Source organism: Somniosus microcephalus, chromosome 4 (genome assembly GCF_052327205.1).
Source record: "Somniosus microcephalus isolate GS21.2 chromosome 4, FLI_Smic_1.0, whole genome shotgun sequence".
NCBI classification, from domain to species: domain Eukaryota; kingdom Metazoa; phylum Chordata; class Chondrichthyes; order Squaliformes; family Somniosidae; genus Somniosus; species Somniosus microcephalus.
Genome location: NC_140990.1, coordinates 3,792,125 through 4,062,204, shown reverse-complemented (window position 1 = coordinate 4,062,204; position 270,080 = coordinate 3,792,125). Strand labels below are relative to the sequence as shown.

At 57.6% G+C, this 270,080-nt stretch overlaps 2 protein-coding genes and 2 non-coding genes across 4 annotated transcripts in view; all 4 read right to left on the bottom strand.

Annotated features, from left to right (window-relative positions):
• Nucleotides 1–18,429, bottom strand: part of supt16h (SPT16 homolog, facilitates chromatin remodeling subunit) — a 107,057-nt gene extending 88,628 nt beyond the window's left edge. The window contains exons 1-2 of the mRNA XM_085984291.1: nt 18,255–18,429; nt 9,181–9,273 (exon numbers count right to left, since the gene is read on the bottom strand). Of these exons, the coding sequence (XP_085840417.1) occupies nt 9,181–9,273; nt 18,255–18,320 (159 nt within the window). The 5' untranslated portion in view covers nt 18,321–18,429. The remainder of the gene's footprint in view (nt 1–9,180; nt 9,274–18,254) is intronic.
• Nucleotides 18,430–27,712: 9,283 nt separating this feature from the next.
• On the bottom strand, nt 27,713–159,614 carry LOC147118188 (ATP-dependent chromatin remodeler CHD8-like). Its single transcript, XM_085984289.1, is given in 41 exon segments — nt 27,713–31,248; nt 33,783–33,887; nt 35,281–35,400; nt 35,835–36,029; nt 37,411–37,672; nt 37,674–37,840; nt 52,952–53,212; nt 53,516–53,679; nt 72,397–73,068; nt 73,632–73,840; nt 75,016–75,220; nt 75,853–75,928; nt 77,671–77,746; nt 78,121–78,250; nt 83,821–83,924; nt 86,756–86,845; nt 90,567–90,726; nt 94,804–95,003; nt 96,173–96,369; nt 98,075–98,185; nt 101,348–101,527; nt 111,964–112,131; nt 113,930–114,051; nt 114,054–114,124; nt 117,439–117,649; nt 118,575–118,830; nt 119,101–119,244; nt 119,675–119,851; nt 120,067–120,310; nt 123,348–123,469; nt 126,513–126,650; nt 127,762–127,845; nt 128,006–128,123; nt 128,809–128,864; nt 133,163–133,231; nt 134,385–134,546; nt 135,624–135,741; nt 140,536–140,885; nt 141,191–141,577; nt 156,842–157,988; nt 158,695–159,614. Coding segments are annotated over 40 exon segments (8,307 nt in total). The 5' UTR covers nt 157,814–157,988; nt 158,695–159,614; the 3' UTR covers nt 27,713–30,594.
• Nucleotides 76,132–76,249, bottom strand: LOC147118190 (small nucleolar RNA U6-53/MBII-28). The gene has a single exon (XR_015078259.1). It is a non-coding gene; the product is annotated as a small nucleolar RNA U6-53/MBII-28 (small nucleolar RNA).
• LOC147118189 (small nucleolar RNA U6-53/MBII-28) lies at nt 91,321–91,438 on the bottom strand. Its single transcript, XR_015078257.1, has one exon. It is a non-coding gene; the product is annotated as a small nucleolar RNA U6-53/MBII-28 (small nucleolar RNA).
• Nucleotides 159,615–270,080: the final 110,466 nt, after the last annotated feature.

Sequence of the window (270,080 nt, the reverse complement as noted above, 5' to 3'; positions counted from 1 at the left end):
ACCTCTCTCTCCCCCCACTGCCGACCCTGTCTCTCTCCCCCCCTCACTCACCACCTCTCTCCCCCACTGCCGACCCTGTCTCTCTCCCCCCCCTCACTCACCACCTCTCTCCCCCCACTGCCGACCCTGTCTCTCTCTCCCCCTCACTCACCACCTCTCTCCCCCCACTGCGACCCTGTCTCTCTCCCCCCCCTCACTCACCACCTCTCTCCCCCCACTGCCGACCCTGTCTCTCTCCCCCCCTCACTCACCCACCTCTCTCCCCCCACTGCCGACCCTGTCTCTCTCTCCCCCTCACTCACCACCTCTCTCCCCCCACTGCCGACCCTGTCTCTCTCCCCCCCCTCACTCACCACCTCTCTCCCCCCACTGCCGACCCTGTCCCTCTCCCCCCCTCTCTCACCACCTCTCTCCCCCCACTGCCGACCCTGTCTCTCTCCCCCCCCTCACTCACCACCTCTCTCTCCCCCCCACTGCCGACCCTGTCTCTCTCTCTCCCCCCTCACTCACCACCTCTCTCCCCCCACTGCCGACCCTGTCTCCTCTCCCCCCCTCACTCACCACCTCTCTCCCCCCACTGCCGACCCTGTCTCTCTCTCACTCACCACCTCTCTCTCCCCCCACTGCTGACCCTGTCTCTCTCCCCCCCCTCACTCACCACCTCTCTCCCCCCACTGCTGACCCTGTCTCTCTCCCCCCCTCACTCACCACCTCACCCCCCCCACTGCCGACCCTGTCTCTCTCTCCCCCTCACTCACCACCTCTCTCTCCCCCCACTGCTGACCCTGTCTCTCTCCCCCCCTCACTCACCACCTTCTCTCCCCCCCACTGCCGACCCTGTCTCTCTCCCCCCTCACTCACCACCTCTCTCCCCCACTGCCGACCCTGTCTCTCTCCCCCCCTCACTCACCACCTCTCTCTCCCCCCACTGCCGACCCTGTCTCTCTCCCCCCCTCACTCACCACCTTCTCTCCCCCCACTGCCGACCCTGTCTCTCTCTCTCCCTCACTCACCACCTCTCCCCCCCACTGCGACCCTGTCTCTCTCCCCCCTCACTCACCACCTCTCTCCCCCCACTGCCGACCCTGTCTCTCTCCCCCCCTCACTCACCACCTCTCTCTCCCCCCACTGCCGACCCTGTCTCTCTCCCCCCCTCACTCACCACCTCTCTCCCCCCACTGCCGACCCTGTCTCTCTCCCCCCCCTCACTCACCACCTCTCTCTCCCCCCACTGCCGACCCTGTCTCTCTCTCCCCCTCACTCTCACCACCTCTCTCCCCCACTGCCGACCCTGTCTCTCTCCCCCCTCACTCACCACCTCTCTCTCCCCCCACTGCCGACCCTGTCTCTCTCCCCCTCTCTCTCCCCCACTCACCGACCCTGTCTCTCTCCCCCCTCACTCACCACCTCTCTCTCCCCCCACTGCCGACCCTGTCTCTCTCCCCCCCCACTCACCACCTCTCTCTCCCCCACTGCCGACCCTGTCTCTCTCCCCCCCTCACTCACCACCCTCTCTCCCCCCACTGCCGACCCTGTCTCTCTCTCCCCTCACTCACCACCTCTCTCTCCCCCCACTGCCGACCCTGTCTCTCTCCCCCCCTCACTCACCCACCTCTCTCTCCCCCACTGCCGACCCTGTCTCTCCCCCCCTCACTCACCACCTCTCTCCCCCCACTGCCGACCCTGTCTCTCTCTCCCCCTCACTCACCACCTCTCTCTCCCCCCACTGCCGACCCTGTCTCTCTCCCCCCCTCACTCACCACCTCTCTCTCCCCCACTGCCGACCCTGTCTCTCTCCCCCTCACTCACCACCTCTCTCTCCCCCCACTGCCGACCCTGTCTCTCTCTCCCCCCTCACTCACCACCTCTCTCTCCCCCCCACTGCGACCCTGTCTCTCTCTCCCCCTCACTCACCACCTCTCTCTCCCCCCCACTGCCGACCCTGTCTCTCTCCCCCCCTCACTCACCACCTCTCTCCCCCACTGCCGACCCTGTCTCTCTCCCCCCCTCACTCACCACCTCTCTCTCCACCCACTGCCGACCCTGTCTCTCTCCCCCTCACTCACCACCTCTCTCTCCCCCCACTGCCGACCCTGTCTCTCTCCCCCCCTCACTCACCACCTCTCTCCCCCACTGCCGACCCTGTCTCTCCCCCCCTCACTCACCACCTCTCTCTCCCCCCACTGCCGACCCTGTCTCTCTCCCCCCCCTCACTCACCACCTTCTCTCTCCCCCACTGCCGACCCTGTCTCTCCCCCCCTCACTCACCACCTCTCTCTCCCCCACTGCCGACCCTGTCTCTCTCTCCCCCACTGCCGACCCTGTCTCTCTCCCCCTCACTCACCACCTCTCTCTCCCCCCACTGCCGACCCTGTCTCTCTCCCCCCCTCACTCACCACCTCTCTCCCCACTGCCGACCCTGTCTCTCCCCCCCTCACTCACCACCTCTCTCTCCCCCCACTGCCGACCCTGTCTCTCTCCCCCCCTCACTCACCACCTCTCTCTCCCCCCACTGCCGACCCTGTCTCTCCCCCCCTCACTCACCACCTCTCTCTCCCCCCACTGCCGACCCTGTCTCTCTCTCCCCCACTGCCGACCCTGTCTCTCTCCCCCTCACTCACCACCTCTCTCTCCCCCTCACTCACCACCTCTCTCTCCCCCCACTGCCGACCCTGTCTCTCTCCCCCCCTCACTCACCACCTCTCTCTCCCCCCACTGCCGACCCTGTCTCTCGCCCCCCTCACTCACCACCTCTCTCCCCCCACTGCCGACCCTGTCTCTCTCCCCCCCTCACTCACCACCTCTCTCTCCCCCCCCACTGCCGACCCTGTCTCTCTCCCCCCTCTCACCACCTTCTCCTCCCCCCCCACTGCCGACCCTGTCTCTCTCCCCCCTCACTCACCACCTCTCTCCCCCCACTGCCGACCCTGTCTCTCTCCCCCCTCACTCACCACCTCTCTCTCCCCCCACTGCCGACCCTGTCTCTCTCTCCCCCTCACTCACCACCTTCTCTCCCCCCCACTGCCGACCCTGTCTCTCTCCCCCCTCACTCACCACCTCTCTCCCCCCACTGCCGACCCTGTCTCTCTCCCCCCCTCACTCACCACCTCTCTCCCCCCACTGCCGACCCTGTCTCTCTCCCCCCCTCACTCACCACCTTCTCTCCCCCCCCACTGCCGACCCTGTCTCTCTCCCCCCTCACTCACCACCTCTCTCTCCCCCCACTGCCGACCCTGTCTCTCTCCCCCCCTCACTCACCACCTCTCTCTCCCCCCCACTGCCGACCCTGTCTCTCTCTCCCCCTCACTCACCACCTCTCTCCCCACTGCCGACCCTGTCTCTCTCCCCCCCCTCACTCACCACCTCTCTCTCCCCCCACTGCCGACCCTGTCTCTCTCCCCCCCTCACTCACCACCTCTCTCCCCCCACTGCCGACCCTGTCTCTCTCCCCCCTCACTCACCACCTCTCTCTCCCCCCACTGCCGACCCTGTCTCTCTCCCCCTCACTCACCACCTCTCTCTCCCCACTGCCGACCCTGTCTCTCTCTCCCCCTCACTCACCACCTCTCTCCCCCCCACTGCCGACCCTGTCTCTCTCCCCCCTCACTCACCACCTCTCTCTCCCCACTGCCGACCCTGTCTCTCTCTCCCCCTCACTCACCACCTCTCTCCCCCCCACTGCCGACCCTGTCTCTCTCCCCCCCTCACTCACCACCTCTCTCCCCCCACTGCCGACCCTGTCTCTCTCCTCCCCCTCACTCACCACCTCTCTCTCCCCCCCACTGCCGACCCTGTCTCTCTCCCCCCTCACTCACCACCTCTCTCTCCCCCCCACTGCCGACCCTGTCTCTCTCTCCCCCTCACTCACCACCTCTCTTTCTCCCCCACTGCCGACCCTGTCTCTCCCCCCCTCACTCACCACCTCTCTCTCCCCCACTGCCGACCCTGTCTCTCTCTCCCCCTCACTCACCACCTCTCCCCCCCCACTGCCGACCCTGTCTCTCTCTCCCCCTCACTCACCACCTCTCTCTCCCCCCACTGCCGACCCTGTCTCTCTCCCCCCCTCACTCACCACCTCTCTCCCCCCCTGCCGACCGTCTCTCTCCCCCTCACTCACCACCTCTCTCCCCCCACTGCCGACCCCTGTCTCTCTCCCCCTCACTCACCACCTCTCTCTCCCCACTGCCGACCCTGTCTCTCTCCCCCCTCACTCACCACCTCTCTCCCCCCCACTGCCGACCCTGTCTCTCTCTCCCCCTCACTCACCACCTCTCTCCCCACTGCCGACCCTGTCTCTCTCCCCCCTCACTCACCACCTCTCTCCCCACTGCCGACCCTGTCTCTCTCCCCCCTCACTCACCACCTCTCTCTCCCCCCACTGCCGACCCTGTCTCTCTCCCCCCCTCACTCACCACCCTCTCTCTCCCCCCACTGCCGACCCTGTCTCTCTCCCCCTCACTCACTCACCTCTCTCTCCCCCCACTGCCGACCCTGTCTCTCTCCCCTCACTCACCACCTCTCTCCCCCCACTGCCGACCCTGTCTCTCTCCCCCCCCTCACTCACCACCTCTCTCTCCCCCCACTGCCGACCCTGTCTCTCTCCCCCCCTCACTCACCACCTCTCTCTCCCCCCACTGCTGACCCTGTCTCTCCCCCCCCTCACTCACCACCTCTCTCTCCCCCCACTGCCGACCCTGTCTCTCTCTCCCCCTCACTCACCACCTCTCTCCCCCCCACTGCCGACCCTGTCTCTCTCCCCCCCTCACTCACCACCTCTCTCTCCCCCCACTGCTGACCCTGTCTCTCTCCCCCCTCACTCACCACCTCTCTCCCCCCACTGCCGACCCTGTCTCTCTCCCCCCCCTCACTCACCACCTCTCTCCCCCCACTGCCGACCCTGTCTCTCTCCCCCCCCTCACTCACCACCTCTCTCTCCCCCCACTGCCGACCCTGTCTCTCTCCCCCTCACTCACCACCTCTCTCCCCCCCACTGCCGACCCTGTCTCTCTCTCCCCCTCACTCACCACCTCTCTCTCCCCCACTGCCGACCCTGTCTCTCTCTCCCCCCCCACTGCCGACCCTGTCTCTCTCCCCCCCTCACCTCACCACCTCTCTCTCCCCCCCACTGCCGACCCTGTGTCTCTCTCCCCCTCACTCACCACCTCTCTCCCCCCCCAACTGCCGACCCTGTCTCTCTCCCCCCCTCACTCACCACCTCTCCCCCCCCACTGCCGACCCTGTCTCTCTCCCCCCCTCACTCACCACCTCTCTCCCCCCACTGCCGACCCTGTCTCTCTCTCCCCTCACTCACCACCTCTCTCTCCCCCACTGCCGACCCTGTCTCTCTCTCCCCCCTCACTCACCACCTCTCTCCCCCACTGCCGACCCTGTCTCTCTCCCCCCTCACTCACCACCTCTCTCTCCCCCACTGCCGACCCTGTCTCTCTCTCCCCCTCACTCACCACCTCTCTCCCCCACTGCCGACCCTGTCTCTCTCTCCCCCTCACTCACCACCTCTCTCCCCCCACTGCCGACCCTGTCTCTCTCCCCCCTCACTCACCACCTCTCTCTCCCCCCACTGCCGACCCTGTCTCTCTCCCCCCTCACTCACCACCTCTCTCCCCCCACTGCCGACCCTGTCTCTCTCCCCCCCTCACTCACCACCTCTCTCTCCCCACTGCCGACCCTGTCTCTCTCCCCCCTCACTCACCACCTCTCTCCCCCCACTGCCGACCCTGTCTCTCTCCCCCCTCACTCACCACCTCTCTCCCCCCACTGCCGACCCTGTCTCTCTCCCCCCCTCACTCACCACCTCTCTCCCCCACTGCCGACTCTCTGTCTCTTGCTCCCTCTCCCCCTCACTCACCTTCCTCCCGGACCAGCAGCGTGACGGCGGGAATCCCATTGGCGTTCTCGCTGCCCTTGGTGTTGGCCACCTGTTTCAGGAACTCCACCTTCTTCTTGCTGGCCATGAAGACAATCTTGTCCTCGCAAAAAAACCATGATGGTGTCTGTCAGCTCGTAGCCAAACAGCCAAGTCTGGGAAGAGGACAGAGCCGCAGAGATCAGGATCGCAGGAGAGCACAGGGAGGGGGAGGGGTAGAGGCCGAGGGAGGGGGTGAGAGGCCGAGGGAGGGAGGGAACATAAGAAAAAGGAGCAGGAATAGGCCACTTGGCCCCTCGAGCCTGCTCCGTCATTCAATAAGACCATGGCTGATCTTGGGCTCAAAGCCACTTCCCCGCCCACTCCCCATAACCCTTCACCCCCTTATCTTGCAAAAATCTGTCTGTGCTGCCTTTCTTTAGGAATTTATGTTAGTTTTCCAGTTAATTCAGGGGTTTGAGTAATTTGGGTCGATTTCCATTGTGTGCCGCCACCTAGTGGATATTTGGTACCTAGCAACTGCAGTAAACTACTGTATATCACAGACCTGCAGCCACACATGGTCTGGGAAGTTATATTCTTGTCACGCTCCAGCCTTGGACACCATTTGTCTGTAAGTACTTGAGAACGTTAGAGATGAGTACACTATATTTTGCAGAAAATGTTTAGTTTGTAACTTTTCTCTGTAAGCAAACTTACACAGCTAGCCATGAAGTGCTCGCTCTCTGTCCAGCTGGTGGCATAGTGGTTAGCACTGTTGCCTCACAGCGTCAGGGACCCGGGTTCGAATCCGGCCTCGGGCGACTGTCTGTGTGGAGTTTGCACATTCTCCCCGTGTTTGCGTGGGTTTCCTCCGGGTGCTCCGGTTTCCTCCCACAGTCCAAAGATGTGCGGGTTAGGTTGATTGGCCATGATAAATTGACCCTTAGTGTTAGGGGGATTAAATACGTGGGGTTACGGGGATAGGGTGGGATGTGTGTCGGTGCAGGCTCGATGGGCCGAAATGGCCTCTATCTGCACTGTGGGGTTTCTGTGATTCTGTGAACGTTATAGATGATTAGTGTACACTATAATTTGCAGAAAATGTTTAGTTTGTAACTTTTCTCTGTAAGCAAACTTACAGAGCTAGCCGTGAAGTGCTCGCTCTCTGTCTAGCTGGTTAACGTGTAGCTGTATTTTGATGCACTATGTACAGGGCTAATTTAAAGAGAATGCCTTTCAGTTTGCTAAATGTATATTCACAGTAAGCTGTGTTTCCACGTGTTTTGGTAAGTTACATGCCAAATGTACTGTGTTGCTCAGACGTACCTAAATCTGTGTATGCATATCAGTTATGTGCTTGTACACTAATGTGTGCTTCCATTTCTGTGTTGTATTTCAGTTTCACAGTAAGAATCTTTCAGTAAAGTTTACAAGAAAAGTCAAGCCTTGTGATTTTTATGGGAAGATATCAAGTTGTTAGCTACCTGTCTAGCTCTGCATAGGAACGCGCTGCGAGGGCAGAATACTGTCTATCTCCACTTTAAATGTATTTAATGACCCAGCCTCCACAGCTCTCTGGGGCAGAGAATGCCACAGGTTTCCCTGCGTTTATACTCCATTCCCTTTGAAATAAAGGCCAACATTCCATTTGCCTTTTTGATTACTTGCTGTACCTGCATGCTAACTTTGTGTGTTCATGCACAAGGACCCCCAGGTCCCTCTGAACTGTAGCATTTTGTAATCTCTCCATTTAAATAATAATTTGCTTTTTTATTTTTCCTGCCAAAGTGGATAACCTCGCACTTTCCCACATTATACTCCATCTGCCACATGTTTGCCCACTCACTTAGCCTGTCTATATCCCTTTGCAGGTTATTTGAGTCCTCTGCACAACTTGCTTTCCCACCCATCTTTGTATCATCCGCAAACTTGGCTACATTACACTCGATCCCTTCATCCAAGTCATTAATGTAGATTGTAAATAGTTGGGGCCCCAGCACCGATCCCTGTGGCACCCCACTAGTTACCGTTTGCCAACCGGAAAATGACCATTTACCCCGACTCTCTGCTTTCTGTTAGTTAGCCAATCCTCTATCCATGCTAATATATTACCCCCCAACCCTGTGAGCTCTTGTGTAGTAACCTTTTATGTGGCACCTTATCGAATGCCTTCTGGAAATCCAAATACACCACATCCACTGGTTCACCTTTGTCCACCCTGCTCGTTACCTCCTCAAAGAACTCCAGCAAATTATTAAACACTAGCTGAAGTGCCCGGCGGTGCGAGGGATTTTTGAGGGCATGATTTTCCTTTCCTAAAACCATGCTGACTCTGTTTGACTGCATTATGTATTTTCAAATGCCCTGCTACTGCTTCCTTAATGAAGGACTCCAGCATTTTCCCAACGGCAGATGTTAGGCTAACTGGTCTATAGTTTCCTGCTTTCTGTCTCCCTCCTTTCTTAAATAGGGGTGTTACATTTGCGGTTTTCCAATCCGCTGGGACCTCTCCAGAGTCCAGGGAATTTTGGTATATTGCAACCAATGCATCCACTATCTCTGCAGCCACTTCTTTGAAGACCCTGGGATGCAGGCCGTCTGGTCCAGGGGACTTGTCATCTTTTAGTCCCATTATTTTAACAAGTACTATTTCCTTAGTGATAGTCTTTAGTTCCCCCCCTCCCTGTGGCCCTTTGATTATCCATTATTGGGATGCTGTTAGTGTCTTCTACCGTGAAGACAGATACAAAATATTTGTTCAGAGTCTCCTGCCAATTCCCCATTCACCATTATTAATTCCCCAGTCTCATCCTCTAAGGGACCAACGTTTACTTTAGCTACTCTCTTCCTTTTTATATACCTGTAGAAGCTCTTACTATCTGTTTTAATGTTTCTCGCCAGTTTACTCTCATAATTCATCTTCTCTCATTATTTATTTAGTCATCCTTTGCTGGTTGTTAAAAATTTCCCAATCCTCTGGTCTCCCACCAATCTTGGCAACATTGTATGCCTTCGTTTTCAATTTGATACCATCCTTTACTTCCTTAATTAGACACGGATGGTGCTCCCTTCTCTTAAAATCTTTCTTTCTCACTGGAATATTTTTTTGTTGAGAGTTATGAAACATCTCCTTAAATGTCCGCCACTGCATTTCAACGGTCTTACCCGTTAATTTATTTTTCCAGTCCACTTTAGCCAGTTCTGCCCTCATGCCATTATAACTGCCTTTGTTTAAGATCGGGCGGGGGAGAGGTGACGTGGGGAGAGGGGCTTGTGGGCTGGTTGTGGGGTGCAGGGGGGGGAGGTTAGTTTACCTGTAACGCTGTGGACTTTGCGTAAACAATCTCCTCATCGACCCCCACCGATACCACGATGGCATCAACTTTACTGTATTCATCTTCGCCTTTCTGGGGAGAGGGAGCAAGATTCAGATTAGATCCCGAGAATAGGTAACATAACCCCCAAACACCCTCTCAAAAACTGCCCCTCCAACAGTGCAGCGCTCCCTCAGTACTGCCCCTCTGACAGTGCAGCGTTCCCTCAGTACTGCCCCTCCGACAGTGCGGCGCTCCCTCAGTACTGCCCCTCCGACAGTGCAGCGCTCCCTCAGTACTCCCCCGACAGTGCGGCACTCCCTCAGTACTGCTCCTCCGACTGTGCGGCACTCCCTCAGTACTGCCCCTCCGACAGTGCAGAGCTCCCTCAGTACTGCTCCGCCGACAGTGCGGCGCTCCCTCAGTACTGCCCCTCCGACAGTGCGGCGCTCCCTCAGTACTGCCCCTCCGACAGTGCGGCGCTCCCTCAGTACTGCCCCTCCGACAGTGCAGCGTTCCCTCAGTACTGCCCCTCCGACAGTGCGGCACTCCCTCAGTACTGCTCCTCCAACAGTGCGGTGCTCCCTCAGTACTCCCCCTCCGACAGTGCGGCGTTCCCTCAGTACTGCCTCTCCGACAGTGCGGCACTCCCTCAGTACTGCTCCTCCCTCAGTACTCCCCCTCCGACAGTGCGGTGCTCCCTCAGTACTCCCCCTCCAACAGTGCCGCGCTCCCTCAGTACTGCCCCTCCGACAGTGCGGCGCTCCCTCAGTACTGACCCTCCGACAGTGCGGCGCTCCCTCAGTACTGCCCCTCCGACAGTGCGGCGCTCCCTCAGTACTGCCCCTCCGACAGTGCGGCGCTCCCTCAGTACTCCCCCGACAGTGCTGCGCTCCCTCAGTACTCCCCCGACAGTGCAGCGCTCCCTCAGTACTGCCCCTCCAACAGTGCGGCGCTCCCTCAGTACTGCCCCTCCGACAGTGCGGCGCTTCATCAGTACCAGCAGTAAACGAGGTCACCAATAAGGTAGATAAGCGAGAGTCTATGGACTTTATCGAAATGGACTTCCAGCAAGCCTTCGATAAGGTTCCACCCAAGAGATTATCGGCAAAAATGGGAGCACACAGAACTGGAGATAGTCTTTCGACTTGGGTTGGAAATTGGTTGGGAGATGGGGGACGAGAGTTTGGAGAATGGGTATGTACTGAAACTGGCAGGATGTGACTTGTGGTGTCCCCCAGGGATATGTACTGGGGCCTCCGCTTTTCCCTATATTTATCAATGACTTGGATAAAGGAATAGCGAGCTGTATATCCAGCTTTGCTGACGACACTAAGTTAGGAGGCTCAGTAAATAGTGTGGACCGGAGCAGGCAGCTGCAAAGGGACATCGACAGATTCAGTGCGTGGGCAAAGCTGTGGCAAACGCAGTTCAGTGTGGGGAAAGTGTGAGGTCACCCACATGGGGCCCAAGAAAGATAGATCAGAGCGTTTTCTGAACGATGAGAGACTCGGAACTGAGGAGGAGCAGAGAGATTTGTAAAGATACTTAAAAAGTACTTGGATGTGCACTTGGGATGCTGTAACCTGCAGGGCTACGGACCAAGAGATGGGAAGTGGGATTAGGCTGGATAGCTCTTTGTTGGCCGGCGCGGACACGGTGGGCCGAAATGGCCTCCTTCCGTGCTGTAACTTTCTGTGATTCTATGAGACTTAGGGCTCGGCTAAAAGCTAGTTGACAGGTACAAAAAAAAATCAGAAAGGCGAATGGAATGTTGTCCTTTATCGCAAGCGTTGGATACAAAGGGGAGAAAGTCACGTTACTGTTATATAAAGCTCTGAGACCCCCATCTGGAGTAACTTGTGTTCAGTTCTGGGCACCGCACCTCAGTAAGGCAAAATTGGCCTCTGACGGGGAGCAGGGCAGATTCACCAGGCTGATACCGGGGCTAAAAGGGTTAAATTGCGAGGACAGGTTGCACAGACTGGGCTTGTACTGCCTCGAGTATAGAAGAATAAGGGGTGATCTAATCGAGTTGTTTAAGATGATTAAAGGATTCGACAGGGGAGACGGAAAGAAACTATTTCCTCTGGGGGGGGGGGGTGGGGGGAGTCCAGAACAAGGGGGCACCACCTTAAAATTAGAGCCAGGCCGTTCAGGGGTGATGTCAGGAAGCACTTCTTCACACAAAGGGTGGTGGAAATCTGGAACCCACCCCCCCCCCCCAAAAAGGCTGTGGATGCTGGGGGTCAATTGGAGCTTTCAAGACTGAGGTCGATAGATTTTTGTTGGGTAAGGGTATCGAGGGATACGGAGCAAAGATGGGTAGACGGAGGTGAGGTACAGATCAGCCATGATCTAATTGAATGGTGGAACAGGCTCGAGGGGCTGAATGGCCTCCTCCTGTTACTATAACCACTGCTGTACCTGCCCTGGGAGTGTTTGATGGGACAGTGTAGAGGGAGCTTTACTCTGTATCTAACCCGTGCTGTACCTGCCCTGGGAGTGTTTGATGGGACAGTGCAGAGGGAGCTTTACTCTGTATCTAACCCGTGCTGTACCTGCCCTGGGAGTGTTTGATGGGGCAGTGTAGAGGGAGCTTTACTCTGTATCTAACCCGTGCTGTACCTGCCCTGGGAGTGTTTGATGGGACAGTATAGAGGGAGCTTTACTCTGTATCTAACCCGTGCTGTACCTGCCCTGGGAGTGTTTGATGCGACAGTGCAGAGGGAGCTTTACTCTGTATCTAACACCATACTGTACCTGCCCTGGGAGTGTTTGATGGGACAGTGTAGAGGGAGCTTTACTCTGTATCTAACCTATGCTGTACCTGCCCTGGGAGTGTTTGATGGGACAGTGTAGAGGGAGCTTTACTCTGTATCTAACCCCGTGCTGTACCTGCCCCGGGAGTGTTTGATGGGACAGTGTAGAGGGAGCTTTACTCTGTATCTAACCCGTGCTGTACCTGCCCTGGGAGTGTTTGATGGGACAGTGTAGAGGGAGCTTTACTCTGTATCTAACCCGTGCTGTACCTGTCCTGGGAGTCTTTGCTGGGACAGTGTAGAGGGAGCTTTTCTCTGTATCTAAACCTGTGCTGCACCTGCCATGGGAGTGTTTGATGAGACAGTGTAGAGGGAGCTTTACTCTGTATCTAACCCGTGCTGTACTTGCCCTGGGTGTGTTTGATGGGACAGTGTAGAGGGAGCTTTACTCTGTATCTAACCCTGTGCTGTACCTGCCCTGGGAGTGTTTGATGGGACAGTGTAGAGGGAGCTTTACTCTGTATCTAACCCTTGCTGTACCTGCCCTGGGAGTGTTTGATGGGACAGTGTAGAGGGAGCTTTACTCTGTACCTAACACGTGCTGTACCTGCCCTGGGAGTGTTTGATGGGACAGTGTAGAGGGAGCTTTACTCTGTATCTAACCCGTGCTGTACCTGCCCTGGGAGTGTTTGATGGGACAATGTAGAGGGAGCTTTACTCTGTATCTAACCCGTGCTGTACCTGCCCTGGGAGTGTTTGATGGGATAGTGTAGAGAGAGCTTTACTCTGTATCTAACCCGTGCTGTACCTGCCCTGGAAGTGTTTGATGGGACAGTGTAGAGGGAGCTTTACTCTGTATCGAACCCATGCTGTACCTGCCCTGGGAGTGTTTGATGGGACAATGTAGAGGGAGCTTTACTCTGTATCTAACCCGTGCTGTACCTGCCCTGGGAGTGTTTGATGGGATAGTGTAGAGAGAGCTTTACTCTGTATCTAACCCGTGCTGTACCTGCCCTGGAAGTGTTTGATGGGACAGTGTAGAGGGAGCTTTACTCTGTATCTAACCCATGGTGTACCTGCCCTGGGAGTGTTTGATGGGACAGTGCAGGGAGAGCTTTACTCTGTATCTAACCCGTGCTGTACTTGCCCTGGGAGTGTTTGATGGGACAGTGTAGAGGTAGCTTTACTCTGTATCTAACCCGTGCTGTACCTGCCCTGGGAGTGTGTGATGGGACAGTGTAGAGGGAGCTTTACTCTGTACCTAACCCGTGCTGTACCTGCCCTGGGAGTGTTTGATGGGACAGTGTAGAGGGAGCTTTACTCTGTATCTAACCCGTGCTGTACCTGCCCTGGGAGTGTTTGATGGGACAGTGTAGAGGGAGCTTTACTCTGTATCTAACCCATGCTGTACATGCCCTGGGAGTGTTTGATGGGACAGTGTAGAGAGAGCTTTACTCTGTATCTAACCCGTGCTGTACTTGCCCTGGGAGTGTTTGATGGGACAGTGTAGAGGGAGCTTTACTCTGTATCTAACCCATGCTGTACCTGCCCTGGGAGTGTTTGATGGGACAGTGTAGAGGGAGCTTTACTCTGTATCTAACCCCGTGCTGTACCTGCCCTGGGAGTGTTTGATGGGACTGTGTAGAGGGAGCTTTACTCTGTATCTAACCCCGTGCTGTACCTGCCCTGGGAGTGTTTGATGGGACAATGTAGAGGGAGCTTTACTCTGTATCTAACCCTGTGCTGTACCTGCCCTGGGAGTGTTTGATGGGACAGTGTAGAGGGAGCTTTACTCTGCACCTAACCCGTGCTGTACTTGCCCTGGGTGTGTTTGATGGGACAGTGTAGAGGGAGCTTTACTCTGTATCTAAACCGTGCTGTACCTGCCCTGGGAGTGTTTGATGGGACAGTGTCGAGGGAGCTTTACTCTGTATCTAACCCCGTGCTGTACCTGCCCTGGGAGTGTTTGATGGGACAGTGTAGAGGGAGCTTTACTCTGCACCTAACCCGTGCTGTACTTGCCCTGGGTGTGTTTGATGGGACAGTGTAGAGGGAGCTTTACTCTGTATCTAAACCGTGCTGTACCTGCCCTGGGAGTGTTTGATGGGACAGTGTAGAGGGAGCTTTACTCTGTATCTAATCCGTGCTGTACCTGCCCTGGGAGTGTTTGATGGGACAATGTAGAGAGAGCTTTACTCTGTATCTAACCCGTGCTGTACCTGCCCTGGGAGTGTTTGATGGGGCAGTGTAGAGGGAGCTTTACTCTGTATCTAACCCGTGCTGTACCTGCCCTGGGAGTGTTTGATGGGACAGTGTAGAGGGAGGTTTACTCTGTATTTAACCCATGCTGTACCTGCCCTGGGAGTGTTTGATGGGACAATGTAGAGAGAGCTTTACTCTGTATCTAAACCTGTGCTGTACCTGCCCTGGGAGTGTTTGATGGGACAGTGTAGGGGGAGCTTTACTCTGTATCTAACCCGTGCTGTACCTGCCCTGGGAGTGTTTGATGGGACAGTGTAGAGGGAGCTTTACTCTGTATCTAACCCATGCTGTACCTGCCCTGGGAGTGTTTGATGGGACAGTGTAGAGGGAGCTTTACTCTGTATCTAACCCCGTGCTGTCCCTGCCCTGGGAGTGTTTGATGGGACAGTGTAGAGGGAGCTTTACTCTGTATCTAACCCGTGCTGTACCTGCCCTGGGAGTGTTTGATGGGACAGTGTAGAGGGAGCTTTACTCTGTATCTAACCCGTGCTGTACCTGCCCTGGGAGTGTTTGATGGGACAGTGTAGAGGGAGCTTTACTCTGTATCTAACCCGTGCTGTTCCTGCCCTGGGAGTGTTTGATGGGACAGTGTAGAGAGAGCTTTACTCTGTATCTAAACCTGTGCTGTATCTGCCCTGGGAGTGTTTGATGGGACAGTGTAGAGGGAGCTTTACTCTGTATCTAACCCGTGCTGTTCCTGCCCTGGGAGTGTTTGATGGGACAGTGTAGAGAGAGCTTTACTCTGTATCTAAACCTGTGCTGTATCTGCCCTGGGAGTGTTTGATGGGACAGTGTAGAGGGAGCTTTACTCTGTATCTAACCTGTGCTGTACCTGCCCTGGGAGTGTTTGATGGGACAGTGTAGAGGGAGCTTTACTCTGTATCTAACCCGTGCTGTACCTGCCCTGGGAGTGTTTGATGGGACAGTGTAGAGGGAGCTTTACTCTGTATCGAACCCGTGCTGTCCCTGCCCTGGGAGTGTTTGATGGGACAGTGTAGAGAGAGCTTTACTCTGTATCTAAACCTGTGCTGTATCTGCCCTGGGAGTGTTTGATGGGACAGTGTAGAGGGAGCTTTACTCTGTATCTAACCGGTGCTGTACCTGCCCTGGGAGTGTTTGATGGGACAGTGTAGAGGGAGCTTTACTCTGTATCTAACCCGTGCTGTTCCTGCCCTGGGAGTGTTTGATGGGACAGTGTAGAGAGAGCTTTACTCTGTATCTAAACCTGTGCTGTACCTGCCCTGGGAGTGTTTGATGGGACAGTGTAGAGGGAGCTTTACTCTGTATCTAACCCCGTGCTGTACCTGCCCTGGGAGTGTTTGATGGGACAGTGTAGAGGGAGCTTTACTCTGTATCTAACCCGTGCTGTACCTGCCCTGTGAGTGTTTGATGGGACAGTGTAGAGGGAGCTTTACTCTGTATCTAACCCGTGCTGTACCTGCCCTGGGAGTGTTTGATGGGACAGTGTAGAGGGAGCTTTACTCTGTATCTAACCCCGTGCTGTACCTGCCCTGGGAGTGTTTGATGGGACAGTGTAGAGGGAGCTTTACTCTGTATCTAACCCCGTGCTGTACCTGCCCTGGGAGTGTTTGATGGGACAGTGTAGAGGGAGCTTTACTCTGTATCTAACCCGTGCTGTACCTGCCCTGTGAGTGTTTGATGGGACAGTGTAGAGGGAGCTTTACTCTGTATCTAACCCGTGCTGTACCTGCCCTGGGAGTGTTTGATGGGACAGTGTAGAGGGAGCTTTACTCTGTATCTAACCCGTGCTGTACCTGCCCTGGGAGTGTTTGATGGGACAGTGTAGAGGGAGCTTTACTCTGTATCTAACCCGTGCTGTACCTGCCCTGTGAGTGTTTGATGGGACAGTGTAGAGGGAGCTTTACCCTGTATCTAACCCGTGCTGTACCTGCCCTGGGAGTGTTTGATGGGACAGTGTAGAGGGAGCTTTACTCTGTATCTAACCCCGTGCTGTACCTGCCCTGGGAGTGTTTGATGGGACAGTGTAGAGGGAGCTTTACTCTGTATCTAACCCCGTGCTGTACCTGCCCTGGGAGTGTTTGATGGGACAGTGTAGAGGGAGCTTTACTCTGTATCTAACCCGTGCTGTACCTGCCCTGTGAATGTTTGATGGGACAGTGTAGAGGGAGCTTTACTCTGTATCTAACCCGTGCTGTACCTGCCCTGGGAGTGTTTGATGGGACAGTGTAGAGGGAGCTTTACTCTGTATCTAACCCGTGCTGTACCTGCCCTGGGAGTGTTTGATGGGACAGTGTAGAGGGAGCTTTACTCTGTATCTAACCCGTGCTGTACCTGCCCTGTGAGTGTTTGATGGGACAGTGTAGAGGAAGCTTTACTCTCTATCTAACCCGTGCTGTACCTGCCCTGTGAGTGTTTGATGGGACAGTGTAGAGGGAGCTTTACTCTGTATCTAACCCCGTGCTGTACCTGCCCTGGGAGTGTTTGATGGGACAATGTAGAGGGAGCTTTACTCTGTATCTAACCTGTGCTGTACCTGCACTGTCGGAGGGTCAATACTGAGGGAGCGCTGCACTGTCGGAGGTGCCGTTAAACCATCTGCCCTCTCAGGTGGACGTAAAAGATCCCACGGACACTACTGCAGGATACTGTGGATGCTGGAAATCTGAAATCTTGAGTTCTGATGAAAGATCATCAACCTGAAGTGTTAATGCTGTCTCTCTCCAGAGATGCTGACTGACCTGCGGAGTGTTTCCAATTTGTGCTTAAAATCACAATTTATACATTAAATGATAATTTGTATCTAAACAGCGATCACAGGAGTTTACAATGGGAAACAACGACCGCTGCAAAGAAATCCGGCGTGTTCGAGACCCACTTAAATCGATTCGGCGAAGATCAGTTTAATGGGGCGAGGATCTGATCGGATTTAATAGCTTCCTTCATTTGCAACAGAAACCAAAGTACGTCATTGGCTGTGCAACACTTTGGGACGCTCCGAGCTGGTGAAAGGCGCTGTCGTTCCTGTGGTTCTGCAGCGCCACCACTGGCGGGCAGGTGCAACCGCAGCGTGACACGTTGACATAGGAAATTCCCATTGCAACGGCGGTCACAGGAGTTTACAACGGGAAAACCTGACCGCTGCAAAGAAATTGGGTGCGTTCGAGGCCTGTTTAATGGGACGAGGATCTGCTCGGATTTGAAGCGCTTTGGGACATCACGAGGTGCTGGAAAATGCAAGTTTATTTTTAATGTAAGCTGGCTTGGGACGTGAATAAGTTTAATTTGTTTCTTTAAACAATATTTTAAATGCAATTTTAGCAAACTCGAGGATAGATTTTTGTACCAGATTGCAAAGGGCAACTTTTAATGAGATTTTGGAGACTTTAAATGGCGATTATTTCAAGATTAAACGTGCATTAGCATCAATACAAATCTGCTAGTTGTCTTATCAATAAAACTCATTTAATCAGCTTTTAATGTATAAATTATAATTAAAAATCAGCTTATGTGTAAATAAATTATTAAAATCAGCCATTGATATAAATGATTTAAATCAGCTTATGTAAATGATTTAAAGCAGGTTTTTACATATAAATCCTCATTTAAATCAGCTTTTAAAATATAAATTATACTTTTAATCAGCTTTTCAGATATAAATGACCATTTTAATCCGTTTTTTAGATGTAAATTGTCATTTTAATCCGTTTTTTAGATGTAAATTATCATTTTAATCCATTTTTTAGATGTAAATTATCATTTTAATCAGTTTTTTAGATATAAATAATCAGCTATTAATGCATACATTAAAATTTAAATCAGCTTTTACGGTATAAATTATAATTTAAATCAGGTTTTTAGCTATAAATGATGGTTTTAGCCAAGCTTCCCGGTGTAAATGATGAGGTTTGAGGCTCGGGTCCCGCCACTCCAGGCCGCGGCTCCGCGGCTGTGACTGGGCCCGAAGCCTGGGGCTGGCGTTCGGAGCTGGGCCCGGGGCCGAGGTGCTCGGTGCCGGGGAGGAGAGGAGGGTGGTTGCGGCCCCGGCCTGCCCGCCCGCTCGCCTTTTACCTTCCAGTGGTTGTAGAGCCGCTTGAGCCGCCGGTAATAGGCCTCCTTGTCCAGGCTGACGGCCATGCTGCGCTGCCGGAGCCGCGGTCTCCGCCTCCTCCCGCCACCCGGGGCCCGGCAAATGGCCGCCCGGCCGCCTCAACCCGCATGCGCACTGCCGTCACTCACCACCTTCCTCACTACACCGCATGCGCACTGCCGTCACTTTCCCCTTCCTCACAACTCCGCATGCGCAGCGCCGTCACTTTCCCCCTTCCTCACTACTCCGCATGCGCACTGCCGTCACTTCCCCCTTCCACACTATTCCGCATGCGCAGTGCCGTCAATTTCCCCATCCTCACTACTCCGCATGCGCACTGCCGTCAATTTCCCCATCCTCACTACTCCGCATGCGCAGTGCCGTCAATTCCCCCTTCCACACTACTCCGCATGCGCACTGCCGTCAATTCCCCCTTGCACACTATTCCGCATGCGCACTGCCGTCACTTCCCCCATCGACGCTACGCCGCATGCGCGGCGCCGTTCCACTCAACTCCACATGCGCACTACCAACATTCACCCCTCATCGACGCTACACCGCATGCGCATTGCCGTCCCTCATCCATGGGACGCCACTGCGCCTGTGCACTGCCGTCACTCACTCAAACCACACTATGCCGCATGCGCGGTGAAGAGGAGGGGTGAACGGAGGGGAGTGGGCGGGGCCAAGTCGTAGCCGTCAATAAATTATATACTTAGTTTTTATAAAATCCACCTCCTCCTCCGCGCTTTAAATTATAGAAAGAATCTGAGATTTGAATAAATTAAATGTTAATGACGATTTATGTAAATAAAGGGGGCGGGGCTGAGACAAGGGGCGGGGTTTATTATAATACACCCGCTCGCCTGGTCCCTTCACTAATTTATATATAATTTATCTCTTGTTTCTCTTTAATGAAATTATTTCACTCGCTGTGCGGAATTTTTCTTTTGAAAAAAATAATTTATGTAAATGAAGGAGGCGAGTTTCCGAAGAGCAGTACGCATGCGCGGCCGGCCAACGGGCGGAGCTAAGATTAACGCTGCTTTTTATTTAAAAATTCATTTTCGAAAGATTTGCTTTTTAGAAAAACTGCCCATGGGTCGATTTTAATTTGTCTTATTTTATGATTTGTTAAATTTTAATGGTGAGGGGGCGGGGTTTTCAGGACCTGATTGACGGGCGACCGTGGCGACGTCTTGACGTAAGGGCATGCGCCTGACGTCATGAGGGAAGAGCTTGCACCTGACGTAATGTTTGCATGATGTCATCAGGTAAGGGCTTGAGCCTGACAAGTCTTAAAGAAGCCACACCCAGTTTTAAATCAATCACAGACTGAGATTATTGAAAGGATTTTTCCCCATTGGAAAAACTGAATTAAATAAATCACTCAAAAGAATTTAAATTAAAAATGGTCTGGTTAATTTGAGTTGCGTTTTTTCAATCGTTCGTTGCAGAGAGCCGCCACAGGCTCGACGGGTCAAATGGCCTCCTTCTGCGCTGTGACCGTTCTACAATTCTAGGCGCGCAATGTTTAAATGACATCACGCCAACCAGCCAGGCGGAGGAGCGCGGTGCGCACAAAATTAACACCTGACCTCAGCCCCCCAAACCCCTAACCCTATCCTAAATACTTGAACTAAAGACCCAATTTATAATGGGAAACAAAGAAATGGTTGACCAATTAAATACATACTTTGGTTCTGTCTTCACAAAGGAGGACACAAATAACCTCCCAGATATGTCAGGGAACATAGGGTCTAATGAAAGGGAGGAACTGAATGAAATCAGTATTTGTAGGGAAATGGTGTTAGGGAAATTGATGGGATTGAAGGCCGATAAATCCCCAGGGCCTGATAATCTACATCCTAGAGTACTTAAGGAAGTGGTCCTCAAAATAGTAGATGCATTGCTGGTCATCTTCCAAAATTTTATAGACTCTAGCTACCCTCCAATCCATGGGAACTGTGCCAATGTTTACCACCTTTTTTGAATAGTGGGGTGAGAAAAAACAGGGAATTACTACCGATATCGGTAGTGGGGAAAATGCTAGAGTCCATGATAAAAGATGTAATAGCAGAGCACCTCGAAAACAGTGACAGGATCGGACAAAGTCAACATGGATTTACAAAAAGTAAATTGTGCTTGACTAATGTACTGGAATTTTGAGGATGTAACTGGTAGAATAGATAAAGGGAGAACCAGTGGATGTGGTGTATTTGGACTTTCAGAAGGCTTTCGATAAGGTCCCGCATAAGAGATTAGCGTGTAAAGTTAAGGCACATGGGATTGGGGACAAGGTACTGACTTGGATAGAGAACTGGTTGGCAGACAGAAAGCAAAGAGCTGGAATAAACGGGTCTTTTTCTGAGTGGCAGGCAGTGACGAGTGGGGTACCACAGGGATCGGTCCTCGGACCCCAGCTATTCACAATGTATATTAGTGATCTAGATAAGGGAACTAGATGTAATATCTCCAAGTTTGCAGATGACACAAAGCTGGGTGGGCGTGTGTGCTGTGAGGAGGATGCCGAGAAACTCCAGTATGATTTGGACAGGTTGGGTGATTGGACAGATGCAGTATAATGTGGATAAATGTGAGGTTATCCACTTCGGTGGCAAAAACAGGAAGGCAGTATATTATCTGAATGGCAATAAATTGGGAGAAGGGGAAGTGCAACGAGACCTGGGTGTTGTTGTGCACCAGTCACTGAAGGTAAGCATGCAGGTGCAGCAGACGGTTAAGAAGGCAAATGGTATTTTGGCCTTTGTTGCAAAAGGGTTTGAGTACAGGAACAAGGATGTCTTGCTGCAGTTGTACAGGCCTTGGTGAGACCACACCTTGAGTATTGTGTGCAGTTTTGGTCGCCTTATCTGAGGAAGGATGTTCTTGCCATGGAGGGAGTGCAGCGAAGATTCCCCAGACTGATACCCGGGATGGCAGGAATGACGTATGAGGAGAGATTGGGTCGATTGGGCTTATACTTGCTGGAGTTCAGAAGAATGAAAGGGGATCTCATTGAAACTTATAAAATTCTAACAGGACTAGACAGACTAGATGCAGGAAGGATGTTCCCGATGGCGGGGGAGTCCAGAACCAGGGGTCACAGTCTAAGGATAAGGGGTACACCATTTAGGACTGAGATGAGGAGGAATTTCTTCACCCAGAGAGTGGTGAACCTGTGGAATTCTCTGCCACAAAAGGCAGTTGAGGCCAATTCATTAAATATATTCAAGGAGTTAGATATATTTCTTAAGGCTAAAGGGATTAAGTGATATGGGGAGAAAGCAGGGACCGGGTACTGAATTTGGATGATCAGCACGGTGGCATAGTGGTTAGCACTGTTGCCTCACAGCGCCAGGGACCAGTGTTCGAATCCGGCCTCGGGTGACTGTGCAAACTCCACACAATCTCCACATGTTTGCGTGGGTTTCCTCCGGGTGCTCCGGTTTCCTCCCACAGTCCAAAGATGTGCGGGTTAGGTTGATTGGCCATGATAAATTGACCATTATTGTTAGGGGGATTAAAATATGTGGGGTTACAGGGATAGAGTGGGATATGTGTTGGTGTAGGGGTTACGGGGATCGGGTGGGATGTGTCGGTGCAGGCTCGATGGGCCGAAATGGCCTCTATCTGCACTGTGGGGTTTCTGTGATCTCATTAAATGGCGGAACAGGCTCGAGGGGCCGAATGGCCTACTCCTGCTCCTATCGTCTGTTTCTATCTATCTGTCCTGCTGCCTTCAGGGATCTATGTACATGCACACCAAGGTCCCTCTGATCCTGTGTCCTGCCATTCATTGTGTATTCCCTTGCCTTGTTATTCCTCCCAAAATGCATCACCTCACACTTTTCAGCGTTAAATTCCATTTGCCACTGTTCTGCCCATCTGACCATCCCGTCCATCATCCTGCAGCCTGAGGCTTCCCTCCTCGCTATTTACCACGCCACCAATTTTCGTGTCATCTGCGAACTTACTGATACCTCCTACATTCATATCTAAAACATTAATGTACACTACAAACAGCAAAGGACCCAGCACCGATCCCTGTGGCACACCACTGGACACAGGCTTCCAGTCACAAAAACAACCTTCGACCATCGCCCTCTGGATCCAAAATTGGCTTAGTGGCAGGAGGCAATGTGCCAAATTGCCCTGGATCCCATGGGCTCTTACCTTCTTGACCAGTCTTCCAGGACTAGACAGACTAGATGCAGGAAGGATGTTCCCGATGGCCGGGGAGTCCAGAACCAGGGGTCACAGTCTAAGGATAAGGCGTAAGCCATTTAGGACAGAGACGAGGAGGAATTTCTTCACCCAGAGAGTGGTGAACCTGTGGAATTCTCTACCACAGAAGGCAGTAGAGGCCAATTCATTAAATATATTCAAGAAGGAGTTGGATATATTTCTTAAGGCTAAAGGGATCAAGGGATATGGGGCGAAGGCAGGGACAGGGTACTGGGTTTGGATGATCAGCCATGATCTCATTAAATGGCGGAGCAGGCTCGAGGGGCTGAAATGGCCTACTCCTGCTCCTATCTTCTGTTTCTACCTGACCCCAAACACCAATCTTCACCCCCAAACACCAATCCTCACCCCCAAACACCAATCCCCTAATGCCAAACCCAATCCAATCCCCTCACCCCAAACCTAACCCTAAACCCAAAACCCCTCACCCCAAACACCAATCCTAACTCCAAATGAATTCCTCACCCCAAACCCAATCCTCTGACCCTAATCCCCTAAAGCAATCTCCTAACCACAAACCCCATCCCTTAACCCCAAACCCCAATCCTAATCCCAATCCCCAAACCCCATCCCTTAACCCCAAACCCAATCCTCTAACCCCCAACACCAATCCTAATCCTAACCCCAAACCCAATCCTCTCACCCCCACCAATCCTAAACCCAATCCCCAAACCGAACCCCTAACCCCAAACCCAATCTTCTTACCAATCATAATCCTAAACCCAATCCCCAAACCGAACCCCTAACCCCAAACGCAACCCAACACCAATCCTAACCTCAAACCCAGTCCCCTAACCCCATAACCCAAAATTAAATCTTCTAACTCCATCCCCTAACCACAAATCCTATCCCTTAACCCCAATCCCCTAACCCCAAACCTATACCCTTAACTCCTAGCCCTAAACTCAAACCCAACCCTAATATTGACCCTAACCCCTACCACCACCACTAACCCAAACACCCACCAATCTTAATGCAAACCACTAACCATGAACTCTAACCCAAACCAATAATCAACAGCGCTAACCATTGACCCAATCCAAGTTGAGGTCGAAGATCAGCCACGATCTCATTGAATGGCAGAGCAGGCTCGAGGCTTACTCCTCCTCCTAATTCTTATGTTCTAACCATTGACCCACCCCAATTCACTAACCCATCACTCACCCTTAACCACCAACTCAATCCACTAACCCATCGCTAACCCTCAGCACCAAGTCGGACTCCAACCCTTAATGTTAACTGCTAAATCCACACCACTAACCTATCGCTAACCCTCAACCAGCAAAAGACCCTAATCGCCGTCCCTCAGCCCTAAACACAAACCCATCGCTAACCTTAACCACAAACCCATCGCTAACCCTAACCATGAACCCAAATGAACCACTGGCCCGAACCCGTGATGTCAATAGTGCAATGCCAGCCGTGTTGTCAGTAGTCAGTCCGTATTACAACACGTCCCTTGAGAGAACAGGGTGGTTCAAAGAAACAAGGGGCACAAAAGCTTGCAAGGGAGACGTCCATCTTTATAAAGCTCTCGCACTTCAGGTCTGTCACCTGTCATTCTGTCACTTCCTGCCTGTTACACGTCCAGTCCATCAATTCCTCCCCTCAGTCCCATTCCCCCGTGCCCACTCGCTGAGCAAGCTCACCCCAGTCCCATTCCCACTCTCTGAATGAGCGTTGCACTGTCAAAGTCAGTACCGAGGGGGCGCTGCACTGTCGGAGGGGCAGTAGCGAGGGAGCGCCGCACTGTCGGTGGGGCAGTACTGAGGGAGCGCCGCACTGGTGGAGGTGCAGTACTGAGGGAGCGCCGCACCGTCGGAGGTGCCGTCTTTCGGATGTGACGTTAAACCAAGGCCCCGTCTGCCCAGTCGTTGAAATAGTGCCCGTGTGATCTTTTAACTGCCGCCCGAGCACAGATGGGGCCTCGATTTAACGTTTCATCCAAAAGATGGCTCCTCTGACAGTGCGGCGCTCCCTCGGTACTGACCCTCCGACAGTGTAGCGCTCCCTCAGCACGGCACTGGGAGTGTCAGCCTAGATTTAAGTGCTCAAGTCTCTGGAGTGGGACTCGAACCCACGACCTTAGTCATAATCATAACGGCACAGGAGGAGGCCATTCTGCCCATCAAGTCCGTGCCGGCTCTCTGTAGAGCAATCCAGTCAGTCCCATTCCCCCGCTCTATCCCCGTAGCCCTGCAAGTTTATTTCCCTCCAGTGCCTATCCAGTCTCCCCTTGAAAACATTGAGTGTCTCCGCTTCCACCACTTCCGTCGGCAGCGAGTTCCAGGTCCTCACCACTCGCTGCGTAAAAAAGTTTTCCCTCACGTCCCCCCCGTATCTCTTGCCCAAAACCTTAAATCTGTGTCCCCTAGTCCTTGTACCATCAACTAGTGGGAACAGCCTTTCCCCGTCTAGCCTATCCAAACCCGTCATAATCTTGTACACCTCGATCAAATCACCCCTCAACCTCCTTTGCTCTAATGAAAACAAATCCAGCTTCTCCAACCTGTCCTTGTAGCTAAGATCCCCTATCCCCAGAACCATTCTGGTAAATCTCCTCTGCACCCTCTCCAGGGCCTTCACATCCTTCCTAAAGTGTGGTGACCAGAACTGGACGCAATACTCCAGTTGTGGCCTAACCAGCGCTTTATAAAGATTCAGCGTAACTTCTCCACTTTTGTACTCAATACCTCTATTTATGAAGCCCAAGATCCCATATGCTTTGTTAACCACTCTCTCAATATGTCCCGCCACCTTCAGGGACCTATGCACATTAACTCCCAGGTCCCTCTGTCCCTGCACACTCTTTAAAACTGTGCCATTAAGTGTATATTGCCTCTCCCTGTTCCTTCTGCCAAAATGCATCACCTCACACTTCTCTGTATTAAATTCCATCTGCCACTTGTCTGCCCATTCTGCTAGCCTTTCTATGTCCTGTTGCGGTCGATTGGTATCATCCTCACTGTTTGCCACACCCCCAAGTTTGGTGTCATCGGCAAATTTAGAAATTCTACTCTGTATTCCAATATCCAGGTCATTTATATATATAAAAAAAAAAGCAGTGGTCCCAGCACTGACCCTTGGGGAACACCACGGTCTACCATCCTCCAGTCTGAAAAACAGCCATTTACCACAACTCGCTGTTTTCTGTCCTTAAGCCAATTCCTTATCCAAGCTGCTACTGACCCACCTTTTCCATGAGCCTCAATTTTGTTAACCAGCCTTCTATGTGGTACTTTGTCAAACGCCTTCCTAAAATCCATGTAGACAACATCCATTTCATTCCCTTCATCAATCCTCCCGGTTACTTCATCAAAAAATTCAATTAGTCAAACACGATCTGCCTTTTACAAATCCGTGTTGGCTCTCCTTAATTAGCTTAAACCTCTTCAAGTGCCCGTTAATTTTTGTCTTGATTATTGTTTCTAAAACTTTACCCACCACTGATGTTAAACTGACCGGCCTGTAGTTACTAGGATTGTCCTTACACCCTTTCTTGAACAATGGTGTCACATTTGCCACTTTCCAATCCTCAGGCACCTCCCCCGCATCTAGGGAAGATTGGAAAATTACGGCAAGCCCTTCCGCTATCTCCTCCCCCAATTCCCTTAGCAACCTGGGATACAAGCCATCTGGCCCAGGTGACTTGTCCACTCTAAGCATACCCAGCCTTTCTAGTACATCCTGTCCATCAATTTTCACCCCTTCCATTGCTTCTACCTTTTCCACTTCTACGGCTATTTTGTCAGCATCCACCTCCTTAGTAAACACCGATACAAAGTACTCATTGAGTATTCTAGCCTTGCCCTGCGCCTCTAAGCATATATCACCTTCTTTGTCCCTAATAGGCCCCACCCCGCCTCTTACTACCCGCTTACTGTTTACATGCCGGTAGAAGATTTTGGGTTCCCTTTTACGTTAACCACCATTCTACTCTCATATTCTCTCTTGGCCAATCTTATTTTCATCTTCACTTCCCCTCTCAACTTATTGTATTTGGTCTGGTTCTCCCTTGAAGAATTCACTTGACATGCATCATACACCCTCTTTTTTTGTTTCATCATCCTCTCTATCTCCCTCGTCATTCAAGGAGCCCTTGCTTGGGTTCCCTTACCCTTCCCTCTTGTTGGAATGTACCTGGCCTGTACTTGGAACATCTCCTCCTTAAAGATCTCCCATTGTTCCGTTACAGTTTTTCCTGTCAGTCTTTGGTTACATTTTACTCTGGCTAGATCCTTTCGCATCCCATTGAAGTTAGCCCTATTCCAGTTTAGAAGTTCCACTCGAGATTGTTCCTTGCTCCTCTCCATTGCTAATCTAAATCTTGTGATACGATGATTACTCGTACCCAACTGTTCTCCCAGAGCCTTTCCACCATCTACAAGGCACAAGTCAGGAGTGTGATGGAATACTCTCCACTTGCCTGGATGAGTTGCAGCTCCAACAACACTCAAGAAGCTCGACACCACCCAGGACAAAGTAGCCCACTTGATGGGCACCCCATCCACCACCTTAAACATTCACTCCCTCCACCACCGGCGCACCGTGCCTGCAGTGTGTACCATCTACAAGATGCACTGCAGCAACTCGCCAAGGCTTCTTCGGCAGCACCTCCCAAATCCGCGACCTCTTCCACCTAGAAGGACAAGGGCAGCAGACGCTTGAGAACACCACCACCTCCAAGTCACACACCATCCTAACTTAGAAGTATATCGCTGATCCATCATCGTCGCTGGGTCAAAATCCTGGCACTCCCTCCCTAACAGCACTGTGGGAGTACCTTCACCACACGGACTGCAGCGGTTCAGGAAGGCGGCTCACCACCACCTTCTCGAGGGCAATAAATGCTGGCCTTACCAGCGACGCCCACATCCCATAAAAACAAATAAAAAAAAAGACACTTGGTTGACCTGGCCCACCTCATTCCCCAGCACCAGATCCAGCATTGCCTCCTTCCTAGTTGGGCCAAGAACATACTGGTCAGAAGCGAGAGTGCTACCCAGTGAGCCACAGCCGACACCTTAAAAGTTACTTAAAAACATTCAAACACCCTTTGAAAGTAGATAAAGACGTAAGCAGCCCTCTAATCGATCCCTCTTCTTGCCCGCGCGGCAGTTTTATTTCACTCCCGCCCGTACAAACTCCGACAGGGAATCAGCCGAGGCCAAGAATGACAAACTGACGCAGAAAAGTTTACCAAAGAAAAAAAAACTGGATTTTTTTCCCCCGCATTTTATTTACACATTTCCAGTCAAAATGATATGAATCGGTAGATACACTGGAATCCGCCTAATTGTGCTCACATCCATTGCAGTTAAATATACACCTTTCCCTGTCTCGAGTTCATGAAATAATTTAAACCTTGTCTCCTTGCTGTGTGTGTTGTGTGTGTGTCTCCGTCTGTCTGTCTGTCTGTCTGTGTGTCAGTGCGCACGTGGCTGGCATTTCAGTCCCAACACTATGACTTCCATTTTTTTTTTTTTTTTTTAAAAAGTCTCTTCCCTGCCCCCCCCCCCCCCCCCCCCCGCCCCACATTTTTTTTGTTGTTTTTTCTCTCTTTTTTAAATTTTATTATTAAAGGTTCTTTTTCTCTCGTCCAAGGACGTGACCTCTTGCGGGTCACTATCGCTGTGTGATATTCTTTTTCCAGTTCCCTCCCGCCCAACAGGGGGGGGGGGGGAGGTGGGGGGTGGGTACGGCCAGTGCCAACAGCGCGGGCGATAACCCCTCTCTTCCCTCCCCCTTCCCCCGCACAAAAGAAACACTGCACCCGACCACAGAATCAAACCAGGGCAACTGAAAATATGTTTCTCTCTCTCTCTCTCGCACCGGTTTAATTTGGCTTCTGGTGGAGAGCAGAGCGCACACGGGAGCAAAACTGGGTACCGGAAGCTTGCCCCGGGCCATACAACCCCCCCCCCCCCCCCTCCCTCTCCGGTGCGCTCAAGGTACGCTGGATAGTGGCACCATCTCTCCTCATAGCCGTCACACTCGCTGCCCCCCTTGGCGGGGGGGGGGGGGGGGGGGGGAATCCTCATTTGCAAGGGAGGTGCAGTTTGCGACACCACCCCAGGGGCAGAAAGGAATGGATCCGGCCGTCAGGGATTGTTAAGGTCCTTCCGGGTGTGTCGGTGCACCCACCCCCTCTGAAAGATTCTGGGGGCAGAAAGAAAAGGGGGGGGGGGGGGGGGGGCGCGGCGGTGGTGGTGGGGGGCCACGCACAGCAGCAGCAAACATGCATATTCCAGTCGGGCCACGGATTTACAGCTTCGGAGGGCACCGCCGCCTGTCCATCTACATTCAGGCTCCAGGATCGACTCTTCGCAAGAGTTCACGTTACTCTGTGTCTGAGGAGGGAATGGAGGAGGAGAAAAATTGCTCAACTCCGAGAGAGGGGGACTGAGCGACACCAGTCAGTGTACAGATATCTCCCTGAAGGGCGAGAGACTGAGAGACACCAGTCACTGTACAGATATCTCCCTGAGGGAGAGGGACTGAGAGACACCAGTCAGTGTACAGACATCTCCCTGAGAGAGAGGGACTGAGAGACAGTCAGTGTACAGATATCTCCCGGAGAGAGAGGGACTGAGAGACACCAGTCAGTGTACAGATATCTCCCTGAGAGAGAGGGACTGAGAGACACCAGTCAGTGTACAGATATCTCCCTGAGGGAGAGGGACTGAGAGACACCAGTCAGTGTACAGATATCTCCCTGAGGGAGAGGGACTGAGAGACACCAGTCAGTGTACAGACATCTCCCTGAGAGAGAGAGGGGGACTGAGAGACACCAGTCAGTGTACAGATATCTCCCTGAGAGGGACTGAGCGACACGAGTCAGTGTACAGATATCTCCGAGGGAGAGGGACTGAGAGACACCAGTGTACAAATATTTTCCTGAGGGAGAGGGGGACTGAGAGACACCAGTCAGTGAACAGATATCTCCCTGAGAGACACCAGTCAATGTACAGATATCTCCGAGGGAGAGGGGACTGAGAGACACCAGTCAGTGTACAGATATCTCCCTGAGGGAGAGGGGACTGAGAGACACCAGTCAGTGTACAAATATCTCCCTGAGGGAGAGGGACAGAGACCGCAGGCAATCTACAGATAAAAGCAGGGCAGCGTTGAGACTGACATCGCTCCTCAGACAACATTTGTTTGCAGGCATTCTGTTCCATACCTGAACCGAGACCAGAATTTATACTCTGCACGGATGGAGCAGGCACCCGGTGACTGGCAGATCGTGGCACTGCAGTGCCACATTCCGCCTCCCATCTCACGGCAGGAAGCACCCAACGAGGTCACCGTGGCACCGCGCGGAATGACAGTCTGGCCGTGTCCACCCGCTGGGGGAGCCCTGAATCGAGCACCTGGCCTGGGATCAGCGACACGCCAACTCCCGTCACCGCCCTCTCACCTGGTTGGGTTTTTTTTGGGGGGGGGGGGGGGGGGGGCCGAAAAGAATATGCAAGGCTGCTTCCGTGGTTAACCCACCCTCCACCGGCCCCAGAGCAGGAATTCTCGCTGGACGATGACGAGAGCGTCCCCCCCGCCGAGACAAGGTGGTAAACCCCGTTCGAACCGGGTCAGGACCGGACCGCTTTCGCCCCAGAGACCACCCCCTCCCAACCCCACCGAAAACCGGGTAAACCAAGGTACTGGACCCCGGTACAGGAATTAGTGGCTCAAGTACCGATTCCTGCAGCCTTCCGGGGCGAAGGGCTCGCTCACTTCGATTCACCGCCTCTCCCTTTCCCCACTCCTTTCCTTGGATGCCATTGGCCAACAATTCCTTTTTTCCCCACCCCGCCGGCAATATTTCCTTTTATGAGGGGGGGGGGGGGTGACCCCGTGTGCGAGAGGAGGGGGCGGTAAAGCGGGAAATGTGCGCTGGGGAGGGGAGGGGAGGGGGGGTGGTGGTGGTGGTTTGGGTCAATTAGAAAGGGGGTAAAGCCAGCCCCATTTCCCCCACCCCACCCAGACACCCACACACGCCCCGCCCTGAGTTTTCAGAACCCAAGGAATTGTCTCTCGTCCAAAACGCGCGAGTCCCGGCTCGGGAAAATAAAGTCAGTCTTCGCCGCTGAAATCCGAGTTGGTGGGCATCATGGGGTCGTCGATGAGGGAATGGGAATAGTCCCCTTTTTCATCTGTACTATCGTAACCCTGAGAGAGATCGTCGTCCACCTCCGTCACGCGCCCCGTCGCGCCGAAGGGCCCCACTGCGGCCTCGTGGCCCTTCCCGGCTCCCGGGTGGCCCAGCCCGGACAGGGACAGCTCCGGGAGCCCCACTCCGAAGCCCTGGTTCAGGAACATGCCCCCGTACATGTTGGACAGCACCAGAGAGTTGAGGGTCAAGGCGTTGCTCGGGGCGGGGTCGGGGGGCGGCCCCGCCGGCCGGCCCACGGTGCGCTCGGAGTTGGTCTGCGAGGTGCCGCCGCTGGCTCCGGGGACGGTGGCTGCCGCGGGAAGAACCCCCGTCGGGTCCTTGGCTTCCACCCCGGCTGGGTAGCCCATCAGCCCGGCCAGCTGCAGCGACTGCAGCGAGTGCAGGTTCTTCTGGAAGGCCTGCAGGCTGTTGACGTCCAACATGCCACTGGCCAACAGGGAGTTGACCTGCATGGCCGCCGCCAGGTGCTTGGGCCTCCTGCCCCTCTTCCTGCCTTCTTCCGGTACGACGGGGCCCGTGAGAATCCGATCAAACATCTCTTCAGGAAGGTAGCCCTGCGGGAGGGGTGGAGAGCGACACCTCAATCAGCAACGGTTCAACCAGTCCTTATCCTGATACCTCATTACCCACCAAACTAGTATCCTCACAGCATGGGGTTAGATACAGAGTAAAGCTCCCTCTGCACTGTCCCATCAAACACTCCCAGGGCAGGTACAGCACGGGTTAGATACAGAGTAAAGCTCCCTCTGCACTGTCCCATCAAACACTCCCAGGGCAGGTACAGCATGGGTTAGATACAGAGTAAAGCTCCCTCTACACTGTCCCATCAAACACTCCCAGGGCAGGTACAGCACGGGTTGGATACAGAGTAAAGCTCCCTCTACACTGTCCCATCAAACACTCCCGGGGCAGGTACAGCATGGGTTAGATACAGAGTAAAGCTCCCTCTACACTGTCCCATCAAACACTCCCAGGGCAGGTACAGCACGGGTTAGATACAGAGTAAAGCTCCCTCTACACTGTCCCATCAAACACTCCCAGGGCAGGTACAGCACGGGGTTAGATACAGAGTAAAGCTCCCTCTACACTGTCCCATCAAACACTCCCAGGGCAGGTAGAGCACGGGTTAGATACAGAGTAAAGCTCCCTCTACACTGTCCCATCAAACACTCCCAGGGCAGGTACAGCACGGGTTAGATACAGAGTAAAGCTCCCTCTACACTGTCCCATCAAACACTCCCAGGGCAGGTACAGCACGGGTTAGATACAGAGTAAAGCTCCCTCTACACTGTCCCATCAAACACTCCCAGGGCAGGTACAGCACGGGTTAGATACAGAGTAAAGCTCCCTCTACACTGTCCCATCAAACACTCCCAGGGCAGGTACAGCACGGGTTAGATACAGAGTAAAGCTCCCTCTACACTGTCCCATCAAACACTCCCAGGGCAGGTACAGCACGGGTTAGATACAGAGTAAAGCTCCCTCTACTCTGTCCCATCAAACACTCCCAGGGCAGGTACAGCACGGGTTAGATACAGAGTAAAGCTCCCTCTACACTGTCCCATCAAACACTCCCAGGGCAGGTACAGCACGGGTTAGATACAGAGTAAAGCTCCCTCTACACTGTCCCATCAAACACTCCCAGGGCAGGTAGAGCACGGGTTAGATACAGAGTAAAGCTCCCTCTACACTGTCCCATCAAACACTCCCAGGGCAGGTACAGCACGGGTTAGATACAGAGTAAAGCTCCCTCTACTCTGTCCCATCAAACACTCCCAGGGCAGGTACAGCACGGGTTAGATACAGAGTAAAGCTCCCTCTACACTGTCCCATCAAACACTCCCAGGGCAGGTACAGCACGGGTTAGATACAGAGTAAAGCTCCCTCTACACTGTCCCATCAAACACTCCCAGGGCAGGTACAGCATGGGGTTAGATACAGAGTAAAGCTCCCTCTACACTGTCCCATCAAACACTCTCAGGGCAGGTACAGCACGGGGTTAGATACAGAGTAAAGCTCCCTCTACACTGTCCCATCAAACACTCCCAGGGCAGGTACAGCACAGGTTAGATACAGAGTAAAGCTCCCTCTACACTGTCCCATCAAACACTCCCAGGGCAGGTACAGCACGGGTTAGATAGAGAGTAAAGCTCCCTCTACACTGTCCCATCAAACACTCCCTGGGCAGGTACAGCACGGGTTAGATACAGAGTAAAGCTCCCTCTATACTGTCCCATCAAACACTCCCAGGGCAGGTACAGCACGGGTTAGATACAGAGTAAAGCTCCCTCTACACTGTCCCATCAAACACTCCCAGGGCAGGTACAGCACGGGTTAGATACAGAGTAAAGCTCCCTCTACACTGTCCCATCAAACACTCCCAGGGCAGGTACAGCACGGGATAGATACAGAGTAAAGCTCCCTCTACACTGTCCCATCAAACCTCCCAGGGCAGGTACAGCACGGGTTAGATACAGAGTAAAGCTCCCTCTACACTGTCCCATCAAACACTCCCAGGGCAGGTACAGCACGGGTTAGCTACAGAGTAAAGCTCCCTCTACACTGTCCCATCAAACACTCCCAGGGCAGGTACAGCACGGGTTAGATACAGAGTAAAGCTCCCTCTACACTGTCCCATCAAACACTCCCAGGGCAGGTACAGCACGGGTTAGATACAGAGTAAAGCTCCCTCTACACTGTCCCATCAAACACTCCCAGGGCAGGTACAGCACGGGTTAGCTACAGAGTAAAGCTCCCTCTGCACTGTCCCATCAAACACTCCCAGGGCAGGTACAGCTCGGGTTAGATACAGAGTAAAGCTCCCTCTACACTGTCCCATCAAACACTCCCAGGGCAGGTACAGCTCGGGTTAGATACAGAGTAAAGCTCCCTCAACGCTATCCTGATCAGCACCTTCATCACCTGGGCTGGATTTGGAGGACAGCGTTTGCCGCACCCTGATACACATCTAAAGCACAGAGGAAGCATCACCGTAACAGAGTGTCTTTTTAATTAGTGCATCCATCATTGTTCCACAACTAGCAGAGGAGCAGAGACACAAAACACAACACACACATGCTGCACGTACCGACTGCTTGATGACATCGGCCCACTCCTGCGCGATTCCGTACTCTGAGTTTTCCTGGAGCCATTTCTGGAGATCTTTGATGGGTGGTGCGAACCCGCCTCCGAGCTAGAATCAGACATTTAAATCAGAATTCTTCACCTCACCCAGTCCCGCATCAGAGAGTTTAAATCAGAATCCTTCACCTCACCCAGTCCCCCATCAGAGAGTTTAAATCAGAATCCTTCACCTCACCCAGTCCCGCATCAGAGAGTTTAAATCAGAATCCTTCACCTCACCCAGTCCCCCATCAGAGAGTTTAAATCAGAATCCTTCACCTCACCCAGTCCCGCATCAGAGAGTTTAAATCAGAATCCTTCACCTCACCCAGTCCCCCATCAGAGAGTTTAAATCAGAATCCTTCACCTCACCCAGTCCCGCATGAGAGAGTTTAAATCAGAATCCTTCACCTCACCCAGTCCCGCATCAGAGAGTTTAAATCAGAATTCTTCACCTCTAATATTATCTGAACGGCAATAGATTGGGAGAAGGGGAAGTGCAACGAGACCTGGGTGTCGCTGAAGATAAGTATGCAGGTGCAGCAGGCGGTTAAGAAGGCAAATGGTATGTTGGCCTTCGTAGCGAGAGGGTTTGAGTACAGGAACAAGGATGTCTTGCTGCAGTTGTACAGGGCCTTGGTGAGACCACACCTTGATTATTGTGTGTAGTTTTGGTCGCCTTATCTGAGGAAGGATGTTCTTGCCATGGAGGGAGTGCAGCGAAGATTCACCAGACTGATACCTGGGATGGCAGGAATGACGTATGAGGAGAGATTGTGTCGATTGGGCTTATACTCGCTGGAGTTTAGAAGAATGAGAGGGGATCTCATTGAAAATTATAAAATTCTGACAGAACTAGACAGACTAGATGCAGGAAGGATGTTCCCGATGGTCGGGGAGTCCAGAACCAGGGGTCACAGTCTAAGGATAAGGGGTAAGACATTTAGGACAGAGATGAGGAGGAATTTCTTCACCCAGAGAGTGGTGAACCTGTGGAATTCTCTACCACAGAAGGCAGTGGAGGCCAATTCATTAAATATATTCAAGAAGGAGTCGGATATATTTCTTAAGGCTAAAGGGATCAAGGGATATGGGGAGAAGGCAGGGACCGGGTACTGAATTTGGATGATCAGCCATGATCTCATTGAATGGCGGAGCAGGCTCGAGGGGCCGAATGGCCTACTCCTGCTCCTATATTTCTCACCCAGTACCCCCCATCAGTCAGTTTAAATCAGAATCTTTCACCTCACCCAATCCCCCCCCCCCCCCGTCAGAGAGAGAACCCTTCCACCCGTTGCTGGTCTGACCCCAGGTCCCAGAGAGAGCGCGAGAGGTCAGTGTCCATTCTGAAGCAGGGTGGGGGCGGAGGAGATCAGACAGTTCGGTGAAGACCCAGATAGAACCACCACCACCACCCCCAAACGATAGCTCGGTCTGTGAGCCGCCAGTGTCCCGGGACTCGCCTTCTTCCCATTGCGCCGGTTGATGACGGGAACTCGCTCGTCTCCGGTCAGCGCGTTGACGTCCAGCTTGTGGGGGTTCCTGCATCGGTGCCTCTTCTGTTTCGGCCGGTCCTCGATGAACTGGAAAAAAAAAAAAAAAACGTTCCGTTTAGTCATCGGTCTCCTCTCCAGTTCTTCCCCCACTGCCACCCATCGGGGCTACAGGTTCCACGGACACCAGACTGCAGGCGCCATTTGGAAATTCAACGTAGGCAGGTCGTCACGGCCTCTTTCGCCTGCCCCGCCACCCCTCTCGGAGCAAGAGGCCCCAGCTGATTCTCCCTCCCCAAAAACCGGGGGGGGGGGGGGGGGGGGGGAACCTGTCGCCCAATTGTAGTCTCCCTACTCCCAACACCAGGTGTCGTTCTCTCTCTCTCGCTCGCTCTCCACCCCACCACCCCCTTGACATTCTCTTCCCCCACCCCGCCGACTCAGTCACACTCCTATCCAGCGTCACGCCCCGCTTGCGTTCTGCACGCTCTGCCTCGAGACGTGCGCTCCAGGTTCCAGCTCACCGCCAAGCAGCTGGGATCCACGCTGAAGTCCGGGTGCTCCTTCAGCCACTCGTCGAGCTCCCTGCGCCGCGGAGCCTCCTCTCCCGCCAGCACCGTGCCGTCCACTTTACTCACAACGGGGATCCGCGTCTCCATGTCCGCCTCCGGCCGCCGCGGCTGGGCTTCCTCCAAGCTTTTATCCATCTCGCCGTTGGCCTTTTTTTGGGGGGATAAAGAAACGCACAAAGTAATTTCACAACATGAAGCAAACGAGGCCCGCCCCCCACCCCCACCCCCCTTCCTACCCCCATCCGCTGGTCAAACTGGACAGGGCGCTGGTCAGACCACACCTGGACTTGGGGAGGGAGGGAGAAGGTCACGGGGGGAGGGGAGGGGAGGGGAGGGCAGGGCAGGGGAGAAGGTCACGGGTGGAGGGAGGGAGGAGGTCACGGGTGGAGGTGAGGGGGGGGGGGGGAAGGAGAAGGTCACGGGTGGAGGGGAGGGGAGGGAGGGGGGGAGGGGGGAGGGAGGGGGGGGAGGGAGGGGGGGGAAGGAGAAGGTCACGGGGTGGAGGGGAGGGAGGGAGTCACGGGTGGAGGGGAGGGAGGGAGGGAGGTGGTCACGGGTGGAGGGGAGGGAGGGAGGGGTCACGGGTGGAGGGGAGGGAGGGAGGGAGGGAGGGGGAGGGAGGGAGGGAGGGAGGGGGGGAAGGAGGTGGTCACGGGGTGGAGGGGAGGGAGGGAGTCACGGGTGGAGGGGAAGGGGGAGGTCACGGGTGGAGGGGAGGGAGGGAGGGAGGGGGTCACGGGTGGAGGAGAGGGAGGGAGGGAGGGGTCACGGGTGGAGGAGAGGGAGGGAGTCACGGGTGGAGGGGAAGGGGGAGGTCACGGGTGGAGGGGAGGGAGGGAGGGAGGGGGTCACGGGTGGAGGAGAGGGAGGGGGTCACGGGTGGAGGAGAGGGAGGGAGGGAGGGGTCACGGGTGGAGGAGAGGGAGGGAGGGAGGGGGAGGGAGGGAGGGAGGGAGGGAGGGGGGGAAGGAGGTGGTCACGGGGTGGAGGGGAGGGAGGGAGTCACGGGTGGAGGGGAAGGGGGAGGTCACGGGTGGAGGGGAGGGAGGGAGGGAGGGGGTCACGGGTGGAGGAGAGGGAGGGGTCACGGGTGGAGGAGAGGGAGGGAGGGAGAAGGTCACGGGTGGAGGAGAGGGAGGGAGGGAGGGAGGAGGTCACGGGTGGAGGAGAGGGAGGGGTCACGGGTGGAGGAGAGGGAGGGAGGGAGAAGGTCACGGGTGGAGGAGAGGGAGGGAGGGAGGGAGGAGGTCACGGGTGGAGGAGAGGGAGGGAGGGAGAAGGTCACGGGTGGAGGAGAGGGAGGGAGGGAGAAGGTCACGGGTGGGGGAGGGAGGGAGGAGGTCACGGGTGGAGGAGAGGGAGGGAGAAGGTCACGGATGGAGGAGGGAGGGAGGGAGGAGGTTACGGGTGGGGGAGGGAGGGAGGGAGACGGTCAAGGCTGGGGGAGGGAGAACATCAAGGGGCAGTGTTAAGGCCCAGTGTCAGCGAATGCCTGCCCCCCACACCCCCACCTCTCCGCGGTACTCACGGCGCACAGGCCTTTATTTTGGGCTGAGAGAAGCAGCTCTGTTCCCTCCACGTTCTTCCGCCGCCCTCGCCTCTTCTTGGTCAGCGACTGCCCGTCGGCCAGCTGCCCGTTCACCGAGTGCCTCCACAGGGGGCTGGTGCCAGCGCTCAGCACCGCGTCCAGCTGGCACCTGACCGTGTGCGGGTTAGGGTTGGGCCTCTCCCGCTCCGGGGGCAGCTTGAGGGGGAAGCCGTGGTCCAGCAGGGCCGAGGGGGTGAGGGGGGGTGGGCCGCGAGGAGTCGGCGCCGGTCTCCTGCCCGCTATCCGATGCCGACTGCATGTCCCGCAGGCTGCTCATGTACTGCCGCAGCCGGGCTCGCTCAGCCTCCATCTCCAGCTTCTTCCGTCGTTTCCGCCGCTGTTTGTGGAACGTCAGCTTCAAGCCATCTTCCTGCAAAAGGGAGGTGGGGGGGGGGGGGGGAAGGAGAAGGAAAGGGCGGAAGAGGAGGGCAACGGGGAGAGGGCGGAAGAGGAGGGCAACGGGGAGAGGGCGGAAGAGGAGGGCAACGGGGAGAGGGCGCAAGAGGAGGGCAACGGGGAGAGGGCGCAAGAGGAGGGCAACGGGGAGAGGGCGCAAGAGGAGGGCAACGGGGAGAGGGCGCAAGAGGAGGGCAACGGGGAGAGGGCGCAAGAGGAGGGCAACGGGGAGAGGGCGCAAGAGGAGGGCAACGGGGAGAGGGCGCAAGAGGGGGGCAACGGGGAGAGGGCGGAAGAGGAGGGCAACGGGGAGAGGGCGCAAGAGGAGGGCAACGGGGAGAGGGCGCAAGAGGAGGGCAACGGGGAGAGGGCGCAAGAGGAGGGCAACGGGGAGAGGGCGCAAGAGGGGGGCAACGGGGAGAGGGCGGAAGAGGAGGGCAACGGGGAGAGGGCGCAAGAGGAGGGCAACGGGGAGAGGGCGCAAGAGGAGGGCAATGGAGAGAGGGCGGAAGGAGGGGGGGGCAACGGGGAGGGGTAACGGGTGGGGGGAGGAGATGGGGAAAAAAGGATTAACAAACAGGCGGCGGCAAACAACTGATCACACTGCACGACACCCGATTGACGGGACCTTTCCCCCATCCCGACGCTCTGAAGCCCGCGGGGGACCAGCGGAACCCTCTGTCCCTTGCCCCGAGGGGGGCGGGGCCCAGGCAGAGAGTATCGGCGGGATGTTTGCTCCGAGCAGCCCTCGCCTTCTGTCCTTCTCACGCGGCTGGAGTCAGTGGCCAGCGATCGGGAGGCAGGAACCCCGGCTGATTCACCCTCTCCCCACAAACAATTGGGGGGGGTGGGCACTGAGGCCTTACTTTAAACGGCGCCCCCCACCCCACCCCAGCTCCCCCCACCACCTAACCACAACAGTCTGAAGGCATGTTTACATCCCGCAGGCAGTTAGGACAGGGAATGGCTTAACACAAGGTGGGAGTGAGGGACTGACGGCAGATGGAAGATAAAGGGACACGGGCAGGGAGATGGGGTTAGAGCAGAGAGCTCCAGTGAGTGCTGGCTTCATTTATGGCGCGTTTGGGAGGGCGATTAGCAAATGGCGGCGGAGCGCTTGGAGACGGCAGGTCCACGGAGCGGGGAGGGGGCGATCGGAGACGTCAGGTCTGCGGAGCGGGGAGGGGGCGATCGGAGACGGCAGGTCTGCGGAGCGGGGAGGGGGCGATCAGAGACGGCAGGTCCGCGGAGCGGGGAGGGGGCGATCAGAGACGGCAGGTCCGCGGAGCGGGGAGGGGGCGATCAGAGACGGCAGGTCCGCGGAGCGGGGAGGGGGAGATCAGAGACGGCAGGTCACGCGGAGCGGGGAGGGGGAGATCGGAGACGGCAGGTCTGCGGAGCGGGGAGGGGGCGATCAGAGACGGCAGGTCCGCGGAGCGGGGAGGGGGCGATCAGAGACGGCAGGTCCACGGAGCGGGGAGGGGGCGATCAGAGACGGCAGGTCCGCGGAGCGGGGAGGGGGCGATCAGAGACGGCAGGTCCGCGGAGCGGGGAGGGGGAGATCAGAGACGGCAGGTCACGCGGAGCGGGGAGGGGGCGATCGGAGACGGCAGGTCTGCGGAGCGGGGAGGGGGCGATCGGAGACGGCAGGTCCGCGGAGCGGGGAGGGGGCGATCAGAGACGGCAGGTCTGCAGAGCGGGGAGGGGGCGATCGGAGACGGCAGGTCACACGGAGCGGGGAGGGGGCGATCAGAGACGGCAGGTCTGCGGAGCGGGGAGGGGGCGATCAGGGACGGCAGGTCACACGGAGCGGGGAGGGGGCGATCGGAGACGGCAGGTCACACGGAGCGGGGAGGGGGCGATCGGAGACGGCAGGTCACGCGGAGCGGGGAGGGGGCGATCGGAGACGGCAGGTCACGCGGAGCGGGGAGGGGGCGATCGGAGACGGCAGGTCCGCGGAGCGGGGAGGGGGCGATCGGAGACGGCAGGTCCGCGGAGCGGGGAGGGGCGATCGGAGACGGCAGGTCCGCGGAGCGGGGAGGGGGCGATCGGAGACGGGGCGATCGGAGACGGCAGGTCTGCGGAGCGGGGAGGGGCGATCGGAGACGGCAGGTCCGCGGAGCGGGGAGGGGGCGATCAGAGACGGCAGGTCACACGGAGCGGGGAGGGGGCGATCAGAGACGGCAGGTCTGCGGAGCGGGGAGGGGGCGATCAGGGACGGCAGGTCACACGGAGCGGGGAGGGGGCGATCGGAGACGGCAGGTCACGCGGAGCGGGGAGGGGGCGATCGGAGACGGCAGGTCACGCGGAGCGGGGAGGGGGCGATCAGAGACGGCAGGTCCGCGGAGCGGGGAGGGGGCGATCAGAGACGGCAGGTCCGCGGAGCGGGGAGGGGGCGATCGGAGACGGCAGGTCCGCGGAGCGGGGAGGGGCGATCGGAGACGGCAGGTCCGCGGAGCGGGGAGGGGGCGATCGGAGACGGCAGGTCTGCGGAGCGGGGAGGGGCGATCGGAGACGGCAGGTCCGCGGAGCGGGGAGGGGGCGATCGGAGACGGCAGGTCTGCGGAGCGGGGAGGGGGCGATCGGAGACGGCAGGTCTGCGGAGCGGGGAGGGGGCGATCAGGGACGGCAGGTCCGCGGAGCGGGGAGGGGGCGATCGGAGACGGCAGGTCCGCGGAGCGGGGAGGGGGCGATCGGAGACGGCAGGTCTGCGGAGCGGGGAGGGGGCGATCGGAGACGGCAGGTCCGCGGAGCGGGGAGGGGCGATCGGAGACGGCAGGTCCGCGGAGCGGGGAGGGGGCGATCGGAGACGGCAGGTCTGCGGAGCGGGGAGGGGGCGATCGGAGACGGCAGGTCCGCGGAGCGGGGAGGGGGGCGATCAGAGACGGCAGGTCTGCGGAGCGGGGAGGGGGCGATCAGAGACGGCAGGTCACACGGAGCGGGGGAGGGGGCGATCAGAGACGGCAGGTCACGCGGAGCGGGGGGGGGCGATCAGAGACGGCAGGTCCACGGAGCGGGGAGGGGGCGATCAGAGACGGCAGGTCTGCGGAGCGGGGAGGGGGCGATCGGAGACGTCAGGTCTGCGGAGCGGGGAGGGGGCGATCGGAGACGGCAGGTCCGCGGAGCGGGGAGGGGGCGATCGGAGACGTCAGGTCTGCGGAGCGGGGAGGGGGCGATCAGAGACGGCAGGTCCGCGGAGCGGGGAGGGGGCGATCGGAGACGGCAGGTCTGCGGAGCGGGGAGGGGGCGATCGGAGACGTCAGGTCTGCGGAGCGGGGAGGGGGCGATCGGAGACGGCAGGTCCACAGAGCGGGGAGGGGGGCGATCAGAGACTGCAGGTCCACGGAGCGGGGAGGGGGCGATCAGAGACGGCAGGTCTGCGGAGCGGGGAGGGGGCGATCAGAGACGGCAGGTCTGCGGAGCGGGGAGGGGCGATCAGAGACGGCAGGTCCGCGGAGCGGGGAGGGGGCGATCGGAGACGGCAGGTCTGCGGAGCGGGGAGGGGGCGATCGGAGACGGCAGGTCACGCGGAGCGGGGAGGGGGCGATCGGAGACGGCAGGTCACACGGAGCGGGGAGGGGGCGATCAGAGACGGCAGGTCACGCGGAGCGGGGAGGGGGCGATCAGAGACGGCAGGTCACGCGGAGCGGGGAGGGGGCGATCAGAGACGGCAGGTCCGCGGAGCGGGGAGGGGGCGATCGGAGACGGCAGGTCACGCGGAGCGAGGAGGGGGCGATCAGAGACGGCAGGTCCACGGAGCGGGGAGGGGGCGATCAGAGACGGCAGGTCTGCGGAGCGGGGAGGGGGCGATCAGAGACGGCAGGTCACGCGGAGCGGGGGGGGGCGATCAGAGACGGCAGGTCCACGGAGCGGGGGAGGGGGCGATCAGAGACGGCAGGTCTGCGGAGCGGGGAGGGGGCGATCGGAGACGTCAGGTCTGCGGAGCGGGGAGGGGGCGATCGGAGACGGCAGGTCACGCGGAGCGGGGAGGGGGCGATCAGAGACGGCAGATCAGCAGAGCGGGGAGGGGGCGATCAGAGACGGCAGGTCCGCGGAGCGGGGAGGGGCGATCAGAGACGGCAGGTCACACGGAGCGGGGAGGGGGCGATCGGAGACGGCAGGTCCACGGAGCGGGGAGGGGCGATCGGAGACGGCAGATCAGCAGAGCGGGGAGGGGGCGATCGGAGACGGCAGGTCCACGGAGCGGGGAGGGGCGATCGGAGACGGCAGATCAGCAGAGTGGGGAGGGGGCGATCAGAGACGGCAGGTCCACGGAGCGGGGAGGGGCGATTGGAGACGGCAGATCAGCAGAGCGGGGAGGGGGAGATCGGAGACGGCAGATCAGCAGAGCGGGGAGGGGGAGATCGGAGACGGCAGATCAGCAGAGCGGGGAGGGGGAGATCGGAGATGGCAGATCAGCAGAGCGGGGAGGGGGAGATCGGAGACGGCAGGTCTGCGGAGCGGGGAGCGGGCAATCAGAGACGGCAGATCAGCAGAGCGGGGGGGGGGGCGATCGGAGACGGCAGATCAGCAGAGCGGGGAGGGGGAGATCGGAGACGGCAGATCAGCAGAGCGGGGAGGGGAGATCGGAGACGGCAGATCAGCAGAGCGGGGAGGGGGCGATCAGGGACGGCAGATCAGCAGAGCGGGGAGGGGGCAATCAGACGGCAGATCAGCAGAGCGGGGAGGGGGCAATCAGAGACGGCAGATCAGCAGAGCGGGGAGGGGGCAATCAGAGACGGCAGATCAGCAGAGCGGGGAGGGGGCGATCGGAGACGGCAGATCAGCAGAGCGGGGAGGGGGCGATCGGAGACGGCAGATCAGCAGAGCGGGGAGGGGGCGATCGGAGACGGAGATCAGCAGAGCGGGGAGGGGGGCGATCGGAGACGGCAGATCAGCAGAGCGGGGAGGGGGCGATCGGAGACGGCAGATCAGCAGAGCAGGGAGGGGGGCAATCAGAGACGGCAGATCAGCAGAGCAGGGAGGGGGCGATCGGAGACGGCAGATCAGCAGAGCGGGGAGGGGGCGATCAGGGACGGCAGATCAGCAGAGCGGGGAGGGGGCAATCAGAGACGGCAGATCAGCAGAGCGGGGAGGGGCGATCGGAGACGGCAGATCAGCAGAGCGGGGAGGGGGCAATCAGAGACGGCAGATCAGCAGAGCGGGGAGGGGGCGATCGGAGACGGCAGATCAGCAGAGTGGGGAGGGGGCGATCGGAGACGGCAGATCAGCAGAGTGGGGAGGGGGCGATCGGAGACGGCAGGTCACGCGGAGCGGGGAGCGGGCGATCGGAGACGGCAGATCAGCAGAGCGGGGAGGGGCGATCGGAGACGGCAGGTCAGCAGAGCGGGGAGGGGCGATCGGAGACGGCAGGTCAGCAGAGCGGGGAGGGGCGATCAGAGACGGCAGATCAGCAGAGCGGGGAGGGGGCGATCGGAGACGGCAGGTCTGCGGAACGGGGCGATCGGAGACGGCAGGTCTGCGGAACGGGGCGATCGGAGACGGCAGATCAGCAGAGCGGGGAGGGGGAGATCGGAGACGGCAGGTCTGCGGAGCGGGGAGGGGGCGATCGGAGACGGCAGGTCACACTGAGCGGGCGATCGGAGACGGCAGGTCTGCGGAGCGGGGAGCGGGCAATCAGAGACGGCAGATCAGCAGAGCGGGGAGGGGCGATCGGAGACGGCAGATCAGCAGAGTGGGGAGGGGGCGATCGGAGACGGCAGGTCTGCGGAACGGGGCGATCGGAGACGGCAGGTCCGCGGAGCGGGGGCATGGCGATCATAAGAACATAAAAAATAGGAGCAGGAGTAGGCCATTTGGTCCTTTGAGCCTGCTCCGCCATTCAATAAGATCTTGGCTGATCTTCTACCTCATCTCTCAACAAAAACATATTCCGGTGAGAAAGAAAGATTTTTAAATCCGTGTCTAATTAAGGAAGTAAAGAATGGTATCAAATTGAAAATGAAGGCATACAATGTTGCCAAGATTGGTGGGAGACCAGAGGATTGGGAAATTTTTTTAAACCAGCAAAGGATGACTAAAAGAGAGGAGATGAATTATGAGAGTAAACTGGCAAGAAACATTAAAACAGATAGTAAGAGCTTCTACAGGTATATAAAAAGGAAGAGAGTAGCTAAAGTAAACGTTGGTCCCTTAGAGGATGAGACTGGGGAATTAATAATGGGGAACAGGGAAATGGCAGAGACTCAACAAATATTTTGTATCTGTCTTCACGGTAGAATACACTAACAACATCCCAATAATGAATAATCAAGGGGCCACAGGGAGGGGGGAACTAAAGGCAATCACTATCACTAAGGAAATAGTACTCGTTAAAATAATGGGACTAAAAGACGACAAGTCCCCAGGACCAGACGGCCTGCATCCCAGGGTCTTCAAAGACGTGTCTGCAGAGATAGTGGATGCATTGGTTGCAATATACCAAAATTCCCTGGACTCTGGAGAGGTCCCAGCGGATTGGAAAACCGCTAATGTAACACCCCTATTTAAGAAAGGAGGGAGACAGAAAGCAGGAAACTATAGACCAGTTAGTCTAACATCTGCCGTTGGGAAAATGCTGGAGTCCTTCATTAAGGAAGCAGTAGCAGGGCATTTGAAAATACATACTGCAGTCAAACAGAGTCAGCATGGTTTTAGGAAAGGAAAATCATGCCCTCAAAAATCCCTCGGCACCGCCGGGCACTTCAGCTAGTGTTTAATAAATTTGCTGGAGTTCTTTGAGGAGGTAATGAGCAGGGTGGACAAAGGTGAACCGGTGGATGTGAGGAATTTGGATTTCCAGAAGGCATTCGATAAGGTGCCACATAAAAGGTTACTACACAAGAGCTCATGGGGTTGGGGGTAATATATTAGCATGGATAGAGGATTGGCTAACTAACAGAAAGCAGAGAGTCGGGGTAAATGGGTCATTTTCCGGTTGGCAAACGGTAACTAGTGGGGTGCCACAGGGATCGGTGCTGGGGCCCCAACTATTTACAATCTACATTAATGACTTGGATGAAGGGACCGAGTGTAATGTAGCCAAGTTTGCGGATGATACAAAGATGGGTGGGAAAGCAAGTTGTGCAGAGGAATCAAATAACCTGCAAAGGGATATAGACAGGCTAGGTGAGTGGGCAAACATGTGGCAGATGGAGTATAATGTGGGAAAGTGCGAGGTTATCCACTTTGGCAGGAAAAATAAAAAAGCAAATTATTATTTTAATGGCGATTACAAAATGCTACAGTTCAGAGGGACCTGGGGGTCCTTGTGCATGAAACACACAAAGTTAGCATGCAGGTACAGCAAGTAATCAAAAAGGCAAATGGATTGTTGGCCTTTATTGCAAAGGGAATGGAGTATAAAAGTAGGGAAGTCCTGCTACAACTGTACAGGGTATTGGTGAGACCACACCTGGAGTACTGCGTACAGTTTTGGTCTCCGTATTTAAGGAAGGATATACTTGCATTGGAGGCAGTTCAGAGATGATTCACTAGGTTAATTCCAGAGATGAGGGGTTTGACTTATGAGGAAAGGTTGAGCAGGTTGGGCCTATACTCATTGGAGTTTAGAAGAATGAGAGGTGATCTTATTGAAACATATAAGATACTGAGGGGGCTCGACAGGGTAGATGCAGAGAGGATGTTTCCCCTCGTGGGGAAATCTAGAACTCGGGGGGCACAGTCTCAGAATAAAGGGTCGCCCTTTTAGAACTGAGATGGGGAGGAATTTCTTCCCTCAGAGGGTCGTAAATCTGTGGAATTCTCTGCCCCAGAGAGCGGTGGAGGCTGGGTCATTAAATACATTTAAGGTGGAGATAGACAGATTTTTGCAAGATAAGGGAGTGAAGGGTTATGGGGAGCGGGCTGGGAAGTGGCTTTGAGCCCAAGATCAGCCATGATCTTATTAGAAACATAGAAGATAGGAGCAGGAGTAGGCCATTCGGCCCTTCGAGCCTGCTCCGCCATTCAACGAGATCATGGCTGATCATCCAAACCCTAGCACCCGGTCCCTACACCGACAGCCATCCCACCCAAGCCCTATCCCCGTAACCCCACATATTTAATCCCCCCCTAACACTAAGGGCCAATTTTTTATCATGGCCAATCAACCTAACCCGCACATCTTTGGACTGTGGGAGGAAACCGGAGCACCCGGAGGAAACCCACGCAAACACGGGGGGAATGTGCAAACTCCACACAGACAGTCGCCCGAGGCCGGATTCGAACCCGGGTCCCTGGCGCTGTGAGGCAACAGTGCTAACCACTATGCCACCGTGCCGCCCCTGAATGGCTGAGCAGGCTCGAGGGGCCAAGTGGCCTATTCCTGCTCCTATTTCTTATGTTATGTTCTTTCCTGCCTGATCTCCATATCCCTTGATTCCCAGAATATCCAAAAATCTATCGATCTCTGCCTTGAATATACTCAACGACTGAGCCTCCACAGCCCTCTGGGGCAGAGAATTCCAAAGATTCACCGCCCTCCGAGTGAAGAAATTTCTCCTCATCAGTCCCAAATGGCCGACCCCTTATTCTGAGACTGTGACCCCTGGTTCTGGACTCCCCAGCCAGGGGAAACATCCTCCCTGCATCTACCCTGTCAAGCTCTAAGAATGTTGTATGTTTCAATGAGATCACCTCTCATTCTTCTAAACTCTAGAGAATATAGGCCTAGTCTACTCAATCTCTCCTCATAGGACAATCCCCCCATCCCAGGAATCAGTCTGGTGAACCTTCGTTGCACTTCCTCTATGGCAAGTATATCCTTCCTTAGGTAAGGAGACCAAAACTGTACACAATACTCCAGGTGTGGTCTCCCCAGGGCCCTATATAATTGCAGTAAGACGCCTTTACTCTTATACTCAAATCCTCTTGTAATAAAGGCCAACATACCATTTGCTTTCCTAATTGCTTGCTGTACCTGCATGTTAACTTTCAGTGATTCGTGTACAAGGACACCCAGGTCCTTGTGAAAACCAACGTTTCCCAATCTCTCACCATTTAAAAAACTCTGATTTTCTATTTTTCCTACCAAAGTGGATAACTTCACATTTCTCCACGTTATATTCCATTTGCCATGTTCTTGCCCACTCACTGAGCCTGTCTATATCCCCTTGAAGCCTCTTTCATCCTCCCCACAATTTTTTTTTCTCGTTTATGGGATGTGGGTGTCGCTGCTAAGGCCAGCCTTTATTGCCCATCCCTAGTTGTCCTTGAGAAGGTGGTGGTGAGCCGCCTTCCTGAACTGCTGCAGTCCCGTGTGGTGAAGGTACTCCCACAGTGCTGTTAGGGAGTTCCAGGATTTTGACCCAGCGACGATGAAGGAACGGCCGATATATTTCCCAGTGTGTGACTTGGAGGGGAACTTGGAGGTGGTGGTGTTCCCATGCACCTGCTGCCCTTGCCCTTCTAGGTGGAAGAGGTGGCGGGTTTGGGAGGTGCTGCCGAAGAAGCCTTGGTGAGTTGCTGCAGTGCATCTTGTAGATGGTACACACTGCAGTCACGGTGCGCCGGTGGTGGAGGGAGTGAATGTTTAAGGTGGTGGATGGGGTGCCAATCAAACGGGCTGCTTTGTCCTGGATGGTGTCGAGCTTCTCTCATCCAGGCAAGTGGAAAGTATTCCATCACACTCCTGACTTGTGCCTTGTAGATGGTGGAAAGGCTTTGGGGAGTCAGGAGGTGAGACACTCGCTGCAGAATACCCAGCCTCTGGCCTGCTCTTGTTGCCACAGTATTTATGTGGCTGGTCCAGTTAAGTTTCTGGTCAATGGTGAGCCCCAGGATGTTGATGGTGGGGGATTTGGCAATGGTAATGCCGTTGAATGTCAAGGGGAAGTGGTTAAGACTCTCTCCTGTTGGAGATAGTCATTGCCTGGCACTTCTGTGGCGCGAATGTTACCTGCCACTTCTCAGCCCAAGCCTGAACGTCGTCCAGGTCTTGTTGCATGCGGGCATGGACTGCTTGATTATCTGAGGAGTTGTGAATGGTGCTGAACACTCTGCAGTCATCAGCGAACATCCCCATTTCTGACTTTATGTTGAAGGGAAGGTCATTGATGAAGCAGCTGAAGATGGTTGGGCCTAGGACACTGCCCTGAGGAACTCCTGCAGCGATGTCCTGGGGCTGTAATGATTGATCTTCAACCACCACAACCATCTTCTTTTGTGCTAGGTATGACTCCAGCCGGTGGAGCGTTTTCCCCAATTCCCATTGACTTCAGTTTTACTAGGGCTCCTTGATGCCACACTCGGTCAAATGCTGCCTTGTCGTCAAGGGCAGTCACTCACCTCACCTCTGGAATTCAGCTCCTTTGTCTATGTTTGGACCAAAGCTGTAATGAGGCCAGGAGCCGAATGGTTTTGGCGGAACCCAAACTGGGCCTCAGTGAGCAGGTTATTGGTGAGTAAGTGCCGCTTGATAGCACTGTCGATGACACCTTCCATCACTTTGCTGATGATTGAGAGTAGACTGATGGGGCGGTAATTGGCTGGGTTGGATTTGTCCTGCTTTTTTGTGGACAGGACATACCTGGGCAGTTTTCCCACATTGTCAGATAGATGCCAGTGTTGTAGCTGTACTGGAACAGCTTGGCTAGATGTGTGGCTAGTTCTGGAGCACAAGTCTTCAGCACGATAGCCGGGATGTTGTTGGGGCCTATAGCCTTTGCTGTATCCAGTGCGCTCAGCCGTTTCTTGATATCACGTGGAGTGAATCGAATTGGCTGAAGACTGGCTTCTGTGATGGTGGGGATCTCAGGAGTAGGCCGATATGGATCATCCACTCGGCACGTCTGGCTGAAGATGTTTGCAAACGCTTCAGCTTGTCTTTTGCACTCATGTGCTGGGCTCCACTATCATTGAGGATGGGGATATTCCTGGAGCCTCCCCCTCCCGTTAGTTGTTTAATGGTCCACCACCATTCACAACTGGATGTGGCAGGACTGCAGAGCTTTGATCTGATCCGTTGATTGTGAGATCGCTTGGCCCTGTCTATAGCATGCTGCTTCCGCTTTTTAGCATGCATGTAGTCCTGTGTTGCAGCTTCCCCAGGTTCCACAGAATCACAGAAATCACAGAAACCCCACAGTGCAGATAGAGGCCATTTCGGCCCATCGAGCCTGCACCGACACATATCCCACCCGATCCCCGTAACCCCTACACCAACACATATCCCACCCTATCCCCGTAACCCCACGTATTTAATCCCCCTAACACTAAGGGTCAATTTATCATAGCCAAGCAACCTAACCCGCACATCTTTGGACTGTGGGAGGAAACCGGAGCACCCGGAGGAAACCCACGCAAACACGGGGAGAATGTGCAAACTCCACACAGACAGTCACCCGAGGCCGGATTTGAACCCGGGTCCCTGGCGCTGTGAGGCAACAGTGCTAACCACTATGCCACCGTGCACCTCATTTTTAGTTACGCCTGGTGCTGCTCCTGGCATGCTCTTCTACACTCCTTATTGAACCGGGGTTGGCCCCCTGGCTTGGTGGTAATGGTAGAATGAGGGGTATGCTGCGCCATGAGGTTACAGATTGTGGTGGAATACAATTCTGCTGCTGCTGATGGCCCACAGCGCCTCATGGATGCCCAGTTTTGAGCTGCTAGATCTGTTCTGAATCTATCCCATTTAGCACGGTGGTAGTGCCACACAACACGATGGAGGGTGTCCTCAGTATGAAGACGGGACTTCGTCTCCGCAATGACTGTGCGGTGGTCACTGCTACCAATACTGTCATGGACAGATGCACCTGCGACAGGTAGATTGGCGAGGACGATGTCAAGTAGGTTTTTCCCTCGTGTTGGTTCTCTCACCACCTGCTGCAGGCCCAGACTGGCAGCTATGTCCTTCAGGACTCGGCCAGTAGTGGTGCTACCGAGCCACTCTAGGTGATGGACATTGAAGTCCCCCACCCAGAGTACATTCTGTGCCCTTGCTACTCTCAGTGCTTCTTCCAAGTGGTGTTCAACATGGAGGAGAACTGATTCATCAGCTGAGGGAGGGCGATAGGTGGTAATCAGCAGGAGGTTTCCTTGCCTCTGCGCCATGAAACTTCATGGGGTCCGGAGTCAATGTTGAGGACTCCCAGGGCCACTCCTTCCCGACTGTATACCACTGTGCCACCACCCCTGGTGGGTCTGTCCGGCCGGTGGGACAGGACATACCCAGGGATGGTGATGGAGGAGTTTGGGACATTGGCTGAAAGGTATGATTCTGTGAGTATGACGATGTCAGGCTGTTGCTTGACCAGTCTGTGGGACAGCTCTCCCAATTTTGGGACAAGTCCCCAGATGTTGGTGAGGAGGACTTTGCAGGGTTGACTGGGCTGGGTGCGCCTTTGCCGTGTCCGTAGCCGGTGCCGAGGTCGATGCTGGGTGGTTCATCCGGTTTCATTCTTAATATGTTTCGTAACGTTTAGTTACAACTGAATGACTTGCTGGGCCATTTCAGAGGGCAGTTAAGAGTCAACCACATTGCTGTGGGTCTGGAGTCACATATCGGCCAGACCGGGTAAGGACAGCAGATTGCCTTCCCTAAAGGACATTAGTGAACCAGATGGGCTTTTACGAGAATCCGATAGTTTCATGGTCACCATTACTGACACTAGTAATTATTCCAGGTTTATTTAATTAATTGAATTTAAATTCCCCAGCTGCCGTGGTGGGATTTTAACTCACGTCTCTGGATCATTAGTCCAGGCCTCTGGATTACTAGCCCAGTGACATTACCCCTACGCTACCGTTCCCTCACATTCCCACCCAGCTTTGCACCTTCAGCAAACTTGGATATATTACATTTGGTCCCCTCATCCAAAACATTGATGTAGATTGTGAATAGCTGAGGCCCAAGCACTGATCCTTGCGGTACCCCACTAGTTACAGCCTGCCAACACAAAAATGACCTGTTCATTACTACTCTCTGTTTTCTGTCCACTAACCAGTCCTCAATCCATGCTAGTATATTACCCCCAATCCCATGAGCCCTAATTGTGTTTAATAACCTCTTGTGTGGCACCTTAGCGAATGCCTTCTGAAAATCAAAATACACCACATCTACTGGTTCCCCCTTATCTATCCTGCTAGTTACAACCTCAAAAAACTCTTATTAGCTTTGTCAAACACTATTTCCCTTTCATAAATCCGTGTTGACTGCCCAATCCTATTATTATTTTCTAAGTGCCCTGTTACCACGTCCTTAACAATAGATTCTAGCATTTTCCCAACTACTGATGTCAGGCTAACTGGTCTGTAGTTCCCCGTTTTCTCTCTCCCGCCTTTCTTAAATAGTGGGGTTACATTTGCTACCTTCCAATCCGCGGGAACCGTTCCAGAATCTACGGAATTTTGGAAAATGACAACCGACGCATCCGCTATCTCTATAACCAACTCCTTCAAAACCCTAGGATGTAGGCCATCGGGTCCAGGGGATTTATCAGCTTTCAGTCCCATCAATTTCTCCAGTACTAGTTTTTTTTACTAATATTAATTTCTTCCAGTTCCTCATTCTCGCTGGACCCTTGGTTCTCCACTATTCCCGGAAAGTTTTTTGCATCTTCTTCCGTGAAGACAGACACAAAGTATTTGTTTAATTTCGCTGCCATTTCCTTAGTCCCCAGTATAACTTCTCCTGTCTCAGCCTGTAAGGGACCCACATTTACTTCTGCTAATCTTTTCCTTTTTACATACCTATAGAAGCTTTTACAGTCTGTTTTTATGTCTCCCGCTAGTTTACTCTCGTATTCTATTTTCCCTTCATCAATTTCTTGGTCCTCCTTTGCTGAATTCGAAAATCCTCCCAATCCTCAGGCTTACTACTCTTTTTGGCAAAATTATACACCTCTTCCTTTGATCGAATACTATCTTTAACTTCTCCTGTTAGCCACGGTTGGACCACTTTTCCTGTGGGGTTTTTGTGCCTTAAAGGAATGTATATTTGTTGTAAATTATGTATTAATTCTTTAAATGCTAGCCATTGCTTGTCTACCGTCATATCTTTTAATGTAGTTTCCCAATCTACCGTAGCCAACTCACCTCTCGTACCTACGTAGTTTGCTTTGCAATATAAAATTCTATCATATTATGGTCACTCTTCCCTAAAGGCCTCTTTACTACAAGGTTATTAATTAACCCTTTCTTGTTGCACAATACTGATCTAAAATAGCCTGTTCCCTAGTTGGTTCCTCAACATACTGATGCAGAAATCTATCTTGCATACACTCCATGAATTCGTTCTCCACACTATTACTGCAAATTTGGTTTGCCCAGTCCATATGTATATGATGTATCCTGGGCTAAGAGGGCTGTCCTATGAGGAGAGATTGTGTAGAATGGGCCGATACTCTCTGGAGTTTAGAAGAATGAGAGGTGATCTCATTGAAACATATAAGATTCTGAGGAGGATTGACAGGGTAGATGCAGAGAGGTTGTTTCCCCTGGCTGGAGTGTCTAGAGCAAGGGGGTCACAGTCTCAGGATAAGGGGTCGGCCATTTAAGACTGAGATGAGGAGGAATTTCTTCACTCAGAGGGTTGTGAATCTTTGGGATTCTCTGCCCCAGAGGGCTGTGAATACTGAGTCTTTGAGTATATTCAAGGCTGAGATCGATAGATTGTTGGACTCTCGGGGAAATCGAGGGATATGGAGATCGGGCGGGAAAGTGGAGTTGAGATCAATGATCTTACTGAATGGCGGAGCAGGCTCGAGGGGCCGAATGGCCTACTCCTGCTCCTATTTCTTGTGTTCTTAATAAAGTCCGGCATGATCACTGTATTACCCTCGTTACATTCATCGGAGAAGTCAAGTTCACGGAGAGGGGCTGGGGGGTCAATCGGAGATGGCAGGTCCGCAAAGCAGGGGAGGGGCGATCGGAGACGGCAGGTCTGCGGAGCGGGGGCAGGGCGATCGGAGATGTCAAGTCCACGGTGCGGAGCGGGGGGGGGCAATCGGAGACGGCAGATTCGCGGAGCAGAGTGATCGGAGATGGCAGGTCCACGGAGCAGGGGAGGGGGACGATTGGAGACGGCAGTTCCAGGGGTGGGGGGGCGATCGGAGACGGCAGGCCACGCGCTGTGTTTACGTACATTGTTAATTTTGACTGTGAACTCCTTCTCGCGAATATGTTTCTTCACCTTGGTGAATTGGGCCGAGGCCGAGTCTTCGTCGATGGTGAGGCTCCCGGGGGTCGGCACCGGGGAGTCCCCAGGGCTGTCCATCAGCGACGGGGTGCAGGGAGCGGCCCCCAGAACACCGCTGGACTCGCACTGTGCACGTCTCAGAGTTGGCCACCGGCCACTCACCACCACCTGGCACACGCAGTCGAGCCGATTGATCAGCACGCGGTCCTGTGGGGGAAAGAAAGGAACGTGAGAGGCAGCGAGCCAGTGACCCAGAGACAGAGACACAGACAGGGGAAGGGTCAGGGAACAGTGCTGCCTATTCTTCTTTCGGCATGATATTCGACCAGAGTCCGCTTCCCATCCTCGGAGAGAGCAGGAGTCACCGGTTCGGCACCAGGCCAATTTTCACGTTCCCTGGCCCAGCACAGGCCCGGGGTGGAGCCTGGGCCTTTCCTGTGACGTGCTGAGGGTGTCACGCCCAGTCACTGGTGGTGTACCTCGGGTGACGGGGGTCCCGCCCGCTCCTACCTTGGGCCAGTCGGGAGACGGTAACCGGTGCTTGTCCGGGAGGAAGTCGCCGAGGCTGGGTTCCATGTCCTCGTTCATGAATCCGTCCTGCGTCTCGTCCCGAGAGGTGTTCAGCGAGATCATACTCTCCTCATCATAGGTCTTCGAATGTGACGCGGCCTCCGCTGGAACAGAGGAAGAGATTTGAAAAAAGGGGAGGAGGCCATTCAGCCCCTCTAGCCTGTTACACAGGAACAGGAGGAGCCCATTCAGCCCCTCGAGCGTGTTACACAGGAACAAGAGGGGGCCATTCAGCCCCTCGAGCCTGTTACACAGGAACAAGAGGAGGCCATTCAGCCCCTCGAGCCTGTTACACAGGAACAGGAGGCCACTCAGCCCCTCGAGCCTGTTACACAGGAACAGGAGGAGGCCATTCAGCCCCTCGAGCCTGCTCCACCATTCAATGAGATCATGGCTGATCATCCAAATTCAGTACCCTGTCCCTGCCTTCTCCCCATATCCCTTTAGCCTCAAGAAATATATCCAACTCTTTCTTGAATATATTTAATGAATTGGCCTCAACCGCCTTCTGTGGTAGAGAATTCCAGAGGTTCACCACTCTCTGGGTGAAGAAATTCCTCCTCACCTCAGTCCTAAATGGCTTACCCCTTATCCTTAGACTGTGACCCCTGGTTCTGGGCTCCCCCGCCATCGGGAACATCCTTCCTGCATCTAGTCTGTCCAGTCCTGTTAGAATTTTATAAGTTTCAATGAGATCCCCTCTCATTCTTCTAAACTCCAGCGAGTATAAGCCCAATCGACCCAATCTCTCCTCATACGTCATTCCTGCCATCCCAGGTATCAGTCTGGTGAATCTTCGCTGCACTCCCTCCATGGCAAGAACATCCTTCCTCAGATAAGGCGACCAAAACTGCACACAATACTCAAGATGTGGTCTCACCAAGGCCCAGTACAACTGCAGCAAGACATCCTTGCAGCTCAGTCCCGTGGAATGCACCTCCTGTGCCACTCGGGAACTCCAGGACGCTTTCCGTGTCCTGAACAACCACATGTGCAGGAAGTGTCGTCGGCTGGAGGAGCTCGAGTTCCGGGTTTTGGAGCTTGAGCAGCAGCTTGCATTACTGCGGTGCATCAGTGAGGCTGAGAGCTTCGTGGATAGCACGTTTCAGCAGGTGGTCACCCCGCAGCTTAAGAGTGCGCAGGCAGAGGTGGAATGGGTGACCACCAGACAGAAGCGGAGGACCAAGCAGGTAGTGCAGGAGTCCCCCGAGTGCATCTCAGCATCCTCCTCACAGCACACAAAGCTGGGTGGGAGTGTGTGCTGTGAGGAGGATGCCGAGAAACTCCAGTATGATTTAGACAGGTTGGGTGATTGGGCAGATGCAGAATAATGTGGATAAATGAGAGGTTATCCACTTTGGTGGCAAAAACAGGAAAGCAGATTATCTGAATGGCAATAGATTGGGAGAAGGGGAAGTGCAACGAGACCTGGGTGTCCTTGTGCACCAGTCGCTGAAGGTAAGCATGCAGGTGCAGCAGGCGGTTAAGAAGGCAAATGGTATGTTGGCCTTCGTAGCGAGAGGGTTCGAGTACAAGAACAAGGATGTCTTGCTGCAGTTGTACAGGGCTTTGGTGAGACCACATCTTGAGTATTGTGTGCAGTTTTGGTCGCCTTATCTGAGGAAGGATGTTCTTGCCATGGAGGGAGTGCAGCGAAGATTCACCAGACTGATACCTGGGATGGCAGGAATGACGTATGAGGAGAGATTGGGTCGATTGGGCTTATACTTGCTGGAGTTTAGAAGAATGAGAGGGGATCTCATTGAAACTTATAAAATTCTAACAGGACTAGACAGACTTGATGCAGGAAGGATGTTCCCGATGGCGGGGGAGTCCAGAATCAGGGGTCACAGTCTAAGGATAAGGGGTAAGCCATTTAGGACAGTGATGAGGAGGAATTTCTTCACCCAAAGAGTGGTGAACCTGTGGAATTCTCTACCACAAAAGGCAGTGGAGGCCAATTCATTAAATATATTCAAGAAGGAGTTGGATATATTTCTTAAGGCTAAAGGGATCAAGGTATATGGGGAGAAGGCAGGGACAGGGTACTGAATTTGGATGATCAGCCATGATCTCATTGAATGGCGGAGCAGGCTTGAGGGGCCGAATGGCCTACTCCTATCTTCTATGTTTCTATCTTGCTCTCCAACCAGTATTCGGTTCCAAGTACTGGTGATGGTTCCACTGGGGAGTATAGCCAGAACCAAGTCTGCGGCACCACGGGTGGCTCGGCTGTACGGGGGAGGGGGGGGGGGGGGTGGAGGAGGAGGGAGAGAGGAAGAGTGGGAAAGCAACACTGGGCGTGGAGTTAGAGGAGCAGGCGTTTCTGCGGCCGCAGACCTGACTCCAGGATGGTATGCTGCCTCCCTGGTGCCAGGGTCTATGATGTCACTGAACGGCTGCAGGGCATTCTGAGGAAGGTGAACAGCCAGAGGTCGTGGTCCATATTGCTACCAACGACATAGGTAGAAAGAGGAATGAGGTCCTGCAGACAGATTTCAGGGAGCCAGGAAAGAGATTAAAAAAGCAGGACCTCAAAAAGGTAGTAATATCTGGATTACTCCCGGTGCCATGTGCAAGTGAGTACAGGAATAGGAGGATAGAGCAGATGAATGCCTGGCTGGAGAGATGGTGCAGGAGGGAGGGCTTTCGATTCCTGGAACATCGGGACCGGTTCTGGGGGAGGTGGGACCTGTACAGGCCGGACAGGTTGCACCTCGACAGAGCCGGGACCAATGTCCTCGCGGGGAGGTTAGCTGGTGCTGTTGGGGAGGGTTTAAACTAAGTTGGCAGGGGGGTGGGCACCAGGATGTAACATTAGAAAGCGGAAACAAGGTACACAAAGGATTGGGAGAGATGGATAGCACTAAAGTAAGAAATAGTACGGTATTAGGTGGGGTCAAACTAAGAGAGAACACAGGATGGTCTAAGATGGGTTTACAGTGTATGTATGTGAACGCACGAAGCGTAGTAAACAAGGTCAGTGAGCTGCAGACACAAATAGCCACATGGGAATATGACGTTGTGGCAATAACGGAGACCTGGCTCAAAAAAGGGCAGGATTGGGTATTAAATATTCCTGGTTATAAAGTCTTCAGGAAAGATAGGAGGCGGCGTGGCAGTATTGGTTAAGGAGAATGTTACAGTGCTGGAGAGGGAGGATGTCCTGGAATGGTCAAGGACAGAATCTATCTGGGTAGAGTTAAGAAATAATAGAGGTGCCTTTACACAGAAACATAGGAGATAGGAGCAGGAGTAGGCCATTCGGCCCCTCGAGCCTGCTCCGCCATTCAATGAGATCATGGCTGATCATCCAAATTCAGTACCCTGTCCCTGCCTTCTCCCCATATCCCTTGATCCCTTTAGCCTTAAGAAATATACCCAACTCCTTCTTGAATATATTTAATGAATTGGCCTCAACTGCCTTCTGTGGTAGAGAATTCCACAGGTTCACCACTCTCTGGGTGAAGAAATTCCTCCTCATCTCTGTCCTAAATGGCTTACCCCTTATCCTTAGACTGTGACCCCTGGTTCTGGATTCCCCGACCATCGGGAACATCCTTCCTGCATCTAGTCCTGTTAGAATTTTATAAGTTTCAATGAGATCTCCTCTCATTCTTCTAAACTCCAGTGAGTATAAGCCCAATCGACCCAATCTCTCCTCATACGTCATTCCTGCCATCCCGGGTATCAGTCTGGTGAATCTTCGCTGCACTCCCTCCATGGCAAGAACATCCTTCCTCAGATAAGGCGACCAAAACTGCATACAATACTCAAGGTGTGGTCTCACCAAGGCCCTGTACAACTGCAGCAAGACATCCTTGTTCCTGTACTCGAACCCTCTCGCTACGAAGGCCAACATACCATTTGCCTTCTTAACCGCCTGCTGCACCTGCATGCTTACCTTCAGCGACTGGTGCACAAGGACACCCAGGTCTCGTTGCACTTCCCCTTCTCCCAATCTATTGCCATTCAGATAATAATCTGCCTTCCTGTTTTTGCCACCGAAGTGGATAACCTCGCATTTTTCCACATTATACTGCATCTGCCATATCACCCAACCTGTCCAAATCATACTGGAGTTTCTCTGCATCCTCCTCACAGCACACGCGCCCACCCAGCTTTGTGTCATCTGCAAATTTGGAGATATTACATCTAGTTCCCTCGTCTAGATCATTAATATATATAGTGAATAGCTGGGGTCCTAGGACCGATCCCTGCGGTACCCCACGAGTCACTGCCTGCCACTCGGAAAAAGACCCGTTTATTCCAACTCTTTGCTTCCTGTCTGCCAACCAGTTCTCTATCCAAGTCAGTACCTTACCCCCAATCCCATGCGCTTTAACTTTACACGCTAATCTCATACGCGGGACCTTATCGAAAGCCTTCTGAAAGTCCAAATACACCACATCCACTGGTTCTCCCTTATCTATTCTACCAGTTACGTCCTCAAAATATTCCAGTAGATTAGTCAAGCATGATTTACCTTTTGTAAATCCATGTTGACTTTGTCCGATCCTGTCACGGTTTTCCAAGTGCTCTGCTATTACATCTTTTATAATGGACTCTAGCATTTTCCCCACTACTGATGTCAGGCTTACCCGTTTTCTCTCTACCACCTTTTTTGAACAGTGCGGTAACATTAGCTACCCTCCAATCCATGGGAACTGTGCCAGAGTCTATCGAATTTTGGAAGATGACCAGCAATGCCTCTACTATTTCTAGGGCCACTTCCTTAAGTACCCTAGGATGTAGATTATCAGGCCCTGGGGATTTATCGACCTTCAATCCCATCAATTTCCCTAACACCATTTCCCTACAAATACTGATTTCTTTCAGTTCCTCCCTCTCATTAGACCCTATGTTCCCAGACATCTCTGGGAGGTTATTTGTGTCCTCCTTTGTGAAGACAGAACCAAAGTATGTATTTAATTGGTCTGCCATTTCTTTGTTCCCCATTATAAATTCCCCTGATTCCCCTACACTACTAGGTGTATTCTATAGGCCACCAATTAGTGGGAAAGATATGGAGCAGCAAATTTGCAGGGAAATTACAGAGAGGTGCAAAAACTATAGAGTAGTGATAACGGGGGACTTCAACTATCCTAATATAGACTGGGATAGCTATAGTGTAAAGGGCAGAGAGGGGAAAGAATTTTTGAAGTGTGTTCAGGAGCACTTTCTCGATCAGTATGTTTCTGGCCCGACGAGGGAGGCAGCGGCGTTGCTGGATGTGGTTCTGGGGAATGAGGTAGGTCAAGTGGAGCAAGTGTCAGTAGGTGAACAGGGGTATTTGACATTTTGGAAGGATAGGCAGAAAGGAAAAGGAGGCGGGGTAGCTCTGTTAATAAAGGATGCGATCAGTGCAGTGGTGAGAAATTATATTGACTCAGGAGATCAAGATGTAGAATCAGGTGGAGATAAGAAATAATAAGGGAAAGAAGTCACTGGTGGGAGTAGTCTATAGGCCCCGTAACTGTAGGACAGAGTATAAATCAAGAAATAATAAGGGCTTGTAAGAAAGGTACTGCAATAATCATGGACGATTTTAATCTTCATATAGATTGGACAAATCAAATTGGCAAAGGAAGCCTTGAGGAAGTTTTCAGAGAGTGTATTCGGGATGGTTTCTTAGAATACGTTGAGGAACCAACCAGGGAGCAGGTTATTTTAGATCTGGTAATGTGTAATGAGATACGATTAATTAATGATCTCATAGTAAAGGATCCTCTAGGGAAAAGTGATCATAGCATGTTAGAATTTCAAATTCAGTTTGAGGGCACGAAACTTGGGTCTCAAACGTGTGTCTTGAAATTAAATAAAGGTATGAAGACAGAGTTGGCTAAAGTGGACTGGGAAAGTAGATTAAAGTGCAAGATGGTATATAAGCAGTGGCAAACATTTAAGGAGATATTTCATAACTCTCAACAAAGATATATTCCAGTGAGAAAGAAACACTCTAAGAGAAGGATGAACCATCCGTGGCTAACTAAGGAAGTTAAGGATGGTATCAAATTGAAAACAAAAGCATACAATGATGCAAAGATTAGTGGTAGGCCAGAAGGTTGGGAAATTTTTAGAAACCAGCAAAGGCCGACTAAAAAAAGAGAGTAGATAGATTTTGAGAGTAAACTAGCAAGAAATATAAAAATAGACAGCAAGAGCTTCTACAGGTACATAAAAAGGAAGAGAGTAGCTAAAGTAAACGTTGCTCCCTTAGAGGATGGCACTGGGAAATTAATAATGGGAAACAGGGAAATGGCAGAGACTTTGAACAAATATTTTGTATCGGTCTTCACGGTAGAAGAAACTAAAAGCATCCCAATAATAATTGATAATCAAGGGGCTATAGGGAGGGAGGAGCTTAAAACAATGACCATCGAGAGAAAAAGTACTAGGCAAACTTTTGGGACTGAAGGTGTACAAGTCCCCTGGAGCTGATGGCCTGCATCCTAGGGTCTTCAAAGAAGTGGCTGCAGAAATAGTGGATGCTTTGGTTGTGTGGTAAACCACTGTTGCTCACTTCACTGTTGTTCACTCTTGCCCATTGTTGTACCTGTCTGTGCATGCCTCAGCTGGCTCCACCCATATGCCCTGGTATAAAGGCGGCTGCTCTGCAGTTCCCCAGGCATTCAGGACCGGTCGACCACTAGAGGCATGCCTTCGTTCTTTAGCTAATAAAAGCCTGTTTGTTACTCTCTTAACTTCCAGTCTCTCTCAGTAATTGATAGCGCATCAGGTTGTAATCTACCAAAATTCCCTGGATTCTGGGGAGGTCCCAGCGGATTGGAAAACCGCAAATGTAACACGCCTCAGTCACAGAGTTATACAGCACAGAAACATAGAAGATAGGAGCAGGAGTAGGCCATTCGGCCCCTCGAGCCTGCTCCGCCATTCAATGCAATCATGGCTGATCATCCAAATTCAGTACCCGGTCCCTGCTTTCTCCCCATACCCCTTGATTCCTTTAGCCTTAAGAAATATATCCAACTCCTTCTGGGTGAAGAAATTCCTCCTCATCTCAGTCCTAAATGGCCTATCCCTTACCCTTAGACTGTGACCCCTGGTTCTGGACTCCCCAACCATCGGGAACATCCTTCCTGCATCTAATCTGTCCAGTCCTGTCAGAATTTTAAGTTTCAAAGAGATCCCCTCTCATTCTTCTAAACTCCAGTGAGTACAAGCCCAATCGACCCAATCTCTCCTCATACGTCATTCCTGCCATCCCAGGTATCAGCCTGGTGAATCTTCGCTGAACTCCTTCCACGGCAAGAACATCCTTCCTCAGATAAGGCGACCAAAACTGCACACAATACTCAAGAGGCCCTTCGGCCCATCGTGTCCACGCCAGCCATCAAGCCCTATTCTAAACCCATTTTCCAGCACTTGGTCCGTAGCCTTGTATGCTATGGCGTTTCAAGTGCTCATCTAAATGCTTCTTGAATGTTGTGAGGGTTCCTGCCTCTACCACCCTTTCAGGCAGTGAGTTCCAGATTCCAACCACCCTCTGGGTGAAAAGGTTTTTCCTCAAATCCCCTCTAAACCTCCTGCCCCTTACCTTGAAACTATGCCCCCTGGTTATTGACCCCTCTACTAAGGGGAAAAGTTCCTTTCTATCTACCCAATCTATGCCACTCAATTTTGTACACCTCAATCAGGTCCCCCCTCAGCCTTCTCTGCTCTAAGGAAAACAACCCCAGCCTGTCCAGTCTCTCTTCATAGCTGAAGCGCTCCAGCCCAGGTGACATCCTGGTGGAATCTCCTCTGCACCCTCTCCAATGCAATCACATCCTTCCTATAGTGTGGCGACCAGAACTGCACACAGTACTCCAGCTGTGGCCTAACTAGCGTTTTGTACAGCTCCATCATAACCTCCCTGCTCTTATATTCTGTGCCTTGGCTAATGAAGGCAAGTATCCCATATGCCTTTTTAACTACCTTATCTTACCTTACCGGAGCTGACCGACGGACCTGCGAGAGGCACAGTCAGCGAGAGGAGGGAGAGAAGTAAAAAGTAATTGAAGTGTGACATCACAAGAAAGCAGGTAAGTGATTGGTGAGTATTTCTCTGTCTCGCTTTTTTCCATACTTAATTTTTGTGGTTCATAGTTTCTAGGGTCTCTGTTGTGTAGTGGAGAGTGCTGGTAAACAAGGGCCCTTGAGTATATCATTTAATTGTAGTGTAATTAGTGGTATTGATTTGATTTAATTTAATTTGAATTAATTAAAGGTTAAGTCATGGCAGGACAGCTCGGCCCTGTGGCATGCTCCTCCTGCACTATGTGGGAAATCAGGGACACTTCCGGTGACCCTGACGACCACGCGTGCGGGAAGTGTATCCAGCTGCAGCTACTGACAGACCGCATTGCGGCACTGGAGCTGCAAATGGATATATACTGGAGCATTCACGATGCTGAGCACATCGTGGATAACACGTTTAGGGAATTGGTCACACCACAGGTAAAGGCTGCACAGGCAGAAAGGGAATGGGTGACCACCAGGCAGAGTAGTAGGTGCAGGCAGGTAGTGCAGGGGTCCCCTGTGGCCATCCCCTTCAAACAGATATACCACTTTAGATATTGTTGAGGGAAGATGGCTCATTGGGGGAAGGCAGCAGTAGCCAACTTCCTGGCACCAAAAAAGCGGGAGAGCTATAGTGATAGGGGATTCTATTGTAAGGGGAATAGATCGGCGTTTCTGCGGCCGCAAACGAGACTCCAGGATGGTATGTTGCCTCCCTGGTGCAAGGGTCAAGGATGTCTCGGAGCAGCTGCAGGGCATTCTGGAGGGGGAGGGTGAACAGCCAGTTGTCGTGGTGCATATAGGTACCAACGATACAGGTAAAAAAAATGGGATGAGGTGCTAAAAGCTGAATATAGGAAGTTAGGAGGTAAATTAAAAAATAGGACCTCAAAAGGTAGTAATCTCAGGATTGCTACCAATGCCACATGCTAGTCAGAGTAGAAATAGAAGGATATTTCAGATGAATACGTGGCTAGAGGAATGGTGCAAGGGGGAGGGATTCAAATTCCTGGGACATTGGAACCGCTTCCGAGGTGGGACCAGTACAAACTGGACGGTTTGCACCTGGGCGGGACCGGAACCGATGTCCTAGGGGGAGTGTTTGCTAGTGCTGTTGGGGAGGATTTAAACTAAAATGGCAAGGGGTTGGGAACCTGTGCAGGGAGACAGAGGAAAGGGAAGCAAGGATAGAAACAAAAGATAGGAAGGAGAAAAGCAAAAGTGGAAGGCAGAGAAATCAAGGGTGTAAATCAAACAGGGCCACAGTAAATAATAATTCTAAAAGGACTAAGAGAGTGTTAAAAACTCAAGCCTGAAGGCTTTGTGTCTTAATGCGAGGAGCATTCGTAATAAGGTGGATGAATTAGCTGCACAAATAGATGTAAACGGATATGATATAATTGGGATTACGGAGACATGGCTTCAGGATGACCAAGTCTGGGAATTCAACATCCAGGGGTATTCAATATTCAGGAAGGACAGGCAAAAAGGAAAAGAAGGTGGGGTAGCATTGCTGGTTAAAGAGATTAACACAATAGTAAGGAAGGATATTAGCTCTGATGATGTGGAATCTGTATGAGCAGAGCTGAGAAATACCAAGGGGCAGAAAACGTTAGTGGGAGTTGGATACAGACCCCCAAACAGTAAGGCGGAGGTTGGGGATGGCATTAAACGGGAAATTAGAGACGCGTGCAATAAGGGCACAGCAGTAATCATGGGTGACTTTAATCTACATATAGATTGGGCTAATCAAATTAGTGACAATACTGTGGAGGAGGAATTCCTAGCGTGTACATGGGATGGTTTCCTGGACCAATATGTCGAGGAACAAATTAGAGATCAGGCCATCTTAGACTGGGTATTATGCAATGAGAAAGGATTACAAGAAACTTTGGTTTATCTGGAGGTTGTATGTCCGGAAACCTCGATCTACCGGCAGAAATCAGGAGCTATGTTGTTAGGTTTTTTTTTCTTCTCGTAGGTTTTTTTTCCTTCTCGTGGCTTTTTTTTTCAACAGTCAGGCTCTGCAAAGTCTCTCTGAAGCTGTTGCTAAGCTACAGAGACGCTTCTCAGGTACGGCCGACTGTTTAGAAGCTGTTGCTAAGCAAGTGTTTGTTGCCAGATACGGAGCTGCAAATCTCCGTATGCTTCAAAATTAGCGCTGGTATGTCCAGCAGTTTTGATAGATCGGCAACAGCTCGGTCCCGTCGGTGCTGGATATAACAAAGTTTCCTGTAATTAGCAATCTTGTGCGAGGCCCCTTGGGGAGGAGCGATGATAATATGATCAAATTCTTCATTAAAATGGAGAGTGAAGTAGTTGGCTCAGAGACTAGGGTCCTAAATTTAAATAAAGGAAACTACGATGGCATGAGGCACGAGTTGGCTAGGATGGATTGGGGAATGTTACTTAATGGGTTGCTGTTGGATAGGCAATTGCAAACATTTAAAGATCACATGGTTGAACTACAGAATTTGTTCAACCCTGTTTGGCATAAAAATAAAACAAAAAAGGTGACTCAACCGTGGCTAACAAGGGAAATTAGGGATAGCATAAGATCCAAGGAGAGGACATATAATTTGGCCAGAAAAGCAGCAAATCTGAGGATTGGGAGTTTAGGATTCAGCAAAGGAGGACAAAGGGATTAATTAAGAGGGGGGAAATAGAGTATGAGAGTAAGCTTGCAAGGAACATAAAAACTGACTGTAAAAGCTTCTATAGATATGTGAAGAGAAAAAGATTGGTGAAGTCAAGCATAGGTCCCTTGCAGTCAGAATCAGGGGAATTTATAATGGGGAACAAAGAAATGGCAGACCAATTAAATACATACTTTGGTTCTGTCTTCACAAAGGAGGACACAAATAACCTCCCAGAGATGTCGGGGAACATAGGGTCTAATGAGAGGGAGGAATTGAATGAAATCAGTATTTGTAGGGAAATGGTGTTAGGGAAATTGATGGGATTGAAGGCCGATAAATCCCCAGGGCCTGATAATCTACATCCTAGGGTACTTAAGGAAGTGGCCCTAGAAATAGTAGATGCATTGCTGGTCATCTTCCAGAACTCGATAGACTCTGGAACAGTACCCATGGATTGGAGGGTAGCTAATGTTACCCCACTATTCAAAAAAGGTGGCAGAGAAAAAGCCTGACATCTGTAGTGGGGAAAATGCTAGAGTCCATTATAAAAGATGTAATAGCAGGGCACTTGGAAAACAGTGACAGGATCGGGCAAAGTCAACATGGATTTACAAAAGGTAAATCATGCTCGACTAATCTACTGGAATTTTTTGAGGCTGTAACTGGTAAAATAGATAAGGGAGAACCAGTGGATGTGGTGTATTTGGACTTTCAGAAGGCTTTCGATAAGGTCCCGCATAAGAGATTAGCGTGCAAAGTTAAAGCACACGGGATTGGGGGTAAGGTATTGTCTTGGATAGAGAACTCGTTGGCAGTCAGGAAGCAAAGAGTTGGAATAAACGGGTCATTTTCCGAGTGGCAGGCAGTGACTAGTGGGGTACCGCAGGGATCGGTGCTAGGACCCCAGTTATTCACAATATATATTAATGATGATCTCGACGAGGGAACTAGATGTAATATCTCCAAGTCTGCAGACGACACAAAGCTGGGTGGGCGTGTGTGCTGTGAGGAGGATGCAGAGAAACTCCAGTATGATTTGGACAGGTTGGGTGATTATACTGCATTTGCCATGCATCTGCCCAATGTGGATAAATGCGAGGTTATCCACTTCGGTGGCAAAAACAGGAAGGCAGATTATCTGAACAGCAATAGATTAGGAAAAGGGGAAGTGCAACGAGACCTAGGTGTCCTTGTGCACCAGTCGCTGAAGGTAAGCATGCAGGTGCAGCAGGCGGTTGAGAAGGCAAATGGTATGTTGGCCTTCGTAGCGAGAGGGTTCGAGTACAGGAACAAGGATGTCTTGCTGCAGTTGTACGGGGCCTTGGTGAGACCACATCTTGAGTATTCTGTGCAGTTTTGGTCGCCTTATCTGAGGAAGGATGTTCTTGCCATGGAGGGAGTGCAGCGAAGATTCACCAGACTGATACCTGGGATGGCAGGAATGACGTATGAGGAGAGATTGGGTCGATTGGGCTTATACTCGCTGGAGTTTAGAAGAATGAGAGGGGATCTCATTGAAACTTATAAAATTCTAACAGGACTAGACAGACTAGATGCAGGAAGGATGTTCCCGATGGCCGGGGAGTCCAGAACCAGGGGTCACAGTCTAAGGATAAGGGGTAAGCCATTTAGGACTGAGATGAGGAGGAATTTCTTCACCCAGAGAGTGGTGAACCTGTGGAACTCTCTACCACAGAAGGCAGTTGAGGCCAATTCATTAAATATATTCAAGAAGGAGTTAGATATATTTCTTAAGGCTAAAGGGATCAAGGGATATGGGGAGAAGGCAGGGACAGGGTACTGAATTTGGATGATCAGCCATGATCTCATTAAATGGCGGAACAGACTCGAGGGGCCGAATGGCCTACTCCTGCTCCTATCTTCTATGTTTCTATCTACCTGTCCTGCTGCCTTCAGGGATCTATGTACATGCACACCAAGGTCCCTCTGATCCTCTGTCCTTACTAGGATCCTATCATTCATTGTGTATTCCCTTACCTTGTTAGTCCTCCCAAAATGCATCACCTCACACTTTTCAGGGTTAAATTCCATTTGCCACTGTTCTGCCCATCTAACCATCCCGACTACATTGTCCTGTAGCCTGAGGCTTCCCTCCTCGCTATTTACCACTCCACCAATTTTCGTGTCACCTGCGAACTTACTGATACCTCCTCCATTCATATCTAAAACATTAATGTGCACTACAAACAGCAAAGGACCCAGCACCGATCCCTGCGGTACACCACTGGACACAGGCTTCCAGTCACAAAAACAACCTTCGACCATCACCCTCTGCCTCCTACCACTATGCCCTGGATCCCATGGGCTCTTACCTTCTTGACCAGTCTCCCATGTGGGACTTTGTTAAAAGCCTTACTGAAGTCCATGTAGACTGCATCAACTGCACTACCCTCATCAACACACCTAGTCACCCCCTCGAAAAATTCAATCAAATTGGTCAGACATGATCTCCCCCTGACAAAGCCATGCTGGCTATCCCTGATTAATCCTTGCCTCTCCAAGTGGAGACTAATTATATCCCTCAGAATTTTTTCCAATAATTTCCCTACCATTGATGTTAGGCTCACTGGCCTGTAATTCCCTGGTTTATCCCTACTACCCTTCTTGAATAATGATACTACGTTAGCTGTCCTCTGGCACCTCTCCTGTGGCCAGAGAGGTTCTGAAAATTTGTGTCAGAGCCCCTGCAATCTCCTCCCTTGCCTCACACAGCAGCCTGGGATACATCCCGTCAGGGCCTGGGGATTTATCCACTTTTAAGCCCGCGAAAACCGCTAGCACCTCCTCCCTCTCAATGCTAATTTATTCAAGTTTTTCACAATCCCCCTATTCAAGAAAGGAGGGAGACAGAAAGACGGTGGTATAGTGGTTAGCACTGTTGCCTCACAGCGCCAGGGACCCGGGTTCGAATCCGGCCTCGGGTGACTGTGTGTGGAGTTTGCACATTCTCCCCGTGTTTGCGTGGGTTTTCTCCGGGTGCTCCGGTTTCCTCCCACAGTCCAAAGATGTGCGGGTTAGGTTGATTGGCTATGATAAATTGACCCTTAGTGTTAGGCGGATTAAATGCATGGGGTTACGGGGATAGGGTGGGATATGTGTTGGTGTAGGGGTTACAGGGATCGGGTGGGATATGTGTCGGTGCAGGCTCGATGGGCCAAAATGGCCTCTATCTGCACTGTGGGGTTTCTGTGATACTATAGACCAGTTAGCCTAACATCTGTCATTAGGAAAATGCTGGAGTCCATTATTAAGGAAGTAGTAGCAGGACATTTAGAAAATCATAATACAGTCAAGCAGAGTCAGCATGGTTTTATGAAAGGGAAATCATGTTTGACAAATGCGCTCGAGTTCTTGGAGGATGTAATGAGCAGGGTGGATAAAGGGGAACCAGTAGATGTAGTGTATTTAGATTTCCAGAAGGCATTCGATAAGGTGCCACATAAAAGGTTACTGCACAAGGTAAGAGCTCATGGGGTTGGGGGTAATATATTAGCATGGATGGATAGAGGATTGGCTAACTAACAGGAAACAGAGAGTCGGGATAAATGGGTCATTTTCGGGTTGGCAATCAGTAACCAGTATGGTGCCACAGGGATCTGTGCTGGGGCCTCAACTATTTACAATCTATATTAATGACTTGGATGAAGGGACCGAGTGTAATGTAGCCAAATTTGCTGATGATACAAAGATAGATGGGAAAGCAAATTGTGAGGACACAAAGAATCTGCAAAGGGATATAGACGGAGTGCAGATTGGAACAGAGTGTTAAGCTGGGAGTTTGGTGAGTGAGGGAGTTCGGGGAGGGAGGTGTTCCTTTCTTTTTCTATCTTTGTCAGCTTCCAGGAGAGCAGGAGCTAAAAAGCTGCACAAGAGGGGACCGAGAACCAGCGGGAGTTCGGCTCTGTGACACCCCCTTTTAAAATATCTATAGAAACTCTTACTATCTCGTGCTCTAATTTTTCTCTCACGGGGGGTGGGGGGAGAAAGAGGCAGGGCAACTAAAGTCAGGGGTCCCTGGATGACGAAACAGATAAAGAATATTATGAAGCAGAAAAAGAGCACGTATGACAGCGGTCAGGTTGCAAATATATCCAAGAATCAGGCTATATATAGAAAGGTCAGAGGAAAAAAGTGAAAAAGAAATGAGGGGCAAGAAAACAGTAGATAAATCACCAGGAGCGGATGGGATGGATCCTAGGATGCTGAGGGAACTGAGGGTGGAAATCGCGGAGGTACTGGCCATAATATGCCAATCCTCCATAGATACGGGGGTGGCGCCAGAGGACTGGAGAATTGCAAATGTTACACCCTTATTCAAAAAAGGGTGTAAAGATAAACCCAGCAACTACAGGCCAGTCAGTTTAACCTCGGGAGTGGGGAAGCTTTAAAAAACAATAATCCGGGACAAAATTAACAGTCACTTGGACAAGTGTGGATTAATTAAGGAAAACCAGCACGGATTTGTTAAAGGCAAATCGCGCTCAACTAACTTAATCGAGGTTTTTGATGAGATAACAGAGGGTTGATGAGGGTAATGCGGTTGACGTGGTGTACATGGATTTCCAAAAGGCGTTCGACAAAGTGCCAAATAATAGGCTTGCCAGCAAAGTTGAAGCCCATGGAATAAAAGGGACAGTGGCAGCATGGATACGGAATTGGCTAAGTGACAGGAAACAGAGAGTAGTGGTGAACGGTTGTTTTTCAGACTGGAGGAAGGTACACAGTGGTGTGTCCCAGGGGTTGGTACGAGGACCACTGCTTTTCTTGATATATATTAATGACTTGGACTTGGGTGTACAGGGTACAATTTCAAAATTTGCAGATGACACAAAACTTGGAAGTATAGTGAACAGTGAGGAGGAGAGTGATAGACTTCAGGAAGACATAGACAGGCTGGTGGAATGGGCAGACGAAATTTAATGCAGAAAAGTGTGAAGTGATACATTTTGGTAGAAAGAATGAGGAGAGGAAATATAAACTAAATGCTACAATCCTGAAGGGGGTGCATGAACAGAGAGACCTGGGGGTATATGTGCACAAATCATTGAAGGTGGCAGAGCAGGTGGAGAAAGCAATTAAAAGGGCTTACGGGATCCTGGTCTTCATAAATAAAGTTAGAGTGCAAAAGTGTGGAAATTATGGACATTGGTTCGGCCCCAACTGGAGTATTGTGTCCAATTCTGGGCACCGCAATTTGGGAAGGATGTGAAGGCCTTAGAGAGGGTGCAGAAAAGATTTACGAGAATGATTCCAGGAATGAGGGACTTCAGTTACCTTGATAGACTGGAGAAGCTGGGGTTGTTCTCCTTGGAGCAGAGAAGGTTTGAGAGGAGATTTGATAGAGGTGTTCAAAATCATGAGGGGTCTGGACAGAGTAGATAGAGAGAAACTGTTCCCATTGGCGGATGGGTCGAGAACCAGAGGACACAGATTTAAGGTGATTGGCAAAAGAACTAAAGGCGACAGGAGGAAAAACTTTTTTTTACATCTGGAATGCACTGCCTGAAAGGGTAGTGGAGGCAGATTCAAACATAGAAACATAGAAGATAGGAGCAGGAGTAGGCCATTCGGCCCCTCGAGCCTGCTCCGCCATTCAATGCGATCATGGCTGATCATCCAAATTCAGTACCCTGTCCCTGCCTTCTCCCCATATCCCTTGATCCCTTTAGCCTTAAGAAATATATCCAACTCCTTCTTGAATATATTTAATGAATTGGCCTCTACTGCCTTCTGTGGTAGAGAATTCCACAGGTTCACCACTCTCTGGGTGAAGAAATTCCTCCTCATCTCTGTCCTAAATGGCTTACCCCTTATCCTTAGACTGTGACCCCTGGTTCTGGACTCCCCGGCCATCGGGAACATCCTTCCTGCATCTAGTCTGTCTAGTCCTGTTAGAATTTTATAAGTTTCAATGAGATCCCCTTTCATTCTTCTAAACTCCAGTGAGTATAAGCCCAATCGACCCAATCTCTCCTCATACGTCATTCCTGCCATCCCAGGTATCAGTCTGGTGAATCTTCACTGCACTCCCTCCATGGCAAGAACATCCTTCCTCAGATAAGGCGACCAAAACTGCACACAATACTCAAGGTGTGGTCTCACCAAGGCCCTGTACAACTGCAGCAAGACATCCTTGTTCCTGTACTCGAACCCTCTCGCTACGAAGGCCAACATACCATTTGCCTTCTTAACCGCCTGCTGCACCTGCATGCTTACCTTCAGCGACTGATGCACAAGGACACCCAGGTCTCGTTGCACTTCCCCTTCTCCCAATCTATTGCCATTCAGATAATAATCTGCCTTCCTGTTTTTGCCACCAAAGTGGATAACCTCGCATTTATCCACATTATACTGCATCTGCCATGCTTCTGCCCAATCACCCAACCTGTCCAAATCATCCTGGAGTTTCTCGGCATCCTACTCACAGCACACACGCCCACCCAGCTTTGTGTCATCTGCAAACTTGGAGATATTACATTTAGTTCCATCGTCTAGATCATTAATCTATATTGTGAATAGCTGGGGTCCTAGGACCGATCCCTGCGGTACCCCACTAGTCACTGCCTGCCACTCGGAAAAAGACCCATTTATTCCAACTCTTTGCTTCCTGTCTGCTAACCAGTTCTCTATCCAAGTCAGTACCTTGCCCTCAATCCCATGTGCCTTAACCTTACACGCTAATCTCTTATGCGGGACCTTATCGAAAGCCTTCTGAAAGTCCAAATACACCACATCTACTGGTTCTCCCTTATCTATTCTACCAGTTACATCCTCAAAAAATTCAATCCCATCTTGCAAAAGGGAGTTGGGTAAGTATCTGAAGGAAAGAAATTTGCAGGGTTTCGGGGAGAGGGCGGGACGAGCTGAAGTGCTCTTGGAGGGCCGGCACGGGCTCGACGGGCCGAATGGCCTTCTTCCGTGCTGTAACCATTCTATGATCTCTTATTACCCATACCCAACATAAATCTATCGATTTCAGTCTTGAAAGCTCCAATTGACCCCCCCAGCATCCACAGCCTTTTGGGGGGGGAAGAGTTCCAGATTTCCACCACCCTTTGTGTGAAGAGGTGCTTCCTGACATCACCCCTGAACGGCCTGGCTCTAATTTTAAGGTTCTGCCCCCTTGTTCTGGACTTCCCCCCACCAGAGGGAATAGTTTCTCTCCATCTCCCCTGTCGAATCCTTTAATCATCTTCAACAACTCGATTAGATCCCCCCTTAATCTTCTATACTCGAGGCAATACAAGCCCAGTCTCTGCAACCTGTCCTCGCAAGTTAACCCGGTATCATTCTGGTGAATCTGGGCTGCTTCCCCTTCCAAGGCCAATATATCCTTCCTGAGGTGCGGTGCCCAGAACTGAACAGTTACTCCAGATGGGATCTAACTACAGCTCTGTACAACTGAAGCATCACTGCCTCCCCTCTGTATTCCAGTCCTCGAGATAATGGACAACATTGCATTAGCCTTTTTGATTATTTTTTGTACCTGCCCACTATCTTTTAGTAATTTCTGTACTTGGACCCTGAAATCTTTCTGTTCCTAGTCCATCATTTACAAAACGCTCTGATCTATTTTTCTTGGGTCCAATGTAGATGACCTCACACTTTCCCCACACTGAACTGCGTTTGCCACAGCTTTGCCCACTCACTGAATCGGTCGCTGTCCCTTTGCAGCTTCCTGCTCCCGTCCACACTATTTACTGAGCTTCCTTCCTGAGCTCGATATTCCTTCATCCAAGTCATTGATAAATATAGGGAAAAAGCAGAGGCCCCAGTACATATCCCTGGGGGGACACGAGTCACATCCTGCCATTTCGACACTCGCTTATCTACCTTATTGGTGATCTCTTCACAACAATAGGGTCTAACCAGAGCTTCATATAAACTGCATACACAGCTTCCTCCCCGCCCCAATATAAATACAAGCATCATATTAACCTGGGGAAGGAAGGGGAGCTCGCTCCACAGGTCTCGGTTGGCGGTGGGGGGGGGGGGGGGGGGGGAGGGGCGCTCGGTCCGCGAGGCTTAGGGGTAGCTCGGTCCACGAGTCTCGGTGGGAGGGGGCTGAGTGAGCTCGGTCGGCAAGGCTTGGGGTAGTGTTTGTGGGGGGGGGGAAAGCACGATGTCATGCGTACTCACAGCCCAGTTTGTCGTCCGGATCTTTCTCCTCATCGCTCTCTTCTGACAGGCTGGGGGAGGAGTCAGGCGATGAGGTCTTCTCCGATTCCGAGTCGGACTCCTTCTCCCAGTCTTCTGCCGGAGCCGCCCGCTTCTCGAACAGCGCGCGGGGCTCGAAGGGGCTGCGGCGGTGCTGGTAATCCCCGGGGCCCAGCTCACCCACCGCCGCCACAGCTCTGTAAGATCCCAACCCGGCCGGGCAGCCGAAACCTGCTCCTGGGCCATGATGGTCCACCGGTCCAGGGCTCCGCACGTCGGAGGGCGGGGGCGAGGCAGTCCTGGCGGCCTGGTAGTGGGGGAGCAGGGGGGTGGAGCTCCTGGAGCCCAGCTGCTGGCTCTGCAGGTGGCTGAAGCGGCAGGCCCGGAAGGAGAGGTCCGGGTCGGTCATCAGGTGGCAGTCGGTGCGGCTCACTCCGTGCCTGGCGGCGCCCGTCAACAGCTCCAGGTCGTGGCGCCCGCTCTCCCACCAGTCCGGCAGCTCCGGCCAGGGCTGGCACAGCCGGAGGTGCTCCTCCAGCTGGGGGTGACACAGCACCTGCTCCCGCACCTTGCGCAGCAGCTCGATCCGGTACAGGGTCCGCGTCGCCCGCTCCTCTGTCACCTGCTTCACCAGCATGCTCATGTCCGGGTATTCTGCGGGAGCGAGAAGACAGGCCCGTTAGTCCACCAGTTCGCACTGCACCGGAGCACAGCTTTACTGCCACCGTCTCCAACCCCTACCTCCCCATTCCTGTGACACAGGACCGAGAGGCAAGCAGGGGATCAATACCCTCACCACCCCCGCTCGATGGGCAGAGCCCTCTGTTTTACCCGCTCGATGGGCAGAGCCCCCCGTTTTACCCGGTGGATGGGCAGAGCCCCCACGTTTTGCCCGGTGGATGGGCAGAACCCCCCGTTTTACCCGGTGGATGGGCAGAACCCCCCGTTTTACCCGGTGGATGGGCAGAGCCCCCACGTTTTGCCCGGTGGATGGGCAGAACCCCCCGTTTTACGCGGTGGATGGGCAGAGCCCCCACGTTTTACCCGGTGGATGGGCAGAGCCCCCGTTTTGCCCGCTCAATGGGCAGAGCCCCCCCCTCTTTTACCCGGTCGATGGGCAGAGCCCCCCCATTTTACCCGGTCGATGGGCAGAGCCCCCCCCTTTTACCCGGTCGATGGGCAGAGCCCCCACCCCACGCACCATTTTACCCCCATACCTTCTCCCTCCTCCAAGGGCAGCCCGCACACCCTGCGACACATGGCCATGAACATCTGGAAGTATTTGGTGAGCGTGTCGTCGGTCTTCCTCTCCAGCCGCGCGATGGCCCGGAATCTGCCCCACTGGTACTGCCGCGTGTGGGGGTCAAACTCCACCCCAAAGGTCGACACCACCCGGTAGAAGTCAGATTCCTCCCGACCCGTCCATCTGTTGGGGGGTTGGGAAAAGGGGTTCACCCGTTAAACACAGCTTTCTCTAGAGACTGCTCAACCCCGGGCGCAACTGGGGTTCACCATGAGGCCGTGACCCCGGGGTACACCGTGAGTGATTACCCCCGACTTCTCCCGATGCTGGGGGGTGGGGGGGTGGAGAAGCTCTCCCAGCGTTCCCTGCTAGTTTGGGACTCTGGCACCTCCCACCTCGTGAGGAGTCTGTGCTGGGCGAGGGGGGGAGTGGGGAGGAGAACTACCCCGCTTGTCAGTCCTGGTTATCACCCCAATGTGCGTATGTTTGCACAACCCCCTAACTCAGAGACACAGAGGAGGAACTGGAGGGAGGGAGTTCTGGGTGTTCTGAACGCCAAACTGAAAGTTAACTCCAAGGGTGACACTACCTCCAGGGACATAGAAACATTCAAGATAGGAGCAGGAGTAGGCCATTCGGCCCCTCGAGCCTGCTCCGCCATTCAATGAGATCATGGCTGATCATCCAAATTCAGTACCCTGTCCCTGCCTTCTCCCCATATCCCTTGATCCCTTTAGCCTGAAGAAATATATCTAACTCCTTCTTGAATATATTTAATGAATTGGCCTCAACTGCCTTCTGTGGTAGAGAATTCCACAGGTTCACCACTCTCTGGGTGAAGAAATTCCTCCTCATCTCTGTCCTAAATGGCTTACCCCTTATCCTTAGACTGTGACCCCTGGTTCTGGACTCCCCGACCATCGGGAACATCCTTCCTGCATCTAGTCTGTCCAGTCCTGTTTGAAACTTTTAAACCTCATTGAAACTTATAAAATTCTATGAGTCACACCGACTCCGCTCACATCCAGCAGGGATGAGAGAGGGCAGACAAGGTAGCTACCTGTCCATTGACTGCCTAACTGGCTCCCTCCCTTCCACTGTGCTCCCTCTCTCACACACACAGATCCAGGACCCCAGCAACACCCTTTAAGCTGCGCGGCCTAGCGGCTTTTGGAACCTCCCGCGCAGCGGCTTTTCAATTGAGAACAACCGCAAATGCACGGTGTCATGAATGGGCTGCGCAAACAAAAACAAAAAAAAATGTAGGGGAACATTGGATGACGGGTAACACCATCAGTCCGGGGACGGCCTAACCCGCTGGCGCTCCCGCCCGCGCTCCCGCCCTCCCCCGCGCTTACTTTTGCTGCTTTTCTCGCCTTGCGATTTCTTTCAGTTTGAACGCTGCCTCGCAGCGCCGCCGCCTCCGGTCCCCCTTCTCCGCAGCCTCCATCTTCTGCTGCTCCTGCTTATAGGTGCGCTGGTAGGCCGTGACTAGCCGGCGCAAGCGGGCCGTCAGCACAGAGGACGTGGGCCAATACCGAGCTCGGCCGTGCAACCCGACACCTGGAGGGAAAAGGGAGAGCATGAGAGCACGAGGGCGCGGGAGCGCGAGGCAGCGAGAGGGGGAGAGGGCGGGCGCACGAGAAGGAGACGGAGAGAGAGAGGTGGCAAAAAGGAGAGCGCACGAGAGGGAGAGCGCGAGTGGGGTCACGGGGGGCGCGACAGGGAGAGCGCGCGCGAGAGGGGGGGACAGGGAGAGAGCGCGCGAGAGAAAGAGGGGGAAAGAAAGGGAGAGTGACAGAGTTGTTGGAGGAGTGAATGCGTTGCCACAGGGAGTGAGTGAGAGAAAGAACACGGCATCTTTTAAAAGGGAAGTTGCATGAATATTTGGAACTGATGGAGATACAGGGAGAGCAGGGCAGTGGGATTAGTTTGGGGATTGATACAGGGCTATGGGGAAGAGAGTGAGACAGTGGGATTAGTTTGGGGATTGATACAGGGCTACAGGGAGAGAGTGGGGCAGTGGGATTAGTTTGGCGATTGATACAGGGCTATGGAGTGAGAGACTGGGGCAGTGGGATTAGTTTGGGGATTGACACAGGGCTACAGGGAGAGAGTGGGACAGTGGGATTAGTTTGGGGATTGATACAGGGCTACGGGGAGAGAGCGGGGCAGTGAACCTTGGATAGACTCACCCATCAAGACTTCTTTCCGCATCTCACCATCATCACCATCCACCGAGATATCCTCATCCAGCACCATCCCATCAACCTGTACACAGAATAAACATCGTGACTGCAGGCACACAAATCGGCAGGCAGCCCCCTCCCAGACTCCCATCAGAGAGCGGGGCCCTTCACACTTGTGTGAAGCAGGATCTGACCCCAGGGGGCCGGAGGGTTAAAGGTCACTGCCTGACCCAGCCTGTTTTCCCGGCTGATGCAAATCCTAGAGATATTCTGGCCGCCGGTGTTATGCCTCAGGTCTCCACACACCGTGTCGAGAAGGTGAGTTTAACTCACACACACCCAGAGCCAGATCGCGGGACACAGCCTGGTGCATCGGTATTAGCATGGCATCTCATCACTAGCAAACACCGGGAACAGGACCTCCCGAACCCTGACCACACGAGGGCAAACACCGGGAACAGGACCTCCCGCACCCTGACCACACGAGGGCAAACACCGGGAACAGGACCTCCCGCACCCTGACCACACGAGGGCAAACACCGGGAACAGGACCTCCCGAACACTGACCACACGAGGGCAAACACCGGGAACAGGACCTCCCGAACCCTGACCGCACGAGGGCAAAGACCGGGAACAGGACCTCCCGAACCCTGACCGCATGAGGGCAAAGACCGGGAACAGGACCTCCCGAACCCTGACCGCACGAGGGCAAAGACCGGGAACAGGACCTCCCGAACCCTGACCGCACGAGGGCAAACACCAGGAACAGGACCTCCCGCACCCTGACCGCACAAGGGTAAACACCGGGAACAGGACCTCCCGCACCCTGACCGCACGAGGGCAAACACCGGGAACAGGACCTCCCGAACCCTGACTCCCAGTCCCTCTCTCTCGGAGATATCTGTACACTGACTGGCGTCTCTCAGTCCCTCTCTCTCGGAGATATCTGTACACTGACTGGCGTCTCTCAGTCCCCCTCTCTCAGGGAGATATCTGTACACTGACTGGTGTCTCTCAGTCCCTCTCTCTCAGGGAGATATCTGTACACTGACTGGTGTCTCTCAGTCCCCTCTCCCTCAGGGAGATATCTGTACACTGACTGGTGTCTCTCAGTCCCCTCTCCCTCAGGGAGATATCTGTACACTGGCTGGTGTCTCTCAGTCCCTCTCCCTCAGGGAGATATCTGTACACTGACTGGTGTCTCTCAGTCCCTCTCCCTCAGGGAGATATCTGTACACTGACTGGTGTCTCTCAGTCCCTCTCCCTCAGGGAGATATCTGTACACTGACTGGTGTCTCAGTCCCTCTCCCTCAGGGAGATATCTGTACACTGACTGGTGTCTCTCAGTCCCCTCTCTCTCAGGGAGATATCTGTACACTGACTGGTGTCTCTCAGTCCCTCTCCCTCAGGGAGATATCTGTACACTGACTGGTGTCTCAGTCCCTCTCCCTCAGGGAGATACCTGTACACTGACTGGTGTCTCTCAGTCCCTCTCCCTCAGGGAGATATCTGTACACTGACTGGTGTCTCTCAGTCCCTCTCTCTCAGGGAGATATCTGTACACTGACTGGTGTCTCTCAGTCCCCTCTCTCTCAGGGAGATATCTGTACACTGACTGGTGTCTCTCAGTCCCCTCTCTCTCAGGGAGATATCTGTACACTGACTGGTGTCTCTCAGTCCCTCTCCCTCAGGGAGATATCTGTACACTGACTGGTGTGTCTGTCCCCTCTGTCTCTCTCTCTAGCTGAACCTTTCCCTGTCGTGGTTCTGCCTCCTGTCCGATCCCCGGCTGCTGATTTCCAGTGCCGGGAGACAATCACTCACGTCATCGTCGCGCTGGTCTCTGCCTAGGATGATGGGCTTGTACTCCGGGTCCTCGAGGTCCCGCTCGAAATCTCCGCTGGAAAAAACAACACCAGATTGAGTCCCCGAGTTTCTGGTACAGACCCCGGCCACTCCCCTGGGGGGGGGGGGGGGGGGGGCGCGCACGCATGCCGATGCGATTCGCCCGCTCCCGCGACATGGCCGGTTAAGCAGGGCAGCGCGCGGCTAGTGTCCGTGGATCGCAATTACAGTCCGCGATTTACTTCTGACCGTTGGTGCTCGGGTGCGGCGGGGCAGAAGGAGGAGCGCGAGGGGTTGGCGTTAATGCTCGAGTGAGTGGCCCGAACTCCCTCGCTGAGTTAACGCTCAGTGAGGGGGAGGCCTGGACTCCGATCGGCGGAGTTAACGCTCAGCGAGGGGGGGGGGCCCGGACTCCGACCGTTTTCCTACCCGTCGCCAATTTCACCGAAATTATCGGTCCCTCTCTGTTCAGCTGCGATGGCTTTCTCGTCAGGCCGGCCCACCCGGTCTAGGAAGCAGAGGGCAGGGTCCGCCCGCATGGTGTTGTACTTCTCGTAGCCTGCCGGACAAAAAAAAAGAGAGCAGAGTTAACACGGGTAACGCAACGCACCACCAATGGGCAATTCAACAGTCATCATTTGTATAGCACCTTTCACCACCTCAGGACATCCCAATCACTGTTGTAATGTAGGAAACGCAGCAGCCGATTTGCGCACAGCAAGCTCCCACAAACAGCAATGTGATCAAAGATTCCGGATAACCGAACGCTATAGTAAAAGATACGGAGCTGAGAGCTCCGTATAAAGCAACAAACCCTGTTGCTTAGCAACAGCTTCAGGACAATGGCCACAAGTTGCAAGCGTCTCTGTAGCTTAGCAACAGCTGCAGCCACACCCTTGCACGGCAACACATGGAGGAAGGCAAGTAATAAAAGTTACCTGAACCTACTCCTGAATTTTGCTGGTTAACCGACATTTCCGGTTATTTAGGCGCCGGTTAATCGAAAGTTTCCTGTAACGACCAACGTCATGAATCTTACCATTCATGTAGAAATGACTCACGAGGTAACACCGGGCGGCCAGCTGGTGGCGCCGTCCAAGGGGTGGGCCCAGCTTGCTCAGGACGTTTATGTAACCAGGAACTAGTGATGTAACTAGAACTCGTGGTTGTGAAACAGTTGATTAAAGCCTTTGTTTTATATTCAAACCAAGTGCTTAGTAGCTTTCTTACCAGATCATCTGTTTTAGTCATGTTGGTTGAGGGATATTGGCCCCAGGACACCGGGGAGAACTCCCCTGCTCGTCACAGAATGGTTACAGCATGGAAGGACGACATTCGGCCCATCCCGACTCGAACATGCAAATTAGGAGCAGGACTCGGCCCCTCGAGCCTGCTCCGCCATTCAATAAGATCATGGCTGATCCGATTACTCCACATTCCCACCTATCCCCGATAACCTTTCACCCCCTTGCTTACCAAGAATCTATCTACCTCTGCCTTAAAAATATTCACAGACTCCGCTTCCACTGCCCTCTGAGGAAGAGAGTTCCAAAGACTCACCACCCTCTGAGAAAAAATTTCTCCTCATCTCGGTCTTAAATGGGCGACCCCTTATTTTGAAACCGTGACCCCTAGTTCTAGATTCTCCCACAAGAGGAAACATCCTCTCCACATCCACCCTGTCCAGACCCCTCAGGATTTTATATGTTTCAATCAAGTCACCTCTTACTCTTCTAAACTCCAGCGGATACAAGCCTAGCCTGTCCAACCTTTCCTCACAAGACAACCCGCCCATTCCAGGTATTAGTCTAGTAAACCTTCTCTGAACTGCTTCCAACACAATCCAGACTCTCAGCTAGTCCCGCTCCCCCGCCCTTTCCCCGTAGCCCTGCAAATTTCTTTCCTTCAGATACTTATCCAATTCCCTTTTGAAAGGTAAGATCGAGTCTGCCTCCACCACCCTTTCAGACCTTAACCACTCGCAGCGTGAAAAACTTTTTCCTCATGTCGCCTTTGGTTCTTCTGCCAATCACCTTAAATCTGTGTCCTCTGGTTCTCGACCTTTCCGCCAACGGGAACAGTTTCTCTCTCTCTACTCTGTCCAGACCCCTCGTGATTTTGAACATCTCTATCAAATCTCCTCTCAATCTTCTCTGCTCCAAGGAGAACAATCCCAGCTTCTCCAGTCTCTCCACGTAACTGAAGTCCCTCATCCCTGGTACCACTCTGGTCAATCTCCCCTTAACCTTCTCTGCTCTAAGGAGAACAACCCCAGCTTCTCCAGTCTCTCCACATCACTGAAGTCCCTCATCCCTCATTCTGGTCAATCTCCCCTTAACCTTCTCTGCTCTAAGGAGAACAATCCCAGCTTCTCCAGTCTCTCCAGGTAACTGAAGTCCCTCATCCCTGGTACCATTCTGGTCAATCTCCGCTTAACCTTCTCTGCTCCAAGGAGAACAATCCCAGCTTCTCCAGTCTCTCCACGTAACTGAAGTCCCTCATCCCCTGGTACCATTCTGGTCAATCTCCCCTTAACCTTCTCTGCTCTAAGGAGAACAACCCCAGCTTCTCCAGTCTCTCCACATCACTGAAGTCCCTCATCCCCGGTACCATTCTGGTCAATCTCCGCTTAACCTTCTCTGCTCCAAGGAGAACAACCCCAGCTTCTCCAGTCTCTCCACGTAACTGAAGTCCCTCATCCCCTGGTACCATTCTGGTCAATCTCCGCTTAACCTTCTCTGCTCCAAGGAGAACAACCCCAGCTTCTCCAGTCTCTCCACGTAACTGAAGTCCCTCATCCCCTGGTACCATTCTGGTCAATCTCCCCTTAACCTTCTCTGCTCTAAGGAGAACAATCCCAGCTTCTCCAGTCTCTCCACATAACTGAAGTCCCTCATCCCTGGTACCATTCTGGTCAATCTCCCCTTAACCTTCTCTGCTCTAAGGAGAACAACCCCAGCTTCTCCAGTCTCTCCACATCACTGAAGTCCCTCATCCCTGGTACCATTCTGGTCAATCTCCCCTTAACCTTCTCTGCTCTAAGGAGAACAACCCCAGCTTCTCCAGTCTCTCCACATCACTGAAGTCCCTCATCACTGGTACCATTCTGGTCAATCTCCCCTTAACCTTCTCTGCTCTAAGGAGAACAACCCCAGCTTCTCCAGTCTCTCCACATCACTGAAGTCCCTCATCCCTGGTACCATTCTGGTCAATCTCCCCTTAACCTTCTCTGCTCTAAGGAGAACAACCCCAGCTTCTCCAGTCTCTCCACATCACTGAAGTCCCTCATCCCTGGTACCATTCTGGTCAATCTCCCCTTAACCTTCTCTGCTCTAAGGAGAACAACCCCAGCTTCTCCAGTCTCTCCACATCACTGAAGTCCCTCATCCCTGGTACCATTCTGGTCAATCTCCCCTTAACCTTCTCTGCTCTAAGGAGAACAATCCCAGCTTCTCCAGTCTCTCCACATAACTGAAGTCCCTCATCCCTGGTACCATTCTGGTCAATCTCCCCTTAACCTTCTCTGCTCTAAGGAGAACAAACCCAGCTTCTCCAGTCTCTCCACATAACTGAAGTCCCTCATCCCCGGTACCATTCTGGTCAATCTCCCCTTAACCTTCTCTGCTCCAAGGAGAACAACCCCAGCTTCTCCAGTCTCTCCACATCACTGAAGTCCCTCATCCCTGGTACCATTCTGGTCAATCTCCCCTTAACCTTCTCTGCTCTAAGGAGAACAATCCCAGCTTCTCCAGTCTCTCCACATAACTGAAGCCCCTCATCCCTGGTACCATTCTGGTCAATCTCCCCTTAACCTTCTCTGCTCTAAGGAGAACAACCCCAGCTTCTTCAGTCTCTCCACGTAACTGAAGTCCCTCATCCCTGGAACCATTCTGGTCAATCTTTTCTGTACCCTCTCTCTAAGGCCTTCACATCCTTCCCAAAGTGCGGTGCCCAGAATTGGACACAATACTCCAGTTGGGGCCGAACACGTGTTTTATACAGGTCCATCATAACTTCCACACTTTTGTACTCTATACCTCTATTTGTGAAGCCCAGGATCCCGTAAGCCTTTTTAACCGCTTTCTCAACCTGCCCTGCCACCTTCAATGATTTGTGCACATATACCCCCAGGTCTCTCTGTTCATACACTCCCTTTAGGACTGAACCATTTAGTTTATATTTCCTCTCCTCATTCTTTCTACCAAAATGCATCACTTTGCACTTTTCTGTGTTAAATTTCATCTGCCACATGTCCGCCCATTCCACCAGCCTGTCTCTGTCCTCTTGAAGTCTATCACTGTCCTCCTCACTGTTCACTATTCTTCCAAGTTTTGTGTCATCTGCAAATTTTGAAATTGTGCCCTGTACACCCACGTCCAAGTCATTAATATATATCAAGCAAAGCAGTGGTCCTAGAACCGACCCATGGGGAACACCACTGTACACCTTCCTCCAGTCCGAAAAACAACCGTTCACCACTACACTCTGATTCCTGTCACTTAGCCAATTTTGTATCCATGTTGCCACTGTCCCTTTTATTCCATGGGCTTCAACTTTGCTGTCAAGCCTATTATGTGGCTCTTCTTCATTACTGCCCTTCCGACAGTGCAGTGCTCCCTCAGTACTAACCCTCTGACAGTGCAGCGCTCCCTCAGGACTGCCCCTCCAACAGTGCAGCACTCCCTCAGTACTGCCAATCCGACAGTGCGGCCTCCCTCAGTGCTGCCCCTCCGACAGGGCAGCGCTCCCCCAGTACTGCCCCTCCGACAGTGCGGTGCTCCCTCAGTACTGCCAATCCGACAGTGCGGCGCTCCCTCAGTACTGCCCCTCCGACAGTGCGGCGCTCCCTCAGTACTGCCCCTCCGACAGTGCGGCGCTCCCTCAGTACTGCCCCTCCGACAGTGCGGCGCTCCCTCAGTACTGCCCCTCCCCGACAGTGCAGCGCTCCCTCAGTACTGCCCCTCCGACAGTGCGGCACTCCCTCAGTACTGCCCCTCCGACAGTGCGGCGCTCCCTCAGTACTGCCCCTCCGACAGTGCGGCGCTCCCTCAGTACTGCCCCTCCGACAGTGCGGCACTCCCTCAGCCCTGCCCCTCCGACAGTGCAGCGCTCCCCCAGTACCGCTGGGTTGTTCTGTGCGCTCAGTGCTAGTCCCAGAACAGATCTCACGTCACCGAGGGCAATGGGGAGTCTGCAGCCCTGTGGCTCACTGCCTCCGCTCGCAAAGAATCCCGTACCCTTTCGGACTCTCGCAATCCTCGATCGCTAGTGCCTGCTGCTCCCCATCCTTCTCTGCACCATTGCCAAGAGATGGGGAATATTATTCTCACGCCAGGCGAGGGGGGGGGGTGCTTAGATTCCGAACATATTGAGTGGATTAATTCACTGATACACGGAGCAGCAGCAGCTGGCTGAAACCGGTGCCTTGAGAGCCTCTTTGACGCAGTCCCGCACACGGTCCCATTCCACCCCAGAACACCCAGGCTCCCAGACTTCTGGGCTATATAAATACGAACAGTTGAGTTTTCTCTGTCACTCAAGAACTCCGCCCCCCCCCCCCCCAATTTATACAGTGTTTCACAGGAGCGATTATCAATCAAAATTTGACACTGAGCCACATAAAGAGATATAAGGACAGGTGATCTGGGGGGTCAAAGAGGAGCATCTTAAAGGAGAGAGAGGCGGAGAGGTTTAGGGAGTGAATTCCGGAGATTAGGGCCCCGGCAGCTGAAGGCACGGCCGCCAATGGTGGAGCGATGGAAATCAGGGGGATGCGCAAGAGGCCAGAACTGGAGGAGCGCAGAGATCTCGGAGAGCTGCAGGAGGTTACAGAGATAGGGAGGGGGGGCGAGGGCCATGGAGGGATTGGAAAACAAGGATGAGAATTTTAAAAATCGAGGCATTGCCGGACTGGGAGCCAGTGTAGGTGAGTGAGCACAGGGGGAATGTGTGATCGGATTCTGGCAGCTGAGTTTTGGATAAGCTTAAGCTTAGATAGGATGGAAGATGGGAGGAGGGGGAGGGTTTGAGCGGCAGGGCGGAGAAGGATGGGGTGGGGTCAGGAGGGCCGGTGGGGGGGGGGGGGGAATGAGGGCGGCACGGCCAGGGGGGAGGTCAGGAATCACTCACCGTGTTTGAAGACGCCGATCAGCAGCGACTTGTCAGCCTCCTCGTCCCACCATTCAGCGGGAACCTCCATTGTGTCCACCTCCGGGATCCAGACATCAACATCACTGCAGGAGAGAGAGAGGCAGCGGTCAGAGAGAGCTCTCGGAGAGCGGGGAGGGTGTGTGGGTAGGCGAAAACGGTTATCCGGGGAACGCAGGTTGGGGATGGGGTACAAGGGAACGCAGGGCAGGGAAGTGATACAGGGGAACGCGGGGCAGGGAAGGGATACAGGGGAACGCGGGGGAGCTCCGCTTCCCTGGGGTGCAAGGGGAGGGGGGTGGAGAGGGGGGTTGCTACCTTTCCCCGGGGCGCGAAGTGCGGATCTCCCTTTTCCCAAGGCACGGGGGGAGGAAGAGAGGGGTTGCTACTTTTTCCCAGGCGCGAAGTACGGGTCTCCCATTACCATGCAAACATAGAAGATAGGAGCAGGAGTCGGCCATTCGGCCCCTCCAGCCTGTTCTGCCATTTAATGAGATCATGGCTGATCATCCAATTTCAGTACCCTGTCCCTGCTTTCTCCCCATATCCCTTGATCCCTTTAGCCTTAAGAAATATATCCAACTCCTTCTTGAATATATTTAATGAATTGGCCTCCACTGCCTTCTGTGGTAGAGAATTCCACAGGTTCACCACTCTCTGGGTGAAGAAATTCCTCCTCATTTCTGTCCTAAATGGCTTACCCCTTATCCATAAGACAGTGACCCCTGGTTCTGGACTCCCTCGCCATCAGGAACATCCTTCCTGCATCTAGTCTGTCTAGTCCTGTTAGAATTTTATAAGTTTCAATCAGATCCCCTCTCATTCTTCTAAACTCCAGCGAGTATAAGCCCAATTGACCCAATCTCTCCTCATACGTCATTCCTGCCATCCAGGCATCAGTCTGGTGAATCATCGCTGCACTCCCTCCATGGCAAGAACATCCTTCCTCAGATAAGGTGACCAAAACTGCACACAATACTCAAGGTGTGGTCTCACCAAGGCCCTGTACAACTGCAGCAAGACATCCTTGTTCCTGTACTCGAACCCTCTCGCTACGAAGGCCAACATACCATTTGCCTTCCTAACCGCCTGCTGCACCTGCATGCTTACCTTCAGCGACTGGTGCACAAGGACACCCAGGTCTCGTCGCACTTCCCCTTCTCCCAATCTATTGCCATCCAGATAATAATTTGCCTTCCTGTTTTTGCCACCAAAGTGGATAACCTCGCATTTATCCACGTTATACTGCATCTGCCACGCTTTTGCCCAATCACCCAGCCTGTCCTAATCATCCTGGAGTTTCTCGGCATCCTCCTCACAGCACACACTCCCACCCAGCTTTGTGTCGTCTGCAAATTTGGAGATATTACATCTAGTTCCATTGTCTAGATCATTAATATATATTGTGAATAGCTGGGGTCCAAGGACCGATCCCTGCGGTAGCCCACTAGTCACTGCCTGCCACTCGGAAAAAGACCCGTTTATTCCAACTCTTTGCTTTCTGTCTGCCAACCAGTTCTCTATCCAAGTCAATACCTTGCCCCCAATCCCATGTGCCTTAACTTTGCACACTAATCGCTTATGCGGGACCTTATCAAAAGCCTTCTGAAAGTCCAAATACACCACATCCACTGGTTCTCCCTTATCTATTCTACCAGTTACATCCTCAAAACATTCCAGTAAATTAGTCAAGCACGATTTACCTTTTGTAAATCCATGTTGACTTTGTCCGATCCTGTCATTTTTTTCCCAAGTGCTCTGCTATTACATCTTTTATAATGGACTCTAGCATTTTCCCCACTACCGATGTCAGGCTTACCGGTCTATAATTCCCCGCTTTTTCTCTACCACCTTTTTTGAATAGTGGGGTAACATTAGCTACCCTCCAATCCATGGGTACTGTTCCAGAGTCTATAGAATTTGGAAGATGACCAGCAATGCATCTACCATTTCTCGGGCCACTTCCTTAAGTACCCTAGGATGTAGATGATCAGGCCCTGGGGATTTAATCGGCCTTCAATCCCGTCAATTTCCCTAACACCATTTCCCTACAAATACTGATTTCTTTCAGTTCCTCCCTCTCATTAGACCCTATGTTCCCCGACATCTCTGGGAGCTTATTTGTGTCCTCCTTTGTGAAGACAGGACCAAAGTATGTATTTAATTGGTCTGCCATTTCTTTGTTCCCCATTATAAATTCCCCTGATTCTGACTGCAAGGGACTTACGATCGACTTCACCAATCTTTTTCTCTTCACATATCAATAGAAGCTTTGAGAGTCAGTTTTTATGTTCCCTGCCAGTTTACTCTCATACTCTATTTTCCCCCTCTTAATTAATCCCTTTGTCCTCCTTTGTTGAATCCTAAACTGCTCCCAATCCTCAGGTTTGCTACTTTTTCTGGCCAATTTATATGCCCTCTCCTTGCTATCCCTAATTTCCCTTGTTAGCCACGGTTGAGTCACCACCTTTGTTTTATTTTTATGCCAAACAGGGATGAACAAATTCTGTAGTTCATCCATGTGAGCTTTAAATGTTTGCCATTGCCTATCCACCGTCAACCCTTTAAGTAACGTTCCCCAATCCATCCTAGCCAACTCGTGCCTCATACCATCTTAGTTTCCTTTATTTAGATTCAGGACCCTAGTCTCTGAGTCAAATACTTCACTCTCCATCTTAATGAAAAATTCTATCATATTATGATCGCTCTGCCCCAAGGGGCCTCGCACAACAAGATTACTAATTAATCCTTACTCTGGGGCACAAGGCCGGGGGGGGGGAGCGGGGGGAGAGGGGAGAGCGGAGTTTCGCCGGGGTGCAAGGGGAGGGGGGGGCGTCTTCCTTTTCCCAGGGCGCTGGGGAGGGGGGGGGGGGCTTCCCTTTTTCCTGGGGCACAAGAGAGGGTGGTGGAAACGTACTTGGCATCTGCTCCGTCCAGGACCCTGTCAGACTGATCGCCGATCACTTCTTGCTTCAGGTAGTAGAGCATTCGAACTCTCAGCAGCACCCTGGGGAATCAGAGAGAGGAAACAGACACACACAGAGCCAAGTCAGGACAGAGTGCGAGAAACAACGCCCAATTATACAGCGTCTTGAACATCGTAAAACCTCCCAAGCTGCTTCACCGGAGCGTAAATCAAACACTTCACACCGAGCCACACGAGGCGATATTGGGGCAGGTGACCAACAGCCTCTTCCATTCCACTAGACTGGTACCGGCGACGTGGAGCGACTGGAGAAGCTGGTGTTGTTCGCCTTCGTACAGAGAAGGTTAAAAAGGAGAAATAACAGCAGAAAACGCTTGAAAAACTCAACAGGCCAGGCAACATCCGTGGAGAGAGAAATAGTCAACGTTTCGGGTCGAAACCCTTCGTCAAGGCTGAAAAGCACAGGAAATTAAACAGATTAAAAGGCCAGTTCTCATCTTCCGATTAGGCACTTTACAGCCTTCCGGACTCAATATCGAGTTCAACAATTTCAGATCATAACCTCGGCCCCTATTATATTTTTACATATATTTTTTATCCACACCTTTGTTTTGGCCCTTCCTTTTTTTCCTCTCTCCCACATGGCAGCTGTCTCTCATTCTGCCAGCGCATTTCACACCTAATCTAGAGCCGTCTTTTGTCTCTCCACTAGTCCTACCACCATCTCGTCTTCAACACCTCTTCATGTCTCTTTTGTTCTCTCATCCCCATTTCCCAGCCCCCAAACTGGCCTTTTAATCTGTTTCATTTCCTGTGTTTCTCAGTCCTGACGAAGGGTTTCGACCTGAAACATTGACTCTGTTTCTCTCTCCACGGATGTTGCCCTGGCCTGCTGAGTTTTTCCAGCATTTTCTGTTGTTATTTCGGATTTCCAGCATCCGCAGTATTTTGCCAAGGTTAAGAGGAGATTTAATAGAGGTGTTCAAAATCATGAATGGTTTTGACACGAGTAAATAAGGAGGAACTGTTTCCAGTGGCAGGAGGGTTGGTCACCAGAGGACACAGATAATTGGAAAAAGCAGAGGGTAGATGAGAAGAATTTTATTTATTTATTTATTTATTTATTTAAACGCAGTGAGTTGTGGTGATCTGGAACGCGCTGCCTGACAGGGCGGTGGAAGCAGATTTAACAGCAACTTTCAAGAGGGAATTGGAGAAATACTCGAAGGGGAAACACTTACAGGATTCTCTGGTCCAAGGTCGGTTTTATCATCATAATCAACTTTTATCGTCATTGTTAGTGCACAAGTGCAGTACAACAAAATGTCGGCTTGCGGCTCCCGAGAGTGTACATTTAGATTAAGACATTTAAACATTCAACATACATTTGGCTTGTAATACATTAACATAAACATAACCATAATAAAGTGCATTGGCAGATGTGCAGGCTTTAGAGTTTATTTGTGGAGTTCAGTAGGATGACAGCCCTGGGAAAGAAGCTGTTCCTAAATCTGGTCGTACGGGTGCGAATGCATCTGTAGCGTCTCCCAGATGGCAGGAGGGCGGACAGACTGTGGCTGGGGTGGGTAGGGTCTTTGATGATGGACCGTGACCTCCGTAAACAGCGTTTCTGGTATATGTGCTCTATGGTCGGTAGCCGGGTGCCGGTAATGCGTTGGGCAGTTTTGACTACCCGCTGCAGGGCTTTCCGGTCATAGTAGCTACAGCTGCCATACCATACTGTGATACAGTTCGTCAGGATGCTCTCTATTGTGCAGCGGTAAAAGTTAGAGAGGATCAGGGGTGACAGGTTACATCCCTTCAGCCTCCTTAGGAAATATAGGCGCTGCTGGGCCTTCTTCACCAGAGAGGAGGTATTGAGGGACCAGGAGAGATCTTCCGTGATGTGGACTCCGAGGAACTTAAAGCTGTCCACCCTTTTAAGAAGCATCTTAAAGAGAGAGAGGCGGACAGGTTTAGGGAGGGAATTCCAGAGCTTAGGGTCCGGCCAGCTGAAGGCTTACGGTTATGTTACTGGACCAGTAATCCAGAGGCCTGGACTAATGGTCCAGAGACACAAGTTCAAATCCCACCACGGCAGCTGGGGAATTTAAATTCAGTTCATTAAATAAATCCGGAGCAAAAAGCTAGTATCGGTAGTGGTAACCATGAAACTATCGGATTGTTGTAAAAACCCATCTGGTTCACTGATGTCCTTCAGGGAAGGAAATCTGCCACCCTTACCCGGTCTGGCCGATATGTAGCTCTGTGGTTGACTCTTAACTGCCCTCTGAAATGGACTAACGAGCCACTCAGTTATACAAGGCGGCTCACCACCACCTTCTCGAGGGAAATTAGGGATGGGCAATAAATGCTGGCCTTGCCAGCGACGCCCACATCCCATGAATCACAGATCACAGAAACCCCACAGTGCAGATAGAGGCCATTTCGGCCCATCGAGCCTGCACCGACACATATCCCACCCGATCCCCGTAACCCCTACACCAACACATATCCCACCCTATCCCCGTAACCCCACGTATTTAATCCCCCTAACGCTAAGGGTCAATTTATCATAGCCAATCAACCTAACCCGCACATCTTTGGACTGTGGGAGGAAACCGGAGCACCCGGAGGAAACCCACGCAAACACGGGGAGAATGTGCAAACTCCACACAGACAGTCACCCGAGGCCGGATTCAAACCCGGGTCCCTGGCGCTGTGAGGCAACGTATAATAAAAAAGGCACGGCCACCAATGGTGGAGCGAGTAAAATCAGGGGCTGTGCAAGAGGCCAGAATTGGGGGGAGCGCAGATATATCGGAAGGTTGTCGGACTGGAGGAGGTTGCACAAGGTATTGGTGAGACCGCACCTGGAATACTGCGTACAGTTTTGGTGTCCATACTTAAGAAAGGACATACTTGCTCTCGAGTCAGTACAAAGAAGGTTCACTCGGTTAATCCCGGGGATGAGGGGATGGACGTATGAGGAGAGGTTGAGTAGATTGGGACTCTACTCATTGGAGTTCAGAAGAATGAGAGGCGATCTTATTGAAACATATAAGATTGTGAAGGGGTCGGATCGGGTGGATGCGGGGAGGATGTTCCCGATGATGGGTGAAACTAGAACTAGGGGGCATAGTCTTAGAATAAGGGGCTGCTCTTTCAAAACTGAGATGAGGAGGAACTACTTCACTCAGAGGGTGGTAGGTCCATGGAATATGCTGCCCCAAAAAGCTGTAGAAGCTACATCATTACATAAATTTAAAACAGAAATAGACAGTTTCCTAGAAGTAAAGGGAATTAAGGGTTACGGGGAGCGGGCAGGAATTTGGACAGGAGTCTAGGTTCGGATCGGTCATGGCCCTGTGGGTAGCGGAGCGGGCCCAGGGGCCGAGTAGCCTGATCCTGCTCCTATTTCGTGTGTCTAATTCTGGTAGATTCAGGAGATGGTTCTGTGATAGTAGATTGGCGGTTAGGATCAGATCAGCCATGATCTTATTGAATGGCGGAGCAGGCTCGAGGGGCCGATTGGCCTACTCCTGCTCCTATTTCTTATGTTATGTTCTTATGTTAGAGAGAGGGGGAGGGGGAGGGGGCGAGGCCATGGAGGGATTTGAACACGGGAGCCAATGTAGGTCAGCAAGCACAGGGGTGACGGGTGAACGGGGCTTGGTGCCAGTTAGGATACGGGACAGCTGCCTTGAGTCTGTGCTCTGGGAGATAGTTCAGAGCGAGCATCACTCCCCATCACAACGCCCCCCCCCGCCCCAGCTACCCGCCCCCACCGCCCCGGGCCTACTTGTTACAGTGGTGCTTGAGGTGCTTCTTGTAGCTGTCGTCCTGGAGCAGGATGTCCGGGTTGCACTTGCGGATCCAGTCGGCCTTCTGCACGTCGAAGGAGCTACTCTGGTTCTTGATCTTCTTCCCCTTGCGGCCCCTTGGCACGGGAGCAGACAGCCCTACGGAACAGAGGGGACGGGTCAGTCCCTCGCCCACAGCCCAGCCCCCCGCTCCCCTCGGGTCAGTCTCTCACAGCCCAGCCCTCGCCCCCCTCGGGTCAGTCTCTCACGGCCCAGCCCCCCGCTCCCCTCGGGTCAGTCTCTCACAGCCCAGCCCCCGCTCCCCTCGGGTCAGTCTCTCATGGCCCAGCCCCCCGCTCCCCTCGGGTCAGTCTCTCACAGCCCAGCCCCCGCTCCCCTCGGGTCAGTCTCTCACAGCCCAGCCCCCCGCTCCCCTCGGGTCAGTCTCTCACAGCCCAGCCCTCGCCCCCCTCGGGTCAGTCTCTCACGGCCCAGCCCCCGCTCCCCTCGGGTCAGTCTCTCACGGCCCAGCCCCCCGCTCCCCTCGGGTCAGTCTCTCGCCCAGTAGTCAGCGTGTTCTTCGGCCCCACATCCCACAAACCCACTTCCCCCCCGCGTCCCTCAGCCCTGCCTTCTCCATATTAAATCTCCCCTTAACCTTCTCTGCTCTAAGGAGAACAATCCCAGCTTCTCCAGTCTCTCCACATAACTGAAGTCCCTCATCCCGGGTCCCGTTCATGTATCGATGGTGTTTTGCCTCAGGTCTCCACACACCGTGTCGAGAAGGTGAATTTAACTCACGTACACCCAGAGCCGGATCGCAAGACACAGCCTGGTGCATCGGTATTAGCATGGCATCTCATCACTGGCAAACACCGAGAACAGGACCTCCCGAACCCTGACCGCACAAGGGCAAACACCGGGAACAGGAACTCCCGCACCGACCGAACCCTGACCACACGAGGGCAAAGACCGGCAACAGGACCTCCCGCACCCTGACCGCACGAGGGTAAACACCGGGAACAGGACCTCCGGCACCGACTGATCCGTGACCACACGAGGGCAGACACCAGAAGCAGGACCTCCCGCACCGAGCGAACCCTGACCACACGAGGGCAAGCACCGGGAACAGCACCTCCCGCACCGAGCGAACCCTGACCACAGGTGGGCAAACACCAGGAACAGGACCACCCGCACCGACCGAACCCTGACCACACGAGGGCAAAGACCGGGAACAGGACCCCCTGCACTGACCAAACCCTGACCACACGAGGGCAAACACCAGAAACAGGACCCCCCGCACCGACCGATCCCTGACCGCACAAGGGCAAACACTGGGAACCGGACCTCCTAAACCCTGGCCACACGTGCTGCTACAACAGTGCGGTTCCACATTCTCTGGGTAAAGTGTCTCCTGAATTCCCTATTGGATTTATTAGTGACTATCTAATATTGATGGCCCCGAGTTCTGGTCTCCCCCGCAAGTAGAAACAACACCTCTACACCTACCCGATCAAACCCTTTCAATAGATAGGATTACATTGGATATACGGCACAGAAACAGGCCATTCGGCCCAACCAGTCCATGCTGACGTTTATGCTCCACTCGAGCCTCCTCCCGCCTTTCCTCATCATTACCTTAAAGGCCTCAAATGGTCACCCCTCAGCCTATTCAGTCTTTCCTGATAGTTATAACCTCCCAGTTCTGGTACCATCGTGTGAATCTTATTTGTACTTAAACCAGTGCCTCTATATCGTTTTTATAATATGAGTTGGACTGGGGTGGACAAATGTAAAAAGTCACACAACACCAGGTTATAGTCCAACAGCTTTATTTGAAATCACAAGCTTTCGGAGCGCTGCTCCTTCTTCAGGTATAATATGGAGACCAGAGCTGTGCACAGTGCTCCAAGTGTGGTCTAACCAAGGTATACGGAGACCAGAACTGTGCACAGTGCTCCAAGTGTGGTCTAACCAAGGTATATGGAGACCAGAACTGTGCACAGTGCTCCAAGTGTGGTCTAACCAAGGTATGTGGAGACCAGAACTGTGCACAGTGCTCCAAGTGTGGTCTAACCAAGGTATACGGAGACCAGAACTGTGCACAGTGCTCCACGTGTGGTCTAACCAAGGTATACGGAGACCAGAACTGTGCACAGTGCTCCAAGTGCGATCTAACCAATGTATATGGAGACCAGAACTGTGCACAGTGCTCCAAGTGTGGTCTAACCAAGGTATACGGAGACCAGAACTGTGCACAGTGCTCCAAGTGTGGTCTAACCAAGGTATATGGAGACCAGAACTGTGCACAGTGCTCCACGTGTGGTCTAACCAAGGTATGTGGAGACCAGAACTGTGCACAGTGCTCCAAGTGTGGTCTAACCAAGGTATACGGAGACCAGAACTGTGCACAGTGCTCCACGTGTGGTCTAACCAAGGTATGTGGAGACCAGAACTGTGCACAGTGCTCCAAGTGTGGTCTAACCAAGGTATATGGAGACCAGAACTGTGCACAGTGCTCCACGTGTGGTCTAACCAAGGTATGTGGAGACCAGAACTGTGCACAGTGCTCCAAGTGTGGTCTAACCAAGGTATATGGAGACCAGAACTGTGCACAGTGGTCCAAGTGTGGTCTAACCAAGGTATATGGAGACCAGAACTGTGCACAGTGCTCCAAGTGTGGTCTAACCAAGGTATATGGAGACTAGAACTGTGCACAGTGCTCCAAGTGTGGTCTAACCAAGGTATGTGGAGACCAGAACTGTGCACAGTGCTCCAAGTGTGGTCTAACCAAGGTATACGGAGACCAGAGCTGTGCACAGTGCTCCAAGTGTGGGCTAACCAAGGTATGTGGAGACCAGAACTGTGCACTGTGCTCCAAGTGTGGTCTAACCAAGGTATATGGAGACCAGAACTGTGCACAGTGCTCCAAGTGTGGTCTAACCAAGGTATATCATAGAAAGAACCATAGAAAGTTACAGTACGGGAGGAGGCCATTTCGGCCCATCGTGTCCGCGCCAACCAACAAAGAGCTATCCAGCCAATCCCACTTCCCAGCTCTTGGTCCATAGCCCTGCAGGTTACAGCATCCCAAGTGCACATCCAAGTACTTTTTAAATGTGGTTCGGGTTCCTGCCTCTACCACCCTTTCAGGCAGTGAGTTCCAGACCCCCACAACCCTCTGGGTGAAGAAATTTCCCCTCAAATCTCCTCTAAACCTTCCACCAATTACTTTAAATCTGTGCCCCCTGGTTTTTGACCCCTCTGCTAAGGGAAACGGGTCCTTTCTATCCACTTTATCTAGGCCCCTCATAATTTTATACACCTCAATAAGGTCTCTCCTCAGCCTCCTCTGTTCCAAGGGAAACAGGCCCAGCCTATCCAGTCTTTCCTCATAGCTAAGATTCTCTACTCCCGGTAACATCCTTGTAAATCTCCTCTGTACCCTCTCTAGTGCAATCACATCTTTCCTGTAATGTGGTGACCAGAACTGCACGCAGTACTCCAAGTGTGGTCTAACCCAGGTATATGGAGACCAGAACTGTGCACAGTGCTCCAAGTGTGGTCTAACCCAGGTATATGGCGATCAGAACTGTGCACAGTGCTCCAAGTGTGGTCTAACCCAGGTATATGGAGACCAGAACTGCGCACAGTGCTCCAAGTGTGGTCTAACCCAGGTATATGGCGATCAGAACTGCGCACAGTGCTCCAAGTGTGGTCTAACCCAGGTATATGGCGATCAGAACTGCGCACAGTGCTCCAAGTGTGGTCTAACCCAGGTATATGGCGATCAGAACTGTGCACAGTGCTCCAAATGTGGTCTAACCCAGGTATATGGCGATCAGAACTGCGCACAGTGCTCCAAGTGTGGCCTAACCCAGGTATACGGCGACCAGAACTGTGCACAGTGCTCCAAGTGTGGTCTAACCCAGGTATACGGCGATCAGAACTGTGCACAGTGCTCCAAGTGTGGTCTAACCCAGGTATATGGCGATCAGAACTGCACACGGAGCTCCAAGTGTGGGCTAACCAAGGTTCTATACAAGTTTAACATAACTGATCTGCTTTTCAGTTCTACTCATCTAAAATTAACCCATGGGGAGCGGAGTGATCGGACAGTGAGCCTGATCTCTCACCTCTCCTCTCCTTCCCCATCTCTCTCCTCTTCACCCCCCCCTCCTCTCAGACAATCCCAGTGCAGGTCCCCACTCCTCGTCCCCACCCCTCCCTTCATACCCGAATGGTTCTGCAGTTCCTTGGTCTGCCCGTTCACGGTGGGGGTGATCAGGTCCCAGATGAAGCCCTTGATCTTCTCGTCGCCCCTGTAGTGCAGCAGGCAGTAGACGAGGATGGTGCGGCAGATCACCTCCACGTCGCGCTCCGCCATCCTGCGCTTGAAGCGCCCGTGGGCCAGGATGTCCTTCCACCGGCCCCAGCTGCACGAGGGAAGAGGGGGGGAAAAAAAAAAATCAGCGTTAAAACTCTGCCACACCAGACCCCCACCCTTCGAGAAGGAGCCCTTTGCCAGGTCTGGGCTCCGCTCACTCCTGAAATGAAGGGAAGAGCTCCCATTTCTACAGCGCCTCTCACCACCTCAGGCCGTCCAATAGCGCTTCACAGACATGAAGTACTTTTGAAGTGTCGTCCCGGTTAGCAATTTGCGCACAGCAAGCTCCCACAAACAGCAATGTAATAATGACCAGATTATCTTTTTTTTTTTTTAAAAAGTGATGTTGGTTGAGGGATTAATATTGGTCCCAGAACACCGGAAGGAATTCCCCATCTCTTCCACGAATAGTGTCCCGTAGGATCGATTACATCCAATAGGGCAGACGGGGCCTTGGTTCAACGTCTCGTCCAAAAGACCACACCTCAAAGTGCAGCGCTCGCTCAGTAGTGCCCCTCCGACAGTGCTGCGCTCGCTCAGTAGTGCCCCTCCGACAGTGCTGCGCTCCCTCAGTACTGCCCCTCCGACAGTGCGGTGCTCCCTCAGTACTGCCCCTCCGACAGTGCAGCGCTCCCTCAGTACTGCCCCTCCGACAGTGCAGCGCTCCCTCAGTACTGCCCCTCCGACAGTGCGGCGCTCCCTCAGTACTGCCCCTCCGACAGTGTGGAGCTCGCTCAGTACTGCCCCTCCGACAGTGCAGGGCTCCCTCAGTACTGCCCCTCCAGTGCAGCGCTCCCTCAGTACTGCCCCTCCGACAGTGCAGCGCTCCCTCAGTACTGCCCCTCCGACAGTGCGGCGCTCCCTCAGTACTGCCCCTCCGACAGTGCAGCGCTCCCTCAGTACTGCCCCTCCGACAGTGCAGGGCTCCCTCAGTACCGCCCCTCCGACAGTGCGGCACTCCCTCAGTACTGCCCCTCCGACAGTGCAGGGCTCCCTCAGTACTGCCCCTCCAGTGCAGCGCTCCCTCAGTACTGCCCCACCGACAGTGCAGCGCTCCCTCAGTACTGCCTCTCCGACAGTGCGGCGCTCCCTCAGTACTGCCCCCAGCAACACACACGCTCCCTCGCTAAAAAACACACACGCTCGCACACAGGCATTCGCCGAGCTCCAGTCGCGCTCGCTCTCTCGCGCTTTCTGAATACGACTCCACATTCCCACCCGTAGACCAGAAGGTTCTTCTCCACCCTGAAACACTCGGTGCGCCCGTAGCCGTGACGCCGGTCGTGGGACCTCCGGGACTTGGGCCGCTCGTCGTTCTCGCTGTCCATCTCCGAGAATTCCACGTCATCGTCCTTGGTCGTGTTGAACGGCCGGGTTTGCTTGCGGACCCGCGGGGTGTCGATCACCAGGTTATTCTGCCGGGAAACAAGAGGTGCACAGATCAGAGAAGGTCCAACAGCGGGCGAGGACACGGCGTAGGGAGTGGGTACCCGGGGTAGCAGGCTCCGTACCCCCTCAACATAGAAACATAGAAGATAGGAGCAGGAGTAGGCCATTCGGCCTCTCGAGCCTGCTCCGCCATTTAACGAGATCATGGCCTATCATCCAAATTCAGTACCCTGTCCCGGCCTTCTCCCCATATCCCTTGATCCCTTTAGCCTTAAGAAATATATCTAACTCCTTCTTGAATATATTTAATAAGTTGGCCTCAACTGCCTTCTGTGGTAGAGAATTCCACTGGTTCACCACTCCCTGGGTGAAGAAATTCCTCCTCATCTCTGTCCTAAATGGCTTACCCCTTATCCTTAGACTGTGACCCCTGGTTCTGGACTCCCCGGCCATCGGGAACATCCTTCCTGCATCTAGTCTGTCTAGTCCTGATAGAATTTTATAAGTTTCGATGAGATCCCCTCTCAATCTTCTAAACTCCAGTGAGTATAAGCCCAATCGACCCAATCTCTCCTCATACGTCATTCCTGCCATCCCAGGTATCAGTCTGGTGAATCTTCGCTGAACTCCCTCCATGGCAAGAACATCCTTCCTCAGATAAGGCGAGCAAAACTGCACACAATACTCAACTACTGTGCACAGTTCTGGTCTCCTTATCTAAGGAAGGATATACTTGCCTTGGAGGCGGTGCAACGAAGGTTCACTAGATTGATTCCTGGGAGGAGAGGGATGTCCTATGATGAGAGATTGTGTAGAATGGGCCGATACTGTCTGGAGTTTAGAAGAATGAGAGGTGATCTTATTGAAACATACAAGATTCTGAAGGGGATTGACAGGGTAGATGCTGAGAGATTGTTTCCCCTGGCTGGAGTGTCTAGAACTAGGGGGCAGAGTCTCAAGATAAGGGGTCGGCCATTTAGGACTGAGATGAGGAGGAATTTCTTCACTCAGAGGGTTGTGAATCTTTGGAACTCTCTGCCCCAGAGGGCTGTGAATGCTGAGTCTTTGAGTATATTCAAGGCTGAGATCGATAGATTGTTGGACTCTCGGGGAATCGAGGGATATGGAGATCGGGCGGGAAAGTGGAGTTGAGGTTGATGATCAGCCATGATCTTATTGAATGGCGGAGCAGGCTCGAGGGGCCATGTGGCCGACTCCTGCTCCTAATTCTTATGTTCCTGGGGAAATCGGAGAGGATCAGACAGCAGGAGAGGACACGGGGGAAGGGAGCGGGCACCAGTGACGCATACTCCGTAACTCCCTCACCCACGGGTGGGGCAGGGAGCACGTACTGGGGACAGCACACTCCGTAACCCCCTCACCCACGGGTGGGGCAGGGAGCACGTACTGGGGACAGCACACTCCGTAACCCCCTCACCCACGGGTGGGGCAGGGAGCACGTACTGGGGACAGCACACTCCGTAACCCCCCTCACCCACGGGTGGGGCAGGGAGCACGTACTGGGGACAGCACACTCCGTAACCCCCTCACCCACGGGTGGGGCAGGGAGCACGTACTGGGGACAGCACACTCCGAAACACCTCACCCACATGTGCCACAGGGACAGCGCAGTTGTACCCCCTCATCCACCGGTGGGGCAGTTCACTAGACAAGGAGGGTGGGGGGGGGGGGGATCAGAAAGCCAAGAATAACCCAGAAAGCGACACTCACTCTCCGATTCACCATGTCCAGGTCGATATCGGCTTTCTTCGCCCACTTCTGCCAGAAGTTGGGATCATCCAGTGAAATATCCGTCCTGTTCCCTGTTGCCACAAAACTAGCCTGGAACGGAGTGGGGTCGAAAGTTAGAATCGGGCGAGCATCCCATCAACAGTACACCAGCAATGACAACCGGAGAGAGATTACGCAACAGTACACACAGCATAATAGGGTCTACAGACTGCAGTGTAACACCATCAGTACACAGTGTAATAGGGTCTACAGACTGCAGTGTAACACCATCAGTACACAGTGTAATAGGGTCTACAGACTGCAGTGTAAACACCATCAGTACACAGCATAATAGGGTCTACAGACTGCAGTGTAAACACCATCAGTACACAGTGTAATAGGGTCTACAGACTGCAGTGTAAACACCATCAGTACACAGTGTAATAGGGTCTACAGACTGCAGTGTAAACACCATCAGTACACAGTGTAATAGGGTCTACAGACTGCAGTGTAAACACCATCAGTACACAGTGTAATAGGGTCTACAGACTGCAGTGTAAACACCATCAGTACACAGTGTAATAGGGTCTACAGTGTAACACCATCAGTACACACCGTAATAGGGTCTACAGACTGCAGTGTAAACACCATCAGTACACAGTGTAATAGGGTCTACAGTGTAACACCGTAATAGGGTCTACAGACTGCAGTGTAAACACCATCAGTACACAGTGTAATAGGGTCTACAGACTGCAGTGTAAACACCATCAGTACACAGTGTAATAGGGTCCACAGACTGCAGTGTAAACACCATCAGTACACAGTGTAATAGGGTCTATAGACTGCAGTGTAAACACCATCAGTACACAGTGTAATAGGGTCCACAGACTGCAGTGTAAACACCATCAGTACACAGTGTAATAGGGTCTACAGACTGCAGTGTAAACACCATCAGTACACAGTGTAATAGGGTCTACAGACTGCAGTGTAAACACCATCAGTACACAGTGTAATAGGGTCTACAGACTGCAGTGTAAACACCATCAGTACACAGTGTAATAGGGTCTACAGACTGCAGTGTAACACCATCAGTACACAGTGTAATAGGGTCTACAGACTGCAGTGTAAACACCATCAGTACACAGTGTAATAGGGTCTACAGACTGCAGTGTAAACACCATCAGTACACAGTGTAATAGGGTCTACAGACTGCAGTGTAAACACCATCAGTACACAGTGTAATAGGGTCTACAGACTGCAGTGTAAACACCATCAGTACACAGTGTAATAGGGTCTACAGACTGCAGTGTAAACACCATCAGTACAGTGTAATAGGGTCTACAGACTGCAGTGTAACACCATCAGTACACAGTGTAATAGGGTCTACAGACTGCAGTGTAAACACCATCAGTACACAGTGTAATAGGGTCTACAGACTGCAGTGTAACACCATCAGTACACAGTGTAATAGGGTCTACAGACTGCAGTGTAAACACCATCAGTACACAGTGTAATAGGGTCTACAGACTGCAGTGTAATAGGGTCTATAGACTGCAGTGTAAACACCATCAGTACACAGTGTAATAGGGTCTATAGACTGTAGTGTAAACACCATCAGTACACAGTGTAATAGGGTCTATAGACTGTAGTGTAAACACCATCAGTACACAGTGTAATAGGGTCTATAGACTGCAGTGTAACACCATCAGTACACAGTGTAATAGGGTCTACAGACTGCAGTGTAACACCATCAGTACACAGTGTAATAGGGTCTATAGACTGCAGTGTAAACACCATCAGTACACAGTGTAATAGGGTCTATAGACTGTAGTGTAAACACCATCAGTACACAGTGTAATAGGGTCTACAGACTGCAGTGTAAACACCATCAGTACACAGTGTAATAGGGTCTACAGACTGCAGTGTAAACACCATCAGTACAGTGTAATAGGGTCTACAGACTGTAGTGTAAACACCATCAGTACACAGTGTAATCGGGTCTATAGACTGCAGTGTAAACACCATCAGTACACAGTGTAATAGGGTCTACAGACTGCAGTGTAAACACCATCAGTACACAGTGTAATAGGGTCTACAGACTGCAGTGTAAACACCATCAGTACACAGTGTAATAGGGTCTATAGACTGCAGTGTAACACCATCAGTACACAGTGTAATAGGGTCTATAGACTGCAGTGTAACACCATCAGTACAGTGTAATAGGGTCTACAGACTGCAGTGTAACACCATCAGTACACAGTGTAATAGGGTCCACAGACTGCAGTGTAAACACCATCAGTACACAGTGTAATAGGGTCTACAGACTGCAGTGTAAACACCATCAGTACACAGTGTAATAGGGTCTACAGACTGCAGTGTAACACCATCAGTACACAGTGTAATAGGGTCTATAGACTGCAGTGTAACACCATCAGTACACAGTGTAATAGGGTCTACAGACTGCAGTGTAACACCATCAGTACACAGTGTAATAGGGTCCACAGACTGCAGTGTAAACACCATCAGTACACAGTGTAATAGGGTCTACAGACTGCAGTGTAAACACCATCAGTACACGGTGTAATAGGGTCTACAGACTGCAGTGTAAACACCATCAGTACACAGTGTAATAGGGTCTATAGACTGCAGTGTAAACACCATCAGTACACAGTGTAATAGGGTCTATAGACTGTAGTGTAAACACCATCAGTACACAGTGTAATAGGGTCTACAGACTGCAGTGTAAACACCATCAGTACAGTGTAATAGGGTCTACAGACTGTAGTGTAAACACCATCAGTACACAGTGTAATCGGGTCTATAGACTGCAGTGTAAACACCATCAGTACACAGTGTAATAGGGTCTACAGACTGCAGTGTAAACACCATCAGTACAGTGTAATAGGGTCTACAGACTGTAGTGTAAACACCATCAGTACACAGTGTAATAGGGTCTATAGACTGCAGTGTAAACACCATCAGTACACAGTGTAATAGGGTCTACAGACTGCAGTGTAAACACCATCAGTACACAGTGTAATAGGGACTACAGACTGCAGTGTAAACCCCATCAGTACACAGTGCAATAGGGTCTACAGACTGCAGTGTAAACACCATCAGTACACAGACTGTAAACCCCCCTCCGTACACAGACTGTAAACCCCCCTCCGTACACAGACTGTAAACCCCCCTCCGTACACAGACTGTAAACGCCCCTCCGTACAGAGTGCAGCGTAAACGCCCCTCCGTATACAGACTGTAAACGCCCCGTACCTTGGCGAAAGTCGAGCCCTTGCCCTCAGTCTCGATGGTGATGGTGGTGGTTCTCCGAGAGAGGATCTGATCGATGTCCTCCTCGCAGAACTTGGAGCCCTCGTCCTCCTCGTCCATGATGGCCCCGTATGCTCCCTTACGCAGCAAGTCCTCGATCTCCTTCTTGGAGAACTGCTGGATCTGTAGGGACAGGAGCAGTAAAGAGAGATGTTGAGGAAATTCCCGAGCGCTACCAAACGTGCAGAGCCGTGGGAGCAACCCACGTTCTGTGCCCCCCACCCCCTCCCCACGACCCTTGCACCCGCCAGCGTGAACAGAACAACTTGTATTTATATAGCGCCTTTAACGTAGTCCCACGGTGCTTCACAGGAGCGTCATCAAACGATGTTCAACACCGAGCCAGACAAGGAGATATTCGGACAGGTGACCAAAAGCTTGGTCAAAGAGGTAGGTTTTAAGGAGCATAGAGACATAGAAGATAGGAGCAGGAGTAGGCCATTCGGCCCCTCGAGCCTGCTCTGCCATTCAATGAGATCATGGCTGATCATCCAAATTCAGTACCCTGTGTGGTAAACCACTTTTATCGTTCGCTATCGTTACACTATAGTTATCACTGTTATATCGTTACTCTATGGTTATCACTGTTCACACTGTTGTATCACTATACGAGGTCGCCTCTTGTCACGCTGCTATACCTGGGCTGACCACTGCTGACTCCGCCCATGACTCCACCTACCTGCCCAGGTATAAAGGTAGTCGACTGGCTGGCATTCCTCCATGTTGTATCCGATCACCCACGAGGGTGGGCTCTGTTATTTAGCCAATAAAAACCGATAGTTACTTTCTTAACTCGTCGCTTTTCATTGGATGAATTGATAGGTATATCAATTTTATTGGCTACATTTTAAAATGTCGACACCTGAGCAGTCAAACGACCAGCCAAGCGACCAGCCAGACGCCCAGCTACAACAGCCACAGCAGCCGGCCTGGCTGCGAGCCCTCAGACCACCGTACCTGGATCTAAACCCACAGGCAGCAAACTCAGCCCTCGACTTCGAACACTGGCTGAGCTGCTTCGAAGCCTACCTGGGAGAATCCGGCGTGCCTCAGAAATCCAAGCTAAGAGTTCTGAACGCCCAAGTGAGCCCTAAAGTATTCGCACTCATCCGGGACCTTAAAACATACGAGGACGCCATCAACCGGCTGAAAAGACAGTACCAAACCCCGGTAAATTCCATGTATGCCAGACACCTCCCAAGATCCCGCCCGCAACAGCCAGGAGAGCCCGTGGAGGAAATTTTACGGGTGCTACAAGCACTCGGCAGAGACTGTAACTTTAAAGCGGTAACGGCGGCAGAAAATACTGAAGACAATGTCCGCGATGCCTTCGTGAAAGGCCTGCGGTCCGACTACTCACGGCAAAGACTACTGGAAGCAAGGGACCTCGACCTGGACAAAGCTGCAGCCCTCGCTCTCTCTCTAGAGGTGGCCCATCGGGACCTCGAGGCATACTCAAGGTACTGTAACTCGCGACCCTGGGACTTGGGACCGACCCCGACCGTGATACCCCCCGCAGCAACCCCCCTGGGACCTACCTCAGCGTCGGCGTCCCGGACCCGATCGAGACCGCCACCCCCCGGTACCGGCTCCGACATCGGACCCCCGCGATCGGGCCGCCGGCTGCTTCTTCTGCGGCCAGGCGAAACACCCGAGGTCGCGCTGCCCAGCCAGGAACTCTACCTGCATGAAGAAAGGCCACTTCGCTAAGGCCTGCAGAGGTGGATCATCAGAGGCCAGCAGTGCCTCATGCGAGCTGTGGGGGCGGCCATCTTCCTTCAAGGCAACAGAGGCCAGCATCCCCACATGTGAGTCATGGGGGCGGCCATCTTTGATACAGGCAACCGACACCAGCAGTGCCTCATGTGAGTTAGGGGGGCAGCCATCTTCTCCGCCATTTTGTCCAACCTCGTGGGAGACGCCATTTTACCCACCACGCCCGACCGCCACCGTGCCTCTAGACCCGACTACCGCCTCAACCGCAGACTACAACAACTCGCTCAGCTATACACTAGCCTCCGTCACACTGGACCAGGCCCGCCCGCATCACCTGTCCAAGTCGATGATGGACATCAAAGTAAACGGCCACGCCACGACCTGCCTGTTCGACAGCGGAAGCACGGAGAGTTTCATCCACCCAGACACGGTGAGCCACTACTCCCTCCCTGTCCTGCCAACGCGCAACCGGATCTCGATGGCATCGAGGTCACACGCCACAGACATCAGCGGCTACTGTGTTGTGACCCTGTCGGTTAAGGGTACGGAGTATAAAAATTTTAAACTCCTCGTCCTGCCCCAGCTATGCGCTGCCGTCCTACTAGGCCTAGACTTCCAATCCCACCTCCAAAGCGTCACGCTAGCATACGGCGGACCCCTCCCCCCACTCACAGTCGACAACCAACAGATTTTAAACCGCCCACCGCGTAACACCTGCGGCCTATCCACCCTCAAGGTCCCGCCACCTTCCCTGTTCGCTAACCTCACCCCCGACTGCAAACCCGTCGCTACCAAGAGCAGGCGGTACAGCGCCGGGGACAGAGCTTTCATTAGCTCTGAGGTGCAGCGTCTCCTGAAGGAGGGCATCATCGAGGGGAGCACCAGCCCCTGGCGTGCCCAGGTCGTGGTCGTTAAGACCGGCAATAAAAACCGCCTGGTCATCGACTACAGCCAGACCATAAACAGGTACACCCAGCTGGACGCATACCCCCTTCCCCGCATATCTGATATGGTCAATCAGATTGCGCAGTACCGGGTATTCTCCACCATCGACCTTAAGTCGGCCTATCACCAACTCCCTATCCGCCCTGAGGACCGCCAGTATACAGCCTTCGAGGCGAACGGCCGCCTCTACCACTTCCTTAGGGTTCCCTTCGGCGTCACCAACGGGGTTTCGGTCTTCCAAAGGGAGATGGACCGGATGGTTGACCAGAACGGGCTGCATGCCACGTTCCCCTACCTAGATAACGTCACCATCTGCGGCCGCGACCGGCAGGACCACGATGTTAATCTGGAGAGATTCCTCCGTACGGCCCAACGGCTGAACCTCACCTACAATAAAGGATAAATGTGTGTTTAACACCTCGCGCCTTGCCATCCTCGGCTGTGTAGTAGAGAACGGAGTCATCGGCCCCGACCCCGAAAGAATGCGCCCCCTCATGGAGCTACCCCTCCCCCACTGTCCAAAGGCACTGAAGAGAACCCTGGGGCTCTTCGCTTACTATGCCCAATGGGTGCCCAATTATGCGGACAAAGCCAGACCCCTCATGAAGTCCACATCCTTCCCCCTTACGGAGGAAGCGTGCGCAGCCTTCTCCCTCATTAAGGGAGACATTGCCAAGGCCACTATGCACGCAGTGGATGAGTCCATCCCCTTCCAAGTCGAGAGCGATGCATCCGACTTCGCCCTAGCTGCCACCCTTAACCAGGAGGGGAGACCGGTGGCCTTCTTCTCAAGGACCCTACAGGGCCCTGAGATCCGACACTCGTCGGTCGAGAAGGAGGCCCAGGCGATTGTGGAGGCGGTACGACGCTGGAGGCACTACCTGGCAGGCAAACGATTTACCCTCCTTACCGACCAACGTTCGGTCGCTTTTATGTTTAATAACAAGCTGAGGGGCAAAATCAAGAATGACAAGATCTTGAGGTGGAGAATCGAGCTCTCCACCTACTATTATGATATCTTGTACCGGCCAGGTAAGCTGAACGAACCCCCCGATGCTCTGTCACGAATTACATGCGCCAGCGCGCAAAGTGATAGACTTCAGACCCTCCACAACGACCTCTGCCACCCCGGGGTCACCAGACTTTACCACTTCATTAAGGCCCGCAACCTGCCCTACTCCATCGAGGAGGTCAGGAACTGCCAGACCTGTGCTGAGTGCAAACCGCACTTCTTTAGGCCGGACAGAGCAAGCCTGATCAAGGCCACCCGCCCCTTCGAGCGCCTGAGCATCGACTTTAAGGGGCCCTTCCCGTCCTCTGACCGTAATGTGTACTTCCTCAACATTGTTGATGAGTACTCCCATTTCCCCTTTGCCTTCCCCTGCCCAGACATGACCAGTACCACGGTCATTAAATGCCTGAACGACCTCTGCGCCTTGTTCGGGTTCCCAAACTATATACATAAGTGACCGGGGCTCCTCCTTCATGAGCGAGGAACTCCGTCAGTTCCTACTAGCGAGAGGTATTGCTGAAAGCAGGACCACCAGCTACAACCCCCGAGGGAACGGCCAGGTAGAAAGGGAGAACGCGACGGTATGGAAGGCCGTCCTCTTAGCCTTAAAGTCTAAGGGCCTCCCAACCTCCCGCTGGCAGGAAGTCCTCCCGGCAGCGCTGCATTCCACCCGGTCACGACTTTGCACTGCCATCAACGCCACCCCCCATGAACGAATGTTTGCTTTCCCCAGGAAGTCGACTACGGGAACCACGCTACCAACCTGGCTGACCTCTCCGGGGCCCGTCTTGCTGCGAAAGCACGTGAGGGCCCATAAAACGGACCCCCTGGTCGAGAGGGTGGACCTCCTGCACGCCAACCCCCAGTACGCCTATGTGGCATACCCAGACGGGCGGGAGGACACAGTCTCCTTACGAGACCTCGCACCCTCGGGCACTCCGGAGACACCACCTTCACCCCCCCCCCCCCCCACCACCCCCCCAATTCCAGCCCAGGTAGACGGCATGCCGGAACCCCACGAGCCTTCGCCGGCCACGCAGACACCAGCATTAACACCGGATAATGCAACACCGCCGCTGCGACGATCAGAAAGGCTTACGAGGCCTCCGGACAGACTGACATACCAGAACTGGTAGTACACTTCACCCCGCCGGACTCAAATCTAAACAAGGGGTGAATGTGGTAAACCACTTTTATCGTTCACTATCGTTACACTATAGTTATCACTGTTATATCGTTACACTATGGTTATCACTGTTCACACTGTTGTATCACTATACGAGGTCGCCTCTTGTCACGCTGCTATACCTGGGCTGACCACTGCTGACTCCGCCCATGACTCCACCTACCTGCCCAGGTATAAAGGTAGTCGACTGGCTGGCATTCCTCCTTGTTGGATCCGATCACCCACGAGGGTGGGCTCTGTTATTTAGCCAATAAAAACCTATAGTTACTTTCTTAACTCGTCGCTTTTCATTGGATGAATTGATAGGTATATCACCCTGTCCTTGCTTTCTCCCCATACCCCTTGATCCCTTTAGCCTTAAGAAATATATCCAACTCCTTCTTGAATATATTCAATGAATTGGCCTCCACTGCCCTCTGTGGTAGAGAATTCCACAGGTTCACCACTCTCTGGGTGAAGAAATTCCTCCTCATCTCTGTCCTAAATGGCTTACCCCTTATCCTTAGACTGTGACCCCTGGTTCTGGACTCCCCCGCCATCGGGAACATCCTTCCTGCATCTAATCCGTCTAGTCCTGTTAGAATTTTATAAGTTTCAATGAGATCCCCTCTCATTCTTCTAAACTCCAGCCCAATCGACCCAATCTCTCTTCATACGTCATTCCTGCCATCCCAGGTATCAGCCTGGTGAATCTTCGCTGCACTCCCTCCATGGCAAGAACATCCTTCCTCAGATAAGGCGACCAAAACTGCACACAATACTCAAGGTGTGGTCTCACCAAGGCCCTGTACAACTGCAGCAAGACATCCTTGTTCCTGTACTCGAACCCTCTCGCTATGAAGGCCAACATACCATTTGCCTTCTTAACCGCCTGCTGCACCTGCATGCTTACCTTCAGCGACTGGTGCACAAGGACACCCAGGTCTCGTTGCACTTCCCCTTCTCCCAATCTATTGCCGTCTTAAAAAGGACAAGAGAGTGGCGGAGAGGTTTCGCGAGGGAATTCCAGAGCTTACGGCCCAGACAACTGAAGGCACAGCCGCCAATAACGGAGCAATTATAATCAGGATGTGCAAGAGGCCAGAATTGGAGGAGCGCAGAGATCTCGGAGGGTTGTAGTGCTGGAGGAGATTACAGAGATAGGAGGGGGGCGAGGGCCACGGAGGGATTTGAAAACAAGGCTGAGAACTTTAAATTTGAGGCGTTGCCGGACTGGGGAGCCAATGTAGGTCAGCGAGCACAAGGGGTGATGGGTGGACGGGACTTGGTGCGAGTTTGGACACGGGACAGCAGAGTTTCCGATGAGTGGATGGTTACGGAGGGTGGAAGGTGTGAGGCCGGCCCAGAGAGCGCTGGAATAGTCGAGTCTGAAGGGGACAAAGGCATGGATGAGAGTTTCAGCAGCAGATGAGCTGTGGCAGGGACGATGTTCCAGGGGGCTGGGGTCGATCTTCCAAAATCCCCAGGGACCGCCAGCCAATCAGAATCCACCCCACCCCCAAGGACCATCAGCCAATCAGAATCCACCCCATCCCAACCCCCCGGGACCGTCAGCCAATCAGAATCCACCCCATCCCAACCCCCAGGGACCGTCAGCCAATCAGAATCCACCCCATCCCAATCCCAGGGGCTGTCAGCCAATCAGAATCCACCCCATCCCAACCCCAGGGGCCGTCAGCCAATCAGAATCCACCTCATCCCAACCCCAGGGGCCGTCAGCCAATCAGAATCCACCCCATCCCAACCCCAGGGACAGTCAGCCAATCAGATTCCACCCCATCCCAACCCCAGGGACCGTCAGCCAATCAGAAGCCACCCACAGCCCCAGTCAACCGGCTCCAAGGAGAGGCTGCTAGCCTGGAGGACGAGTTCATGAAATGCATTCGAGGCAGTTTCCTGGAACAGTACCTCATGGAACCAACCAGGGAACAGGCTACTTTAAGTAACAGAAAATTCTGGAAACACTCAGCAGGTCAGGCAGCATCCGTGGAGAGAGAAACAGAGTTAACGTTTCAGGTCGATAACCCTTCGTCTGAACCCTGAAGGGGCATCGACCTGAAACGTTAACTCTGTTTTTCTCTCTCCACGGATGCTGCCTGACCTGCTGAGTGTTTCCAGAATTTTCTGTTATTAGATTTCCAGCATCCGCAGTATTTTGCTATTGTGAACAGGCTATTTTAGATCTTGTATTGTGTAATGAGACAGGGTTCATTAGCAATCTCATAGTAAAAGATCCTCTGGGGCAGAGTGATCATAATATCATAGATTTTCACATTAAGTTTGAGAGTGACTTGCCCAAGTCCGAAACTAGAGTCTTAAACTTAAATAAATAAAGCCAATTACATAGGTATGATGAGGGGCGAGTTGGCTACGGTAGATTGGAAAAATAGATTAAAAGGTACGGTGGTAGATAAGCAGTGGCAAGCATTTAAAGCAATGTTTCATAATTCTCAACAAAATATTGAGAAACAAAAACTCCACGGGAAAAGCGATCCATCTGTGGCTAACTAAAGTTAAGGATAACATTAGATTGAAAGAAGCAGCTTATAATGTTGCGAAGAATAGTAATAAGCCTGAGGATTGGGAGAGTGTCGTAAACCGGCAATGGATGACCAAAGAATTGATAAAAAGGGAAAAAATAGAAAGAGAAAGCTAGCAAGAAATATAAAAACAGATTGCAAGAGCTTCTACAAGTATGTAAAAAGGAAGAGAGTAGTAAGAGTAAACGTTGGTCCCTTAGAGGCTGAGACAGGAGAAATTATAATGAGGAATAAGGAAATGGCAGAAACGTCAAACAAATATTTTGTATCCGTCTTCACAGTAGAAGACAAAAAAAAAACCATACCAAAAATGGTGGGGAACCAAGGGTCTAATGAGGGTGAGGAACTTAACGTTAATTAATATAAGTAGAGAAAAAGTACTAGAGAAACTAATGGGACTAAAGCCGACAAATCCCCTGGACCTGATGGCCTACATCCTAGGGTTCGAAAAGAGGTGGCTGCAGAGATCGTGGATGCGTCGGTTTTGATCTTCCAAAATTCCCTAGATTCAGGAATGGTCCCAGCAGATTGGAAGGTAGCAAATGTAACACTGCTATTCAAGAAAGGAGGGAAGAGAGAAAACAGCAAACTACAGGCCAGTTAGCCTGACATCAGTCGTCAGGAAAATGTTGGAATCCATTGTTAAGGAAGTGGTATCAGGGCACTTGGAAAATCATAACATGATTAGGCAGAGTCAACGTGGTTTTATGAAAGGGAAATCGTGTTTGACAAATTTATTGGAGCTTTTTCAGGATGTAACAGGCAGGGTAGATAAAGGGGAACCAGTGGATGTAGTATATTTGGATTTCCAAAAGGCATTCGATAAGGTGCCACATAAAAGGTTATCACACAAGATAAGGTCTCATGGGGTTGAGGGTTATATAGTAGGATGGATAGAGGATTGGTTAACGGACAGAAAAAGGAGTAAAAGACTTGCATTTATATAGCGCCTTTCACAACCCCCGGACATCTCAAAGCGCTTTACAGTCAACAAAGTACTTTTGAAGTGTAGTCACTGCTGCACTGTGGGAAACGCGGCAGCCAATTTGCTAACAGCAAGCTCCCACAAACAGCAATGTGGTAATGATCGGATAATCTGTTTTTGTTATGTTGATTGAGGGATAAATATTGGCCAGGACACCGGGGAGAACTCCCCTGCTCTTCTTCGAAATAGTGCCATGGGATCTTTTACATCCACCTGCGAGAATAGACGGGGCCTCGGTTTAACTCCTCATCCGAAAGACGGGTCTTTTTCAGGTTGGCAGGCTGTAACTAGCGAGGTGCCGCAAGGATCAGTGCTGGGGCCTCAGCTATTTACAATCTATATTAAATGACCTAGATGAAGGGACCAAGTGTAATGTATCCAAGTTTGCTGATGATACAAAGCTAGGTGGGACAGTAAGCTGTGAGGAGAACACAGAGTCTGCAAAGGGATATAGATAGATGGAGCACAGGAAACTTTGTGTTATCTGGCGGCTAACTGTCCGGCAAGCTCGAGCCACCGGCAAAAATCAGGAGCCGTTTCATTAGGTATTTTTTCTTTTCGTTGCTTTTTTCTCAACAGTCAAGCTCTGCAAGGTCTCGCTGAAGCTGTTGCTAAGCTACAGAGACGCTACAGAGAGTACAGCCGACTGTTTAGAAGCTGTTGCTAAGCAACAGGGTTTGTTGCCAGATACGGAGATCAAAATCTCCGTACGCTTCAACATTAGCGCTGGTTTGTCCGGCAGTTTTGAGGGAACAGCAACAGCGCGGTCCCGTCGGTGCCGGATAGCACAAAGTTTCCTGTATAATGTAGGGAAATGTGAGGTTATTCACTTTGGTAGGAAGAATAGAAAAACAGAATATTTTTTAAATGGTGAGAAACTTTTAAGTGTTGGTGTTCAGAGAGATTTGGGTGTCCTCGTGCAAGAAACACAGAAAGCTAGCATGCAGGTACAGCAAGCAATAAGGAAGGCAAATGGCATGTTGGCCTTTATTGCAAGGGGGTGGAGTATAAGAGTACAGAAGTCTTGCTACAATTGTACAGGGCTTTGGTGAGACCACACCTGGAGTACTGGGCACAGTTTCGGTCTCCTTATCTAAGGAAGGATGTACTTGCCTTGGAGGCGGTGCAACGAAGGTTCACTAGATTGATTCCTGGGCTGTCCTATGATGAGAGATTGTGTAGAATGGGCCGATACTCTCTGGAGTTTAGGAGAATGAGAGGTGATCTCATTGAAACATACAAGATTGAGGGGGATTGACAGGGTAGATGCTGAGAGGTTGTTTCCCCTGGCTGGAGTGTCGAGAATTAAGGGGGCATAGTCTCAGGATAAGGGGTCAGCCATTTAGGACTGAGATGAGGAGGAATTTCTTCACTCAGAGGGTTGTGAATCTTTGGAATTCTCTGCCCCAGAGGGCTGTGGATGCTCAGTCGTTGAGTATATTCAAGGCTGAGATCGACAGATGTTTGGACTCTAGGGGAATCGAGGGATATGGAGGTCGGGCGGGAAAGTGGAGTTCAGAGGCAGTTCAGAGAAGGTTCACTCAGTTGATTCCGGAGATGAGGGGGTTGACATATGAGGAAAGGTTGAGTAGGTTGGGCCTCTACTCATTGGAATTCAGAAGAATGAGAGGCGATCTTATCGAAACATATAAGATTGCGAGGGGGCTTGATCGGGTGGATGTGGGGAGGATGTTTCCACTGATGGGTGAGACTAGAACTAGGGGGCATAATCTAAGAATAAGGGGCTGCCCTTTCAAAACTGAGATGAGGAGAAACTTCTTCACTCAGAGGGTAGTAAATCTATGGAATTTACTACCTCAGAGAGCTGTGGAAGCTGCGACATTAAATAAATTTAAAATGGAGATAAGACAGTTTCCTAGCTGATAAGGGAATTAGGGGTTACGGGGAGAGGGCAGGGAAGTGGACGTGAGTCTGGGTTCGGATCAGCCATGATCCTATTGAATGGCGGAGCAGGCCCGAGGGGCTGTATGGCCTACTCCTGCTCCTATTTCTTATGTTCTTATGGAGTTGAGGTCGATGATCAGCCATGATCTTACTGAACGGCGGAGCAGGCCCGAGGGGCCATGTGGCCTACTCCTGCTCCTACTTCTTATGTTCTTACGTTCTCAATCTGCCCCAGGGACAAGGCGATCATGTCGTTCTCTGGGCACTTACCCCGTTGACATTGTTCTCACGCCCGCTCATGGACTGTAGCACGGCCTTGTCGAGACCCAGCTTCAGGCTGGCCTTATCAAACATCTCCCTCTCATACGAGTTGCGCGTGATCAGACGATACACCTTCACCGCCTTGCTCTGCCCGATTCTGTGGCAGCGAGCCTGGGCCTGAAACACAGAGAATGTAGGGTGAGAGCGAGAGAGAGACACATAAAAAAATAGGAGGAGTCGGCCATACGGCCCCTCGAGCCTGCTCCGCCATTCAATAAGATCATGGCTAATCATCGACCTCAACTCCACTTTCCCGCCCGATCCCCATATCCCTCGATTCCCCTAGAGTCCAACAATCTATTGATTTCAGCCTTGAATATACTCGAAGACTCAGCATTCACAGCCCTCCGGGGCAGAGAATTCCAAAGATTCACAACCCTCCGAGTGAAGAAATTCCTCCTCATCGCAGTCCTAAATGGCCGACCCCTTATCGGAGACCGTGACCCCTGGTTCTAGACTCCCCAGCCAGGGGAAAAATCTTCTCTGCTTCTACCCTATCAAGCCCTGTAAGAATTTTGTATGTTTCAATGAGATCACCCCTCATTCTTCTAAACTCTAGAGAATATAGGCCTAGTCTACTCAATCTCTCCTCATAGGACAATCCCCCCATCCCAGGAACCAGTCTGGTGAACCTTCGTTGCTCTCCCTCTATGACAAGTACAGGAAACTTTCGATTAACCGGCCACTAAATAACCGGAACGCTCTATCCACCGGCAAAATTCAGGAGTCGGTTCAGATAAGTTTTTTTTTTAAACTTTTCGTTGCTTTTTTTCCTCCAGTCGCGGCTCTGCAAGCATCTAGCTGAAGCTGTTGCTTAGCTACAGAGACGCTTGCAAGCTGCGCCGACTGTTTTGAAGCTGTTGCTAAGCAACAGGGTTTGTTGCTTCACACGGAGCTCAGAAGCTCCGTATGTTTTAACATTAGCGCTCGTTTTTCCGGCAGTGTTGATCGACTGGCACCAGCTCGGTCCCGTCAGTGCCGGATACCAGAAAGTTTCCTGTATATCCTTCCTTCGGTAAGGAGACTAAAACTGTACACAATACTCCAGGTGTGGTCTCACCAGGGCTCTATATAATTGCAGTAAGACGTCTTCACCCTTATACTCCAATCCTTTTGTAATAAAGGCCAACATACCATTTGCTTTCCTAATTGCTTGCTGTACCTGCATGTTAACTTTGTGATTCGTGTACAAACATGCCCAGGTCCCTCTGAACACCAACATTTCCCAATCTCTCACCATTAGCCACGGGCGGACCATTTTTCCCGTGCTGTTTTTATCCCTTAATGGAATGTGTATTCGTTGCAAATTATGAATTATTTCTTTAAATGTTTGCCATTGCTTTTCTACGGTCATATCTTTTAATTTAGTATCCCAACCAACCTTAGCCAACTCGCTAGTCATACCTACGTAGTTTGCTTTGTTCAGATTTAGGACCCTAGTTTCGGACTTAACTAAATCACTCTCAAACTCAATATAAAATTCTATCATATTATGATCACTGCTCCCCAGAGGCTCCTTTACAAGGTTATTAATTAACCATCTCATTGCACAATACTAGATCTAAAATAGCCAATTCCCGAGTAGGTTCCTCGACATACTGATCTAGAAAACTATCTTGAATGCATCCCTTGAACACTTCCTCTGCAAATTTGGTTTGCCCAGTCTACAGGACAGTTTAAATCCCCCATGATTAGTGTATTACCCGTTTCATGTATCTCTTAATTTCCTGATTTATACTCTGCCCGTCACTACAACTACTGTTAGGGGGCCTTTAAACCAGACATACACACACACACACACACACACACACACACACACACAAACCTCTCCCCCTCAGTTACCCCCTCCCAACCCCTCAGCATCCTCTTCCCCATGACTCTCCCCCCTCTGTCACGTCCCCTCTCCGGGCCATACCTGGAGGTCGTTCTGGGGGTTCCAGTCCGAGTCGAAGATGATGCAGGTGTCGGCAGCGGTCAGGTTGATGCCGAGGCCCCCCGCTCGCGTACACAGCAGGAAGACAAAGCGGTCAGACTCCGCTTGCTGAAACGGTCTATGGCCGCCTGCCTCAGGTTCCCCCGCACGCGCCCGTCGATCCGCTCGTACAGGTACCTGAGGAGACAAGGAGGTGGGGACTGAGGGTCAGAGGCAGCACCGTCGGTTACTGAGGGTAGGGGCAGGGGGCTGATCTCACTTGGTGTGGTACTGAGCCCACACACACACACGCCACAAAAGGCCCAGGCTCCATCCTCGGCCTGCGTTCAATCCGCTGATCTCACACCTGGAATGGGCTGTAATGGACGTCATTGTTGCTGGATTTGGAGCGGGGGGGGGGGGGGGGGGGGGGGGGGGGGTGGTGGTGGGCAGTGGTGCGAGATCGGCCAGGTTTCCAGTTCCTGATCACTCCAGTGCACGAAAGTTGGGGGGAGGACAGAAATCAGCTTCAGCGATGACCGATCTGAAGCCGAGATGAACTTCCGGCTCCACATCCGCACCATCACCAAGACCACCTACTTCCACCTCTGAAACAATCGCCCGTCGCTGCCCCTGCCTCAGCTCATCTGCTGCTGAAACCCTCATCAGTGCCTTAATTACCTCTAGACGCGATTATTCCAGCGCTCTCCTGGCCGGCCCCCCAGCTTCCACCCTCCGTAAGCTTCAGCTCATCCCAAACTCTGCTGCCCCTTCATCCATCATCTCCCCGCCAGCCCCACCCCCCCCGCGCTCACTGACCTACATTGGCTCCCGGTCTAGCAACGCTTCGAATTTAAAATTCTCATCCTTGTGTTCAAATCCCTCCATGGCCTCGCCCCTCCCTGTCTCTAAACTCCTTCAGCCCTACAACCCTCAAATCTCTGCGCTCCTCCAATTCTGGCCTCGAGCATCCCCAATTTTAAATCGCTCCACCATTGGTGGCTGTGCCTGCAGCTGCCGGGGCCCAAGCTCTGGAATTCCCTCCCTAAACCTCTCCGCCTCTCTCTCTCTCCTCCTTTAAGACACTCCTTAAAGCCTACCTCTTTGGAAAAGCTATTGGTCACCTGCCCTAATTTCTCCTTATGTGGCTCGGTGTCAAATTGCGTCTGATTTACGCTCCTCTGAAGTGCCTTGGGATGTTTTACATCCCTGGTACCATTCTGGTCAATCTCCCCTTAACCATCTCTGCTCTAAGGAGAACAATCCCAGCTTCTCCAGTCTCTCCATGTAACTGAAGTCCCTCATCCCTGGTACCATTCTGGTCAATCTCCTCCGCACCCTCTCCAAGGCCTTGACATCCTTCCTAAAGTGCGGTGCCCAGAATTGGACACAATACTGCAGCGGGGACCGGACCCGGTGATTTGTCATGGTTTATTGCCGCAAATGTAATTCGAACTAAGCTCTGGAATTCCCTCCCTAAACCTCTCCGCCTCTCTCTTCCTCCTTTAAGACTCTCCTTAAAACCTACCTCTTTGACCAAGCTTTTGGTCACCTGCCCTAATTTCTCCTTATGGGGCTCGGTGTCAAAGTTATGTCTGATTTACAACCCTGTGATGCACCTTTGGATGTTTTTACGCATTAAATGCGCTGTATAAATGGAATTTGCTATTGTTGATACTGTTGAATTATTATTCCCCAGAGATGTCGGGGAACATAGGGCCGATGAAAGGGTGGAACTGAAAGAAATCAGTATTTGTAGGGAAATGGTGTACAGAAAATTGATGGGACTGAAGGCTGATAAATCCCCAGGGCCTGATAATCTACATCTCAGGGTACTTAAGGAAGTGGCCCTAGAAATAGTAGATGCATTGCTGGTCATCTTCCAGAACTCGATAGACTCTGGAACAGTACCCATGGATTGGAGGGTAGCAAATGTTACCCCACTATTCAAAAAAGGTGGTAGAGAAAAAGCGGGGAATTATAGACCTGTGAGCCTGACATCGGTAGTGGGGAAAATGCTAGAGTCTATTATAAAAGATGTAATAGCAGAGCACTTGGTAAGCAGTGACAGGATCGGACAAAGTCAACATGGATTTTTACAAAAGGTAAATCGTGCTTGACTAATCTACTGAATTTTTTGAGGATGTAACTGGTAAAATAGATAAGGGAGAACCAGTGGATGTGGTGTATTTGGACTTTCAGAAGGCTTTTGATAAGGTCCCGCATAAGCGATTAGTGTGCAAAATTAAGGCACATGGGATTGGGGGCAAGGTGTTGACTTGGATAGAGAACTGGATGGCGGACAGAAAGCAAAGAGTTGGAATAAACGGGTCGTTTTCTGAGTGGCAGGCAGTGACTAGTGGGGTACCGCAAGGATCGGTCCTAGGACCCCAGCTGTTCACAATATATATTAATGATCTGGACGAGGGAATTGGATGGAATATCTCCAAATTTGCAGACGACACAAAGCTGGGTGGGCGTGTGTGCTGTGAGGGGGATGTCGTGAAACTCCAGTATGATTTGGACAGATTGGGTGATTGGGCAGAAACATGGCAAATGCACTATAATGTGGATAAATGTGAGGTTATCCACTTTGGTGGCAAAAACAGGAAGGCAGATTATTATTTGAATGGCAATAGATTGGGAGAAGGGGAAGTGCAGAGAGACCTGGGTGTTCTTGTGCACCAGTTGCTGAAGGTAAGCATGCAGGTGCAGCAGGCGGTTAAGAAGGCAAATGGTATGTTGGCCTTCGTAGCAAGGGGGTTCGAGTAAAGGAACAAGGATGTCTTGCTGCAGTTGTACAGGGCCTTGGTGAGACCACACCTTGAGTATTGTGTGCAGTTTTGGTCGCCTTACCTGAGGAAGGATGTTCTTGCCATGGAAGGAGTGCAGCGAAGATTCACCAGGCTGATACCTGGGATGGCAGGAATGACGTATGAGGAGAGATTGGGTCGATTGGGCTTATACCCACTGGAGTTTAGAAGATTGAGAGGGGATCTCATCGAAACCTATAAAATTCTGTCAGGCCGGGACAGACTAGATGCAGGAAGGATGTTTCTGATGGCGGGGGAGTCCAGAACCAGGGGTCACAGTCTAAGGATAAGGGGTAAGCCATTTAGGACTGAAATGAGGAGGAATTTCTTCACCCAGAGAGTGGTGAACCTGTGGAACTCTCTGCCACAGAGGGCAGTGGAGGCCAGTTCATTAAATATATTAAAAAAAGAGTTGGATATATTTCTTAAGGCTAAAGGGATCAAGGGATATGGGGAGAAAGCAGGGACAGGGTACTGAATTTGGATGATCAGCCATGATCTCATTGAATGGCGGAGCAGGCTCGAGGGGCTGAATGGCCTACTCCTGCTCCTATCTTCTATGTTTCTATGTTATGATGCCCCCCCACGCTGTCTGGGCTCAACAAGTGAAGAATGGATTAGGAGGGGCGAAACACTGCACCCTCCACGCCCTGACCCCCTGAGCCCTTTACCCCAGCCAGTGCTGGGGGTGTTCCTCACCTCTTCTGGATCAGGTAATCCTCCAGTATGTCCAGACATCGAACCATCTGGGAGAAGACCAGCACCTTGTGGCCGCCGGACTTCAGCTTGGGCAGGAGCTTGTCAATGAGGACCAGTTTCCCGGCCGACTGGATCATGGCCTGCAGGTGGAAATCCAGGGCGATGGGGTCGTGAAGCTCGCGAAACTCCCCCAGGATCTTCTCCTCGGCGCCTGCGGGTCGAAGTTCAACATCGTTAAAGGAACGGACGAAACGGGCAGCGCCGGTCAAGATAAACGCCACAGCTCCTAGCTGCGGATAAAACCCCTCGATTAGATTCCAGTCTGTAACTCACTCCCGGGTATCTGTTATTCTATATATAAACCCCCCGAACCCCTCGATTAGATTCCAGCCTGTAACTCACTCCCGGGTATCTGTTATTCTATATATAAACCCTCCGAACCCCTCGATTAGATTCCAGCCTGCAACTCACTCCCGGGTATCTGTTATTCTATATATAAACCCCCCGAACCCCTCGATTAGATTCCAGCCTGTAACTCACTCCCGGGTATCTGTTATTCTATATATAAACCCCCCGAACCCCTCGATTAGATTCCAGCCTGCAACTCACTCCCGGGTATCTGTTATTCTATATATAAACCCCCCGAACCCCTCGATTAGATTCCAACCTGTAACTCACTCCCGGGTATCTGTTATTCTATATATAAACCCCCCGAACCCCTCGATTAGATTCCAGCCTGTAACTCACTCCCGGGTATCTGTTATTCTATATATAAACCCCCCGAACCCCTCGATTAGATTCCAGTCTGTAACTCACTCCCGGGTATCTGTTATTCTATATATAAACCCCCCGAACCCCTCGATTAGATTCCAGCCTGTAACTCACTCCCGGGTATCTGTTATTCTATATATAAACCCCCCCGAACCCCTCGATTAGATTCCAGCCTGTAACTCACTCCCGGGTATCTGTTATTGTATATATAAACCCCCCCGAACCCCTCGATTAGATTCCAGCCTGTAACTCACTCCCGGGTATCTGTTACTCTATATATAGACCTCCTGAACCCCTCGATCGGACTCGGGCCCTTTGGCCCCCTCCGGTACCCCGAGTCCACTCCTCGCCCCGGTCCCACCCACCGTTGATGAGGTAGGGGTGGTTGCAGCACTTGCGGAGCTCCATCATGGTGTTGAGAAGGTTGGGGACGTTAGCCTGACCAGCCCCCTTGGCTAGGAATGTGAAGTTACGCTCTAGGATGGCCCGGTAATACTTCTTCTGGATGTTGGTGAGCTCCACCTCGATGATGGTCTCCTCCTTGGGGGCCAGGTTCTTCTCCACGTCCTCCTTCAGGCGGCGCAGCATCATCGGCTTCAGGAGGGCCTGCAGCTTCTGAACCTGCCAGGAGGGAAACAGAGAGGGGGGTGAGAGAGAGCGAGAGCGCGCGAGAGCGAGAGCGAGAGAGCGAGAGCGAGAGCGAGAGAGCGCGAGAGAGAGAGCGCGAGAGAGAGCGCGCGAGAGAGAGCGCGCGAGAGAGAGCGCGCGAGAGAGAGCGCGCGAGAGAGAGAGAGCGCGCGAGAGAGCGGAATAAAGACAGAGAAGATAGTGCCATGCGTGGGATCGATACGCGAGCTGACCCCGTGTGCCACGGCCTCTTCTCTGACTGACCTGCTCCTCGGTCTTCAGGTCTCCAAACTCCTGCAGGAACGCAGACTCCAGGGGGAACTGCGAGGGCTCCAGGAAGTTCAATAAGCTGAAGAGCTCTTCCACTGTGTTCTGCAGGGGTGTCCCAGTCAGCAGGACCTTGTGCTCCTGTGTGAGGTAAACAGACAGACACGAGTTAAGGCACAGAGCGCGCGCAAGACGGAGATCAGGGGGGAGGGCGAGAGGGGAGAACTCCCCTGCCCTGCTCCGAGTTGATCAGACAGTAATGGGGGAGCAGCGACAGGTGGTTCAGACCCCACCTGTGTCCGCTGCTCTTGACACAGGACTTGGTCACTGGGTCAGGAGCTCAGACACTGCGCAGAGCCTAACCTTGACCTGATCGGCTGCATTGGAGGGGCAGGGCTCAGAACACGAGTCATTCTCTGCCACCATCACAGGCTAACGCCTCGGTTAAACGCCGGGGACAGACTTGAGCAGGAAATGGGAGCGCGAACCCACATCCCAATGACACTGGGCGCAGTGCCCGCTCCTCGCCAGCACCCTCTCCCGCGGCCCCATGCGATCTGTGACTCCGTACCAGGTCCATGAGCTTGAGTCCCTCCAGCAGCTTGCAGTTCCTGTTCTTGAGCCTGTGAGCTTCGTCAATGATCACACAGCGCCACTCGATCTCCCGCAGCTCCGGGCAGTCTGACAGGATCATCTCGAAGGTGGTGATCAGGGCGTCGAATCGGTACGCCCCCGGAATGAAGTGCCCCTGGGAGGGAAAGCAGAAAATTAGAGTGACACAGAGAGACAGGAGACAGGAAGCGCCAGAGCGAGGGGCCAGAGAGAGACCAAGGGCCAGAGAGAGAGACAGACACATACACAGGCTGAGAGGGTGGGGGGCAAGGGGAATATACATGCGCACACACACAATCACACCTTAGGTGCAATGCTGCTGACAGTGTCCCAGCCTGGGGCCGTGCCTACCTTGGAGTCCCTGAAGTACATCTCGTATTGCTGGATCATCTGCCGGCTGGCCAGGCTGCCGTGATAGACGATGGCGTTCATGTCGGTCCAGGTGTTGAACTCCCGCTCCCAGTTGGTGATGGTGGAGAGGGGGGCGATGACCAGGAAAGGCCCACGAATATCGGCCGAGTAGATCTCCTCCAGGAAGGTGATGGACTGGATGGTTTTACCCAGGCCCATCTCGTCAGCCAGGATACAGTTCTGCCTGTGGAGAGAGCAACGGCACAAGTGTGGTGTCAGCTCCGGGAGGCCAAAACACGACAATATTGCTGAACCTTTACGTAAATCACTGGGTCGGGCCCAGCCGGAGGATTGCGGCCAATTCTGGGCACCGCACCCGAGGAAGGATGTCAAGGTGTTGGCGAGGGCGCAGAGGAGATTTACTAGAATTGAAAGCATGATACCCGGACTTCAAGAGTTAAGTTACAAGGAGAGATTACACAAATTACGGTTGTCGTCCCTAGAATATAGACGGTTAAGGGGTGATCTGAGCCAAGTTTTCAAGATGTTAAGGGGAACAGATACTATTTCCGCTGGTTCGGGATTCTCGGACCAGGGGACATAAGTCTAAAAATTAGAGCCAGACCTGTCAGGAGTGAAGTTAGAAAACACTTCTACACACAAAGGGTGGTAGAAGTTTGGAACTCTCTTCCACAAACAACAATTGGTGCGAGATCAATTGTTAATTTTAAATCGGAGGCTGATAGCTTTCTGTTAACCAAAGGTATTAAGGGATATGGGCCAAAGGCAGGTATATGGAGTTAGGTCGCAGATCAGCCATGATCTCACTGAATGGCAGAACAGGCTCGAAGGGCTGAATGGCCTCCTCGTGTTCCTATATATACGTACCAGGGATGAGGGACTTCAGTGATGTGGAGAGACTGGAGAAGCTGGGGTTGTTCTCCTTAGAGCAGAGAAGGTTAAGGGGAGATTCGATAGGGGTGGCCAAAATTACGAAGGGTTTTGATAGAATAAATGAGTAGAAATCGTTTTCCGTGGCAGAATGCTCGGAAGCCAGAGGTCACAGTTTAAGCCGGGCTCTGTTGGTAGCACCCTCGTCTGAGTCAGACGGTTGTGGGTTCAAGTTCCACTCCAGAGACTTGACCACAAAAATCTAGGCTGACACTCCCAGTGCAGTACTGAGGGAGCGCTGCACTATCGGAGCATCAGTCCTATCGGAGGGGCAGTACTGAGGGAGCGCCGCGCTGTGGGAGGGGCAGTACTGAGGGAGCGCCGCACTGTGGGAGGGGCAGTACTGAGGGAGCGCCGCGCTGTGGGAGGGGCAGTGCTGAGGGAGCGCTGCGCTGTGGGAGGGGCAGTACTGAGGGAGCGCCGCGCTGTGGGAGGGGCAGTACTGAGGGAGCGCCGCGCTGTGGGAGGGGCAGTACTGAGGGAGCGCCGCACTGTGGGAGGGGCAGTACTGAGGGAGCGCCGCGCTGTGGGAGGGGCAGTACTGAGGGAGCGCCGCACTGTGGGAGGGGCAGTACTGAGGGAGCGCCGCGCTGTGGGAGGGGCAGTGCTGAGGGAGCGCTGCGCTGTGGGAGGGGCAGTGCTGAGGGAGCGCCGCGCTGTGGGAGGGGCAGTACTGAGGGAGCGCCGCGCTGTGGGAGGGGCAGTACTGAGGGAGCGCCGCACTGTGGGAGGGGCAGTACTGAGGGAGCACCGCGCTGTGGGAGGGGCAGTACTGAGGGAGCACCACGCTGTGGGAGGGGCAGTACTGAGGGAGCGCCGCGCTGTGGGAGGGGCAGTACTAAGGGAGCACCGCGCTGTGGGAGGGGCAGTACTGAGGGAGCGCCGCGCTGTGGGAGGGGCAGTGCTGAGGGAGCGCTGCGCGAGGGGCAGTGCTGAGGGAGCGCCGCACCATCGGCGGGGCAGTACTGAGGGAGCGCCGCGCTGTGGGAGGGGCAGTGCTGAGGGAGCGCCGCACCGTCAGCGGGGCAGTACTGAGGGAGCGCCGCACTGTGGGAGGGTCAAGTACTGAGGGAACGCTGCACTGTGGGAGGGGCAGTACTGAGGGAGCGCCGCACCGTCGGCGGGGCAGTACTGAGGGTGCGCCGCACTGTGGGAGGGTCAAGTACTGAGGGAACGCTGCACTGTGGGAGGGGCAGTACTGAGGGAGCGCTGCACCGTCAGATCACAATAAGGGTTTGGTGATCGAGTCTGGGCAACTTTATATGTTGCAGTCAAATCGCGGACGGGTTTAACTGTGTCATATTGTGTCGATGCAAATGACCCTTGCGTAGAGGTTTCTAGTTTAATCGTAGGGATTTATATTGGGGAGGTATTTGTGTGTTCAATAAACAAACGAATCAAAGGCTGAGCCAAAACCCTGTGCCGTGTGTATTTTGTTCTTATAACCTCTCATCCGAAAGACGGTTCCTCCGACAGTGCGGCGCTCCCTCAGTACTGCCCCTCCGACAGTGCGGCGCTCCCTCAGTACTGCCCCTCCGACAGTGCGGCGCTCCGTCAATACTGCCCCTCCAACAGTGCGGCGCTCCCTCAGTACTGCCCCTCCGACAGTGCAGCGCTCCCTCAGTACTGCCCCCCTGACAGTGCGGCGCTCCCTCAGTACTACCCCTCCGACAGTGCGGCGCTCCCTCAGTACTGCCCCTCCGACAGCGCGGCGCTCCCTCAGTACTGCCCCTCCGACAGTGCAGCGCTCCCTCAGTACTGGCACCGGAAGTCTCGGCCTGGATTATGGAGCTCGAGTCTCTGGGGCGAGTCTCAAACCCACAACCTTCAGACTTGGAGGCAAGAGAGGGACCAGAGTTATAACTGACACCAAACATTCCAGGTAAACATCCACAGGCCCCTAAGCCCCTCTGTCTCATCATCCCGCACACTCCAAATGTGCCCAAATCATTATTTTTCTTTTTTTTTTTCTCCTGCTCTGGATAAATCGCCATGGGGAATTTTTACCAGCAGCCGCCAACATACACCAACGTCATACTTCGCCACTGAATGCGGGACGTGCCGGTTTTGACCGTGTTCCCACTCAGCAGTGGTCTCGGTGGGGATATAACCTTACCAGCACACCACGGACCCCCGGACAGAGCGAGCAACGCCGCAAGAGATCAGGCAAGCAGATGAGAGAGAGCAAAGGAAAAAAAACAACGAACGCGCCACCCGATCCCATCGCCCTTGCGTAGCGAAACCCAATCACCCAGCGCGATACAGGGAACATTCCTCCCCCTCCCGTCCCCCAGCCCCGGCATGGCTAACCCCAGGGCGCGAGCACGCACCTGTTGTACCAATTGAAGAGCAGCCAGTTCACGCCCTCGAGCTGGTACTCTCGGAGCTGATTGTTGTTCTTGTACTCCCGGAACAGTGCCAGTTTCTTCCAGGCTTTGGCCGGGGGCCGTTCCTGCGGTTCGGAGAGAAGGTATGATCAGTAAATTCGCAGATGACATGAAAATTGGTGGGGTAGTAAATAGCGAGGAGGGTAGCCTCAGTCTGCAGGACGATATAGATGGGTTGGTCAGATGGGCGGAACATTGGCAAATGGAATTTAACCCTGAAAAGTGTGAGGTGATGCATTTGGGAGGGACTAACAAGGCAAGGGAATACACAATGAATGGTCGGACCCTAGGCAAGACGGAGGATCAGAGGGACCTTGGTGTGCATGTACATAGATCCCTGAAGGCAGAACAGGTGGATAAGGTGATTAAAAAGGCATATGGGATACTTATATTCTATGCCTCGGCTAATGAAGGCAAGAGCATGGAGGTTATGATGGAGCTGTACAAAACGCTAGTTGGGCCACAGCTGGAGTACTGTGTGCAGTTCTGGTCGCCACACTATAGGAAGGATGTGATTGCATTGGCGAGGGTGCAGAGGAGATTCACCAGGATGTTACCTGGGCTGGAGCGCTTCAGCTATGAAGAGAGACTGGACAGGCTGGGGTTGTTTTCCTTAGAGCAGAGAAGGCTGAGGGGGGACCTGATTGAGGTGTACAAAATTATGAGGGGCATAGATCGGGTAGATAGAAAGGAACTTTCCCCCTTAGTAGAGGGGTCAATAACCAGGGGGCATAGTTTCAAGGTAAGGGGCAGGAGGTTTAGAGGGGATTTGAGGAAGAACTTTTTCACCCAGAGGGTGGTTGGAATCTGGAACTCACTGCCTGAAAGGGTGGTAGAGGCAGGAACCCTCACAACATTCAAGAAGCATTTGGATGAGCACTTGAAATGCCATAGCATACAAGGCTACGGACCAAATGCTGGAAAATAGGATTAGACAGGGCTTGATGGCCGGCGCGGACACGATGGGCCGAAGGGCCTCTTTCTGTGCTGTATAACTATGATGACTCTAAGGAGACGGGAGGTGAGCGATTGAACAGCAGACCGCCCTGGGATACCACCCTTCGTCGCACTTCGCCACACGTCACAACCAGGACTGTGGGGGGGGGGGGGGGGGAATGACACAGGAACAGGAGGAGGCCATTCAGCCCCTCGAGCCTGTTACACAGGAACAGGAGGAGGACAGTCAGCCCCTCGAGCCTGTTACACAGGAACAGGAGGAGGTCATTCAGCCCCTCGAGCCTGTTACACAGGAACAGGAGGAGGCCCATTCAGCCCCTCGAGCCTGTTCTGCCTTTCAATCAGATCATGTCTGATCTGTACCTCAACCCCATTTACCCGCCTTTGCTCTGTATCCCTCGATACCCTTACCCACCAAAATCTATCGATCTCAGTCTTGAAATCTCCAATTGACCCCCCCAGCATCCACACTTTTGTTGGGGGGGGGGGGGGGGGGGGGGGGGGGGTAAGGGGAGGGAGTTCTAGATTTCCACTACCCTTTATGTGAAGAAGTGCTTCCTGACATCACCCATGAACAGCCCAGCTCTAACTTTAAAGTGATGTTCCCTTGTTTTATTAGTTTATGGGGTGTGGGCATCGCTGGCATGGCCAGCATTTATTGCCCACCCCTAGTTGTCCTTGAGAAGGTGGTGGTGAGCCCCCTTCTTGAACCGCTGCAGTCCGTGTGGTGAAGGTACTCCCACAGCGCTGTTAGGGAGGGAGTTCCAGGATTTTGACCCAGCGACGATGAACGAACGGCGATATATTTCCAAGTCAGGATGGTGTGTGACTTGGAGGGGAACTTGGAGGTGGTGGTGTTCCCATGCGCCTGCTGCCCTTGTCCTTCTAGGTGGAAGAGGTGGCGGGTTTGGGAGGTGCTGCCGAAGAAGCCTTGGCGAGTTGCTGCAGTGCATCTTGTAGATGGTACACACTGCAGCCACGGTGCGCCAGTGGTGGAGGGAGTGAATGTTTAAGGTGGTGGATGGGGTGCCCATCAAGCGGGCTGCTTTATCCTGGATGGTGTCGAGCTTCTTGAGTGTTGTTGGAGCTGCACTCATCCAGGCAAGTGGAGAGTATTCCATCACACTCCTGACTTGTGCCTTGTAGATGGTGGAAAGGCTTTGGGGAGTCAGGAGGTGAGACACTCGCCACAGAATACCCAGCCTCTGGCCTGCTCTTGTTGCCACAGTATTTATGTGGCTGGTCCAGTTAAGTTTCTGGTCAATGGTGACCCCCAGGATGTTGATGGTGGGGGATTCGGCGATGGTAATGCCGTTGAATGTCAAGGGGAGGTGGTTAGACTCTCGCTTGCTGGAGATAGTCATTGCCTGGCACTTGTGTGGCGCGAATGTTACCTGCCACTTATCAGCCCAAGCCTGAACGTCATCCAGGTCTTGCTGCATGTGGGCATGGACTGCTTCATTATCTGTGGAGTTGCGAATGGCGCTGAACACTGTGCAGTCATCGCCGAACATCCCCATTTCTGACCTTATGATGGAGGGAAGGTCATTGATGAAGCAGCTGAAGATGGTTGGGCCTCGGACACTGCCCTGAGGAACTCCTGCAGCGATGTCCTGGGGCTGTGGGACTCCCCCCACCAGAGGAAATAGTTTCTCTCTATCTAGCCTATCAAATCCTTTAATCATCTTAAACACCTCGATTAGATCATTCCATAATCTTCTATACTCGAAGCAATACAAGTCTAATCGATGCATCTTGTCCTCGTACTTTAACCCTCTCAGCCCCGGTATCATTCTGGTGAATCTGCACGGCACCCCCGACAAGGCCAACATAGCCTTCCCGAGGTGCGGTTCCCAGAACCAGGAGCCAGTGACCAGCTCAATATCCAGTCTCAGGAATTCACCTCTAACCTTGCCGTTTCCGCACCCTCGCTGTGCTGGAGGGGGGCAGGGTTCCACGTGATGCCCTCCTGTACCTTACCCAAGTGGCCCGTTCTGCATGCGTCCGGAGGTTTGGGGTGGGGGTGGGAGAAGGACGGTGATCAAGAGCAGGTACCTCGGCTGCTTCCTACATCCCCTAACCCGTCTGATTAAGCAGGCGCCAAGAAGGTGGGGGGGGGGGGGGGGGGTGGGCAGACTCCCGGCCACTCACCACGTGGCCCAGTTTGGGCTTCCTGGCCTGCAGCCGCTCGAACTCCTCGATCTTGGCCTCATCGACGTCCTCCTTCAGTTCCCAGGTGCTGTCCTCGTACGGTAATGAGCACCACTTCACCAGGTAATAGACCACGGGCTGGGGAGAGAGAGCAGGCGGTCACACACACACACCCACAGAGAGGGACAGCGCAGACCCCGCCTTCACCTACTGCCCGACAACGCCTCTCAGAACCGCTTCACAAATACGGTCACTGTCCTTCTGCAGAGAGGAAAAGACAGCCACTGTATGCACAGCAAAATTCCATAAACGGCCAATGATAAGAATGCCCCAGTTAATCTGCATTTCTCGAGTGTGTTGGGTTGAGGATGGAATGTTGGCCCCAGGACACCAGGGAGATTTTCCCCATACTTCTCTTCCAATAGTGCCGTGGGATCTTTAACACCAACCTGAACAGCCCCTCCGACAGTGCAGCGCTCCCTCAGTACTGCGCTCCCTCAGTACTGCCCCTCCGACAGTGTGGGGCTCCCTCAGTACTGACCCTCCGACAGTGCGGCGCTCCCTCAGTACTGACCCTCCGACAGTGCGGCGCTCCCTCAGTACTGCCCCTCCGACAGTGCGGCGCTCCCTCAGTACTGCCCCTCCGACAGTGCGGCGCTCCCTCAGTACTGCCCCTCCGACAGTGCGGTGCTCCCTCAGTGCTGCCCCTCCGACAGTGCAGCGCTCCCTCAGTACTGCCACTCCGACAGTGCAGCGCTCCCTCTGGACTGCCCCTCCGACAGTGCAGCGCTCCCCTCAGCACTGCCCCTCCGACAGTGCGGCGCTCCCTCAGTACTGCCCCTCCGACAGTGCGGCGCTCCCTCAGTACTGCCCCTCCGACAGTGCAGCGCTCCCTCAGTACTGCCCCTCCGACAGTGCAGCACTCCCTAAGTACTGCCCCGACAGTGCAGCACTCCCTCACAGTACTACCCCTCCGACCGGCAGGGCTGTCAGTACTGGTACCAGGGAATGTCGGCCTGGACCATGCCGCTCAGAGGATTTGGGTGGGGACTGACTCAGAGGTGCAAGTGATACCGACCGAGCCAAGCTGACACAGGTACAAGGCAGCAACAAACCAGATCTCATTCGCAGCAACGATCAGCTGGGGAGGGGAGGGGAGGGGAGGGGGCGAGTTAATGCTTAAGGTGAACACCAGTGGAATCAAATGGCAACGCCCCCCATTCACCACATTGAGTCACAGTCCCCTCACCTCCCCATTATCCTTGTCCACACTGTGCGATTCCTCCAGTAGCCGATCGACCTCGATGTAGTCTGGGTTGAAGGGGTCCTCGTCCTAGAGGGTGGGGTTAGACAGAGAGAGTGTTACAACAGACAGTCTTGTACCGAGGGTGGGGTTGGGGTGGGCCGAAGGGCTCACACGGGCAGCAAGGGTATAGGGGTGGGGGGTGGGAAAGAGGGCGAAGAGCTCACACGGGCGCTGGGCAAGGACCTACCTCATGGAAAATGTGCCTCATCTGCGCCATCTTGGCCTTGAAGCGTTTGATCTTCTGGTGAATGCGTTTGTCCTTCTCGAGCTGCTGCAGAGAGGCCCACTCACAATGCAGGTAGGAGCTGGAACAGAAAATCACACATCATCAGCACAGGGTAGAACGAGAGAGAGAGAAAGGGAGGGGGGACAGGCAGAAGGGGGGGGGGGGAAACAGAGAGGCAGAAGGGGGGAGGGGAACAGTGAGGCAGAAGGGGGGAGGGGAACAGTGAGAGATGGGGGGGAAACAGAAAGAGCGACACACACAGAGACAGACACTGAGGAAGAAAGTAGTACTGAGGGAGCGCTGCACTGTCGGAGGGGCAGTACTGAGGGAGCGCTGCACTGTCGGAAGGACAGTACTGAGGGAGAGCTGCACTGTCGGGGGGGGGGGGGGGGCAGTACTGAGGGAGCGCTGCACTGTCGGAAGGGGCAGTACTGAGGGAGCGCTGCACTGCCGGAGGGGCAGTACTGAGGGAGCGCCGCACTGCCGGAGGGGCAGTACTGAGGGAGCGCCGCACTGCCGGAGGGGCAGTACTGAGGGAGCGCCGCACTGCCGGAGGGGCAGTACTGAGGGAGCGCCGCACTGCCGGAGGGGCAGTACTGAGGGAGCGCCGCACTGCCGGAGGGGCAGTACTGAGGGAGCGCCGCACTGCCGGAGGGGCCATCTTTCGGATGAGACATTAAACAGAGGCCCCACTGCCCTCTCAGGTTGACGTAAAAGATCCCATGGCACATTGTGTACTGGTGTTTAGAAATAGCTTGACTTACTAGTTTTTGTACTTGACGTAGAACTCCTCCGCATCCACATACTGCCCCGGGTACACCTGCGGCAAACAAAGGGTTAAACGGTGTTAGAGGTTAACTGCGCGGACACACGAGTCTCATGTTGCGGCGGTGGAGGGGGGCGAAATGAGAGCCCGTCACGTAGTCTTGAGCGCTTCTCACCCACAGGCTGAAACTGAATAAGTTTTCAAATCTACGCAATTCCGTCCAAACAATTGAGCTCCAAGTGACCCAAGCTCGCACTTAGTTCAATTAGCCTTTGCGGCTTTCAAGCGGATGCGACCCCCACCTTAGCAACAGAGTAGTAGCTCGCGCACTTGGTACAACACCGCTGCCCTCACGAGGCAGCCCCTCACGAGGCAGCCCATCCTTGCACCATGAGCAATGCCATGGAGGTTTGCTAATATGTTAAAATCAGTACGTCCTCCTTAGCCAGGTGTCACACTTGAGATGACACTTTAAAAAAAAAAACACATGCAAAACAATGTTTGGGGGGCAGGTGGAGAAAGAAAGCTGCGTGTAGTGACCCCACTATTCCCGGCCAAAATGGAGATGACTGGATAATTCCATTATCCTCCCGTCACTCACGCCTGGAGACTGTTATCGCGTACATTTTTTTCTTATTCGTTCATGGGATGTGGGCGTCGCTGGCAAGGCCAGCATTTATTGCCCATCCCTAGTTGCCCCTTGAGAAGGTGGTGGTGAGCCGCCTTCTTGAACCGCTGCAGTCCGTGTGGTGAAGGTGCTCCCACAGCGCTGTTTGGGAGGGAGTTCCAGGATTTTGACCCAGCGACGATGAAGGAATCATAGAAAGTTGCAGCACGGAAGGAGACCATTTCGGCCCATCGTGTCCGCGCCCGCCAAATCCCACTTCCCAGCTCTTGGTCCGTAGCCCTGCAGGTTAGAGAATCCCAAGTGCACATCCAAGTACTTTTTAAATGTGGTTAGGGTTCCTGCCTCTACCACCCTTTCAGGCAGTGAGTTCCAGACCCCCACAACCCTCTGGGTGAAGAAATTTCCCCTCAAATCTCCTCCAAACCTTCCCCCAATTACTTTAAATCTGTGCCCCCTGGTTTATAACCCCTCTGCTAAGGGAAATAGGTCCTTTCTATCCACTTTATCTAGGCCCCTCATAATTTTATACATCTCAATAAGGTCTCCCCTCAGCCTCCTCGGTTCCAATGAAAACAGACCCAGCCTATCCAGTCTTTCCTCATAGCTAAGATTCTCTACTCCCGGCAACATCCTTGTAAATCTCCTCTGTACCCTCTCTAGTGCAATCACATCTTTCCTGTAATGTGGTGACCAGAACTGCACGCAGAACTCTAGCTGAGGCCTAACTAGTGTTTTATACAGTTGAAGCATAACCCCCCGGCTCTTGTATTCTATGCCTCGGCTAATAAAGGCAAGTATTCCGTATGCCTTCTTAACCACCTTATCTACCTGGCCTGTTACCTTCAGGGATCTGTGGACATGCACCCCAAGGTCCCTTTGTTCCTCTACACTACTCAGTGTCCTACCATTTAATGTGTATTCCCTTTCCTTGTTAGCCCTTCCCAAATGCATTACCTCACACTTCTCCGGATTGAATTCCATTTGCTACTGTTCTGCCCACCTGACCAATTTATTGATACAAGGAAACTTTGGTTTATCCGGAGGTTGCATGCCCGGAAACCTCGATCTAACGGCAGAAATCAGCAGCCTTTTGTTAGGTTTTTTTTCTTCTCCTAGCATTTTTTTTTTTTTTTTATAAAAGTCAGTCAGTCTCTGGAAAGCCTCTCTGAAGCTGTTGCTAAGCTACAGAGACGCTTCCAAGGTACGGGCCGACTGTTTACATGCTGTTGCTAAGCAAGTGTTTGTTGTCAGATACGGAGATGAAAACCTCTGTATCCTTCAACATTAGCGCTGGTCTGTCCGGAAGTTTTCATAGATCGGCATCACGCCAGTCCAGTCAGTGCCGGATATCGCGAAGTTTCCTGTATCTTCCTGCAGTCTACAGCTTCCTTCTTCAGTATCAACCACACAGCCAATTTTAGTATCATCTGCAAACTTCTTAATCATACCCCCTACATTCAAGTCTAGATCGTTGATATATATCACAAAAAGCAAGGGACCTAGTACTGAGGATTGGGGGTAATATTCTGGCATGGATAGAGGATTGGCTATCTAACAGAAGGCAGAGTTGGGATAAATGGTTCGTTCTCAGATTGGCAATCAGTAACTAGTGGTGTTCCGCAGGGGTCAGTGCTGGGTCCCCAACTCTTTACAATCTATATTAACGATTTGGAGGAGGGGACCGAGTGTAACATATCAAAGTTTGCAGATGATACTAAGATGGGACGGAAAGTAGTGAGTGAGGAGGACATAAAAAACCTGCAAAGGGACATAGACAGGCTAAGTAAGTGGGCAGAGATTTGGCAGATGGAATACAATACTGGAAAGTGTGAGGTTATGCACTTTGGCAGGAAAAATCATAGAGCAAGTTATTATCTTAATGGCAAGAAACTGGAAAGTACTGAAGTACAAGGGGATCTGGGGGTCCTGGTGCACGAAACTCAAAAAGTTAGTATGCAGGTGCAGCAAGTGATTAAGAAGGCCAATGGAATGTTGGCTTTCATTGCTAGGGGAATAGAATATAAAAATAGGGAGGTATTGCTGCAGTTGTACAAGGTATTGGTGAGACCGCACCTGGAATACTGCATACAGTTTTGGTGTCCATACTTAAGAAAAGACATACTTGCTCTCGAGTCAGTACAAAGAAGGTTCACTCGGTTAATCCCGGGGATGAGGGGGTGGTCATATGAGGAGAGGTTGAGTAGATTGGGACTCTACTCATTGGAGTTCAGAAGAATGAGAGGCGATCTTATTGAAACATATAAGATTGTGAAGGGGCTTGATCGGGTGGATGCGGTGAGGATGTTCCCAATGATGGGTGAAACTAGAACTAGGGGGCATAATCTTAAAATAAGGGGCTGCTCATTCAAAACTGAGATGAGGAGAAACTTCTTCACTCAGAGGGTGGTAGGTTTGTGGAATTTGCTGCCCCAGAAAGCTGTGGAAGCTACATCATTAAATAAATTTAAAAGAGAAATAGATAGTTTCCTAGAAGTAAAGGGAATTAAGGGTTACGGGGAGCGGGCAGGAAATTGGACATGAGTCTAGGTTCGGAATGGTCATGGCCCTGTGGGTAGTGGAGTGGGCCCAGGGGCCGTGTAGCCTTGTTCTGCTCCTACTGTGTTCTAATTCTGTGTTAGATTTCAGGAGATGGTTTTATTCCTGTTCCTGGCTGGGGTGGAGATCGCCTTTACAGAAGGTAAGTACTGTAGAAAATATATGGACAGAGTGATCTCCTGGAAGAATTTCGATCGCCTAGATGGGTCGGAGAGGAATTTCCCAGATTTTTTTCTCCCAAATTGGCCATTGGGTCTTTATCTGGTTTTTCGCCTCTCCTGGGAGATCACATGGGCTCGGGTGGATGGAGAGTGATAGAAGATTTGAGGTTAGGATCAGATCAGCCATGATCTTATTGAATGGTGGAGCAGGCTCGAGGGGCCGATTGGCCTACTCCTGCTCCTATTTCTTATGTTCTTATGAGCCCTGCGGAACCCCACTGGAAACAGCCTTCCAGTCACAAAAACACCCATCAACCATTACCCTCTGCTTCCTGTCTCCGAGCCAGTTTTGAATCCAACTTGACACTATGCCCTGGATCCCATGGGCTTTTAACTTCATGACCAGTCTGCCATGTGGAACGGCCGATATATTTCCAAGTCGGAATGGTGTGTGTGACTTGGAGGGCAACTTGGAGCTGGTGGTGTTCCCATGGGCCTGCTAGGCAGTAGAGGTTGTGGGTTGGAGGAGGTGCCGCCGAAGAAGCCTTGGCGAGTTGCTGCAGTGCATCTTGCAGATGGTACACACTGCAGCCACATGACCAGGGATTGGTTTTAGGCACATTGTTTGCATTGTGTAACTATCTTCCGCTCACTGCACTTTTGCTGGAGAAATAATCCTGCTATTATCGGGAGGCGGTGCTGCAGTTTCGGTCACGAGTTCTGTTTGCTGTTGTTACGATCAGGAATGCGCTGCCTTGAAAGGGCGGTGGATAAATACTTGAAAAATTTGCAGGGTTATAGGGGGAAGAGAGATGGGGGGGGGGGGGGGGGCATGGGATTAATTTGATAGCTCTTTCCAAAGAGCCAGCACAGGTACGATGGGCCGAATGGCCGCCTTTTGTGCGGCTCTTCCTGCTTCATCTGTCACTCAATTAAACTTCTCACACCCTCCCACCCCCTCCGGCCCTGCCTACCCCCCGACAACAGTGGAGATGAGACACAACTACCTCTTTCTTGGCCAGTCTGAACGACATGATCTTATCCACGATCGCAGCATCCTCCTCACTGGGGTTTTCCTACGAGACAGGGATAAGACAGACCTTAAGGTGGAACTCTGCCATAAGTACGCCCGCGCGACCGGCAACACCTTCTTCCCCCCACCGCCCCCCTCCCCCGCACAGCTGTCCGGCACTCGTTTGGGGGGTGTCAGTCAGGTGTCTGACCTGTGTGGGAACTGCCCCACACAACCCCATGTTGACCAATCCTGGGATTTCTCTTCCCACCGACCCCCCCCCTCCCTCCTCTATGTTAGAGTGTCTAAACCTCCCCCGCACCCCACCCCGCACACAGGTACAGTATCGATTTGCCGGATACAGAGCTTAGGGACAGCTGGACATACCATGGGTTAGGGAACCCCCACCCGGACATACCATGGGTTAGGGACCCCCCCCCCCCACCAGAGAGGGGTGGGCAGATAAACACCAGACAGAGACACCGAGCCCGGGTTGCTTCAGATTAACCAGCTCAAACCACACTCCCCTCCCTTGCCCCCCCACAGCGCAATGGGGGGGGGGCTTCCCTCCCCGTGACCAGCAAGGTGCATCCAACCCTTGGGTCACCAGGGTCACAGTCTAAGGATAAGGGGTAAGCCATTTAGGACTGAGATGAGGAGGAATTTCTTCACCCAGAGAGTGGTGAACCTGTGGAATTATCTACCACAGAGGGCAGTGGAGGCCAGTTCATTAAATATATTCAAGAAGGAGTTGGATATATTTCTTAAGGCTAAAGGGATCAAGGGATATGGAGAGAAGGCAGGGACAGGGTACTGAATTTGGATGATCAGCCATGATCTCATTAAATGGCGGAGCAGGCTCGAGGGGCCGAATGGCCTACTCCTGCTCCTATCTTCTATGTTTCTATGTAACCCGATTGGTGACTGGTTGGCAGGTATCTGGGGCCAAGGAGAAGAATCCCACCTGGTCCAGAACAGGCCGACGCCTACAGGGGCTAGCAGTGAGTCAGGCTGGGCTGGTCAGTCACTAACAGGGGCCTGGAGTACAGTTACTGCCACCCCCACACCCGCCCCCGTGATGGGTAAATACCCCACCCATCCTATAATGGGTATATATCCCACTGCCCCCATCCCCTGGATTATCGGTGGTTTCCCCGCGCCCCCTTCAACAGGTATATAGCACACCCTGCCCTCCCGGGAGCGGTGACTGCACTCACCACGAAGAGCTGCATGGTCTGCAAGCTGGCATCCACGTCGACAATGGGCGGGATTTTCACCGGGCCCGTCACATCCACCTCTTCATCCTCGTCGTCCGTGATCTTCAGGTCCAGGTCCTCAGTGTACTTCTTCCTCTTCACCTGTCTATTGGAGCGCCTCTTCTGGAACAAAGAGAGAGATGAAACGGACAACCGAGAGAGCAATGAGTTAAGACTTCAATGTAAGGGGGCATGATTAAGAAGCTTGCAGATGATACAAAAATTGGTCGTGTGGTTGATAGTGCGGAAGAAAGCTGTTGACGGCAGGAAGATATCAATGGAGAACAGTGGCAAATGGAATTCAATCCCAAGAAGTGTGAGGTAATGCATTTGGGGAGGGCTAACAAGGCAAGGGAATACGCATTAAATGGTAGGACACTGAGAAGTGTAGAGGAACAAAGGGACCTTGGAGTGCATGTCCAGAGATCCCTGAAGGTGGCAGGACAGGTAGATAAGGTGGTTAAGAAAGCGTACGGGATATTTTCCTTTATTAGCCGAGGCATAGAATACAAGAGCAAGGAGGTTATGCTTGAACTGTATAAAACACTAGTTAGGCCACAGCTAGAGTACTGCGTGCAGTTCTGGTCACCACATTACAGGAAGGATGTGATTGCACTAGAGAGGGTACAGAGGAGATTTACGAGGATCTTGCCCGGGCTGGGGAATTTTAGCTACGAGGAAAGATTGGGCAGGCTGGGGTTGTTTTCTTTGGAACCGAGCAGGCTGAGGGGAGATTTAATTCAGGTGTATAAAACTATGAGGGGCCTAAATAGACTGGATAGGAAGGACCTATTTCCCTTGGCAGAAGGGGTCAATAACCAGGGGCGATAGATTTAAATAATTGGTAAAAGGATTAGAGGGGAGTTGAGGAGAACTTTCTTCACCCAGGGGGCGGTGGGGGTCTGGAACTCACTGCCTGAAAGGGTGGTAGAGGCAGAAACCCTCATCACATTTAAAAAGTACTTGGATATGCACTTGAAGTGCCGTAACCTACAGGGCTACGGACAAAGAGCTGGACAGTGGGATTAGGCCGGAGAGCTTTGTCACCAGGCACGGACACAGTGGGCCGAATGGCCTCCTTCGGTGTCGTGAATTTCGATGATAGCGAGACACATAATGGAATCTAATCGAGGGGTTTGGGGGTTTAATCTCCCGCGGCGCGCGACACTACCCAGTTTCTGATCCCGCTGTCTCACCCACCTGCGTGGCGCTTTCCTCGTCATCCTTTGAGGAGTGCGCCGGCGAACGCTCCACGTCCGAATTCTCCTCCGATGATCCCGTCTTTTTCCTCTTCTTCCCGATGACAGGAGTGATCGTGCTGCACAAGACGAGGACACAATTCAGCGCGAAGGTGCCTCGGTCGAGGCCTCACCCCACCCACCCGCTGTCCAAACCCACCTTCAGCAATCCCGCCCCTCGCCTGACAAACTGACCTCGGTTCACGTTACGTCTGAACTGCGCAAAGTCCTGCCTAGAGGCCCGTGCCGGCAGATTCCCACAGCTTCGCCCGGTCATGAGATGGCTGAGCGGGGAGGTAACTCATGGCCATCTCAGCCCACAGCTGGCAGAGGGCCCGCCCAACTCCTAGCCTGAGGGTTCAGGGCGATCGGAGGCCTCACACAGCGCAGCTGCACACAGAGTCCCGAGCGATAAATGGTCAGGATTCGCTGCCGATCTGGGTCACAGACACCAAGGTATTCAGGGCAGTGCGCAGCTGGTGTTATAGTGGGAGAGTTAGGGGACTAGAGCGATGGGCTTCGATGGGAGAGTTGCATAGAAACATAGAAGATAGGAGCCGGAGTAGGCCATTCGGCCCCTCGAGCCTGCTCCGCCATTTAAGGAGATCATGGCTGATCATCCAAATTCAGTACCCTGTCCCTGCCTTCTCCCCATATCCCTTGATCCCTTTAGCCTTCAGAAATATATCCAACTCCTTCTTGAATATATTTAATGAATTGGCCTCAACTGTCTTCTGCGGTAGAGAATTCCACAGGTTCACCACTCTCTGGGTGAAGAAATTCCTCCTCATCTCTGTTCTAAATGGCTTACCCCTTATCCTTAGACTGTGACCCCTGGTTCTGGACTCCCCCCGCAATCGGGAACATCCTTCCTGCATCTAGTCTGTGCAGTCCTGTTAGAATTTTATAGGTTTCAATGAGATCCCCGCTCATTCTTCTGAACTCCAGCGAGTATAAGCCCAATCGACCCAATCTCTCCTCATACGTCATTCCTGCCATCCCAGGTATCAGCCTGGTGAATCTTCGCTGCACTCCCTCCATGGCAAGAACATCCTTCCTCAGATAAGGCGACCAAAATTGCACACAATACTCAAGGTGTGGTCTCACCAAGGCCCTGTACAACTGCAGCAAGACATCCTTGTTCCTGTACTCGAATCCTCTCGCTTGCCTTCTTAGCCGCCTGCTGCACCTGCATGCTTACCTTCAGCGACTGGTGCACAAGGACACCCAGGTCTCATTGCACTTCCCCTTCTCCCAATCTATTGCCGTTCAGATAATAATCTGCCTTCCTCTTTTTGCCACCAAAGTGGATAACCTCGCATTTATCCACATTATACTGCATCTGCCATGCATCTGCCCAATCACCCAACCTGTCCAAATCTTACTGGAGTTTCTCTGCATTCTCCTCACAGCACACACGCCCACCCACCTTGGTGTCGTCTGCAAACTTGGATATTACATCTCGTTCCCTCGTCTAGATCATTAATATATATTGTGAATAGCTGGGGTCCTAGGACCGATCCCTGCGGTACCCCACTAGTCACTGCCTGCCACTCGGAAAAAGGCCCGTTTATTCCAACTCTTTGCTTTCTGTCTGCCAACCAGTTCTCTATCCAAGTCAATACCTTGCCCCCAATCCCATGTGCTTTAACTTTGCACGCTAATCTCTTATGCGGGACCTTATCGAAGGCCTTCTGAAAGTCCAAATACACCACATCCACTGGTTCTCCCTTATCTATTTTACCAGTTACATCCTCAAAAAATTCCAGTAGATTAGTCAAGCACGATTTACCTTTTGTAAATCCATGTTGACTTTGTCCGATCCGGTCACTGTTTTCCAAGTGCTCTGCTATTACATCCTTTATAATGGACTCTAGCATTTTCCCCACTACCGATGTCAGGCTTAAGGTCTATAATTCCCCGTTTTTTCTCTACCACCTTTTTTGAATAGTGGGGTTGCATTAGCTACCCTCCAACCCATGGGAACTAGTCCAGTCTATCGAATTTTGGAAGATGACCAGCAATGCATCTACTATTTCTAGGGCCATTTCCTTAAGTACCCTAGGATGTAGATTATCAGGCCCTGGGGATTTATCGGCCTTCACTCCCGTCAATTTCCCTAACACCATTTCCCTACAAATACTGCTGATTTCTTTCAGTTCCTCCCTCTCATTAGACCCTATGTTCCCCGACATCTCTGGGATGTTACTTCTGTCCTCCTTTGTGACGACAGAACCAAAGTATATGTTTAATTGGTCTGCCATTTCTTTGTTCCCCATTATAAATTCCCCTGATTCTGACTGCAAGTGACCTACGCTTGACTTCACCAATCTTTTTCTCTTCACATATCTATGGAAGCTTTTACAGTCAGTTTTTATGTTCCCTGCAAGCTTACTCTGTCTATTTTCCCCCTCTTAATTAATCCCTTTGTCCTCCTTTGCTGAATCCTAAACTGCTCCCAATCCTCAGGTTTGCTGCTTTTTCTGGCCAATTTATATGTCCTCTCCTTGGATCTTGTGCTATCCCTAATTTCCCTTGTTAGCCACAGTTCAGTCACCTTTGTTTTATTTTTATGCCAAACAGGGATGAACAAATTCTGTCGTTCATCCATGTGATCTTTAAATGTTTGCCATTGCCTATCCACAGTCAACCCTTTAAGTAACATTCCCCAATCCATCCTAGCCAACTCGTGCCGCATACCATCGTAGTTTCCTTTATTTAAATTTAGGACCCTAGTCTCTGAGCCAACTACTTCACTCTCCATTTTAATGAAGAATTCGATCATATTATGATCGCTCCGCCCCAAGGGGCCTTGCACAACAAGATTGCTAATTAATTGTTTCTCACTACATAATACCCAGTCTAAGATGGCCTGATCTCTAGTTGGTTCCTCGACATATTGGTCCAGGAAACCATCCCGTATACACTCCAGGAATTCCTCCTCCACAGTATTGTTACTAATTTGGTTAGCCCAATCTATATGTAAATTAAAGTCACCCATGCCCTTATTGCACGCATCTCTAATTTCCCGTTTAATGCCATCCCCAGCCTCAGCATTACATTTTGGGGGTCTGTATACAACTCCCACTAACGTTTTCTGCCCCTTGGTATTACTCAGCTCTACCCATATAGATTCCACATTATCAGAGCTAATATCCTTCCTTACTACTGTGTTAATCTCTTTAACCAGCAATGCTACCCCACCTCCTTTTCCTTTTTGCCCGTCTTTCCTGAATATTGAATACCCCTGGATGTTGAATTCCCAGCCTTAGTCACTCTGGAGCCATGTTTCCGTAATCCCAATTATCTCATATCCGTTTACATCTATTTGCGCAGCTAATTCATCCACCTTATTACGAATGCTCCTTGCATTAAGACACAAAACCTTCAGGCTTGTTTTTTTAACACTTAGACTTTTTAGAATTATTATTTACTGTGGCTAGGTTTGATTTAAACCCTTGATTTCTCTGACTGCCACTTTTGCTTTTCTCCTTCCTGTCTTTTGCTTCTATCCTTGCTTCCCTTTCCTCTGTCTCCCTGCACAGGTTCCCAACCCCCTGCCATTTTAGTTTAAACCCTCCCCAACAGCACTAGCAAACACTCCCCCAAGGACATCGGTCCCGGTCCTGCCCAGGTGCAAACTGTCCGGTTTGTACTGGTCCCTCCTCCCCCAGAACCAGTTCCAATGTCCCAGGAATGTGTATCCCTCCCCCTTGCACCATTCCTCCAGCCATGTATTCATCTGAAATATCCTTCTATTTCTACTCTGACTAGCACGTGGCACTGGTAGCAATCCTGAGATTACTACCTTTGAAGTCCTATTTTTTAATTTACCTCCTAACTCCCTATATTCAGCTTTTAGGACTCATCCCAGTTTTTAACTATATCGTTGGTACCTATATGCACCATGACAACTGGCTGTTTACCCTCCCCCTCCAGAATGTCCTGCAGCCGCTCAGAGACATCCTTGACCCTTGCACCAGGGAGGCAACATACCATCCTGGAGTCTCGTTTGCGGCCGCAGAAACGCCTATCTATTCACCTTACAATAGAATCCCCTATCAATATAGCTCTCTCGCTCTTTTTCCTCCCGTCCTGTGCAGCAGAACCACCCACAGTGCCAGGAAGTTGGCTGCTGCTGCCTTCCCCGGATAAGCCATCTCCCTCAACAATATCCAAATTGGTATATCTGTTTGAGGGAAATGGCCACAGGGGACTCCTGCACTACCTGCCTGTGCCTACTACTCTGCCTGGTGGTCACCCATTCCCTTCCTGCCTGTGCAGCCTTTACCTGCGGTGTGACCAACTCCCTAAACGTGCTATCCACGATGTCCTCAGCATCGCAAATGCTCCAGTATATATCCATTCGCAGCTTCAGCGCCGCAATGCGGTCTGTCAGTAGCTGCAGCTGGATACACTTCCCGCACACATGGTCGTCAGGGACACAGGAAGTGTCCCTGATTTCCCACGTAGTGCAGGAGGAGCATGCCACGGGGCCGAGCTGTCCTGCCATGACTTACCCTTTAATTAATTTAAATCAAAACCACTAATTATGATGGGAGAGTTAGAGGACTAGAGTGATGGGCGTGGACGGGAGAGTTAGAGGACCAGAGGGATGGGCTTCGATGGGAGAGTTAGGGACTGGAGGGATGGGCTCTGAAGGGAGTTAGGGGACTAGAGCGATGGGCGAGTTACGGGTCTACCGTCATTGATAGTTTCCCTCCACGATTCACCAATCCCAATTAATGACAAAATTACCCCCACCCCCCGCTCCAAATCAACTCCACCCACCCCCCCAACCCCAGATAATTTTTCGTTCCCCCCACCCCTTTTACCCAGCGGGGGAGGGTGGTGGTGGTGGGAGCGACACTCACCTCTGCTTGGACTTGCCCTTGCTTTTGGAGGACGAGCCGGTCTTGGTGGAGGACGAGGATCTGGCCTTCTTGCCGTCACCCTCCTTGGGCCGGGAGCTGCCCTTCTTCTTCTTCCTCTTCTCCTCGCCTTCCGCCCCCGAGGCCTTGCCGGTCAGCTCGTTGTGGGCCAAGACCCGCGGGATGTTCTGCTCGCCTCGCGCCTTGGCCCGGGCGATGGCCTCCGCCACGATGCGGTTGGCCTTCTCCTGCTTCTTCTGGTGCTCCAGCTTGCGTTGGTGCTCGCTCGCGACCCCGGTGACCTGCGCCGTCACCACCGACAGCGTGGGGCCGGAGACCTGGGACTGTACCGGCTGACAAAGCAAATAGAGTAAGAGGTTAACAACAGGCTGGAATCTAAATCGAGGGGTTTATAAAAAAGAACAGATACCCGGGAGTGAGTTACAGGCTGGAATCTAATCGAGGAGTTCGGGGGGGTTATATATTAGAATAACAGATACCCAGGAGTGAGTTACAGGCTGGAATCTAATCGAGAGGTTCGGGGGTTTATGTACAGAATGACAGATACCCGGGAGTGAGTTACAGGCTGGATTTTCAGACCACACCCGCACCTCCAATCAGACAGACACCACCCCTGCCCCACCCCCTTTCCCATTACCTGCTGCAGCGTGACCTGCAGGGGGACGGCGAGTCGCTGGCCCTGTTGCTGCCGGAGCCCCTGGGCCTGAGTGACGATCTGAGCGGGCACCGCCTGGAGCTGCGGCTGCTGCTGCTGTCCGGCGGCGACGGTCACCGGCTGCTGCAGGATCATCTGGCAGGGCTGCAGCTTCTGCTGCGGGTTCTGCAGCTGCAGCTGGATGGTCACCACCTTGCCCGCCTGGCCCGGCAAGCCCTTGCCGCCCGGCCCGTGGTGGGCCAGCGCCGTGATCTGCTGGCCCTGGATCAGGATCTTGCCGGGGAGGGTCCTCATCATCACGTGGCGCTGGCCGGGCTGGTTGGACCCCGGCGGCTGCTGGAGTACGAGTGTGATCCGCTTAGGATCCCCCTAGAAGAGAGGAAAGAGGCAGTGATGTGAGGTAGTGCAGAGGGAGCTTTACTCTGTATCTAACCCGTGCTGTACCTACCCTGGGAGTGTTTGATGGGTCAGTGTAGAGGGAGCTTTACTCTGTATCTAACCCGTGCTGTACCTGCCCTGGGAGTGTTTGATGGGACAGTGCAGAGGGAGCTTTACTCTGTATCTAACCCGTGCTGTACCTGCCCTGGGAGTGTTTGATGGGACAGTGTAGAGGGAGCTTTACGCTGTATCTAACCAGTGCTGTACCTGCCCTGGGAGTGTTTGATGGGACAGTGTACAGGGAGCTTTACTCTGTATCTAATCCGTGCTGTACCTGCCCTGGGGGTGTTTGATGGAACAGTGTAGAGGCAGCTTTACTCTGTATCTAACCCGTGCTGTACCTGCCCTGGGAGTGTTTGATGGGACAGTGTAGAGGGAGCTTTACTGTGTACTTCAAATCTAGTCCGTGGTCAGGGACAGAAGGGTGTGACTGCAAGTGAAGTTGGTATAAAGATCCAGGATTTAGCATTGGAGGAGCCTCAGCCCTTGTCCAACAGGTACGGGGTTCTTGCAGCCTGTGTGGACGAGAGCAGGGACTGCAGGGAGGATGAGCAAACTGACTACAGCACCGTGGTACAGGGGGCTATTCAAGTTGGGGGAGTAAAAAGGAATGTAGTGGTACGGGACAGTATAGTTCGGGGGATACTGTTCTCTGCAGCCGAGAGAATGAGTCCCGAAGGCTGTGTTGCCTGCCCAGTGCCAGGGTTGAGGACATCTCCTCTGGGCTGGAGAGAAACTTGGAGTGGGAGGGGAAAGATCCAGTTGTCGTGGTGCATGTAGGTACCAACTACTTAGGTAGGACTAAGAAAGAGGTTCTGCTGAGGGAGTATGAGTAGCTGGGAGCTAAATTAAAAAGCAGAACCACAAAGGTAAGAATCTCTGGATTACTACCTGAGCCACAAGCAAATTGGCATAGGGTTGATCAGAGAGATGAACGCATGGCTCAAAGATTGGTGTGGGAGAAATGGGTTTCGATTCGTGGGGCACTGGCACCAGTACTGGGGAAAGAGGGAGCTGTTCCGTTAGGACGGGCTTCACTTGAACCATGCTGGGACCAGTGTCCTGGCAAATCGAATAACTAGGGCGGTAGATAGGGCTTTAAACTAAATAGTGGAGGGGGGGGGTGGGGGAGGGGTATTTAGAAAGTTAAAGAGAAAGGAGAAGCAATAGTGCAGGGTAGCGATAGGGGTAATGATAGCCAGAGCGTACGAACATAAGCGTGCACCAGCAAATAGTTTCAGAGTAGGTAAAAATGGTAAAAAGAAAAAATTAAAAGTTCTTTATCTGAATGCACGCAGCATTCGTAACAAGATAAGACGAGTTGACGGCACAAATAGAAATAAATGGGTATGATCTGATTGCCATTAGAGAGACGTGGTTGCAAGGTGACCAAGGCTGGGAACTGAATATTATGGGGTATTTGACATTTCGGAAGGATAGGCAGAAAGGAAAAGGAGATGGGGTAGCTCTGTTAATAAAGGATGAGATCAGTGCAGTGGTGAGAAATGATATTGGCCCAGACGATCAAGATGTAGAATCAGTTTGGGTGGAGAGAAGAAATAGTAAGGGAAGGAAGTCACTGGTGGGAGTAGTCTATAGGCCCCCTAACAGTAGCTACACTGTTACAGTGCTGGAGAGGGAGGATGTCCTGGAGGGGTCAAGGACAGAATCTATCTGGCTAAAATTAATAATAGAGGTGCCTTTACACTACTAGGGCCCAGTAATTCCTGTCACAACGCATGAGTACGGACAGGGTACTCACGCGTGTGCCAGGAGGAATTGCCGGTTTTCAGCATGCACAGCGCATGCGCTGAAAACCGGCATTTCCTGTCCTCTGACCCAAGGGGTTAAGAGGCTGAACGCATGCGCGGTATCGGGCAGCGCGTGCGACTTGGATTTCCTGTATTTTTACAGATTTGCACGTGTAAAGGCCTCCGGTTTTTACGCATTGAAAAACCACACGTAACTACTTAGTTTTACAGGTAAGTGGTCTTTTAGTACAATTTAGAATTTTTTTTTCCCCACAGGTTTATTATTTTTAAAGAATCTACAGTAAGGTAAGTTTAGTTTTAGACCCTATTTTTTAAAAATTTATTTAATTGTTTAAAATAGTTTTTTAAAGTTATTCATAGTTAATTTAATTATTGGGATGCTTTTTAAAATTTTATTTCAAGTTTAAGTAGTGTTTTGGGGTGCAGTACTTTTCATGAGTTTGACAGTCTTTACTATCAAACTTATGAATGAAGTTTCCCCTCCCCTGATTGGCTGAACAGTGCTCACTTGATCCCAGCCGGCACATCGCACTAACTACGCCGCTGGGTCAGGTTAGCACAGCGCGCCGACATCAGAACCGGGCCACTTACAGGAAATCCACTGCGGGCCAGGTTTCAGATGTCGGCGCGCCGGGTAAGTGCACGTCGGGGGCTTGCACGCGCGGCAAGCCCCCGACAGGAATTACTGGGCCATTGTGTATTCTATAGGCCACCAATTAGTGGGAAAGATATGGAGGAGTAAATTTGCAGAGTAATTACAGAGAGGTGCAAGAACAATAGAGTAGTGATAACAGGGGACTTCAACTATCCTAATATAGACTGGGATAGCAAAAGTGTAAAGGGCAGAGAGGGGAAAGAATTTTTGAAGTGTGTTCAGGAGAACTTCCTTGATCAGTATGTTTCTGGCCCGACGGGGGAGGCGGCGGCATTGCTGGATGTGGTTCTGGGGAATGAGGTAGGTCAAGTGGAGCAAGTGTCAGTAGGTGAGATGAGGTATTTGATATTTCGGAAGGATAGGCAAAAAGGAAAAGGAGGCGGGGTAGCTCTGTTAATAAAGGATGCGATCAGTGCTGAGAAATTATATTGGCTCAGAAGATCAAGATGTAGAATCAGGTGGAGATTAGAAATAATAAGGGAAAGAAGTCACTGGTGGGAGTAGTCTATAGGCCCCCTAACAGTAGCTAAACTGTAGGACAGAGTTTTTTTTTATTCATTGATCAGGTGGATGCAGGGAGGATGTCCCCGATGATGGGTGAAACTAGAACTAGGGGGCATAGTCTTAGAATAAGGGGCTGCTCTTTCAAAACTGAGATGAAGAGGAACTACTTCACTCAGAGGGTGGTAGGTCCATGGAATATGCTGCCCCAAAAAGCTGTAGAAGCTACATCATCATTACATAAATTTAGAACAGAAATAGACAGTTTCCTAGAAGTAAAGGGAATTAAGGGTTACGGGGAGCGGGCAAGAATTTGGACAAGAGTCTAGGTTCGGATCGGTCACGGCCCTGTGGGTAGCGGAGCGGGCCCAGGGGCCGTGTAGCCTGATCCTGCTCCTATTTCGTGTGTCTAATTCTGTTAGATTCAGGAGATGGTTCTGTGATAGTGGATTGGCGGTTAGGATCAGATCAGCCATGATCTTATTGAATGGCGGAGCAGGCTCGAGGGGCCGATTGGCCTACTCCTGCTCCTATTTCTTATGTTCTTATGATGGGATGTGGGCGTCGCTGGCTAGGCCTGCATTGAGTGCCCATCCCGAATTGCCCTTGAGAAGATGGTGGTGAGCCGCCTTCTTGAACCGCTGCAGTCCATATGGTGTAGGTACACCCACAATGCTGTTAGGGAGTTCCAGGATTTTGGCCCAGCGACAGTGAAGGAACGGCGATACAGGTCCAAGTCAGGATGGTGTGTGGCTTGGAGGGGAACTTGTAGGTGGTGATGTTCCCATGCGTCTGCAGCCCTTGTCCTTCTAAGTGGTAGAGGTTGCGGGTTTGGAAGGTGCTGTTGAAGGAGCTTTGGCGAGTTGCTGCAGTGCATCTTGTAGATGGTACACACTGCAGCCACAGTGCGCCGGTGGTGGAGGGAGTGAATGTTGAAGGTGGTGGATGGAGTGCCAATCAAGCGGGCTGCTTTATCCTGAATGGTGTCGAGCTTCTTGAGTGTTGTTGGAGCTGCACTCATCCAGGCAAGTGGAGAGTATTCCATCACACTCCTGACTTGTGCCTTGTAGATGGTGGAAAGGCTTTGGGGAGTCAGGTGGTGAGACACTCGCCGCAGAATTCGCAGCCTCTAGCCTGCTCTTGTAGCCACAGTATTTATATGGCTGGTCCAGTTCAGTTTCTGATCAATGGTAATCCCCAGGATGTTGATAGTGGGGGATTCAGTGATGGTCATGCCATTGAATGTCAAGGGGAGATGGTTGGAGTCTCGCTTGTTGGAGATGGTCATTGCCTGGCACTTGTGTGGTGCGAATGTTACTTGCCACTTGTCAGCCCAAGTCTGAATGTTGTCCAGGTCTTACTGCATATGGACAGAGTATGAATCAAGAAATAATAGGGGCTTGTAAGAAAGGTGCTGCGATAATCATGAGCGATTTTAATCTCCTGAAAGATTGGACAAATCAAATTGGCAAGGGTAGCGAGTTCATAAAACAGGATGGTTTCTTAGAACACTAATGTGTAATGAGACAGGATTCATTAATGATCTCATAGTAAAGGATCCTCTAGGGAAGAGTGATCATAGCATGAAAGAATGTCAAATTCAGTTTGAGGGTGAGAAACTTGGGTCTGAAACTAGTGTCCTGAACTTAAATAAAGGCAATTACAAAGGGCTAAAGTAGACTGGGAAAATAGATTAAAGGATAAGACGGTAGATAAACATAGAAGATAGGAGTAGGCCATTCGGCCCGTCGAGCCTGCTCCGCCAATGAGATCATGGCTGATCATCCAATTTCGGTACCCTGTCCCTGCCTTCTCCCCATATCCCTTGATCCCTTTAGCCTTAAGAAATATATCCAACTCTTTCTTGAATATATTTAATGAATTGGCCTCCACCGCCCTCTGTGGCAGAGAATTCCACAGGTTCACCACTCTCTGGGTGAAGAAATTCCTTTCAGTCCTAAATGGCTTACCCCTTATCCTTAGACTGTGACCCCTGGTTCTGGACTCCCCGGCCATCAGAAACATCCTTCCTGCATCTCTTCTGTCCAGGCCTGACAGAATTTTATAGGTTTCGATGAGATCCCCTCTCAATCTTCTAAACTCCAGTGAGTATAAGCCCAATCGGCACAATCTCTCCTCATACGTCATTCCTGCCATCCCAGGTATCAGCCTGGTGAATGTTCGCTGCACTCCCTCCATGGCAAGAACGTCCTTCCTCAGGTAAGGCGACCAAAACTGCACACAATACTCAAGGTGCGGCCTCACCAAGGCCCTGTCCAACTGCAGCAAGACATCCTTGTTCCTGTACTCGAACCCTCTGGCTACGAAGGCCAACACACCATTTGCCTTCTTAACCGCCTGCTGCACCTGCATGCTTACCTTCAGCGACTGGTGCACAATAACACCCAGGTCTCTTTGCACTTCTCCTTCTCTCAAACTATTGCCATTCAAATAATAATCTGCAATTCCTGTTTCTGCCACCAAAGTGGATAACCTCACATTTATCCACATTATAGTGCATTTGCCAGGTTTCTGCCCAATCACCCAACCTGTCCAAATCGTACTGGAGTTTCACGACATCCTCCTCACAGCTTACCCTCCCACCCAGCTTTGTGTCGTCTGTGGCAGACATTGAAGGAGATATTTCATAAATCTCAGCAAAGGTGTATTCCAGTGAGAAAGAAAGACTCTGAGAAGGGTGCACCATCCATGGCTAACTAAAGAAGTTAAGGATGCTATCAAATTGAAAGAAAAGACATACAATGTTGTGAAGATTTGTGGTAGGCCAGAGGATTGGGAAATCTTTAGCAGCCAGCAAAGAACGACTAAAAAAATAATAGAGGGAGAATATAGCTTTTGTAAGAGTAAGCTAGCAAAAAATATAAAAACAGATAGCAAGAGCTTCTACAGATATATAAAAGGGGAGTAGCTATAAACTTTGGTCCCTTAGAGGATGGGACTGGGGAATTAATAATGGGCAACAAGGAAATGGCAGAGACTGTGAACAAATATTTTGTATCGGTCTTCACGGTAGAAGACACTAAAAGCATCCCAATAATAATTGATAATCAAGGGGCTATAGGGAGGGAGGAGCTTAAAACAATGACCATCACTAGACAAAAAGTACAGGAAACTTTCGATTTACTGGCACCTAAATAACCGGAAATGTCGGTTAACCGGCAAAATTCAGGAGTCGGTTCAGGTAAATTTTATTACTTGCACAGCAACAAATGGAGGAAGGCAAGGGTGTGGCTGCAGCTGTTGCTAAGCTACAGAGACGCTTGCAACTAGTGGACATTGTTCTGAAGCTGTTGCTAAGCAACAGGGTTTGTTGCTTTATACGGAGCGCTTCGGTTATCCGGAATTTTTGATGAACTGGGCAAACTAATGGGGCTAAAGGCTGACAAGTCCCCTGGACCTGATGGCTGACATCCTAAGGTCTTAAAAGAAGTGGTTACAGAGATAATGGATGCATTGTTTGTATAAAACACTGGTTAGGCCTCAGCGAGAGTACTGCGCGCAGTTCTGGTCACCACATTACAGGAAAGATTTGGTTGCACTAGAGAGGGTACAGAGGAGATTTACAAGGATGTTGCCGGGAGTAGAGAATCTTAGCTATGAGGAAAGACTGGATAGGCTGTGTGGTAAACCACTGTTTGTATTCCACTGTGTACATGCCTGGACATGCCTCGGCTGACTCCTCCCACAAGTCCTAGTATAAAGGTGACTGCTCCCCAGCCCTTTGTATTTCTGGACCGGTCGACCACTCGAGGCAGACCTTCATTCTTTTGTTAATAAAAGCCTTTAGTTACTCTCTTAACTCTCAGTCTTTTATGAGTAATTGATAGCGCATCAGGCGGGGTCTGTGTTCATTGGAACAGAGGAGGCTGAGGGGAGACCTTATTGAGGTGTATAAAATTATGAGGGGCCTAGATAAAGTGGATAGAAAGGACCTGTTTCCCTTAGCAGAGGGGTCAAAAACCAGGGGGCACAGATTTAAAGTAATTGGGGGAAGGTTTAGAGGGGATTTGAGGGGAAATGTCTTCACCCAGAGGGCGGTGGGGGTCTGGAACTCACTGCCTGAAAGGGTGGTAGAGGCAGGAACCCGAACCACATTTAAAAAGTACTTGGATGTGCACTTGGGGTGATCTAACCTGCAGGGCTACGGACAAAGAGCTGGGAAGTGGGATTAGGTTTGATAGCTCATTGTTGGCCGGCGCGGACACGATGGGCCGAAATGGCCTCCTTCCGTGCTGTAACTTGCTGATTCTATGAATCTAATCTACCAAAATTCCCTGGATTCTGGAGAGGTCCCAGCGGATTGGAAAACCGCAATTGTAACGCCCCTATTCAAGAAAGGATGGAGACAGAAAGCAAGAAACTATAGGCCAGTTAGCCGAACATCTGTCATTGGGAAAATGCTGGAATCTGTTATTAAGGAGGTAATAACAGGATATTTAAGAAATCATAAAACCATGTTGACTCTGCTTGATTGTATGAAAGGGAAATCGTGTTTGACAGATTTACTAGAGTTCTTTGAGGATGTAACGAGCAGGGTGGATAAAGGGGAACCAGTAGATGTAGTGTATTTGGATTTCCAGAAGGCATTCGATAAGGTGCCACATAAAAGGTTACTGCACAAGGTAAGAGCTCACCGGGTTGGGGGTAATATATTAATATATGATGGAGGATTGGCTAACATAGAAGATAGGAGCAGGAGTAGGCCATTCGGCCCCTCGAGCCTGCTCCGCCATTTAATGAGATCATGGCTGATCATCCAAATTCAATACCCTGTCCCTGCTTTTTCCCCATATCCCTTTAGCCTTAAGACATATATTTAACTCCTTCTTGAATATATTTAATGAATTGGCCTCAACTGCCTTGTGTGGTAGAGAATTCCACAGGTTCACCACTCTCTGGGTGAAGAAATTCCTCCTCATCTCTCTCCTAAATGGCTTACCCCTTATCCTTAGACTGTGACCCCTGGTTCTGGACTCCCCCGCCATCGGGAACATCCTTCCTGTGTCTAGTCCTGTTAGAATTTTATAAGTTTCAATGAGATCCCCTCTCATTCTTCTAAACTCCAGCGAGTACAAGTCCAATCAACCCAATCTCTCCTCATACGTCATTCCAGGTACCAGTCTGGTGAATCTTCGCTGCACTCCCTCCATGGCAAGAACATCCTTCCTCAGATAAGGTGACCAAAACTGCACACAATACTCAAGGTGTGGTCTCACCAAGGCTCTGTACAACTGCAGCAAGACATCCCTGCTCCTGTACTCGAATCCTCTCGCTATGAAGGCCAACATACTATTTGCCTTCTTAACCGCCTGCTGCACCTGCATGCTTACCTTCAGCGAATGGTGCACAAGGACACCCAGGTCTCGTTGCACTTCCCCTTTTCCCAATCTATTGCTGTTCAGATAATAATCTGCCTTCCACTTTTTGCCACCAAAGTGGATAACCTCGCATTTATCCACATTATACTGCATCTGTCCAATCACCCAACCTGTCCAAATCATACTGGAGTTTCTCTGCATTCTCCTCACAGCACACACGCCCACCCAGCTTTGTGTCATCTGCAAACTTGGAGAGATTACATCTAGTTCCCTCGTCTAGATCATTAGTATATATTGTGAATAGCTGGGGTCCTAGGACCGATCCCTGCGGTACCCCACTAGTCACTGCCTGCCACTCGGAAAAAGACCCGTTTATTCCAACTCTTTGCTTTCTGTCTGCCAACCAGTTCTCTAGCCAAGTCAGTACCTTGCCCCCAATCCCATGTGCCTTAACTTTACACGCTGATCTCTTATGCGGGACCTTATCGAAAGCCTTCTGAAAGTCCAAATACACCACATCCACTGGTTCTCCCTTATCTATTCTACCAGTTACATCCTCAAAAAAATCCAGTAGATTAGTCAAGCATGATTTACCTTTTGTAAATCCATGTTGACTTTGTCCGATCCTGTCACGGTTTTCCAAGTGCTCTGCTATTACATCTTTGATAATGGACTCTAGCATTTTCCCTGCTACCGATGTCAGGCTTACCGGTCTGTAATTCCCCGTTTTCTCTCTACCACCTTTTTTGAATAGTGGGGTTACATTAGCCACCCTCCAATCCATGGGAACTGCGCCAGAGTCTATAGAGCTTTGGAAGATGACCAGCAATGCATCTGCTATTTCTAGGGCTACTTCCTTAAGTACCCTAGGATGTAGATTATCAGGCCCTGGGGATTTATTGGCCTTCAATCCAGTCAATTTCCCAAACACCATTTCCCTACAAATACTGATTTCATTCAGCTCCTCCCTCTCATTAGACCCTATGTTCCCCAGCATCTCTGGGAGGTTATTTGTGTCCTCCTTTGTGAAGACAGGACCAAAGTATGTATTTAATTGGTCTGCCATTTCTTTGTTCCCCATTATAAATTCCCCTGATTCTGACTGCAAGGGACCTACGCTTGACTTCACCAATCTTTTTCTCTTCACATATCTATAGTAGCTTTTACGCTCAGTTTTTATGTTCCCTGGAAGCTTACTCGCATACTCTATTTTCCCCCTCTTAATAAATCCTTTTGTCCTCCTTTGCTGTATCCTAAACTGCTCTCAATCCTCAGGTATGCTACTTTCTCCGGCCAATTTATATGTCCTCTCCTTGGATCTTATGCTATCCCTAATTTCACTGGTTAGCCACGGTTGCGCCACCTTTATTCTTTTATTTTTATGCCAGACAGGGATGGACAAATTCTGTAGTTCATCCATGCGAACTTTAAATGTTTGCCATACCCTATCCAACGTCAACTCTTTAAGTAAGGTTCCCCAATCCATCCTAGCCAATTCGCGCCTCATACCATCGTAGTTTCCTTTATTTAAATTCAGGATCCGAGTCTCCGAGTCAACTACTTCACTCTCCATTTTAATGAAAAATTCTATCATATTATGATCGCTCCTCCCCAAGGGGCCTCGCACAACAACATTGCTAATTAATCCTCTCTCATTACATAATACCCAGTCTAAGATGGCCTGATCTCTGGTTAGTTCCTCGACATACTGGTCCACGAAACCATCCCGTATACACTCTAGGAATTCATAGAAACATAGAAGATAGGAGCAGGAGTAGGCCATTCGGCCCTTCGAGCCTGCTCCGCCATTCAATGAGATCATGGCTGATCATCCAAATTCAGTACCCTGTCCCTGCCTTCTCCCCATATCCCTTGATCCCTTTAGCCTTAAAAAATATATCCAACTCTTTCTTCAATATACTTAATGAACTGGCCTCCACCGCCCTCTGTGGCAGAGAATTCCACAGGTTCACCACTCTGGGTGAAGAAATTCCTAATTTCAGTCCTAAATGGCTTACCCCTTATCCTTAGACTATGACCCCTGGTTCTGGACTCCCCGGCCATCAGAAACATCCTTCCTGCATCTAGTCTGTCCAGGCCTGACAGAATTTTATAGGTTTCGATGAGATCCCCTCTCAATCTCCTAAACACCAGTGAGTATAAGCCCAATCGACACAATCTCTCCTCATAAGTCATTCCTGCCATCCCAGGTATCAGCCTGGTGAATCTTCGCTGCACTCCTTCCATGGCAAGAACGTCCTTCCTCAGGTGAGGTGACCAAAACTGCACACAATGCTCAAGGTGTGGTCTCACCAAGGCCCTGTACAACTGTAGCAAGACATCCTTATTCCTGTACTCAAACCCTCTTGCTACGAAGGCCAACATACCATTTGCCTTCTTAACCGCCTGCTGCACCTGCATGCTTACCTTCAGCGACTGGTGCACAAGAACACGCAGGTCTCTTTGCACTTCCCCTTCTCCCAATCTATTGCCATTCAAATAATAATCTGCCTTCCTGTTTTTGCCACCAAAGTGGATAACCTCACATTTATCCACATTATAGTGCATTTGCCATGTTTCTGCCCAATCACCCAACATAAGAACATAAGTAGCAGCAGGAGTAGGCCACACGGCCCCTCGGGCCTGCTCCGCCATTCAATAGGATCATGGCTGATCTGAATCTAGACTCACGTCCACTTCCCTGCCCTCTCCCCGTAACCCCGAATTCCCTTTTCTGCTAGGAAACTGTCTATCTCCGATTTAAATTTATTCAATGTCGCAGCTTCCACAGCTCTCTGGGGTAGCAAATTCCATAGATTTACTACCCTCTGAGTGAAGAAGTTTCTCCTCATCTCAGTTTTGAAAGGGCAGCCCCTTATTCCAAGATTATGCCCCCTAGTTCTAGTCTCACCCATCAGTGGAAACATCCTCACCGCATCCACCCGATCAAGCCCCCTCACAATCTTATATGTTTCGATAAGATCGCCTCTCATTCTTCTGAACTCCAATGAGTAGAGTCCCAACCTACTCAACCTTTCCTCATACGTCAACCCCCTCATCTCCGGAATCAACCAAGTGAACCTTCTCTGAACCGCCTCGAGAGCAAGTATATCTTTTCTTAAATATGGAAACCAAAACTGCACGCAGTATTCCAGGTGTGGCCTCACCAATACCCTGTATAACTGAAGCAAGACTTCCCTGTTTTTATACTCCATCCCCCTTGCAATAAAAGCCAAGATTCCATTGACCTTCCTGATCACCTGCATACTAACTTTTTGTGTTTCATGCACCAGGACCCCCAGATTCCTTTGTACTGTAGCACTTTGCAGTTTCTCTCCATTTAGATAATAACTTGCTCTTTGATTTTTTCTGCCAAAGTGCATAACCTCACACTTTCCAACATTATATTGCATCTGCCAAATCTCTGCCCACTCACTTAGCCTGTCTATGTCCTTTTGCAGGTTTTTTATGTCCTCCTCACTCACTGCTTTCCCTCCCATCTTGGTATCGTCGGCAAACTTGGATATGTTGCACTCGGTCCCTTCCTCCAAATCGTTAATATAGATTGTAAAGAGTTGGGGTCCCAGCACTGACCCCTGCGGAACACCACGAGTTACTGATTGCCAGCCCGAGAACGAACCATTTATCCCAACTCTCTGCTTTCTGTTCGATAGCCAACCTTCCACCCATGCCAGTATATTACCCCCAATCCCGTGATTTTTTATCTTGATCAGTAATCTTTTGTGTGGAACCTTGTGAAATGCCTTTTGGAAGTCCAAATACACCACATCCACTGGTTCCCCTTTATCTACCCTGTATGTTACATCCTCAAAGAATTCGAGCAAATTTGTCAAACATGACTTCCCCTTCGTAAAACCATGCTGAGACTGTCCTATTAAATTATGTTTATCCAAATGCTCTGTTACTGTTTCCTTAATAATGGACTCCAACATTTTACCAACCACAGATGTTAGGCTAACTGGTCTATAGTTTCCAGCTTTTTGTCTCCTTCCCTTCTTAAATAAGGGTGTTACATTAGCAGTTTTCCAATCTGCCGGGACCTTTCCTGAGTCCAGGGAGTTTTGGAAAATAATCACCAATGCATCCACAATCCCTACCGCCACTTCTCTCAAGACCCTAGGATGTAGGCCATCAGGTCCGGGGGATTTATCCGCCTTAAGTCCCATTATTTTACCGAGTACCATCTCCTTAGTGATTTTAATCATCTTTAGCTCCTCCCCCCCCATTGCCCCCTGTTTGTCCAGTGTTGGGATATTTTTAGTGTCCTCTACTGTAAAGACTGATACAAAATATTTGTTCAGCGTCTTTGCCATCTCCATGTTCCCCACCACTAGTTTCCCGGTCCCATCCTCTAAGGGACCAACGTTCACTTTAGCCACCCTTTTTCTTTTTATATAGCTGTAGAAACTCTTGCTATCTGTTGTCAAGCTGGGATAAACAAATTCTGTAGTTCATCCCATGGTGCCAGGAAGTTGGCGGCTGCTGCTGCCTCCCCCAACAATTTCCAGAGCGGTATATCTGTTTGAGAGGGGGATGGCCACAGGGGACCCCCTGCACCACCTGCCTGCGCCTACCACTCTGCCTGGTGGTCACCCATTCCCTTCCTGCCTGTGCAGCCTTTACCTGCGGTGTGACCAACTCCCTAAACGTGCTACCCACAATGTCCTCAGCATCGCGAATGCTCCAGTATGTATCCATTCACAGCTCCAGTGCGGCAATGCGGTCTGCCAGTAGCTGCATCTGGATACACTTCCCGCACACATGGTCGTCAGGGACACAGGAAGCGTCCCCGATTTCCCACATAGTGCAGGAGGAGCATGCCACGGGACCGAGCTGTGCTGCCATGACTAACCCTTTAATTAATTCACATTAAATTAAATCAACTAACAGAAGAGAGTCGGGATAGATGGAACATTTTCCAGTTGGCAAACTGTAACGAGTGGGGTGCCACAGAGATCAGTGCTGGGGCCTCAACTATTTACAATCTATATTAATGACTTGGATGAATGGTCGAGTGTACTGCAGCCAAATTTGCTGATGATACAAAGATAGGTGGGAAAGCAAATTGTGAAGAGGACACAAGAAGTCTGCAAAGAGATAGGTTAAGTGAGTGGGCAAAAATTTGGCAGATGGAGTGTAATGTGGGAAAATGTGAGGTTATCCACTTTGGTAGGAAAAATAAAAAAGCAAATTATTAAAATGGAGAGGTTACATAATACTGCGGTACAGAATGATCTGGGGGCCCTCGTACATGAAACAAAGTTAGCATTCAGGTAGGCAAATGGAATGTTGGCCTTTATTGCAAGGGGGATGGAGTATAAAAGTAGGGAAGTCTTCCTACAACTGTACAGGGTGTTGGTGAGACCACACCTGGAGTACTACGTGCAATTTTGGTCTCCTTATTTAAAGGAGGGATATACTTGCATTGGAGGCAGTTCAGAGAAGGTTCACGAGGTTGATTCCGGAGATGAAGGCGCTGTCTTATGAGGAAAGGTTGAGCAGGTTGGGCCTGTACTCATTGGAGTTTAGAAGAATGAGAGGGGATCTTATTGAAACATAAGATTCTGAGGGGGCTCGACAGGGTGGATGCTGAGAGGATGTTTCCCCTCGTGGGGGAATCTAGAACTAGGGGGCACAGTTTCAGGATAAGGGGTCGCCCATTTAAAACAGAGAGGAGGAGGAATTTCTTCTCTGAGGGTGGTGAATCTTTGGAATTCTCTGTCCCAGAGCGCTGCGGAAGCTGGGTCATTGAATATTTAAGGTGGAGATATAGACATATATTGGAGCTACAGGGGAGTCAAGGGTTATGGGGAGAGCACGGGAAAATGGCATCGAGGCCAAGATCAGATCAGCCATGATCTTATCGAACTGGCGGAGCAGGCTCGAGGGGCCGAATGGCCGACTCCTGCTCCTATTTCTTATCTTAGAAACATAGAAGATAGGATCAGGAGTAGGCCATTCGGCCCTTCGAGCCTGCTCCGCCATTCAACGAGATCATGGCTGATCATCCAAACCCTACACCGACAGCCATCCCACCCAAACCCTATCCCCGTAACCCCACGTATTTAATCTTCATTTGTAACCCGTGTTGTCACTGCCCTGGGAGTGTTTGATGGGACAGTGTAGAGGGAGCTTTACTCTGTATCTAACCCGTGCTGTACCTGCCCTGGGAGTGTTTGATGGGACAGTGTAGAGGGAGCTTTACTCTGTATCTAACCCGTGCTGTACCTGCCCTGGGAGTGTTTGATGGGACAGTGTAGAGGGAGCTTTACTCTGTATCTAACCCGTGCTGTACCTGCCCTGGGAGTGTTTGATGGGACAGTGTCGAGGGAGCTTTACTCTGTATCTAACCTGTGCTGTACCTGCCCTGGGAGTGTTTGATGGGACAGTGTAGAGGGAGCTTTACTCTGTATCTAACCTGTGCTGTACCTGCCCTGGGAGTGTTTGATGGGACAGTGTAGAGGGAGCTTTACTCTGTATCTAACCTGTGCTGTACCTGCCCTGGGAGTGTTTGATGGGACAGTGTAGAGGGAGCTTTACTCTGTATCTAACCGCTACTGTACGTGCCCTGGGAGTGTTTGATGGGACAGTGTAGAGGGAGCTTTACTCTGTATCTAACCCGTGCTGTACCTGCCCTGGGAGTGTTTGATGGGACAGTGCAGAGGGAGCTTTACTCTGTATCTAACCCATGCTGTACCTGCCCTGGGAGTGTTTGATGGGACAGTGTAGAGGGAGCTTTACTCTGTATCTAACCCGTGCTGTACCTGCCCTGGGAGTGTTTGATGGGACAGTGTAGAGGGAGCTTTACTCTGTATCTAACCCATGCTGTACCTGCCCTGGGAGTGTTTGATGGGACAGTGTAGAGGGAGCTTTACTCTGTATCTAAACCACGCCGCGCGGCACTTACCTGAGAGGCCGGTGAGGGTGCGATTGTCACGTTGGGTTTGACGGTGGTCAGGGTGGCCGTGGTGAAGTTGCCTTGGGTTTGCTGGGCTGTTACGGGCTGGAGCAGCACCTGGTTGAGTGGCGGCCCGTTGGCCTGCACTCCCTGGCCCTGGCTGCTGCCGGCAGTGGTGAAGACTGCGTTGCCGGAGATGTACGACACCCCCTGGGTGCTGGTCAGCACGGCCCCGGGGGGCACGACCACCCCTCCGTTGGGCACGGCCTGGCCGGGCAAGGAGTAGCGGATGTTGTACTGGGCCGGGGACGAGGAGGAGGACGAGGTCGAGACGGAGACCGCCTGCTGGCCTTGCCCGGGAAAGCCGGGGGTCTCGATGGAAGCGGGGGTCGGAGGAGGAGGAGGAGGAGGAAGGGTCTTGCGGATTGCAGCGGGGGGCGGCTGAGAACCGTGGACCCCCATGAACGGGTTGCCCTGACTGAGCGCGTCCTGGGCTTGGGAGAAAGCGCTGAGGGTGGGCTGCGTAGTGAGGGCGGGTGTCGGGGCAGGGATGGGAGCAGGAGCGGAGGGGGGCGGCAGCTGCTGCTGCTCGCTCTGCTGCAAGGCGTAGTCGTGATGGGCCAGGTACTCGGTCTCTTGCGAGGCAGGAGGAGGCGGCGGCTGGAGTTCGTGCCCTCGATCAGGGGCTGGCTGCGCCCACAGCGGGCTCTGGTCATCGAAGCTGTCGCCCTGCGACTTGAGGGTGGAGAAGATGGCGTAGGAGGCGTGGTGGTGCGGCGCTTGGTCGCTCTCCCGGGCGGGCTGGTGGAACTGAGACAGCCCGTCGAAGGGGTGAACCTTGGCCAGCTCGGGGCCGGGCTCCAGCGGCTCGAAGCCGTCACCCAGGTCCAGGTCATCGGCAATGGAGCCGGCCGTCAGCGAGTCCAGTCCCTCTGCAAAGAGGCCAGGGTCGTCGAACAAGTCCATGATGGGGTCCGCCATGGCGGCTCAGCTGTCTGTCTCCGAGGGGGGCCCCCGGGTTCGCTCCTGTTCGCTGGGGGAGGGTAGGAGGGGCGAGCTCACTCGCGCATCTTCGGCCCGCAGACTCTCTCGGCAGGAAACAAAAGCAAGGCAGCACTGGGTTCTCATTGGCCGCGCTCAACACTCGGAGTAACTTCTGCAGGGGAGGGAAGGAGAGAGAAGAAACTTTAGGCGTTGCCCCTGCCGGCCGCCCCCCCTCCCTCAACAACTACAGGTCAATGCGCAAATTCATCAACAACAGTGGTACAGAGTGTCAGCATAGCTCAGAGGCAGTACTCTCCCGAGTCAACACTCCCTCAGTACTGCGCCTCCCTCGGTCCTCCCCCTCCGACAGTGCAGCACTCCTCCAGTACTGCCCCTCCGACAGTGCAGCGATCCCTCAGCACTGCCACAGACACATAGAATGGGTGCCACTGTCCCTTTAACTACAGAACACACAGAAACCGACAGCCATGCGCGAAGCATTCAACCATCAAATTAAACTTCCACTACAGAAAATAAGGGGGTTGAAGAGAGAGCAAGTGATACCGACTCTTCGAAGCCACCTGCACCGCCTCCGCCTGCCCGCACTAGCCTCATACACCCACCCCCAACCACCATTGCACACGCAGCCTCTTTAAACCTGCAGCTTTTAACAGCACACACTGCCCTTTTAATCCATCAGCACCACCAGCCATCCACGGGCTCTGTCCCTTTAAGAAACCCCTGCTGCATCCCGCCTCTCATAGCAACTTGAGAGACAGAGACACAGAGAGAGCGAGAGCCGGAGAGAAAAAGAGAGAGCGCGCCAGAGACAGAGAGAGAGAGGGAGAATGGGATGGATTGGGGGAAATTGTACTCACCGATTAGGCCAGGTGGGCGGGATGGAGAAGGGAAAGGATGGAAGAAAGGATGGAGGAAGGGATGGATGGATGGAGAATGGACGGATGGATAGAAGGGAGGGAGGGAGGAGGAAGGAAGGGAGGAAGGAGGGAGGGATGGAGGGAGGAAGGGATGGAGGGAGGGATGGATGGAGGGAGGGAGGAATGGATGGATGGAGGAAGGGAGGAATGGATGGAGGAAGGGAGGAATGGATGGAGGAAGGGAGGAATGGATGGATGGAGGGAGGAATGGATGGATGGATGGAGGAAGGGAGGAATGGATGGATGGAGGAAGGGAGGAAGGGAGGAAGGGAGGGAGGAAGGGAGGAATGGAGGGAGGAATGGAGGGAGGAATGGAGGGAGGAATGGAGGGAGGAATGGAGGGAGGAATGGAGGGAGGAATGGAGGGAGGAATGGAGGGAGGAATGGAGGGAGGAATGGAGGGAGGAATGGAGGGAGGAATGGAGGGAGGAATGGAGGGAGGAATGGAGGGAGGAATGGAGGGAGGAATGGAGGGAGGAATGGAGGGAGGAATGGAGGGAGGAATGGAGGGAGGAATGGAGGGAGGAATGGAGGGAGGAATGGAGGGAGGAATGGAGGGAGGAATGGAGGGAGGAATGGATGGAGGAATGGATGGAGGAATGGATGGAGGAATGGATGGAGGAATGGATGGAGGAATGGATGGAGGGAGGGAGGAATGGATGGAGGGAGGGAGGAATGGATGGAGGGAGGGAGGAATGGATGGAGGGAGGGAGGAATGGATGGAGGGAGGGAGGAATGGATGGAGGGAGGGAGGAATGGATGGAGGGAGGGAGGAATGGATGGAGGGAGGGAGGAATGGATGGAGGGAGGGAGGAATGGATGGAGGGAGGGAGGGATGGATGGAGGGAGGGAGGGATGGATGGAGGGAGGGAGGGATGGATGGAGGGAGGGAGGGATGGATGGAGGGAGGGAGGGATGGATGGAGGGAGGGAGGGATGGATGGAGGGAGGGATGGATGGAGGGAGGGAGGGATGGATGGAGGGAGGGAGGGATGGATGGAGGGAGGGAGGGAGGGATGGAGGGAGGGAGGGATGGATGGAGGGAGGAATGGATGGAGGGAGGGAGGAATGGATGGAGGGAGGGAGGAATGGATGGAGGGAGGGAGGAATGGATGGAGGGAGGGAGGAATGGATGGAGGGAGGGAGGAATGGATGGAGGGAGGGAGGAATGGATGGAGGGAGGGAGGGAGGAATGGATGGAGGGAGGGAGGAATGGATGGATGGATGGATGGATGGAGGGAGGGAGGGAGGAAGGGATGGATGGATGGAGGGAGGAATGGATGGATGGATGAAGGGAGGAATGGATGGAGGAAGGGAGGAATGGATGGATGGATGGAGGAAGGGAGGAATGGATGGATGGAGGAAGGGAGGAATGGATGAATGGAGGAAGGGAGGATGGATGGATGGAGGAAGGGAGGAATGGATGGATGGAGGGAGGAATGGATGGATGGAGGAAGGGATGGATGGATGGAGGAAGGGATGGATGGAGGGAGGAATGGATGGATGGAGGGAGGAATGGATGGATGAAGGGAGGAATGGATGGAGGGAAGGGAGGAATGGATGGGAGGAAGGGAGGAATGGATGGAGGAAGGGACGAATGGATGGATGGAGGGAGGAATGGATGGATGGAGGGAGGGAGGGAGGAAGGGATGGATGGAGGGAGGAAATGGATGGATGGAGGAAGGGAGGAATGGATGGATGGAGGGAGGGAGGAATGGATGGATGGAGGAAGGGAGGAATGGAGGAAGGAAGGGCCTCTCTCTCCCTCTCTGACCCCACACCCCGGCTTCAGCTGCCCGGGGTCCTCCTCCTCCTCCTCCAGCAAGCAGGAAACGCTGCAATCCTGGGCGACGCCGACCCAGCAGACTGACTGATTGAAAAGCTGGCTCAGAAATCCAGCCCCAGGCTTCCTGTAGGCCCAGGCCTCCCTCTGCTTCTGCTGCCGCTGGTGGCTGGTGCTTCTTCTCCCCCCCAGCTGCACATGTGCTGGGGGGCTGGGGGACTCCGGCCGCTGGGGCTGCTCAAAGGCTCCAGACACTGGGGGGGGGGGAGGAAAGGCCCTTGGGGAGGCAGAGAGCTGCTGCCGTAGGAAGGCAGCGGATCCGCCTGACTGGCTGGCTGGGGCCCCGCCCATCCGGGAGCGCCCGCCCATTGGCAGGAGGACCGACGACCCGCCGCTCCCATTGGTCCGGCCCTCCCGTCAGTCACTCGGGCACTAGCCCCGCCCCCGTCTAAGGGGCAGCGTCCGCCCATTGGCAGGGGGACCGCCCACTCCCATTGGCCCGCCCCTCCCGTCAATCACTCGGGAGCCAGCCCCGCCCCAAGCTGGGGCGAAACGCCCCGCCCATTGGCTAGAAAACCGGCCCCTCCCATTGGTCCGTCCCTCCCGTCAATCAGCGAGCACGGCACCCCAACGGAAACGCCCGCCTATTGGCTAGAGAACCGGCCCCTACCCTCCCATTGGTCCGCCCCTTCCGTCAATCAGCAAAGCGCGAACCCCGCCCCCCCAAGGGAAGCGCCCACCCATTGGCTAGAGGGCCGCCCGTTCCCGGCCCTCCCATTGGCCCGCCCCTCCCGTCAATCAGCCGCCACCAGCGCGGTTGCTCGGGCAGCTGCGGCCTACTCGATTTTACCTCACAACTCGAGCCTAACTCCCACAAAGTCCAAATTTCAAATCTTGATTAAATAGTGGGGGCGGGGGGGAACTTTAATAAATAAAAGCCTCTTCAAGTTCTTATTAAAGAGGGGGAGGTGGCTGGATTTTTTTTTTTATTAAAAACAGAAATAAAACCAATTTTTAATAATTATAGCTTTATTTTGGGAGGGCGTTCGACATCAAATGAACCAAACTCATTGAATAAAAGGTTATTTTCCGAAGGGTTTCTTTTAAAAAGAACTAATGTTTCATTATTTTAGAACGACTTCCCTTCGCTGGGGGAGGGGAGAGATTTTTGTATACTATTATTCATTTTTGTGTTCCTATCAATGGGACGCCTTTCCTTACATAACATAAGAAATAGGAGCAGGAGTAGGCCAATCGGCCCCTCGAGCCTGCTCCGCCATTCAATAAGATCATGGCTGATCTGATCCTAACCGCCAATCCACTATCACAGAACCATCTCCTGAATCTAACAGAATTAGACACAAGAAATAGGAGCAGGATCAGGCTACACGGCCCCTGGGCCCGCTCCGCTACCCACAGGGCCATGTCCGATCCGAACCTAGACTCATGTCCAAATTCCTGCCCACTCCCCGTAACCCTTAATTCCCTTTACTTCTAGGAAACTGTCTATTTCTGTTTTAAATTTATGTAATGATGTAGCTTCTACAGCTTTTTGGGGCAGCATATTCCATGGACCTACCACCCTCAGTGAAGTAGTTCCTCCTCATCTCAGTTTTGAAAGAGCAGCCCCTTATTCTAAGACTATGCCCCCTCGTTCTAGTTTCACCCATCATCGGGAACATCCTCACCGCATCCACCCGATCCAACCCCTTCACAATCTTATATGTTTCAATAAGATCGCCTCTCATTCTTCTGAACTCCAATGAGTAGAGTCCCAATCTACTCAACCTCTCCTCATATGTCCATCCCCTCATCCCCGGGATTAACCGAGTGAACCTTCTTTGTACTGACTCGAGAGCAAGTATGTCCTTTCTTAAGTATGGACACCAAAACTGTACGCAGTATTCCAGGTGCGGTCTCACCAATACCTTGTACAACTGAAGCAATACCTCCCTATTTTTATATTCTATCCCCCTAGCAATGAAAGCCAACATTGCATTGGCCTTCTTAATCACTTGCTGCACCTGCATACTAACCTTTTGAGTTTCGTGCACCAGGACCCCCAGATCCCTTTGTACTTCAGTACTTTCCAGTTTCTTGCCATTAAGATAATAACTTGCTCTACGATTTTTCCTGCCAAAGTGCATAACCTCACACTTTCCAGTATTGTATTCCATCTGCCAAATCTCTGCCCACTTACTTAGCCTGTCGATGTCCCCTTGCAGGTTTTTTATGTCCTCCTCACTCACTACTTTCCCTCCCATCTTAGTATCATCTTATTAACAAGGTTATTTACATGGAAATATGGGAAGGGGAAACGTTCGCGGGGCAATGGGATGGTGGGGGGGGGGGGGGCGGTGTGCAGGCAGCGGGGCTAAACTGGATCCATCGTTCAAAGAGCTGGCGCGGGCACGACGGGCCGAATGGCCTCCTTCTGCGCTGCGCGAGTTTCGAAACAGGCCATTCGGCCCAATGCCGGTGTTTTGTGCTCCGCACAAGCCTCCGCCCGCCCCATCAACATATCCTTCTATTTCTTTCGCCCTCATGCGTTTGTCCAGCTTCCCCTTCAATGCTATTCCCCTCAACCACTGCCTGTGGCAGCAGGTTCGGCGTTCCCGCCACTCTCTGGGTAAAGAAGTTTCTCCCGAATGCCCGGTTGGATTTATCAGTGGCTAGCTCATATTTATGGGCCCTGCTTCTGGTCTCCCCCACGAGTGGAAACAGCTTCTCTGTGAAACCCTTTCAACAACCTAAAGACCTCGGTCAGTTCACCCCTCAGTCTTCTCTTTTCGAGGGAAAAAAGCCCCAGTCTTTCCGGATAGGTACACCGTCTCAGTTATGGGATCAAGTGTCAGCCGTGACGAGCACCTCGGAGTCAGAACATTGCAGGTTCAACTCCCACTCCAGAGACTTGAGCACAAAAATCGAGGCTGACACTCCAGTGCAGTACTGAGCGAGTGCTGCACTGTCGGAGGGGCAGTACTGAGAGAGCGCTGCACTGTCGGAGGGGCAGTACTGAGAGAGCGCTGCACTGTCGGAGGGGCAGTATTGAGAGAGCGCCGCACTGTTGGAGGGGCAGTATTGAGAGAGCGCTGCACTGTCGGGAGGGGCAGTACTGAGGGAGCGCAGCACTGTCGGAGGGGTAGTACTGAGGGAGCGCTGCACTGTCGGAGGGTCAGTACTGAGTGTCGGAGGGTCAGTACTGAGGGAGCGTCGCACTGTCGGGAGGGGCAGTGCTGAGGGAGCACAGCACGGTCGGAGGGGCAGTACTGAGGGAGCACCGCACTGTCGAAGGGGCAGTACTGAGGGAGCGCTGCACGGTCGGAGGGGCAGTACTGAGGGAGCGCTGCACGGTCGGAGGGGCAGTACTGAGGAGCACCGCACTATCGAAGGGGCAGTACTGAGGGAGCTCTGCACTGTCGGAGGGGCAGTATTGAGAGAGCGCGGCACTGTCGGAGGGGCAGTACTGAGGGAGCGCTGCACCGTCGGAGGTGCCGTCTTTCAGATCTGGCGTTAATCCGAGGCACCGTCTGCTCTCAGGTGCATGGCAGATTCCATGGCACTATTTCGAAGAGAAGCGGTGGAGTTTTCCCGGTGTCCTGGGACCCAATATTTATCCCCCAATCAACATCACTAAAACAGATTATCTGGTCATTATCACACTGCTGTCTGTGGGAGCTTGCTGTGCGCAAATTGGCTGCCATGTTTCCCACATTACAACAGTGACTACACTTCAAATAGTACTTCATTGGCTGTAAAGCGCTTTGGGACGTCTGGTGGTCATGAAAGGCGCTATATAAATGCAAGTCTTCCTTTTTATTTTCATAATCTTAAAAGACGCCCAAGTCTGCTCAGTCTTGCCTGATGGTCAGAACCTCTCATTGCTGGCATCATCCCTGTAAACCTTGTAATGGGAGGCTTATGGAGTAAAATTAAACCATCTTTTTCCATTAAAAATTTTAAAAACTAGAGGGGGACTTACAAAAACAACTTGCATTTCTTTAGCGCCATTAACGCTGCCAAACATCCCAAGGCGCCTCACAGGACTGTGATAACAGGATACACAAAGGCCACACAGTAATATCGGCCCTTCCTGCTCTGTATGGGACAGTGACAGACCTGTACCCACCAGTACTGTACCCCAGTGTTATACAGTGACAGACCTGTACCCACCAGTACTGTACCCCAGTGTTATACAGTGACAGACCTGTACCCACCAGTACTGTACCCCAGTGTTATACAGTGACAGACCTGTACCCACCAGTACTGTACCCGTGTTACAGTGACAGACCTGTACCCACCAGTACTGTACCCCAGTTATACAGTGACAGACCTGTACCCCCCAGTCCTGTACCCCAGTGTTATACATGTGACAGACCTGTACCGACCAGTACTGTACCCGTGTTATACAGTGACAGACCTGTACCCACCAGTACTGTACCCGTGTTATACAGTGACAGACCTGTACCCACCAGTACTGTACCCGTGTTACAGTGACAGACCTGTACCCACCAGTACTGTACCCCAGTGTTATACAGTGACAGACCAGTACCCACCAGTACTGTACCCGTGTTATACAGTGACAGACCTGTACCCACCAGTACTGTACCCCAGTGTTATACAGTGACAGACCTGTACCCACCAGTACTGTACCCGTGTTACAGTGACAGACCTGTACCCACCAGTACTGTACCCGTGTTATACAGTGACAGACCTGTACCCACCAGTACTGTACCCACCAGTACTGTACCCACCAGTACTGTACCCGTGTTATACAGTGACAGACCTGTACCCACCAGTACTGTACCCCAGTGTTATACAGTGACAGACCTGTACCCACCAGTACTGTACCCGTGTTATACAGTGACAGACCTGTACCCACCAGTACTGTACCCCAGTGTAACACAGTGACAGACCTGTACCCACCAGTACTGTACCCGTGTTATACAGTGACAGACCTGTACCCACCAGTACTGTACCCACCAGTACTGTACCCGTGTTATACAGTGACAGACCTGTACCCACCAGTACTGTACCCCAGTGTTATACAGTGACAGACCAGTACCCACCAGTACTGCACCCATGTTATACAGCGACAGACCTGTACCCACCAGTACTGTACCCCAGTGTTATACAGTGACAGACCTGTACCCACCAGTACTGTACCCCAGCGTTATACAGTGACAGACCTGTACCCACCAGTACTTTACCCGTGTTATACAGCGACAGACCTGTACCCACCAGTACTGTACCCCAGTGTTATACAGTGACAGACCTGTACCCACCAGTACTGTACCCCAGTGTTATACAGTGACAGACCTGTACCCACCAGTACTGTACCCCAGTGTTATACAGTGACAGACCTATACCCACCAGGACTGTACCCCAGTGTTATACAGTGACAGACCTGTACCCACCAGTACTGTACCCCAGTGCTGTACAGTGACAGACTTGTACCCACCAGTACTGTACCCCAGTGTTATACAGTGACAGACCTGTACCCACCAGTACTGTACCCCAGTGCTATACAGTGACAGACCTGTACCCACCAGTACTGTACCCGTGTTATACAGTGACAGACCTGTGCCCACCAGTACTGTACCCCAATGTTATACAGTGACAGACCTGTACCCACCAGTACTGTACCCCAGTTATAGTGAGACTGTATCCGTGTTCTACAGTGACAGACCTGTAGCCGCAAATACTATACCCGTGTTCGTGACAGACCCGCAACCACCAATACTGTACCCGTGTTCCAGCAAGACCTGTACCCACCAGTACTGTACCCTACACAATTACAATGGACATACCCCTTCATCTCACTGTACACAATTCCTTCCGATTGCCTCCCACTGTACACAATCCCAATAGACCCAACCCCTTCCCATTCACACTCACTGCACACAATCACTTCCCAATCTCTCCCACTCTACACAATCCCAACCAACCACTGTACCCCAGCATTATACAGCGACAAATCTGTACCCACCAGTACTGCAACCCAGTGTTAGTGTGACAGCCCTGTACCCACTAGTACTGTACCCCAGTGTTAGTGACAGCCCTGTACCCACCAGTACTGTACCCATGTTATACAGTGACAGACCTGCACCCACCAGTACTGTACCCGTGTTACACAGTGACAGACCTGTACCCACCAGTACTGTACCCGTGTTATACAGCGACAAATCTGTACCCACCAGTACTGTAACCCAGTGTTAGTGACAGACCTGTACCCACCAGTACTGCAACCCAGTGTTATCGTGTGACAGACCTGTACCCACCAGTACTGTACCCGTGTTATACAGTGACAGTCCTGTACCCACCAGTACTGTACCCGTTAGTGACAGTCCTGTACCGACAAGTACAGTACCCGTTATACAGTGACAGACCTGTACCCACCAGTACTGTACCCGTGTTATACAGTGACAGACCTGTACCCACCAGTACTGTACCCGTGTTATACAGCGACACACCTGTACCCACCAGTACTGTACCCGTGTTATAGTGACAGACCTGTACCCACCAGTACTGTACCCGTGTTATACAGTGACAGACCTGTACCCACCAGTACTGTACCCCAGTGTTATACAGTGACAGACCTGTACCCACCAGTACTGTACCCGTGTTATACAGTGACAGACCTGTACCCACCAGTACTGTACCCGTGTTATACAGTGACAGACCTGTACCCACCAGTACTGTACCCCAGTGTTATACAGCGACAGACCTGTACCCACCAGTACTGTACCCCAGTGTTATACAGTGACAGACCTGTACCCACCAGCACTGTACCCGTGTAATACAGTGACAGACCTGTACCCACCAGCACTGTACCCGTGTAATACAGTGACAGACCTGTACCCATCAGTACTGCACCCCACACAATCACAATGGACCTATACCCTTCCCATTCACTCCCACTGTAAACAATCCAAATAAACACAACCCCTTCCCATTTACTTCCACTGTACACAAGCCCAATGGGCCGAACCCAGCGGTACTGTACCCCACTATTAGTGACAGACCTGTACCCACCAGTACTGTACCAGTGTTATAGAGAGAGAGACCTGTGCCCACCAGTACTGTACCCCAGACATACTGACAGACCTGTACCCACCAGTACTGTACCCCAGACATACTGACAGACCTGTACCCACCAGTACTTCACCCGTTATATAGTGACAGACCTGTACCCACCAGTACTGTACCCCACACAATCACAATGGATCTATCCCCTTCCCATTCACTCCCACTGTTCACAATCCCAATGGGCCCAACCCAGCGGTACTGTACCCCAGTATTATACTGACAGACCTGTACCCACCAGTACTGTACCCCAGTATTATACTGACAGACCTGTACCCACCAGTACTGTACCCGTGTTATACAGGGACAGACCTGCAACTACCAGTACTGTACCCCAGTATTATACAGTGACAGACCTGTACCCACCAGTACTGTACCCGTGTTATACAGTGACAGACCTGTACCCCCCAGTCCTGTACCCCAGTGTTATAGTGACAGACCTGTACCCACCAGTAATGTACCCGTGTTATAGTGACAGACCTGTACCCCCCAGTACTGTACCCCAGTGTTATACATGTGACAGACCTGTACCCACCAGTACTGTACCCCAGTGTTATACAGTGACAGACCTGTACCCCCCAGTCCTGTACCCCAGTGTTATACAGTGACAGACCTGTACCCACCAGTACTGTACCCCAGTGTTATACAGTAACAGACCTGTACCCCCAGTACTGTACCCCAGTGTTATACAGTGACAGACCTGTACCCCCCAGTCCTGTACCCCAGTGTTATACAGTGACAGACCTGTACCCACCAGTACTGTACCAGTGTTACACAGTGACAGACCTGTACCCACCAGTACTGTACCCCAGTGTTATACAGTGACAGACCTGTACCCCAGTGTTATACATGTGACAGACCTGTACCGACCAGTACTGTACCCGTGTTATAGTGACAGACCTGTATCCACCAGTACTGTACCCGTGTTATACAGTGACAGACCTGTACCCACCAGTACTGTACCCATGTTAGACAGTGTCAGACCAGTACCCACCAGTACTGTACCCGTGTTATACAGTGACAGACCTGTACCCACCAGTACTGTACCCCAGTGTTATACAGTGACAGACCTGTACCCACCAGTACTGTACCCGTGTTATACAGTGACAGACCTGTACCCACCAGTACTGTACCCCAGTGTTATACAGTGACAGACCAGTACCCACCAGTACTGTACCCGTGTTATAGTGACAGACCTGTACCCACCAGTACTGTACCCGTGTTATACAGTGACAGACCTGTACCCACCAGTACTTTACCCGTGTTATACAGTGACAGACCTGTACCCACCAGTACTGTACCCACCAGTACTGCACCCGTGTTATACAGCGACAGACCTGTACCCACCAGTACTGTACCCCAGTGTTATACAGTGACAGACCTGTACCCACCAGTACTGTACCCCAGTGTTATACAGTGACAGACCTGTACCCACCAGTACTGTACCCCAGCGTTATACAGTGACAGACCTGTACCCCCCAGGACTGTACCCCAGTGTTATACAGTGACAGACCTGTACCGACCAGTACTGTACCCCAGTGTTATACAGTGACAGACCTGTACCCACCAGTACTGTACCCGTGTTATACAGTGACAGACCTGTACCCACCAGTACTGTACCCTAGTGTTATACAGTGACAGACCTATACCCACCAGCACTGTACCCCAGTGTTATACAGTGACAGACCTGTACCCACCAGTACTGTACCCCAGTGTTATACAGTGACAGACCTGTACCCACCAGTACTGTACCCCAGTGTTATAGTGACAGACCTATACCCACCAGGACTGTACCCCAGTGTTATACAGTGACAGACCTGTACCCACCAGTACTGTACCCCAGTGCTATACAGTGACAGACCTGTACCCACCAGTACTGTACCCGTGTTATACAGTGATAGACCTGTACCCACCAGTACTGTACCCCAGTTATAGTGACAGACTGTATCCGTGTTCTACAGTGACAGACCTGTAGCCGCAAATACTATACCCGTGTTCGTGACAGACCCGCAACCACCAATACTGTACCCGTGTTCCAGCAAGACCTGTACCCACAGTACTGTACCCTACACAATTACAATTGACATACCCCTTCATCTCACTGTACACAATTCCTTCCGATTGCCTCCCACTGTACACAATCCCAATAGACCCAACCCCTTCCCATTCACACTCACTGCACACAATCACTTCCCAATCTCTCCCACTCGACACAATCCCAACCAACCACCGTACCCCAGCATTATACAGCGACAAATCTATACCCACCAGTACTGCAACCCAGTGTTAGTGTGACAGCCCTGTACCCACCAGTACTGTACCCCAGTGTTAGTGACAGCCCTGTACCCACCAGTACTGTACCCATGTTATACAGTGACAGACCTGTACCCACCAGTACTGTACCCCAGTGTTATACAGTGACAGCCCTGTACCCACCAGTACTGTACCCCAGTGTTAGTGACAGCCCTGTACCCAGCAGTACTGTACCCCAGTGTTATACAGTGACAGACCTGTACCCACCAGTACTGTACCCCAGTGTTATACAGTGACAGCCCTGTACCCACCAGTACTGTACCCATGTTATAGTGACAGACCTGTACCCACCAGTACTGCACCCGTGTTACACAGTAACAGACCTGTACCCACCAGTACTGTACCCCAGTGTTATACAGCGACAAATCTGTACCCACCAGTACTGCAACCCAGTGTTATCGTGTGACAGACCTGTACCCACCAGCACTGTACCCGTGTTATACAGTGACAGACCTGTACCCACCAGTACTGTTCCCCAGTGTTATAGTGACAGACCTGTACCCACCAGTATTGTACCCCAGTGTTATACAGTGACAGACCTGTACCCACCAGTACTGTACCCCAGTATTATAGTGACAGACCTGTACCCACCAGTACTGTACCCCAGTGTTATACAGTGACAGACCTGTACCCACCAGTACTGTACCCGTGTTATAGTGACAGACCTGTACCCACCAGTACTGTACCCCAGTGTTATACAGTGACAGACCTGTACCCACCAGTACTGTACCCCAGTGTTATACAGTGACAGACCTGTACCCCCCAGGACTGTACCCCAGTGTTATACAGTGACAGACCTGTACCGACCAGTACTGTACCCGTGTTATACAGTGACAGACCTGTACCCACCAGTACTGTACCCGTGTTATACAGCGACAGACCTGTACCCACCAGTACTGTACCAGTGTTACAGTGACAGACCTGTACCCACCAGTACTGTACCCCAGTGTTAGTGACAAATCTGTACCCACCAGTACTGCAACCCAGTTATCGTGTGACAGACCTGTACCCACCAGTACTGTAACCCAGTGTTAGCGACAGACCTGTACCCACCAGTACTGTACCCGTGTTATACAGTGACAGACCTGTACCCACCAGTACTGTACCCGTGTTATCCAGTGACAGACCTGTACCCACCAGTACTGTACCCCAGTGTTATACAGCGGCAGACCTGCACCCACCAGTACTGTACCCCAGTGTTATACAGCGACAGACCTGTACCCACCAGTACTGTACCCCAGTGTTATACAGCGGCAGACCTGTACCCACCAGTACTGTACCCGTGTTATAGTGACAGACCTGTACCCACCAGTACTGTACCCCACACAATCACAATGGATCTATCCCCTTCCCATTCACTCCCACTGTAAACAAGCCAAATAAACACAACCCCTTCCCATTCATTTCCACTGTTCACAATCCCAATGGGCCCAACCCAGCGGTACTGTACCCCAGTATTATACTGACAGACCTGTACCCACCAGTACTGTACCCGTGTTATACAGGGACAGACCTGCAACCACCAGTACTGTACCCCAGTATTATACAGTGACAGACCTGTACCCCCCAGTCCTGTACCCCAGTGTTATACAGTGACAGACCTGTACCCCCCAGTCCTGTACCCCAGTGTTATACAGTGACAGACCTGTACCCACCAGTACTGTACCCACCAGTACTGTACCCGTGTTATACAGTGACAGACCTGTACCCACCAGTACTGTACCCGTGTTATACAGTGACAGACCTGTACCCACCAGTACTGTACCCCAGTGTTATACAGTGACAGACCTGTACCCCCCAGTCCTGTACCCGTGTTATACATGTGACAGACCTGTACCCACCAGTACTGTACCCGTGTTATACAGTGACAGACCTGTACCCACCAGTACTGTACCCTAGTGTTATACATGTGACAGACCTGTACCCACCAGTACTGTACCCCAGTGTTAGACAGTGACAGACCAGTACCCACCAGTACTGTACCCGTGTTATACAGTGACAGACCTGTACCCACCAGTACTGTACCCGTGTTATACAGTGACAGACCTGTACCCACCAGTACTGTACCCGTGTTATACATTGACAGACCTGTACCCACCAGTACTGTACCCGTGTTATACAGTGACAGACCTGTACCCACCAGTACTGTACCCCAGTGTTATACAGTGACAGACCTGTACCCACCAGTACTGTACCCCAGTGTTATAGTGACAGACCAGTACTGTACCCGTGTTATACAGTGACAGACCTGTACCCACCAGTACTGTACCCGTGTTATACAGTGACAGACCTGTACCCACCAGTACTGTACCCCAGTGTTATACAGTGACAGACTTGTACCCACCAGTACTGTACCCGTGTTATACAGTGACAGACCTGTACCCACCAGTACTGTACCCGTGTTATACAGTGACAGACCTGTACCCACCAGTACTGTACCCGTGTTATACAGTGACAGACCTGTACCCACCAGTACTGTACCCCAGTGTTATACAGTGACAGACTTGTACCCACCAGTACTGTACCCTAGTGTTATACATGTGACAGACCTGTACCCACCAGTACTGTACCCCAGTGTTAGACAGTGACAGACCAGTACCCACCAGTACTGTACCCGTGTTATACAGTGACAGACCTGTACCCACCAGTACTGTACCCGTGTTATACAGTGACAGACCTGTACCCACCAGTACTGTACCCGTGTTATACATTGACAGACCTGTACCCACCAGTACTGTACCCGTGTTATACATTGACAGACCTGTACCCACCAGTACTGTACCTGTGTTATACAGTGACAGACCTGTACCCACCAGTACTGTACCCGTGTTATACAGTGACAGACCTGTACCCACCAGTACTGTACCCGTGTTATACAGTGACAGACCTGTACCCACCAGTACTGTACCCCAGTGTTATAGTGACAGACCAGTACTGTACCCGTGTTATACAGTGACAGACCTGTACCCACCAGTACTGTACCCGTGTTATACAGTGACAGACCTGTACCCACCAGTACTGTACCCCAGTTATACAGTGACAGACCTGTACCCACCAGTACTGTACCCGTGTTATACAGTGACAGACCTGTACCCACCAGTACTGTACCCCAGTGTTATACAGTGACAGACTTGTACCCACCAGTACTGTACCCGTGTTATACAGTGACAGACCTGTACCCACCAGTACTGTACCCCAGTGTTATACAGTGACAGACCTGTACCCACCAGTACTGTACCCGTGTTATACAGTGACAGACCTGTACCCACCAGTACTGTACCCCAGTGTTATACAGTGACAGACTTGTACCCACCAGTACTGTACCCGTGTTATACAGTGACAGACCTGTACCCACCAGTACTGTACCCGTGTTATACAGTGACAGACCTGTACCCACCAGTACTGTACCCCAGTGTTATACAGTGACAGACCTGTACCCACCAGTACTGTACCCGTGTTATACAGTGACAGACCTGTACCCACCAGTACTGTACCCCAGTGTTATACAGTGACAGACCTGTACCCACCAGTACTGTACCCGTGTTATACAGTGACAGACCTGTACCCACCAGTACTGTACCCCAGTGTTATACAGTGACAGACCTGTACCCACCAGTACTGTACCCGTGTTATACAGTGACAGACCTGTACCCACCAGTACTGTACCCCAGTGTTATACAGTGACAGACCTGTACCCACCAGTACTGTACCCTAGTGTTATACAGTGACAGACCTATACCCACCAGCACTGTACCCCAGTGTTATACAGTGACAGACCTGTACCCACCAGTACTGTGCCCCCGTGTTATACAGTGACAGACCTGTACCCACCAGTACTGTACCCCAGTGTTATACAGTGACAGACCTGTGCCCACCAGTACTGTACCCCAGTGTTATACAGTGACAGACCTGTACCCACCAGTACTGTACCCCAGTGTTATACAGTGACAGACCTATACCCACCAGGACTGTACCCCAGTGTTATACAGTGACAGACCTGTACCCACCATTACTGTACCCGTGTTATACAGTGACAAACCTGTACCCACCAGTACTGTACCCCAGTGCTGTACAGTGACAGACCTGTGCCCACCAGTACTGTACCCCAATGTTATACAGTGACAGACCTGTACCCACCAGTACTGTACCCCAGTTATAGTGACAGACTGTATCCGTGTTCTACAGTGACAGACCTGTAGCCGCAAATACTATACCCGTGTTCGTGACAGACCCGCAACCACCAATACTGTACCCGTGTTCCAGCAAGACCTGTACCCACCAGTACTGTACCCTACACAATTACAATGGACATACCCCTTCATCTCACTGTACACAATTCCTTCCGATTGCCTCCCACTGTACACAATCCCAATAGACCCAACCCCTTCCCATTCACACTCACTGCACACAATCACTTCCCAATCTCTCCCACTCTACACAATCCCAACCAACCACTGTACCCCAGCATTATACAGCGACAAATCTGTACCCACCAGTATTGCAACCCAGTGTTAGTGTGACAGCCCTGTACCCACCAGTACTTTACCCCAGTGTTATAGTGACAGACCTGTACCCACCAGTACTGTACCCATGTTATACAGTGACAGACCTGTACCCACCAGTACTGCAACCCAGTGTTAGTGACAGCCCTGTACCCACCAGTACTGTACCCCAGTGTTATAGTGACAGACCTGTACCCACCAGTACAGTACCCCAGTGTTAGTGACAGACCTGTACCCACCAGTACTGTACCCCAGTGTTATACAGTGACAGACTTGTACCCACCAGTACTGTACCCCAGTGTTATACAGTGACAGACCTGTACCCCACACAATCGCAATGGACCCATCCCCTTCCCATTCACTTCCACTGTAAACAATCCCAATGGACCCAACCTTTTCCCATTCACTCCCACTGTTCACAATCCCAATGGGCCCATCCCACCAGTACTATACCCCAGTACAACAGTGACAGACCTGTACCCACCATTACTGTACCCGTGTTACACAGTGACAGACCTGTACCCACCAGTACTGTACCCCAGTGTTATACAGAGACAGACTTGTACCCACCAGTACTGTACCCCAGTGTTATACAGTGACAGACCTGTACCCACCAGGACTGTACCCGTTAGCGACAGACCTGTACCCACCAGTACTGTACCCCAGTGTTAGTGACAGACCTGTACCCACCAGTACTGTACCCGTGTTAGTGACAGACCTGTACCCACCAGTACTGTACCCGTGTTATACAGTGACAGACCTGTACCCACCAGTACTGTACCCGTGTTATACAGTGACAGACCTGTACCCACCTGTACTGTACCCCAGTGTTATACAGTGACAGACCTGTACCCACCTGTACTGTACCCGTGTTATACAGTGACAGACCTGTACCCACCTGTACTGTACCCCAGTGTTATACAGTGACAGACCTGTACCCACCTGTACTGTACCCGTGTTATACAGTGACAGACCTGTACACACCAGTCCTGAACCCCAGTGTTATACCGACAGATCTGTACCCACCAGTACTGTACCCCAGTGTTAGAGACCTGTACCCACCAGTACTGTAACGCAGTGTTATCCAGTGACAGACCTGTACCCACCAGTACTGTACCCGTGTTATACAGCGACAGACCTGTACCCACCAGTACTGTACCCCAGTGTTATACAGTGACAGACCTGTACCCACCAATACTGTACCCATGTTAGTGACAGACCTGTACCCACCAGTACTGTACCCCAGTGTTGTACAGTGACAGACCAGTACCCACCAGTACTGTACCCCAGTGTTATAGTGACAGACCTGTACCCACCAGTACTGTACCAGTGTTATACAGTGACAGACCAGTACCCACCAGTACTGTACCTGTCATATGACAGACCTGTACCCACCAGTACTGTACCACAGCGTTAGTGACAGACCTGTACCCACCAGAACTGTACCCATGTTATACAGTGACAGACCTGTACCCACCAGTACTGTACCCATTATACAGTGACAGACCTGTACCCACCAGTACTGTACCCCAGTTATGCAGCGACAGACCTGTACCCACCAGTACTGTACCCCAGTTATACAGTGACAGACCTGTACCCACCAGTACTGTACCCCAGTGTTATACAGTGACAGACCTGTACCCACCAGGACTGTACCCTGGTGTCACATTGACAGACCTCTCCCCACCATTACTGTAGCCCAAAGTTATAGCGACAGACCTGTACCCACTAGTACTGTACCCGTTATACAGCGACAGACTTGTACCCACCAGTACTGTACCCCAGTGTTATACAGTGACAGACCTGTACCCACCAGTACTGTACCCCAGTGTTATACAGTGACAGACCTGTACCCACCAGTACTGTACCCCAGTGTTATAGTGACAGACCTGTACCCCCCAGTACTGTACCCCAGTGTTATACAGTGACAGACCTGTACCCACCAGTACTGTACCCGTGTTATACAGCGACAGACTTGTACCCACCAGTACTGTACCCCAGTGTTATACAGCGACAGACTTGTACCCACCAGTACTGTACCCCAGTGTTATACAGTGACAGACCTGTACCCCCCAGTACTGTACCCCAGTGTTATACAGTGACAGACCTGTACCCACCAGGACTGTACCCCAGTGTTATACAGTGACAGACCTGTACCCCCCAGTACTGTACCCCAGTGTTATACAGCGACAGACCTGTACCCACCAGTACTGTACCCCAGTGTTATACAGCGACAGACCTGTACCCACCAGTACTGTACCCCAGTGTTATACAGCGGCAGACCTGTACCCACCAGTACTGTACCCGTGTTATACAGGGACAGACCTGCAACCACCAGTACTGTACCCCAGTATTATACAGTGACAGACCTGTACCCCCCAGTCCTGTACCCCAGTGTTATACAGTGACAGACCTGTACCCCCCAGTCCTGTACCCCAGTGTTATACAGTGACAGACCTGTACCCACCAGTACTGTACCCGTGTTATACAGTGACAGACCTGTACCCACCAGTACTGTACCCGTGTTATACAGTGACAGACCTGTACCCCCCAGTCCTGTACCCGTGTTATACATGTGACAGACCTGTACCCACCAGTACTGTACCCGTGTTATACAGTGACAGACCTGTACCCACCAGTACTGTACCCTAGTGTTATACATGTGACAGACCTGTACCCACCAGTACTGTACCCCAGTGTTAGACAGTGACAGACCAGTACCCACCAGTACTGTACCCGTGTTATACAGTGACAGACCTGTACCCACCAGTACTGTACCCGTGTTATACAGTGACAGACCTGTACCCACCAGTACTGTACCCGTGTTATACATTGACAGACCTGTACCCACCAGTACTGTACCCGTGTTATACAGTGACAGACCTGTACCCACCAGTACTGTACCCCAGTGTTATACAGTGACAGACCTGTACCCACCAGTACTGTACCCCAGTGTTATAGTGACAGACCAGTACTGTACCCGTGTTATACAGTGACAGACCTGTACCCACCAGTACTGTACCCGTGTTATACAGTGACAGACCTGTACCCACCAGTACTGTACCCCAGTTATACAGTGACAGACCTGTACCCACCAGTACTGTACCCGTGTTATACAGTGACAGACCTGTACCCACCAGTACTGTACCCCAGTGTTATACAGTGACAGACTTGTACCCACCAGTACTGTACCCGTGTTATACAGTGACAGACCTGTACCCACCAGTACTGTACCCGTGTTATACAGTGACAGACCTGTACCCACCAGTACTGTACCCGTGTTATACAGTGACAGACCTGTACCCACCAGTACTGTACCCCAGTGTTATACAGTGACAGACTTGTACCCACCAGTACTGTACCCTAGTGTTATACATGACAGACCTGTACCCACCAGTACTGTACCCCAGTGTTAGACAGTGACAGACCAGTACCCACCAGTACTGTACCCGTGTTATACAGTGACAGACCTGTACCCACCAGTACTGTACCCGTGTTATACAGTGACAGACCTGTACCCACCAGTACTGTACCCGTGTTATACATTGACAGACCTGTACCCACCAGTACTGTACCCGTGTTATACATTGACAGACCTGTACCCACCAGTACTGTACCCGTTATACAGTGACAGACCTGTACCCACCAGTACTGTACCCGTGTTATACAGTGACAGACCTGTACCCACCAGTACTGTACCCGTGTTATACAGTGACAGACCTGTACCCACCAGTACTGTACCCCAGTTATAGTGACAGACCAGTACTGTACCCGTGTTATACAGTGACAGACCTGTACCCACCAGTACTGTACCCGTGTTATACAGTGACAGACCTGTACCCACCAGTACTGTACCCCAGTTATACAGTGACAGACCTGTACCCACCAGTACTGTACCCGTGTTATACAGTGACAGACCTGTACCCACCAGTACTGTACCCCAGTGTTATACAGTGACAGACTTGTACCCACCAGTACTGTACCCGTGTTATACAGTGACAGACCTGTACCCACCAGTACTGTACCCCAGTGTTATACAGTGACAGACCTGTACCCACCAGTACTGTACCCGTGTTATACAGTGACAGACCTGTACCCACCAGTACTGTACCCCAGTGTTATACAGTGACAGACTTGTACCCACCAGTACTGTACCCGTGTTATACAGTGACAGACCTGTACCCACCAGTACTGTACCCGTGTTATACAGTGACAGACCTGTACCCACCAGTACTGTACCCCAGTGTTATACAGTGACAGACCTGTACCCACCAGTACTGTACCCGTGTTATACAGTGACAGACCTGTACCCACCAGTACTGTACCCCAGTGTTATACAGTGACAGACCTGTACCCACCAGTACTGTACCAGTGTTATACAGTGACAGACCTGTACCCACCAGTACTGTACCCGTGTTATACAGTGACAGACCTGTACCCACCAGTACTGTACCCGTGTTATACAGTGACAGACCTGTACCCACCAGTACTGTACCCCAGTGTTATACAGTGACAGACCTGTACCCACCAGTACTGTACCCTAGTGTTATACAGTGACAGACCTATACCCACCAGCACTGTACCCCAGTGTTATACAGTGACAGACCTGTACCCACCAGTACTGTGCCCCCGTGTTATACAGTGACAGACCTGTACCCACCAGTACTGTACCCCAGTGTTATACAGTGACAGACCTGTGCCCACCAGTACTGTACCCCAGTGTTATACAGTGACAGACCTGTACCCACCAGTACTGTACCCCAGTGTTATACAGTGACAGACCTATACCCACCAGGACTGTACCCCAGTGTTATACAGTGACAGACCTGTACCCACCATTACTGTACCCGTGTTATACAGTGACAAACCTGTACCCACCAGTACTGTACCCCAGTGCTGTACAGTGACAGACCTGTGCCCACCAGTACTGTACCCCAATGTTATACAGTGACAGACCTGTACCCACCAGTACTGTACCCCAGTTATAGTGACAGACTGTATCCGTGTTCTACAGTGACAGACCTGTAGCCGCAAATACTATACCCGTGTTCGTGACAGACCCGCAACCACCAATACTGTACCCGTGTTCCAGCAAGACCTGTACCCACCAGTACTGTACCCTACACAATTACAATGGACATACCCCTTCATCTCACTGTACACAATTCCTTCCGATTGCCTCCCACTGTACACAATCCCAATAGACCCAACCCCTTCCCATTCACACTCACTGCACACAATCACTTCCCAATCTCTCCCACTCTACACAATCCCAACCAACCACTGTACCCCAGCATTATACAGCGACAAATCTGTACCCACCAGTATTGCAACCCAGTCTTAGTGTGACAGCCCTGTACCCACCAGTACTGTACCCGTGTTAGTGACAGCCCTGTACCCACCAGTACTGTACCCATGTTATACAGTGACAGACCTGTACCCACCAGTACTGCAACCCAGTGTTAGTGACAGCCCTGTACCCACCAGTACTGTACCCCAGTGTTATAGTGACAGACCTGTACCCACCAGTACAGTACCCCAGTGTTATAGTGACAGACCTGTACCCACCAGTACTGTACCCCAGTGTTATACAGTGACAGACTTGTACCCACCAGTACTGTACCCCAGTGTTATACAGTGACAGACCTGTACCCCACACAATCGCAATGGACCCATCCCCTTCCCATTCACTTCCACTGTAAACAATCCCAATGGACCCAACCTTTTCCCATTCACTCCCACTGTTCACAATCCCAATGGGCCCATCCCACCAGTACTATACCCCAGTACAACAGTGACAGACCTGTACCCACCATTACTGTACCCGTGTTACAGTGACAGACCTGTACCCACCAGTACTGTACCCCAGTGTTATACAGAGACAGACTTGTACCCACCAGTACTGTACCCCAGTGTTATACAGTGACAGACCTGTACCCACCAGGACTGTACCCGTTAGCGACAGACCTGTACCCACCAGTACTGTACCCCAGTGTTAGTGACAGACCTGTACCCACCAGTACTGTACCCGTGTTAGTGACAGACCTGTACCCACCAGTACTGTACCCGTGTTATACAGTGACAGACCTGTACCCACCAGTACTGTACCCGTGTTATACAGTGACAGACCTGTACCCACCTGTACTGTACCCCAGTGTTATACAGTGACAGACCTGTACCCACCTGTACTGTACCCGTGTTACAGTGACAGACCTGTACCCACCTGTACTGTACCCCAGTGTTATACAGTGACAGACCTGTACCCACCTGTACTGTACCCGTGTTATACAGTGACAGACCTGTACACACCAGTCCTGAACCCCAGTGTTATACCGACAGATCTGTGCCCACCAGTACTGTACCCCAGTGTTAGACAGACCTGTACCCACCAGTACTGTAACGCAGTGTTATCCAGTGACAGACCTGTACCCACCAGTACTGTACCCGTTATACAGCGACAGACCTGTACCCACCAGTACTGTACCCCAGTGTTATACAGTGACAGACCTGTACCCACCAATACTGTACCCATGTTAGTGACAGACCTGTACCCACCAGTACTGTACCCCAGTGTTGTACAGTGACAGACCAGTACCCACCAGTACTGTACCCCAGTGTTATAGTGACAGACCTGTACCCACCAGTACTGTACCACAGTGTTATACAGTGACAGACCAGTACCCACCAGTACTGTACCTGTCATATGACAGACCTGTACCCACCAGTACTGTACCACAGCGTTAGTGACAGACCTGTACCCACCAGAACTGTACCCATGTTATACAGTGACAGACCTGTACCCACCAGTACTGTACTCCAGTGTTATACAGTGAGCTGCACCCACCAGTACTGTACCCCAGTGTTATACAGTGACAGACCTGTACCCACCAGAACTGTACCCATTATACAGTGACAGACCTGTACCCACCAGTACTGTACCCCAGTTATGCAGCGACAGACCTGTACCCACCAGTACTGTACCCCAGTTATACAGTGACAGACCTGTACCCACCAGTACTGTACCCCAGTGTTATACAGTGACAGACCTGTACCCACCAGGACTGTACCCCAGTGTTATACAGTGACAGACCTGTACCCACCAGTACTGTACCCCAGTGTTATACAGTGACAGACCTGTACCCACCAGTACTGTACCCTGGTGTCACATTGACAGACCTCTCCCCACCATTACTGTAGCCCAAAGTTATAGCGACAGACCTGTACCCACTAGTACTGTACCCGTTATACAGCGACAGACTTGTACCCACCAGTACTGTACCCCAGTGTTATACAGTGACAGACCTGTACCCACCAGTACTGTACCCCAGTGTTATACAGTGACAGACCTGTACCCACCAGTACTGTACCCCAGTGTTATACAGTGACAGACCTGTACCCCCCAGTACTGTACCCCAGTGTTATACAGTGACAGACCTGTACCCACCAGTACTGTACCCGTGTTATACAGCGACAGACTTGTACCCACCAGTACTGTACCCCAGTGTTATACAGCGACAGACTTGTACCCACCAGTACTGTACCCCAGTGTTATACAGTGACAGACCTGTACCCCCCAGTACTGTACCCCAGTGTTATACAGTGACAGACCTGTACCCACCAGGACTGTACCCCAGTGTTATACAGTGACAGACCTGTACCCCCCAGTACTGTACCCCAGTGTTATATAGTGACAGACCTGTACCCACCAGTACTGTACCCCAGTGTTATACAGTGACAGACCTGTACCCACCAGTACTATACCCCAGTGTTATACAGTGACAGACCTGTACCCACCAGGACTGTACCCCAGTGTTATACAGTGACAGACCTGTACCCACCAGGACTGTACCCCAGTGTTATACAGTGACAGACCTGTACCCACCAGTACTATACCCCAGTGTTATACAGTGACAGACCTGTACCCACCAGGACTGTACCCCAGTGTTATACAGCGACAGACCTGTACCCACCAGGACTGTACCCCAGTGTCACAGTGACAGACCTGTACCCACCAGTACTGTACCCGTGTTATACAGCGACAGACCTGTACCCACCAGTACTGTACCCCAGCGTTATACAGTGACAGACCTGTACCCCAGTGTTATACAGTGACAGACCTCTACCCCCAGTACTGTACCGCAGTGTTATACAGCGACAGACCTGTACCCGCCAGTACTGTACCCCAGTGTTATACAGCGACAGACCTGTACCCACCAGTACTGTACCCCAGTGTTGTACAGTGACAGACCTGTACCCCCAGTACTGTATCCCAGTGTTATACAGCGACAGACCTGTACCCCCCAGTACTGTACCCCAGTGTTATACAGTGACAGACCTGTACCCACCAGTACTGTACCCCAGTGTTATACAGTGACAGACCTGTACCCCCAGTACTGTATCCCAGTGTTATACAGCGACAGACCTGTACCCCCCAGTACTGTACCCCAGTGTTATACAGTGACAGACCTGTACCCACCAGTACTGTACCCCAGTGTTATACAGTGACAGACCTGTACCCACCAGTACTGTACCCCAGTGTTATACAGTGACAGACCTGTACCCACCAGTACTGTACCCGTGTTATACAGTGACAGACCTGTACCCACCAGTCCTGTACCCCAGTGTTATACAGTGACAGACCTGTACCCACCAGTACTGTACCCGTGTTATAGTGACAGACCTGTACCAACCAGTACTGTACCCGTGTTATACAGTGACAGACCTGTACCCACCAGTACTGTACCCCAGTGTTAGTGACAGACCTGTACACACCAGTGCTATACCAGTGTTATACAGTGACAGACCTGTACCCACCAGTACTGTACCCCAGTGTTAGTGACAGACCTGTACACACCAGTACTATACCCGTGTTATACAGTGACAGACCTGTACCCCACACAATCGCAATGGACCCATCCCCTTCCCATTCACTTCCACTGTAAACAATCCCAATGGACCCAACCTTTTCCCATTCACTCCCACTGTTCACAATCCCAATGGGCCCATCCCACCAGTACTGTACCCCAGTACAACAGTGACAGACCTGTACCCACCATTACTGTACCCGTGTTACACAGTGACAGACCTGTACCCACCAGTACTGTACCCCAGTGTTATACAGAGACAGACTTGTACCCACCAGTACTGTACCCCAGTGTTATACAGTGACAGACCTGTACCCACCAGTACTGTACCCCAGTGTTATACAGCGTCAGACCTGTACCCACCAGTACTGTACCCCAGTGTTATACAGTGACAGACCTGTACCCACCAGTACTGTACCCCAGTGTTATACAGTGACAGACCTGTACCCCCCAGTCCTGTACCCCAGTGTTATAGTGACAGACCTGTACCCCCCAGTACTGTACCCGTTAGCGACAGACCTGTACCCACCAGTACTGTACCCCAGTGTTAGTGACAGACCTGTACCCACCAGTACTGTACCCGTGTTAGTGACAGACCTGTACCCACCAGTACTGTACCCCAGTGTTAGTGACAGACCTGTACCCACCAGTACTGTACCCGTTATACAGTGACAGACCTATACCCACCAGTACTGTACCCGTGTTATACAGTGACAGACCTGTACCCACCTGTACTGTACCCGTGTTATAGTGACAGACCTGTACCCACCAGTACTGTACCCCAGTGTTAGCGACAGACCTATACCCACCAGTACTGTACCCGTGTTATACAGTGACAGACCTGTACCCACCAGTACTGTACCCGTGTTATACAGTGACAGACCTGTACCCACCAGTACTGTACCCGTGATATACAGTGACAGACCTGTACCCACCAGTACTGTACCCGTGTTATATAGTGACAGACTTGTACCCACCAGTACTGTACCCCAGTGTTATACAGTGACAGACCTGTACCCCTCAGTACTGTACCCGTGTTATACAGTGACAGACCTGTACCCACCAGTACTGTACCCCAGTGATATACAGTGACAGACCTGTACCCACCAGTACTGTACCCCAGTGATATACAGTGACAGACCTGTACCCACCAGTACTGTACCCGTGTTATACAGTGACAGACTTGTACCCACCAGTACTGTACCCCAGTGTTATACAGTGACAGACCTGTACCCACCAGTACTGTACCCCAGTGATATACAGTGACAGACCTGTACCCACCAGTACTGTACCCCAGTGATATACAGTGACAGACCTGTACCCACCAGTACTGTACCCCAGTGTTATAGTGACAGACTTGTACCCACCAGTACTGTACCCCAGTGTTATACAGTGACAGACCTGTACCCACCAGTACTGTACCCGTGTTATACAGTGACAGACCTGTACCCACCAGTACTGTACCCGTGTTATACAGTGACAGACCTGTACCCACCAGTACTGTACCCCAGTGTTATACTGACAGACCTGTACCCACCAGTACTGTACCCCAGTGTTAGCGACAGACCTATACCCACCAGTACTGTACCCCAGTGTTAGTGACAGACCTATACCCACCAGTACTGTACCCCAGTGTTAGTGACAGACCTGTACCCACCAGTACTGTACCACACAATCCCAATGGGCCCATCCCCTTCCCAATCACAATCCCAATGGACCCAACACTTCCCATTCACTCTCACTGGACACAATCCCAATGGACCAACCCCTTCCCATTCACTCCCAGTGTACATAATCCCAATGGACCCTGCCCTTCCCATTCACTCCCACTGTACACAATCCCAATGGGCCAACCCACCAGTACTGTACCCCAGTGTTATAGTGACAGACCTGTAACCACCAGTACTGTACCCGTGTTACTGACAGACTTGTACCCACCAGTACTGTACCCATGTTATACAGTGACAGACCTGTACCCACCAGTACTGTACCCATTATGCAGTGACAGACCAGCACCCACCAGTACTGTACCCGTGTTATAGTGACAGACCTGTACCCACCAGTACTGTACCCCAGTTTTAGAGAGACTTGTACCCACCAGTACTGTAGCCCAGTGTTATAGTGACAGACCTGTACCCACCAGTACTGTACCTGTGTTAGTGACCGACCTGTACCCACCAGTGCTGTACCTGTGTTAGTGACCGACCTGTACCCACTAGTACTGTACCCGTGTTAGTGACAGACTTGTACCCACCAGTACTGCATTCGTGTTAGTGACAGACTGTTTACAGCAGTACTGTAACAGTTATACAGTGAAAGACCTGTACCCACCAGTATTGTACCCCAATGTTAGTGACATTCCTGCACCCACCAGTATTGTACCCCAGTGCTACAGCAACAGACCTGTATCCACCAGTACTGTACCCGTTAGTGACAGACCTGTACCCACCAGTTCTGTACCCCAGTGTTATACAGTGACAGACCTGTACCCACCAGTACTGTACCCCACTAAATTCCAATGCGCCCGTCCCCTTCACTCCCACTGCACATAATCCCAATGGACTCAACCCCTTCCCATTCACTCCCACTGTACACAATCCCAATGGACCCAACCCCTTCCGATTCACTCCCATTGCACCTAACCCCTTCAATCCCAAATGTCCAATTGCCACAATGGAGGCAACCTTGACCCCAGCCATGACGGAAACACAGATCGGTGGGCTCCCAGCTTCAAGTAACCAAGGGGAGAGGAGCTATCATTGCACGTGAGCGTCCCCGAGAAGCGAGGTCACAAGGGGAAGATTGTATCACCTGGAGCTCGGGGGCGCAATAGTGGTGGGGGCAGAAATTACAATAAAGCGACAAAAATTAAATTCAGCTTGCAAATAAAAGGGGAAATGGAATCATTGCTGAGGAAATTGGGGATTTGAATCATTACTCCTTTTACTAAAGGGGGAAAGATGTCATTTATGGAGCAACATTTGTGCACAAAATTAATAGCCCCTGGAATTAAAGGAGCATAATTGGGGCAAAAACTAAATAAACCGCAAAACTAAATTAAACGGGCACAAGTTGGGTTAAAATAAATTAACCCTTTAGTTAAAGGGGAAATTAAATCACAGGGCCTCAAATTGAGGGCAAATCAGTACAACCTTGAATTAAAAAGGAGATAAACTGGGGCAAAAATTAGTAAACCCTTTAATTAATTAAAAGGGCAGAAATTGAAGTCAAAAATAAATAAACCCTTTAATTAAAGGGGCTGGGTGAAATTAAAGGAGTAGACATTGGGGGGGGGGAAATGAGTGAACCCTTTAATTAAAGGGGCCAAAATTGGGGCAAAATAATTAAAGGGCCAGCAATTGTAGTCATTAAAGGGGCAGCAATTGGGGCAAAAATTAAAGGGGCAGAAATTGGGGGCAAATAAGTAAACCCTTTAATTGAAAGGGGCAGAGGTGGAATTAAAGGGGCTGAATTGGGGGCAAATGAATTAAAGGGGCAGAAATTGGGGCAAATGAATTAAAGGGGCAGAAATTGTAGTTATTAAAGAGACAGAAATTGGGGCAAAAAATTAAAGGGGCAGAAATTGGGGGCAAATAAGTAAACCCTTTAATTAAAGGGGCAGAAAGTGGGGGCAAAATATTAAAGGGGCAGAAACCAGGCACAAAAAAATTGAAGGGGCAGAAATTGCAGTCATTAAAGGGGCAGAAAGGGGGTAAAAATGAGTGAACCCTTTAATTAAAGGGGCAGCAATTGGGGGCAAATAAGTAAACCCTTTAATTAAAGGGGCAGAAATTGGGGGCAAATAAGTAAACCCTTTCATTAAAGGGGCAGCAATTGGGGGCAAATAAGTAAACCCTTTAATTAAAGGGGCAGAAATTGGGGGCAAATAAGTAAACCCTTTAATTAAAGGGGCAGCAATTGGGGGCACATAAGTAAACCCTTTAATTAAAGGGGCAGAAATTGGGGGCAAATAAGTAAACCCTTTAATTAAAGGGGCACAAAGTGGGGGCAAATAAGTAAACCCTTTAATTAAAGGGGCAGAAATTGGGGCAAAAGAACTAAAGGGGCAGCAATTGGGGGCAAATAAGTAAACCCTTCAATTAAAGGGGCAGAAATTGGGGCAAAAGAATTAAAGGGGCAGAAATTGGGGGGCAAAAAATGAATGAACTCTTTAATTTAAGGGGCGGCAGTCAATAAGTAGCGGCCGGCAATAAAGGCGGCGGCGGGGAGCCGGGGCTCGGCGGCCGGGTGTTTCCCGCCCCAGTCTCCCCCTGGTTCCCCCGTCCTGCCCCTGTCCCTCACCCCGCTCCCGGCGCTGGCTCTCCCTCCCGCACTCACCCGGCCCGGGTCTGAGTCTGTGTCCGCTCCCGCTGCCGCTCCCGGAGCAGCTCGCCCGTCGCCGCCGCCGCCATTTTAAAATCAACAACAACAACAACAACAAAGTCCCGGCCACCGGCCGCCCGCCTTACGCCCGCCGCCATTGGTCGCCGCGCCTCGGCTCCCGGCCTGCCTATTGGCTGCCCCCGCTTGTCGATCAGGAATCTGTCCTCCGCACATCCCCTTTTCCCCGCCCCCCCGGCCAGCGCCGCTCTCACCGCTCCCACTGGCTGAGACGGCTGTCAATCAAGATCACGGGCCTTTCGATTGGCTGAGGTGGCTGTCAATCTGACGTGACCACCAATTCCCGCCCATCACCGCAGGCCTCAACTCTCATTGGTTAGCATCGCTGTCGATCAACATTCAGCGTTTTCATTGACTGAAGGCGCTGTCAATCATCACACCCGTCTCGATATGTCCCGCCCTTCCCCCCCGCCCACCAGCGCCGATCTCGCATTCAATTGGCTAAAGCCGCTGTCAATCGTTACACTTCCGCCTCTTCCTCCCACCCACCTCGTCATCATCACCGACCGCTCCCATTGGCTGTAACCACTGTCACTCAGGCGAGCTGACGTCAATCATCCCAAATCGGTCACGCCCCGCCCCAACTCGGGAATCCCCGCTCCGATTGGCCGAGGCCGCTGTCACTCATCCGGCCCGGGTCTTTCCTCCAGATAAAGACGACTTCCCGCTGCCTGTTTCTTCATTTTAAAAAAAATAATAATTTCACAGATTCTCCTCCAATAGAAAAAGCCGACAATGGGTCAGCAGCCAATCAATGGGCTCTGTGGCGATTGATCGCCGCTTATTTGGTGAAGATAAATTCTGCAGGCGAGCGCAGGGGGAACCCCGCATCTGCGTAGCCGCCATTTTTAATCGATGGAAGTGACGTCACTGACCCCAGATCCGGCTGGGGGTCAATAGGAGGTCAACGGTCAGGGGTCAATGGTCAGCTTGACTCGAGTGACTGCTGGGCGTGTCCAGAGTGACCGCGGGGTGTGTCCAGAGTGACCGCGGGGCGTGTCCAGCGCCGTGTCCACAGTGACCACGGGGCGTGTCCAGCACCGTGTCCAGGGTGACCGCGGGGCGTGTCCAGCGCCGTGTCCAGAGTGACCGCGGGGTGTGACCAGCGCCTTGTCCAGAGTGACCGCAGGGTGTGTCCAGCACCGTGTGCACAGTGACCGCGGGGCGTGTCCAGCACCGTGTCCAGAGTGACCGCGGGGCGTGTCCAGCACCGTGTCCAGAGTGACCGCGGGGCGTGTCCAGCACCGTGTCCAGAGTGACCGCGGGGCGTGTCCAGCACCGTGTCCACAGTGACCGCGGGGCGTGTCCAGCACCGTGTCCAGAGTGACCGCGGGGTGTGTCCAGAGTGACCACGGGGTGTGTCGAGGGTGACCGTGGGGTGTGTCCAGCACTGTGTCCAGGTGACCGCGGAGTGTGTCCAGCACCGTGTCCAGAGTGACCATGGGGTGTGTCCAGCACTGTGTCCAGAGTGACCGCGGAGTGTGTCCAGCACCGTGTCCAGAGTGACCGCGGGGTGTGTCCAGCACCGTGTCCAGAGTGACCGCGGGGCGTGTCCAGCGCCGTGTCCAGAGTGACCGCGGGGCGTGTCCAGCGCCGTGTCCAGTGTGACCGCGGGGTGTGTCCAGCGCCGTGTCCACAGTGACCGCGGGGCGTGTCCAGCACTGTGTCCAGGGTGACCGCGGGGCGTGTCCAGCGCCGTGTATAGGGTGACCGCGGGGTGTGACCAGCGCCTTGTCCAGAATGACCGCGGGGTGTGTCCAGCACCGTGTCCAGAGTGACCGCGGGCGTGTCCAGCGCCGTGTCCACAGTGAGCGCGGGGTGTGTCCAGCACCGTGTCCAGAGTGACCGCGGGGCGTGTGCAGCGCCGTGTCCAGTGTGACCGTGGGGCGTGTCCAGCACCGTGTCCAGAGTGACCGCGGGGCGTGTCCAGCGCCGTGTCCACAGTGACCGCGGGTTGTGTCCAGCACCGTTTCCAGAGTGACCGCGGGACGTGTCCAGCACCGTGTCCAGAGTGACCGCGGGGTGTGTCCAGCGCTGTGTCCACAGTGACCGCGGGGCGTGTCCAGCACCGTGTCCAGAGTGACCGCGGAGCGTGTCCAGCGCCGTGTCCAGAGTGACCGCGGGGCGTGTCCAGTGCCGTGTCCAGAGTGACCGCGGGGTGTGTCCAGCACCGTGTCCACAGTGACCGCGGGGTGTGTCCAGCACCGTATCCACAGTGACCGCGGGGTGTGTCCAGCACCGTGTCCAGAGTGACCACGGGACGTGTCAAGCACTGTGTCCAGAGTGACCGCGGGGCGTGTCCAGCACCGTGTCCAGAGTGACCGCGGGGTGTGTCCAGCACCGTGTCCAGAGTGACCACGGGGTTTGTCCAGCACCGTGTCCACAGTGACCGCGGGGCGTGTCCAGCACCGTGTCCAGAGTGACCGCGGGGTCTGTCCAGAGTGACCGTGGGGTGTGTTGAGGGTGACCGTGGGGTGTGTCCAGCACTGTGTCCACAGTGACCGCGGAGTGTGCCCAGCACCGTGTCCAGAGTGACCGCGGGGTGTGTCCAGCACCGTGTCCAGAGTGACTGCGGGGCGTGTCCAGCACCGTGTCCAGAGTGACCGCGGGGTTTGTCCAGCACCGTATCCAGAGCGACCACGGGGTTTGTCCAGCACTGTGTCCAGAGTGACCGTGGGTTGTGTCCAGCACCGTGTCCAGAGTGACCGCAGGGTGTGTACAGCACCGTGTCCAGAGTGACCGCGGGGCGTGTCCAGCACCGTGTCCAGAGTGACCGCGGGGTGTGTCCAGCATCGTGTCCAGAGTGACCGCTGGGCGTGTCCAGCACCGTGTCCAGAGTGACCACGGAGTGTGTCCAGCACCGCGTCCAGAGTGACCGCAGGGTGTGTCCAGCACCGTGTCCAGAGTGACCGCAGGGTGTGTCCAGCATCGTGTCCAGAGTGACCGCGGGGCGTGTCCAGCACCGTGTCCAGAGTGACTGCGGGGTGTGTCCAGCACCGTGTCCAGAGTGACTGCGGGGGGTGTCCAGCGCCGTGTCCAGAGTGACCACGGGGCGTGTCCAGCGCCGTGTCCAGTGTGACCGCGGGGTGTGTCCAGCGCCGTGTCCACAGTGACCGCGGGGCGTGTCCAGCACCGTGTCAAGGGTGACCGCGGAGCGTGTCCAGCGCCGTGTCCAGAGTGACCGCGGGGTGTGTCCAGAGTGACCGCGGGGCGTGTCCAGCACCGTGTCCAGAGTGACCGCGGGGCGTGTCCAGCACCGTGTCCAGAGTGACCGCGGGGCGTGTCCAGCACCGTGTCCAGAGTGACCACGGGGCGTGTCCAGCACCGTGTCCAGAGTGACCGCGGGGTGTGACCAGCGCCTTGTCCAGAGTGACCGCAGGGTGTGTCCAGCACCGTGTCCAGAGTGACCGCGGGGTGTGTCCAGAGTGACCGCGGGGCGTGTCCAGCGCCGTGTCCACAGTGACCACGGGGCGTGTCCAGCACCGTGTCCAGGGTGACCGCGGGGCGTGTCCAGCGCCGTGTCCAGAGTGACCGCGGGGTGTGACCAGCGCCTTGTCCAGAGTGACCGCAGGGTGTGTCCAGCACCGTGTGCACAGTGACCGCGGGGCGTGTCCAGCACCGTGTCCAGAGTGACCGCGGGGCGTGTCCAGCACCGTGTCCAGAGTGACCGCGGGGCGTGTCCAGCACCGTGTCCAGAGTGACCGCGGGGCGTGTCCAGCACCGTGTCCACAGTGACCGCGGGGCGTGTCCAGCACCGTGTCCAGAGTGACCGCGGGGTGTGTCCAGAGTGACCACGGGGTGTGTCGAGGGTGACCGTGGGGTGTGTCCAGCACTGTGTCCAGGTGACCGCGGAGTGTGTCCAGCACCGTGTCCAGAGTGACCATGGGGTGTGTCCAGCACTGTGTCCAGAGTGACCGCGGAGTGTGTCCAGCACCGTGTCCAGAGTGACCGCGGGGTGTGTCCAGCACCGTGTCCAGAGTGACCGCGGGGCGTGTCCAGCGCCGTGTCCAGAGTGACCGCGGGGCGTGTCCAGCGCCGTGTCCAGTGTGACCGCGGGGTGTGTCCAGCGCCGTGTCCACAGTGACCGCGGGGCGTGTCCAGCACTGTGTCCAGGGTGACCGTGGGGCGTGTCCAGCGCCGTGTATAGGGTGACCGCGGGGTGTGACCAGCGCCTTGTCCAGAATGACCGCGGGGTGTGTCCAGCATCGTGTCCAGAGTGACCGCTGGGTGTGTCCAGCATCGTGTCCAGAGTGACCGCTGGGCGTGTCCAGCACCGTGTCCAGAGTGACCACGGGGCGTGTCCAGCACCGTGTCCAGAGTGACCGCGGGGTGTGACCAGCGCCTTGTCCAGAGTGACCGCGGGGCGTGTCCAGCGCCGTGTCCAGAGTGACCACGGAGTGTGTCCAGCACCGTGTCCAGAGTGACCGCGGGGTGTGTCCAGCATCATGTCCAGAGTGACCGCGGGGTGTGTCCAGCACCGTGTCCAGAGTGACCGCGGGGCGTGTCCAGCACCGTGTCCAGAGTGACCGCGGGGCGTGTCCAGCGCCGTGTCCAGAGTGACCGCAGGGCGTGTCCAGCGCCGTGTCCAGTGTGACCGCGGGGTGTGTCCAGCGCCGTGTCCACAGTGACCGCGGGGCGTGTCCAGCACTGTGTCCAGGGTGACCGCGGGGTGTGACCAGCGCCTTGTCCAGAGTGACCGCGGTGTGTGTCCAGCACCGTGTCCAGAGTGACCGCGGGGCGTGTCCAGCACCGTGTCCAGAGTGACCGCGGGGCGTGTCCAGCACCGTGTCCAGAGTGACCGCGGGGCGTGTCCAGCACCGTGTCCACAGTGACCGCGGGGCGTGTCCAGCACCGTGTCCAGAGTGACCGCGGGGTGTGTCCAGAGTGACCACGGGGTGTGTCGAGGGTGACCGTGGGGTGTGTCCAGCACTGTGTCCAGGTGACCGCGGAGTGTGTCCAGCACCGTGTCCAGAGTGACCATGGGGTGTGTCCAGCACTGTGTCCAGAGTGACCGCGGAGTGTGTCCAGCACCGTGTCCAGAGTGACCGCGGGGTGTGTCCAGCACCGTGTCCAGAGTGACCGCGGGGCGTGTCCAGCGCCGTGTCCAGAGTGACCGCGGGGCGTGTCCAGCGCCGTGTCCAGTGTGACCGCGGGGTGTGTCCAGCGCCGTGTCCACAGTGACCGCGGGGCGTGTCCAGCACTGTGTCCAGGGTGACCGCGGGGCGTGTCCAGCGCCGTGTATAGGGTGACCGCGGGGTGTGACCAGCGCCTTGTCCAGAATGACCGCGGGGTGTGTCCAGCATCGTGTCCAGAGTGACCGCTGGGCGTGTCCAGCATCGTGTCCAGAGTGAACGCTGGGCGTGTCCAGCACCGTGTCCAGAGTGACCACGGGGCGTGTCCAGCACCGTGTCCAGAGTGACCGCGGGGTGTGACCAGCGCCTTGTCCAGAGTGACCGCAGGGTGTGTCCAGCACCGTGTCCAGAGTGACCACGGGGCGTGTCCAGCGCCGTGTCCAGAGTGACCACGGAGTGTGTCCAGCACCGTGTCCAGAGTGACCGCGGGGTGTGTCCAGCATCATGTCCAGAGTGACCGCGGGGTGTGTCCAGCACCGTGTCCAGAGTGACCGCGGGGCGTGTCCAGCACCGTGTCCAGAGTGACCGCGGGGCGTGTCCAGCGCCGTGTCCAGAGTGACCGCAGGGCGTGTCCAGCGCCGTGTCCAGTGTGACCGCGGGGTGTGTCCAGCGCCGTGTCCACAGTGACCGCGGGGCGTGTCCAGCACTGTGTCCAGGGTGACCGCGGGGTGTGACCAGCGCCTTGTCCAGAGTGACCGCGGTGTGTGTCCAGCACCGTGTCCAGAGTGACCGCGGGCGTGTCCAGCGCCGTGTCCACAGTGACCGCGGGGTGTGTCCAGCACCGTGTCCAGAGTGACCGCGGGGCGTGTCCAGCGCCGTGTCCAGTGTGACCGTGGGGCGTGTCCAGCACCGTGTCCAGAGTGACCGCGGGGTGTGTCCAGCGCCGTGTCCACAGTGACCGCGGGGTGTGTCCAGCACCGTGTCCAGAGTGACCGCGGGGCGTGTCCAGCGCCGTGTCCACAGTGACCGCGGGTTGTGTCCAGCACCGTTTCCAGATTGACCGCGGGACGTGTCCAGCACCGTGTCCAGAGTGACCGCGGGGCGTGTCCGGCACCGTGTCCAGAGTGAACGCGGGGCATGTCCAGCACCATGTCCAGAGTGACCGCGGGGTGTGTCCAGAGTGACCACGGGGTGTGTCCAGAGTGACCACGGGGTGTGTCGAGGGTGACCGTGGGGTGTGTCCAGCACTGTGTCCAGAGTGACCGCGGAGTGTGTCCAGCACCGTGTCCAGAGTGACCGCGGGGTGTGTCCAGCACCGTGTCCAGAGTGACCGCGGGGTGTGTCCAGAGTGACTGCGGGGCGTGTCCAGCACCATGTCCAGAGTGACCGCGGGGCGTGTCCAGCACCGTGTCCAGAGTGACCGCGGGGCGTGTCCAGCGCCGTGTACAGTGTGACCGCGGGGTGTGTCCAGCGCCGTGTCCACAGTGACCGCGGGGCGTGTCCAGCACCGTGTCCAGGGTGACCGCGGGGCGTGTCCAGCACCGTGTCCAGGGTGACCGCAGGGCGTGTCCAGCACCGTGTCCAGAGTGACCGCGGGGTGTGTCCAACGCCGTGTCCACAGTGACCGCGGGGCGTGTCCAGCGCCGTGTCCCGAGTGACCACGGAGCGTGTCCAGCGCCGTGTCCCGAGTGACCGCGGTGTGTGTCCAGCGCCGTGTCCAGAGTCACCGCGGGGCGTGTCCAGAGTGACCATGGGGCGTGTCCAGCACCGTGTCCAGAGTGACCGCGGGGTGTGTCCAGCACCATGTCCAGAGTGACCGCGGGGTGTGTCCAGCACCGTGTCCAGAGTGACCACGGGGTTTGTCCAGCACCGTGTCCAGAGTGACCGCGGGGTGTGTCCAGCACCGTGTCCAGAGTGACCACGGGGTGTGTCCAGCACCGTGTCCAGAGTGACCGCGGGGAGTGTCCAGCACCGTGTCCAGAGTGACCGCGGGGTCTGTCCAGAGTGACCGCGTGGTGTGTCCAGCACCGTGTCCACAGTGACCGCGGGGCGTGTCCAGCACCGTGTCCAGAGTGACCGCGGGGTCTGTTCAGAGTGACCGCGTGGTGTGTCCAGCACCGTGTCCACAGTGACCGCGGGGTGTGTCCAGCACCATGTCCAGAGTGACCGCGGGGTGTGTCCAGCACCGTGTCCAGAGTGACCGCGGGGTTTGTCCAGCACCGTGTCCAGAGTGACCGCGGGGCGTGTCCAGCACCGTGTCCAGAGTGACCGCGGGGCGTGTCCAGCAACGTGTCCAGAGTGTCCGCGGGGCGTGTCCAGCTCCGTGTCCAGCGTGACCACGGGGCGTGTCCAGCACCGTGTCCAGAGTGACCGCGGGGCGTGTCCAGCACCGTGTCCAGAGTGACCGCGGGGCGTGTCCAGCATCGTGTCCAGAGTGACCGCGGGGCGTGTCCAGCACCGTGTCCAGAGTGACCGCGGGGTGTGTCCAGAGTGACCGCGGGGTGTGTCCAGAGTGACCGCGGGGTGTGTCCAGCATCGTGTCCAGAGTGACCGCGGGGTGTGTCCAGCACCGTGTCCAGGGTGACCGCGGGGTGTGTCCAGTACCGTATCCAGAGTGACCGCGGGGCGTGTCCAGCATCGTGTCCAGAGTGACCGCAGGGTGTGTCAATCACCGTGTCCAGAGTGACCACGGGGTGTGTCCAGCACCGTGTCCAGAGTGACCGCGGGGTGTGTCCAGCACCGTGTCCAGAGTGACCGCGGGGTGTGTCCAGCACCGTGTCCAGAGTGACCGCGGGGTGTGACCAGCACCGTGTCCAGAGTGACCATGGGGTGTGTACAGCACCGTGTCCAGAGTGACCGCAGGGCGTGTCCAGCAATGTGTCCAGAGTGACCGCGGGGTTTGTCCAGCACCATGTCCAGAGTGACCGCGGGGTGTGTCCAGCATCGTGTCCAGAGTGACCGCGGGGTGGGTCCTGCACCGAGTCCAGTGTGACCGTGGGGCGTGTCCAGCCCCGAGTCCAGAGTGACCGAGGGGCGTGTCCAGCACCGTGTCCAGAGTGACCGTGGGGTGTGTCCAGAGTGACCGCGGGGTGTGTCCAGCACTGTGTCCAGAGTGACCGCGGGGCATGTCCAGTACTGTGTCCAGAGTGACCGCAGGGTGTGTCCAGCACTGTGTCCAGAGTGACCGCGGGGTATGTCCAGAGTGACCGCGGGGTGTGTCCAGCGCCGTGTCCAAAGTGACCGCGGGGTGTGTCCAGTACCGTGTCCAGAGTGACCATGGGGTGTGTCCAGCACCGTGTCCAGAGTGACCGCGGGGCGTGTCCAGCACCGTGTCCAGAGTGACCGCGGGGTGTGTACAGCACCGTGTCCAGAAGTGACTGCGGGGCGTGTCCAGCACCGTGTCCAGAGTGACCGTGGGGCGTGTCCAGCGTGATCGTGGGGTGTGTCCAGCACCATGTCCAGAGTGACCGTGGGGTGTGTCCAGCACCGTGTCCAGAGTAACCGTGGGGCGTGTCCAGAGTGCCTGCAAGGTGTGTCGAGTCCCTTGTCCAGAGTAACAGCGAGGCGTGTCCAGCGCCGTGTCCGGAGTGACCACGAGCCATGTCCAGAGTGACCACGGGGCATGTCCAGCACCTTGTCCAGAGTGACCGCTGGACATGTCCAGAGCCATGTCCAGAGTAACTGGGGTGTGTCCAGCACCGTGTCCTGAGTGACCATGGGGCGTGTCCAGCACCATGTCCGGAGTGACCGCGACCCGTGTCCAGAGTAACCGTGAGGCGCGTCCAGCGACAGGAATAGCCCCCCACCCCGTATAAACCCCGCTGCTCCGTATCCTATGTCCAGTTCCACACGTACGCTGACAACCCTAGCTCTACCTCACTGACCCTCTCTCGATCCCGCCACTGGAGGTGGCAGGGTGGTGGTCCCAGGGGCGGATTGACTGACGGTTCCCGGAGCTGATTGACTGACGGTCCCCGGGGCTGATTGACTGACGGTCCCCGGGGCTGAATGACTGACGAGCCTCGGGACTGAATGACTGACACTCCCCAGGTCTGATTGACTGACAGTCCCCAGGTCTGATTGACTGACGGTCCCCGGGGCGGATTGACTGACGGTCCCCGGGACTGATTGACTGACGGTCCCCGGGGCTGATTGACTGACGGTCCCCAGGTCTGATTGACTGACGGTCCCCGGAGCTGATTGACTGACGGTCCCCGGAGCTGATTGACTGACGGTCCCCGGAGCTGATTGACTGACGGTCCCCGGAGCTGATTGACTGACGGTCCCCGGGGCTGATTGACTGACGGTCCCCGGAGCTGATTGACTGACGGTCCCCGGAGCTGATTGACTGACGGTCCCTGGGTCTGATTGACTGACGGTCCCTGGGTCTGATTGACTGACGGTCCCTGGGTCTGATTGACTGACGGTCCCCGGAGCTGATTGACTGACGGTCCCCGGGGCTGATTGACTGACGGTCCCCGGAGCTGATTGACTGACGGTCCCCGGCGCTGATCGACTGACGGTCCCCGGAGCTGATTGACTGACGGTCCCCAGCGCTGATCGACTGACGGTCCCCGGAGCTGATTGACTGACGATCCCCGGGGCTGATTGACTGACGGTCCCCGGGGCTGATTGATTGACTGACGGTCCCCGGGGCTGATTGACTGACGGTCCCCGGGGCTGATTGACTGACGATCCCCGGGACTGATTGACTGACGGTCCCCGGGGCTGATTGACTGACGGTCCCCGGGGCTGATTGACTGACGGTCCCCGGGTCTGATTGACTGACAGTCCCCGGGTCTGATTGACTGACGGTCCCCGGAGCTGATTTACTGACGGTCCCCGGAGCTGATTTACTGACGGTCCCCGGGACTGATTGACTGACGGTCCCTGGGTCTGATTGACTGACGGTCCCTGGGTCTGATTGACTGACGGTCCCCGGGGCTGATTGACTGACGGTCCCCGGAGCTGATTGACTGACGGTCCCCTGGACTGATTGACTGACGGTCCCTGGGTCTGATTGACTGACGGTCCCCGGGTCTGATTGACTGACGGTCCCCAGAGCTGAATGACTGACGGTCCCTGGGACTGATTGACTGACGGTCCCCGGGACTGATTGACTGACGGTCCCTGGGACTGATTGACTGGCGATCCCCGGGACTGATTGACTGACGGTCCCTGGGACTGATTGACTGACGGTCCCCGGGTCTGATTGACTGACGGTCCCCGGAGCTGATTGACTGACGGTCCCAGGGTCTGATTGACTGACGGTCCCTGGGTCTGATTGACTGACGGTCCCCGGAGCTGATTGACTGACGGTCCCTGGGGCTGATTGACTGACGGTCCCTGGGTCTGATTGACTGACGGTCCCAGGGACTGATTGACTGATGGTCCCAGGGGCTGATTGACTGACGGTTCCCGGGGCTGATTGACTGACGGTCCCCGGGACTGATTGACTGACGGTCCCTGGATCTGATTGACTGACGGTCCCCGGGACTGATTGACTGACGGTCCCCGGGGCTGATTGACTGACGGTCCCAGGGGCTGATTGACTGACGGTCCCAGGATCTGATTGATTGACGATCCCCGGGAGTGATTGACTGACGGTCCCTGAGGCTGTAAAGTAAAACACACACCGCCCAGCGCGGGGATTGAACAATCCAGACAGCTATTTCCGGACAGTTATCGCAGTTGCTCGGAACGTGGCGCTAATACATAGAAACATAGAAGATAGGAGCAGGTGTAGGCCATTCGGCCCCTCGAGCCTGTTCTGCCATTCAATGAGATCATGGCTGCTCATCCAAATTCAGTACCCTGTCCCTGCCTTCTCCCCATATCCCTTGATCCCCTTAGCCTTAAGAAATATATCTAACTCCTTCTTGAGTATATTTAATGAACTGGCCTCTACTGCCTTCTGTGGTAGAGAATTCCACAGGTTCTCCACTCTCTGGGTGAAGAAATTCCTCCTCATTTCAGTCCTAATTGGCTTACCCCTTATCCTTAGACTGTGACCCCTGGTTCTGGACTCCCCCGCCATCGGGAACATCCTTCCTGCATCTATGTGAAGAAAAAAAGATTGGTATGTGAAGAGAAAAAGATTGGTGAAGTCAAGCGCAGGTCCCTTGCAATCAGAATCAGGGGAATTTATAATGGGGAACAAAGAAGTGGCTGACCAATTAAATACATACTTTGGTTCTGTCTTCACGAAGGAGGACACAAATAACCTCCCAGAGATGTCGGGGAACATAGGGTCTAATGAGAGGGAGGAATTGAATGAAATCAGTATTTGTAGGGAAATGGTGTTAGGGAAATTGATGGGATTGAAGGCCGATAAATCCCCAGGGCCTGATAATCTCCATCCCAGGGTACTTAAGGAAGTGGCCCCAGAAATAGTAGATGCATTGCTGGTCAACTTCCAGAACTGGATAGACTCTGGAACAGCACCCATGGATTGGAGGATAGCCAATGCTACCCCACTATTCAAAAAAGGTGGTAGAGAGAAAACGGGGAACTACAGACCGGTAAGCCTGACATCGGTAGTGGGGAAAATGCTAGAGTCCATTATAAAAGATGTAATAGCAGAGCACTTGGAGGAGTTTGGGAGGTGCTGTCGAAGATGCCTTGGCGAGTTTCTGCAGTGCTTCTTCTCTTAGGCACCGCGGATGACTTGCTTCCACACTAAAAATGAGTTCTCAGGTGACTGATGAGATCCAATGCAGGACCTACAGTCTCTGTCACAGGTGGGGCAGATGGTGGTTGAAGGGGTGGGTGGGTGGGGTGCTTGGGTTGACGTGCGCTCCTGGGTCCTCGACCTAGCTCCTGGGTCCTCGATCTCGCTCCTGGGTCCTCGACCAAGCTCCTGGGTCCTCGATATCGCTCCTGCGTCCTCGACCTCGCTCCTGGGCCCCGACCTCACTCCTGGGTCCTCGACCTCGCTCCTGGGCCTCGACCTCGCTCCTGGGTCCTCGATCTCGCTCCTGGGTCCTCGACCTCACTCCTGGGTCCTCGACCTCGCTCCTGGGCCCCGACCTCGCTCCTGGGTCCTCGACCTCGCTCCTGGGCCCCGACCTCGCTCCTCGGTCCTCGACCTAGCTCCTGGGTCCTCGATCTCGCTCCTGGGTCCTCGACCTAGCTCCTGGGTCCTCGATCTCGCTCCTGGGTCCTCGACCTCGCTCCTGGGTCCTCGACCTCACTCCTGGGCCTCGACCTCGCTCCTGGGCCTCGACCTCGCTCCTGGGTCCTCGATCTCGCTCCTGGGTCCTCGACCTCGCTCCTGGGCCTCGACCTCGCTCCTGGGACCTCGACCTAGCTCCTGGGTCCTCGATCTCGCTCCTGGGTCCTCGATCTCGCTCCTGGGTCCCGTCCTCGCTCCTGGGCCTCGACCTCGCTCCTGGGTCCTCGACCTCGCTCCTCGGTCCTCGACCTCGCTCCTGGGTCCTCGACCTCGCTCCTGGGTCCTCGACCTCGCTCCTGGGTCCTCGTCCTCGCTCCTGGGTCCTCGATCTCGCTCCTGGGTCCTCGACCTCGCTCCTGGGTCCTCGACCTCGCTCCTGGGCCTCGACCTCGCTCCTGGGCCCCGACCTCGCTCCTGGGCCCCGACCTCGCTCCTGGGTCCTCGATCTCGCTCCTGGGTCCTCGACCTCGCTCCTGGGCCCCGACCTCGCTCCTGGGTCCTCGATCTCGCTCCCGGGTCCTCGATCTCGCTCCCGGGTCCTCGATCTCGCTCCCGGGTCCTCGACCTCGCTCCCGGGTCCTCGACCTCGCTCCCGGGTCCTCGACCTCGCTCCTGGGTCCTCGACCTCGCTCCTGGGCCTCGACCTCGCTCCTGGGTCCTCGACCTCGCTCCTGGGTCCTCGACCTCGCTCCTGGGTCCTCGACCTCGCTCCAGGGTCCTCGATCTCGCTCCTGGGCCTCGACCTCGCTCCTGGGCCTCGACCTCGCTCCTGGGCCTCGACCTCGCTCCTGGGTCCTCGACCTCGCTCCTGGGCCTCGACCTCGCTCCTGGGTCCTCGACCTCGCTCCTGGGTCCTCGACCTCGCTCCTGGGTCCTCGACCTCGCTCCTGGGCCTCGACCTCGCTCCTGGGCCCTGTCCTCGCTCCTGGGTCCTCGACCTCGCTCCTGGGTCCTCGACCTCGCTCCTGGGCCTCGACCTCGCTCCTGGGCCCCGACCTCGCTCCTGGGACCTCGACCTAGCTCCTGGGTCCTCGATCTCGCTCCTGGGTTCTCGACCTCGCTCCTGGGTCTTCGATCTCGCTCCTGGGTCCTCGACCTCGCTCCTGGGTCCTCGATCTCGCTCCTGGGTCCTCGACCTCGCTCCTGGGTCCTCGATCTCGCTCCTCGGTCCTCGACCTCGCTCCTGGGTCCTCGATCTCGCTCCCGGGTCCTCGACCTCGCTCCCGGGTCCTCGACCTCGCTCCTGGGCCTCGACCTCGCTCCTGGGCCTCGACCTCGCTCCTGGGTCCTCGACCTCGCTCCTGGGTCCTCGACCTCGCTCCTGGGTCCTCGATCTCGCTCCTGGGCCCCGACCTCGCTCCTGGGCCTCGACCTCGCTCCTGGGTCCTCGACCTCGCTCCTGGGTCCTCGATCTCGCTCCTGGGTCCTCGACCTCGCTCCTGGGTCCTCGACCTCGCTCCTGGGTCCTTGACCTCGCTCCTGGGTCCTCGACCTCGCTCCTGGGCCTCGACCTCGCTCTTGGGCCCTGTCCTCGCTCCTGGGTCCTCGACCTCGCTCCTGGGTCCTCGACCTCGCTCCTGGGCCTCGACCTCGCTCCTGGGCCCCGACCTCGCTCCTGGGACCTCGACCTAGCTCCTGGGTCCTCGATCTCGCTCCTGGGTTCTCGACCTCGCTCCTGGGTCTTCGATCTCGCTCCTGGGTCCTCGACCTCGCTCCTGGGTCCTCGATCTCGCTCCTCGGTCCTCGACCTCGCTCCTGGGCCTCGACCTCGCTCCTGGGTCCTCGACCTCGGTCCTCGACCTCGCTCCTGGGCCTCGACCTCGCTCCTGGGTCCTCGACCTCGCTCCTGGGACCTCGACCTAGCTCCTGGGTCCTCGATCTCGCTCCTGGGTCCTCGACCTCGCTCCTGGGTCCTCGATCTCGCTCCTGGGTCCTCGACCTCGCTCCTGGGTCCTCGACCTCGCTCCTGGGTCCTCCACCTTGCTCCTGGGTCCTCGATCTCGCTCCTCGGTCCTCGACCTCGCTCCTGGGCCTCGACCTCGCTCCTGGGTCCTCGACCTCGCTCCTGGGTCCTCGATCTCGCTCCTGGGTCCTCGACCTCGCTCCCGGGTCCTCGACCTCGCTCCTGGGTCCTCGACCTCGCTCCTGGGCCTCGACCTCGCTCCTGGGTCCTCGACCTCGCTCCTGGGTCCTCGATCTCGCTCCTGGGCCCCGACCTCGCTCCTGGGCCTCGACCTCGCTCCTGGGTCCTCGACCTCGCTCCTGGGTCCTCGATCTCGCTCCTGGGTCCTCGACCTCGCTCCTGGGTCCTCGACCTCGCTCCTGGGTCCTCGACCTCGATCCTGGGTCCTCGACCTCGCTCCTGGGCCCTGTCCTCGCTCCTGGGCCCTGTCCTCGCTCCTGGGTCCTCGACCTCGCTCCTGGGTCCTCGACCTCGCTCCTGGGTCCTCGACCTCGCTCCTGGGCCTCGACCTCGCTCCTGGGCCCCGACCTCGCTCCTGGGACCTTGACCTAGCTCCTGGGTCCTCGATCTCGCTCCTGGGTTCTCGACCTCGCTCCTGGGTCTTCGATCTCGCTCCTGGGTCCTCGACCTCGCTCCTGGGTCCTCGATCTCGCTCTTGGGTCCTCGACCTCGCTCCTGGGTCCTCGATCTCGCTCCTCGGTCCTCGACCTCGCTCCTGGGCCTCGACCTCGCTCCTGGGTCCTCGACCTCGCTCCTGGGTCCTCGATCTCGCTCCTGGGTCCTCGACCTCGCTCCTGGGTCCTCGCTCCTGGGTCCTCGACCTCGCTCCTGGGTCCTCGACCTCGCTCCTGGGTCCTCGACCTCGCTCCTGGGCCTCGACCTCGCTCCTGGGTCCTCGATCTCGCTCCTGGGTCCTCGACCTCGCTCCTGTTCCTCGACCTCGCTCCTGGGTCCTCGATCTCGCTCCTGCGTCCTCGACCTCGCTCCTGGGCCCCGTCCTCGCTCCCGGGTCCTCGACCTCGCTCCTGGGTCCTCGACCTCGCTCCTGGGTCCTCGACCTCGCTCCTGGGCCTCGACCTCGCTCCTCGGTCCTCGACCTCGCTCCTGGGTCCTCGACCTCGCTCCTGGGCCCCGACCTCGCTCCTGGGCCCTCGACCTCGCTCCTGAGTCCTCGACCTCGCTCCTGGGCCTCGACCTCGCTCCTGGGTCCTCGACCTCGCTCCATGGGCCCCGACCTCGCTCCTGGGCCTCGAACTCGCTCCTGGGTCCTCGACCTCGCTCTTGGGTCCTCGACGTCGCTCCAGGGTCCTCGAACTCGCTCCTGGGTTCTCGATCTCGCTCCTGGGTCCTCGACCTCGCTCCTGGTCCTCGACCTCGCTCCTGGGCCCTCGATCTCGCTCCTGGGCCCCGACCTCGCTCCTGGGCCCCGACCTCGCTCCTGGGCCCCGACCTCGCTCCTGGGCCTTGACCTCGCTCCTGGGTCCTCGACCTCGCTCCTGGTCCTCGACCTCGCTCCTGGTCCTCGACCTCGCTCCTGGGCCCCGACCTCGCTCCTGGGCCCCGACCTCGCTCCTGGGTCCTCGACCTCGCTCCTGGGTCCTCGACCTCGCTCCTGGGTCCTCGACCTCGCTCCTGGGTCCTCGACCTCGCTCCTGGGCCTCGACCTCGCTCCTGGGCCCTGTCCTCGCTCCTGGTCCTCGACCTTGCTCCTGGGCCTCGACCTCGCTCCTGGGTCCTCCACCTCACTCCTGGGCCCTGTCCTCGCTCCTGGGCCCAGTCCTCGCTCCTGGGCCCCGAACTCGCTCCTGGGCCCTGTCCTCGCTCCTGGGTCCCGACCACGCTCCTGGGCCCTGTCCTCGCTCCTGGGCCCTGTCATCGCTCCTGGGCCCCGTCCTCGCTCCTGGGTCCTCGACCTCGCTCCTGGGTCCCGTCCTCGCTCCTGGGCCCCGTCCTCGCTCCTGGGCCCGGTCCTCGCTCCTGGGTCCTCGACCTCGCTCCTGGGTCCTCGACCTCGCTCCTGGGCCCTGTCATCGCTCCTGGGCCCCGTCCTCGCTCCTGGGTCCTCGACCTCGCTCCTGGGTCCCGTCCTCGCTCCTGGGTCCTCGACCTCGCTCCTGGGTCCTCGACCTCGCTCCTGGGCCCCGTCCTCGCTCCTGGGCCCAGTCCTCGCTCCCGAGCCTCGACCTCGCTCCTGGGCCCTGTCCTCGCTCCTGGGCCCCGTCCTCGCTCCTGGGCCTCGACCTCGCTCCTGGGCCCTGTCCTCGCTCCTGGGACCGGTCCTCGCTCCTGGGCCCTGTCCTCGCTCCTGGGCCCCGTCCTCGTTCCAGGGCCCCGCCCTAGCTCCTGGGCCCCGACCTCGCTCCTGGGCCCCGTCCTCGCTCCTGGGCCCAGTCCTCGCTCCCGAGCCTCGACCTCGCTCCTGGGCCCTGTGCTCGCTCCTGGGCCCAGTCCTCGCTCCCGAGCCTCGACCTCGCTCCTGGGCCCTGTGCTCGCTCCTGGGTCCTCAACCTCGCTCCTGGGTCCTCGACCTCGCTCCTGGGCCCCGTCCTCGCTCCCGGGTCCTCGACCTCGCTCCTGGGACCTCGACCTCGCTCCTGGGTCCTCGACCTTGCTCCTGGGCCTCGACCTCGCTCCTGGGTCCTCGACCTCGCTCCTGGGTCCTCGACCTCGCTCCTGGGCCCCGACCTCGCTCCTGGGCCCTCGACCTCGCTCCTGGGTCCTCGACCTCGCTCCTGGGCCTCGACCTCGCTCCTGGGCCTCGACCTCGCTCCTGGGTCCTCGACCTCGCTCCTGGGCCCTCGACCTCGCTCCTGGGTCCTCGATCTCGCTCCTGGGTCCTCGACCTCGCTCCTGGGTCCAAGCTCCTGGGTCCTCGACCTCGCTCCTGGGTCCTCGACCTCGCTCCTGGGTCCTCGACCTCGCTCCTGGGCCTCGACCTCGCTCCTGGGTCCTCGACCTCGCTCCTGGGTCCTCGACCTCGCTCCTGGGCCCCGACCTCGCTCCTGGGCCCTCGACCTCGCTCCTGGGTCCTCGACCTCGCTCCTGGGCCTCGACCTCGCTCCTGGGTCCTCGACCTCGCTCCATGGGCCCCGACCTCGCTCCTGGGCCTCGAACTCGCTCCTGGGTCCTCGACCTCGCTCTTGGGTCCTCGACGTCGCTCCAGGGTCCTCGAACTCGCTCCTGGGTTCTCGATCTCGCTCCTGGGTCCTCGACCTCGCTCCTGGTCCTCGACCTCGCTCCTGGGCCCTCGATCTCGCTCCTGGGCCCCGACCTCGCTCCTGGGCCCCGACCTCGCTCCTGGGCCCCGACCTCGCTCCTGGGCCTTGACCTCGCTCCTGGGTCCTCGACCTCGCTCCTGGTCCTCGACCTCGCTCCTGGTCCTCGACCTCGCTCCTGGGCCCCGACCTCGCTCCTGGGCCCCGACCTCGCTCCTGGGTCCTCGACCTCGCTCCTGGGTCCTCGACCTCGCTCCTGGGTCCTCGACCTCGCTCCTGGGTCCTCGACCTCGCTCCTGGGCCTCGACCTCGCTCCTGGGCCCTGTCCTCGCTCCTGGTCCTCGACCTTGCTCCTGGGCCTCGACCTCGCTCCTTGGTCCTCCACCTCACTCCTGGGCCCTGTCCTCGCTCCTGGGCCCAGTCCTCGCTCCTGGGCCCCGAACTCGCTCCTGGGCCCTGTCCTCGCTCCTGGGTCCCGACCACGCTCCTGGGCCCTGTCCTCGCTCCTGGGCCCTGTCATCGCTCCTGGGTCCTCGACCTCGCTCCTGGGACCTCGACCTCGCTCCTGGGCCTCGACCTCGCTCCTGGGCCCCGACCTCGCTCCTGGGACCTCGACCTAGCTCCTGGGTCCTCGATCTCGCTCCTGGGTTCTCGACCTCGCTCCTGGGTCTTCGATCTCGCTCCTGGGTCTTCGATCTCGCTCCTGGGTCCTCGACCTCGCTCCTGGGTCCTCGATCTCGCTCCTCGGTCCTCGACCTCGCTCCTGGGCCTCGACCTCGCTCCTGGGTCCTCGACCTCGGTCCTCGACCTCGCTCCTGGGCCTCGACCTCGCTCCTGGGTCCTCGACCTCGCTCCTGGGACCTCGACCGAGCTCCTGGGTGCTCGATCTCGCTCCTGGGTCCTCGACCTCGCTCCTGGGTCCTCGATCTCGCTCCTGGGTCCTCGACCTCGCTCCTGGGTCCTCGACCTCGCTCCTGGGTCCTCGACCTTGCTCCTGGGTCCTCGATCTCGCTCCTCGGTCCTCGACCTCGCTCCTGGGCCTCGACCTCGCTCCCGGGTCCTCGACCTCGCTCCCGGGTCCTCGATCTCGCTCCCGGGTCCTCGACCTCGCTCCTGGGTCCTCGACCTCGCTCCTGGGTCCTCGACCTCGCTCCTGGGCCTCGACCTCGCTCCTGGGTCCTCGACTTCGCTCCTGGGTCCTCGATCTCGCTCCTGGGCCCCGACCTCGCTCCTGGGCCTCGACCTCGCTCCTGGGTCCTCGACCTCGCTCCTGGGTCCTCGATCTCGCTCCTGGGTCCTCGACCTCGCTCCTGGGTCCTCGACCTCGCTCCTGGGTCCTTGACCTCGATCCTGGGTCCTCGACCTCGCTCCTGGGCCCTGTCCTCGCTCCTGGGCCCTGTCCTCGCTCCTGGGTCCTCGACCTCGCTCCTGGGTCCTCGACCTCGCTCCTGGGTCCTCGACCTCGCTCCTGGGCCTCGACCTCGCTCCTGGGCCCCGACCTCGCTCCTGGGACCTCGATCTCGCTCCTGGGTCCTCGATCTCGCTCCTGGGTCCTCGACCTCGCTCCTGGGTCCTCGACCTCGCTCCTGGGTCCTTGACCTCGATCCTGGGTCCTCGACCTCGCTCCTGGGCCCTGTCCTCGCTCCTGGGCCCTGTCCTCGCTCCTGGGTCCTCGACCTCGCTCCTGGGTCCTCGACCTCGATCCTGGGTCCTCGACCTCGCTCCTGGGCCCCGACCTCGCTCCTGGGCCCCGTCCTCGCTCCCGGGCCCCGTCCTCGCTCCTGGGCCCCGTCCTCGCTCCTGGGCCTCGACCTCGCTCCTGGGCCCTGTCCTCGCTCCTGGGTCCGGTCCTCGCTCCTGGGCCCTGTCCTCGCTCCTGGGCCCCGTCCTCGTTCCAGGGCCCCGCCCTAGCTCCTGGGCCCCGACCTCGCTCCTGGGCCCCGTCCTCGCTCCTGGGCCCTGTCCTCGCTCCTGGGCCCTGTCCTCGCTCCTGGGTCCTCGACCTCGCTCCTGGGTCCTCGACCTCGCTCCTGGGTCCTCGACCTCGCTCCTGGGCCTCGACCTCGCTCCTGGGCCCCGACCTCGCTCCTGGGACCTCGATCTCGCTCCTGGGTCCTCGATCTCGCTCCTGGGTTCTCGACCTCGCTCCTGGGTCCTCGATCTCGCTCCTGGGCCCTGTCCTCGCTCCTGGGTCCCGACCACGCTCCTGGGCCCTGTCCTCGCTCCTGGGCCCTGTCATCGCTCCTGGGCCCCGTCTTCGCTCCTGGGTCCTCGACCTCGCTCCTGGGCCCCGTCCTCGCTCCTGGGCCCCGTCCTCGCTCCTGGGCCCGGTCCTCGCTCCTGGGTCCTCGACCTCGCTCCTGGGTCCTCGACCTCGCTCCTGGGCCCTGTCATCGCTCCTGGGCCCCGTCCTCACTCCTGGGTCCTCGACCTCGCTCCTGGGTCCCGTCCTCGCTCCTGGGTCCTCGACCTCGCTCCTGGGTCCTCGACCTCGCTCCTGGGCCCCGTCCTCGCTCCTGGGCCCAGTCCTCGCTCCCGAGCCTCGACCTCGCTCCTGGGCCCTGTCCTCGCTCCTGGGCCCTGCCCTCGCTACTGGGCCCTGCCCTCCCTACTGGGCCCTGCCCTCCCTACTGGGCCCAGTCCTCGCTCCTGGGCCCTGTCCCCGCTCCTGGGCCCTGTCCTCGCCCCTGGGCCCAGTCCTCGCTCCAGGGCCCCGCCCTCGCTCCTGGGCCCCGACCTCGCTCCTGGGCCCCGTCCTCGCTCCTGGGCCCAGTCCTCGCTCCCGAGCCGCGACCTCGCTCCCGGGCCCTGTCCTCGCTCCCGGGCCCCGTCCTCGCTCCTGGGCCCCGTCCTCGCTCCTGGGCCTCGACCTCGCTCCTGGGCCCTGTCCTCGCTCCTGGGTCCGGTCCTCGCTCCTGGGCCCTGTCCTCGCTCCTGGGCCCCGTCCTCGTTCCAGGGCCCCGCCCTAGCTCCTGGGCCCCGACCTCGCTCCTGGGCCCCGTCCTCGCTCCTGGGCCCAGTCCTCGCTCCCGAGCCTCGACCTCGCTCCTGGGCCCTGTGCTCGCTCCTGGGTCCTCAACCTCGCTCCTGGGTCCTCGACCTCGCTCCTGGGCCCCGTCCTCGCTCCCGGGTCCTCGACCTCGCTCCTGGGTCCTCGACCTCGCTCCTGGGCCTCGACCTCGCTCCTGGGTCCTCGACCTCGCTCCTGGGCCCCGACCTCGCTCCTGGGCCCTCGACCTCGCTCCTGGGTCCTCGACCTCGCTCCTGGGCCTCGACCTCGCTCCTGGGTCCTCGACCTCGCTCCTGGGCCTCGAACTCGCTCCTGGGCCTCGACCTTGCTCCTGGGTCCTCGACCTCGCTCCTGGGCCTCGACCTCGCTCCTGGGTCCTCGACCTCGCTCCTGGGTCCTTGACCTCGATCCTGGGTCCTCGACCTCGCTCCTGGGCCCTGTCCTCGCTCCTGGGCCCTGTCCTCGCTCCTGGGTCCTCGACCTCGCTCTTGGGTCCTCGACCTCGCTCCTGGGTCCTCGACCTCGCTCCTGGGCCTCGACCTCGCTCCTGGGCCCTGACCTCGCTCCTGGGACCTCGAACTAGCTCCTGGGTCCTCGATCTCGCTCCTGGGTTCTCGACCTCGCTCCTGGGTCTTCGATCTCGCTCCTGGGTCCTCGACCTCGCTCCTGGGTCCTCGATCTCGCTCCTGGGTCCTCGACCTCGCTCCTGGGTCCTCGATCTCGCTCCTCGGTCCTCGACCTCGCTCCTGGGCCTCGACCTCGCTCCTGGGTCCTCGACCTCGCTCCTGGGTCCTCGATCTCGCTCCTGGGTCCTCGACCTCGCTCCTGGGTCCAAGCTCCTGGGTCCTCGACCTCGCTCCTGGGTCCTCGACCTCGCTCCTGGGTCCTCGACCTCGCTCCTGGGCCTCGACCTCGCTCCTGGGTCCTCGACCTCGCTCCTGGGTCCTCGACCTCGCTCCTGGGCCCCGACCTCGCTCCTGGGCCCTCGACCTCGCTCCTGGGTCCTCGACCTCGCTCCTGGGCCTCGACCTCGCTCCTGGGTCCTCGACCTCGCTCCATGGGCCCCGACCTCGCTCCTGGGCCTCGAACTCGCTCCTGGGTCCTCGACCTCGCTCTTGGGTCCTCGACGTCGCTCCAGGGTCCTCGAACTCGCTCCTGGGTTCTCGATCTCGCTCCTGGGTCCTCGACCTCGCTCCTGGTCCTCGACCTCGCTCCTGGGCCCTCGATCTCGCTCCTGGGCCCCGACCTCGCTCCTGGGCCCCGACCTCGCTCCTGGGCCCCGACCTCGCTCCTGGGCCCCGACCTCGCTCCTGGGTCCTCGACCTCGCTCCTGGGTCCTCGACCTCGCTCCTGGGTCCTCGACCTCGCTCCTGGGTCCTCGACCTCGCTCCTGGGCCTCGACCTCGCTCCTGGGCCCTGTCCTCGCTCCTGGTCCTCGACCTTGCTCCTGGGCCTCGACCTCGCTCCTTGGTCCTCCACCTCACTCCTGGGCCCTGTCCTCGCTCCTGGGCCCAGTCCTCGCTCCTGGGCCCAGTCCTCGCTCCAGGGCCCCGCCCTCGCTCCTGGGCCTCGACCTCGCTCCCGGGCCCTGTCCTCGCTCCTGGGCCCCGTCCTCGCTCCTGGGCCCCGTCCTCGCTCCTGGGCCTCGACCTCGCTCCTGGGCCCTGTCCTCGCTCCTGGGTCCGGTCCTCGCTCCTGGGCCCTGTCCTCGCTCCTGGGCCCCGTCCTCGTTCCAGGGCCCCGCCCTAGCTCCTGGGCCCCGACCTCGCTCCTGGGTCCTCGACCTCGCTCCTGGGCCTCGACCTCGCTCCTGGGCCCTGACCTCGCTCCTGGGACCTCGAACTAGCTCCTGGGTCCTCGATCTCGCTCCTGGGTTCTCGACCTCGCTCCTGGGTCTTCGATCTCGCTCCTGGGTCCTCGACCTCGCTCCTGGGTCCTCGATCTCGCTCCTGGGTCCTCGACCTCGCTCCTGGGTCCTCGATCTCGCTCCTCGGTCCTCGACCTCGCTCCTGGGCCTCGACCTCGCTCCTGGGTCCTCGACCTCGCTCCTGGGTCCTCGATCTCGCTCCTGGGTCCTCGACCTCGCTCCTGGGTCCAAGCTCCTGGGTCCTCGACCTCGCTCCTGGGTCCTCGACCTCGCTCCTGGGTCCTCGACCTCGCTCCTGGGCCTCGACCTCGCTCCTGGGTCCTCGACCTCGCTCCTGGGTCCTCGACCTCGCTCCTGGGCCCCGACCTCGCTCCTGGGCCCTCGACCTCGCTCCTGGGTCCTCGACCTCGCTCCTGGGCCTCGACCTCGCTCCTGGGTCCTCGACCTCGCTCCATGGGCCCCGACCTCGCTCCTGGGCCTCGAACTCGCTCCTGGGCCCCGTCCTCGCTCCTGGGTCCTCGACCTCGCTCCTGGGTCCCGTCCTCGCTCCTGGGTCCTCGACCTCGCTCCTGGGTCCTCGACCTCGCTCCTGGGCCCCGTCCTCGCTCCTGGGCCCAGTCATTGCTCCCGAGCCTCGACCTCGCTCCTGGGCCCTGTCCTCGCTCCTGGGCCCTGTCCTCGCTCCTGGGCCCCGTCCTCGCTCCAGGGCCTCGACCTCGCTCCTGGGCCCTGTCCTCGTTCCTGGGTCCGGTCCTCGCTCCTGGGCCCTGTCCTCGCTCCTGGGCCCCGTCCTCGCTCCAGGGCCCCGCCCTAGCTCCTGGGCCCCGACCTCGCTCCTGGGCCCCGTCCTCGCTCCTGGGCCCAGTCCTCGCTCCCGAGCCTCGACCTCGCTCCTGGGCCCTGTCCTCGCTCCTAGGTCCTCAACCTCGCTCCTGGGTCCTCGACCTCGCTCCTGGGCCCCGTCCTCGCTCCTGGGTCCTCGACCTCGCTCCTGGGTCCTCGACCTCGCTCCTGGGTCCTCGACCTCGCTCCTGGGCCCCGTCCTCGCTCCTGGGACTTGACCTCGCTCCTGGGCCCCGCCCTCGCTCCTGGGCCCCGTCCTCGCTCCTGGGCCCAGTCCTCGCTCCTGGGCCCTGTCCTCGCTCCTGGGCCCTGCCCTCGCTATTGGGCCCTGCCCTCCCTACTGGGCCCAGTCCTCGCTCCTGGGCCCTGTCCCCGCTCCTGGGCCCTGTCCTCGCCCCTGGGCCCAGTCCTCGCTCCAGGGCCCCGCCCTCGCTCCTGGGCCCCGACCTCGCTCCTGGGCCCCGTCCTCGCTCCTGGGCCCAGTCCTCGCTCCCGAGCCTCGACCTCGCTCCTGGGCCCTGTCCTCGCTCCTGGGCCCCGTCCTCGCTCCTGGGCCTCGATCTCGCTCCTGGGCCCTGTCCTCGCTCCTGGGTCCGGTCCTCGCTCCTGGGCCCTGTCCTCGCTCCTGGGCCCCGTCCTCGCTCCAGGGCCCCGCCCTAGCTCCTGAGCCCCGACCTCGCTCCTGGGCCCCGTCCTCGCTCCTGGGCCCAGTCCTCGCTCCCGAGCCTCGACCTCGCTCCTGGGCCCTGTGCTCGCTCCTGGGTCCTCAACCTCGCTCCTGGGTCCTCGACCTCGCTCCTGGGCCCCGACCTCGCTCCTGGGCCTTGACCTCGCTCCTGGGTCCTCGACCTCGCTCCTGGTCCTCGACCTCGCTCCTGGTCCTCGACCTCGCTCCTGGGCCCCGACCTCGCTCCTGGGCCCCGACCTCGCTCCTGGGTCCTCGACCTCGCTCCTGGGTCCTCGACCTCGCTCCTGGGTCCTCGACCTCGCTCCTGGGTCCTCGACCTCGCTCCTGGGCCTCGACCTCGCTCCTGGGCCCTGTCCTCGCTCCTGGTCCTCGACCTTGCTCCTGGGCCTCGACCTCGCTCCTGGGTCCTCCACCTCACTCCTGGGCCCTGTCCTCGCTCCTGGGCCCAGTCCTCGCTCCTGGGCCCCGAACTCGCTCCTGGGCCCTGTCCTCGCTCCTGGGTCCCGACCACGCTCCTGGGCCCTGTCCTCGCTCCTGGGCCCTGTCATCGCTCCTGGGCCCCGTCTTCACTCCTGGGTCCTCGACCTCGCTCCTGGGTCCCGCCCTCGCTCCTGGGCCCCGTCCTCGCTCCTGGGCCCGGTCCTCGCTCCTGGGTCCTCGACCTCGCTCCTGGGTCCTCGACCTCGCTCCTGGGCCCTGTCATCGCTCCTGGGCCCCGTCTCACTCCTGGGTCCTCGACCTCGCTCCTGGGTCCCGTCCTCGCTCCTGGGTCCTCGACCTCGCTCCTGGGTCCTCGACCTCGCTCCTGGGCCCCGTCCTCGCTCCTGGGCCCAGTCCTCGCTCCCGAGCCTCGACCTCGCTCCTGGGCCCTGTCCTCGCTCCTGGGCCCTGCCCTCGCTAGTGGGCCCTGCCCTCCCTACTGGGCCCTGCCCTCCCTACTGGGCCCAGTCCTCGCTCCTGGGCCCTGTCCCCGCTCCTGGGCCCTGTCCTCGCCCCTGGGCCCAGTCCTCGCTCCAGGGCCCCGCCCTCGCTCCTGGGCCCCGACCTCGCTCCTGGGCCCCGTCCTCGCTCCTGGGCCCAGTCCTCGCTCCCGAGCCTCGACCTCGCTCCCGGGCCCTGTCCTCGCTCCTGGGCCCCGTCCTCGCTCCTGGGCCCCGTCCTCGCTCCTGGGCCTCGACCTCGCTCCTGGGCCCTGTCCTCGCTCCTGGGTCCGGTCCTCGCTCCTGGGCCCTGTCCTCGCTCCTGGGCCCCGTCCTCGTTCCAGGGCCCCGCCCTAGCTCCTGGGCCCCGACCTCGCTCCTGGGTCCTCGACCTCGCTCCTGGGCCTCGACCTCGCTCCTGGGCCCTGACCTCGCTCCTGGGACCTCGAACTAGCTCCTGGGTCCTCGATCTCGCTCCTGGGTTCTCGACCTCGCTCCTGGGTCTTCGATCTCGCTCCTGGGTCCTCGACCTCGCTCCTGGGTCCTCGATCTCGCTCCTGGGTCCTCGACCTCGCTCCTGGGTCCTCGATCTCGCTCCTCGGTCCTCGACCTCGCTCCTGGGCCTCGACCTCGCTCCTGGGTCCTCGACCTCGCTCCTGGGTCCTCGATCTCGCTCCTGGGTCCTCGACCTCGCTCCTGGGTCCAAGCTCCTGGGTCCTCGACCTCGCTCCTGGGTCCTCGACCTCGCTCCTGGGTCCTCGACCTCGCTCCTGGGCCTCGACCTCGCTCCTGGGTCCTCGACCTCGCTCCTGGGTCCTCGACCTCGCTCCTGGGCCCCGACCTCGCTCCTGGGCCCTCGACCTCGCTCCTGGGTCCTCGACCTCGCTCCTGGGCCTCGACCTCGCTCCTGGGTCCTCGACCTCGCTCCATGGGCCCCGACCTCGCTCCTGGGCCTCGAACTCGCTCCTGGGTCCTCGACCTCGCTCTTGGGTCCTCGACGTCGCTCCAGGGTCCTCGAACTCGCTCCTGGGTTCTCGATCTCGCTCCTGGGTCCTCGACCTCGCTCCTGGTCCTCGACCTCGCTCCTGGGCCCTCGATCTCGCTCCTGGGCCCCGACCTCGCTCCTGGGCCCCGACCTCGCTCCTGGGCCCCGACCTCGCTCCTGGGCCCCGACCTCGCTCCTGGGTCCTCGACCTCGCTCCTGGGTCCTCGACCTCGCTCCTGGGTCCTCGATCTCGCTCCTGGGTCCTCGACCTCGCTCCTGGGCCTCGACCTCGCTCCTGGGCCCTGTCCTCGCTCCTGGTCCTCGACCTTGCTCCTGGGCCTCGACCTCGCTCCTTGGTCCTCCACCTCACTCCTGGGCCCTGTCCTCGCTCCTGGGCCCAGTCCTCGCTCCTGGGCCCCGAACTCGCTCCTGGGCCCTGTCCTCGCTCCTGGGTCCCGACCACGCTCCTGGGCCCTGTCCTCGCTCCTGGGCCCTGTCATCGCTCCTGGGCCCCGTCCTCGCTCCTGGGTCCTCGACCTCGCTCCTGGGTCCCGTCCTCGCTCCTGGGCCCCGTCCTCGCTCCTGGGCCCGGTCCTCACTCCTGGGTCCTCGACCTCGCTCCTGGGTCCTCGACCTCGCTCCTGGGCCCTGTCATCGCTCCTGGGCCCCGTCCTCGCTCCTGGGTCCTCGACCTCGCTCCTGGGTCCCGTCCTCGCTCCTGGGTCCTCGACCTCGCTCCTGGGTCCTCGACCTCGCTCCTGGGCCCCGTCCTCGCTCCTGGGCCCAGTCCTCGCTCCCGAGCCTCGACCTCGCTCCTGGGCCCTGTCCTCGCTCCTGGGCCCTGTCCTCGCTCCTGGGCCCCGTCCTCGCTCCTGGGCCCTGTCCTCGCTCCTGGGCCCTGTCCTCGCTCCTGGGTCCGGTCCTCGCTCCTGGGCCCTGTCCTCGCTCCTGGGCCCCGTCCTCGCTCCAGGGCCCCGCCCTAGCTCCTGGGCCCCGACCTCGCTCCTGGGCCCCGTCCTCGCTCCTGGGCCCAGTCCTCGCTCCCGAGCCTCGACCTCGCTCCTGGGCCCTGTCCTCGCTCCTAGGTCCTCAACCTCGCTCCTGGGTCCTCGACCTCGCTCCTGGGCCCCGTCCTCGCTCCTGGGTCCTCGACCTCGCTCCTGGGTCCTCGACCTCGCTCCTGGGTCCTCGACCTCGCTCCTGGGCCCCGTCCTCGCTCCTGGGACTCGACCTCGCTCCTGGGCCCCGACCTCGCTCCTGGGACCTCGACCTAGCTCCTGGGCCCAGTCCTCGCTCCTGGGCCCTGTCCTCGCTCCTGGGCCCTGCCCTCGCTATTGGGCCCTGCCCTCCCTACTGGGCCCAGTCCTCGCTCCTGGGCCCTGTCCCCGCTCCTGGGCCCTGTCCTCGCCCCTGGGCCCAGTCCTCGCTCCAGGGCCCCGCCCTCGCTCCTGGGCCCCGACCTCGCTCCTGGGCCCCGTCCTCGCTCCTGGGCCCAGTCCTCGCTCCCGAGCCTCGACCTCGCTCCTGGGCCCTGTCCTCGCTCCTGGGCCCCGTCCTCGCTCCTGGGCCTCGACCTCGCTCCTGGGCCCTGTCCTCGCTCCTGGGTCCGGTCCTCGCTCCTGGGCCCTGTCCTCGCTCCTGGGCCCCGTCCTCGCTCCAGGGCCCCGCCCTAGCTCCTGGGCCCCGACCTCGCTCCTGGGCCCCGTCCTCGCTCCTGGGCCCAGTCCTCGCTCCCGAGCCTCGACCTCGCTCCTGGGCCCTGTGCTCGCTCCTGGGTCCTCAACCTCGCTCCTGGGTCCTCGACCTCGCTCCTGGGCCCCGTCCTCGCTCCTGGGACCTCGACCTCGCTCCTGGGTCCTCGACCTTGCTCCTGGGCCTCGACCTCGCTCCTGGGTCCTCGACCTCGCTCCTGGGTCCTCGACCTCGCTCCTGGGCCCCGACCTTGCTCCTGGGCCCTCGACCTCGCTCCTGGGTCCTCGACCTCGCTCCTGGGCCTCGACCTCGCTCCTGGGTCCTCGACCTCGCTCCTGGGCCTCGAACTCGCTCCTGGGTCCTCGACCTCGCTCTTGGGTCCTCGACCTCGCTCCTGGGTCCTCGACCTCGCTCCTGCGTCCTCGACCTCGCTCCTGGGTCCTCGATCTCGCTCCTCGGTCCTCGACCTCGCTCCTGGGCCTCGACCTCGCTCCTGGGTCCTCGACCTCGCTCCTGGGTCCTCGATCTCGCTCCCGGGTCCTCGACCTCGCTCCCGGGTCCTCGACCTCGCTCCTGGGTCCTCGACCTCGCTCCTGGGCCTCGACCTCGCTCCTGGGCCTCGACCTCGCTCCTGGGTCCTCGACCTCGCTCCTGGGTCCTCGACCTCGCTCCTGGGTCCTCGATCTCGCTCCTGGGCCCCGACCTCGCTCCTGGGCCCCGACCTCGCTCCTGGGACCTCGACCTAGCTCCTGGGCCCTGTCCTCGCTCCTGGGTCCTCGACCTCGCTCCTGGGTCCTCGACCTCGCTCCTGGGCCTCGACCTCGCTCCTGGGCCCCGACCTCGCTCCTGGGACCTCGACCTAGCTCCTGGGTCCTCGATCTCGCTCCTGGGTTCTCGACCTCGCTCCTGGGTCTTCGATCTCGCTCCTGGGTCCTCGACCTCGCTCCTGGGTCCTCGATCTCGCTCCTCGGTCCTCGACCTCGCTCCTGGGCCTCGACCTCGCTCCTGGGTCCTCGACCTCGCTCCTGGGTCCTCGATCTCGCTCCTGGGTCCTCGACCTCACTCCTGGGCCTCGACCTCGCTCCTGGGTCCTCGACCTCGCTCCTCGGTCCTCGACCTCGCTCCTGGGCCTCGACCTCGCTCCTGGGTCCTCGACCTCGCTCCTGGGACCTCGACCTAGCTCCTGGGTCCTCGATCTCGCTCCTGGGTTCTCGACCTCGCTCCTGGGTCTTCGATCTCGCTCCTGGGTCCTCGACCTCGCTCCTGGGTCCTCGATCTCGCTCCTGGGTCCTCGACCTCGCTCCTGGGTCCTCGATCTCGCTCCTCGGTCCTCGACCTCGCTCCTGGGCCTCGACCTCGCTCCTGGGTCCTCGACCTCGCTCCTGGGTCCTCGATCTCGCTCCTGGGCCCTCGACCTCGCTCCTGGGTCCAAGCTCCTGGGTCCTCGACCTCGCTCCTGGGTCCTCGACCTCGCTCCTGGGTCCTCGACCTCGCTCCTGGGCCTCGACCTCGCTCCTGGGTCCTCGACCTCGCTCCTGGGTCCTCGACCTCGCTCCTGGGCCCCGACCTCGCTCCTGGGCCCTCGACCTCGCTCCTGGGTCCTCGACCTCGCTCCTGGGCCTCGACCTCGCTCCTGGGTCCTCGACCTCGCTCCATGGGCCCCGACCTCGCTCCTGGGCCTCGAACTCGCTCCTGGGTCCTCGACCTCGCTCTTGGGTCCTCGACGTCGCTCCAGGGTCCTCGAACTCGCTCCTGGGTTCTCGATCTCGCTCCTGGGTCCTCGACCTCGCTCCTGGTCCTCGACCTCGCTCCTGGGCCCTCGATCTCGCTCCTGGGCCCCGACCTCGCTCCTGGGCCCCGACCTCGCTCCTGGGCCCCGACCTCGCTCCTGGGCCCCGACCTCGCTCCTGGGCCCCGACCTCGCTCCTGGGTCCTCGACCTCGCTCCTGGGTCCTCGACCTCGCTCCTGGGTCCTCGACCTCGCTCCTGGGCCTCGACCTCGCTCCTGGGCCCTGTCCTCGCTCCTGGTCCTCGACCTTGCTCCTGGGCCTCGACCTCGCTCCTTGGTCCTCCACCTCACTCCTGGGCCCTGTCCTCGCTCCTGGGCCCAGTCCTCGCTCCTGGGCCCCGAACTCGCTCCTGGGCCCTGTCCTCGCTCCTGGGTCCCGACCACGCTCCTGGGCCCTGTCCTCGCTCCTGGGCCCTGTCATCGCTCCTGGGCCCCGTCCTCGCTCCTGGGTCCTCGACCTCGCTCCTGGGTCCCGTCCTCGCTCCTGGGCCCCGTCCTCGCTCCTGGGCCCGGTCCTCACTCCTGGGTCCTCGACCTCGCTCCTGGGTCCTCGACCTCGCTCCTGGGCCCTGTCATCGCTCCTGGGCCCCGTCCTCGCTCCTGGGTCCTCGACCTCGCTCCTGGGTCCCGTCCTCGCTCCTGGGTCCTCGACCTCGCTCCTGGGTCCTCGACCTCGCTCCTGGGCCCCGTCCTCGCTCCTGGGCCCAGTCCTCGCTCCCGAGCCTCGACCTCGCTCCTGGGCCCTGTCCTCGCTCCTGGGCCCTGTCCTCGCTCCTGGGCCCCGTCCTCGCTCCAGGGCCTCGACCTCGCTCCTGGGCCCTGTCCTCGCTCCTGGGTCCGGTCCTCGCTCCTGGGCCCTGTCCTCGCTCCTGGGACCCGTCCTCGCTCCAGGGCCCCGCCCTAGCTCCTGGGCCCCGACCTCGCTCCTGGGCCCCGTCCTCGCTCCTGGGCCCAGTCCTCGCTCCCGAGCCTCGACCTCGCTCCTGGGCCCTGTCCTCGCTCCTAGGTCCTCAACCTCGCTCCTGGGTCCTCGACCTCGCTCCTGGGCCCCGTCCTCGCTCCTGGGTCCTCGACCTCGCTCCTGGGTCCTCGACCTCGCTCCTGGGTCCTCGACCTCGCTCCTGGGCCCCGTCCTCGCTCCTGGGACTCGACCTCGCTCCTGGGCCCCGCCCTCGCTCCTGGGCCCCGTCCTCGCTCCTGGGCCCAGTCCTCGCTCCTGGGCCCTGTCCTCGCTCCTGGGCCCTGCCCTCGCTATTGGGCCCTGCCCTCCCTACTGGGCCCAGTCCTCGCTCCTGGGCCCTGTCCCCGCTCCTGGGCCCTGTCCTCGCCCCTGGGCCCAGTCCTCGCTCCAGGGCCCCGCCCTCGCTCCTGGGCCCCGACCTCGCTCCTGGGCCCTGTCCTCGCTCCTGGGCCCAGTCCTCGCTCCCGAGCCTCGACCTCGCTCCTGGGCCCTGTCCTCGCTCCTGGGCCCCGTCCTCGCTCCTGGGCCTCGACCTCGCTCCTGGGCCCTGTCCTCGCTCCTGGGTCCGGTCCTCGCTCCTGGGCCCTGTCCTCGCTCCTGGGCCCCGTCCTCGCTCCAGGGCCCCGCCCTAGCTCCTGGGCCCCGACCTCGCTCCTGGGCCCCGTCCTCGCTCCTGGGCCCAGTCCTCGCTCCCGAGCCTCGACCTCGCTCCTGGGCCCTGTGCTCGCTCCTGGGTCCTCAACCTCGCTCCTGGGTCCTCGACCTCGCTCCTGGGCCCCGTCCTCGCTCCTGGGACCTCGACCTCGCTCCTGGGTCCTCGACCTTGCTCCTGGGCCTCGACCTCGCTCCTGGGTCCTCGACCTCGCTCCTGGGTCCTCGACCTCGCTCCTGGGCCCCGACCTTGCTCCTGGGCCCTCGACCTCGCTCCTGGGTCCTCGACCTCGCTCCTGGGCCTCGACCTCGCTCCTGGGTCCTCGACCTCGCTCCTGGGCCTCGAACTCGCTCCTGGGTCCTCGACCTCGCTCTTGGGTCCTCGACCTCGCTCCTGGGTCCTCGACCTCGCTCCTGCGTCCTCGACCTCGCTCCTGGGTCCTCGATCTCGCTCCTCGGTCCTCGACCTCGCTCCTGGGCCTCGACCTCGCTCCTGGGTCCTCGACCTCGCTCCTGGGTCCTCGATCTCGCTCCCGGGTCCTCGACCTCGCTCCCGGGTCCTCGACCTCGCTCCTGGGTCCTCGACCTCGCTCCTGGGCCTCGACCTCGCTCCTGGGCCTCGACCTCGCTCCTGGGTCCTCGACCTCGCTCCTGGGTCCTCGACCTCGCTCCTGGGTCCTCGACCTCGCTCCTGGGTCCTCGATCTCGCTCCTGGGCCCCGACCTCGCTCCTGGGCCCCGACCTCGCTCCTGGGACCTCGACCTAGCTCCTGGGCCCTGTCCTCGCTCCTGGGTCCTCGACCTCGCTCCTGGGTCCTCGACCTCGCTCCTGGGCCTCGACCTCGCTCCTGGGCCCCGACCTCGCTCCTGGGACCTCGACCTAGCTCCTGGGTCCTCGATCTCGCTCCTGGGTTCTCGACCTCGCTCCTGGGTCTTCGATCTCGCTCCTGGGTCCTCGACCTCGCTCCTGGGTCCTCGATCTCGCTCCTCGGTCCTCGACCTCGCTCCTGGGCCTCGACCTCGCTCCTGGGTCCTCGACCTCGCTCCTGGGTCCTCGATCTCGCTCCTGGGTCCTCGACCTCACTCCTGGGCCTCGACCTCGCTCCTGGGTCCTCGACCTCGCTCCTCGGTCCTCGACCTCGCTCCTGGGCCTCGACCTCGCTCCTGGGTCCTCGACCTCGCTCCTGGGACCTCGACCTAGCTCCTGGGTCCTCGATCTCGCTCCTGGGTTCTCGACCTCGCTCCTGGGTCTTCGATCTCGCTCCTGGGTCCTCGACCTCGCTCCTGGGTCCTCGATCTCGCTCCTGGGTCCTCGACCTCGCTCCTGGGTCCTCGATCTCGCTCCTCGGTCCTCGACCTCGCTCCTGGGCCTCGACCTCGCTCCTGGGTCCTCGACCTCGCTCCTGGGTCCTCGATCTCGCTCCTGGGCCCTCGACCTCGCTCCTGGGTCCAAGCTCCTGGGTCCTCGACCTCGCTCCTGGGTCCTCGACCTCGCTCCTGGGTCCTCGACCTCGCTCCTGGGCCTCGACCTCGCTCCTGGGTCCTCGACCTCGCTCCTGGGTCCTCGACCTCGCTCCTGGGCCCCGACCTCGCTCCTGGGCCCTCGACCTCGCTCCTGGGTCCTCGACCTCGCTCCTGGGCCTCGACCTCGCTCCTGGGTCCTCGACCTCGCTCCATGGGCCCCGACCTCGCTCCTGGGCCTCGAACTCGCTCCTGGGTCCTCGACCTCGCTCTTGGGTCCTCGACGTCGCTCCAGGGTCCTCGAACTCGCTCCTGGGTTCTCGATCTCGCTCCTGGGTCCTCGACCTCGCTCCTGGTCCTCGACCTCGCTCCTGGGCCCTCGATCTCGCTCCTGGGCCCCGACCTCGCTCCTGGGCCCCGACCTCGCTCCTGGGCCCCGACCTCGCTCCTGGGCCCCGACCTCGCTCCTGGGTCCTCGACCTCGCTCCTGGGTCCTCGACCTCGCTCCTGGGTCCTCGACCTCGCTCCTGGGTCCTCGATCTCGCTCCTGGGCCCCGACCTCGCTCCTGGGCCCCGACCTCGCTCCTGGGACCTCGACCTAGCTCCTGGGCCCTGTCCTCGCTCCTGGGTCCTCGACCTCGCTCCTGGGTCCTCGACCTCGCTCCTGGGCCTCGACCTCGCTCCTGGGCCCCGACCTCGCTCCTGGGACCTCGACCTAGCTCCTGGGTCCTCGATCTCGCTCCTGGGTTCTCGACCTCGCTCCTGGGTCTTCGATCTCGCTCCTGGGTCCTCGACCTCGCTCCTGGGTCCTCGATCTCGCTCCTCGGTCCTCGACCTCGCTCCTGGGCCTCGACCTCGCTCCTGGGTCCTCGACCTCGCTCCTGGGTCCTCGATCTCGCTCCTGGGTCCTCGACCTCACTCCTGGGCCTCGATCTCGCTCCTGGGTCCTCGACCTCGCTCCTCGGTCCTCGACCTCGCTCCTGGGCCTCGACCTCGCTCCTGGGTCCTCGACCTCGCTCCTGGGACCTCGACCTAGCTCCTGGGTCCTCGATCTCGCTCCTGGGTCCTCGACCTCGCTCCTGGGACCTCGACCTAGCTCCTGGGTCCTCGATCTCGCTCCTGGGTCCTCGACCTCGCTCCTGGGTCCTCGACCTCGCTCCTGGGTCCTCGACCTCGCTCCTGGGTCCTCGACCTTGCTCCTCGACCTCGCTCTCGCTCCTCGACCTTGCTCCTGGGCCTCGACCTCGATCTCGCTCCTCGACCTCGCTCCTGGGTCCTCGACCTCGCTCCCGGGTCCTCGACCTCGCTCCTGGGTCCTCGATCTCGCTCCTGTGTCCTCGACCTCGCTCCTGGGTCCTCGACCTCGCTCCTGTGTCCTCGACCTCGCTCCTGGGCCTCGACCTCGCTCCTGGGTCCTCGACCTCGCTCCTGGGTCCTCGATCTCGCTCCTGGGCCCCGACCTCGCTCCTGGGCCTCGACCTCGCTCCTGGGTCCTCGACCTCGCTCCTGGGTCCTCGATCTCGCTCCTGGGTCCTCGACCTCGCTCCTGGGTCCTCGACCTCGCTCCTGGGTCCTTGACCTCGATCCTGGGTCCTCGACCTCGCTCCTGGGCCCTGTCCTCGCTCCTGGGCCCTGTCCTCGCTCCTGGGTCCTCGACCTCGCTCCTGGGTCCTCGACCTCGCTCCTGGGTCCTCGACCTCGCTCCTGGGCCTCGACCTCGCTCCTGGGCCCCGACCTCGCTCCTGGGACCTCGACCTAGCTCCTGGGTGCTCGATCTCGCTCCTGGGTTCTCGACCTCGCTCCTGGGTCTTCGATCTCGCTCCTGGGTCCTCGACCTCGCTCCTGGGTCCTCGATCTCGCTCCTGGGTCCTCGACCTCGCTCCTGGGTCCTCGATCTCGCTCCTCGGTCCTCGACCTCGCTCCTGGGCCTCGACCTCGCTCCTGGGTCCTCGACCTCGCTCCTGGGTCCTCGATCTCGCTCCTGGGTCCTCGACCTCGCTCCTGGGCCTCGACCTCGCTCCTGGGTCCTCGACCTCGCTCCTGGGTCCTCGATCTCGCTCCTGGGTCCTCGACCTCGCTCCTGGGTCCTCGCTCCTGGGTCCTCGACCTCGCTCCTGGGTCCTCGACCTCGCTCCTGGGTCCTCGACCTCGCTCCTGGGCCTCGACCTCGCTCCTGGGTCCTCGATCTCGCTCCTGGGTCCTCGACCTCGCTCCTGTTCCTCGACCTCGCTCCTGGGTCCTCGATCTCGCTCCTGCGTCCTCGACCTCGCTCCTGGGCCCCGTCCTCGCTCCCGGGTCCTCGACCTCGCTCCTGGGTCCTCGACCTCGCTCCTGGGTCCTCGACCTCGCTCCTGGGTCCTCGACCTCGCTCCTGGGCCTCGACCTCGCTCCTGGGTCCTCGACCTCGCTCCTGGGTCCTCGACCTCGCTCCTGGGCCCCGACCTCGCTCCTGGGCCCTCGACCTCGCTCCTGAGTCCTCGACCTCGCTCCTGGGCCTCGACCTCGCTCCTGGGTCCTCGACCTCGCTCCATGGGCCCCGACCTCGCTCCTGGGCCTCGAACTCGCTCCTGGGTCCTCGACCTCGCTCTTGGGTCCTCGACGTCGCTCCAGGGTCCTCGAACTCGCTCCTGGGTTCTCGATCTCGCTCCTGGGTCCTCGACCTCGCTCCTGGTCCTCGACCTCGCTCCTGGTCCTCGACCTCGCTCCTGGGCCCTCGATCTCGCTCCTGGGCCCCGACCTCGCTCCTGGGCCCCGACCTCGCTCCTGGGCCCCGACCTCGCTCCTGGGCCTTGACCTCGCTCCTGGGTCCTCGACCTCGCTCCTGGGCCTCGACCTCGCTCCTGGGTCCTCGACCTCGCTCCTGGGTCCTCGATCTCGCTCCCGGGTCCTCGACCTCGCTCCTGGGTCCTCGACCTCGCTCCTGTGTCCTCGACCTCGCTCCTGGGCCTCGACCTCGCTCCTGGGTCCTCGACCTCGCTCCTGGGTCCTCGATCTCGCTCCTGGGCCCCGACCTCGCTCCTGGGCCTCGACCTCGCTCCTGGGTCCTCGACCTCGCTCCTGGGTCCTCGATCTCGCTCCTGGGTCCTCGACCTCGCTCCTGGGTCCTCGACCTCGCTCCTGGGTCCTTGACCTCGATCCTGGGTCCTCGACCTCGCTCCTGGGCCCTGTCCTCGCTCCTGGGCCCTGTCCTCGCTCCTGGGTCCTCGACCTCGCTCCTGGGTCCTCGACCTCGCTCCTGGGTCCTCGACCTCGCTCCTGGGCCTCGACCTCGCTCCTGGGCCCCGACCTCGCTCCTGGGACCTCGACCTAGCTCCTGGGTGCTCGATCTCGCTCCTGGGTTCTCGACCTCGCTCCTGGGTCTTCGATCTCGCTCCTGGGTCCTCGACCTCGCTCCTGGGTCCTCGATCTCGCTCCTGGGTCCTCGACCTCGCTCCTGGGTCCTCGATCTCGCTCCTGGGTCCTCGACCTCGCTCCTGGGCCTCGACCTCGCTCCTGGGTCCTCGACCTCGCTCCTGGGTCCTCGATCTCGCTCCTGGGTCCTCGACCTCGCTCCTGGGCCTCGACCTCGCTCCTGGGTCCTCGACCTCGCTCCTGGGTCCTCGATCTCGCTCCTGGGTCCTCGACCTCGCTCCTGGGTCCTCGCTCCTGGGTCCTCGACCTCGCTCCTGGGTCCTCGACCTCGCTCCTGGGTCCTCGACCTCGCTCCTGGGCCTCGACCTCGCTCCTGGGTCCTCGATCTCGCTCCTGGGTCCTCGACCTCGCTCCTGTTCCTCGACCTCGCTCCTGGGTCCTCGATCTCGCTCCTGCGTCCTCGACCTCGCTCCTGGGCCCCGTCCTCGCTCCCAGGGTCCTCGACCTCGCTCCTGGGTCCTCGACCTCGCTCCTGGGTCCTCGACCTCGCTCCTGGGTCCTCGACCTCGCTCCTGGGCCTCGACCTCGCTCCTGGGTCCTCGACCTCGCTCCTGGGTCCTCGACCTCGCTCCTGGGCCCCGACCTCGCTCCTGGGCCCTCGACCTCGCTCCTGAGTCCTCGACCTCGCTCCTGGGCCTCGACCTCGCTCCTGGGTCCTCGACCTCGCTCCATGGGCCCCGACCTCGCTCCTGGGCCTCGAACTCGCTCCTGGGTCCTCGACCTCGCTCTTGGGTCCTCGACGTCGCTCCAGGGTCCTCGAACTCGCTCCTGGGTTCTCGATCTCGCTCCTGGGTCCTCGACCTCGCTCCTGGTCCTCGACCTCGCTCCTGGTCCTCGACCTCGCTCCTGGGCCCTCGATCTCGCTCCTGGGCCCCGACCTCGCTCCTGGGCCCCGACCTCGCTCCTGGGCCCCGACCTCGCTCCTGGGCCTTGACCTCGCTCCTGGGTCCTCGACCTCGCTCCTGGTCCTCGACCTCGCTCCTGGTCCTCGACCTCGCTCCTGGGCCCCGACCTCGCTCCTGGGCCCCGACCTCGCTCCTGGGTCCTCGACCTCGCTCCTGGGTCCTCGACCTCGCTCCTGGGTCCTCGACCTCGCTCCTGGGCCTCGACCTCGCTCCTGGGCCCTGTCCTCGCTCCTGGTCCTCGACCTTGCTCCTGGGCCTCGACCTCGCTCCTGGGTCCTCCACCTCACTCCTGGGCCCTGTCCTCGCTCCTGGGCCCAGTCCTCGCTCCTGGGCCCCGAACTCGCTCCTGGGCCCTGTCCTCGCTCCTGGGTCCCGACCACGCTCCTGGGCCCTGTCCTCGCTCCTGGGCCCTGTCATCGCTCCTGGGCCCCGTCCTCGCTCCTGGGTCCTCGACCTCGCTCCTGGGTCCCGTCCTCGCTCCTGGGCCCCGTCCTCGCTCCTGGGCCCGGTCCTCGCTCCTGGGTCCTCGACCTCGCTCCTGGGTCCTCGACCTCGCTCCTGGGCCCTGTCATCGCTCCTGGGCCCCGTCCTCGCTCCTGGGTCCTCGACCTCGCTCCTGGGTCCCGTCCTCGCTCCTGGGTCCTCGACCTCGCTCCTGGGTCCTCGACCTCGCTCCTGGGCCCCGTCCTCGCTCCTGGGCCCAGTCCTCGCTCCCGAGCCTCGACCTCGCTCCTGGGCCCTGTCCTCGCTCCTGGGCCCTGCCCTCGCTACTGGGCCCTGCCCTCCCTACTGGGCCCAGTCCTCGCTCCTGGGCCCTGTCCCCGCTCCTGGGCCCTGTCCTCGCCCCTGGGCCCAGTCCTCGCTCCAGGGCCCCGCCCTCGCTCCTGGGCCCCGACCTCGCTCCTGGGCCCCGTCCTCGCTCCTGGGCCCAGTCCTCGCTCCCGAGCCTCGACCTCGCTCCTGGGCCCTGTCCTCGCTCCTGGGCCCCGTCCTCGCTCCTGGGCCTCGACCTCGCTCCTGGGCCCTGTCCTCGCTCCTGGGTCCGGTCCTCGCTCCTGGGCCCTGTCCTCGCTCCTGGGCCCCGTCCTCGTTCCAGGGCCCCGCCCTAGCTCCTGGGCCCCGACCTCGCTCCTGGGCCCCGTCCTCGCTCCTGGGCCCAGTCCTCGCTCCCGAGCCTCGACCTCGCTCCTGGGCCCTGTGCTCGCTCCTGGGTCCTCAACCTCGCTCCTGGGTCCTCGACCTCGCTCCTGGGCCCCGTCCTCGCTCCCGGGTCCTCGACCTCGCTCCTGGGACCTCGACCTCGCTCCTGGGTCCTCGACCTTGCTCCTGGGCCTCGACCTCGCTCCTGGGTCCTCGACCTCGCTCCTGGGTCCTCGACCTCGCTCCTGGGCCCCGACCTCGCTCCTGGGCCCTCGACCTCGCTCCTGGGTCCTCGACCTCGCTCCTGGGCCTCGACCTCGCTCCTGGGTCCTCGACCTCGCTCCTGGGCCTCGAACTCGCTCCTGGACCTCGACCTCGCTCCTGGGTCCTCGACCTCGCTCCTGGGCCTCGACCTCGCTCCTGGGTCCTCGACCTCGCTCCTGGGTCCTTGACCTCGATCCTGGGTCCTCGACCTCGCTCCTGGGCCCTGTCCTCGCTCCTGGGCCCTGTCCTCGCTCCTGGGTCCTCGACCTCGCTCTTGGGTCCTCGACCTCGCTCCTGGGTCCTCGACCTCGCTCCTGGGCCTCGACTTCGCTCCTGGGCCCTGACCTCGCTCCTGGGACCTCGACCTAGCTCCTGGGTCCTCGATCTCGCTCCTGGGTTCTCGACCTCGCTCCTGGGTCTTCGATCTCGCTCCTGGGTCCTCGACCTCGCTCCTGGGTCCTCGATCTCGCTCCTGGGTCCTCGATCTCGCTCCTGGGTCCTCGACCTCGCTCCTGGGTCCTCGATCTCGCTCCTCGGTCCTCGACCTCGCTCCTGGGCCTCGACCTCGCTCCTGGGTCCTCGACCTCGCTCCTGGGTCCCCGACCTCGCTCCTGGGTCCTCGATCTCGCTCCTGGGTCCTCGACCTCGCTCCTGGGTCCAAGCTCCTGGGTCCTCGACCTCGCTCCTGGGTCCTCGACCTCGCTCCTGGGTCCTCGACCTCGCTCCTGGGCCTCGACCTCGCTCCTGGGTCCTCGACCTCGCTCCTGGGTCCTCGACCTCGCTCCTGGGCCCCGACCTCGCTCCTAGGCCCTCGACCTCGCTCCTGGGTCCTCGACCTCGCTCCTGGGCCTCGACCTCGCTCCTGGGTCCTCGACCTCGCTCCATGGGCCCCGACCTCGCTCCTGGGCCTCGAACTCGCTCCTGGGTCCTCGACCTCGCTCTTGGGTCCTCGACGTCGCTCCAGGGTCCTCGAACTCGCTCCTGGGTTCTCGATCTCGCTCCTGGGTCCTCGAACTCGCTCCTGGTCCTCGACCTCGCTCCTGGGCCCTCGATCTCGCTCCTGGGCCCCGACCTCGCTCCTGGGCCCCGACCTCGCTCCTGGGCCCCGACCTCGCTCCTGGGCCTTGACCTCGCTCCTGGGTCCTCGACCTCGCTCCTGGTCCTCGACCTCGCTCCTGGTCCTCGACCTCGCTCCTGGGACCCGACCTCGCTCCTGGGCCCCGACCTCGCTCCTGGGTCCTCGACCTCGCTCCTGGGTCCTCGACCTCGCTCCTGGGTCCTCGACCTCGCTCCTGGGTCCTCGACCTCGCTCCTGGGCCTCGACCTCGCTCCTGGGCCCTGTCCTCGCTCCTGGTCCTCGACCTTGCTCCTGGGCCTCGACCTCGCTCCTTGGTCCTCCACCTCACTCCTGGGCCCAGTCCTCGCTCCTGGGCCCAGTCCTCGCTCCTGGGCCCCGAACTCGCTCCTGGGCCCTGTCCTCGCTCCTGGGTCCCGACCACGCTCCTGGGCCCTGTCCTCGCTCCTGGGCCCTGTCATCGCTCCTGGGCCCCGTCCTCGCTCCTGGGTCCTCGACCTCGCTCCTGGGTCCCGTCCTCGCTCCTGGGACCTCGACCTAGCTCCTGGGTCCTCGATCTCGCTCCTGGGTTCTCGACCTCGCTCCTGGGTCTTCGATCTCGCTCCTGGGTCCTCGACCTCGCTCCTGGGTCCTCGATCTCGCTCCTGGGTCCTCGACCTCGCTCCTGGGTCCTCGATCTCGCTCCTCGGTCCTCGACCTCGCTCCTGGGTCCTCGATCTCGCTCCCGGGGTCCTCGACCTCGCTCCCGGGTCCTCGACCTCGCTCCTGGGCCTCGACCTCGCTCCTGGGCCTCGACCTCGCTCCTGGGTCCTCGACCTCGCTCCTGGGTCCTCGACCTCGCTCCTGGGCCCCGTCCTCGCTCCTGGGCCTCGACCTCGCTCCTGGGTCCTCGACCTCGCTCCTGGGTCCTCGACCTCGCTCCTGGGTCCTCGACCTCGCTCCTGGGTCCTCGACCTCGCTCCTGGGCCTCGACCTCGCTCCTGGGCCCTGTCCTCGCTCCTGGGTCCTCGACCTCGCTCCTGGGTCCTCGACCTCGCTCCTGGGCCTCGACCTCGCTCCTGGGCCCCGACCTCGCTCCTGGGACCTCGACCTAGCTCCTGGGTCCTCGATCTCGCTCCTGGGTTCTCGACCTCGCTCCTGGGTCTTCGATCTCGCTCCTGGGTCTTCGATCTCGCTCCTGGGTCCTCGACCTCGCTCCTGGGTCCTCGATCTCGCTCCTCGGTCCTCGACCTCGCTCCTGGGCCTCGACCTCGCTCCTGGGTCCTCGACCTCGGTCCTCGACCTCGCTCCTGGGCCTCGACCTCGCTCCTGGGTCCTCGACCTCGCTCCTGGGACCTCGACCGAGCTCCTGGGTCCTCGATCTCGCTCCTGGGTCCTCGACCTCGCTCCTGGGTCCTCGACCTCGCTCCTGGGTCCTCGATCTCGCTCCTGGGTCCTCGACCTCGCTCCTGGGCCCTGTCCTCGCTCCTGGGCCCTGCCCTCGCTACTGGGCCCTGCCCTCCCTACTGGGCCCTGCCCTCCCTACTGGGCCCAGTCCTCGCTCCTGGGCCCTGTCCCCGCTCCTGGGCCCTGTCCTCGCCCCTGGGCCCAGTCCTCGCTCCAGGGCCCCGCCCTCGCTCCTGGGCCCCGACCTCGCTCCTGGGCCCCGTCCTCGCTCCTGGGCCCAGTCCTCGCTCCCGAGCCGCGACCTCGCTCCCGGGCCCTGTCCTCGCTCCCGGGCCCCGTCCTCGCTCCTGGGCCCCGTCCTCGCTCCTGGGCCTCGACCTCGCTCCTGGGCCCTGTCCTCGCTCCTGGGTCCGGTCCTCGCTCCTGGGCCCTGTCCTCGCTCCTGGGCCCCGTCCTCGTTCCAGGGCCCCGCCCTAGCTCCTGGGCCCCGACCTCGCTCCTGGGCCCCGTCCTCGCTCCTGGGCCCAGTCCTCGCTCCCGAGCCTCGACCTCGCTCCTGGGCCCTGTGCTCGCTCCTGGGTCCTCAACCTCGCTCCTGGGTCCTCGACCTCGCTCCTGGGCCCCGTCCTCGCTCCCGGGTCCTCGACCTCGCTCCTGGGTCCTCGACCTCGCTCCTGGGCCTCGACCTCGCTCCTGGGTCCTCGACCTCGCTCCTGGGTCCTCGACCTCGCTCCTGGGCCCCGACCTCGCTCCTGGGCCCTCGACCTCGCTCCTGGGTCCTCGACCTCGCTCCTGGGCCTCGACCTCGCTCCTGGGTCCTCGACCTCGCTCCTGGGCCTCGAACTCGCTCCTGGGCCTCGACCTCGCTCCTGGGTCCTCGACCTCGCTCCTGGGCCTCGACCTCGCTCCTGGGTCCTCGACCTCGCTCCTGGGTCCTTGACCTCGATCCTGGGTCCTCGACCTCGCTCCTGGGCCCTGTCCTCGCTCCTGGGCCCTGTCCTCGCTCCTGGGTCCTCGACCTCGCTCTTGGGTCCTCGACCTCGCTCCTGGGTCCTCGACCTCGCTCCTGGGCCTCGACCTCGCTCCTGGGCCCTGACCTCGCTCCTGGGACCTCGAACGAGCTCCTGGGTCCTCGATCTCGCTCCTGGGTTCTCGACCTCGCTCCTGGGTCTTCGATCTCGCTCCTGGGTCCTCGACCTCGCTCCTGGGTCCTCGATCTCGCTCCTGGGTCCTCGACCTCGCTCCTGGGTCCTCGATCTCGCTCCTCGGTCCTCGACCTCGCTCCTGGGCCTCGTCCTCGCTCCTGGGCCCAGTCCTCGCTCCCGAGCCGCGACCTCGCTCCCGGGCCCTGTCCTCGCTCCCGGGCCCCGTCCTCGCTCCTGGGCCCCGTCCTCGCTCCTGGCCTCGACCTCGCTCCTGGGCCCTGTCCTCGCTCCTGGGTCCGGTCCTCGCTCCTGGGCCCTGTCCTCGCTCCTGGGCCCCGTCCTCGTTCCAGGGCCCCGCCCTAGCTCCTGGGCCCCGACCTCGCTCCTGGGCCCCGTCCTCGCTCCTGGGCCCAGTCCTCGCTCCCGAGCCTCGACCTCGCTCCTGGGCCCTGTGCTCGCTCCTGGGTCCTCAACCTCGCTCCTGGGTCCTCGACCTCGCTCCTGGGCCCCGTCCTCGCTCCTGGGCCCCGTCCTCGTTCCAGGGCCCCGCCCTAGCTCCTGGGCCCCGACCTCGCTCCTGGGCCCCGTCCTCGCTCCTGGGCCCAGTCCTCGCTCCCGAGCCTCGACCTCGCTCCTGGGCCCTGTGCTCGCTCCTGGGTCCTCAACCTCGCTCCTGGGTCCTCGACCTCGCTCCTGGGCCCCGTCCTCGCTCCCGGGTCCTCGACCTCGCTCCTGGGTCCTCGACCTCGCTCCTGGGCCTCGACCTCGCTCCTGGGTCCTCGACCTCGCTCCTGGGCCCCGACCTCGCTCCTGGGCCCTCGACCTCGCTCCTGGGTCCTCGACCTCGCTCCTGGGCCTCGACCTCGCTCCTGGGTCCTCGGACCTCGCTCCTGGGCCTCGAACTCGCTCCTGGGCCTCGACCTCGCTCCTGGGTCCTCGACCTCGCTCCTGGGCCTCGACCTCGCTCCTGGGTCCTCGACCTCGCTCCTGGGTCCTTGACCTCGATCCTGGGTCCTCGACCTCGCTCCTGGGCCCTGTCCTCGCTCCTGGGCCCTGTCCTCGCTCCTGGGTCCTCGACCTCGCTCTTGGGTCCTCGACCTCGCTCCTGGGTCCTCGACCTCGCTCCTGGGCCTCGACCTCGCTCCTGGGCCCTGACCTCGCTCCTGGGACCTCGAACGAGCTCCTGGGTCCTCGATCTCGCTCCTGGGTTCTCGACCTCGCTCCTGGGTCTTCGATCTCGCTCCTGGGTCCTCGACCTCGGCTCCTGGGTCCTCGATCTCGCTCCTGGGTCCTCGACCTCGCTCCTGGGTCCTCGATCTCGCTCCTCGTTCCTCGACCTCGCTCCTGGGCCTCGACCTCGCTCCTGGGTCCTCGACCTCGCTCCTGGGTCCTCGATCTCGCTCCTGGGTCCTCGACCTCGCTCCTGGGTCCAAGCTCCTGGGTCCTCGACCTCGCTCCTGGGTCCTCGACCTCGCTCCTGGGTCCTCGACCTCGCTCCTGGGCCTCGACCTCGCTCCTGGGTCCTCGACCTCGCTCCTGGGTCCTCGACCTCGCTCCTGGGCCCCGACCTCGCTACTGGGCCCTCGACCTCGCTCCTGGGTCCTCGACCTCGCTCCTGGGCCTCGACCTCGCTCCTGGGTCCTCGACCTCGCTCCATGGGGCCCGACCTCGCTCCTGGGCCTCGAACTCGCTCCTGGGTCCTCGACCTCGCTCTTGGGTCCTCGACGTCGCTCCAGGGTCCTCGAACTCGCTCCTGGGTTCTCGATCTCGCTCCTGGTCCTCGACCTCGCTCCTGGTCCTCGACCTCGCTCCTGGGCCCTCGATCTCGCTCCTGGGCCCCGACCTCGCTCCTGGGCCCCGACCTCGCTCCTGGGCCCCGACCTCGCTCCTGGGCCCCGACCTCGCTCCTGGGTCCTCGACCTCGCTCCTGGGTCCTCGACCTCGCTCCTGGGTCCTCGACCTCGCTCCTGGGTCCTCGACCTCGCTCCTGGGCCTCGACCTCGCTCCTGGGCCCTGTCCTCGCTCCTGGTCCTCGACCTTGCTCCTGGGCCTCGACCTCGCTCCTTGGTCCTCCACCTCACTCCTGGGCCCTGTCCTCGCTCCTGGGCCCAGTCCTCGCTCCTGGGCCCCGAACTCGCTCCTGGGCCCTGTCCTCGCTCCTGGGTCCCGACCACGCTCCTGGGCCCTGTCCTCGCTCCTGGGCCCTGTCATCGCTCCTGGGCCCCGTCCTCGCTCCTGGGTCCTCGACCTCGCTCCTGGGTCCCGTCCTCGCTCCTGGGCCCCGTCCTCGCTCCTGGGCCCGGTCCTCGCTCCTGGGTCCTCGACCTCGCTCCTGGGTCCTCGACCTCGCTCCTGGGCCCTGTCATCGCTCCTGGGCCCCGTCCTCGCTCCTGGGTCCTCGACCTCGCTCCTGGGTCCCGTCCTCGCTCCTGGGTCCTCGACCTCGCTCCTGGGTCCTCGACCTCGCTCCTGGGCCCCGTCCTCGCTCCTGGGCCCAGTCCTCGCTCCCGAGCCTCGACCTCGCTCCTGGGCCCTGTCCTCGCTCCTGGGCCCTGTCCTCGCTCCTGGGCCCCGTCCTCGCTCCAGGGCCTCGACCTCGCTCCTGGGCCCTGTCCTCGTTCCTGGGTCCGGTCCTCGCTCCTGGGCCCTGTCCTCGCTCCTGGGCCCCGTCCTCGCTCCAGGGCCCCGCCCTAGCTCCTGGGCCCCGACCTCGCTCCTGGGCCCCGTCCTCGCTCCTGGGCCCAGTCCTCGCTCCCGAGCCTCGACCTCGCTCCTGGGCCCTGTCCTCGCTCCTAGGTCCTCAACCTCGCTCCTGGGTCCTCGACCTCGCTCCTGGGCCCCGTCCTCGCTCCTGGGTCCTCGACCTCGCTCCTGGGTCCTCGACCTCGCTCCTGGGTCCTCGACCTCGCTCCTGGGCCCCGTCCTCGCTCCTGGGACTCGACCTCGCTCCTGGGCCCCGCCCTCGCTCCTGGGCCCCGTCCTCGCTCCTGGGCCCAGTCCTCGCTCCTGGGCCCTGTCCTCGCTCCTGGGCCCTGCCCTCGCTATTGGGCCCTGCCCTCCCTACTGGGCCCAGTCCTCGCTCCTGGGCCCTGTCCCCGCTCCTGGGCCCTGTCCTCGCCCCTGGGCCCAGTCCTCGCTCCAGGGCCCCGCCCTCGCTCCTGGGCCCCGACCTCGCTCCTGGGCCCCGTCCTCGCTCCTGGGCCCAGTCCTCGCTCCCGAGCCTCGACCTCGCTCCTGGGCCCTGTCCTCGCTCCTGGGCCCCGTCCTCGCTCCTGGGCCTCGACCTCGCTCCTGGGCCCTGTCCTCGCTCCTGGGTCCGGTCCTCGCTCCTGGGCCCTGTCCTCGCTCCTGGGCCCCGTCCTCGCTCCAGGGCCCCGCCCTAGCTCCTGGGCCCCGACCTCGCTCCTGGGCCCCGTCCTCGCTCCTGGGCCCAGTCCTCGCTCCCGAGCCTCGACCTCGCTCCTGGGCCCTGTGCTCGCTCCTGGGTCCTCAACCTCGCTCCTGGGTCCTCGACCTCGCTCCTGGGCCCCGACCTCGCTCCTGGGCCTTGACCTCGCTCCTGGGTCCTCGACCTCGCTCCTGGTCCTCGACCTCGCTCCTGGTCCTCGACCTCGCTCCTGGGCCCCGACCTCGCTCCTGGGCCCCGACCTCGCTCCTGGGTCCTCGACCTCGCTCCTGGGTCCTCGACCTCGCTCCTGGGTCCTCGACCTCGCTCCTGGGTCCTCGACCTCGCTCCTGGGCCTCGACCTCGCTCCTGGGCCCTGTCCTCGCTCCTGGTCCTCGACCTTGCTCCTGGGCCTCGACCTCGCTCCTGGGTCCTCCACCTCACTCCTGGGCCCTGTCCTCGCTCCTGGGCCCAGTCCTCGCTCCTGGGCCCCGAACTCGCTCCTGGGCCCTGTCCTCGCTCCTGGGTCCCGACCACGCTCCTGGGCCCTGTCCTCGCTCCTGGGCCCTGTCATCGCTCCTGGGCCCCGTCTTCGCTCCTGGGTCCTCGACCTCGCTCCTGGGTCCCGTCCTCGCTCCTGGGCCCCGTCCTCGCTCCTGGGCCCGGTCCTCGCTCCTGGGTCCTCGACCTCGCTCCTGGGTCCTCGACCTCGCTCCTGGGCCCTGTCATCGCTCCTGGGCCCCGTCTCACTCCTGGGTCCTCGACCTCGCTCCTGGGTCCCGTCCTCGCTCCTGGGTCCTCGACCTCGCTCCTGGGTCCTCGACCTCGCTCCTGGGCCCCGTCCTCGCTCCTGGGCCCAGTCCTCGCTCCCGAGCCTCGACCTCGCTCCTGGGCCCTGTCCTCGCTCCTGGGCCCTGCCCTCGCTACTGGGCCCTGCCCTCCCTACTGGGCCCTGCCCTCCCTACTGGGCCCAGTCCTCGCTCCTGGGCCCTGTCCCCGCTCCTGGGCCCTGTCCTCGCCCCTGGGCCCAGTCCTCGCTCCAGGGCCCCGCCCTCGCTCCTGGGCCCCGACCTCGCTCCTGGGCCCCGTCCTCGCTCCTGGGCCTCGACCTCGCTCCTGGGCCCTGTCCTCGCTCCTGGGTCCGGTCCTCGCTCCTGGGCCCCGTCCTCGCTCCTGGGCCCCGTCCTCGCTCCTGGGCCTCGACCTCGCTCCTGGGCCCTGTCCTCGCTCCTGGGTCCGGTCCTCGCTCCTGGGCCCTGTCCTCGCTCCTGGGCCCCGTCCTCGTTCCAGGGCCCCGCCCTAGCTCCTGGGCCCCGACCTCGCTCCTGGGCCCCGTCCTCGCTCCTGGGCCCAGTCCTCGCTCCCGAGCCTCGACCTCGCTCCTGGGCCCTGTGCTCGCTCCTGGGTCCTCAACCTCGCTCCTGGGTCCTCGACCTCGCTCCTGGGCCCCGTCCTCGCTCCCGGGTCCTCGACCTCGCTCCTGGGTCCTCGACCTCGCTCCTGGGCCTCGACCTCGCTCCTGGGTCCTCGACCTCGCTCCTGGGTCCTCGACCTCACTCCTGGGCCCCGACCTCGCTCCTGGGCCCTCGACCTCGCTCCTGGGTCCTCGACCTCGCTCCTGGGCCTCGACCTCGCTCCTGGGTCCTCGACCTCGCTCCTGGGCCTCGAACTCGCTCCTGGGCCTCGACCTCGCTCCTGGGTCCTCGACCTCGCTCCTGGGCCTCGACCTCGCTCCTGGGTCCTCGACCTCGCTCCTGGGTCCTTGACCTCGATCCTGGGTCCTCGACCTCGCTCCTGGGCCCTGTCCTCGCTCCTGGGCCCTGTCCTCGCTCCTGGGTCCTCGACCTCGCTCTTGGGTCCTCGACCTCGCTCCTGGGTCCTCGACCTCGCTCCTGGGCCTCGACCTCGCTCCTGGGCCCTGACCTCGCTCCTGGGACCTCGAACTAGCTCCTGGGTCCTCGATCTCGCTCCTGGGTTCTCGACCTCGCTCCTGGGTCTTCGATCTCGCTCCTGGGTCCTCGACCTCGCTCCTGGGTCCTCGATCTCGCTCCTGGGTCCTCGACCTCGCTCCTGGGTCCTCGATCTCGCTCCTCGGTCCTCGACCTCGCTCCTGGGCCTCGACCTCGCTCCTGGGTCCTCGACCTCGCTCCTGGGTCCTCGATCTCGCTCCTGGGTCCTCGACCTCGCTCCTGGGTCCAAGCTCCTGGGTCCTCGACCTCGCTCCTGGGTCCTCGACCTCGCTCCTGGGTCCTCGACCTCGCTCCTGGGCCCCGACCTCGCTCCTGGGCCCTCGACCTCGCTCCTGGGTCCTCGACCTCGCTCCTGGGCCTCGACCTCGCTCCTGGGTCCTCGACCTCGCTCCATGGGCCCCGACCTCGCTCCTGGGCCTCGAACTCGCTCCTGGGTCCTCGACCTCGCTCTTGGGTCCTCGACGTCGCTCCAGGGTCCTCGAACTCGCTCCTGGGTTCTCGATCTCGCTCCTGGGTCCTCGACCTCGCTCCTGGTCCTCGACCTCGCTCCTGGGCCCTCGATCTCGCTCCTGGGCCCCGACCTCGCTCCTGGGCCCCGACCTCGCTCCTGGGCCCCGACCTCGCTCCTGGGTCCTCGACCTCGCTCCTGGGTCCTCGACCTCGCTCCTGGGTCCTCGACCTCGCTCCTGGGTCCTCGACCTCGCTCCTGGGCCTCGACCTCGCTCCTGGGCCCTGTCCTCGCTCCTGGTCCTCGACCTTGCTCCTGGGCCTCGACCTCGCTCCTTGGTCCTCCACCTCACTCCTGGGCCCTGTCCTCGCTCCTGGGCCCAGTCCTCGCTCCTGGGCCCCGAACTCGCTCCTGGGCCCTGTCCTCGCTCCTGGGTCCCGACCACGCTCCTGGGCCCTGTCCTCGCTCCTGGGCCCTGTCATCGCTCCTGGGCCCCGTCCTCGCTCCTGGGTCCTCGACCTCGCTCCTGGGTCCCGTCCTCGCTCCTGGGCCCCGTCCTCGCTCCTGGGCCCGGTCCTCACTCCTGGGTCCTCGACCTCGCTCCTGGGTCCTCGACCTCGCTCCTGGGCCCTGTCATCGCTCCTGGGCCCCGTCCTCGCTCCTGGGTCCTCGACCTCGCTCCTGGGTCCCGTCCTCGCTCCTGGGTCCTCGACCTCGCTCCTGGGTCCTCGACCTCGCTCCTGGGCCCCGTCCTCGCTCCTGGGCCCAGTCCTCGCTCCCGAGCCTCGACCTCGCTCCTGGGCCCTGTCCTCGCTCCTGGGCCCTGTCCTCGCTCCTGGGCCCCGTCCTCGCTCCAGGGCCTCGACCTCGCTCCTGGGCCCTGTCCTCGCTCCTGGGTCCGGTCCTCGCTCCTGGGCCCTGTCCTCGCTCCTGGGCCCCGTCCTCGCTCCAGGGCCCCGCCCTAGCTCCTGGGCCCCGACCTCGCTCCTGGGCCCCGTCCTCGCTCCTGGGCCCAGTCCTCGCTCCCGAGCCTCGACCTCGCTCCTGGGCCCTGTCCTCGCTCCTAGGTCCTCAACCTCGCTCCTGGGTCCTCGACCTCGCTCCTGGGCCCCGTCCTCGCTCCTGGGTCCTCGACCTCGCTCCTGGGTCCTCGACCTCGCTCCTGGGTCCTCGACCTCGCTCCTGGGCCCCGTCCTCGCTCCTGGGACTCGACCTCGCTCCTGGGCCCCGCCCTCGCTCCTGGGCCCCGTCCTCGCTCCTGGGCCCAGTCCTCGCTCCTGGGCCCTGTCCTCGCTCCTGGGCCCTGCCCTCGCTATTGGGCCCTGCCCTCCCTACTGGGCCCAGTCCTCGCTCCTGGGCCCTGTCCCCGCTCCTGGGCCCTGTCCTCGCCCCTGGGCCCAGTCCTCGCTCCAGGGCCCCGCCCTCGCTCCTGGGCCCCGACCTCGCTCCTGGGCCCCGTCCTCGCTCCTGGGCCCAGTCCTCGCTCCCGAGCCTCGACCTCGCTCCTGGGCCCTGTCCTCGCTCCTGGGCCCCGTCCTCGCTCCTGGGCCTCGACCTCGCTCCTGGGCCCTGTCCTCGCTCCTGGGTCCGGTCCTCACTCCTGGGCCCTGTCCTCGCTCCTGGGCCCCGTCCTCGCTCCAGGGCCCCGCCCTAGCTCCTGGGCCCCGACCTCGCTCCTGGGCCCCGTCCTCGCTCCTGGGCCCAGTCCTCGCTCCCGAGCCTCGACCTCGCTCCTCGGCCCTGTGCTCGCTCCTGGGTCCTCAACCTCGCTCCTGGGTCCTCGACCTCGCTCCTGGGCCCCGTCCTCGCTCCTGGGACCTCGACCTCGCTCCTGGGTCCTCGACCTTGCTCCTGGGCCTCGACCTCGCTCCTGGGTCCTCGACCTCGCTCCTGGGTCCTCGACCTCGCTCCTGGGCCCCGACCTTGCTCCTGGGCCCTCGACCTCGCTCCTGGGTCCTCGACCTCGCTCCTGGGCCTCGACCTCGCTCCTGGGTCCTCGACCTCGCTCCTGGGCCTCGAACTCGCTCCTGGGTCCTCGACCTCGCTCTTGGGTCCTCGACCTCGCTCCTGGGTCCTCGACCTCGCTCCTGGGTCCTCGACCTCGCTCCTGGGTCCTCGATCTCGCTCCTCGGTCCTCGACCTCGCTCCTGGGCCTCGACCTCGCTCCTGGGTCCTCGACCTCGCTCCTGGGTCCTCGATCTCGCTCCCGGGTCCTCGACCTCGCTCCTGGGTCCTCGACCTCGCTCCTGGGTCCTCGACCTCGCTCCTGGGCCTCGACCTCGCTCCTGGGCCTCGACCTCGCTCCTGGGTCCTCGACCTCGCTCCTGGGTCCTCGACCTCGCTCCTGGGTCCTCGATCTCGCTCCTGGGCCCCGACCTCGCTCCTGGGCCCCGACCTCGCTCCTGGGACCTCGACCTAGCTCCTGGGCCCTGTCCTCGCTCCTGGGTCCTCGACCTCGCTCCTGGGTCCTCGACCTCGCTCCTGGGCCTCGACCTCGCTCCTGGGCCCCGACCTCGCTCCTGGGACCTCGACCTAGCTCCTGGGTCCTCGATCTCGCTCCTGGGTTCTCGACCTCGCTCCTGGGTCTTCGATCTCGCTCCTGGGTCCTCGACCTCGATCCTGGGTCCTCGATCTCGCTCCTCGGTCCTCGACCTCGCTCCTGGGCCTCGACCTCGCTCCTGGGTCCTCGACCTCGCTCCTGGGTCCTCGATCTCGCTCCTGGGTCCTCGACCTCACTCCTGGGCCTCGACCTCGCTCCTGGGTCCTCGACCTCGCTCCTCGGTCCTCGACCTCGCTCCTGGGCCTCGACCTCGCTCCTGGGTCCTCGACCTCGCTCCTGGGACCTCGACCTAGCTCCTGGGTCCTCGATCTCGCTCCTGGGTTCTCGACCTCGCTCCTGGGTCTTCGATCTCGCTCCTGGGTCCTCGACCTCGCTCCTGGGTCCTCGATCTCGCTCCTGGGTCCTCGACCTCGCTCCTGGGTCCTCGATCTCGCTCCTCGGTCCTCGACCTCGCTCCTGGGCCTCGACCTCGCTCCTGGGTCCTCGACCTCGCTCCTGGGTCCTCGATCTCGCTCCTGGGTCCTCGACCTCGCTCCTGGGTCCAAGCTCCTGGGTCCTCGACCTCGCTCCTGGGTCCTCGACCTCGCTCCTGGGTCCTCGACCTCGCTCCTGGGCCTCGACCTCGCTCCTGGGTCCTCGACCTCGCTCCTGGGTCCTCGACCTCGCTCCTGGGCCCCGACCTCGCTCCTGGGCCCTCGACCTCGCTCCTGGGTCCTCGACCTCGCTCCTGGGCCTCGACCTCGCTCCTGGGTCCTCGACCTCGCTCCATGGGCCCCGACCTCGCTCCTGGGCCTCGAACTCGCTCCTGGGTCCTCGACCTCGCTCTTGGGTCCTCGACGTCGCTCCAGGGTCCTCGAACTCGCTCCTGGGTTCTCGATCTCGCTCCTGGGTCCTCGACCTCGCTCCTGGTCCTCGACCTCGCTCCTGGGCCCTCGATCTCGCTCCTGGGCCCCGACCTCGCTCCTGGGCCCCGACCTCGCTCCTGGGCCCCGACCTCGCTCCTGGGTCCTCGACCTCGCTCCTGGGTCCTCGACCTCGCTCCTGGGTCCTCGACCTCGCTCCTGGGTCCTCGACCTCGCTCCTGGGCCTCGACCTCGCTCCTGGGCCCTGTCCTCGCTCCTGGTCCTCGACCTTGCTCCTGGGCCTCGACCTCGCTCCTTGGTCCTCCACCTCACTCCTGGGCCCTGTCCTCGCTCCTGGGCCCAGTCCTCGCTCCTGGGCCCCGAACTCGCTCCTGGGCCCTGTCCTCGCTCCTGGGTCCCGACCACGCTCCTGGGCCCTGTCCTCGCTCCTGGGCCCTGTCATCGCTCCTGGGCCCCGTCCTCGCTCCTGGGTCCTCGACCTCGCTCCTGGGTCCCGTCCTCGCTCCTGGGCCCCGTCCTCGCTCCTGGGCCCGGTCCTCACTCCTGGGTCCTCGACCTCGCTCCTGGGTCCTCGACCTCGCTCCTGGGCCCTGTCATCGCTCCTGGGCCCCGTCCTCGCTCCTGGGTCCTCGACCTCGCTCCTGGGTCCCGTCCTCGCTCCTGGGTCCTCGACCTCGCTCCTGGGTCCTCGACCTCGCTCCTGGGCCCCGTCCTCGCTCCTGGGCCCAGTCCTCGCTCCCGAGCCTCGACCTCGCTCCTGGGCCCTGTCCTCGCTCCTGGGCCCTGTCCTCGCTCCTGGGCCCCGTCCTCGCTCCAGGGCCTCGACCTCGCTCCTGGGCCCTGTCCTCGCTCCTGGGTCCGGTCCTCGCTCCTGGGCCCTGTCCTCGCTCCTGGGCCCCGTCCTCGCTCCAGGGCCCCGCCCTAGCTCCTGGGCCCCGACCTCGCTCCTGGGCCCCGTCCTCGCTCCTGGGCCCAGTCCTCGCTCCCGAGCCTCGACCTCGCTCCTGGGCCCTGTCCTCGCTCCTAGGTCCTCAACCTCGCTCCTGGGTCCTCGACCTCGCTCCTGGGTCCTCGACCTCGCTCCTGGGTCCTCAACCTCGCTCCTGGGCCCCGTCCTCGCTCCTGGGTCCTCGACCTCGCTCCTGGGTCCTCGACCTCGCTCCTGGGTCCTCGACCTCGCTCCTGGGCCCCGTCCTCGCTCCTGGGACTCGACCTCGCTCCTGGGCCCCGCCCTCGCTCCTGGGCCCCGTCCTCGCTCCTGGGCCCAGTCCTCGCTCCTGGGCCCTGTCCTCGCTCCTGGGCCCTGCCCTCGCTATTGGGCCCTGCCCTCCCTACTGGGCCCAGTCCTCGCTCCTGGGCCCTGTCCCCGCTCCTGGGCCCTGTCCCCGCCCCTGGGCCCAGTCCTCGCTCCAGGGCCCCGCCCTCGCTCCTGGGCCCCGACCTCGCTCCTGGGCCCCGTCCTCGCTCCTGGGCCCAGTCCTCGCTCCCGAGCCTCGACCTCGCTCCTGGGCCCTGTCCTCGCTCCTGGGCCCCGTCCTCGCTCCTGGGCCTCGACCTCGCTCCTGGGCCCTGTCCTCGCTCCTGGGTCCGGTCCTCGCTCCTGGGCCCTGTCCTCGCTCCTGGGCCCCGTCCTCGCTCCTGGGCCCGGTCCTCACTCCTGGGTCCTCGACCTCGCTCCTGGGTCCTCGACCTCGCTCCTGGGCCCTGTCATCGCTCCTGGGCCCCGTCCTCGCTCCTGGGTCCTCGACCTCGCTCCTGGGTCCCGTCCTCGCTCCTGGGTCCTCGACCTCGCTCCTGGGTCCTCGACCTCGCTCCTGGGCCCCGTCCTCGCTCCTGGGCCCAGTCCTCGCTCCCGAGCCTCGACCTCGCTCCTGGGCCCTGTCCTCGCTCCTGGGCCCTGTCCTCGCTCCTGGGCCCCGTCCTCGCTCCAGGGCCTCGACCTCGCTCCTGGGCCCTGTCCTCGCTCCTGGGTCCGGTCCTCGCTCCTGGGCCCTGTCCTCGCTCCTGGGCCCCGTCCTCGCTCCAGGGCCCCGCCCTAGCTCCTGGGCCCCGACCTCGCTCCTGGGCCCCGTCCTCGCTCCTGGGCCCAGTCCTCGCTCCCGAGCCTCGACCTCGCTCCTGGGCCCTGTCCTCGCTCCTAGGTCCTCAACCTCGCTCCTGGGTCCTCGACCTCGCTCCTGGGCCCCGTCCTCGCTCCTGGGTCCTCGACCTCGCTCCTGGGTCCTCGACCTCGCTCCTGGGTCCTCGACCTCGCTCCTGGGCCCCGTCCTCGCTCCTGGGACTCGACCTCGCTCCTGGGCCCCGCCCTCGCTCCTGGGCCCCGTCCTCGCTCCTGGGCCCAGTCCTCGCTCCTGGGCCCTGTCCTCGCTCCTGGGCCCTGCCCTCGCTATTGGGCCCTGCCCTCCCTACTGGGCCCAGTCCTCGCTCCTGGGCCCTGTCCCCGCTCCTGGGCCCTGTCCTCGCCCCTGGGCCCAGTCCTCGCTCCAGGGCCCCGCCCTCGCTCCTGGGCCCCGACCTCGCTCCTGGGCCCCGTCCTCGCTCCTGGGCCCAGTCCTCGCTCCCGAGCCTCGACCTCGCTCCTGGGCCCTGTCCTCGCTCCTGGGCCCCGTCCTCGCTCCTGGGCCTCGACCTCGCTCCTGGGCCCTGTCCTCGCTCCTGGGTCCGGTCCTCACTCCTGGGCCCTGTCCTCGCTCCTGGGCCCCGTCCTCGCTCCAGGGCCCCGCCCTAGCTCCTGGGCCCCGACCTCGCTCCTGGGCCCCGTCCTCGCTCCTGGGCCCAGTCCTCGCTCCCGAGCCTCGACCTCGCTCCTCGGCCCTGTGCTCGCTCCTGGGTCCTCAACCTCGCTCCTGGGTCCTCGACCTCGCTCCTGGGCCCCGTCCTCGCTCCTGGGACCTCGACCTCGCTCCTGGGTCCTCGACCTTGCTCCTGGGCCTCGACCTCGCTCCTGGGTCCTCGACCTCGCTCCTGGGTCCTCGACCTCGCTCCTGGGCCCCGACCTTGCTCCTGGGCCCTCGACCTCGCTCCTGGGTCCTCGACCTCGCTCCTGGGCCTCGACCTCGCTCCTGGGTCCTCGACCTCGCTCCTGGGCCTCGAACTCGCTCCTGGGTCCTCGACCTCGCTCTTGGGTCCTCGACCTCGCTCCTGGGTCCTCGACCTCGCTCCTGGGTCCTCGACCTCGCTCCTGGGTCCTCGATCTCGCTCCTCGGTCCTCGACCTCGCTCCTGGGCCTCGACCTCGCTCCTGGGTCCTCGACCTCGCTCCTGGGTCCTCGATCTCGCTCCCGGGTCCTCGACCTCGCTCCTGGGTCCTCGACCTCGCTCCTGGGTCCTCGACCTCGCTCCTGGGCCTCGACCTCGCTCCTGGGCCTCGACCTCGCTCCTGGGTCCTCGACCTCGCTCCTGGGTCCTCGACCTCGCTCCTGGGTCCTCGATCTCGCTCCTGGGCCCCGACCTCGCTCCTGGGCCCCGACCTCGCTCCTGGGACCTCGACCTAGCTCCTGGGCCCTGTCCTCGCTCCTGGGTCCTCGACCTCGCTCCTGGGTCCTCGACCTCGCTCCTGGGCCTCGACCTCGCTCCTGGGCCCCGACCTCGCTCCTGGGACCTCGACCTAGCTCCTGGGTCCTCGATCTCGCTCCTGGGTTCTCGACCTCGCTCCTGGGTCTTCGATCTCGCTCCTGGGTCCTCGACCTCGATCCTGGGTCCTCGATCTCGCTCCTCGGTCCTCGACCTCGCTCCTGGGCCTCGACCTCGCTCCTGGGTCCTCGACCTCGCTCCTGGGTCCTCGATCTCGCTCCTGGGTCCTCGACCTCACTCCTGGGCCTCGACCTCGCTCCTGGGTCCTCGACCTCGCTCCTCGGTCCTCGACCTCGCTCCTGGGCCTCGACCTCGCTCCTGGGTCCTCGACCTCGCTCCTGGGACCTCGACCTAGCTCCTGGGTCCTCGATCTCGCTCCTGGGTTCTCGACCTCGCTCCTGGGTCTTCGATCTCGCTCCTGGGTCCTCGACCTCGCTCCTGGGTCCTCGATCTCGCTCCTGGGTCCTCGACCTCGCTCCTGGGTCCTCGATCTCGCTCCTCGGTCCTCGACCTCGCTCCTGGGCCTCGACCTCGCTCCTGGGTCCTCGACCTCGCTCCTGGGTCCTCGATCTCGCTCCTGGGTCCTCGACCTCGCTCCTGGGTCCAAGCTCCTGGGTCCTCGACCTCGCTCCTGGGTCCTCGACCTCGCTCCTGGGTCCTCGACCTCGCTCCTGGGCCTCGACCTCGCTCCTGGGTCCTCGACCTCGCTCCTGGGTCCTCGACCTCGCTCCTGGGCCCCGACCTCGCTCCTGGGCCCTCGACCTCGCTCCTGGGTCCTCGACCTCGCTCCTGGGCCTCGACCTCGCTCCTGGGTCCTCGACCTCGCTCCATGGGCCCCGACCTCGCTCCTGGGCCTCGAACTCGCTCCTGGGTCCTCGACCTCGCTCTTGGGTCCTCGACGTCGCTCCAGGGTCCTCGAACTCGCTCCTGGGTTCTCGATCTCGCTCCTGGGTCCTCGACCTCGCTCCTGGTCCTCGACCTCGCTCCTGGGCCCTCGATCTCGCTCCTGGGCCCCGACCTCGCTCCTGGGCCCCGACCTCGCTCCTGGGCCCCGACCTCGCTCCTGGGTCCTCGACCTCGCTCCTGGGTCCTCGACCTCGCTCCTGGGTCCTCGACCTCGCTCCTGGGTCCTCGACCTCGCTCCTGGGCCTCGACCTCGCTCCTGGGCCCTGTCCTCGCTCCTGGTCCTCGACCTTGCTCCTGGGCCTCGACCTCGCTCCTTGGTCCTCCACCTCACTCCTGGGCCCTGTCCTCGCTCCTGGGCCCAGTCCTCGCTCCTGGGCCCCGAACTCGCTCCTGGGCCCTGTCCTCGCTCCTGGGTCCCGACCACGCTCCTGGGCCCTGTCCTCGCTCCTGGGCCCTGTCATCGCTCCTGGGCCCCGTCCTCGCTCCTGGGTCCTCGACCTCGCTCCTGGGTCCCGTCCTCGCTCCTGGGCCCCGTCCTCGCTCCTGGGCCCGGTCCTCACTCCTGGGTCCTCGACCTCGCTCCTGGGTCCTCGACCTCGCTCCTGGGCCCTGTCATCGCTCCTGGGCCCCGTCCTCGCTCCTGGGTCCTCGACCTCGCTCCTGGGTCCCGTCCTCGCTCCTGGGTCCTCGACCTCGCTCCTGGGTCCTCGACCTCGCTCCTGGGCCCCGTCCTCGCTCCTGGGCCCAGTCCTCGCTCCCGAGCCTCGACCTCGCTCCTGGGCCCTGTCCTCGCTCCTGGGCCCTGTCCTCGCTCCTGGGCCCCGTCCTCGCTCCAGGGCCTCGACCTCGCTCCTGGGCCCTGTCCTCGCTCCTGGGTCCGGTCCTCGCTCCTGGGCCCTGTCCTCGCTCCTGGGCCCCGTCCTCGCTCCAGGGCCCCGCCCTAGCTCCTGGGCCCCGACCTCGCTCCTGGGCCCCGTCCTCGCTCCTGGGCCCAGTCCTCGCTCCCGAGCCTCGACCTCGCTCCTGGGCCCTGTCCTCGCTCCTAGGTCCTCAACCTCGCTCCTGGGTCCTCGACCTCGCTCCTGGGTCCTCGACCTCGCTCCTGGGTCCTCAACCTCGCTCCTGGGCCCCGTCCTCGCTCCTGGGTCCTCGACCTCGCTCCTGGGTCCTCGACCTCGCTCCTGGGTCCTCGACCTCGCTCCTGGGCCCCGTCCTCGCTCCTGGGACTCGACCTCGCTCCTGGGCCCCGCCCTCGCTCCTGGGCCCCGTCCTCGCTCCTGGGCCCAGTCCTCGCTCCTGGGCCCTGTCCTCGCTCCTGGGCCCTGCCCTCGCTATTGGGCCCTGCCCTCCCTACTGGGCCCAGTCCTCGCTCCTGGGCCCTGTCCCCGCTCCTGGGCCCTGTCCCCGCCCCTGGGCCCAGTCCTCGCTCCAGGGCCCCGCCCTCGCTCCTGGGCCCCGACCTCGCTCCTGGGCCCCGTCCTCGCTCCTGGGCCCAGTCCTCGCTCCCGAGCCTCGACCTCGCTCCTGGGCCCTGTCCTCGCTCCTGGGCCCCGTCCTCGCTCCTGGGCCTCGACCTCGCTCCTGGGCCCTGTCCTCGCTCCTGGGTCCGGTCCTCGCTCCTGGGCCCTGTCCTCGCTCCTGGGCCCCGTCCTCGCTCCAGGGCCCCGCCCTAGCTCCTGGGCCCCGACCTCGCTCCTGGGCCCCGTCCTCGCTCCTGGGCCCAGTCCTCGCTCCCGAGCCTCGACCTCGCTCCTGGGCCCTGTCCTCGCTCCTGGGTCCTCGACCTCGCTCTTGGGTCCTCGACCTCGCTCCTGGGTCCTCGACCTCGCTCCTGGGCCTCGACCTCGCTCCTGGGCCCTGACCTCGCTCCTGGGACCTCGACCTAGCTCCTGGGTCCTCGATCTCGCTCCTGGGTTCTCGACCTCGCTCCTGGGTCTTCGATCTCGCTCCTGGGTCCTCGACCTCGCTCCTGGGTCCTCGATCTCGCTCCTGGGTCCTCGACCTCGCTCCTGGGTCCTCGATCTCGCTCCTCGGTCCTCGACCTCGCTCCTGGGCCTCGACCTCGCTCCTGGGTCCTCGACCTCGCTCCTGGGTCCTCGACCTCGCTCCTGGGTCCTCGATCTCGCTCCTGGGTCCTCGACCTCGCTCCTGGGTCCAAGCTCCTGGGTCCTCGACCTCGCTCCTGGGTCCTCGACCTCGCTCCTGGGTCCTCGACCTCGCTCCTGGGCCTCGACCTCGCTCCTGGGTCCTCGACCTCGCTCCTGGGTCCTCGACCTCGCTCCTGGGCCCCGACCTCGCTCCTGGGCCCTCGACCTCGCTCCTGGGTCCTCGACCTCGCTCCTGGGCCTCGACCTCGCTCCTGGGTCCTCGACCTCGCTCCATGGGCCCCGACCTCGCTCCTGGGCCTCGAACTCGCTCCTGGGTCCTCGACCTCGCTCTTGGGTCCTCGACGTCGCTCCAGGGTCCTCGAACTCGCTCCTGGGTTCTCGATCTCGCTCCTGGGTCCTCGACCTCGCTCCTGGTCCTCGACCTCGCTCCTGGGCCCTCGATCTCGCTCCTGGGCCCCGACCTCGCTCCTGGGCCCCGACCTCGCTCCTGGGCCCCGACCTCGCTCCTGGGCCTTGACCTCGCTCCTGGGTCCTCGACCTCGCTCCTGGTCCTCGACCTCGCTCCTGGTCCTCGACCTCGCTCCTGGGCCCCGACCTCGCTCCTGGGCCCCGACCTCGCTCCTGGGTCCTCGACCTCGCTCCTGGGTCCTCGACCTCGCTCCTGGGCCTCGACCTCGCTCCTGGGCCCTGTCCTCGCTCCTGGTCCTCGACCTTGCTCCTGGGCCTCGACCTCGCTCCTTGGTCCTCCACCTCACTCCTGGGCCCTGTCCTCGCTCCTGGGCCCAGTCCTCGCTCCTGGGCCCCGAACTCGCTCCTGGGCCCTGTCCTCGCTCCTGGGTCCCGACCACGCTCCTGGGCCCTGTCCTCGCTCCTGGGCCCTGTCATCGCTCCTGGGCCCCGTCCTCGCTCCTGGGTCCTCGACCTCGCTCCTGGGTCCCGTCCTCGCTCCTGGGACCTCGACCTAGCTCCTGGGTCCTCGATCTCGCTCCTGGGTTCTCGACCTCGCTCCTGGGTCTTCGATCTCGCTCCTGGGTCCTCGACCTCGCTCCTGGGTCCTCGATCTCCCTCCTGGGTCCTCGACCTCGCTCCTGGGTCCTCGATCTCGCTCCTCGGTCCTCGACCTCGCTCCTGGGTCCTCGATCTCGCTCCCGGGTCCTCGACCTCGCTCCCGGGTCCTCGACCTCGCTCCTGGGCCTCGACCTCGCTCCTGGGCCTCGACCTCGCTCCTGGGTCCTCGACCTCGCTCCTGGGTCCTCGACCTCGCTCCTGGGCCCCGACCTCGCTCCTGGGCCTCGACCTCGCTCCTGGGTCCTCGACCTCGCTCCTGGGTCCTCGACCTCGCTCCTGGGTCCTCGACCTCGCTCCTGGGTCCTCGACCTCGCTCCTGGGTCCTCGACCTCGCTCCAGGGTCCTCGACCTCGCTCCTGGGTCCTCGACCTCGCTCCGGGGTCCTCGACCTCGCTCCCGGGTCCTCGACCTCGCTCCTGGGCCTCGACCTCGCTCCTGGGCCTCGACCTCGCTCCTGGGTCCTCGACCTCGCTCCTGGGTCCTCGACCTCGCTCCTGGGCCCCGACCTCGCTCCTGGGCCTCGACCTCGCTCCTGGGTCCTCGACCTCGCTCCTGGGTCCTCGACCTCGCTCCTGGGTCCTCGACCTCGCTCCTGGGTCCTCGACCGCGCTCCTGGGTCCTTGACCTCGCTCCTGGGTCCTCGACCTCGCTCCTGGGCCTCGACCTCGCTCCTGGGCCCTGTCCTCGCTCCTGGGTCCTCGACCTCGCTCCTGGGTCCTCGACCTCGCTCCTGGGCCTCGACCTCGCTCCTGGGACCTCGACCTAGCTCCTGGGTCCTCGATCTCGCTCCTGGGTTCTCGACCTCGCTCCTGGGTCTTCGATCTCGCTCCTGGGTCTTCGATCTCGCTCCTGGGTCCTCGACCTCGCTCCTGGGTCCTCGATCTCGCTCCTCGGTCCTCGACCTCGCTCCTGGGCCTCGACCTCGCTCCTGGGTCCTCGACCCCGGTCCTCGACCTCGCTCCTGAGCCTCGACCTCGCTCCTGGGTCCTCGACCTCGCTCCTGGGACCTCGACCGAGCTCCTGGGTCCTCGATCTCGCTCCTGGGTCCTCGACCTCGCTCCTGGGTCCTCGATCTCGCTCCTGGGTCCTCGACCTCGCTCCTGGGTCCTCGACCTCGCTCCTGGGTCCTCGACCTTGCTCCTGGGTCCTCGATCTCGCTCCTCGGTCCTCGACCTCGCTCCTGGGTCCTCGACCTCGCTCCTGGGTCCTCGACCTTGCTCCTGGGTCCTCGATCTCGCTCCTCGGTCCTCGACCTCGCTCCTGGGCCTCGACCTCGCTCCCGGGTCCTCGACCTCGCTCCCGGGTCCTCGATCTCGCTCCCGGGTCCTCGACCTCGCTCCTGGGTCCTCGACCTCGCTCCTGGGTCCTCGACCTCGCTCCTGGGCCTCGACCTCGCTCCTGGGTCCTCGACTTCGCTCCTGGGTCCTCGACCTCGCTCCTGGGTCCTCGATCTCGCTCCTGGGTCCTCGACCTCGCTCCTGGGTGCTCGACCTCGCTCCTGGGTCCTTGACCTCGATCCTGGGTCCTCGACCTCGCTCCTGGGCCCTGTCCTCGCTCCTGGGCCCTGTCCTCGCTCCTGGGTCCTCGACCTCGCTCCTGGGTCCTCGACCTCGCTCCTGGGTCCTCGACCTCGCTCCTGGGCCTCGACCTCGCTCCTGGGCCCCGACCTCGCTCCTGGGACCTCGACCTAGCTCCTGGGTGCTCGATCTCGCTCCTGGGTTCTCGACCTCGCTCCTGGGTCTTCGATCTCGCTCCTGGGTCCTCGACCTCGCTCCTGGGTCCTCGATCTCGCTCCTGGGTCCTCGACCTCGCTCCTGGGTCCTCGATCTCGCTCCTCGGTCCTCGACCTCGCTCCTGGGCCTCGACCTCGCTCCTGGGTCCTCGACCTCGCTCCTGGGTCCTCGATCTCGCTCCTGGGTCCTCGACCTCGCTCCTGGGCCTCGACCTCGCTCCTGGGTCCTCGACCTCGCTCCTGGGTCCTCGATCTCGCTCCTGGGTCCTCGACCTCGCTCCTGGGTCCTCGCTCCTGGGTCCTCGACCTCGCTCCTGGGTCCTCGACCTCGCTCCTCGGTCCTCGACCTCGCTCCTGGGCCTCGACCTCGCTCCTGGGTCCTCGATCTCGCTCCTGGGTCCTCGACCTCGCTCCTGTTCCTCGACCTCGCTCCTGGGTCCTCGATCTCGCTCCTGCGTCCTCGACCTCGCTCCTGGGCCCCGTCCTCGCTCCCGGGTCCTCGACCTCGCTCCTGGGTCCTCGACCTCGCTCCTGGGTCCTCGACCTCGCTCCTGGGTCCTCGACCTCGCTCCTGGGTCCTCGACCTCGCTCCTGGGCCTCGACCTCGCTCCTGGGTCCTCGACCTCGCTCCTGGGTCCTCGACCTCGCTCCTGGGCCCCGACCTCGCTCCTGGGCCCTCGACCTCGCTCCTGAGTCCTCGACCTCGCTCCTGGGCCTCGACCTCGCTCCTGGGTCCTCGACCTCGCTCCATGGGCCCCGACCTCGCTCCTGGGCCTCGAACTCGCTCCTGGGTCCTCGACCTCGCTCTTGGGTCCTCGACGTCGCTCCAGGGTCCTCGAACTCGCTCCTGGGTTCTCGATCTCGCTCCTGGGTCCTCGACCTCGCTCCTGGTCCTCGACCTCGCTCCTGGGCCCTCGATCTCGCTCCTGGGCCCCGACCTCGCTCCTGGGCCCCGACCTCGCTCCTGGGCTCCGACCTCGCTCCTGGGCCTTGACCTCGCTCCTGGGTCCTCGACCTCGCTCCTGGTCCTCGACCTCGCTCCTGGTCCTCGACCTCGCTCCTGGGCCCCGACCTCGCTCCTGGGTCCTCGACCTCGCTCCTGGGTCCTCGACCTCGCTCCTGGGTCCTCGACCTCGCTCCTGGGCCTCGACCTCGCTCCTGGGCCCTGTCCTCGCTCCTGGTCCTCGACCTTGCTCCTGGGCCTCGACCTCGCTCCTGGGTCCTCCACCTCACTCCTGGGCCCTGTCCTCGCTCCTGGGCCCAGTCCTCGCTCCTGGGCCCCGAACTCGCTCCTGGGCCCTGTCCTCGCTCCTGGGTCCCGACCACGCTCCTGGGCCCTGTCCTCGCTCCTGGGCCCTGTCATCGCTCCTGGGCCCCGTCCTCGCTCCTGGGTCCTCGACCTCGCTCCTGGGTCCCGTCCTCGCTCCTGGGCCCCGTCCTCGCTCCTGGGCCCGGTCCTCGCTCCTGGGTCCTCGACCTCGCTCCTGGGTCCTCGACCTCGCTCCTGGGCCCTGTCATCGCTCCTGGGCCCCGTCCTCGCTCCTGGGTCCTCGACCTCGCTCCTGGGTCCCGTCCTCGCTCCTGGGTCCTCGACCTCGCCCCTTGGTCCTCGACCTCGCTCCTGGGCCCCGTCCTCGCTCCTGGGCCCAGTCCTCGCTCCCGAGCCTCGACCTCGCTCCTGGGCCCTGTCCTCGCTCCTGGGCCCTGCCCTCGCTACTGGGCCCTGCCCTCCCTACTGGGCCCAGTCCTCGCTCCTGGGCCCTGTCCCCGCTCCTGGGCCCTGTCCTCGCCCCTGGGCCCAGTCCTCGCTCCAGGGCCCCGCCCTCGCTCCTGGGCCCCGACCTCGCTCCTGGGCCCCGTCCTCGCTCCTGGGCCCAGTCCTCGCTCCCGAGCCTCGACCTCGCTCCTGGGCCCTGTCCTCGCTCCTGGGCCCCGTCCTCGCTCCTGGGCCTCGACCTCGCTCCTGGGCCCTGTCCCTCGCTCCTGGGCCCTGTCCTCGCTCCTGGGTCCGGTCCTCGCTCCTGGGCCCTGTCCTCGCTCCTGGGCCCCGTCCTCGTTCCAGGGCCCCGCCCTAGCTCCTGGGCCCCGACCTCGCTCCTGGGCCCCGTCCTCGCTCCTGGGCCCAGTCCTCGCTCCCGAGCCTCGACCTCGCTCCTGGGCCCTGTGCTCGCTCCTGGGTCCTCAACCTCGCTCCTGGGTCCTCGACCTCGCTCCTGGGCCCCGTCCTCGCTCCCGGGTCCTCGACCTCGCTCCTGGGACCTCGACCTCGCTCCTGGGTCCTCGACCTTGCTCCTGGGCCTCGACCTCGCTCCTGGGTCCTCGACCTCGCTCCTGGGCCCCGACCTCGCTCCTGGGCCCTCGACCTCGCTCCTGGGTCCTCGACCTCGCTCCTGGGCCTCGACCTCGCTCCTGGGTCCTCGACCTCGCTCCTGGGCCTCGAACTCGCTCCTGGACCTCGACCTCGCTCCTGGGTCCTCGACCTCGCTCCTGGGCCTCGACCTCGCTCCTGGGTCCTCGACCTCGCTCCTGGGTCCTTGACCTCGATCCTGGGTCCTCGACCTCGCTCCTGGGCCCTGTCCTCGCTCCTGGGCCCTGTCCTCGCTCCTGGGTCCTCGACCTCGCTCTTGGGTCCTCGACCTCGCTCCTGGGTCCTCGACCTCGCTCCTGGGCCTCGACCTCGCTCCTGGGCCCTGACCTCGCTCCTGGGACCTCGACCTAGCTCCTGGGTCCTCGATCTCGCTCCTGGGTTCTCGACCTCGCTCCTGGGTCTTCGATCTCGCTCCTGGGTCCTCGACCTCGCTCCTGGGTCCTCGATCTCGCTCCTGGGTCCGCGACCTCGCTCCTGGGTCCTCGATCTCGCTCCTCGGTCCTCGACCTCGCTCCTGGGCCTCGACCTCGCTCCTGGGTCCTCGACCTCGCTCCTGGGTCCTCGACCTCGCTCCTGGGTCCTCGATCTCGCTCCTGGGTCCTCGACCTCGCTCCTGGGTCCAAGCTCCTGGGTCCTCGACCTCGCTCCTGGGTCCTCGACCTCGCTCCTGGGTCCTCGACCTCGCTCCTGGGCCTCGACCTCGCTCCTGGGTCCTCGACCTCGCTCCTGGGTCCTCGACCTCGCTCCTGGGCCCCGACCTCGCTCCTGGGCCCTCGACCTCGCTCCTGGGTCCTCGACCTCGCTCCTGGGCCTCGACCTCGCTCCTGGGTCCTCGACCTCGCTCCATGGGCCCCGACCTCGCTCCTGGGCCTCGAACTCGCTCCTGGGTCCTCGACCTCGCTCTTGGGTCCTCGACGTCGCTCCAGGGTCCTCGAACTCGCTCCTGGGTTCTCGATCTCGCTCCTGGGTCCTCGACCTCGCTCCTGGTCCTCGACCTCGCTCCTGGGCCCTCGATCTCGCTCCTGGGCCCCGACCTCGCTCCTGGGCCCCGACCTCGCTCCTGGGCCCCGACCTCGCTCCTGGGCCTTGACATCGCTCCTGGGTCCTCGACCTCGCTCCTGGTCCTCGACCTCGCTCCTGGTCCTCGACCTCGCTCCTGGGCCCCGACCTCGCTCCTGGGCCCCGACCTCGCTCCTGGGTCCTCGACCTCGCTCCTGGGTCCTCGACCTCGCTCCTGGGTCCTCGACCTCGCTCCTGGGCCTCGACCTCGCTCCTGGGCCCTGTCCTCGCTCCTGGTCCTCGACCTTGCTCCTGGGCCTCGACCTCGCTCCTTGGTCCTCCACCTCACTCCTGGGCCCTGTCCTCGCTCCTGGGCCCAGTCCTCGCTCCTGGGCCCCGAACTCGCTCCTGGGCCCTGTCCTCGCTCCTGGGTCCCGACCACGCTCCTGGGCCCTGTCCTCGCTCCTGGGCCCTGTCATCGCTCCTGGGCCCCGTCCTCGCTCCTGGGTCCTCGACCTCGCTCCTGGGTCCCGTCCTCGCTCCTGGGACCTCGACCTAGCTCCTGGGTCCTCGATCTCGCTCCTGGGTTCTCGACCTCGCTCCTGGGTCTTCGATCTCGCTCCTGGGTCCTCGACCTCGCTCCTGTGTCCTCGATCTCGCTCCTGGGTCCTCGACCTCGCTCCTGGGTCCTCGATCTCGCTCCTCGGTCCTCGACCTCGCTCCTGGGTCCTCGATCTCGCTCCCGGGTCCTCGACCTCGCTCCCGGGTCCTCGACCTCGCTCCTGGGCCTCGACCTCGCTCCTGGGCCTCGACCTCGCTCCTGGGTCCTCGACCTCGCTCCTGGGTCCTCGACCTCGCTCCTGGGCCCCGACCTCGCTCCTGGGCCTCGACCTCGCTCCTGGGTCCTCGACCTCGCTCCTGGGTCCTCGACCTCGCTCCTGGGTCCTCGACCTCGCTCCTGGGTCCTCGACCTCGCTCCTGGGTCCTTGACCTCGCTCCTGGGTCCTCGACCTCGCTCCTGGGCCTCGACCTCGCTCCTGGGCCCTGTCCTCGCTCCTGGGTCCTCGACCTCGCTCCTGGGTCCTCGACCTCGCTCCTGGGCCTCGACCTCGCTCCTGGGCCCCGACCTCGCTCCTGGGACCTCGACCTAGCTCCTGGGTCCTCGATCTCGCTCCTGGGTTCTCGACCTCGCTCCTGGGTCTTCGATCTCGCTCCTGGGTCTTCGATCTCGCTCCTGGGTCCTCGACCTCGCTCCTGGGTCCTCGATCTCGCTCCTCGGTCCTCGACCTCGCTCCTGGGCCTCGACCTCGCTCCTGGGTCCTCGACCTCGGTCCTCGACCTCGCTCCTGGGCCTCGACCTCGCTCCTGGGTCCTCGACCTCGCTCCTGGGACCTCGACCGAGCTCCTGGGTCCTCGATCTCGCTCCTGGGTCCTCGACCGAGCTCCTGGGTCCTCGGTCTCGCTCCTGGGTCCTCGACCTCGCTCCTGGGTCCTCGACCTCGCTCCTGGGTCCTCGACCTTGCTCCTGGGTCCTCGATCTCGCTCCTCGGTCCTCGACCTCGCTCCTGGGCCTCGACCTCGCTCCCGGGTCCTCGACCTCGCTCCCGGGTCCTCGATCTCGCTCCCGGGTCCTCGACCTCGCTCCCGGGTCCTCGACCTCGCTCCTGGGTCCTCGACCTCGCTCCTGGGCCTCGACCTCGCTCCTGGGTCCTCGACTTCGCTCCTGGGTCCTCGATCTCGCTCCTGGGCCCCGACCTCGCTCCTGGGCCTCGACCTCGCTCCTGGGTCCTCGACCTCGCTCCTGGGTCCTCGATCTCGCTCCTGGGTCCTCGACCTCGCTCCTGGGTCCTCGACCTCGCTCCTGGGTCCTTGACCTCGATCCTGGGTCCTCGACCTCGCTCCTGGGCCCTGTCCTCGCTCCTGGGCCCTGTCCTCGCTCCTGGGTCCTCGAACTCGCTCCTGGGTCCTCGACCTCGCTCCTGGGTCCTCGACCTCGCTCCTGGGCCTCGACCTCGCTCCTGGGCCCCGACCTCGCTCCTGGGACCTCGACCTAGCTCCTGGGTCCTCGATCTCGCTCCTGGGTTCTCGACCTCGCTCCTGGGTCTTCGATCTCGCTCCTGGGTCCTCGACCTCGCTCCTGGGTCCTCGATCTCGCTCTTGGGTCCTCGACCTCGCTCCTGGGTCCTCGATCTCGCTCCTCGGTCCTCGACCTCGCTCCTCGGTCCTCGACCTCGCTCCTGGGTCCTCGATCTCGCTCCTGGGTCCTCGACCTCGCTCCTGGGTCCTCGCTCCTGGGTCCTCGACCTCGCTCCTGGGTCCTCGACCTCGCTCCTGGGTCCTCGACCTCGCTCCTGGGCCTCGACCTCGCTCCTGGGTCCTCGATCTCGCTCCTGGGTCCTCGACCGCGCTCCTGTTCCTCGACCTCGCTCCTGGGTCCTCGATCTCGCTCCTGCGTCCTCGACCTCGCTCCTGGGCCTCGATCTCGCTCCTGGGTCCTCGACCTCGCTCCATGGGCCCCGACCTCGCTCCTGGGCCTCGAACTCGCTCCTGGGTCCTCGACCTCGCTATTGGGTCCTCGACGTCGCTCCAGGGTCCTCGAACTCGCTCCTGGGTTCTCGATCTCGCTCCTGGGTCCTCGACCTCACTCCTGGCCCTCGACCTCGCTCCTGGGCCCTCGATCTCGCTCCTGGGCCCCGACCTCGCTCCTGGGCCCCGACCTCGCTCCTGGGCCCCGACCTCGCTCCTGGGCCTTGACCTCGCTCCTGGGTCCTCGACCTCGCTCCTGGTCCTCGACCTCGCTCCTGGTCCTCGACCTCGCTCCTGGGCCCCGACCTCGCTCCTGGGCCCCGACCTCGATCCTGGGCCCCGACCTCGCTCCTGGGTCCTCGACCTCGCTCCTGGGTCCTCGACCTCGCTCCTGGGTCCTCGACCTCGCTCCTGGGTCCTCGACCTCGCTCCTGGGCCTCGACCTCGCTCCTGGGCCCTGTCCTCGCTCCTGGTCCTCGACCTTGCTCCTGGGCCTCGACCTCGCTCCTTGGTCCTCCACCTCACTCCTGGGCCCTGTCCTCGCTCCTGGGCCCAGTCCTCGCTCCTGGGCCCCGAACTCGCTCCTGGGCCCTGTCCTCGCTCCTGGGTCCCGACCACGCTCCTGGGCCCTGTCCTCGCTCCTGGGCCCTGTCATCGCTCCTGGGCCCCGTCCTCGCTCCTGGGTCCTCGACCTCGCTCCTGGGTCCCGTCCTCGCTCCTGGGACCTCGACCTAGCTCCTGGGTCCTCGATCTCGCTCCTGGGTTCTCGACCTCGCTCCTGGGTCTTCGATCTCGCTCCTGGGTCTTCGATCTCGCTCCTGGGTCCTCGACCTCGCTCCTGGGTCCTCGATCTCGCTCCTGGGTCCTCGACCTCGCTCCTGGGTCCTCGATCTCGCTCCTCGGTCCTCGACCTCGCTCCTGGGTCCTCGATCTCGCTCCCGGGTCCTCGACCTCGCTCCCGGGTCCTCGACCTCGCTCCTGGGCCTCGACCTCGCTCCTGGGCCTCGACCTCGCTCCTGGGTCCTCGACCTCGCTCCTGGGTCCTCGACCTCGCTCCTGGGCCCCGACCTCGCTCCTGGGCCTCGACCTCGCTCCTGGGTCCTCGACCTCGCTCCTGGGTCCTCGACCTCGCTCCTGGGTCCTCGACCTCGCTCCTGGGTCCTCGACCTCGCTCCTGGGTCCTCGACCTCGCTCCTGGGCCTCGACCTCGCTCCTGGGCCCTGTCCTCGCTCCTGGGTCCTCGACCTCGCTCCTGGGTCCTCGACCTCGCTCCTGGGCCCCGACCTTGCTCCTGGGACCTCGACCTAGCTCCTGGGTCCTCGATCTCGCTCCTGGGTTCTCGACCTCGCTCCTGGGTCTTCAATCTCGCTCCTGGGTCTTCGATCTCGCTCCTGGGTCCTCGACCTCGCTCCTGGGTCCTCGATCTCGCTCCTCGGTCCTCGACCTCGCTCCTGGGCCTCGACCTCGCTCCTGGGTCCTCGACCTCGGTCCTCGACCTCGCTCCTGGGCCTCGACCTCGCTCCTGGGTCCTCGACCTCGCTCCTGGGCCTCGACCTCGCTCCTGGGCCCCGACCTCGCTCCTGGGACCTCGACCTAGCTCCTGGGTCCTCGATCTCGCTCCTGGGTTCTCGACCTCGCTCCTGGGTCTTCGATCTCGCTCCTGGGTCCTCGACCTCGCTCCTGGGTCCTCGATCTCGCTCTTGGGTCCTCGACCTCGCTCCTGGGTCCTCGATCTCGCTCCTCGGTCCTCGACCTCGCTCCTCGGTCCTCGACCTCGCTCCTGGGTCCTCGATCTCGCTCCTGGGTCCTCGACCTCGCTCCTGGGTCCTCGCTCCTGGGTCCTCGACCTCGCTCCTGGGTCCTCGACCTCGCTCCTGGGTCCTCGACCTCGCTCCTGGGCCTCGACCTCGCTCCTGGGTCCTCGATCTCGCTCCTGGGACCTCGACCGCGCTCCTGTTCCTCGACCTCGCTCCTGGGTCCTCGATCTCGCTCCTGCGTCCTCGACCTCGCTCCTGGGCCCCGTCCTCGCTCCCGGGTCCTCGACCTCGCTCCTGGGTCCTCGACCTCGCTCCTGGGTCCTCGCTCCTGGGTCCTCGACCTCGCTCCTGGGTCCTCGACCTCGCTCCTGGGTCCTCGACCTCGCTCCTGGGCCTCGACCTCGCTCCTGGGCCCTCGACCTCGCTCCTGGGTCCTCGACCTCGCTCCTGGGCCTCGATCTCGCTCCTGGGTCCTCGACCTCGCTCCATGGGCCCCGACCTCGCTCCTGGGCCTCGAACTCGCTCCTGGGTCCTCGACCTCGCTCTTGGGTCCTCGACGTCGCTCCAGGGTCCTCGAACTCGCTCCTGGGTTCTCGATCTCGCTCCTGGGTCCTCGACCTCGCTCCTGGCCCTCGACCTCGCTCCTGGGCTCTCGATCTCGCTCCTGGGCCCCGACCTCGCTCCTGGGCCCCGACCTCGCTCCTGGGCCCCGACCTCGCTCCTGGGCCTTGACCTCGCTCCTGGGTCCTCGACCTCGCTCCTGGTCCTCGACCTCGCTCCTGGTCCTCGACCTCGCTCCTGGGCCCCGACCTCGCTCCTGGGCCCCGACCTCGCTCCTGGGCCCCGACCTCGCTCCTGGGTCCTCGACCTCGCTCCTGGGTCCTCGACCTCGCTCCTGGGTCCTCGACCTCGCTCCTGGGTCCTCGACCTCACTCCTGGGCCTCGACTTCGCTCCTGGGCCCTGTCCTCGCTCCTGGTCCTCGACCTTGCTCCTGGGCCTCGACCTCGCTCCTTGGTCCTCCACCTCACTCCTGGGCCCTGTCCTCGCTCCTGGGCCCAGTCCTCGCTCCTGGGCCCCGAACTCGCTCCTGGGCCCTGTCCTCGCTCCTGGGTCCCGACCACGCTCCTGGGCCCTGTCCTCGCTCCTGGGCCCTGTCATCGCTCCTGGGCCCCGTCCTCGCTCCTGGGTCCTCGACCTCGCTCCTGGGTCCCGTCCTCGCTCCTGGGACCTCGACCTAGCTCCTGGGTCCTCGATCTCGCTCCTGGGTTCTCGACCTCGCTCCTGGGTCTTCGATCTCGCTCCTGGGTCCTCGACCTCGCTCCTGGGTCCTCGATCTCGCTCCTGGGTCCTCGACCTCGCTCCTGGGTCCTCGATCTCGCTCCTCGGTCCTCGACCTCGCTCCTGGGTCCTCGATCTCGCTCCCGGGTCCTCGACCTCGCTCCCGGGTCCTCGACCTCGCTCCTGGGCCTCGACCTCGCTCCTGGGCCTCGACCTCGCTCCTGGGTCCTCGACCTCGCTCCTGGGTCCTCGACCTCGCTCCTGGGCCCCGACCTCGCTCCTGGGCCTCGACCTCGCTCCTGGGTCCTCGACCTCGCTCCTGGGTCCTCGACCTCGCTCCTGGGTCCTCGACCTCGCTCCTGGGTCCTCGACCTCGCTCCTGGGCCTCGACCTCGCTCCTGGGCCCTGTCCTCGCTCCTGGGTCCTCGACCTCGCTCCTGGGTCCTCGACCTCGCTCCTGGGCCTCGACCTCGCTCCTGGGCCCCGACCTTGCTCCTGGGACCTCGACCTAGCTCCTGGGTCCTCGATCTCGCTCCTGGGTTCTCGACCTCGCTCCTGGGTCTTCGATCTCGCTCCTGGGTCTTCGATCTCGCTCCTGGGTCCTCGACCTCGCTCCTGGGTCCTCGATCTCGCTCCTCGGTCCTCGACCTCGCTCCTGGGCCTCGACCTCGCTCCTGGGTCCTCGACCTCGCTCCTGGGCCTCGACCTCGCTCCTGGGTCCTCGACCTCGCTCCTGGGACCTCGACCGAGCTCCTGGGTCCTCGATCTCGCTCCTGGGTCCTCGACCTCGCTCCTGGGTCCTCGATCTCGCTCCTGGGTCCTCGACCTCGCTCCTGGGTCCTCGACCTCGCTCCTGGGTCCTCGACCTCGCTCCTGGGTCCTCGATCTCGCTCCTCGGTCCTCGACCTCACTCCTGGGCCTCGACCTCGCTCCCGGGTCCTCGACCTCGCTCCCGGGTCCTCGATCTCGCTCCCGGGTCCTCGACCTCGCTCCTGGGTCCTCGACCTCGCTCCTGGGTCCTCGACCTCGCTCCTGGGCCTCGACCTCGCTCCTGGGTCCTCGACTTCGCTCCTGGGTCCTCGATCTCGCTCCTGGGCCCCGACCTCGCTCCTGGGCCTCGACCTCGCTCCTGGGTCCTCGACCTCGCTCCTGGGTCCTCGATCTCGCTCCTGGGTCCTCGACCTCGCTCCTGGGTCCTCGACCTCGCTCCTGGGTCCTTGACCTCGATCCTGGGTCCTCGACCTCGCTCCTGGGCCCTGTCCTCGCTCCTGGGCCTCGACCTCGCTCCTGGGCCTCGACCTCGCTCCTGGGTCCTCGACCTCGCTCCTGGGTCCTCGACCTCGCTCCTGGGCCTCGACCTCGCTCCTGGGTCCTCGATCTCGCTCCTGGGTCCTCGACCGCGCTCCTGTTCCTCGACCTCGCTCCTGGGTCCTCGACCTCGCTCCTGGGCCTCGACCTCGCTCCTGGGTCCTCGATCTCGCTCCTGGGTCCTCGACCGCGCTCCTGTTCCTCGACCTCGCTCCTGGGTCCTCGATCTCGCTCCTGCGTCCTCGACCTCGCTCCTGGGCCCCGTCCTCGCTCCCGGGTCCTCGACCTCGCTCCTGGGTCCTCGACCTCGCTCCTGGGTCCTCGACCTCGCTCCTGGGTCCTCGACCTCGCTCCTGGGTCCTCGACCTCGCTCCTGGGCCTCGACCTCGCTCCTGGGTCCTCGACCTCGCTCCTGGGTCCTCGACCTCGCTCCTGGGCCCCGACCTCGCTCCTGGGCCCTCGACCTCGCTCCTGGGTCCTCGACCTCGCTCCTGGGCCTCGATCTCGCTCCTGGGTCCTCGACCTCGCTCCATGGGCCCCGACCTCGCTCCTGGGCCTCGAACTCGCTCCTGGGTCCTCGACCTCGCTCTTGGGTCCTCGACGTCGCTCCAGGGTCCTCGAACTCGCTCCTGGGTTCTCGATCTCGCTCCTGGGTCCTCGACCTCGCTCCTGGTCCTCGACCTCGCTCCTGGGCCCTCGATCTCGCTCCTGGGCCCCGACCTCGCTCCTGGGCCCCGACCTCGCTCCTGGGCCCCGACCTCGCTCCTGGGCCTTGACCTCGCTCCTGGGTCCTCGACCTCGCTCCTGGTCCTCAACCTCGCTCCTGGTCCTCGACCTCGCTCCTGGGCCCCGACCTCGCTCCTGGGCCCCGACCTCGCTCCTGGGTCCTCGACCTCGCTCCTGGGTCCTCGACCTCGCTCCTGGGTCCTCGACCTCGCTCCTGGGTCCTCGACCTCGCTCCTGGGCCTCGACCTCGCTCCTGGGCCCTGTCCTCGCTCCTGGTCCTCGACCTTGCTCCTGGGCCTCGACCTCGCTCCTGGGTCCTCCACCTCACTCCTGGGCCCTGTCCTCGCTCCTGGGCCCAGTCCTCGCTCCTGGGCCCCGAACTCGCTCCTGGGCCCTGTCCTCGCTCCTGGGTCCCGACCACGCTCCTGGGCCCTGTCCTCGCTCCTGGGCCCTGTCATCGCTCCTGGGCCCCGTCCTCGCTCCTGGGTCCTCGACCTCGCTCCTGGGTCCCGTCCTCGCTCCTGGGCCCCGTCCTCGCTCCTGGGCCCGGTCCTCGCTCCTGGGTCCTCGACCTCGCTCCTGGGTCCTCAACCTCGCTCCTGGGCCCTGTCATCGCTCCTGGGCCCCGTCCTCACTCCTGGGTCCTCGACCTCGCTCCTGGGTCCCGTCCTCGCTCCTGGGTCCTCGACCTCGCTCCTGGGTCCTCGACCTCGCTCCTGGGCCCCGTCCTCGCTCCTGGGCCCAGTCCTCGCTCCCGAGCCTCGACCTCGCTCCTGGGCCCTGTCCTCGCTCCTGGGCCCTGCCCTCGCTACTGGGCCCTGCCCTCCCTACTGGGCCCTGCCCTCCCTACTGGGCCCAGTCCTCGCTCCTGGGCCCTGTCCCCGCTCCTGGGCCCTGTCCTCGCCCCTGGGCCCAGTCCTCGCTCCAGGGCCCCGCCCTCGCTCCTGGGCCCCGACCTCGCTCCTGGGCCCCGTCCTCGCTCCTGGGCCCAGTCCTCGCTCCCGAGCCTCGACCTCGCTCCCGGGCCCTGTCCTCGCTCCTGGGCCCCGTCCTCGCTCCTGGGCCCCGTCCTCGCTCCTGGGTACTCGACCTCGCTCCTGGGTCTTCGATCTCGCTCCTGGGTCCTCGACCTCGCTCCTGGGTCCTCGATCTCGCTCCTCGGTCCTCGACCTCGCTCCTGGGCCTCGACCTCGCTCCTGGGTCCTCGACCTCGCTCCTGGGCCTCGACCTCGCTCCTGGGCCCCGACCTCGCTCCTGGGACCTCGACCTAGCTCCTGGGTCCTCGATCTCGCTCCTGGGTTCTCGACCTCGCTCCTGGGTCTTCGATCTCGCTCCTGGGTCCTCGACCTCGCTCCTGGGTCCTCGATCTCGCTCTTGGGTCCTCGACCTCGCTCCTGGGTCCTCGATCTCGCTCCTCGGTCCTCGACCTCGCTCCTCGGTCCTCGACCTCGCTCCTGGGTCCTCGATCTCGCTCCTGGGTCCTCGACCTCGCTCCTGGGTCCTCGCTCCTGGGTCCTCGACCTCGCTCCTGGGTCCTCGACCTCGCTCCTGGGTCCTCGACCTCGCTCCTGGGCCTCGACCTCGCTCCTGGGTCCTCGATCTCGCTCCTGGGACCTCGACCGCGCTCCTGTTCCTCGACCTCGCTCCTGGGTCCTCGATCTCGCTCCTGCGTCCTCGACCTCGCTCCTGGGCCCCGTCCTCGCTCCCGGGTCCTCGACCTCGCTCCTGGGTCCTCGACCTCGCTCCTGGGTCCTCGCTCCTGGGTCCTCGACCTCGCTCCTGGGTCCTCGACCTCGCTCCTGGGTCCTCGACCTCGCTCCTGGGCCTCGACCTCGCTCCTGGGCCCTCGACCTCGCTCCTGGGTCCTCGACCTCGCTCCTGGGCCTCGATCTCGCTCCTGGGTCCTCGACCTCGCTCCATGGGCCCCGACCTCGCTCCTGGGCCTCGAACTCGCTCCTGGGTCCTCGACCTCGCTCTTGGGTCCTCGACGTCGCTCCAGGGTCCTCGAACTCGCTCCTGGGTTCTCGATCTCGCTCCTGGGTCCTCGACCTCGCTCCTGGCCCTCGACCTCGCTCCTGGGCTCTCGATCTCGCTCCTGGGCCCCGACCTCGCTCCTGGGCCCCGACCTCGCTCCTGGGCCCCGACCTCGCTCCTGGGCCTTGACCTCGCTCCTGGGTCCTCGACCTCGCTCCTGGTCCTCGACCTCGCTCCTGGTCCTCGACCTCGCTCCTGGGCCCCGACCTCGCTCCTGGGCCCCGACCTCGCTCCTGGGCCCCGACCTCGCTCCTGGGTCCTCGACCTCGCTCCTGGGTCCTCGACCTCGCTCCTGGGTCCTCGACCTCGCTCCTGGGTCCTCGACCTCACTCCTGGGCCTCGACTTCGCTCCTGGGCCCTGTCCTCGCTCCTGGTCCTCGACCTTGCTCCTGGGCCTCGACCTCGCTCCTTGGTCCTCCACCTCACTCCTGGGCCCTGTCCTCGCTCCTGGGCCCAGTCCTCGCTCCTGGGCCCCGAACTCGCTCCTGGGCCCTGTCCTCGCTCCTGGGTCCCGACCACGCTCCTGGGCCCTGTCCTCGCTCCTGGGCCCTGTCATCGCTCCTGGGCCCCGTCCTCGCTCCTGGGTCCTCGACCTCGCTCCTGGGTCCCGTCCTCGCTCCTGGGACCTCGACCTAGCTCCTGGGTCCTCGATCTCGCTCCTGGGTTCTCGACCTCGCTCCTGGGTCTTCGATCTCGCTCCTGGGTCCTCGACCTCGCTCCTGGGTCCTCGATCTCGCTCCTGGGTCCTCGACCTCGCTCCTGGGTCCTCGATCTCGCTCCTCGGTCCTCGACCTCGCTCCTGGGTCCTCGATCTCGCTCCCGGGTCCTCGACCTCGCTCCCGGGTCCTCGACCTCGCTCCTGGGCCTCGACCTCGCTCCTGGGCCTCGACCTCGCTCCTGGGTCCTCGACCTCGCTCCTGGGTCCTCGACCTCGCTCCTGGGCCCCGACCTCGCTCCTGGGCCTCGACCTCGCTCCTGGGTCCTCGACCTCGCTCCTGGGTCCTCGACCTCGCTCCTGGGTCCTCGACCTCGCTCCTGGGTCCTCGACCTCGCTCCTGGGCCTCGACCTCGCTCCTGGGCCCTGTCCTCGCTCCTGGGTCCTCGACCTCGCTCCTGGGTCCTCGACCTCGCTCCTGGGCCTCGACCTCGCTCCTGGGCCCCGACCTTGCTCCTGGGACCTCGACCTAGCTCCTGGGTCCTCGATCTCGCTCCTGGGTTCTCGACCTCGCTCCTGGGTCTTCGATCTCGCTCCTGGGTCTTCGATCTCGCTCCTGGGTCCTCGACCTCGCTCCTGGGTCCTCGATCTCGCTCCTCGGTCCTCGACCTCGCTCCTGGGCCTCGACCTCGCTCCTGGGTCCTCGACCTCGCTCCTGGGCCTCGACCTCGCTCCTGGGTCCTCGACCTCGCTCCTGGGACCTCGACCGAGCTCCTGGGTCCTCGATCTCGCTCCTGGGTCCTCGACCTCGCTCCTGGGTCCTCGATCTCGCTCCTGGGTCCTCGACCTCGCTCCTGGGTCCTCGACCTCGCTCCTGGGTCCTCGACCTCGCTCCTGGGTCCTCGATCTCGCTCCTCGGTCCTCGACCTCGCTCCTGGGCCTCGACCTCGCTCCCGGGTCCTCGACCTCGCTCCCGGGTCCTCGATCTCGCTCCCGGGTCCTCGACCTCGCTCCTGGGTCCTCGACCTCGCTCCTGGGTCCTCGACCTCGCTCCTGGGCCTCGACCTCGCTCCTGGGTCCTCGACTTCGCTCCTGGGTCCTCGATCTCGCTCCTGGGCCCCGACCTCGCTCCTGGGCCTCGACCTCGCTCCTGGGTCCTCGACCTCGCTCCTGGGTCCTCGATCTCGCTCCTGGGTCCTCGACCTCGCTCCTGGGTCCTCGACCTCGCTCCTGGGTCCTTGACCTCGATCCTGGGTCCTCGACCTCGCTCCTGGGCCCTGTCCTCGCTCCTGGGCCTCGACCTCGCTCCTGGGCCTCGACCTCGCTCCTGGGTCCTCGACCTCGCTCCTGGGTCCTCGACCTCGCTCCTGGGCCTCGACCTCGCTCCTGGGTCCTCGATCTCGCTCCTGGGTCCTCGACCGCGCTCCTGTTCCTCGACCTCGCTCCTGGGTCCTCGACCTCGCTCCTGGGCCTCGACCTCGCTCCTGGGTCCTCGATCTCGCTCCTGGGTCCTCGACCGCGCTCCTGTTCCTCGACCTCGCTCCTGGGTCCTCGATCTCGCTCCTGCGTCCTCGACCTCGCTCCTGGGCCCCGTCCTCGCTCCCGGGTCCTCGACCTCGCTCCTGGGTCCTCGACCTCGCTCCTGGGTCCTCGACCTCGCTCCTGGGTCCTCGACCTCGCTCCTGGGTCCTCGACCTCGCTCCTGGGCCTCGACCTCGCTCCTGGGTCCTCGACCTCGCTCCTGGGTCCTCGACCTCGCTCCTGGGCCCCGACCTCGCTCCTGGGCCCTCGACCTCGCTCCTGGGTCCTCGACCTCGCTCCTGGGCCTCGATCTCGCTCCTGGGTCCTCGACCTCGCTCCATGGGCCCCGACCTCGCTCCTGGGCCTCGAACTCGCTCCTGGGTCCTCGACCTCGCTCTTGGGTCCTCGACGTCGCTCCAGGGTCCTCGAACTCGCTCCTGGGTTCTCGATCTCGCTCCTGGGTCCTCGACCTCGCTCCTGGTCCTCGACCTCGCTCCTGGGCCCTCGATCTCGCTCCTGGGCCCCGACCTCGCTCCTGGGCCCCGACCTCGCTCCTGGGCCCCGACCTCGCTCCTGGGCCTTGACCTCGCTCCTGGGTCCTCGACCTCGCTCCTGGTCCTCAACCTCGCTCCTGGTCCTCGACCTCGCTCCTGGGCCCCGACCTCGCTCCTGGGCCCCGACCTCGCTCCTGGGTCCTCGACCTCGCTCCTGGGTCCTCGACCTCGCTCCTGGGTCCTCGACCTCGCTCCTGGGTCCTCGACCTCGCTCCTGGGCCTCGACCTCGCTCCTGGGCCCTGTCCTCGCTCCTGGTCCTCGACCTTGCTCCTGGGCCTCGACCTCGCTCCTGGGTCCTCCACCTCACTCCTGGGCCCTGTCCTCGCTCCTGGGCCCAGTCCTCGCTCCTGGGCCCCGAACTCGCTCCTGGGCCCTGTCCTCGCTCCTGGGTCCCGACCACGCTCCTGGGCCCTGTCCTCGCTCCTGGGCCCTGTCATCGCTCCTGGGCCCCGTCCTCGCTCCTGGGTCCTCGACCTCGCTCCTGGGTCCCGTCCTCGCTCCTGGGCCCCGTCCTCGCTCCTGGGCCCGGTCCTCGCTCCTGGGTCCTCGACCTCGCTCCTGGGTCCTCAACCTCGCTCCTGGGCCCTGTCATCGCTCCTGGGCCCCGTCCTCACTCCTGGGTCCTCGACCTCGCTCCTGGGTCCCGTCCTCGCTCCTGGGTCCTCGACCTCGCTCCTGGGTCCTCGACCTCGCTCCTGGGCCCCGTCCTCGCTCCTGGGCCCAGTCCTCGCTCCCGAGCCTCGACCTCGCTCCTGGGCCCTGTCCTCGCTCCTGGGCCCTGCCCTCGCTACTGGGCCCTGCCCTCCCTACTGGGCCCTGCCCTCCCTACTGGGCCCAGTCCTCGCTCCTGGGCCCTGTCCCCGCTCCTGGGCCCTGTCCTCGCCCCTGGGCCCAGTCCTCGCTCCAGGGCCCCGCCCTCGCTCCTGGGCCCCGACCTCGCTCCTGGGCCCCGTCCTCGCTCCTGGGCCCAGTCCTCGCTCCCGAGCCTCGACCTCGCTCCCGGGCCCTGTCCTCGCTCCTGGGCCCCGTCCTCGCTCCTGGGCCCCGTCCTCGCTCCTGGGCCTCGACCTCGCTCCTGGGCCCTGTCCTCGCTCCTGGGTCCGGTCCTCGCTCCTGGGCCCTGTCCTCGCTCCTGGGCCCCGTCCTCGTTCCAGGGCCCCGCCCTAGCTCCTGGGCCCCGACCTCGCTCCTGGGCCCCGTCCTCGCTCCTGGGCCCTGTGCTCGCTCCTGGGTCCTCAACCTCGCTCCTGGGTCCTCGACCTCGCTCCTGGGCCCCGTCCTCGCTCCCGGGTCCTCGACCTCGCTCCTGGGACCTCGACCTCGCTCCTGGGTCCTCGACCTCGCTCCTGGGCCTCGACCTCGCTCCTGGGTCCTCGACCTCGCTCCTGGGTCCTCGACCTCGCTCCTGGGCCCCGACCTCGCTCCTGGGCCCTCGACCTCGCTCCTGGGTCCTCGACCTCGCTCCTGGGCCTCGACCTCGCTCCTGGGTCCTCGACCTCGCTCCTGGGCCTCGAACTCGCTCCTGGGCCTCGACCTCGCTCCTGGGTCCTCGACCTCGCTCCTGGGCCTCGACCTCGCTCCTGGGTCCTCGACCTCGCTCCTGGGTCCTTGACCTCGATCCTGGGTCCTCGACCTCGCTCCTGGGCCCTGTCCTCGCTCCTGGGCCCTGTCCTCGCTCCTGGGTCCTCGACCTCGCTCTTGGGTCCTCGACCTCGCTCCTGGGTCCTCGACCTCGCTCCTGGGCCTCGACCTCGCTCCTGGGCCCTGACCTCGCTCCTGGGACCTCGAACTAGCTCCTGGGTCCTCGATCTCGCTCCTGGGTTCTCGACCTCGCTCCTGGGTCTTCGATCTCGCTCCTGGGTCCTCGACCTCGCTCCTGGGTCCTCGATCTCGCTCCTGGGTCCTCGACCTCGCTCCTGGGTCCTCGATCTCGCTCCTCGGTCCTCGACCTCGCTCCTGGGCCTCGACCTCGCTCCTGGGTCCTCGACCTCGCTCCTGGGTCCTCGATCTCGCTCCTGGGTCCTCGACCTCGCTCCTGGGTCCAAGCTCCTGGGTCCTCGACCTCGCTCCTGGGTCCTCGACCTCGCTCCTGGGTCCTCGACCTCGCTCCTGGGCCTCGACCTCCCTCCTGGGTCCTCGACCTCGCTCCTGGGTCCTCGACCTCGCTCCTGGGCCCCGACCTCGCTCCTGGGCCCTCGACCTCGCTCCTGGGTCCTCGACCTCGCTCCTGGGCCTCGACCTCGCTCCTGGGTCCTCGACCTCGCTCCATGGGCCCCGACCTCGCTCCTGGGCCTCGAACTCGCTCCTGGGTCCTCGACCTCGCTCTTGGGTCCTCGACGTCGCTCCAGGGTCCTCGAACTCGCTCCTGGGTTCTCGATCTCGCTCCTGGGTCCTCGACCTCGCTCCTGGTCCTCGACCTCGCTCCTGGGCCCTCGATCTCGCTCCTGGGCCCCGACCTCGCTCCTGGGCCCCGACCTCGCTCCTGGGCCCCGACCTCGCTCCTGGGTCCTCGACCTCGCTCCTGGTCCTCGACCTCGCTCCTGGTCCTCGACCTCGCTCCTGGGCCCCGACCTCGCTCCTGGGCCCCGACCTCGCTCCTGGGTCCTCGACCTCGCTCCTGGGTCCTCGACCTCGCTCCTGGGTCCTCGACCTCGCTCCTGGGTCCTCGACCTCGCTCCTGGGCCTCGACCTCGCTCCTGGGCCCTGTCCTCGCTCCTGGTCCTCGACCTTGCTCCTGGGCCTCGACCTCGCTCCTTGGTCCTCCACCTCACTCCTGGGCCCTGTCCTCGCTCCTGGGCCCAGTCCTCGCTCCTGGGCCCCGAACTCGCTCCTGGGCCCTGTCCTCGCTCCTGGGTCCCGACCACGCTCCTGGGCCCTGTCCTCGCTCCTGGGCCCTGTCATCGCTCCTGGGCCCCGTCCTCGCTCCTGGGTCCTCGACCTCGCTCCTGGGTCCCGTCCTCGCTCCTGGGCCCCGTCCTCGCTCCTTGGCCCGGTCCTCGCTCCTGGGTCCTCGACCTCGCTCCTGGGTCCTCGACCTCGCTCCTGGGCCCTGTCATCGCTCCTGGGCCCCGTCCTCGCTCCTGGGTCCTCGACCTCGCTCCTGGGTCCCGTCCTCGCTCCTGGGTCCTCGACCTCGCTCCTGGGTCCTCGACCTCGCTCCTGGGCCCCGTCCTCGCTCCTGGGCCCAGTCCTCGCTCCCGAGCCTCGACCTCGCTCCTGGGCCCTGTCCTCGCTCCTGGGCCCTGTCCTCGCTCCTGGGCCCCGTCCTCGCTCCTGGGCCTCGACCTCGCTCCTGGGCCCTGTCCTCGCTCCTGGGTCCGGTCCTCGCTCCTGGGCCCTGTCCTCGCTCCTGGGCCCCGTCCTCGCTCCAGGGCCCCGCCCTAGCTCCTGGGCCCCGACCTCGCTCCTGGGCCCCGTCCTCGCTCCTGGGCCCAGTCCTCGCTCCCGAGCCTCGACCTCGCTCCTGGGCCCTGTCCTCGCTCCTAGGTCCTCAACCTCGCTCCTGGGTCCTCGACCTCGCTCCTGGGCCCCGTCCTCGCTCCTGGGTCCTCGACCTCGCTCCTGGGTCCTCGACCTCGCTCCTGGGTCCTCGACCTCGCTCCTGGGCCCCGTCCTCGCTCCTGGGCCCCGTCCTCGCTCCTGGGACTCGACCTCGCTCCTGGGCCCCGCCCTCGCTCCTGGGCCCCGTCCTCGCTCCTGGGCCCAGTCCTCGCTCCTGGGCCCTGCCCTCGCTATTGGGCCCTGCCCTCCCTACTGGGCCCAGTCCTCGCTCCTGGGCCCTGTCCCCGCTCCTGGGCCCTGTCCTCGCCCCTGGGCCCAGTCCTCGCTCCAGGGCCCCGCCCTCGCTCCTGGGCCCCGACCTCGCTCCTGGGCCCCGTCCTCGCTCCTGGGCCCAGTCCTCGCTCCCGAGCCTCGACCTCGCTCCTGGGCCCTGTCCTCGCTCCTGGGCCCCGTCCTCGCTCCTGGGCCTCGACCTCGCTCCTGGGCCCTGTCCTCGCTCCTGGGTCCGGTCCTCGCTCCTGGGCCCTGTCCTCGCTCCTGGGCCCCGTCCTCGCTCCAGGGCCCCGCCCTAGCTCCTGGGCCCCGACCTCGCTCCTGGGCCCCGTCCTCGCTCCTGGGCCCAGTCCTCGCTCCCGAGCCTCGACCTCGCTCCTGGGCCCTGTGCTCGCTCCTGGGTCCTCAACCTCGCTCCTGGGTCCTCGACCTCGCTCCTGGGCCCCGTCCTCGCTCCTGGGACCTCGACCTCGCTCCTGGGTCCTCGACCTTGCTCCTGGGCCTCGACCTCGCTCCTGGGTCCTCGACCTCGCTCCTGGGTCCTCGACCTCGCTCCTGGGCCCCGACCTTGCTCCTGGGCCCTCGACCTCGCTCCTGGGTCCTCGACCTCGCTCCTGGGCCTCGACCTCGCTCCTGGGTCCTCGACCTCGCTCCTGGGCCTCGAACTCGCTCCTGGGTCCTCGACCTCGCTCCTGGGTCCTCGACCTCGCTCCTGGGTCCTCGATCTCGCTCCTCGGTCCTCGACCTCGCTCCTGGGCCTCGACCTCGCTCCTGGGTCCTCGACCTCGCTCCTGGGTCCTCGATCTCGCTCCCGGGTCCTCGACCTCGCTCATGGGTCCTCGACCTCGCTCCTGGGTCCTCGACCTCGCTCCTGGGCCTCGACCTCGCTCCTGGGCCTCGACCTCGCTCCTGGGTCCTCGACCTCGCTCCTGGGTCCTCGACCTCGCTCCTGGGTCCTCGATCTCGCTCCTGGGCCCTGACCTCGCTCCTGGGCCCCGACCTCGCTCCTGGGACCTCGACCTAGCTCCTGGGCCCTGTCCTCGCTCCTGGGTCCTCGACCTCGCTCCTGGGTCCTCGACCTCGCTCCTGGGCCTCGACCTCGCTCCTGGGCCCCGACCTCGCTCCTGGGACCTCGACCTAGCTCCTGGGTCCTCGATCTCGCTCCTGGGTACTCGACCTCGCTCCTGGGTCTTCGATCTCGCTCCTGGGTCCTCGACCTCGCTCCTGGGTCCTCGATCTCGCTCCTCGGTCCTCGACCTCGCTCCTGGGCCTCGACCTCGCTCCTGGGTCCTCGACCTCGCTCCTGGGTCCTCGATCTCGCTCCTGGGTCCTCGACCTCACTCCTGGGCCTCGACCTCGCTCCTGGGTCCTCGACCTCGCTCCTCGGTCCTCGACCTCGCTCCTGGGCCTCGACCTCGCTCCTGGGTCCTCGACCTCGCTCCTGGGACCTCGACCTAGCTCCTGGGTCCTCGATCTCGCTCCTGGGTCCTCGACCTCGCTCCTGGGACCTCGACCTAGCTCCTGGGTCCTCGATCTCGCTCCTGGGTCCTCGACCTCGCTCCTGGGTCCTCGACCTCGCTCCTGGGTCCTCGACCTCGCTCCTGGGTCCTCGACCTCGCTCCTGGGACCTCGATCTCGCTCCTCGGTCCTCGACCTCGCTCCTGGGCCTCGACCTCGCTCCTGGGTCCTCGACCTCGCTCCTGGGTCCTCGATCTCGCTCCCGGGTCCTCGACCTCGCTCCTGGGTCCTCGACCTCGCTCCTGGGTCCTCGACCTCGCTCCTGGGCCTCGACCTCGCTCCTGGGTCCTCGACCTCGCTCCTGGGTCCTCGATCTCGCTCCTGGGCCCCGACCTCGCTCCTGGGCCTCGACCTCGCTCCTGGGTCCTCGACCTCGCTCCTGGGTCCTCGATCTCGCTCCTGGGTCCTCGACCTCGCTCCTGGGTCCTCGACCTCGCTCCTGGGTCCTTGACCTCGATCCTGGGTCCTCGACCTCGCTCCTGGGCCCTGTCCTCGCTCCTGGGCCCTGTCCTCGCTCCTGGGCCCTGTCCTCGCTCCTGGGCCCTGTCCTCGCTCCTGGGTCCTCGACCTCGCTCCTGGGTCCTCGACCTCGCTCCTGGGTCCTCGACCTCGCTCCTGGGCCTCGACCTCGCTCCTGGGCCCCGACCTCGCTCCTGGGACCTCGACCTAGCTCCTGGGTGCTCGATCTCGCTCCTGGGTTCTCGACCTCGCTCCTGGGTCTTCGATCTCGCTCCTGGGTCCTCGACCTCGCTCCTGGGTCCTCGATCTCGCTCCTGGGTCCTCGACCTCGCTCCTGGGTCCTCGATCTCGCTCCTCGGTCCTCGACCTCGCTCCTGGGCCTCGACCTCGCTCCTGGGTCCTCGACCTCGCTCCTGGGTCCTCGATCTCGCTCCTGGGTCCTCGACCTCGCTCCTGGGTCCTCGCTCCTGGGTCCTCGACCTCGCTCCTGGGTCCTCGACCTCGCTCCTGGGTCCTCGACCTCGCTCCTGGGCCTCGACCTCGCTCCTGGGTCCTCGACCTCGCTCCTGGGTCCTCGATCTCGCTCCTGGGTCCTCGACCTCGCTCCTGTTCCTCGACCTCGCTCCTGGGTCCTCGATCTCGCTCCTGCGTCCTCGACCTCGCTCCATGGG